The following is a 288358-nucleotide window of genomic DNA, read 5'->3' on the forward strand; positions in this document are numbered from 1 at the left end:
CTAACCACGAGCACCGCAAAAGTGTTAAAAAAGCCTTGGTCCCAAAGGTTACAAAAAATGAAAAACAGCCAGGTCTTTAAGGTGTTAAAATACTTCCATGTAGTGGCTACTGTAGAGGCTAGTTCAAATACATATAGTTACTACCACAAAAACTCCTTATTTTTGTAATTTTAATTGAAGGGAGAACATTGAGGCAAATAAAAAATTGAAGGGAGCGTAAGTTAGAAAAAAAAGAAAGCAATATGTAAAAAAATATAATAAACATTAAAAAATGAACACTGAAACACCCTGCTCCTCATAAACATAAACAGCAATCAGTGGCGGATCTACCGGGGTCGCAGGGGTCGCGACTGCGACCGGGCCCCGGCGGCAGGGGGGCCCAAGCCAAGGGGCCGCCCGAAATCTTTTTTACGTTTTTTTTTTTTTTAAATAAGGCAGGGGCGTCCAACATGCGGCCCGCGGGCCAAACGCGGCCCGCGAGACCTCGAGGTGCGGCCCGCGTAAGATCGGCAACCGATCTTACACGAGCCGCACCTCAAGCCCTGCTACTTACTTGTGGGAGGGTCTTCTGGACAGCACAGAGGAAGCGGAGTTCACGTGACTTCCTACTTCCTCTGTGCTTTAGCAGAGAAGGCAGAGGGAGGCCGCGCCCCCTGCTGAAGTCTGTGAGCGGCATCGAGGGAGCTGCAGTACAGGTAAGGGGGTGGGGAGGGTGTTTGAATGAGTGTGTGTGATTGAGGGAATGAATCTGTGAATTAATGATTATATGAATAAATGAGTGTGTGTGTGTGTGTGTGATAGCATGGATGTGTAAGTGCTGGAACCTAGGCATGATGGGACTGTGATTGCTGTTAACAACTTTTAAATATGACGAGCCAGATTCATTATGTTGATACATCATACAATGGTAACAGCCTATAAGAAATTGCACCAGACAAATGGTGACATATTCACAAGCCGGCAAGTGGATGGAGATGAACTTTAGCCTTTTGCTTGGCCAACCTGACAATGTTCTTACTGCATGAAGTGCAGAGGTTGCATATTTGAGAACAAATAGATAAGTAAGACACTTACTCTTTATTTTAACTATATGTGTGGGGTAGCACAGGAATCTTCAGAACTTGGACCAAAAAGTTTTATGCTCTCTATTTTTTGGTTAGGTTCCCAGTTTGATATTGATATATGTCAATACATAAAGGAGTTAGGCCACAGTGATCACACCGATTGTGACAATACCCATAATAAAAAATCATAATTTGCTGTTTTCCCAGTTACATTCTTCTTCAAACAAGTTCAAAGTAGACAAAAACCTTTTCGGTTTTATTTTATTTACACTTAAGAAAACAATGAAGGAAACCATACCTATTAAAAGCAAGGTTTGCACAATCATTACATGAGTTTTGGAGAGTTGCCCCCCCCCAATGAATTTACCTGCAAATGCTTACTTCCTCCCACGATCCGTCTCATTTCTGTCTGCTGGCTGTGTCAGTAAAATTATTAAAAGTGCTTAAAAAATCTGAATTTTGTCAATATAGATGCTCAACAAGCTCATATAAGTGTGATAGTCACAAAAGCTCTCCTGGTATTCATAGGAGCACATTCCAGATATGCGAAGGGGGTAGGGGGGGTGTCTCATTAGCCCCCATGATGTTTTACTGATTGTAAATATATCATGAGGCAGGAGAGGTATTTGAAGAACACATGTTCTGCACAGAAAATTTGTTTCCTAATCCCCCATGCATTTGCAAGGGCATCACTGTGTAAATCTAAAGGGGGCTCTTAGCTGTCATATGCATTCACTTGTTTGCTACTCTATAGAAGTACAGGCATGTCCATAAAAGTTGAGGCAAGGTGCCTTTTAGGACTTACCTGTACGTCATGACTTTTACGAAGCGGCAGGGGCATGTCCCTGCTATTATATGGGAGATCAGCCTGGACTTCCTGCCAACAGATCATGGCAGTCAGCACTAGTGACGTTACATTGTGTATAAGGAATGTCTGATTGTGCGAAGGGGCATTCCCTTCCAGTAGGTGTCAATGTTGACACAAATCAGAAGGTCACTGGAGGACAGGAGATGAGGAGAGACCAAGCAGCATCTGCCTAGACCCTGCTGGGATTACTGATTGCTTCCCTGCTTGCTGATTGCATATGTTGCCATAACACCACTTGCTGATCACAGTGTGATGAATGCAGAGGAAAGAAACAGAAAAACTGAGAAAGTTAAACAAACTGATTTGTTAGTGTGCACACCCAACACAAAAAGGGAAACTTTGGTTAAACCAAGATATGGTAAAAATGGCAACCAAATCAATGAGGGTACTAAAACCTCTTGGTACTAAATGGGTAAAAGTATAAATGATAGCTTGAGGGTTCTATAATTGTTTGAGAAACATTTATTTTCATGTTTTTTCACTGTGCCAACTTGCTTACAGTGAAAAGGGTTTTTTCCCCCCAAAGAGTTTTCTTTCTTTCCTTCTATTTGACCTTTTGCCAAATGTTTATGTTTTGAAGCACCTGACAATTTTTTTTTTTTCCCCCCATATATTTCAATTTCAAGTACTGTGACTTTCTCTCTGACAAACGGTGAGTAGATTATTCCTGAAAAAAAATGCTGATCTAATTGTAAATGTATTCTAAATTTATAGTTTCCCTTTACTACTAATATTTAGAAAGGTGTAAACATCTAACATATTATATGCAAGTAATTGTAATATGAATCAGTATTTCAAAGATGAAAAATAGAAGAAAAGGAACCAGTTGGATACAACTAGAACACAAGACACAGACAGTTTAGGTCACATATTCTCCAAAAACATAAAGACATATATTACATTCTGGGAATGTTGAAAGTCATTATAGTGATTGTATGTGTATTTATTAAGTACTACCTGGCACAGTTGAAGTGCAGTTATCTAATAAGTACAGTGGTCTACAGACAATTTGCTCAGGGGGTACAGTAGGTATTATATTAGGAAAGGAGGTTCCTGCTCTGTAGAATGTACAATCAAGGTATTGGTTGTATGGGTCTTCTGACACTTCTCAGATAGGATACTGCCAACTTTGCCGCATAGAATAGTGAACCTTCAATATGTCATGTTCTATGAATGTGTTGCTGTAACACTATACTGTACATTAGCTATATTTATTGTGTGCAGCAGCATTGCAAAAGGGGGCAGTAAAATTAACAATAACATGAAACATATTATATAGAAAATATATAATGTGACAATAACATTAACATACAGTAGGTCATATTGCTGAAGCAGAAGAAGCCCCTGTTACGTCCTTTAGGGAGATTGGTGGGTAAAAAGACAAAAAGCTGCCTCCATTTGATATTTGACAAATATCCAAATCTGGTACAGTGCTTAGAGTTTCATTATGTTTTTGTAATTTTGATAAATAGGAATATTCTTAAAGAGGTCACAGGTGATACCTTCAAAAATCAATTTAATCTTTAAGGTTTCCAGAATCTTGCAAGAATTTTATATATTTTTTCTTATTTACAGATAAATAGTTGAGAACAAAGCACAGACACTGCATCAATCCAAGCGTCCAGATTGCTCAGGTATGTAAGCATTTTTTTCTTCTTTGTTTGCGAAACTCATAGTTTAAAGATCGTGGACGAAGCCTGTTAAGGTTCTTCTGCAATGGGAGCTGAAGTGACCCTGCATAATAAAGTCCAAAATATGTGAAGAGCATTTGTGACTTTTTTTCTTCTTTTTTGTTCAGTAAGAGGCATTCCCTTTGAAAAGAACATAACCTACAGTGGCATACATACTGCAAAACATACATGTGCAACACAATTATAATGCTTACAAAGACTGAATACAAAACACACCTTGAACTAATGTCACTGTTTCTTACAGAGCAAAACATGGCGCAGGATGGCAGATCTGATTCCGATGTGAGTATATTTGTGATCCTTAAACCACAGGAATACATCTGCCCCCATCTAAGCATTGTAGTGGTTCAGAGGGTTGTTGGAAATGCATTGCTTATCTCCCTTTAATACTTGCTCGATTTTGTAATTGTAATAATATTTTAAATGTACCTTAATTTGCAGACAAGATGGGTCCTGATATTATTGGCTTTCCTGATGTTTCTGTATACAATATTTTACTTAGTTTTTGTATTTCTCTTATGCTAAAACTCTGTTCACAATTTTTATTTGTATTTCTGTTATTTTCAACAGTTGCGACAATTTAATAAGAAGGTTATGTTGTCCATCAAGCCTAGTGTGTTTGAAAGCATGATTAAGGCTATTCAGTCAACCCAAAGAGTGATTTGTGAATTTAGCCCAACGGGTACGTACTAATAACTAATATATTCTGTTCCTGCTAAATAAACTCATTTGCTAGGCTTATAAATGTCTGTCTCCATAGCTGGTTAGTCCATAAGGTTGTTTATTTTTAACTGTTTAACTAGTGATAGCAAAAAAACAACAAATGCAATTAACTGTTTTACAGTTACTAATTATTGGACACGATCAAATAGGCCAGAAATCGTTCAGAAAAATGATTCCGTTTGTTCTGACAACAAATTCCGTTCCCTGCCCAGTAGGGCATTTTAGATTTGAGAACGTAATTTGTTGTCTGACACCCACATTTACTTTTACACACTCATTCTTTTACACACTCATTCTCCCATACTTTTCTCACTCCTCTCTCTCTCTTCTCACTCTCTCTCTCTTCTTGTTCTGCATCTTCTTGTTCTCCCTTCTCATCTCTTCTTTTCTCGTCTGCGGACAAAACACCTGTAGCGTCTTAGTCTATTTGATAGCAAATGGAAACAAAGTATCCTGTGCAGAGTGGGAGACAAAACAACAGTGCAACCAACAGCATTTCTTGCTTCTTAAAAAGTGAGAAAGAAAATGGCAAGTAAAGGGAAAATTAAAAGGCACAACACAGCCAATGAGACCAGCAGTACTTCAAATGTATAAATATCAAAGTGAATTATGAATAAACAATTAAGTATATATGAATTAAAGATATAACACTAGAGCCAGAACATGTGAACCTTGGTTTACATTTTTAATTTGATACAGTCATGTTTAAAATTTTGTTTTTACTAGTTTATTATGTATTTAATATTGGATTATTATGATGAAAGTGTTTTATTGTGACATGTTTATTTATTGACTATTTGACTGTGGATCTGTGTCATCTAATCACAGTGAGATATATATATATATATATATATATATATGTATATTTTATGTATATATATATATATATATTTATTTATTTATTTATATTTTTGCATTCCAAGCATTAATGGAGGCCAGACATTTTTAACATCTATGTACTGATACAACTTTTTAATTTTGACTTATTGGTTTGCAATATCATTCCGTTGTGTTGTTGTTTTTTGTTATTTGTACTATTTATAGTACATTATTACAAACATTACTAAATTGTAGCCTATGATTATGTAGATTTTACAAGTAGAGCATAATACAGTGGAGGAATTCAAACGTGAATGTGGTTTTAGCAAATATCTTAGGTGTGTATTGTACTTTTACAGAAAGAGAGCTGACATCTGCCCCTCCGATTTTGTCTTATTTACAGAAATACCAGCCGCTGAAAAATCCTCCAAACCATTGCAGACAGCGAAAAGACTAAGAGCCACTGTGATCTTTGAGAGCCGTAAACATTTTACAGGTGACTAAAAGTTATTTACCAGCCAGTTGGAGTACCATGTCAAAGGATATCATGGTTTTTTACTTTCTAGGACTATTGAGTATGTTGTAGACCACTGAAAATATCTTTACATTGTAAAAGCATGTTAACAGTATGGTCACACCACAAGGTCTGCCTCATGCTGCAGAGAAAGCTTTGCATGGTGATTTATGGGGTAACGTTTTATATGGTGGCAATATTAACAGTTGTGTTCTAAGTATAATTTCCTGACCTGAGACAAAACCACAAGGTTTATTATTCCTTTTATTGGTAAATTGCCTTTGTCTAATGTAAACAATTTTTTAACATGGACCAGTCTTTGCCTTAGGCTGGTGAAGCAGGCATTATTGAATGCATAGTTGTATATAGTAGTACAAAGGTTTTTGAGGAGATCTGCTGTCTGGGCTCCCAGGTGAACATTAGTGTCTTAGGAATCGTCCGTTGATTTCTTTTGTCAGACCAATTTGGTGAACTAAACCAAGAGTAAAAATAGATTTAGGTATTATACAAACTATGAGTATTTCTTTTTGGCAGTTCCCAATTTTTAAACCTGAGAGTACATGCTTATTTTTTAATGTGTATGTATGGGCAACTACTATATATGTTTGGGGAACTATATTTAAAACTGGGGTTCTTTCCTTTTCTGTGGCTTTGCTTTGTGATGAAAAAATAAAAATTGGGTTACAACAATGGATTGGTAATCTGGATTTTGTTGATACATTTGGAATACCTTTTGTAATTTTGGTGTACATCTTAATTTCCAGGAAAACAACGCCAAAATGAACGAACCACTGTTCTCCAGGAACCTCAACACTGCTCCTCTGTCTTGAAACGTAAAGCTTGGGATACCAAGCATGGCCATGTAATGCGTTCAACAGGAAAAAAGCACTGTGCTGGTTTAGATAGTGGGAGAACATATTATGACCTTCCCTCACGTACCATGGCAGGGTATGCATTTTATTTCTGCATCCTTCATATACGTCCTTTGGATCAATTGCATTACATATTAATTGCTTACTTTTCTCCCATTCAATTGTGTCTTTAGCTCCACGGACATAGGAGTACAAGTACCAAAACCACCGCCTCAAGCTGTCCGTGCTGAATGTCAAGAATCAGGGATAATTGCAGGATCAGGTGAGGCTATGTAGGAAAACTTCAAATTTAGTAAATTCGACCAAAGACAGGTATAGTGTTAATATATTTCTTCAATTTGCTCTCTGCAGACATCATGCTATCAGCAAGAACTAAGGATTTTACAGCCAGTGACATCGACAAGCTGCACTTGTATGTTACAGAATATGCCTTTAGAGTTTCACAGGCTGTAGAAGACTTTATTTCACAATCAAACATCATCAGGGTAAGCAAATAAATAAATAGAGGTGGGAAGCTGACTCTCCATTTGCAGAAAAACTTAAACATATTTTAAGAAACGCTTAACTGGCAATGGGAAAATTGGATTTTCTGAAGCGTTAATGCCCATTTATTTTAAAATCTTAAGCTCAGGGAAGGTATCTTCAATTACTTTCTGGTAAAGAGAAAAAAAAACATCCTGTACCTATTGTTTTCTAAAATCTCCGCTCACAGCAATCGAATGTTGTGTCAGTTCTCCTTCATCTCATCTGTTTCCATTAGGCCAAGCAGGACCGTCAAAGGCAGGAGTTAATTGAACTTAAACGACTCTTAGAAAAACAGCAGGAAAGCTGGAGAGAATGGGAAGAGGAGCTTCAGAAACCAGCACAGGTAATATAGTTTGAGAACTGAGACAATTACAAGCAGAGCATTGTATTTTAACAGGGCAGTTTATCACTGACCAGTTACACCAAAATGTGTGAAAATACAGGTCAAAACATGTCAGAGCTCCAAGAAGACTTCCACAACCACTCATAGAGATTAGGTGAAATCAAGTGTTTTTACCACTATGGCATCTGATTGGTTGCCATATTAAACTGATGCACCTGGATCAGTTTTGGGACGTGTTGGTAGCAATGGTTTTCAAGATGATCGTTTCTGCATTGGTTTGTTTACATTAGTGCAGCCCCAGGCATTGTGCAGAATAAATCTTCCCTATAACTAGCATTTCCTGGAGTAGTTAAATAACCTTATCTGGATAATCAGATTCATTCAGCTCTATGCTATGAGGTGAACTGTCATGTTCTTGGAAAGTATAAATAGTTCATTGATTAATTCTGTTCATCCTTATGCATCACCCAAGTGTTATTAATGCCTATTAATTAGACAGCTTACTTTTTCTTGTTTTGGCTTCAGTTAGATTAATATAGCGTACCTTTTTTCAAATCTTGTATTAAAAAACACTGGTAAAGACTGTTTTTTTCATAATGTTTACTGGATTTAAGTTAGAGTTTAGTTAAGTTAGTTAAAGTTTAAGTAGAGCCTGTTCGAGCAAATGTCTAAACGTGATATTGACAGCAAGTGTCCTTACCATGTCTAATTCACACCATGACCAAGCACTAAATCCCCCTTTTATCTTACAGGAAATATCAACAGAGGTCACTCCTGTATCATGTGTTGAAAACCCCACCCTGGACCTGCACCCAGACGAGTGCTTTAAGTTCCCCAGCCATAACCTGCATCAAATATCACAACAACAATCTGGACACAGATCACCTAAATACATTAGACCATCAGAAAGACAACACCATCCAAAATGTAGGAGAAGGCTGGTCTTCTAAGTACAGTTAATAATGTCTATAGTTCTAGTTGAAACGGTTGTTTGTTTCAGCAGTTTTTTATTTATGTCATTAAATATAATTATTATTATTTTTTGGTGTAGCCAATTACTGGTCATTAACTCGGTTTAAAACTGTTTTAAAAAAAATCCCAACAAAAATATAGAATTTTTAGTGGAAAAAAACACATGGGAAATAGGGCTGCAACAACTAATGGATAAAATCAATAAGTTGAAAGATGAATATAAGACAAGGTTTTTTCAGAGAAAGTGCTTTGAAAAATACCCCTCATCTTATATTTGAGGTTATTTTATAATCTCACCTTGAATAGAGGTCTGACTATAAGACTAAGATTCAGATCCACCCAGAGCTGCAGGGGGACCTGGATCCTCCTCTGTCCCTATATATCCCTTATACCCCCCTGATATGACTTATTCCCCAAAGATATGCCACTCTGCCCCCCAGATTTGTAACTCTGCCCCCCAAGACATACCAGTGCATCCCCAGACTCCAGAGTCTCTGGTGTCTAGTGGGGAAGCCGGTGGACATCTATGCTGCAAGGTGCAAATTGTGCGAAAAGAAATTAAGCCTGGGTAAGGTGTTAGGTGATACCAATTCTGGTATGGTATGAACCAGTACCTATGTACACACCACAGTACAAGTTTCTAAATATTGTGTACATTCAGTCCTGCACAAAGGTGCCGCATATCACTACCTGCCAGTGCCTGTCTAGGCCACATGCCTTACTACTGTTGCTGCTGCGCCTGTCTTTTTCTTTTTTTGAATATTGGTTAAATCTAGTTCTGTACTAAGTAAAGTGAAGGAAAAATGTTTTGATCCCATGCTGATTGTCGCTCGTGTATCACTAGAGGTACTCACCGCAGGAGTTATTCTGCCCAGAAAACTGCTGAACAGGGAGAAGCCCCAACAGTGGTAATCCAGGACTTAGATGATCCCAACAGTGAGACACTCTCCGTGAACACAGGTAGCAGGTAAGTACTGAGTATGGCAAACAGGTACAGGTGAGGATGTCAGACAAGCCGGGTCGGTACACAGGAGCAGGTTAGCAGACAAGCCGGGTCGGTACACAGGAGCAGGTTAGCAGACAAGCCGGGTCGGTACACAGGAGCAGGTTAGCAGACAAGCCGGATCAGTACACAGGAGCAGGTTAGCAGACAAGCCGGGTCGGTACACAGGAGCAGGTTAGCAGACAAGCCGGGTCGGTACACAGGAGCTGGTTAGCAGACAAGCCGGGTCGGTACACAGGAGCAGGTTAGCAGACAAGCCGGGTCGGTACACAGGAGCAGGTTAGCAGACAAGCCGGGTCGGTACACAGGAGCAGGTTAGCAGAAAAGCCGGGTCGGTACACAGGAGCAGGTAAGCAGAGGTACAAAATCACAAAGGCAAAAGGGTGGTCAAGCAGGCAAGGGTCCAAAAACAAAGATCAGCAGCAAAACTCAGAGTCACAGGCAAAGACCACAACAGGGTGCCTGAGAAAGAACAGCAAGGTTTTTAAATCTGGCGCCAAACAGAAGATCCCGCCCTGAGCAGAGTCAAGGCCACGCCTCCAGACGTCCATCACGTCCACGGCACCAGCCAGAAGGAGTAGCTGCGCCCCTAGTGGACGGACCGGCGGCCGGGCAGCAGGTAAGGGAACCCCTCTGGGAACTCCTGCATAGACGGGCAGCCTTAGATCTGCTCGTCGAGGAGTTCCCGGATCCGACCCTCCTTCTCCCATGTCGGTGGTCGATCTGTTCGCCGCCGGCACGGAGAGAACGTGTACGTCCCTCGGGTGCCCGTGCGCCGCGAGCGGTAGTCCGCTCGCCGACCACGGGTCCGGAGGGAGAAGTATCGGGTCCCCGTGATCTGCGAGCAGACCCCCGCCCGCGGCTAACAGGACCCGAGGACGTGACCGTGACACTGATTGTATACGTTTGCCCACTGACAGAGACACGATCAGTCTATAATTTTAAGTTTATTTGAGCAGTTTATTTGAACAGAATAACAACAACAAATCCAGAATAACGCATTTCAAATAAATTATACATTGATTTCCATTTTACTCAGTGAAACAAGTATTTAAATACTTAAATAGGTTGTCTTATAATCAAACCTCAAATAGGTCTGACTATAAGACATAGATCCAGATCCCCGCAGCGCTGCAGGGTACCTGCATCCTCTTCTCTGGCAGCCGGTGGAAGTCTACGTGGTGCTTCTATGACAGAGCGCCGGCGTTAAGTGACCTTCCGGGGCTCCATCATAGATGCCCTGGCGGAAGTGCCGGTGTCTGGAGCTGGGGGGCAAGACTGGAGATGCAATGGTAAGTCTGGGGGGTTAAGATGTGCATAACAGGGGGGCAGGTTGGCAAGTCTGAGAGGCAGAGTGGCAAATAAAAGGAAATAAAAACAAGAAACGCATTTTTCTCATACTTTTCATTAAAAATAAAAAAAAACAGTTTCCATGTAAATTAATATTTAATAGTAAAAAAAACCCTTTTTTCCCATATAGGATAGTCTTATATTCAGACAACGAAAATTAGAAAAAACACAAATTTTTATATATTTTCCCGGGGCTCTGCTGCTGGTGGTCTGCCTGGAAGCCCAATTTCTAAAAATGTGCACATGTTCCAGTCATGGCCTCATAGCTTCCTCAAAAAATGCATGAATCAGGGGATGTTGGTGAACAAAATGTGGTGTTTTTTTCTGTAGTTGCACATATTCTATACAAAATCTAATATGAAACGTAAAGCAACATTGCAACATAGGCAAAAAAATTCACAAATATGTAAAAATACCTCAAAATTTGGCAGCAATTGGTGAAAAAATACCTGTTTGAAAAGTGTCAAAATGACCCTAGTTGTACACCTTGACTTATCTACTGTTCATAAACATATTTTTGGGGGGATAATCAGTTTCTGTGACAACTATTGCAGTTATCCTACCATGCCAAATTTGAAAAAAAATACATTTTAAAAACGTGATGCATGCCTTGCAATATTTGACCTATACTGGTCAAAATAGATGAAAATTCTGTCCATATTGGGTGGTTTCCAAATCAGGACAAGTTAATGAATATATTTTGGATAATTTTTTCCCATTGGTTCAATGTGTGTACAATTTGTATGTATACAAAACTGTTAAAAAATTTGGGGTTTTTTTCATTTTTTCCCCTTTTCACGTTTATTTCCAACAAAACAATGTACTACCCAGCTTAATATGGTTTCAAATGAAAGTCCTACTTGTGCTGAAAAAAACAATATATGATTTGTGAAGAGAGAAACTACAGTTGAAGAAAGACATAGCAAAAACGGCTCTGGTCTTTTAGCGCAACCTTAGTAACAAAAACCAGGTCCTGAAGGGGTTAAACAAGCTTCTTCCAAGGATTCCACCACTACAGGACTGGGATAAACAGGTGTATGGGATAATTTTTTGTAGCTCAGAGGTTTTATCAGGGAGACATGGAAGGAACGGGGAATACAGAGGTTGTAGGGTCACTTCAATTCGTAAGTAACCAAGTTAATACACCTACGAATAGGGTAGGGACCTATGAAACGCGGTGCCAGCTTAATGGAAGGTACCCATAGACGCATATGGTGGGTAGATAACCATACTTTATAGTGAAAGTTCTGTGTTTCAATAGGCAGCAGGGGCAGAGAATGAGGCACAGGAGGTCAGATGGAGTCATCCGAGGTCACAATTGTGTCACTCCAGTACGCGCGTAGACATGACGTCACGTGACCGCGCATTCCGCCAACATTCGAGGAGGCTGGTTCATGCCAGTGGGATAGCATCCGTTGTTGGAAAGCGGGACTTTGTGGGACGCAAAGCCAGGTAAGTCCCAACACCTTGCTTATAATGAGTGGTTATTTGAGTTACTGTTGCCTTTCTGTCATCTTGAACCAGTCTGCCCATTCTCTGACCTCTGACATCAACAAGGCATTTTCGTCCACACAACTGTCGGTCGCTGGATATTTTCTCTTTTTCGGACCATTCTCTGTAAATCCTAGAGGTGGTTGTGCGTGAAAATCCAAGTAGATCATCAGTTTCTGAAATACTCAGACCAGCCTGTCTGGCACCAACAACCATGCCACGTTCAAAGTCACTTAAATCCCCCTTCTCCCCCATTCTGATGCTCAGTTCAGCAAATTGTCTACATGTCTAAATGCATTGAGTTGCTGCCATGTGAGAGGAAATATAGTTACATTTATAAAAAGGCCAACCTCTAGGGTGGTTTCACATGGCTGAAAGTGCAATCTATAAACTGAACAGTAGATGGTAGCAAATATTTACAAAAAATAACCTGACTGGTGAATCATTCCAAGATGTAATTACCGTATTGGCTCGAATATAGGCCGCACTTTTTCCCCCCACTTTAAGTCTTCAAAGTGGGGGTGCGGCCTATATTCGGGGTCTAGCGCCCGACGCCCGGGACATGCAGTTCTGGGCGCCGGGCAGGCAGCAGAGTTAGGATACAGATCCCCAGCAGCGGTGCAGGGGACCCGTATCCTACTCTCTGATACACTCAGACAGCCTGTTGTTTAAGCGCATCGTGCAGACGTTCACCGGCATCAGCGATGCGCGTAAACACCTTCCGCTGCCGGCACGTCTGCACGATGTGCTTTAACAATATTCCTTGCCGGGAATTCCCAGGGGGGGAGTCTCGGCAAGGGAGATTGTTAAAGCACATCGTGCAGACGTGCCGGCAGCGGAGGTTGTTTACGCGCATCGCCGCAGCCGGTGAACATCCGCACGATGCGTTTTACCCCTGCCCCCAAGACTTACCAGAGCAGACTCCCGACTGTCTTGCGGGGCCGGCGGGGGACATCTACGCAATACGCGTATACGCGTATTGCGTAGATGTCCCCCGCCGGCCCCGCAAGACACCCGGGAGTCTGCTCTGGTAAGTCGGGGGGGGCAGAGTGGCAGCATATCTCGGGGGGGGGACAGTGGCAGCATATCTCGGGGGGGGCAGAGTGGCAGCATATCTCGGGGGGGGATAGAGTGGCAGCATGTCTATGAAAAAAACTTTTTCTTTAAAAAAGCACCAAACTTTTAGGGTGCGGCCTATATACAGGGGCGGCCTATATCCGAGCCAATACGGTATTCATACAAAAAACTGCCACTTATTATGTGTGGTTAAGCATTAACTCTTTGTAGTAATGCTGAACTATAATGCAATGAAGACTCCTACAAGATAGATTTAACGAAAAAAAACAGTTGATCTGTAATATCTATCAAAAACAATAAAAAAAATCCATATGTATTCCCATCCCCCGCACACAAAATATGATTGTGAATACCGCCTCCTGTGTGATAGATCTAACGAAAAAACTTTTGATCTTACCAGATCTAACAGATAGCTACCAAAATCAATAAACAAAATTCCAAATTTCAGTTCAGGGGGGCCAACCCATATGTATGCCCATCCCTCGCACACTAAAGAGGATTGTGAATACCGCCTCTTGCATGATAGATCTAACGGGAAAAAAAGTTGATCTTACTGGATCTAACAAATATATACCAAAATCAATAAAAACTAAATAAAATTTCAGTTTAGGGGGGACAGTCCCCCATTTTAAGATGCAATATCTTGGTAATTAGACTCAATCTAAGAACAATTTTGTCTGATCAAAACTAACCTAACGTGCAGCAATCATAATCAATATCAGTTTGTTGAAATTGTTTGTTGAGGTAGGGGCTGACTACGGGTTAGTCCCCCTGAAAAAAGTTTGCATATTTTAGAGTAGATCTAACAAAAACAAAAAGTTAATCTAACATAGATCTAAAAAAATGTAATGATCCTTTGTTAAAATTCTTAATATGGGGGGCGAACCCGGGGGAGGTCACAAATTTTATGGCTTGAAATATCGGCAAGACTACCAATGTCTACTCTGCCCTCCACTAATTAAAACTCTCTATATGTATCTAAATTCTTAAAGGCTTCCCTGCTTTCTGTCAGTATACCCTCGTCATGTAGATCCTGTTAACGCCAAAATTTGTGGCATTGATAGGTTTTCAGCATATTCAACAGAATTTTTTAGTAATATTTAGGAACTGCACAAGTCTTACAAAACTCAATTTTTTGGCAAAAAAATGGTACCTCTCACCCTGGCAGATCTATGTTGGAAGCCCGGGGCATTGTGTTCCTAGTGCAATTAATATAAAGAATGTTTCATAGTGCAGTTATTGTTTTACTTTCTTGGCACAGTTGATTATATGCCAGACAACAATATAATGATACAAAGAACTCACAGAAACCTCTACCTTCCCTTAGTATTTTAATAACAGTTATACTATGTTTACAAAAAAAAGAACATGCTTTTCCTAACAGAAAAAGCATTATGTTTTTGGTTTTTCTGTATGAAAGTATCACATAGAGGATCCATCCAAAAACCCAAAGTCCATTAAACATCTTCTAATAATGCAAAAGTCAATTATAATGAGTGACTCTCAAAGCATTCCAAATAGAGCTTGTAGGAAGCCACAACTTTAGTTGTCTCGACTATGTTCAACCAGGATCTTTACTATGATTTGCATCACTTAAGTCTCTCCGATATTAAAAACAGTGAGGAGAAAACCTGATTTTAGACTCTGCTAACTAAAGGCCAGTGTGCGAGCATCCCTGGTTTTACCACGGGGTCACGTGACCCCAATTGGCTTCTGTCTCCCCATGCCGAATAAAAATAGCTTAGAAAGGGCCCTTCTGACTTGGATCGGTGCGTGCAGTCCAGGTCAGAAGGACCGTTTCTAAACTATTTAGAATCGGTATAAGGAGACACAAACAAGGGGTCACACCGGCCCCCTAGAGGCACGGGCCCGTTCACAGCTGCGACCCCTGCCAGTGTGTAGAGGCTAATACGGTGATGGAATTCAAACATGTAAGGGACAGGCATAAAGCCATCCTGAACCTAAGACAAGACCAAGGATGAATTAAGGTCTGAGTCTTTGCATCAGGAAAAATAAACAGACTAGATGGACAAATGGTTCTACGTTTATGAATGTTGTCCAGCTTTTAGAAAATCAACATTCACAAGTTTCCCACAAAAACAAAGAAAAGAGTCCTGAAGTCTGGTGTAAGTCAGGAAATTATCAGCCAAAGTCACTTAGTACGCCAATTCACGGCAACTGTGACTTGTAACAAACCTCCAATGTGTCACACCTGCATTGAGCATTGTTTTGCCTAGAATTAAGTTACTACTGTCTGCACTAGATTGCAGTTTACACCCTATATGGACAAAAGCATTAGGACACTTTTTGGTTTGGTGTGTAAGAACTTGACTGGCCTGCACAGAGCCCTGACCTCAAGCCCATAAACACATTTAAGATGAACTGGAACAGAGATTGCGAGGCAGACCTTCTCGTCCAACATCAGTGCCTGAGCCCACAAATGCTCCACTGAATGAATGAGCAAAAATTCCCACAGAAAAACTCCACAATCTTGTGGAAAGTCTTCCCAGAGGAGTGGAAACTGTTATAGCTCTAAAGGGGGGACCAACTACATATCAATGTCTATGTATTTAGAATGCAATATCATAAAAGTTCCTGTTTGTGTTTTTTCAAAACTGTACCCACACCTGTAATGTAGGTGACAATATTTCTAGAATTCACCTTGTCATTGTGACAAAGAATAGGGGATTTACCCTTACAAATAATCATAGCAAACAGCAGCATGAATAATGGAATAGAAATAAAATGTCTCATCTTCCACAATTTGGAACTCATGATGCACATATGTATCACAGACAGTTGTCGTGCATTTATTTAGTGCCATTTTCATTTGACACTGTAAAACCTCACAAGATACTTATACTGGAATTATGCCTTCTTAAACTAAGTTGTCAAAATTTGTAGAGAACAACTCCCATACCAAACTGTTGTCTAGTGCCATCATTTCAATGGTTCCTGTTTAGTTGTTGGCATTGTAGTACACAAACATAAAGGCAGCAATTTAAAAGGAAGATTCATATTATTACAAGGATGTTCCTTTGCAGTAAAAAATAAAACTCTTCTGCCTCCCTGTGACCTGATGTTTTGTGGATCACTCTGTGTGGCTGCTTGATCCGGCCTTCTTGCATGAAGGCTGTTCAGCAGGATAATATGATAATATCATATATTGTGGCTGGGTTCATGAACCTCAATGTTGTTCACTGTTGGACAAAATACCTAACAGAGGTAACTGCCAGGGACAATGAGCGGTATTTCTAAGTAAAACACTATTTGCTATTTGTGAAACTAGCAGCTTTCTAAACCTCCTCCATGAATACATACCTCCCAACATTTCAAAATGTAAAAGAGAGGGACACTTTTTTGTTAAATTGCTCTCATGGAACTCGCCAATACAAGCAATTGCACTTTACAATGTCGTGCTTAAAACACGCTTAATTTTTGTCAGCACAGTCATGCATATTAAAAATAACCAACACTTTGAATTGAATTCCCATGAGGTTCAGCCAGACATACTACATCCATGATGCTGGAGAATCATAAGAAGTGCAATTAACAGTAGATAAAGATGCATATGTTATCTGTGAACTACAATTCCCGTGATTCTCAGCCAGTCATAATGCTGGCTGATTATCATTGGAAGAGTAGTCCACAGCAGCAGAGATCTTTTTTTAATTTAAAAAAAGGCTAATGTTGAATCAAGAGCAATTTGAAAAACCCTGTGAAATTAGCACAGGGTTACATCTGGTTGTTGGGGAGATTATTGGCTGAAAGGGTTAATTGCAAGGGGTCAGATAAAGGACACCTTGTTCAAGTATTTGTTGCGCTCGCGCTGCTTAGTTTTACCGCCTTTTTGATTGGTATGCGCTCGAGACAGCTCGCGCCGCTTAGTGCGCCTGCGCTTTTTGCATTTTCTTTGCGCTCGAGGACAGCTCGCGCTGGGTTTGGGCGGGATTTTAAACTATAAAAGGAAGGTTCCTGAGGTGTTTATTTTACTTACCCTGGCTGTGTTAACCGACTGCACTGACCTCAGAGTCTGGTGAGCGGCGGTTTTCAGCAAGAGCCACGGGGAGCAGCATGGAAGAGCTGCTGAATTGTCGCCCGCCCTCCCTCCCCAATTTTATTATTATGTATGAAAAAAATTTTTTTTTGAATAAAGTGATTTTTGTTTTATTTTGTCGTGGCTTTTATTGGGGTTAAGTTGCTCTCTGCAAAGGGAGTGAACAAATGGGGGTTTTTGTAAGTGTAAGGCTAACGGGCTTTGGGGCAGTTGGCCTTGTTTAAAGTATTTGTTTGCTCTGTGGTTTAGGCCAAGAGCTTTTCGGTTTGGTTTAATACGTATGGTTACAAAGTGTTTAAAATGGTATTTTGGTTATAAGCTAAATAAAAGACCACGGCCTTTTCATCCAAAATGTTTCAGTCGTCATTTATTTATTTAATTTATTTGGTTACAACATTACACCATACAACCACATGGACCCCAAGGCTTCACTATTACTTTTCCTCCATCTAGTTCAGCATAATTATACATACCTCACAGTGTCCTGTAAGGGAAGGCTCCGGGTAGCTGGAGCCGAGAAGTTCCCAGGTATGCTTATCATTATATAAAGATACACTTAATTGAGTTACCTGCAATCGAGCAAGGATATTAGCCATAAGACACTGGTAGCAAAGAAGCAGTTGGGAGTCTTAGATATGGTCACAGCATTGCAGAATTGGAAGGAATCAGTTCCAGACTGTGTGACCTGAAAGTCTGCTTTTTAACCCTAGGCCAAACCCGGAGAGTTCCCAAATATGTATATACATATATATCCTAGTTGCATATATAATTTGGGGTCAATTAAATTAAATTGTGAGGAATGTTCACGTTTTTTTAACTCGTAAAAACTTTTTCCCAGGAGATGGTCAACATCAACTTTCCTGCCGACGCTTGCATCCATTTTAAAACTTTTCAATCCACTCATAGACGAAACCATAGAGAACTTTATCCCCATACTGAGCACACATGCAAAGATGAATCTGTGCTCCCGGCACACCTTCTGCCCACAAAAAGCATATGACAGAACGCTGTTCCTCTTTTGTGCAATTTATAAGTTTCGGAGCCATCTTCACCCCAGGGTGAAAACGCTTATACTAAACTGCAAGGGCAGCCGGCTTGCCAGACAGAACTAGAGACATGACACTCTAAGACGCGACCGATTACTTCTCCTCCTGCCTTCACTGTTTTCAAGGAAAATATAAAAGTGTGGAAACTTTTGAAGGTCCCTCATATATATGAAACACACATTTCAATTAACATGTCTGTACCAGATATAAGTTTATGTTGTTAATAAAGTTTTAGATTATTTATAACTAATAATTAAATAACATAGACATGCACCATCATGAATACTGCAATTATTTTATAAAACAGAAGTTTCTCAAACATACAAAAACCATGACTCACTTGTCTGACTGTTGTTTGCAAACATTCAAGCAATATATTTATATATATTTTTTTCTAAATAATGTTCACTGGTGGTGATTTTGGAAGTGATTTATGTTTATTGGTGAAATTTAAAAGTGTTATAGACAAGTTCAAAACCATTTGGAGGAGGAGAAGGCAACAGGCATCTCTCTGGTCATGTATTTCTCTACCAACTAAAAAGTTGAGTGGTCAACTCAAGTTAAGGGTTAACCAAGGTTGCGTGCCCTCACATGCTAACACTTGCAAAACAACTTACACATTCAACTCTAAATTTTGTTTCAGACAAGGGTGTGTTCAATGAGAACTTGCATATTGTCTCTCAAAAGTATTCCTTCAGCGTACCCTAAATAAAAATATTTAAAAAAATGAAATTAAAAATAATTAAATGGTGGTTATCGTCTATCGACAGCTTCTCGTGTGTATAGTGGGACAGGAGCATTAAAATAAACTTAATGGGGGGTTAAATATAATTTTTTTTTAAAACTGTGCCTCACCCGTCACATTCTTGGTGGGATGGAGGCTTAAAATTAAGAAAATACCCTTTGTAGGGCACCCGTGCCATGTCCAGCCCCCATCCCCTGCCCAGTGGAGTGAGGGAATTAAAATGCCCCTTTGGAAATGCAAGGACCCCATCCCTTGCCCCACATCACACAGGCCAGAAACAAAAAGCAATGACCAACAGAGCCTCAGCCTAAGGACAGGGGCAATCCAAAAAAGCCATATTAAAAAAGAAAAAAAATGCCCTGGGGTCTTTATTTATAAGCTTGTTTTTAATAAATTTGTATATTGCAGGGTAAGATGTACAATTCACAAGCAACATTGTGAGTTGATCTCTTCCGCTCGCACATACTCCGTTCTTCTGCAGATGGGTGAAGTGACATATCATGGTTGGACAATGCCCTAGGCCTGAACCACAGCTTTCCCTCTGTGGCTGCCATCCTCTATGACAGTGATGGCAAACCTTTTTGCGCCCAAGTGCCCAAACTGCAAACCAAAACGACTTATTTTTTTCAAAGTGCCAACACTGCAATTAAACCTGAATAACGAGGGGGCGTGGCCAGGGGAGGGCTGGCAGCCTAAGGCCTGGGGGGGCAAGTCAAGTGAAGTGGCTCCGCCCCCTCGCACTCACCTTTCACCCCTCACGCTGCTCCCATCACTATGCGGCCATCAGACTGCTGGAAAACTTATCTAAACGGCTGCTGGGTGGTGATGCCACCGGCCGGAGCTACTTTAATCCTTTTTTTTTTTTTATTTATTTAATATGCCGGATCGGCTTGCCATATTAAAAATAAATAAATAAAGTATTGAAGTAGCGCCGGCCGGCAGCATCAGCACCCAGCGGCCGTTTAGATAAGTTTTCCAGCAGTCTGATGGCCGCATAGTGATGGGAGCAGCGTGAGGGGTGAAAGGTGAGTGCGAGGGGGCGGAGCTTTCACCGCTCACACTGCTCCCATCACTTGGCGGCCATCGCATACGGCCGCTGGGTGCTGATGCCGCCGGCCGGCGCTTCTTTAATACTATTTTTTTTTCATTTAATAGCCATATTAAATCTTTAAAAAAAGTATTAAAGTAGTGCCGGCCGGCGGCATCAGCACCCAGCGGCCGTTTAGATTAGATTTCGGGCCCCTGGGCGTGGCTTCAGTGTTCTGTGGGAGATGTCCGCGGGAGCCGACGCCGTGACTACAGTGTATGACCAGTGGCGGAACTACCGGGGTCGCAGGGGTCGCGACTGCGACCGGGCCCCGGCGGCAGGGGGGCCCAAGCCAAGGGGCCGCCCGAAATCTTTTTCCTGTTTTTTTTTTTTTTCTAAATAAGGCAGGGGCGTCCAACATGCGGCCCACGAGACCTCGAGGTGCAGCCCGCGTAAGATCGGCAGCCAGGGCAACCGATCTTACGCGAGCCGCACCTCAAGCCCTGCTACTTACTTGTGGGAGGGTCTTCTGGACTGCACAGAGGAAGCGGAGTTCACGTGACATCCTACTTCCTCTGTGCTTTAGCAGAGAAGGCAGAGGGAGGCCGCGCCCCCTGCTGAAGTCTGTGAGTGGCATCGAGGAGCTGCAGTGCAGGTAAGGGGGTGGGGAGGATGTTTGAATGAGTGTGTGTGATTGAGGGAATGAATCTGTGAATGAATGATTATATGAATAAATGAGTGTGTGTGTGTGTGATAGCATGGATGTGTAAGTGCTGGAACCTAGGCATGATGGGACTGTGATTGCTGTTAGCAATCACACTCCTATCATGCCAAGTCAGCCAGTACATGCTGAAACCTGGCCAGCTGCCCCCCTTGTGTAGTGATGCTGCCAGCAGTATGGGGTCTGCACTTACAGCCACTCTGTACCAGCATGTACTGGCTGACTTGGCATGATAGGAGTGTGATTGCTAACAGCAATCACAGTCCCATAATGCCTAGGTTCCAGCATTTACTGGATGGATGTGTAAGTGCTGGAACCTAGGCATGATGGGACTGTGATTGCTGTTAGCAATCACACTCCTATCATGCCAAGTCAGCCAGTACATGCTGAAACCTGGCTAGCTGCCCCCCTTGTGTATTGATGCTGCCAGCAGTATGGGGTCTGCACATCACTTACAGCCACCCTGTACCAGCGTATATTGGCTGACTTGGCATGATAGGAGTGTGATTGCTAACAGCAATCACAGTCCCATCATGCCTAGGTTCCAGCATTTACTGGATGGATGTGTAAGTGCTGGAACCTAGGCAGGATGGGACTGTGACTACTGTTAGCAATCACACTCCTATCATGCCAAGTCAGCCAGTACATGCTGAAACCTAGCTAGCTGCCCCCCTTGTGTATTGATGCTGCCAGCAGTATGGGGTCTGCACATCACTTACAGCCACCCTGTACCAGCATGTACTGGCTGACTTGGCATGATAGGCGTGTGATTGCTAACAGCAATCACACTCCTATCATGCCAAGTCATATTGCTAATTTTGTCCAATTGTGTGTTACCTACTTTTATTAAACATGTGAGTTTTTATTATTATTTTTAAAGGTGGGGGTCATTTTCGGTTTTGGCTAAGTGAACCCTGAATGTTTTGGTCCAGAATTTTCATTTTAGTTCATCCCTAGAATAAATCTAGGGAATCCTGAATTTGTAGTCGCAAAACTTTCAAGGCCCAGAAATCAGTGAGAGGAAGAGTAAAGGTTTTGTGTCATTTTACTTTATTTTAATCTGCATATTTTATTAAAGGCCATATTTTTTGTCACAGTGAAAAATGAGTGCGGCCCGCGCACGTATACAATTCTGATGAAGTGGCCCACTGCAGAAAAAACTTGGACACCCGTGGATTATGCCCTTTGTACATGCGCCCCTTTTTCTTTGATTTTTTTACAGATATGATTCAATATGTAAATTGAATTTGTTGAAAAAAAATTGTTGGGTAAAAATCATGTTTTTTGGGGGGGGTGGGGGGGCCCTTAACAGATTCTTGCACCCGGGCCCTGAGGCGTCTAGTTACGCCCCTGTGTATGACTGTAGTCACGGCGTGCCCACAGAGACGGCTCGGCGTGCCAACAGCGGCACGCGTGCAATGCGTTCGCCATCACTGCTCTATGACATAATATCCCTGTACACTGCATCATAAAGACGTGTGGTGAGGAATGCATTTAATACAGAGGCTGCATCAGCTAGGTGCATCAGCTTGGCCTTAGTGTATATAGACAGGCAACTGGTCTATGAAGCACTGGCCTGTCGGGGAGGTTGATTGCCTGACCAGCCTCATTCAAAATGAGCCACTGTATAAGTGTATGGGAGTTGTACATTTTTAAATAGTGTATTGAATCGAGACCAAATAAATGTGTTCGTCACAATTAAAGAGCTACATTTTTGGTAACCCTTGTCTAAACCATCTTTCTTTTTATAAATCTGTTTAAAATGCTTGGCTATCTGTGACTAACATTGTTAATTTAATTTACAATACCTTTCACTTTAAATTGGATGCAGCCAACTCCCCTTACCTTGGTACCACTCAAGCACTACGATGACCTTCAGCTTAACACTTCTAAAGTCTAGAAGTGAAAAAGGAGTATATCTGCACTAAAGTATCACATGATGAAGGAAGACATGACTGAGACATAAGCGCTAACTGGATTGATAAAGACAATCCCTAATGTATTATGTTTGTCTTTTTTTTTTAAAACCTTTTCAAACAGTTAAAGGCTCCAAAATATGTCCCACATGTCCCTATTGTTATTGACAATTATTTGGAGTTACCAACAGATTTTGATGATTTGTGCAATGGGGAAAAAAACAAATTGTGAAATATTGAAACAGAAACAGGGCCTGGAATTTCCTGGTTATTGAAGCTCATAATGACTTATCAGATGGGGTCTTATTCACACAGAATGAATAATTCTAATTATAATATAGACACTGAACATTTCAAAAAGTTGGAATACATATGAAATAAAGTGTAGAAAAGATAGAATCTTAGATCACAACCATAGCTAAAAAGGTTGAAAGCAAATATTACAAATGCAAAAACATCTTTTAATAATATAAAATCAAAATAATACTTCTCTATATGTAGTTTATCCACTTTCCACTTTTCTGGGGTTCTTCTGTATCCCTGTTATTCAAAACATCAACCACAGAAAAGTGCAACACTGTTTAAAAGCTAAAACAATATAATTTATTAAAACTTCACTCACAAAAGGAATGCATTTTTTAAATTGCATAAAATGTAGGAGTTATGACACATTGTCCAACTGGGTTCAGGAATCTCACTGCCTCCTCTCAGGTTGTAACAAAGCCATGCGTCCACGTTCCCACCTCTGTTGTCTGTTATGGTGATATGATCAACAGCTGGCATTGTGGTTCAGCGAAAGCAGTATGGGAAATAAATTGCAATTAATAGGCTGGCCCTATGCATTTTGTCTAATAGCTAGACTTCATCAGAGGCTTCGTAATTCTCTGAAATAAACAAATACACTATATATTTGAATGACCAATTTCAAAATCAAATTAACATGATTTTAAAGACATAATGAATTGTATATATACCAACTTAAATTAATATAAAACAGTTGACAAATATGTTTGATGATGATTTTAATTTATGAATAATTATTCATTTACCAATAATAAAATTAGTCAGTAACCAATTTTCTGAATCCAAAAGATGATGACATGATGATATAATTAAAAAAACATCATGGTAATGAATGTTTCGTTGATCCCAATGTTCTGATATACCGCACCCTTAAAGTTTGGTGCTATTTGAAAGAAAAATGTATTTTTAGAGAAAACATACAAATTAGTGGAATGGTAAAACAATATTTTATCTAATGAACAGGAATACGTGTATTTTAACACTTGTTTGTTTTAGTATTTAATTTAATATGTATTTTTTCTTTTTGATTTACTAGTAGAGTATCTATTTGTTTGACCTCTTTTAATGCTAAACCCATTCCTTTTGTGAGTGAATTATTTATTAAATTATATTGTTTTAACAGTGTTACAGTATTGTATCTATCTCCTTTCTTGCATGCATAGTGCCCAATATATTCTATTTTGATTCACCTGCTTTCTATGGTTAATGTTAAGAAAGAGGTTGAAGCAGATATGTCACTATTCCCAAATAGTATATTATACAGGTGTATACACTAAATAAACCTATATTATAAAAGATGATATACCTGTATTAAAACCCTTTGTGTATAGCATGGGATAAGCTATTTCAACCTTCTTTTCTAGTATCTAGTATTATTCTGCATCAGTGTCTTACAATGTAAATAATGCAGGTCTGCTATTTTGCACCATCCAAATAGCTAAGCATGACATTTTGATTTATTCTTATGATATCTACGCTGATATACTATATGTGACAATCATTATCACAATACATAACTCTGTTAGCCCTGTGTAATGTGTAATGTATAGATACATTTGAATTAGATTTTTTTGAATGTCAAGTTACTATCTAATAAAGCATTGTAAAGAACTAATAGCCTTCCAGGAAAAACGTGCAAGGTTTTGCCATTTCATACTACCAGGGCCGGACTGGGAATAAAAAGCAGCCCAGGAAATATTTGGACACCAGCCCCATATATTTTTTTGCATGGTCAAGCTCATATGCCCATACGCCACACCAGGTGTATATTTAGAAACCACAGGGGCCCAGGGTACCCCAGCTTCACAAGCAACATGTCCCACAGTACCAAACTTGCCCCAAACAGCTTGTCTGTGTTATCATTGCTCCCAAGCAGCTTGTCTCTCCCATCTCTGCAGCTAATCAGCCTGCCTGTGCCATCACTGCCTCCTAAACAGCCTACTTGTGCCATCTCTACCCCTGAAACAGCCCCAAAAGCAGCTAGATGAGGAGCTTTTGTATTAAGCAGGGCCACCAGGATCTCTCCCTCTTTTGAGCAAGTGGCTTCAAATTGGGGCTTGACATGTGAGGAGCATGGTTAGCATTGTGAAGTGTGGGTCAGCCCCAACTAGCATTAAATGGTTTAGGAGTGGAAGGGTAGTAGGCGTGTCTAAGTGGCACTTCACTGCCTAGAAAAAAGGGGAGAGAGCGACCCAGAAACACCTCTTCACCTGGTAATTTCAGGTCACACAAAAGAGTTGGCAAGTATGCAAACAATATATACATTGCATCGACAAATCTGTGAAATCTCAATATGCACACCTCAAGAGAGAGGCTTAGTGTAGCTATCAAAGTTTACAATATTTATGCAGAATACCTGGTATATGTTGGCTTTTCAAATGGATGAGGAACGCTTGTAGGTGTGGCAAAAGTCTATCTCCCTCAGAAGGTTTCTGCATGTGCTGTTTCATAATCTTTCACGTTGCACAGGACAGTTCAGACTTGCATCACATACAATGCATTGGCAATTATCAAGGCCAGTTCACTCTTGGTGAATAATTATTGAAAAATGAATACATCTCTCCCTAAAAGATACTAGGTTGGATCAAACAGTAGACGCATTTAACACTTTGAGTGCCAATCACATGGGACACATGGTTACCATAAATGAGGCTTAAGATAATATACGGTATATGCCTTACAGAAGTGCCGGCTCTGCCTGTGTACATCTGATAGTTAGAGAAAATGTAATGCATAAAGCGGAACTTCTGATCGATCAGGCACCTCATAGGTCTGTGGATATTTGTCAAAGGAGACCACCATAAATGCAAAAACAAGCATGTTGTCATATGATTAGTTACATTAGTTAGACAACATGCAAGAAAATGAGTCACTCATTATCTCATAGGCATGGGTAATAAGCAATAAATGCCCCCACCCCAAAAGTATATAGTTTAATGCGAGTAGATTTGTTTATTTTAAATAAGAATGGGCACTTTGCTACTTGACAACTACAGCTTCCCTGACCCTAGGCCATGCTTTTTCAACAGCAGAGATACAATGTAATTCACAATTTACCATAAAGCAGGCATTCTGACTAACTTAACTATATGTTTATAGATTCCTGTAAAGCGTAAGTTGTTTTGAAGTTTGTCACCTAATTAAAATTATAAAGTGTTCATAAAGTGGAAAAACTCCCTGATGCTAAAAAGCTTTTAATTACTTCTCAACTTTATATAGTAGTTACATCTAAATTCTGTGTATAGAAAGTCTCAACTGACCTTAACTGACAGAATGCTAAAAGCCTACATTTTAATCCAGCTCATGTTTGAACAAAAATGCTTTTTTTGTTCTTGTTGAAATCATCCTGATATTAGAAGAAGTCCATAATTTTAAACCAAATATTTTTTTGGAGGGGGCAGAGTAGTAATATTTAGGTGTTACGCAACTGATGATATGAGTTGGGAAGAAGCACCAACCGATATCCTCAGACGTGTTGAACATTGTAAGTATGGTATATGTGCACTTCATGCTAAGTGGTGTAGTGTTCACCATGGTGTTCATATAACATATTTGAATATTAGGGCCGTCTATTGTGTTTTTCTGCCAATACATGGTTCCTCATATATGTTTCATTTAAGTATTGTCTAGATTGTAAGCTTGTTTGAGTAGGTGCCTCCTTAACTTTTCTTTCTGAAATTATGTAATGCATTACTTGTTATGTGATGCCTCTATATAAGTACATAAATAATAATAATTAACGGCAGCAAAAATGGAAAAATGGTAACAATCACACTGTCACAACTTCTACCAAATGAAGCATACATTGTGTGTTCATATGTTAATATAATTCCATTTAATTATAGCAGGTGGCATATACCACATTGGACATTTTAAACATGTACAAATTTCACATGTTACTCGCACAGTAGTGCACTATTGTAGAGGTTTGTGAGCCTGTATAATGCAAGGGGCCAAGCATTGGGTTCACATGGACTTGTGAACATAAAGTTCTGCCTGGGAAACAATGGCGTTTCCTACGAGAGTCTAATTGTGTTGAATTAATCAGTTCACTTTGGTGAGCGACATACAGTAAATATGAATAAACACTGGGAAATTTGTTTCAAACACAATTTCATGCAGCTCTTTTATAATTGTGTAAAGTGTATCATGCGGCCTTATATGCTGTGGTATTGTTTAATTCTATTGTAGCTTTAAACAAAATATTTAATTGTCTAAATAAACATTTGAAATGTGCCTGCCATTATTCTATTGCAACAGAAAAAGGCAAGGTTTGCTTGGCTCAGACCCCCCATATGTCTCCAATTTGGGGGTCTCTGGAGACTGATCTTTTCTTCAATTCCTACTTGTGTAAAAGCAGACGCTGCCCTCTCTTTCCTGTTTTTGAATTATGAGGTGCCCCACTTGAAAGCTCAGCACTTTTCACAGCCCTCGCTGCTTCTGTCAGGACAGTGTAAGTTTGCTTTGTAAACAGCTCAGAGATCCGCAGGTGGTTACTTGTGATGTCTTGCTGTTTTTTTTTTTATATATTCCCTGGGACTGTAAGCACTTCCCCTGCCCTCCCCTTCCCTGGAGTGTGCAGACTATACAGTCTGGAGGAGGAGGAGGAGGAGGGATTGAGAGAGGCTCTTTTTCCTGTTTCATTTGAAACACAAGGCACTGCTTCACCGGCTCTGCTGCCAACTTTACCCCCATGAGTCCTGCTGCTCCTTACCTCTTAAGAGTGGAACTTTAAGCCTCCTGAAGATGGACTTACTTCTCCTTTTGTATCTTCGGGTGTGTAACATCAGGGGTTGTCTGGGCACACACTGAGGACCTTAAATGCGATCATCTACCTAACCCTCTTAGGATACAGGCTGGTGAGTCCAAGGTTTGGAGAACAATACAGATTGACGCTTGATGGTCCAAGGGACTTGCTGTATGGAGCCAAATCACTAGATCTTGGGATCTATGGAGAACCTCTTGGGCATGTATGTTGGAAAAGTAAAATTCATGTAACATATTGTATGTTTGTTGCATTCTGAGGATCTGTTGCTTATTCTGATTTGTCCCTCTGGACTATACATCCCTGCTTCTCATTGTTAAGGATCACCACGGATTTGCCCCAGGAATACTAATTAACGATCTGTGCTCAGTCGTCATAAGGTTATTTGTGACCCCGATCGGGTTGTTGGTGTTGTCATGCACGCCCAGTTATCTGCTTTCTGGATACCACAGTGAATGCTGGGGACCACTTGTCTCACCAGACCCCACACTAAGCTAGATTTACACTTGTCTGTCATATATAAATATGCCTTAAGGATCTCCACCTGATCGTGATGTTGATTTGTAGGAACCCCAGTTAAATAGCCAGGGGTGTATATTTGCTAGGAGAAACTTCCTGGAGCGCCTGTGTAATTACAATCTTTCAAAGTTGTTGGAAGAGTAGCTGTTCTGAAGCTGGTGACATGCCTTTTCACTTGAGGATAGTTCAACCCTCCCATCTGGGTAGACTGAGTTCAACTTCTGGGCATTTACCCCAGGATGGTACATCTCTATTCTTTGGATCGCTGGAGGATGTACGATCCCACACTTTGGTGCACATCATTCAACAGCTTTCTGATCTCTCCCGACATGCTGAGGACATCTTCAACAGCATACATAGCCATGCGGTGGCCCTGGGGGATCGCAGTGTCCGCCTGCAGCACCGCCTGGCTCGTCTGCAGAACAACGTCTCCCACCTGGACCATAAGAAGGTGCCAGTCCGTAAGTACTTCAGTCTATATTTCTATTTTATTTATCTAACACTAAACATACAAACAAATGCGATCCTGAGCAAGAGATCATATGCCACCCCCTGTAACGCTTGCATTCTTATTCACATATTCATAAAGAAGCTCCTTGCCCAGGTAAACCAATACTTTCATGCATCAGTCTTCCATGCCAGGTGCCACACACCCATGTATACCTTCAATTATGTTTTGTTGCATCATCACCACCTGTACAACCCATGTTACCTGTCAAACATAGGTATGCACACCCACAGTGACAAGTACACATGACATGTTGCGCAAAGAACATCTTCAAAACACAGCTTCTGCTCAGGTGGATTTGTACTAAATCAGTTGACATTTGATCATTTGTCTTGGGGCTTCATGTATTACATGTATACGGTATATATGTATTTATTGCATCCATTTCCACTTATAGAAAAAGTGCTGGGAACTTCAAAAGCCACACGAGACACCTTATATTTTTTACAATTGTGACAAATTGTGAATGCATGGACATATATTGCTTTGTAGTTCTTTCAGTACTAAAAAGTCAATGTAAAACCTTAACCTCTTGCACATTCCAAGTAAAATATGCTAGTTTTGGTATAATAAAAAAAATAGAAAAAATGCACAAATATAAACATTTTAACGTCAACAATAATATACATCTTGTTATATGCAGACACTAGGTTGCAATATAGCACCTGGACAAAATAAAATTATTTATAATTTAATATAGAACCATGTTGAAAACATTGCACCTGGACAAAATAAAATGATTTATAATTTAATATAGAACCATGTTGGAAACATTGCACCTAATTGTGAGGTGGTGAGAGTGTTATCTTCTAGGGTTTAATACTTTTTATGCAAAATGGTCTGTACTCACTAAAACTATTACTTTCATTGCTTTTGGCATAGATTAGCTTTGGCTGGTTAAATTTCAAGCGGTGGTTACAGGGATCGCGCCAGCATTGAAATGTTATACATATTTATAGGCTGGTCCTGGCCCTGATGTTACTTCTGTGTACACTAAATCAGCAGACAGGTTTTCAGTCTGAATCAGCATGGGGCATTGTCACTATGCTGCCGGCAGCCTGAAAGACATAAAAGTCAACATAAAACAAGGTGTGGCCTTTGTATGGGAAGCAGCTGACACCTAAATTCAACATGGTTTTCCAAATGTCAGTATGGATCTGCAAAAAGAGAGCTTAGTCAACATAATACCTTGACCACAGGACCCCGTCTTTCTGGAAGGTTTAGGGTTTCTACAACCATATTTTGACAGGTGCTGAAAATTATCCTGCTCCATAAAAGATTGTATTTTGTGGACTAGCCTATATCCTGCTAAAATCAAAAGAATGTAGAAATGGAAAAAAGGCAGATTATTTTGGAGCGCAAATTGCCTTGGTGTGTCTTTTAGAAAAATAAACCATAGCCTGAAACACAGGAAAAAGGTTTGTGTTCGGGCCCCCATGATAATGGTTCTTATGTGGTATTTAGTCTACAGTTTCGCTTTAGCAACCTTAGTGATGGAACCCACAAAAGTGAAGTATATTTCTTCAAACCACCACCACTAGTCCCCAGTATTCTGAACTTTGTAAAATATTGCATTGATTTTGTGTTTACATTTGAAGACCATTTGGAGATTAATTATGCAGTATATATGTTGTAAATATCTATATAATCATAAACCGAAGTGTTACATTTAATACAGTTTTTCAGACTATCATTGCTAATGTTAAAGGAACAGTCATGCCATTTTCTACATTATTACACTGTTCTTTTGAAATAAATGATGAAATGCCTATGGTGCCAAGCATGTGTGAAACAAAGAACCATTGTCAAACACTAACACATTCACCAGGCAAGCCTAAAGACTTCTCAATGAAATCCTATAGTAAAATGGATTCTGGTTAGGTATAATCAAATAAGTTTACCAATGAACGCCTCTTTTTAAACTAAGTGTGGAGACAGAGGTGCAAAAGCCAGACCACTACTCATGGACAGCTGTTTTCATCCTTAGTTGGCATGAGGTTGGTTTCTGGCTTACGACTTGAGGTTTGGGTTGATATTTACCGGTAATCATTGCCAGTTTTTAAATATAGGCATATAATATCTGTATATTTAACTTATACTACATTAGTCTTTACAGTCTTTATCTGTAGGACTAAATAACAATTGACTGACCCAGTCTTCCTAATTGGATCCCTATTTTGCTAAATGTTTTATCAAAGTAGAGAAATACTGAAGATGGTTTGAAATCTGTTGTTAAAAGGTTTGTTAAAAACTTATGGGCGAGTAAAAAAGTTAATAATAAAAGGACAGTCTGTATTCTATTTTTAATGCCTATATGTAGTCTATCTCTCCTTCTTCCCCTGTCTGCTTTATGTTTAGTTAAGTATGCTTCCCACACATGTGCTGTAGGACATGCTAGCTCTACTTTGTAATCATGTGAATTGAACTTGCATACTTCCAAGCAGCTACTTGGTGTTAGAAGATTACTGTGTACTACTGTACTTGCTCTGTGTCTTGGAACATTATTAAACATGTGTAATTAATGCTCAGTTATACAAATAAATACCCAGAATCTGACTCAAAGTATGAGCCAATGATGTGCTGACATCATTACAATTAGTAACTGATTAGGGCTACTTCGAAAGGGCCCACTTCTACATAAAAAATGCCAATGGGAACCCCTTGATACTTACGGCATCCAGAGGTACTGCAGAGGCCTGTTTTATGTAGACAGATCAAAAACAGAAGACATACTCCTGGTAACAGCTCTGTTTGATAATATGATTGTAATATTTGTTTTGTAGCTTTAGTTATTGCATAGTAAATCCAATTCCTGACACTAGCAGAAGAAATACTGAAAACAGAAAAACATGGAATGTTTGGGAGGGTTTTTGGATTTCCTGTTTTTTTGCCCATAATGTTTTTAAAGGTATGTTTGGCTGCAGGTAAAGATAATTGGGGATGTTTCACAGTTTTTAGAGATTTCACAGAATCATATGAGCAGTTGAAAAGCATCTCACCATTTGTTGGTCCAGAATCACTTCTCCTTTGGTATAATCATCACACAAGCATGAGCGTCTTTTGTTTCTTTTGTACGTGCCTGCTACAGCAACATCTGTGACCCTAACGGTCACTTGCTTCCAGCTGACATTCTGATTAGGACTCGGCCTGTCTTGGCCTAACCTATTTTCACATACTTTTCACAACCTCATATTGCTGGGGCAGTGATTTGATGGGCCAGTTCGGTATCATCAAAACAAATCCAAAGTCTAAATATATAAGGTATATTTATTAATAAATCACAGCGACAGACATTGCTTAAGTGTCCAGTAATCATTTGTTTATCTTTCCTGTTGTATTTAATAAAGGAAATAACTAAAAATACCACTCTATGCTTAAGCATAATAGGTTGTTCCTCCTTATATGCCACAGTCTGCATGACAAAGTCTGTAAAATGTTAAACTGGAATCCCAATCTGTATAGTCGGGAGTCACTGTCTATGATCTGGTCAATGCAAATATTTTCCTGAGGTTTTTGTAAGGGAAATTAAACAGACTGACGTAATAAATAAGGAGTTTGAGGGGTCTAAATCATAGAGTTTACTTCTTTGGCCAAGGAGCAATCCAAAGATGACCGCAAAAACCTTAGTCAAGCCAACTCAACATAACTAAGGCTCAACCACCATGGACACCAATATTGCCTCTGTATTCCAAACTTTTTAATACTTGTAATGAAGCTGCAGTGACCATCAATAATAAGTTTGTAGCCTTCATGAAAAGTTATTATGTTTTCATTCCAAATATTTTATTACAGCATTATTTGAATAGGGTCACTAGCATCTGATAATCAAAGATTTTCAGGTAATATCATGAATTTTACAGTGTTGTCTTGATAGACAAAATTCAGCTGACCAGCTGTTGACGTGCAATAAGCCCTTTCATCTTCAGCAATTCTGAAGGTAGGTAAGATTAGATGAACAGTCAGATGACACAGGAAAGTAATTGCAGTTACTCTTTCAGCAAATTACTTTGTAAGTATCAGCTGGCCTGATTGAAGACAGCTATTAAATGAAAGAGAACATCCACAATTTTTTTTAATTTTTAGAATCTCATTTAAGAAAGAAAAAACTTTCAATCTTTTTTTTAAGAGAATGGAACAGTTTTCACTTGCATTTGAGTCATTTTATGTGTTTAGCTCTGTTATCCAAGGCAGTATATAAAAAAACATACATACTGACTCAAACATAGCAATTACTCACCTACTTGTATTTAGTAAATAAATACCCTTGAGATAGCCATTTGTGGTAAGTATCCACTTTCACACCCTACTAAGCAACCAGCAAGCCAAAGATAACCAGTAATAGCCTTAAAGTAATAGATGTGACCTAATTTGATGTGATTTAAGGAGGTAATTATCTCAAGAGCTCAACATGACTGCTATCATGTAATGGTCTTTAGCATTAGATGTGTTAGATCGTAAAAAAGTCCATTGTACACCACAGAAATGCAAAAATGTGTAGTTGGCATTTTTTAATTTCCATTCATTCAAATGAGCTTGAATCAACAAATACGACTCACTGTTGACGTCTAAGGTATGATTTATATATATATACCGTATTTGCTCGATTATAAGACAAGGTTTTTTTCAGAGCAAATGCTCTGAAAAATCCCCCTCGTCTTATAATCGAGGTCGTCTTCTAATCAGATCTCAAAAAAATTTCTGCTGGGGCCATGCTGCTTACCGGTGCTTTGGTCGCGAGCAGCGTCTCTGCTATTAGCAGCAGGAGAACAGGAAGCTAGCACAGTCCTCACATAACTCTACCTCCCCCCTCCTTCCTCTGGGGGCGGGGCCAGAGAAGTTGCTCGCACAGCCGGGCCCCTGCAGAAGTCTGCGAGTGGGAGATCTGCAGTTCAGGTAAGGGGGTGGGGGAGAGTTTTTGTGATTAATGTGTGAAGTATGTGTGATTAATGGAATGAATGAGTATTTAAATGTTTGTGAATGAGTGTGTGTGTGATAGCATGGATGTGTAAAGGGGGTGGTGGTGGTAGCATGACATAGGGAGGCTGTAATCCCACTACTATCATCCCCAGGTTCCAGCATGTACTGGCTGCCTTGGCTTGATAGGAGTGTGATTGCTGTTAGCAGTTTATATATATATATATATATATATATATATAAATATATATACCTCCAGAAATGCATTTTAACCCCCTATATGCCACTATAAGGCATATCATGGGGCAGAGGGGCATATAGGGGGTTAAAAGGCATATCATGGGACAGAGTGGCAAATAGGGGGGTATAAGGCATTTCTGGGAGCAGAGTGGCAAGCCTGGGGGCAGATGTGCATAACTGGGGGGGGCAGGTTGGTAAATAAAAATATATATATTTTTCTCAATCATAGCTTTTATTAAATATGAAAAAATAGTTTACAGGAATTAATATTTACTACTTTTCCTATGGGGTAGTCTTATATTCAGGCTTTTTGTTTTTTTCCTAAATTAATATTTTGATTTTGGGGGGTCGTCTTATAATCGAGCAAATACGGTGTATATATATATATATATTTATATATATATATATATGATGTCAAAAGTTGTAAAATTAGATTACTACATTTAATCATTCAAGTGGCGTGGTATAAGTAATGCACTGGAGTTCAATTGAATAAGACCTTTTTTTTATCAACATTCCCAAACCAGCATTGGTAATCAATATATAAAACCATGTCCCTGGCAAAAAATGTTATTGGTTTATTTTTCTAAATATTTTTGTTTTGGGGATAGATTTTGTGTATGTTGTAGAAGTGGCTAAAAACTGAGTATTTAGTATGTGAACATTTATTGCATGAAGGAAACCCAACATAGTTCCAAATCATTATGAGCTCACTTCTGCATGAAGAGGGCAAAGGTTTATTAGTCTCTGCATATGGTACATTGACTCTCTTCATATTAAAGGTCCAGCGCACACATCAAATTATTCTCATCAGTTGCTGCCGGTCTGCTCATTTCCTTCCACTTTGTTTGTAGAGCCATGCTCTTGCACACATCCCTTTGTCATAAAGTCCAAAGCTGATTCCATGAGGGAGTAGTCAGTCTCTACAGATTTTTAATCATAATACAGATTACTTTACCATGTTGAAATAGGTTTGTCATAGCAGTATGCTTCATTGGTGATTTACATATCCAGGCCATTTACATATAGAATAGTGCCAAACTGAAGACTAGCCCCAATGGTTACTAGACTTACAATTGAGTCCTACTTGATTTAGCAAAACAGATGCTCTTCAAGCAAGACCAGGTTTACTTCCCCGAACTCCTTTTGTCATATTTGTCACAGATTTATTGTTGTTGCCTGGTTTTATTGAATATGCTTGTTACATATTTCTAAGGTGATGAGTTTCAGCTTTTTTTTTTTTTCACCTAAATGAAAAAAGAGTTTCGATTGCGTGCTCAGTCATCATGTAGTAAACTTTTTTCACAGAAGTGCTGCTGACAAAATTGAGTTGATGGAGCGTTTGAAGGGATTAAGATTTCCTTCCAGGATTTAACTTGCCCAGAAAAAAGATTTAAAAGAGTGAGGGAGAGGCCAGACATATCGAACTTGGCAAAAAAAGTATCTCTTAACTTGGTCTTGTTAACAAGGACACCATAGTTGACTGTTGAGCTGTTGACAGTGGGATATGGTCATATAACAGGTGAGGCTTGTAGTGGATTCTACATGACCTTACATATTTAGCAAACAGGGCTCAAATGGAATTATTATTAAATAATAACACATTGCACTCTATAAACGTGCCTTGCTTCCTTAGACGGTTTGCATAGAGGCCAGTGATTGGCTATAAAAAGTATAAATACAATGTGGGTTATATGAAATATAATTGTGGTGGAATCTTTGAATTCTGGGGTCTTATTACCTTAGCTGATATGTTTCTGCTGATTGGGCTATTCCTTTGGTTGCTATGGTGATAAGACTCATTTTGAAACTTAGTACCACAGTCGTTTCTTACACTTAAACCACCTACATAAATCTATAGGTATTTTTCTGGGAATGTAGAGTTCCTATTGTTTATTGAACCATAGTCAAGCAAAATTTCAATGCCTTTTCTGTAGATCTATAAAGCAAATAAGTCAAACTGATCTAACTATAGATCAAGTAGGGCCTATCAAGCTCTTATTGCAGCAGATGCTTACCAGAGTTGAACCTTCATAATCTATAGTAAAGTCAAGGACTTAAAAGTACTACTCTTTTCCAAACAGTCCTGTCTACTTGGCTCTTTGGGGAAGGGATCCTTTTATATCAGAATACATTTCATACTTAACCCCCACCTTATTATACTTCATTGAAAACATGTGCCTTCACCACTTTAAAATAAAAAGCTAGACCCGAGAGACTATTATTAAAATCTCAAAACTCTGTAAAGAGGAAAATTGTTTTCCTTACCAGATCTTTTTATCTTTTCCAAAAAGGAAAAAAACTGCTTATTTTGATGTGGCGCACAATTGGTGAAGCTCTTTGTAGAAATCATCTGAAGTGGATAAAAGCTTATTACCAAGGCTAAATGATTCTGCAAATTGCCTTTCAACAAGTGCTTTGAAACAAAAGAGTACAGCATTTTGTTTCTTGTTGTTCAGCTAATAGAAGTAAACAAACTGGTTGGGTGACTTATGTCCAGTTTCTAGATCTGTTTGACAGCCTTGTCCTATCTAGTAACTAGTACTGTTTACAAACCATTTGTTTGACCATCTTATATTGAATCGTTTACTTAGAAATATACAAGCCTATTAAAATGGATGTTTTGAACAGATTTTGGTTTTGGGTTTTACCGCACAACAAGCAAACCTTACGTTACTAATTAAACACATTAGTTTCCATCAATTACTTGTCTCAGGGCAGGGAACACCTTCAGGTCTTATGCCCAGGTATAGGCGTTGCTGGGCCAACAAATTTAGAAAATTAGGTTAGCCCAACATTGTACACAAATTAATAAATGTGGTCATTCTGTTCACTACATGGTATAGCTCTGTACTTAGTGGTGCACACAGCTTAAACTTAATGGATATTTCCTATACGTGTTTAAGTATTTTTAGTCTAATTTAAAGAGTTAAAAAACAAACCATTGAAGGTTGATGCGCCATTTCATAGGCAATTACACTGAAAGCATATAAACCAAATAAGAATCTTTTCCTTGAAGACATATATGTATACACTCTATGAATTTTGTAAAATTAAGTCTTCTGTTTAACATGAATTCTTTTATTATTTTATTGCAGTTATGACACACAGTATACATTACTCTTATCTCTCCAACTCATTCACATGTACTGACAAAATGGAGTAGCTGCACTCTAAAAAGCAGACATTGTGCCTACACATCGCTCATGTGTTGCAACTGACAAGATGTAAATGCCGCTGGTAATTTACCTAGCACAATCAATTTATCGTATTCCAGATTCAATTTTTAAACACACCAAATCAGTGGTCTTATATGGATCAAAAGCTGGCAGTGGCAGCTTTTTTTAATAGATGTTCATGTTATCCATATTTAAACCTTTTAATTCACCAGACATTTTTATGTTTGAAAAGTAAACTTGGTGTACAATATAATCGTGTACTGAGGGTCAGGAACTATGTAAGAGCATATTTCACATAGTTCTTACAACATGCTGTGTGTGGCAGTTTAAACATGGAAATACTACTACAAGACATTGATGTTAAATATAATTTCCTGTGCATAATGTGGCGAGAGTGGTACTTGTTCTCTAGTCATTATGTTTTGCTCTCCTTGACACAGTATGCTCCCACATTAATGTATTTGATCTGGCAGACAGCAGGGAGTGGAGTTTTATAAAAGAGAGTTCTCCTTTAGATGATTAAGAGGCTGCAACGCTGCAGTCACCGAATACCATTGGAATGTCTGCATTTCATAGTCTCCTCAGGTGCTTATAGGTTCTGATTCCCCACAACCAACAGAAAGCTATTGTTATGAGAAGACTTTATCTTGATCCTTCAGTAACAGTCATAATTCTCAGCAAAGTACTTATTTGTAAACTGCCACATCAGGAGGCATCACTGACGACCTTGTGACTTGCATGTACTTGACCAAACGTTGGCAGCCAAAAGAAGGGCGAGAGGAATCTATAGATTAATGGTCTGGATTTTTAGTAAGTTTCACGTAACGTGCTGCAGCTTGAGAACAACTCATTAATGCAGAATTAAGCATTCAGTAGTGTTCAGTTTGCCTGCGTTTATCCAAGCATGATGGAAGCAATTCAGAGGCTCTTATATACATTTGGAGCAGTCGCCATATCAATTAAGGAAGGGTCTCCTGCCTGTTCCTTATTTAGAATTTAAAAAAAAAAGATTTTCAGGTACCAGGGGTTTGATTTTATTGGATGAGTCTACTTGGGTAATGAATGTATGTTGCAACCATTGCTTAGTTCTCAATCAGGAAACTGATGGTTTATATAGGATATGGACATCTATGAATTCTCTCAATTTGTTGTCAGTTTCCTAGATGTAAAGTAAGGATTGTGTCCTTTTCCGGACTTCAGGTACATATTAATTAATGCAGACACTTAATTTAGGTTAAGGTTGCAGTATGTGTATGCCAACATCTTGCTTTTTGTTTGCAACAGCTGTATTGTCCTGAGTAGGAACTGAGACCGCAGAGATTATCAAGTAGAACCAGCTTTACTTTGACAGCAACATGGCTCTTGGTTGGTGCAAGCACTACCTTATCTAAATTACACTGCTTAGTCACTATTAGGTAAACATATTAGAACAGCTATCTACATATCAAATATCTTGCAGGGACAATGCACCATTTGCAGAACAAATACGTTGGAAGGCAATAAACTGATTTTTATAAATGTGTTTACGTTTCTATCATGTATAGCAACTATCTGCATAATATACCTCACAACAGCAATATGTCCTTTGCTAATTTTACTTTAAATTCCCCAAATTACTCATAAAAAAGGCAATAAAACAATAAATGCCAATGGAATCAGATAAGAAAAAGTACATTGCCTTTTACTGTCTTTATCTTCAGGTAGGTTACATAATTGTTTGAGTTTTGTCTGTGTTCTAACAAAAGTGCCATTGTTTTTGGTCTATAGAAGACAATTTGCGTCCAGCAAATTGAGTACATACTCTCAGACTGTACCCTTTTATATAAATTTATCAAGATAATTATACTGCAATATTAGATAAAATTATGTATTACTAACATTGGTGGAACAACATTGTATTAATTATTGGGATTGATTCACTAAAGGGGGCTTAAAAAGAAAAGAAGGCTTAGCTGGCTGTATATGAGGCATAATTCATTGGGTGAGGATACTTTTGAGAAATACCATTGACTTAGCTGTACATTATACAGGGCCAGACAAGCTCTTCTTGCAGCAGAAATTTATAGCGCAGCAATGGCGAACCTATGGCACGCCAAGGCGCATATTTTAATCAGCCCCAAATAAAGGAAGCACGGAGCCTCTGTTTCACTGCTCCTTTGTTAAGTGTTGCGACTGAAGCCGCGGGCACCGCAATGGAGCACTAAAGCAGAGGTCTGTATGGGAATTAAGAAAGGTAAGTAATAAGGAGAAAGGGGGAATAGATAGTGAGAAAGAGGAGCGATAAGAAGAAAATGGAGCGATAAAGAGAAAGAAATCGGGGGGGATAATGAGGATGAGAGAGGAAGGGGCAAGATAGAAAGAAGTGGAAGATAATGAAAAAGAAGAGTGAGAAAGAGGAGAGATAGTGGCAGCAACAGCACATTGGTTTCCATCGAAGAAGTCACCAAACCTTGCACCCATCATGTTTAATCTAAAAATATTTATATACATTTAGATTAAATAGGATGGGTGCAAGGTTTTTGGGGGCTTCTCAGATGTGTGTATATGTATGTATGTGTATGTATGCATGTGAGTCAGTGTGAGTATATGCTTGTTTGTGTTATGTTTATAGAGGAAAAGGTCTATATGGAGAATAACCCTCATGGAAAGAAGTGTATGGTTATTATTATTATTATTATATAGGGCCAACAGATTCTCTATTGCTGAAACTCATTTTGATCAGTCCGAATTTAAAATCTCCGGCACAGTTGTTCTTAACACAGCTGACTCCTACTTGGATGTTTAATGTGCGGTCCGTCACTAAATACAACCTAAATCCATATGCAGAACCCCGTTCCTTTAAAATAAGCTTTTCTTTTCCATTTCATGAAAATACCCACTTATGTTTCTTACAATTTATTAATAAAAATTTGCAATAAAGAGGCAATTTCCTTTTCAGCTTGAGTTACCTGAGCTGTAGCTACAGGCAAAGTATTCATTACAGAATACTGTAAATTTACTTTCCTAATACTGCAGCCGAGTTGGAATGGAAAATTTATCTTATATGGTTTGTGTGATAGACTAAGATTTTGAAGCAACTGGCACTAAATCATAATTTGATATTGTTTGTTTTATCAAAGTTACATGAAAAACATGTTCATTGATTATTACCAAACCTTTACCTAACACAGTGAGTGAGTTGTATACTACGCTGCTGCTAGGCTATGTCCAATGGAGTATAGCCAGAGTCTATCTCTGTTACCTCAGGAGATTATTATAATTATTATTTATTGTTTTATATAGTGCCATCAAATTCCGTAGCGCTGTACAATGGGTAGACAGGACACAACAAGTAGTAGGTAACATAACAATTTAACTTACAGAGACAACAGGTGAAGAGGGCCCTGCTCAAAGGAGCTTACAATCTAGAGGTAAATGTATTATGAGCCACTACAACCGACACTACAGAGGGAGCCCTGCGTGAATTCTTAATTATTTGTAGGCGTTTTTAAGCATTTCCTCCATCTCCGTGATTATAATCCAAACTAATTCCATCTTGTTAGCTGACATTGTCTGGAATTCACAATTTCTGAATTAATGTAGCTTGTTATTCTGGGCTCTCCAGTCTTTTTCTGGTCATTAACTGTTCTCCCTAATTCTTTTGTAAACACTATTTTTTTTAGACTAAATGCTCATTTTATAAGGTAAAATTAAAAATAAATAAATAGCAAATTGCAAGCTAGCAAGCATTTTTAACAGGTATTGTAAATATTGGTGTCCAAGTCTGTCTTTTGGCTTGTCACGTCTAAAACATTTAATTCAAATTCTCTTCACGTCCTAAAAAGTACAGAGAGGAAACTGGTAACTCTACAGTGGCCATTTCTGTATTTTTTTGTTATATATTATTGTAATTGGGCTGGCTTGGGCAAATATGTACCACAGGGCATTATAAAATTATATTTGCATATGTGAAAGTAACTTATATTAGTGAATTAAAAAAAAAAATTCTGCCTCCTAGATTTTAACCATTTTTCGCTGACTGAGCTACACATTATGCAGAACCATCTCAGCACTTCTTGTTAAAAAAAGAAAATATTAGGTTAGCAATTCATATTCTGTAAAATAAAACTTGGTGACATTAAACATCAACTTTTCATCATACTTATGCGTAAACACCAGAGTGTTGCATTGCCATGACATCAACATTTTACACACTATATTTTTAAGGAATTCAAAATTATGTTATTTGCTATTTTAAGCCTGTAAAAATGTACATACAATTGTGTTCTGTTTTATTGAACGAAAACTCCCTGAGATTAGGAAGTGGATGTTAGTTTAGCCAGTCATGAATCTCTGGTCAGCATGATAAACATGTCTCAGTAGCAAGCTGGATGACCATCAGAGACTCTTCTGACCTGTAGTTACTACAAAAAAGAATAACAATAGAGACATATAATCCCGCATTTACAGGAAGATGTGTCACTTCCTAATTCCTCTTCCTATCCATAGCATTTAAGACAACACATAGGAAATAAGTCTTTCAAGCAGTAACATTTTTTAAAACTATTTTATCTCGTCACTTTGGAACTAGTTACACATTTACACGTGTACACGTTATCCACCAGGAATCATTGGTACTGGATCCTTAGAAGTGCAAAGTGTTAAATGTTGTTGTCTGCTGGCTGAAGTGGTTTGCTCGGGGTCATGGAAGGAGTAGTGACGTGGTCTTGCTTGTGTAAAATAGTAATTTGAGATTCTTGAATCGATGTGCGCTGAACCGCATCATGGCTTGCCTCAGGAATGGTTTTATATTTCCAGAATATGTAATTTACAAACACAAGGAAAAGTAAAAAAAAAAAAAAAGAAGCCTGCTTAAAAATGATTGCTGGTAAACCTCACTGGCACGTTTAACGACTTTAAACATTGATAGCAAAATCTCCAGTCCGTCTCACTTTGTGTTATGTTGGTAGACATTCCTGGGACCTTTTAAAATCAGCCTCCCATATGACAAAAATATTAGGTGGAAAAAAATACAGAAGCCACGAGGACGAAAACTCCTTTGTCGCAGAATCATCCTTGACTGTTATGGTTTGGTTATCACACAAATATTAAAGGAATATATATAGGAACGGTAGTCAAAGTTTTTGCTATTCTTAGTCTTTGTAACACTTATTTTTGTTTAATGGCAATTTGCTTCACTTGTCTTGTTGAGAAAAACATTTGGCAATATGTTTTTGACAGAGGGTGATTTTGGCAATATTTATACAGGTTGAATTTCATTAATATTGCTTTATACCAATGGTGAAATTTTCATACATTTCATTATTGATTGATATGTGTGTGGATCATTAACTATAATATTGGAACGGTTTCCAAGTAAGTATTTTTTTTCTTCTACTAATACCAGGCATGTCATGAGCTTAACTTCTGCTTATTTCAAACATATGAGATACAGTGGATACTAACCAGAACTTAGATTACAGAATCAGCTCTACTGGATCTTTCTTCACTAAGCGACTTTATTACCAGTGGTCTGTAATATAGTTTATTTGTCTGTCTAGGATGCTCAGCTGGTTGGAGGCACCTCTACCACGTTCACTCCTATATTAATAAGCAAGTGAACGCAGACAAACGTTCCTACTGCTCTTCACAAGGCATGGTCAGCCTGTTTATTACATTGTATAGGAAGGACACTGGGCGTTATTTATAAATCATAGTTTTTTAGTCCTCTTAATTTACGTTGTGCACCTGTGTGTTATTTATACAACTGACTGGATTTTATATGTTTATATATTGCCAATTTTTACCACATTAGGGAAAAGGCTATGGCCAGAGTAGATTTTTTTAGTCTTGAGCAGAATTGTAAATTAATATTTAGATCATTTCCTGATTCTCAGATGTTGCACTGGTGGCAGCAAATATTTAATACATTGTTTTACACGATTGATCCATCTTTCAGACAGAAACCTCCGAAGAGTTCATCTCCTCACTCTGGACTGCATTTTTACCTATCCTGATTTTCCAATAAAGTTTCCATAAATATTGTGTTCCTAGTAGATGTAAGACTTAGGAATTGAATTCTTTTCCACAATACCTTGTTTGGTCTTTAGACACAGGTGTAAATGATGAAGAAATACTGAAATTATGCAATATGTGTCAGTCAGTCCTGCCAATAGAAAAAATAATAATTTATCCTTCTTGTGGAAAATGTTTATGCCCGAGACAAGAAAGGTTCATTGATTCTATTGGTTTTACTGTATATTTTCTTTAAAGTCTGGGTGTATAAAACAAACTCAGCACACACTTGTTTTGTACAGGTATCTTGGTTGGGTTCCAGTGTTTACAATAAACTCACACAATTGTTTCTTTGTCTTTAAACAAGCAGTTTATTGTGTGTTTATTGTTTCATTACCAGCTAGGCCATGTTTATATAAAATGCCATTCATGGAGACCAAGATCCAGCACAGACACCAGATAACACACACTCTTTCCAGCCTTATTTTACTTCCATACATATAGGAACATAGAATGTGTCGGCAGATAGGAACCATTCGGCCCATCTAGACTGCCCAATTTCTGAATACTTTCATTAGTCCTGGCCTTATCTTATAACTTGGATAGCCTTAAACTTCGTCACTGTATTAACTTTTATCACTTGTGCTGGAAGGCCATTCCATGCATCACGCTAATTTAGCCATCTAATTTAAGACTATTTACTCTTGTAATAGCTTTTCTTTTTTTAAATATACTCTACTTCAATTATGTTGATTCCCTTTATTGAATTAAATGTTTCTATCATCCCTTTCCTCAGAAATTAAGGTTAGGACAGTATCAAATATTCTATAATCCGCCCTTGAGCTGTAATGCCCTAGGTCAGGGGTGTCCAACCTGCGGCAGAACTACATCTCCCATACTCCTCAACCAGCCCCTTAGCTGAAAGAGCATTATGGGAGATGTAGTCCTGCAGCATCTGGAGGGCCACAGGTTGGACACCCCTGCCCTAGGTGCATTATCTTGCACTTATCCACAGTCAGTTGCCACAGCTCTGACAAGTATTTGATTTTTCAGATACAAGTTAAAATATAATTTATGTTACTGTTCATAGACGTTAATCTGAAAGTAACATGGAATAATATGGAGGCAGTAGGCAATGGATCTCTTGCAGTCGGAAGTTGTAGATTTATATTTCAGATGCCTTTTAGACTATAATGTTTAACAAGCACAGCTCTGGTTAGCTTTTATTTCACATCTAGGTTCACGTTATATAAACCCGTGATGTAGTTTTGGATATGCTGATTTGCCTTTCTCAGCACCCCTAAAATAATTACTTTCCATAACCATATGGAGGGACAGCCATTGGGTAGTGCTGGAGCTATTTTGGAATTACAGTGCCCCTGTTGCTCAGCCCATATACTGGAAGAAAAAGAAAATGCCTAATTAGGTAAATTACTGAGTCAATGAATGATACAGCAAATTATATTACTTAAGAACATAGGAGCTGATGGCAGAAAAGTCTACCTAGTCTGACAATTCTTATCTGTTGTAAGAACCTAAAACCCCCTAGTTTTAGACTACGACTTTGCGTCTTAACATTTCTCCTTCTTTCTTGCACTTTGTTGAATCCCTTTATGTATTATTTTTTTAGCACATCTACAAACTCTCCAGTGACCCATGCTAGGGCTCGTGTTACCAACTACAATACGTACGTCACAAGGTGTATCCTATTTGCTTAAGGCGCACAGCTGGTTGGAAGTGCTTCTGCCATATTCACACCTATAGTAATAAGCAAGTGCTCTTTCAAAACTAGGGTCAGGACACTGCAGGAAGGACAGAGGAGCTTATACACAAAAGGCAGCTGTTTATAAGTCCTCAGTCTTATTTGTGCCTCTAATGTGTACCATGTAGAAAAGAAGCAAAACTGTGACTTATTTTCACACTAAAATGTATTACCACGGTAGAGAAAGGGCCGAAGATAGACTGGAGAATAATTTTAATGAACAAACCCAGGTTTCTGTAACAAAAAAATACATTCCCTGAAGTTGTTGCACTAACACACCTCTTTAAAGTGACAGCCTATTGTCTTTGACGGGCTACTATAGAAGAATGTAAATTAAAGTACTGTGTGAGTACTTTAATGCATGAAGTGTGAAATTCACATTAAAACCCCTTTTATAACTTTACTGTAGCAGCAAACAGTAGGGTTAAAGTTGTCCATCTGATGTTATTAAACCCAACAGAAGTGTAGTATTCTGTATGAGGGATACGTGATTGTACTCCACACACATGCTCAGGTACTGCTCCCTATGCATTCACCTATAGCAGTACCCTATTGTCATCCATCTGGCATTGTGACACGGTAAGCAAGCTACCAGTTCAGTGCAGCAAGGCTCAGGATAAAAACTGGCTGATTTGTGACAAAGGCCTACTAAAAATTACACAATCACACCTTTTATTTATTCTATCACTTCGGTAGAAAAAGGCTTGTCACGTCAGCTTCAGAATATGGGCTGAAGGCAAGAAGCCGAGATTAGCGTAGGCAATTGAATAATTAGGCTTGGCACATATCTACTGATGTAAAATAGCCCCTAAATAGTGACAAATATTTTAAATATTGAAATATTTAAAGCTAAACAAAATTTGGTACATAGGATGTAATAACTAAAGGCAAAAATGTACAGGCTTTTGTTCCGCTTCTTTTGTAATACAAATACACTGAGTTCTAGAACTCCAGACAAGTGCACTATTAAGCAAACATAAGAAAGCCAAGCATTGTTTGGCAAGTGTGAGAGGTCAAGGGGTTATTCAGTGTCTCAGCAGGATACACAAAAGCATAAAATAATCTGATATATCCAGGTATTTGTGGTAGCACACAAAAGGAATATGTTATGAATTGGCTAGTTAGGACAATGTGTTTTCCTTTAGAAGGAAAGCGGTGCCACCTGTTCAAACTCACTCCCTGCACTTTAATGGCCGATAAGTAAATACAAGTAAAGTAACAAGTGGTTTTTATCAACCAGATCTTTTGGAAATAGTCCTTTTTTATATAAGACTGTAGGGTTAGGGCAAACGTGAGCCTTCGTTCATGGGATTCAGCCATATTATTAACTTTGCTTACAATGTACTGTATGTACCAGTATTTCTTTTGTTCTTGTTCTCTATTTATATATAATGCTCACTTTATTATGAAGGAACTGCACACACACCCTTCTGCAATGTTTCACAATTGTGTAACTGCATTCTACATGGAAAGTTCACTGGATGAGACAGTATGCTGTGGTGTCTACTCCTTCATAATTAGTACTACTGTGCTACTTTGCTACTAGAAGAGCATACCGTCCAAGCTTCCCCCTTCTTGAGGAACAATCTTTCAGATCCAAAGCTCCAAATCTCCTCCCCTAATGCCCCTCATTTGTAGGAGTATGAGTGTATCACCATACTCTCATGATCGACCATGGGAGGGCAAAATGTTATCCCTATCTAAGGGGCTCTCAGTCTCATTCTGCAGATGCTCATGAGTATTCTACAGCCCCAAAAGCACAATAATGTAAATAAGGACATCAGGCATTTTGTTTATATTATATATAATTATATATATTGCAAAGTACATACCTTTTCTTTGAAATGCCAACATAGTAGCTATCAATAGGTCACAATATCACATAAACAATCTTGGTAAAGCTCCACACCACTAACCACAGTAGGTGAACAGCATTCTTGCTTAGACTAACTAGATATATAGGTGGCAGGTGTGGGGATGCTGCTTAGTCAATTGGTTACAAGGGAGAGCTCTGATCTCCCCAGCTGGTCCAATTACACTATGAAGGACTGTGTCAAGTGGGCACAACCTCCATACCGTTTACCCATCACTGCACACTTTTAAGACATGAAGTGTCGGGGTATGACGCCAATGAATGCTACAGCAGTGGAGGGGTGCTTGGGGCTCTATCCTTGTTCAGGCCTAGCACAGTGCTCATCATGAATATGTCAACGACTATACAAAACAAAGGTCCAACTTTGTTGGTCATTTTGAACTTAGACATGTGTTGACGAGAAGTAAATATTGTATATATTAACACAAGTGCTAGATTGATCAATGCCGGGTAGTTGGATAAAATTTTGAATTAGTTTAAGAGGATGTTGTGCAATCTTCTTTTTGGAAGGTCAACGGGGCAACCTTTCTTTTCATCCCCACTTCTCTTTCTCCTAAACAAGTGTTTTATTTTGTTTTTTGTTTTTAAATTCCATGACTCTTCATTTTAACTCTGGTTCATAATGGAGTGTTACTAAGTTTCATTCATATTTTGTTTTTTTTGAACCTGGTTGTATCCCTGCAAATGAAATATAATACCCCAATATCTAAATGAATCAGTGGTTGCGCTATGCAAAAATTTAAAATAATGTCACAAAATAGCATTTTACTGCCCAGCTGGAACTCTTTAAATGGCAAAGGTTTAATTATAGCCTTGTAGAGAAAGTAGATTTCCATTCACACCTTTGCTCTAGGCACTCAGCTGTGAACAAGTTCCAACGAATCTCCAGTGAATGTTACAAAAAACGCATTTACATATGTATATGCCGATGAAATATTTGTAGTTTAATAGTGATTAGCTTCATGCCTGTCATCACCATCATATTAAAAACAACAGCATTGTTTTTACTAAACCAGTAGAACAAGGCGTGTAGGGGATGGGAAAACAATCGGACCAATTAATTATACTGTTCGTTCACAGGTTCATTAATGGGAAGAAGCTAAGCTCCACAGCTCTGGAGAACTTGCTACAGTTAAAGTTAAAATGTGGTCCTTAATGATCTAATTATTGGGCACCTGCATTTTCACAAAGGAGCATGGGGGATGCAGTTGGATTTAGGTAGCTATAACCAGAAATAATGCACAAACAAGTTGAAATTTCTTATTACCTTAACCACAGCTTTGGTAGAACTAGTTAAATTCCTTAGAGGTTCCTATTTTCAGAAGATAACCCATAGACTTATGTCCTTGCTTACTATCTGTCCGTGCATGTGTCTACTGAACCCTGCTTAAGCCTCAAGTATAATAACATGGCATAAAACATATGTGCTAATGCCAGTCATTAAAAAAAATCCCAGCAATTTGATGTATTAAATGCTACATTTTAGTAATTATATCCATGATACATGTATCTACCATTTTGAATATACTTTGGTTACTTTTCTAATTCCATACAACTATCTCAGATTTGCTTATGAACTTTTGATTCCAATGGTACTTGGTGCTTTTCTGCCCACTCTGCTCAATTTCTAAATTGCATAAAATTTCAAACTTTCTAAGAAATCATTCTCTTTTCAAGTAAAATTTGTCGCATTGAAATTATTTGATAGGAACAATTAATGTGAATTAAAAGTACGCACTTACAGATATACTAAAGTATATCTGCTTCACATACTTGAGGAAAAATAAAAACATAAAATGAAATACTCCTTTATTGTGGTAGGGGAAATCTACGGGATATAGTTGTGTGTGTTTAGACTGTCATGGATAAGCTATATTGAGAATAGACTTTAACATTTGCATGGCAAGTCTCTGAAAATAAAAAGAACCTCCAGTAAAATGAAAATTCAGACGGTAATGGAAAAACGGATGGACCTGGAAACTGGAGCTAGAAGGAAATCCAAAAAAGGCAGTTTATCTGTTTCAGGAAAAACAAACAATGGTCTCGGAATTTAAACAGAAACTGCAGGAGAAGCAGCCCTTGTGCTGATATCATCTGTTTCTTTATGGAGAACCTCCCATAAAACAATACAGAGATTAGGATGGAAAATATGAGACATTCCACATAAATAAAATATAGAATCGTTGAAAGAGCTTTATTAATTATTTATATTTTAAAAAATTACCCACCTGCTTTAGCTCTTGGTTGACATATGTAAAACTCTCTTGCTCTCAGGCAAGAATCTTTTACACCCTGTTTGCTTGGAAACTAGAATAATATATATATTTTTAATATTAAAATTAAAAATAGAGGTGCAGTATTCAAATGTCTGAAAAACAGTTGATACGTACTTGTGCCAGACTGGGCACCTTCTTCCCCACCTGGCTTTGGGTAAAAAGCAAGCGAGATGGGTAGTTCAATGACTCCTGGCGGTGCTCTGGGAGCCCCTCCAAGATCAGAAGGCCATAAGAAGGCTGGAGTTTCCCCTGGCTACTGCAGCAAAGGCTTTGGAACCTCAGGGCTTTAGTAGCCTTCCTTAGGAGAGGGACCGCCACAGAACTAGTTAAGGAACTGATTGAGTTTATACTAGCAGTTCCAGAGGCGCAAATATGTGATATTGCAGCATTGATGACACCTGGGGCTTTGGGAGACAAGGTGGAACGTGGGACAACATGAAAGGGTTATGAAAAATGACCAAGGGGACCAGGAAAGTAAAGTGTGGGGATTAGTCCTCTTAAAGACTTACCTTACCTTAGGAAAAGTCTTGAACCTATTTCCTACTCAGGATCAACAAAATACAAAACATCCTTATACCTGGGAACTCTCCGAGTTTGACCCAGATATTGCCGGGTGAGTGCTGCTCCTCCGGTTCAAGACCTGAATCCTCTGGGTCGCGGGAGCGGGATCTTGACACGCCCCGCTCCCCGCCCATTTTTTCCTTTAAATGGAGGTGTTTCCCGCTGCCGTCAGCTGACATCAGTGTGCAGTCCTGGCCGCGTCCCTCAAGGGAAGGCTCCGGGTAGCCGAGAAGTTCCCAGGTATGAACATCCTTAACACAACACATTAAGTTCCAAGCTTCTTCAATGGGAAGCAATAAGAAAGAAAACAGTATTTTAGTGTAATTAATGTGCACCAATTGTAAACGGTATGGAAATACATTTTATTGAGAGCTCTATTCTTTTTGTCTTACTATTTACCATTTTACCGTTGTAGCTTCATCCTGTCTCTATATCCCTCATGAACAGGTATTTAGTGCTATATGTGTTATATGAGTCCCATTATTGTATTAAATACAGGGTGTTAAAAATGCACATTTGGTTAAAAGAATACAATGACATTCTATATGTTGACTTTATGCCCTAAGCCATAGTCACCCGCAGTGCATCCAAATTAGTTTTGTAGACACATGCTCCTTTAATGGTTGGATTTCAATGTGATTAAATCTCTGTGGTTTACACGTGAGAATTGGTCATATGATTGTTGCGTTCTACTTCAAAGCATTCGCATTATATTATGGAGCGGATCAAAAGTCAAGCATAGTAAAGTAAGCATATCTATAACTCAAACACCATGTCAGGTGTAACACAAACAATATTAAAATCAACAAGTCATCCCACATGTATCCTGTCAGTAGTACCAATCACCTTCTTTGCACTCCCAATTTACTGCAAGCAGAGATTACAAGTGGCCTGGAAATTCACTGGCCTTTATCTGTCATCCCACATTGCATATACATAATAAAGCCTTGATGGAAAGCAGATGTCAGGAAAATCTCTAATCAGGTGGAAACAGCTTGTACAAAATGCTTAAGCTATTGTTTTAACCTGGTCAGAATTAGGAAAAATGAAAATATTTCAGATTGCATTCTTGGCCAATTCTGGTTCTTTTGCTTCTCAAATAATTCATGCCACAGAATTACCCTTGGAAGTCAAAAAATGGTCATAGTTATTTTAGGATTTTGAGAGAAAGTTCAAAAGTTTTACTTAATCTTCTGATATATAGCCCAACTCTCAACATTTGAATTAACCTATTAAGATCACTTCTGCTTTACACGGCATGGTTGGAAGTATGGCTAGCATGCTAGGGAACTTCCAGGCTCTGGCTACCTGAGTGGCTTTATGAGGGTGGGATTTATGACATGTGTGGACAGGATATATGCTACAAGTGGGCATGGCATTTGCAGTATGTGGGTAGGGACGGTCACGTACATGGGCGTGGCTAGCCCCAAATACCTTAAATGGTATAGGGTAGAAGGGTAATCGAGCAAGGAGTAGACGTGGCCAAAAGCCGACCCAGTGCCCTGGCACGGAGAAGACTGAGCAAAACCCAGAAACTTCCCAGGTATGATGACTAGGTGGTAGAGCCTGATCAGACTTTTTATGTGACTTATTGAACAAAAAAATAGTTTTCAATGATATTGTACTGTTTTCTTTAATGTTTTCTTTTTTCTGTATGTGTTAAATACATTAGCTTTGCCTCGTTTACTAGACAAACACACTGATTCCTTATGATACTGCCTTGTGGTAAACAATAGAATACCTCTGTACTAATCTCCCAGACACTGACACCTTGACTAGTAAAAATCTGTTTAGGAAAAAATTTGATTTGACAAATCAAAGTTTTTCATCATTGTTATCAGCTTGGTGTGATGTTTGAGCAGGGGGAGTCACATAAAATATTACATGGCTAACTACAATGGCAGCCTCCAGGTCTGCAGATAAAGGCCCTTATTACCACATTGAATGGTCAAAGGAAAAAAACTTACTGAATTTGCTATTTTTTACATTTGTTTTTTAAAAAATATTTGTACACTTTTTATTATAAGTTTGACTGTGTTTCTATGTTTAATTGAGAAAAAGCTGCCAGTCTCAGACAGAAAAAATGACAATGTAGCGCTATCTAGAAGACAGAATTTCATCTGCCTATTCTAACATTTTGCACTCGTCTCTAATACACGCTTTTAATTTAGTTAAACAACAGTTTATAAACAGTTTATGTTATTTTGGATCTTTTGTATAATATTTAGTCCTCCCTAAAACAAGGGGAAATGTGATTATTAATTATGAGGTTTTACATTATATATAGTGTCAGCCAGTTAGCTCTCAAATATGTCAAGATATATAAATATGCCTATGTAATACTGCACCACATGCACACCAGGTCTGCATGTTTGATTCCACCATGTAATCACATTAATAAATCACAGGCATTAAGTACAGCAAGTGTAGCTGGTATGTCAAGTTAGTAGATAATAATGGTGTTTCCACCCATGCTTTGTTTTATTGTCAGTACTTTATAACTAGGATACTTTCAATGGAAATCATAAAACAAATTATATGGTGTGAAAAACACATAACTCTTTTAACCTACGTGATTATTGATCAGAGTTTTAATGCATATGATAGCTGCGTAGTCCCTTTAAACTTTCATAGTGTACATCTTGCAAATGCATGGGCATATTGTGCAGAATGCCCCATATGCATTTGCCCCTTTGACCACCCCTCAGCTATTTGCATGTGATATACTTACCTGCAGTCAGCTCCAGCTCTGGCTAATAGCAAGAAGTGGCTTTTGTGGACTGGCAGAAGCAACGCATTGACAATTTTGTAGTATAGAGTTTTAGTTTCTTAAAAAAAAACAGCTGGGATATCCTTCAGTGTTGCGGGACTACTTTTAGATGACTGGATATTTTTTTAATGAAGCAGAGGGCTATGCATGATAGTATAGGAATTATCATTTATTTAGTGCATGTTTATCCAAGGAGAAATCTGTTTTGGAGTAAAGAAGGAATTTTTCCCCCATTGAAAGCACAATTCGAAATAGCTGACATAAGGGTTTTTTGTTTTTTTTTGCAGTAAATAAGGAATAGGAAAAGGGTTGAGCTTGATGGCCGCAAGTCTTTTCACAACCTAAACTACTACAAACCCTACTACTCCCATGATTCTTGGCTACATGCACAAACCTTTTCTGAAGTTTGTCGGGCATCATGGGAGAAGTAGTCTATCGGTAAACTTGCCTATTGGCAATCTAGGCCATATTCACAAGGGCAGACCTAGAATTCAGTGTTACAGGTTGAATATACAAGTAGAAAACATGAAATATTTTGGACTCGGAATTATAAAATATATTGCACAGCTCCACTAAAAACCCTTATAGTCAAGCACATTGGCCTTACTCAGAAATGCTAATATACTAGTAGAATTGGCATGTACAATTATTATTATATATAAATATTTTAGCTTTGAAAAAAATTAAACAGTAAATGTCATGACTAAAGCCAATCAGAAGGAAATTGAGAAGCCAAAATAGACAATTTGTTAGATTTTGCCCCTTTACTGCCCTTTAAATTGCACACAATACTGCTTTTTAAAATATAGCATTAATATTATGTAATATCCAGCAACTCCCGTCATAAGTCATACCCTATGTCACAGCGAGGGAGTATATTTGATTATAAAAGAAATGTGCTTGCTTTTGTAACTTGATTTTTTTTTCTCTGAATATTGCTGCGGCAACAGCAGGTTACTCGTTGGTATGTCTCCTAATTTAAACCATTCCAAAATCCAGACAGCGTGGCTCTGTTGCCAGGGTAACGAGGACGATGAAGCAGGGGGTACCACTTGCTTTGTAGAAGTTATGATGAGAAGTTATTTAACCCCTTCTTTCCTGAAATTCTGCAATAATATGCAGAATCATTGACCTGAAATCCGAGTGGACAGAAATTCTATTCTATTACTTCTGGTTGTTGCACCTGTAATGTGATTGCATACATAAACATTGTTTACATTTAAGAATACGCTATAGAAGTTATATGTGTCATATTTCATATTAAAGTTTAGAGCGCTACTGTTGTGAGACATGCTCTCGGAATAAGGGTAACACAGACTTTTGTAGAAAGTCAACCTGTGTAAGTGTTATTTTTCTCCAGCGACTTTGGGGTATTTAGCAAATCTATAACCTTGTTAACCCCCTAAGGATAATGGGTTGTCCTTAAACCCATTAATTGCAATGCATTGTGAGCCTGTACATGTACAGGCTTTGTTGTGAAGGGGTTAAAACCCTCACACCTACCCAGTGTTCATTTTCCTCCATTGTAAAAACCATTTAGGTTTTGTGTTACTGCAGACTGAATGTGTGTTACAAATGTAGTCAATTTCATCACCAAATCTGTCTCTAAAATTAACCCTGATTATTCTCTTGGTGTGACCTTGTTGATAATCAATACACTTGCCGCTCAAAATGTTTTGATGTTCTATACACACAATACATTTTACAAGCAAAACTGCCTAAATGAAATCATTATCCACTGTACTTACCGATTTATATATGAATAACATAACACAAATAACATTTGTATCGTTATTTTGTAAAGATTTATTAGCAAAAAAAAAGCAAACTACCAGTATGATGAGATTTTATATACTGATCTTAACAACAGATCTTTTGTTCTCTAGAGTGCGTTTGTGGCACTGAAAGCAAACTGCTTTGCAAAATATCTACTTACAGGAGCCAAGTATTTCTCTTACCTGTATTGTTGATGTAATCGACTAACAAATGGCTTTTTATTAAAATACCTAGAAAAATGTTTTATTTCTGTTAAATGCAGAGGCGATAGATCATTTATTTGTGAAAACACTTCTATGTGAAAATTTCTCTTTGTGCTAAGTGACCTTCTCCGCCTCCATCTCCCTGTGGGGGGATATTTTGCTTTGTCCTGCTCATGTAAGCCCCTACCCCAATACTTAGCAATGCTTAACACTGATATGTAGACAGAGGCTGGCATATGCTTAGATGAACCAGCAGGGACAGAGATAGGTGAAGAAGAATGCGTGTCCGTGGACTACTGATAAGGAGACTGAGGAACCAGAATCATATAAGGACAAAATCGAGCCTATTACAAATAGGGCGTCCACATTACGGTACTGTCCCTTTTATCCCTTTACCTTTTGGATAAAACTAGGAAAACATTTGGGTAAAGAAAATATGCATTCAGTTATCTAGCTTTTCCCGCTGGTGTTTAAGGGGATAAATATATTTAAGCATATGGCATATCTATATATTATATATATATAATATATATAAATTAAGCAGTGTAAATGTGCAATTGCATCTGTATAGTAATTCATACATTCCTATGTCAGGTTTGCACTCGGAACACTTCTGGGGCTTTTTGATGTCTATACATTAAATGTAAAGGTCAGCTAAGTTTTTGAATTCTTATAAATTATGTAATTGAGCTATAAACCCAAATGTTTGCATCTGTAAGAACCTATATCAACTAAAAAACAGCCATTTTTTGTGTCTTTTAATTGTCCAAAACAATGATTTTTGTTCAGACATGATGCAGTCTGAAGCTGAATGATTGTGAAAAGAAAATGCTAGGAAGTCTTCCTTACACTGATCGGTTAGATTTGAAGAAATGCAATTCTACCAGTGTCAATGTTTGATACTGGGAAAATGTTTGTCTTCTTGTGACAATAATTCCTTTGTCATCAACCGCACAGTAGATGAAAATGTAAATGTAATATATAGCAATCAGAAATCTGTTAAACCACTACTACCAGTTGCAAAGAAAAGGGATAATGGGAGATGTAGTCACTTAACTGCACAGTTAATTATTTATTGTTTGTTATCAATCTTTGTGCTATAATCTACCACCTGTATGTACATTGCAGAATTTAGCATTAATTTAGCATTAACACATATACTTTGTGCTATACAGTTAGTAGTTTAATAAATGGGAAGTACAATAAGTGTAGTGATATAGTGAGTAGGGAGTACAGTAGTCATACAGACATTTTGATTGTGGTACAATAGATACACTACTGTTCAAAAGTTTGGAGTCACTTGTTAGCTGGGCTAATATAATTGCAAAAGGGTTTTTCTAATGATCAATTAGCATTTTCAACGTAAACTTGGATTAGCTAACACAATGTGCCATTGGAACACAGGAGCGATGGTTGCTGATAAAAGGGCCTCTGTACACCTATGAAGATGTTTTATTAAAATCAGCCGGTTCCAGCTACAACAGTCATTTACAACATTAACAATGTCTATTCTGTATTTCTGATTCATTTGATATTAACTGAAATTTACAAAATTGAAAATGTTATTATATTGAATATATTAACATATTGACAATTTAAAGTGCTGGCTGGAGTGTCTCTAGAACTTGTTTTGCTTGCTTGTTCTGTTACCTATGCCATCAAGCGATGCTTGTAAAAATACTAATAATTGGTTACAAAGAACAGTATAGTAAAAAGCTTTTGGCAGATCTAGCCTTACCCTGAAGTAATACCACACGATTGTAAACAGAGTCGTTGTAGCCATGAACACACCCACACTGAATTATTACTTTTATGAAACGGCCCATTGTATCTCAGTTCTTGTAGAAATCGTTCATTACTATTTAAATGAAATTCATTCATGTGGTTTTCTGCTTTGATTTCCCATGTCTGTAGGAGTCTGGATTAGGGTCATGTGAAAACATTTTCCTAGGAAAAAAGGAAGATTTTTTTTTTAATGTTTATGTAACCACAAGATGCAAGGGTGTTAATCAGTAGGTTGCACAATTCCAAAAGCACAAAGAGGACTTTGTAACGTGCCTAAAAAGTTAATTTTAAAATATTCTTCATGTAAATCTATTCAAACTTACGATAAGAGAGTCTGTTGCCTTTATACTGTTTACGATGGGAATACACAGTTTAAAAGGACGTTTGCTGAGAATTTGAAGGAAATGCAGTATTCCCTTTGCTGTATTCCATTTACACGTGGTGAAGTATTTCATGTTTTCCACACTCATACCTCATACGATAAGTGTGGCAATGTTTACATTACTCTCACGTAATTCTATACGTAGATACGCACCATGGATGGTGGATAACAACTTAATTCAACTGCACATAAATACATTAGAGGGTGATGAGATGTAATAAGGCTGCCTTTTCGGCTACAGATCATATCCCTTAATGTGTGGCCCCTTGCTAGACACTAGAATGTCTGGCCCTGGGTGTACTCCATCCCCACCTGACGGTCCAAAGCTGCCTGAATCATAGCTAATGTATGTTCCGTGCATATATTTTCTTGTACTACATTTGTAAATATTGAAATAAGCTTAGCAAATCCTCACAGCCCTAAACACCTGTCAGGTAGCCTTGTCTGTGAAGCAAAGCATATCGCTTCATTATTTTCTCTGAAAGCGAGACCTCCGAGGCCCTGGAGGCCTGCTTAATTTCTATTTGGCATATATTCAGTAAATGATGAGTTGTATTTAATTTCATTGTGTTCATTATGCTTTACGAAGGGTAGGTCCCTGAAAGGTTGTCCTGTGAGAGAGGTCACATTAGCCCTGCATAGTACACACTTTAAATGAATACAATCTTTTAGACCTTATTGTCCAATAGGCAGGGTAATTTTGGCCCTTTTCACTTGAAATATGTTGTGGTTGGTTCTTCATGGTGCATAGTCTTTTTTGTACATAATTGTATGTATTGTTCACATTATCCGATCATGCTTGTCACTATTTGCATCCGTCTGTCCTTTGCATCTGTAGGGACATTGATTTCTGGGCTTCACGGTACAATATTTGAATAATATTTTACTAACCAGAAGAAGCTATTTTTAAAATCATCTAAATAAATGTCTGTGTATGTTGTACAACACAAAATGTTGTTTATTGTATTATCAATTACATTTTCAACTTCTCCAGTAAAAAATCTTTCATTTGGTACTTTCTCAAGGCACTTTGCCAGGTCTGCATAAGCTTCACTGCCTCATGCAGCAATCATAATTTGTCTGAAATCCTCTTAAGGTTTATTTCCTTTTCAAGGATCCTTGCGAGCAGCTTATTACTAAACTTTAATGTAGCAACTTTCTGATGTGACATATTCCTATTAATCACCATAACTGGTCTACCAAATTACATTCACAAACTCCATGGGCTGGATCTGCCAGGGTATTCATACTGGTCAAGGCACACTGAGTAGAAGGTTAGATTTGTCATGCAGCATCTCAAGAAATGATGATTCAGTATGCTGAATCCTCCCTTGGTGAAAGTGGATATCTGATTTTCAGTACCTTCAGAAGGAATCTGGAACATTCTTAAGCAGGGGTGACCTGGCCTAAGGGGCATGGTTAATTGCCCATGGAGTGGTCCTATGTTTTGAAACAGGATGCTGGCCCAATCCAGGCCTTGAGACCCATTGTGTCACATAATGTGACGTAGGGCACCTTAAGCCAGGCAGATGAGCGAGTGTATGTCAGAGAGATGATGTTAGACGGGGTGTAAGTGCGCTTGTGGATTACAGCGGGAGGGGAACATATCATGTTCAATTGCTAAGTTGCTGTGTAGACATCTGATGCATTAATATGTGATTTTAGGCCTATATACAGTATCTCACCCAAGTGAGTACACCCCTCACATTTTTGTAAATATTTTATTATATCTTTTCGTGTGACACTGAAGAAATTTCGTCATGGACTCCAGTGGCAACCTGTGAAGCTATGGTCAACTCCATGCCCAAGAGAGTTAAGGTAGTGCTAGAAAATAGTGGTGGCCACACAAAATATTTACACTTTGGGCCCGATTTGGACATTTCCATTTAGGGGTGCACTCACTTTTGTTGCCAAGGTTTAGACATTAATGGCTGTGTGTTGAGTTATTTTGAGGGGACAGCAAATTTACACTGTTATACAGGCTATGCACTCACTACTTTACAATGTAGCAGAGTGTCATTTCTTCAGTGTTGTCACATGAAAAAATGTAATAAAATATTTACAAAAATGTGAGGGGTGTGCTCACTTTTGTGAGATACTGTAATTTCATTCAAGATATCACACAATTGAGTATAATATGTTTCATTCAGTTAATAAAATACCAACATTTAGTGTTTAGTGTAGTAGTTGAATAATCCCGTGAGTGCACTAGATTATGTTATTATCTTTCAATGCTTGCTTTATGTGGATGTGCAGCATGTAACAGAGACCAAGCAATTTTATGCAAACATTTTATCTATCCAAGTCAGACCACAAGCATGTCAGTGTTTTGGTTCATCTGACATAGACTAATCTTCAGATGTTGTGTTCTGGAGGAATTCTGTGCCTCTTTAAATCTGAACTTTCCCTGCCCATCAGAACTTTAGGCTGTATGTTTTAACATATTATTGGACATATCATGGTTATGACTATGAGAGCTTGGTAATCTGCCTCAGTAATAACCTATGTTGAGATTGTATTAAATCTTGACTGTATAGAGGAGGGTTCTCATGTCTTTGTGTTTAAGCTATTCTAAAATGTCTACTAGTTTGGCACGTAATTTAGGTCTCCGGTTCAGTTTCTTCTCTCTTGGAGCAGGGCAACAATGTTTAGCTGTGCCCAATCCCTAACCAACTACCCCAACTCCTCACCCACTTAAGGCCTCTAGAGTTAGCCCACCTCTGTGTGTGGGTTGCCCTTTCCCTTTCCTGGGAGGTTTTCAGGCATGCTAATTAATAACTCTTACTTATAATAACTTAGCCAGTTTGAGAGAACCAATTCTAAAGAATCCTCTAAAAACAACAGATATAAGGATACCGATGGTGCTCAACATGGCTAAAAAATCCCTGCTACGATGCCTCAGCCATTATTGCTACAATGAACAAACCTGAAAAGGCAAAATCTATATCTCAAAACACCTTTTCAATGAAATGGATGACTCAACCTTTTAAAACCCTAAAGACCTTCTAGCAAAGACTGTATTTCCAGTCTGACTCCATTCTGAATCGTTCACATTATTGTCTATAGGTTATAAATATGATCCATGATGACTTGTGACTCATTACATATACATTACCTAGCTTTTTTATGTTGTGTTTAGTCCCCAGGAATGCTGATGGCCCATGTAATGGTAGGGTAAGCTCATGTTGTTCTCTAGGTAGTATATGTGCTTGTTGGCACATATAAATGATATAAACCTTAAAAATTACCAAGTGTGCTACACATATTGTCAACCGCAACACACCATGAACAATTGTTAGAGATGTTGAGCCAGCTAATGTTGATAATCTAATAAAGTGTTCTGATAATCTCATAAGGTGTTCGGTTACTTATGGTTTGTGCGTCTGTCAGTGATACAGGTCTTTAAAACATAAACTATTTAGTTATCTTCAAGTCTAACATACATATGGTAATACTGATTATAGAAAAAACCTGAACAAGTTTGGGCATTACTTGAAAATTTGAAAATCAGTTGCTTGGCTTGCCCCCCCTTCCTCAGTGTATAAAGAATTGCAGTTTATTTAAATACAGTATTATAGAGAGTTATATAGCTTTATATAATTAGTCCTTTGTTACTCACGCCACATTAGCTGCATATCACTATTCCATGTTATCATTTAATACAAAAAGATGCATTATGGGGGACTGTGGGGGGAAAAAAGCAATGCTAAACGGAACAACGTGGACACGTTTCTATAAGCAGTTTGGTCACCTGGATGAGGCTTCTGTTTTCTAACAGGGTATCTGTAATATAACTACTTTCTTATCTAATGCTTAAGGATTCTAACAGCCTAAATATTCAATTGCTCTGGCAGTAATAATATGGCTCATATTTTGTCTTACATTTAAAAAAAGTCTACCCCTAAGAGAGTATGTGCTTCAGTACTTTAAAAAAATAGCATAGTTATTTAATTATAGTAATTTTGGAACCATCTGATACTTATCTCTGGCTTGTGTTCCCCTAAAACAAAGTGGTCCTTGTGATATTGAGTATTGGTCACTTATGAAGTGGTTCTCATAGGTATATCTTTTCATGCCATTTGCAGGTTTGATGCTTACTAAAATCTTAAAGATGTTAGCCCTGGGCAGCGATTCACTTTTTATAAAGAAATTCATTATATAGTGTGCTTACTGTAAATACTGTCTCACATGGGTGGCTATGATAAAAAAAAGTATATCTATAGCTAGATGTTTCATTGGACAAATAGAACGTGTAATGGTATATAGATTAATGGCTTGATTATGAATTATGAGCAACAGAATGACAAAATTACTTTTTTTTTTACATTTACCGGTACTTAAGGAGCTCTTTGATGTAACATGAATAATATGATGTTCTCTCAGAAATTGCCGTCTCTGAATACAAACTTGTAAGATTGAGTCTTAATCATTGTTATTTCCACTGTACTAACCCCAATCCACCTACCTATTTCCAAAGCATATAAAAGAGGCCACTTGGAAAAAGTCTCAGACAATAAAAGACAAATCCATTTTCCATCCAGAAATGTGTATGTGCGGGATTAACATGGAGCTTGAACAGATGCTCTAAAGATTGTGACACTGACACACTCCAATGACCTAACTTTAATTATTATTTAATATTTAATTGATACATATAGGCAATGGAACATATTTTCTTCACATGTAATAGGATTATTTTTGTAAATTAATATATATTATAACTTGTAGTGTCAATACCTAGATAAAATAGTGTCTAGACCAGAGCTCCCACCATTTTTTTTATGGTTGTGTAGTCAGTAGGGTAACCTAGTGTTGTGTGTTTAGTAGGTAATTCTTTAGACCAAATGGGGAGGCAATATCTTTCACTCAGATCAGATGCCCCTTGCGTAAAATAAGGCTGCATGTTCGGCAATATGCATTTTCAACGAAAGGAGCAGGTGACACCATTTGCGGTCCCCATATTTCATGGTATCACTTGAAACATTAAATATTTCTCTGTATATTGGAAAGGCTTCTTATTGTTGGACCTCTTGTTTGTATTATATACATGCATGGATCCACTACAAACCATTCTTTGAGAATAAAATACTTTGTTGTATGTGGTCAGTATTGTCAAAAACCTGGTTTTATATCATGTTCCAATAGATTTCCTGTATCTGCAGTCCTGGGGGCTTTCGTTGTCAGTCACTGAGCTAATTCTTTATAGCTGTGCTAATGAAGTGCATTCCTCCATAGCCTTTAATGAGTCAGGGTGTCTGACTGGGTAATTAGCAATGAGCCATACTATTGTTTATCATGGGTAGTATGTTAAAGTGTTTCCCTAGTATGTAAGGCTACAATAACACAACTAGAATGGATATACATGGCCTACATCTACCCTTCCACTTACAATGTTGATATTTATTTCAGCCTTGCAGTATATTAATGTGTATTACGTAGCCAAAAATGGATTTAGGACTGTGTTTCAGCTCACCAACTCTTAAGATATCATAAGTGAAACTTAACATAGCCCCACAATATAAATCATTACTATTCTTATCTGAATATGGGGTAATCGCATCAAAGCAAGTCACTGGAAATTTAGTCAAGATCAGAAATTCAAGACCAAACCCAACATGCGAAGGGTTCCTGATGGTTTGGTCCCAATTGATTTTTAATAGAAACCCTAAATGATAATTCTTGTTATCGGAGGATGAGGAAAGAATGACTTGCACATAGAAAATTAACCTGTCTTGAGTTTTCCTGTCCCTCCTGAAATCATTAGCAGGCAATGGGACCAGTAAACTCTATCCAGTTCATGACTGTTCTAACAAAGGGTTACAGTTTCTTTTAAACATTAGTAAATACCTAACTTGTTGCTTAAAAAAAAATTAACATTTTCTCATTGTTTTTTTAAGTAGCTTTATCTAACTAATACAGGGTAGTATGAAATCCCAAAGACATGCTTTAATGTTTGCTTCCCTTTATATTAATTCCCTTTATATTAATGTTTATGTATGATTTTGACCCACGGTTTGGTGTAATATCTAGTATGTGTGATAAAATACCCAAATTGATTTAGAAAGAAATAAGGATGTGAATCATGTGATAGATAATAATTTAATTTGCAAGCCATGTGCAATTAGTAAAAGTTGGCTGGAAGCTATTGTCTATGGAAGGTCTCCTCATGTAGCCCAGGGAATCTGGGACCATCGTTGTTTGGATGGAGAGGTGTTGAAAAATCAGTAGCAGATGGTGGTTTGTGGGAACTGAAGAAGTATATCTTTGTCACTTTCCTAGGTGTAAAATGTCTGGAGCTGATTGACAAGTGAGAAACAAAAGGACACCAGTCCTTGGAACAAATTGCATTTAGATCCGATAGAATGTTTTGTTTTTACGTTCTGCTCGTGGCTGTTATAGCAAACAAAGGTTAACAAAACAGATCATTACTAAGAGAAAAAAAACATCATCCTACATTCTGTCATGAAAACCAGCGTACTTGCTACTTTGCCAAACCCTTAAGATTAAAATGATAGACAATTGATCAACTGGTAGTAAAATCAGACTTTCTTACCTATTCATGTAATAACAGCCTTTTAACTTGTGTTCACTGTGCAAACCCATCAAAACCATTATTACTGGTATAATAACCTACCAACTGTATTTCTCATAAATAGCATTTTCAATACAGCAATAAAAAATAATTTTCAGTAGTAATATCAAATGTAGGGGTTCAGTATTTTCTAGAATTCATTTAAAAATGTGTTTCTTTATTATAAGTGGTTGACATGAAAAATGATTATAGCTTAAAAAATAAAAAGACGCTACAATTTTACTTGTATGCCAATATAAGATCCAAATGTGAAACATAAAGATGTAAAATGTACCGTTGTGATGCGTGATCCCAGAGACAGAAGTGGGTGGGCTAGAGGCAAGACCTCCTGCCCACCTTTCCCAAAGAACCACCTAGCAGCACTCAGCTTCAGGGTGTCACAAGGTGGCTATTTGGGAGCTGCAATGGAGGTCTATGCTGCAACAGCAGAGAACTACATCAATTTTACACTCTCCAGGTCACTCATTATGCCCACTGCCCACAAAAGTGGCTTAATGTGGCAGCTGTACAGAACAGTAGGGCAGCGCCTGAAAATATGGATTTTCCTGCAAAACCTAGAATTGTTGGGAGGTGTACAAATTGACTCAATGTAGTGCAAAATATATTGACACTTTTTAATTTCTAACATTTCCATTCTCTTTTTAAAAACTGATGGGGATGCATGCATACATATGATGGGAGTTAGGGGAAGTTAGGAAGGGGACAGAGGGAGGAGTAGTTGTTCCTTCAGAAGTTCTAAGAACAGCTCAGGTGTTTGTTTGCTTTCCACTTCCACATGTAGCTACCCGGGTGTCTAGAGCAAAAGGAACTTAAGAGTTTAAGAGAAAAAAATATCACTTAACAGTGAGTGTGTTTTGGACACAGTCGGCTCTTTTGCTGTCAGAGATCAGCATCGGCAGAAAAGTACAAGGAAGAAGGCGCAAAGGCAGAAGTGAGCAAGTAGAGGGGTTTTTTTTAAACAGAAAGATTGTGCAAATCTTTTAATACTACGTAAGGTTTCGCTTTATTTTTTTTTTTTTAAAGAGCAGAAAAAAGGTTATTTCTGTGCTCCTGTATTGGGTTTTCTGAATTGGGTCTTTGGGCAAAAGTTTGTCAGAATTGGATGTGTTTGAGTTACTTTGCTTTCCTTCATTCCCCAGGCCAGAAAAGTGTTTGCCTTTTGGTAAATGTACACTTTGACCGAACAAGTTTCACAAAAAATAGTGTTCCAGAAAATGCATAAATTCAACATAAAAAAATTGGAAAATGCACACAATGTGTCATAAGCATTCAAAGGAACTTAAGTAAGCAGTAGAAGTAAATCCACAGATGTTGGGTTAATTGCAACCTTAAGTATATAATGATAAAAAAGTTACACTTTTGTCTAAAAACAGTGATTGTAAAATACCCTTAAAATTACTGTGATGTTATTTCAGCTGCCCTACTCATTTTTTAAGCTTAATTATTTTCTCAAACCATGCCCATGTTCATTTTGAAATGACTGCATCCATATTAACACATCACCTGCTGTATATCTTTTGCGTTCATAGAAAAATGCAAATGAAACTTGAAACCCTTTATGACAGATATTAGAAATTTACATTTTTCTTTTAGATTTTTTTCCTTGTTCGTGATTAACCCTTTTAAAACTACGGCCAACAGTACAGCTTATAGTTAATGTACTTCAGTTCATAATGGATGGAATGTGCCAGAGTTCTGTGTGATATATTGAGTGGGGATGGGTTTTCCATTAGGCAATTTAGGTACTTGGGACCATACACAAAAGTTAGAATTGTGGATCTATTAACTTAACCCTTAGATTTAAAAATCCATTAGGCGAGTGGGTAAGCTGAGCTGCAAAATGAGGAATTCCGTGTAACTATCTGCCAGGAGAAGGGGAAGAGAAAAAAAAAGTAACCAGAGAAGAAGAAAAATAAAGGAAATACTATAGCTGCTACTAACTCCAGAGAGCAGTCCCCTTATGCTTAGAAGAAAGAATGCACAATAGTGATGTGTTGGAGAGGGCGCAAGCTTAACTAATGGACAGTGGTGTCGTAAAAACAATCATTTTAATATTGTAAAAAACATAATAAACATAGAAAAATTTAAGTATTGTACAATTAAAGATATGACAGTTTGTCACTGAATTAAGACAGCAAACCACAGAAAGTGTTGTGGAGAACCTGACGCAATTCAACAAAACTGGCTTCTTCAGAGGTAAGTGGTTGTGAAATTGGACGTGAAGAGACTATCTTATTTAGGGCTGCAACAACTAATCGATAAAATCGATGATAATCGATAATGAAATTCGTTTGCAACGAATGTCATTATCGATTAGTTGAATTGATTTTTATCGATTATAAAATGAGGGTTTTTTCAGAACAAATGCTCTGAACAATACCCCTCGTGTTATAATCCGTTTAGTGTGACTCACAGGAGTCACAGCAGCAGTTGATACTTACAGTTCCTCCCTGCAGTCACTGCCGATTGGCCCGCCCACTTCCTTTTTCCAGTCCCTCCCTGCAATCGCTGCTGGAGAAAGAAAGGGGCGGGGCCAATCGGCAGTGACAGGGAGGAAGAAAGGGGCAGAGCCAAACGGCCGATTGGCTCCGCCCATTTCCTTAGCATCGCCATGGCTGTGACACTCATCTAACTATATAATGTTATAGTATAAAATTAATATTTGGGCTGCTGGAAGTTAGGGGAGGTGGGGGTTAATTTAGGGGCAGTTATAGTTAATGGGGTGTTTAGGGTTAACCTAGGGGCAGTTATTGTTAATGGGGTGTTTAGGGTTAACTTAGGGGCAGTTATTGTTAATGGGGTGTTTAGGGTTAACTTAGGGACAGTTATAGTTAATGGGGTGTTTAGGGATAATATAGGGGCAATTATAGTTAATGGGGTGTTTAGGGTTAATTTAGTGGAAGTGGTGATTGATGGGGTGTTTAGGGTTAATTTAGGGGCAGTTATAGTTAATGGGTTAATTTAGGGGTAGTTGTGGTTGATGGGGTCTTCAGGGTTAATTTAGGGGCAGTTGTGGTTAATGGGGTCTTCTCTTCAGGATTAATTTAATGCTGAGGACTGAGGGTTAATTTAATGAATTTAATAAGGTTAACTTAAGGTGCAGTTAGAGGTAAAGGAGGGCAAACTAAAGGGAATCTAAATCCTGGGGGCAGTGAAGATTAACCCTGTATTTATTTCTAAAAGTATGGTGTCTGTGAACGGGTCTGCAAATCCTATGAGGGCACTATGGCATATCAGGGGGGTATACGGCATACCTGAGGAGGACGGAGTGACATATCTGGGGGTATAAGGCATATAGGGTATATAAGGCATATGTGGGGAGGGCAGTGTGGCATGTCGGGGAGGGCAGTGTGGCAAGCCTGGGCTCAAACATGCATAACTGGGGGGCAGGTTGGGGAAATAAAAACAAGAAAATTTTTTATTCTGCCGTTTGTTTTTAACATCCTATGTTACTTTATTAAATAATTTAAAATAAATGAAAAATTTAATTTTTTTTATCCGAATAATCGATTAATCGAAAAAATAATCGGCCAACTAATCGATTATGAAAATAATTATTAGTTGCAGCCCTAATCTTATTTGATAGATATGTCTATCGCTATGCGGTTACACAGCATGTGCTGCCCCAGGATGCCATCAATATGATTTGAAATGTTTCAGTTGGGTAGGGGAAGCAAGTCTGATAGTTGTTGGTTCTGATGTTTTTACCAATGTCCATTACTTAAACTAGCGCTCACTCCAACCTGAGCAAGCAGGCAACATTTGTAGTGCTCTAGAAATTAAATTGCTGGGAAATAAAACGTTGCTGTACACGTGTATAGTATACACATTTTATTTACTATTACAAATTGGAATATAATATATTAGGGTTAGCCATAACATTATCACCACTGATAGGTCATGTGAATAATACTGATAAGCGTTTTATCTTATGTTAGAAGCAGGAAAAATGGGCAAGCGTTGGGATCTGAGCCACTTTGACAAGGGCCCAAATTGTGATCTAACACACGTGTTGAAAGCATAGCATTGTCCAAAATGTCTTGGTATGTTGTACAATGCTATGCAAAATCCATAAAGACACTGGATGAGTTTAGTGTGGAAGAACTTGACTGGCCTGTACGGAACCCTGACCTCCACCCCATCAAACACCTTTGAGATGAACTGGAACTGAGTTTAGAACCCAGGCCTTCTTGTCAAACAATCAGTGCCTGACCTCACAAATGCTCTATTGGAGGAATGGGCAAAATGTCCCAAAGAAACAAGGTTTCCCAAAAGAGTGAAAGCTGTTATATAGTGATTTTGGTGCAAATTTTAAAGTCAGTCTTAGCCTTAGCAACCTGTAGAATAGTTCAATCAACAAAGTGCAACAGTTTGAAAAGAGGTCTAATTATAGTAATCATGAAATAGTCCATTGATCCAATTATATTGTATATAATTACACAGAGCATGTAGACAGGATGACTCCCATTGCATTAATGGCAACAGACAGAAATCTGTGATCTGTCTCAACACAAGCAAAACCAATACCGAGCTGTTCGGTCTCCTGATTCATTTTAAAACCAAAGATTAAGTAAGATTGAAGGATGCGTTTGGAGTTTATTCACTAAAAAAGTACTTTCACAGTAGAGTTGTGGTTTTAACTTCCTGAATTCATTTTGCATTTTGAAGGGCCATCCTGGACAAGTGTCTCTACAAAAATGGTTGCGCAAGCCCTGCTTAATGCATAGTATAATCAGTAAGGTGACGTGCAGTAAGGTAGACCTTTAATTGCATCACACAAGCAGGAGAAAATATAAGTGATGTCAGACCATCTGTTGCATTAAACAAGCTGGAGAACAGAATATTCAGTTAAGCTCTGACATCCCAGGTAGAGAGGACTTCAAAGGTAGTAAAAAAAATACTTAATGTATACCAATCTTAATGCCTCATTGTAAGATTGCAACCACAGTCCACTTTACCCTTTGTATTAATTTATCTTTGTTGATTTGACTTTTCTCCACCCCATACTGTGTAAAGCATGAGCTGCCAAAATATAAATCAATGCTAATAATAGCAATGATATTAATATGGAAGCAATTCTAGCTAATTTTATTTGTTTTAAAGCCAAAATCAATCTTTGTTTAAATAATGAGATATTTAGAGGTTAAGACCCTGCTTTGATGTGGCAACACGCTGTCTAACTATGGCTGGAATTCATAAGGCTTAATATTCTACACCAACAAGTGGTAACAGAGATACAAGTCATAGACTGCCTGATAAATATTGGCCTGTGGCCCTCATCCAATAAATTCTAAAAAAGACAGGATTCTCTGCTTCCAAGGCCCTAGTATCACATTTCAGCTGTGGTGTTGTAATGGCAAGCATTAATCATTTGCTTTATTATTAAATAACAAAACTTTCATCATCATTAACCCTTTCATGAGAAGATGTTTATTCAGCCATGGTTCCCCCTCTTTATTATTTGTTCTACTTAAACAAATTATATAATAGAGTGCTTTCTTTTGACATAATTTACAAATGCTCTGAAAAATACCCCTAGTCTTATAATCGAGGTCATCTTCTAATCAGACCTCAAATTGAGGTCTGACTATGAGACTAAGATGCAGATCCCCCGCAGCGCTGCAGGGGACCTGGATCCTCCTGTCTGGTAACCTCAGCTGCTGCCGGCACTTCCACCGGTGCTTCTATCACCGAGCACCGGCGAAAGCGCGAAGGTTGTCTACGTGCATAGCGCATACCTTTGCCGGCTGCCAGGGAGGAGAATTCCCTGCAGCTCAAACTTTTTTTGGAGGGGGTTCTTTCAAAAGTATTCTAGGTAGAGTAACAGGATCTCTTGTTTGCTAGAATAGAAAAAATGAATAAATAAAGCAATAGTTCACTGCAAGGTGAGGGATGTGCTTGAACCGTTGGCCCCAATGCTGTGTCTTTGCTCTTCCTCTGCTTCTTGATCTACCATATTTTCCGGCGTATAAGACGACTTTTTAACCCTTCAAAATCTTCTCAAAAGTCGGGGGTCGTCTTATACGCCGGGTACTGAAACTTACCGAGCCGGAAAATCCCACGAAGTCCCTAACGTACCTCCCCTGGGCTGGTCTTCAGGGCCGCGCCGAGGTAGGTGCAAGATCGTGATCTCCCTAATTAGCCCTGATCAGCAGGCGCCCGATGAGCAGGGCTGGTTGGGGAGATCACGACCTCCCTCTAACTAGCCCAACATTAGGGAGCTCAAGGTCTGGCACTTCAGACCTCGGCTTCCCTGCTCCCTAATCACTACGCGCTGGCTATTGATGCCGAGCGAGGGGATGACGTCATATCCCGGCGCTCGGCATCAATTGCCGGCGCGTAGTGATGAGGGAGCAGTAAAGCAGAGGTCTGAGATGACAGACCTCACCCTCCCACAACTGGATGGAAGATGTGGGAAGAAGATGAGAAAGGTAAGAGATGGGGAGAAAGGGGTGTAAGTGCAGTGTATGTGTATATATGTGTGTGTAAGGTCAGTGTATGTGTATGGTCAGGTGTGTGTAAGAACAGTGTAGGTATTTGTAAGCTGGTGTGTGTATGTATGTGTGTGTATATATTAGGGCTGCAACTAACGATTATTTTAATAATCGATTAGTTGGCCGATAATTTTTCCGATTAATCGATTAATCGGATAAAAAAAATTTTTTTTTAATTTAAAATAATGTAATAAAAAACGTACAATTTACACTTTCATCTCTTTATCACAATGGCCTCTCTCTATTCACCTTCTTATTTTACTGACATAATAATAAAAGCTACAAGAACCCAAACACAGTGTTTCTCAAACTAGGTCTTAATACAAAGTTATTAGTAAATATTAATTCATATGTTAACTATTTTTCATATTTAATAAAAACTATGAGAAAAAAGCCTTGTTTAAAATTTTTTTATTTACCAAACTGCCCCCGGTTATGCACATCTGACCCCCAGCTTGCCACTCTGTCCCCATATATGCCTTATACCTCTTATATGCCAGTGATATGCAACTGAGCCCACTGATATACCTTTTACCCCAGATATGTTTTATGCCCCCCTGATATGCCTAATATCGATATGCCTTATACCCCCTATATGCCCTGAAATTCATAATACCCCCCATACACCACTATAACTCACCCATACACCACTCTGTCTCCTCCCCCTCCCATACACCACTCTGTCTCCTCCCCCTCCCATACACCACTCTGGCTCCTCCCCCTCCCATACACCACGTTGGCTCCTCCCCCTCCAATACTCCACTCTGCCTCCTCCCCCCTCCCATACTCCACTCTGCCTCCTCCCCCTCCCATACACCACTCTGCCTCCTCCCCCCTCCCATACTCCACTCTGCCTCCTCCCCCTCCCATACACCACTCTGCCTCCTCCCCCTCCCATATACCACTTTGCCCCCTCCCATACTCCACTCTGCCTCCTCCCCCTCCCATACATCACTTTGGCCCCTCCCCCTCCCATACATCACTTTGCCCCCTCCCATACTCCACTCTGCCTCCTCCCCCCTCCCATACTGCACTCTGCCTCCTGTCAGCCACGGAGGTTCACAAGACACCAGGGAGCCGGGTAGAGAGGCAGAGTGCCGAATGGTAGGGGGAGGAGCCAGAGTGGTGTATGGGAGGGTGGCTCCCATACACCCCTCTGACTCCTCCCTCCTCCCATACACCGCTCTGCCTCTCTACCCGGCTCCGTTACTGACAGGAACTTTCACTGCAGCTTCATAGAAGCCTCAGCGTAAGTGAAGGTGAGTAACGGAGGCTGTCTGTGCGATGCAGACCCCCCACCGGCTGACAGAGAAGATGATCCTCTGTCAGCTGGTGGGGGTCTAAACGATGCGCACAGACAGCCTCCGTTACTGCCCTTCACTTACGCTGAGGCTTCTATGAAGTCAGTAACGGAGCCGGGTAGAGAGGCAGAGTGATGTATGGGAGGGGGGAGGAGTCAGAGGGGTGTATGGGAGGGGGAGAGAGACGGAAGTGAGAGACCGGCCGACAGTGAGGGGAATCCAGGTCCCCTGCAGTGTTGCGGGGGATCTGGATTCTAGTGTTATAATCCGATCTCTGTTTGAGGTCGGATTATAATTTTTATAATCGATAAAAATCGATTCGATTAATCGATAATGAAAATCGTTGACAACGATTTTCATTATTGATTATTATCGATTTTATCGATTAGTTGTTTCAGCCCTAGTGTGTGTGTGTGTATATATATATATATATATAGTGTGTGTAAAGGCAGGGGTGTGTGGTGAGGGCAGTGTATAAATGTGTATGTATGGACAGGCGTATGTTAGTATGTGTAGATATATATATATATATATATATATACCGTATTGGCTCGGATATAGGCCGCACCCTAAAAGTTAGGTGCTTAGTGGAACAGATATGCTGCCACTCTGCCCCCGCGAGATATGCTGCCACTCTGCCCTCCCCAGACATGCTGCCACTCTGCCCTCCCCAGACATGCTGCCACTCTGTCCCCCCGAGATATGTTGCCACTCTATCCCCCCCTTAGATATGCACTCTGCCCCCGAGATATGCTGCCACTCTATCCCCCCTGAGATATGCTGCCACTCTGCCCCCAAGAGGTCCCCCCCCTTAGACTTACTGGTGCAGACTCCCCGGGGTCTTGCAGGGCCGGCGGGGGACAGCCAAGCAGTACGCGTATTCAACTTCCGGTGCTGGCACTTCCGCCGTGGGAAGTGCCGGCAAGGAAGATTGTTAGCGTACATTGCGCAGACGTTCACCAGCTGCAGCGATGCAAGCATTAACAACCTCTCGCTGCGGGCACGTCTGCACGATGTGCTTTAACAATCTCCCTTGCCGGGACTCCCCCCGTGCAGATGTGCCGGCAGCGGGGGCTGTTTACGCACATTGCCGCTGCCGGTGAACATCTGCGCGATGCGCTTAGACAACCTCCCGTGCCGGCACTCCCCCCATTGAAAGCGCTGGCAGGGGAGGCTGTCTCAGCGTATCGGAGAGTAGGATGCAGGTCCCCTGCACAGCTGCGGGGGATCTGTATCCTAACCCTGCTGCCTGCCCGGCGCCCACAACTGCATGTCCTGGGCGTCAGGCACTAGACCCCGAATATAGGCCGCACCCCCACTTTAAAGACTTAAAGTGTGGGGGGGAAATGTGGCCTATATTCGAGCCAATAAGGTATATGTGTGTGTGTAAGGGCAGTGTATGTATGTATATGTCTGTGTATGGGCAGTGTATGTGTATGGACAGGTGTGTGTAAGGGCAGTGTATGTGTATGTGACAGAATGACCTGTCATACAGGAGCCCAAGGTACTCAGAGATGGCTCCAGCCTGGCTCCCAAACAGGCAGGAACTCCATTGTGTAAAGTAATCCCATTAACAGGATGGCTACCGGGGGGATATTCAGTTGCTAAAGGGGATTAAAGGTCGAGTTGTCTACATGTACCTGTTTATCAATGTTGATTTATGTTAATGAAGTTCTGTGGCTATATCAGTCTATGTTTTACAACAATAAACTGTTCATTCCTGCTGTACTCAATTCAAGGTAGTTGTGTCTGCTTATTGGGTACACATAGCAGGGTTCCAAGGTGCGCATGCTGGCTGGTGCTGGAAGAGATTCTGGAGACAACAGGAGGATACATCTGGGTGATCTCTGGGAGTTACTACAGCTCTCTTGGTGAACCCGTTACAGTGTATATGTGTGCTTGTAAGCTGGTGTGTACGTGTATATGTGTGTAAAGGAAGGGTTGTGTGAGGGCAGTGTATGTCTATACATGTGTGTGTGGACAGGCATATGTTAGGGAGAGCTGACCCACCCAATCCAAGCAGGCTTTGTATACAACAACCAGCCAATCACCGGTAAGGTACATCGCTTGCGCTGGTTGTTGTATACTGGGTAGAGGGGTAGTCTTATACGGGGAGTATAGCCCAAACTCTATATTTTAACTGGAAAAGTTGGGGGTCGTCTTATACGCCCAGTCGTCTTATACGCCGGAAAATACGGTAGATCAGCTCCAGAAGAGCCAAGTTATTAATCTGCTAAGAAAACAACATTAGCAAGTACCTGCCTCTGTGTCACGTGTCTAAAAATATTATGAACAAAACAATATTTTACATGATTAAAAACCCAGATGCCCTGTTCATAGCTTGGAAGCCACGCTTACAATGCCAACCACATCTGCCATTCACCTGTGTGTACACGTCATCACTAAAACTGCTTCTACATTGTTACCTCCCCTGCCAGAAGTATACATTCTAATATTTTGTTAAAGAGCTAAGAGAAAGATGCTTATTAGTCTTTGAGGTCATTATATATTTAAAGAAAAACAACAATCTACTCTAGCAATTCAGATAAAGTATATTTTAAATAAGCTAAACTAATTCAGAAATTGTTCATGAGTACCTAGTGCTTTAACTAGCTGATATCTACGTACAGAAGTTCAATGCCAATTTGAATACTTCCAACAAAAAGCATCTTTATTTGTGTTTGTATGCCTACTGGTCATCCAACTATAATTTTTAATCAAGCTTTTTTTTTTTTTAATCAAGAATTTAAAGCTATCTGCTGCTGGTGATATCACTGTGTCTGAATGACAGAAGATGCTCAGGGACATCTTTTACTGAGTAGACTCTCTGTCTTACAAAGGCCTAGATATGATGTCATAATAAACCAGCTTCCCTGAGGGTGCATGCCGGTTCACCAGCACTGCATTTTATCTGCACAATTGTTTTCTTGTTCAGTTCAATGCAGGACTTTGGGGATTTGGCATCATACCCTGTATTTTAAAAGAATGGCTTTTGGAGCTTAAAGAGACACTCTAGCCATAATATACAGCATATTATAGTAACATAGTAGTTGAGAAGTTCTTTTACATTTAAGTGTTATTCTGCAGAATCCCCCCTTTCCCCACCTCCAGCTATTTTCCTTGAACAAAATGTATTTGGCCGAACACATCCGACACGCCGGATACTCACAGCGAGTCAGCTCTAACGCTGGCTAGGGAAGCATAACAGGAGGATGGGAAGCTGGGAGCTTCTCCTTAACATAAGTGATAATTATCTTTTTTTCATTTAAAGTACTTTAATTCTTCTTGGATGATGCCATCAGGGACAATAAACATATATTCAAGCGGCAACTCTTTAAACTTGCAGGTCATACCTATTTTTTGGTGGTACTATGGCTGGTTTACATGACATCACATCTAGGCCTTGATTCCCCTGAAGAGCCACATTGTGGCGTTCAGCTTTAGAGCCGTTGTACTTGTTTAGATCAGAATCCTCTTACGAATGTTGGTTTACTGGGATTGTTTATATTATGATTTTTTTTAGAACTTTATTTTTCATGTTATTTGTTACCTGTCTATAATACAAACCCCCTCTCTATGTGTCTCAAAAAGGTGAAAAAAATGCATTATACATAAGATTTTACAATACCTGATAAAGGAACTAGGCGATTATGTTGAATGTTGGACGTTCATATTGATACAGCACTTGTAGCTTTCACTGACCCAGCTTTAACGGCATCACAAATGGGAATACAAAGTGCTTTTTTGATTAGATGTCTTAAAAACTCTTGGTAAAAATGTTGGCTCAAAAATACATAAAACTCTGCTACCAGAGATCACTAGAGATCCAACACAGAACAAGGTCAGTGACAGTTTGCTTGCTCTCTAGGATAACTAAAATATGTCCTATTGGTGTGTTATTGGAAATAGAGGCGGTTTACTCTGCCACCTAGCATTTTCTCTATCTAATTACAAGCAAAAGCTGTATAAACGGAAAGTGTTTTCAGGCTTTGATCATTAAGAGATTATTGGCCCTGAATGCATTGCATTATTATTTCATTTATTTTTTTTTGCATGAAATTTACAAATGTGAACACCACAAAGAAACTGTTCATAAAGGCCAGTAAGCAAAGCATGTACCCATTATTATTACGGTTTACTGTTTTTTTATGTAGTATATTGGCTTAAATTATGTATTTTCATGCTTTCACTACCTTCAAGAAAATAAGGCCAGCTCGCATATTATCCAGGCACCTGTTGCCAAACCCCAGACCTCGCACACAGGTCGCCGACTCCTTTTGCCACCCTCCCCCAGGCAATGCCCTTACAGACCAGTAGGCAGGGGGCTTGGTGCTGTATGCCCTTCCAGCTGAAGACCCTCAGCGGGTGCTGCTGCTTGTTCCAGGTGAGGAGGAGCAGTGGCACCTGTATAATAGCAAAGCAAGGTCACTGATAGTATGTTTCATACAGGGTTCTACCAAGCTGTTCATAATTTCACTAATAATACAGAGTCAAGTCAGGCAAACTTCCATTTTAGCGAATAAACCGTATTGGCATGTTGAAATTTGCAGCTATTGTACAAACTCTCAGGTTACTGAATACGCTCCAAAACCAACATGGTTGTGGATTCATTAAATGAACCAAATGCATACTATACCCAAGCTTAAGGAGTGCATGGAAATACTTGGAAAAGTCTGCCTCCTGGTGGCGATAGTCAGGCAACTGCACTGTATCTGTGACAAAAGAATGGTTCAATTAGTGAACTACTCCTTTAACACAAGGATTAGCAGAGCTTTCCAGCTGTTCATAAATTTTATTTTACATGGTTTACTTTTTTAGATGATCACATCAATGTTTGAAGAGCCATAGGTTGGCAAGCTTTGCTCTAAGAAGCAGTATTTAAAAAAAATGTTAATTTAAATCTATCCCCTTAATATCCACCAAGATGTTCTTTTTAAAGAGCTCTAAACGTTTTTGGAACCAGATGTAACAAGAAGTTACATAGAAAGTGAAACACCCACCATGTAAGTTTAAGCAGTGAACATGGGTGAGGCTGGTATGATTTTGGATTGCTTCTCGTGCTTAGTCATCTGAGCTGAAATTAGAGGGAACAGATGGGTTTAATTAGATGATACACAAGACTGAAGGAGTAAAGCTATATTTTACATGACCGCTGGATTTACAATGAATTATATTGTGCGTTGTGGTGTGTGTTGGACAGAAACCTGTAGAAGTTGCTGTTGAAGTCAAGACTATCTGTATTAAAGCACTGCAAATGTTAAAAGTTTTTTTTTGTAACGGATATATTCCTGGTATAATCTTAATCCTCTGGTCTTCTTTTATTTATTATAGCCACATGTCTGTCCCATGCATGTTTAAATTCTATAATTGAATCAAACTGTACCACTTCTGCAGTGAGGCTGTTCAACTTATCTACTACTGTCTCAGTAAAGTAAAACTTGGTTTTATCCCAGCCTCTGACCTTCTTGAATCCATTGTACCTTATTTGGTTATAATCATTGGGGACAGTGAGGTCTCATTTTATGATTAATGCATGTACACTCTTTCACAGCTTTGTCTACATCTCTTTAAAATATTTAGAGTAGGACTCAGGAGAAAGGTTTTATGTTTCATGGTGAAGTGCTTTGTTTATACAGAGCCGAGCCACCTCTCGGCAGACCAATTCTACAAAATATATATATATATATATATATACTCCAGGGTATGTCCAAGTTACGTCTCAATAGCCCATTTTCTTCTGTATTTTGGCTCGTTTAAGTTACTATGATCTAATAAATTATACACTTTCGGATATAAGAGTAATAATAATCATTTTATGTATTTCTATCAAACTAGACCTATCAGGCATAAAAGGACAATATGGAGAGGTGCCTCTTAAACAATGAAAGAAAAACATTGTAACCCATAAATCATCTAATTGACATCTTTGTGTAGGACCTTCTATAGCCCGTTAGAGTGAAATCTCTCCCTTGACACTGATATCAATGGCATTGTGTTCTTCGCTAAGGGTGATAAGATGAGTATGTGGAGAAGCTCTTTCTTTTTCCAGAACTCTATTAACTGTATATAAAGTCAGTAGAGTTTGTCATCACACTCCATCACCTCATTTTTTCCTTTTCTTAGGGCCCATGGGGCCAAACTTCATCTAGTACACATAGGTACCACAGTGTAAAGGTGAGATAAGCTCCCCAGGGCAGACCACAGAGACTGACACATCTTAATGTGCAGTGTCTTATTGTTTGGGCTCTAGGCTATGAGGCACAAGTAGGCTCTTTGGGGCAGGTACCTAATTTCCTATATTAATACTCTACGTATGGTACCTTTCCTTAGTTATAAAGTGCATCTGTGTTAAGATATACTTGCATGCAAGTTATGAGGACACTGAATACCCTACAAGACAATACACCAATTGCTTTATGCTGTTTCGTGGGAATTGATGTGCGGCCATTATGATTTGCTTTACTTGACATTTCTATCATGTACTATATACAGGAGCTAAAGAGTTAAGAAGGGGGTTTTGGAGCATAGAATGAATGACTTTGCTTGGAAGCCTGTTTAAGGTATTAGTATTAAAATCAAGATGTTGCACATATTGTGCAGATATTGCTCGGGACACACAATCACCTTGCCTCTATGGCTACGGCAAACTTATTACTCATACATTGTTGTCTTGCGGGGCTGGGTAAAGTCTCTGTGCATTACATCACACAGTAATTTCCATAGCGAAACCCTCCATACTAAATGATTAACAGAGAAAAGGCAGTTGGATTCATTGTCCTGTTCGTATGGGGCAAAGGTCACTACCGTATGCTTGCCTGACTCATGGTCTAGGTAATTTGAGACTGGAGACGCTAGTTCACTTCTTCCTTACGTGGCTTTTGTTTTCAAAGAAACATTAGCCTTTCGTTAACCCTCTGAGTGCCAAAAGGGTGCCAAAGGGAGATCATTTAATAACTTAAATTAAGCGTTTAGGCGTAGTAGTTATAAGCTAAGTTCTTTGACATGTTGGTTATGTGGGAGCTGTATTAAAATCTCTCTCTTGAAACATTTAAAAGAATTTCACACCAAAAGTCCAATTATCTCACTTAGGCAGACTAAATCAACAAAGCAGCAAAACCCGGTATCCAGATGCGTAAATCAGGTATAGACCACCAAAATATTGGGGTAGGAACCCTGTTACTACTTGTTGATTCTCCCTTTGCATTGTGATAGCTGAACCTTGCTATTAAGTTTCATTAAAGGTACACCCCAGCCATCACACGCACGTGAATGTATGTGACAGCAGAGTGTCAATTTGAGTTTAAGTATGTTTTGCATGCAGAGAATCCAAATCCTTTGCTATTTGGATTTGTGCCCTCATTGTGATTTTTTTTTTTGGTGGTGGAACTGCTACAAACTGTCAGCTCTGCCTCTACGTTGTATACATTTCATGGAGCCCGTCTTTGCAAGGAAAAATAACACGACTCAGGGAGTGGCCTCCTCTAAGTGCTGTCATTTCCCTGTGGAACAAACAGTGATCTCACATAAGTCAGAGGTAGCATAATGTTATCAGCTGTATCCACTCAAGTGGCTTTTTGCTGTGTATGTGGAACATCAACCTGTGTCAAGTTTGGAAAATAGAAGAATTATTGCTTGGGGAGGAGGTCTCATTCAGAACTGATTCACCTTTTTATGGGAATCTGAACACCTAGGCATTGGATTTTACATGTTTCTGGATTATAAAAACAGGTGCAGCAAGTATTTGTAATGGATACAACACTGTTGGTTTTCTGCTTGCAGTGCATGACATCTGGAGAAATGATCATATTGGTGTTTTAGTAGGCATCATTGGTTAGAATATCTTGTTACAAGGACATCAAGCTAACGCGTTTGGTAGATATGTGTTTGAATTTTGGACTGCCTGTAAAGAGGTTACATTCATGGATCATTGTGTTAAATAGATAAGTGTTTCTCATATATAACTGACAAATCTGCACATTGGCTTCTAAGCAAATGATGAAATTTACCATCATGAAATCCAAGGACAAATTCATCCGTTAACTTAACAAGTGGGCAAGGTGCGACAGCAAAATGAGAAAGGAGAGCACTTCTGGATCATTCAAGAGAAATTCTCTGGGGTCCTTTTCTCGAGCTGTAAACTGGATAAACTTTTCCTTGTCTAAGAGGACCAAAAGGTTATTTCAGAGTGATGGAGAGCTCTCTGCTGGTTGGGATGGTTTAGAACGTAAAGATGAGACCTGGAAACAAAAAAGACAAGGTAGGAAAGGTAAATGATGAAGTATACACTAAAATGAGTTAATATCAAAATGAGATTATATCAAAATGTTTTTAAGGTTCTAACACATATATTGTCTTTTAAGGCAACTACAACAACTGCCTATTGTAAGAATGCATCATTATTAGTAAATATATAAGAAATGATTATTGTAATATAATATATCTATTTACTGGACTAACATTCCATTTTAGGGACAAACAAAACCTCCCTTTTGTCAAGTCAAAGGCAATACTAACCAGAGACATCTAAGTGAGACATAGGCAGTGTAACTGGTTCACCAAGAGAGCTGTAGTAACTCCCAGAGATCACCCAGATGTATCCTTCTGTTGTCCCCGAAATCACTTCCAGCACCAGTCAGCATGCACACCTTGGAGCCCTGCTATGTGTACCCAATAAGTAGACACAACTACCTTAAACTGAGTACAGCAGGAATGAACATTTTATTGAACAGAATATAACATATTTATCCACAGAAACAACAAGACAACAGCCAGGTTTTAAACAGAAAAAAGGGCTCAATCACATCAGTACATAAGTGAATTACATCACACAAAATTAAGACTTAACAGAACAATTATAAAATGAACGAACTTAAGGTGCAGGGAAACAATGGCTATGGAAGGGGCCTCCTATGTTATAAGCAGATAGTCTTTGTACATTTCAACCTGCATTTTTACATTTTGTGACCCCCCACACTTCCCCCCACCAGAGGAACCATGGCCCAAATGCCCAGGCTGAATGTGGGCAAGTGTCCACGAGACTGCAACTCACAGCAACTGCTGTGTCTGGCCCACCAATGTAGTTCTGTCATAGGCAGCAGTATAGGTATTAATTATATAATAATATATAATAAAAATATATAATAGAGTTTTGAGTGCATGGAGTTTCATACCACCAGTGAGTACCAGTGAGTGATTATTACTTTTCCATTAATATTTATATACCTCATTGGCCCGAATATAGGCCGTACTTTTATCCCCAACTTTAGGTTTTTAAAGTGGGGTGCGGCCTATATTCGGGGTTTAGCGCAGGGATGCCGTGCCGTTCATTTAGCCCTGCTGCGGGTAAGCAGCAGGGTTAGGATCCAGATCCCCCGCAGTGCTGCAGGGGACCTGGATCCTCCTCTCCGGCAGCCGTGGACATCTGCGCGATGCGCGTAGACAACCTCTGCTGCCGGAACTTCCACTGGGGCTTCTATGGTAGAGCACCCGCGAGGTTGCCTACGTGTATCGCACAGACGTTAACCGGCTGCAGCGATGAGCGTAGACAAACACGTGCCCGGTGCTTCTCCGTCATAGTCTCGGGGTGCATTGGTAAGTCGGGGGGAATGCCCACTGACACCAGCGGGAACACCCACTGACGTCAGTGGGCAGTCCCCACAAGGAAAGGCTTTGGGTAGCCGGAGCTCAGAAGTTCCCAGGTATGGTAATGGTTTAGCATCGTTAAGAGACTTATGTTAGTGCCTAAGAGCAGACATTTGCTAAATCCTAACGACAATTAACAATTAATTTGCCTAAGAGATGGAAAAGACCTAAAAGCAAAACAATTCTTTCTATGGTGCTATAACAAATTTCTAATTATCACTACATAAAAATCTAAGTACACATGATGGTTTATTAATGCATAATTCTTAATTAAGTCTTTTTGTAAGTGACAACTACTGTTTAAAGCAAGAATCTATGTATGGGCTGAATTTCTTTAGATGTTGTTGATCGATCATTGGATTGTGTAAAATTGTTTTGCTTTTCGTTTTAAAGAGGAAGCCCAGTTTTGATACATCTCTAAAAGATGCCCACTGTTACTACCTCATATACACTGCAAGGAGAATGAATCACAAAGATCAGCCACTGGTATAGTGGCATAGCCATCACTTTATTGCAGATCCTCCTAAGTAAAAAAGTAAGTTTACCTAGTTAGTTTAACTAAATATATTTAATAATGGACAGTAGTTTTAAACAAAGGGGTATACTACCTGCAAATGTATTGTTTAGCTGAAGGAAACAGAGAGCTCTGTGCCTCTGTCCCTTGTCTGCTTTGTCTTCAATTTAGTTGGCGGGCTATGGTATCATAACCAAGCAGACCGCACCGGTTGACACCATCAGGGAATTACACCCAAAGATGCAGTCCTCTAGTGACCGTTTTTTTTCTCTCACACCCGCTGTTTGATTTCCTCCTTCCGGAACCCTATACCGGAATCGGAGGTTTGAGGTCTTGCGGGGTTAGAGAGAGACAAAGTTGTTACCAATCGGAGCCAACACAATGCAGTGTAGTCTACTCACTGGAACGTGGTCTTGTCTTGTAACTGCACAGTGGTCTATATGGTCTGGTATGGAAGGAGGTCCACGAGGTTCATGAGTTGCCACACCCAGGGTGACACTCTGCAGAGGGTGTTGATATTGAAGAAGTAGACTGACATTTTACTTAGAGATTAATATACCCTTTGAGTTTCACTCCAGATTATTTGTCTGAGCTCGTTTATAGGCACGAGTAGTGTGTCTGAATTCTTTACCACCAGTCAAAAGGGCAAATCAACTCATGCATCTTTGAAGGCTTTACAAAGCACTCAAGCCTAATATTGCAGTGCTTTGGTTCAGCGACTTGAGTTGAAATGGGTTGTATACCTGGCTTTGAAATGCTGTCAGTTGTGTCATGTTGAATTTAGGGAGCCTCTTTTGCTTCTAGCACGCTGGAATTCTTTTGAAAGTCTGGTGAAGATAGATAGGTGCTGTGCAATAGAAAATTGCTCTAGAGAGAAAAAAACATATTCAGACTACAAAAAGCTTGCCAATGTATTTCTTAATTTCTACAAAGACTGCACTCTATTGTCGTGCAAAGATTCCTGATTGAGGGACAGACACTCAGATACAGGACTCACTGGGGATCGCTTTTTAATACCATTGAGTTTTGTTTTTCAGACTATAATGAATAATATGCTCTATGACCACTTTATATACAAATTTTAAATTTAGGGTGTAATTACCTTTTAGGGCTTTATTAATAGATCCCTATGTTTAATGTGCTAGATTACAAACCCCCAGGATAACCTGACCTAGTTAGATGGCGATAGAACAGCTTTCCAGAAGATGTGGTAGAAGTTAATATAGTGAGGGAATTTAAACATGCATTTGATAGGCGTATAACTATCCTGAATTTAAGATGAAGGACTCATCAGAAGGACTTAATAAGGTTTGAATTTTTACATCAGGAAAAACAGGCAGACTAGATGGGCCGAATGCTGTCAAGTTCCATAAATTCTATATGCAACTCAAGAGTAGACTTTATGGTGAGTTGCAGGATTGGCAGGAAATCCCTGCATCCTGAATACTGCATTTCTCCCTTGACTTAACATGGAACATGACAGGGTCAAAAATAATACCACCATGTTCAGAAACTGAGTTATGGCCATGTTTTCTTAAATGTATCCATGTTCACATTTTGTTTAAAAAAAATATAATGCATTGGGGGGCAGTTGATCCCTAAATGTTGTGCTTTGCTGTTAAGTAGAAAGTGCAGTTTGTTTCCTTATTATGGGAATTCTAGAAGTCATGAAGCAATACAGGCCATTCAAACTAGACCTGTAATTTACTAACACGCCCCAAGCATTTACCTTGCCTAAATTGCTCTTAAAGAGCTGTGGGTTAATTATTTTACTACCTGGTTTAAGAATTTAATGGCACCTAGTTAGGATTGATGGCTGTTCTTGTGTACATCCTTTAGGTAAACATACAAATGTCAATCTAATGTGAAGAGAAAAAAGAGCAGCTCACTTTACAGGGTAATTAATTCTACATTACCTTTTATATTTGCATGTCCTAGCGTGGCATTGATCAAATATGCAAGGGTCAATAATATCTTATTTTCTGGGAAATTAACACTTTTTTCTTGTTTTTTTGAGTCATGAAATGGGTGAAAATGAATGCTGTACCTCTATGTTATACTGGATCTCCAGTATGTCAAATGCATTATGAGTGCCTGCTTAAAGGTCTCCATCACAGCTCTTGGCATACCTAAATACATACATTTAAATTACATATAGGTTTTGTTTTTCGATTGGCCCTTGTAATTGTTTTGGAGAGATTTAGAGTGACATTAAATGTTATTTTAACCCTTAAGAAAAATATTAAGAAAACCTTACTTAAAAGTCATTGCTTACCATACCTCCTATCACTTCTTGCTGATTGCTTTCTTTCCCCCACAGTACAGGTGCCGGCAGCGTCCATTAGTCAATGACATATCTTTACTGACAGAAGTGAGGAAGGGATGGTAAGCTTCAGCCAAGGCTAAGCTTGGCATTGGGATGTGTCAGGCATGTTTTTTCCTTGGGAGATTTGTACAAAGTAGTGGCAGCCCCTGGACTGGATTAATAAAAGCAGATTGCCATTTTGGGTTGGGAATCAAACCCCTGTGTACCCCTTTCTTTCCGTTGATGTGTCTCCTTTCTAAGAGCTCATAATGTTTGGCAGGTGTTGAGTACATCACAGTGTCTAATATCACTTAAAGCTCAAGAATACACTTTATTTAGACAAAAAGGTATCATGTATTTTTTTGCCTGCAAAATAATATATATAAAATATATTAGTTTATAAAAACTATATATAAAAAGCCAATGTCAAGAAAGATGTAACCAAGCAAATATGTACTATAGGTCAATAAGATAACCATCAAAGCATCCCGCAAAGTTATCTGTACAGTCTACTGCTTTTGTATTGCTAACAATTTCAGATATAGTATTTGCTGGTGTATTCTGCGTGAGGAGCACACCAAAGGTTGGTTGCTACCAAAAAGGCTAGAGGAGGAGTTATGCATAACAGGTATTTGTTTTACCTGGTCAACAGGGTGAGCAAGATTCTTTGAGTTTGATTGGCTGATGCTAGTCTCCTCTGATGTCATAGAACATTCCTAGATTGCCTGCTATGCTTGTACAACATGCATGGCCCAGTTGTTTTTTACTAGAGCTTGGACATCAGAGCATTTCTAATGAATCAGGTAGGACATCTGATGTTTTATATAATGGTAAACGGTAACTAAGAGGATGGCTCACTAACCTACAGGTTTAAATGTATCTGCAGTGGTCCTATATAGGGGTATTTATTAGTTATGATCATACGTAGGTTGGTTGCGTTACTTTACTAGCACAAACTTTACTCCGCATCCTGGTGTCCTGCAGGAGGCCATTTACTAAATGAAGATAATTTTATATGAACAGGTATACCGGTATATTGGATATTTATGATAGGACATAATAATTTGATGATCTTAACTACCGAATTGTGCTAGATGTATTTAAAATTGTTAAAATGTCAGGGTTTTAGTATGATAAAAAGATTCTCCAACATTGTGCATATTGCACCATCATGGCCTTTTAATTATTTAAAGCTAACCGGGGCTGGCTCCATGCCCATTTTCCTAATCTCAAAGGAAAAGTTTGTATGGAAGAGTTGCTAACCTACCTGCAATCTGATTTACACATTTACTTACTCTGTTTATCAGGAAAACGCCTTAACTTCTGTCTGAAAAGTTTAATTTTCTATCTCTCTGAAATGAAATTGCTCATTCCAATGCAGGCAATGGGCAGACTCCCACATTGTATTGCAAAATTTCAGTAAAAGTACTTGAAAACATTTGAAGAATTGTTTAACTGACTCCAGAAATTATTTATATTAAAAAAATGTGAGATTTCAGTTTATACACTAGATAAGAAAACAGATATTTTACTGTATGTGCAGGGAAAAATACTTTAGAAATTACCCCCACACACACATACCTGCTGGGTTTATGTGTTCTTTGTGGAACTTTAGCATGAGAGGGAAAATGTTACTTTTCACTACTCTTGTTGTCTGTAATCCAGCCCCAGTAGGTTTTGCCATATAAATACATAACGCAAAGTAGTATATCCTGGTTCGGAAGATAGTTCAGATAGGTGATGAGCAGATGTAGTTGTTGAACAGTATTTGGAGAAGACATTTCTGAAGGTAAATATGTCTTAATGTGTAACAGCAAATGTACAAAATGTAGTTGGCTAATGTCTGTGCGGGAAATTTATCAGCTGGACAGGATTTCCTCACCCCGCAAAATATCATTGTTATTCTGCTGAGCTTTATTTTTCATTTTATGTCATTGAGGATGATTTAGCAAATGAAATGGTACATGTGAAAGGTATGTACTTAAGTTTAATATCACATACAGCCCCACCAATGACTAATCCGAATTATGTGTTCGAGCTCCAGAGCTGTCCACTTTTGTCTGCTGTCCTCCTTTGGCACTAGTTTTGGCTGCTTGAAACTGCCAATAATATCCTGTCCGGAATACCCATTGTAATCTGTCTTTTCTTGTTAGCCCCCCCCGGGACTCTTATACAGGCCAGGTGGTGAGTAGGCAGGTCAAATGTCCTACAATCCAAAGGGCTGGAAGCAGGTGAACGAGAGAAAATATTCTGATGAATTCCACAAAGCATTTTCAAGGGAAAGAAAATATTAATTTAAAGGGGATGCTCGCTTATCAAATGCATTAGATTTCATGTAGACCATGGATAAGTTCCAGTGCTCACATGAGAATAGTATTTGAAAATACATCATGTTTTTGTTTGGATAGAAGGGAATGTTCATAATCTTCATAATGGTTCCATTGCATAGATGCCAGTTGGTGATCAATTATAATTAATTAGTTTTTCATTTAATATTTTTATTATAAATGAAAACAATTTCTGAGAAACAACATTAGATAATTCGAACATAGCATAACATAAATTAGTAATTATTTTCTATAGGAGAAAAGTAGAATTTTATACCCACAATGCCTTAAATACACATACCTCCCAAGTGTCCCTCTTCATGAGTTACAGCACCTCTATGGGATCCAAATCCCTCTGTCCCTCATTTCGTCCCAATGTTGCTTTTTTCTAGGCGCTAAGAATATTTACTGGGTATCTGTGTATCATACATCATGCTACAGCCCACACTATAATATGCGCCCAGACAGCTAAACGAGCGCCCATCATGGGAAGACGCTTTATAAACCAATGTATGAGAGGAAAAAAACATTTTTATTAAGGCATATTTCTTCACAAATATAAACTTACAAAACAAGCCACAGGTAAATAAATAATTCTTGCCCTGAACTACCTGGCTTCATTGTGGTGCTTAAGTGTAATTGCTGGGTGTGACATGATCATTATCTCAGTTCGCCTTCGCGATGTTGAAAATTGTTGTATTTTATACATTTTAAATAAAATAAATTAGTATAGGGATCGCTTTATTATATGCTCTTTCTCATTACCAAACATATTAAATATGGTAAGCAGTAAAATAAGCATGTTATCACAACAGATTTTGCTGGTTTTAGGTTATCTTTGGTCTGCAAATCCTGTTTTGGAAAATGTTAGAAAAATTTTGGAAAATCCTGATCACAGCATGTATTTTGATATTTTTCACATGCTCATAACATATATCAAATGCCACCAATGTCAGTGTGCTTCTATGTCCCTAATCCCCCCCCCTTCTTCCTTTGTTGTTATATGGGAGCGAGAGTGTCTGGTTAGACAGTTTCTTCCCAAACAAGTTTGACATGAGTTTATAGAAGGTGATTTGCACTAGGATATAAGATGGTTTCTCTGTCTTTCTGATAGCTGGCATTTTTCCAGATAATTAAACCAAGCTCAGACTTTGAACATTATATTATCGGTTCCTAATAACTTAAATATTGTAACAAAACTAAAATAGTTGTCTTTGAGCTTGACCTTCAAGCTGGTTTTTAATATAATGAAAGTTCAATCATAGCCATAAATTGGCCACTCTTTTTTTATAATGACCACATTTGTTCATGAAGAAGCTGTCAAGTAATATCATTAACTAATATTTTTGCTCAGTTACATAGTTAATTAGGTTGAAAAAAGACATAGTCCATGAATTTCAACCATTCCATAAAACCCATTTAATTGATCTAGTCTTTAGTTTGAGTTTGTTGTGATCACAGTCATCAATATCATCTAAATCATTATGAGCACAGTATGCATTTGCTTTGTCGGTCATCTTGTCAGGCAATCCGCTGCTGTGTTTGTAGCTTGGAGGTCAGTTTAATATGTGGTTTTAAACTGTTGCGTGTTGGAAGCTGGTACATGTTGCCTAAGGATGTGCACCTGCCACCCTCCAGGGAAAGACAAGCTCCCTGTTGTTTTGTTCACACTCCATATTAACACATGGGTTTGGGTCGAATGAAAAAATCATGGGAGTAAGAATGTGCTGAATATAGTTGTGTTTGTTGAATCATGGAAAATTAGATTACCTAGAAACAGTTACCTTAACCAGGATAAACAACATTGAAAGATGTTGCTTAGTTTTAGTGCTATGTAACCTGTAAGCCTGTTATTGTGTAATGTGTTGCTCTCCTTATTAGCACTCACCATACAGAACTCACTATGAGATCATTGCAGGAGATGGGCGTAGTAATGTTCTAAATATTGCCTGTTTTAACACATATGGTTTGCAGAAGATAAATGCAGCATTCTCTGTAACATATATATATATTATATGATCATAGCATGCTGTGTGTGTATAGATATATATATATATATATATCTATACACATGCCAATCAGCCATAACATTCTGACCACCTGGCTAATATTGTAATATTGTGTAGGTCCCCCTTTTGCTGCCAAAACAGCCCTGACCTGTTGAGGGACTGGACTCCACTAGACCTCTTGAGGTGTGCTGGTATCTGGCACCAGGCCATGATTCTTTAAGTCCTGTAAGTTGTGTGGTGGGGCCTCCATGGATGCATCCTGGTGCCATGTGTTCTCCATGTAAGCGACACACATGCAGCCGACCATCCACGTGATATAAAAGAAAATGTGATTCATCAGACCAGGCCACCTTTTTCCATTGAACCGTGGTCTAATTCTTATGCTCATGTGCACATTGTAGGCGCTTTTGGCAACAAACTGCGATTTACTGTCTGTTCTGACACCTTTCTTTCAGAACCAGCATTAACTTTTTCAGCAATTTGAGCTACAGTAGCTCGTCTGTTGTATTTGACCCCACGGACCAGCCTTCGCCCTCTACGTGCATCAATGAGCCTTGGCCGCCCATGACCCTGTTGCCGTTTATCCTTTTTTTGAGCACTTTTGATACTGACCACTGCAGACAAGGAATACCCCACAAGAGCTGTCGTTTTGTAGATGGTCAGACCCAATCATCTAGTCATTACAATTTGGCCCTTGTGAAAGTTGCTCAGATCATTATGCTTGCCCACACATCAACTTAGAAAACAAATGTTCACGTGCTACCTCATATATCCCACCCACTAACAGGTGCCATGATAACAAGATTATCAGTTTTATTCAAATCTTCTGTCAGTGGTCATAATGTTATGGCTGATTGGTGTAAATGGGTATAACTATATGGAAATAGAAAAAACCTAAGACTCGATATTCACAGGCACATAAGAAATTATCGTTTGTTACCCATCACTCTACACACAAATATCAGCCTATTTTATAATTTCTGCTGTAAATAATCTTCTTAACTTCTGCAAATAATTTTTTTGCCCCTTATTAATGTGCTTATCCCACTTTATGTCTACTATCCATACTGCTTTAATACACCCATCCTTGCTTGTCAGTCATCAACCATTATATGCACATCAGTACCAGACAGATTCAGTTTCGCCAGTCCATCAGATGTCCTCTGTCATGTTCCTCATTTTTCCCTCATCAACCATCATCTCTCACATCCTGTCATCCATCAACAATCATACAAAGCTTTCTAGCACAAATCCACAGTGATATTCCCCACAAAATTACTTAACATTCTTTTTGAGGGTGTAATATGGATTGTTGATCACTGAAATTAATTTTAATTCGCCTTCCTTTGTGCTATTTGATACACATTTTTATGATATTTTTCATTGTTCATAACCCAAATTCAGTATATGCCATGTTCTTGGATTTCCTTGTGCTTTTTGTTTCCGAACAAATTATACAAATATCACTATGGTACATTCCACCATACAATCTGAAAAAATAAAGATTGAAAATCATTTAGAGCATGTTGGTTACAGACGAGTTACAGATTCACCATGAAGAAGCTGTGTTAAACGTACATTTTGGCATTGTGACCTTGGTTTTCAAGTAGGTCTGACCAGTTTCTTTGTAGCACCACCCTATGGCTATAAATCAGACCAGGAAGTAGAAAAATCACAGTTTTTGGATGCAGTCTTCTTGACCATTCTGTTTATTTTTATGCAAAAAATTTTATTACTTTTATTATTGTCTTGTTTCCATTGAGCTCTCTTAAGGTAAAACATTGCATCATGTATTACTGCTAATGGAAATGGGTTATGTTTATATGAGTAAACAGAATAAATGATGTTTTCTAACATTTCTATTCTGGGCTGCCAGAGAGAGGGGAGGTTTGCATTTCAAGCAAATGGTCAGCAGGTGCTCTACTCATCCAGTAACTAACCAGCTCTTCTGTCGCTTAACTTGTAGGATCACATTTCTTTCTGATGGTTTGCGCTCAAGACGGTAAATGTAATTGCTTGCCAGACAGAGTAGGATAGATGTTCCTGGATAGAGTTAATGTTTTACTAATAGTTATGTGTTTACAACAAATTAAACAGAGTCATCTCTTTCTGATGTAGTATTTTGTTTGTAATAGCAATTTAGAGCAAATCATTTTTGTCTATTTTTCAAGGAGTTTTACCTTGAATAATAAGTTATTCTTATATCTCTCAAACTAGTTTATTTTAACCTTCTGTAAAGGCCTGATAACTGTAAGGCTTCATAAAGGTGCTATGGGTGGCTGCAACGTAGACCACCATTTGATATGTGTCAATAACTATAAACGTACACTTTTTCATGTCTGCTTGTTCATTTCTCAAAAATATTTCAAATATGTTATATTTATGACATTTGTTACAAGTTTTTGCACATATAAACATTATGCACATATATGACAGTAATGCAGGTAGTGGGTTATCAGTCCAGCTGGTGTTGCATACAGTTGGGACTCCAAGTATAGAAACACTCTCAAATGGAGACACAAGATTTGGATTTATATTTATTTTAAGAGACATTAGTACTGAAGCTTATTATATGATGCAAGAGAATATTGCTTCCATCGCTAGCTGGTGTTATTGCACTGGTTCTGTATGAGCCCACTTTGGTAGTAGCTATCAGTAAAAAACATGTGACAAATAACGAAGTAATAGCAGCATAGTACCGTATTTGCTCGATAATAAAACAAGGTTTTTTTCAGAGCAAATGCTCTGAAAAATACCCCTCGTCTTCTAATCGGGGTCGTCTTCTAATCAGACCTCAAATAGAGGTCTGATTATGAGACTAAGATCCAGATCCCCCGCACCGTTGCAGGGGACCTGGATCCTCCTGCCCCCCCCCCCCCACTTACCGGTGCTTCCTGCTGTATTGCCGGGGCAGCGGGTTGACGTCTATGCGATCCGCGTAGACAACGTCCACTGCAGCCGGAAGGAGGTGTGGCTAGCAGCGGGGGTTGTCTGCGTCCGTCGCGGATACCTTCCCCGACTGTCAGAGATCAGAGTTCCCCGCACAGGTGCCGCACCGGTGCGGGGAACTCTGATCTCTGACAGCCGGGGAAGGTATCCGCGACGGACGCAGACAAACCCCCGCTGCCAACTCCACCTCCTTCCGGCTGCAGTGGAAGGAGACGTCAACCCGCTGCCCCGGCAATACAGCAGGAAATTGGAAGCCCGGTAAGTGTGTGTGTGTGTTAAATGGGGGCATAGGGCATTTCTGGAATGCCTTATACCCCTATATGCCACTCTGGCACTTAGGGGGTTAAAAGGCATATTATGGGGCAGAGTGGCATATAGGGAGGTATAAGGCATTTCAGGAGGCGGAGTGGCGTTAAAGGGGCATTTAATAGAGCACTCTGCCTCCTGAAATGCCTTATACCTCCCTATATGCCACTCTGCCCCATAATATGCCTTTTAACCCCCTAAATGCCAGAGTGGCAAATAGGGGTATAAGGCATTTCTGGAGGCAGAGTGCTCTATACAATGCCTTTTAACTCCCTTAATGCCACTCTGCCTCCTGGAATGCCTGATACCTCTCTATATGCCACTCTGCCCCATAATATGCATTTTAACCCCCTAAATGCCAGAATGGGATATAGGGGTATAAGGCATTTCTGGAGGCACAGTGGCACATAGGAGGTCAAAAGGCATACCATGGGGCACAGTGGCATATAGAGGGTTAAAAGGCATATCATGGGCCACAGTGCCATATTGGTGTGGCAAGCCTGGGGGCAGATGTGCGTAACTGGGGGACAGGTTGGAAAATACAAGGAAATAAAAACAAAAAAAATATTTGTCTCAATCATAGCTTTTATTTAAAAAAAATAGTTTACATGAATTAACATTTACTGGTAAAACTTTTTTCCTTTAGGGTCGTCTTATATTCAGGCTTTTTCTTTTTTTCCTAAGTTAATATTCAGATTTTGGGGGGTCGTCTTATAATCAGGGTCATCTTATAATCGAGCAAATACGGTATTTCTAGTGTTTCAACAGTGACCATGTAAAAGCCATTAAAGTATTTAACATTAATGACCAGGTAACCATATGATTGTCTGGGAATCTTGGGAACTGCAGTTCATATGGATATAGGAGGTCAACTGGAACGCCTTTCAATTCCTCTTAGGGTTCAATTGACTTAATAGTATCTAAAAAGTAAATCATGTCTAGCTTTGTTGGAAATTATGCAGTTTTGTATTTTTGATACACTTTCTGAATTTCTTTGTTCCATATTTAAAGCCCGGAAAATAGGGAGTGTGCCACATTTAATACAAAACTACCAATACATTTGTTAAAGAGCAATGACTTGTTTTTCTTTTCGCACACAATCAGAATTTAAGCGGGTATTGATAATCTTTTTACGTAGACCCTTCCAGGAGGTTTTAATTTCATCATATGTGTATACATACTATTATGTATAGCAGTATGTTGGAAATTATGTACTTGTCATTAACAGGAAAGGGTATGATTGCAGAAAGCATGATAATGTATGTTGCTGACGTAAAATCTAGATGAAAACGCCTATTGTAAGGAAATCTTTGAATGCGAGTATACACGAAAAACCTCACACAATAGCAACATGCCAAAAAATGTACTAGGGGGAACTGGAAAACAAGCCAGGCATTCCAGAACAAAAAAACAATAAGCGTGATCCACAAAAGAGCTGTGTTAGTGTTTCACAACAAACAGTTGAGGTAGATTAAGAGCGGTTTACCATTTCTGCCTCTGCCCAATTGAGATCCCTAAACCCTGTGCACACAACAGTCCAAAAAAAATGCTGACAGATAAGATAGAACAATTGGAAACAAGCTGGTGCTGGGGCAGGCCATAGAGGGACAAGAGGGTGTTTTTTTTTTCTTCTTCTCTTGCGCTCTTTGGATATTATTTTTGGAATGGAGGGGAGTCAGCTGGAGAGGAGGGCTGGAGGTTACAGGCCAAACGCCTGGCTCGGATAACATTGGATTGGATGGCAGCTTCCTTTCACAGCACGAGTTGGACCGGTGCCACGGTTTTGTGTGTGTGGAAGTGTGTGCACGCTGAATGAAGGCAGCAGAGAAACAGCTGTATGCAACACAGCTTTGTACACTTGGAGAGCTCCACACTTCCCAAGCTCTTCATGGAACGCACGCAGAATGTTTTGTCTGAAAGGTAAGGTATTTTCCCCTGGTTTTATTTCGTTTGGATATTGTTCGGTGAAATTAGAAGCCTTTTCGGAATCCTGCTTTCGAAATAGCTTTCGCCTTAGAGAAACTTTTCAGGCAGCCTAGCTGGGGACTCCCATTGTTCCTATTGTTCCTAGGATATTCGCTCCTGATTTTATATATATATATATATATATATATAATTCTTTTGTTAATAGGCATTGTTAATTAATGAAACAATTTCTTTTTGTTTTTAGGCTGTTACTATAACAAAAGCTCCAATGCATTTCTTCAATGTATGTTTCCATTACCTATAGTGCTGATGGGGTTAATCTCAGGGTCAAAAACAGAGCCATATCGTCTTTGTTTTCTGTAAAGTTTTTGTTTCTATTGTTGAACACCGTCAAAGGTCTGGTTACATGCTGTTTTCTAGTATCCCTTGCCCATGTTCAAATATGCGTCTACAGATTTTTCTAGATTTGGTTGAATACCTATGGTGCCTCACCCCTTATTGTGCTGGACATTTTCTGTTGCACATGAATTGGTTAAATGTTTGGCATATGTGATAACTCAGTGGTGATACCCAAAGTAGCTTGACTTTAGTAAAATTCAATTGCTGTTTCGTATTTCCTATAGTTTCGATTTTATTGATAGCAGTTAAAGTATCGTCATCATTCACTGACACTTTTGTTTGTTTATGGTGATAAAAACTTGAACTTTGCAAACTCTCCAGTCCCTGCTTTGTCTTAAGAAGATCTTAACATCTACATAAAACATTTACTATTTCTCAAAACTAGAAATAACATATGACTCAAATTTGAGCTATATATTTAAGCTAGACTTGATGTATATACATGGAGACTTGCTGGTTGTCTTTTTATGTCTATATGTATCTTTCCCTAGCTCTCCAAAAATGTCAAGCTGGCCCCTTGACTTGTCTACCTCTTCTGTCCCCTCTCTGGTTACAATGCCACTTGTATAAAGGAGATAGTATATTACTGCCTTGTTACAGTCGAATACCATTTCCAGATATGCCTTAAATATTGGAGGATATTTTATGTGATGGAGTTTGCGTGTAAGTCTCTTGTGCAACAATCTGGAATTTCTGCAAACCATGTGTTAAAATGATATCCGTGCTGCTGAACTAGATCCTGTCTTACAAAGGTAATCCGTGGGTTAACAATTTATAACAAGAAACAGGTCTGAGTGTTATGCAGAATAGATTTTTTTTTAAAGGGGAGGACATAAGCATATGGCAAGCTAATGAAATATAACCCTGGCATTGATGCCCTTTAAAAGAAAAATGTTATCAGAATGCTATCAATTAAATAAGCAGAATTTAACACTTTTAGTGGGATACAGCTATAAATTACAACCACGACAATGGCCAGTAATCAGTTGTATTTGGATACATAAGCAGCAACAATGTGATTCAAGGATGATTTACGGTGAATTCTGGAATGGTAACTGACATTAGCAAATATATTTATATGGGAATACTTTAATAGATCACCAGTTTAAGGCGAGTATTCAGTAGTATTTTTTATATAAGACAAATGTTATTAAAACATTTAATTACACAAGGTAGATATCAAATAGATGGTTACAATTATGGAAATGTATAGAGTTATTCGGATTTTTTTCATCCTCTAAAAATGAAAGTTGAGTTTTGGAAACAAGACATTTTCAGTCTCATTCTCCTTCCATTTTACAGGCACATGTATTTGTATGTAGCCACTATAGCTCCCATCCATAGATCACCATAGAGCACCCGACACATTTCTTCAAGTCCCCGAGAGTCCAACAGCGTGAGAGAGTTAATGCCGAGTGTAGCCTTATGTGTTATAAAAATATGGATCTAGAGAGGTCGGTTGAACCTTACATTTGAAGAGGAGAATGGTTTACGCTTCCAGCTTCAATAACATGTTTTTACTGCCCCCCGAGATACTTTATTTTGGGTTTTATAGATCTTATGCTGATGCACCAGACAGTTGTTTTACTTTTTGAGTAACTGCCAGCATTCTTTGAATGCTCCTTGGGCTAGCTTTCCAACTATTACTGGTGCCTGGCATCCATGGCATTCATATTCTTAAGTCCAGAAGTAAATTCATTTTCTAGGGCACATCTCTGAAAACATGATTTTGTAATATTTTCAATGCAGCCGGATTAAAGGAGAGAAATAGAGAAAGGAATGTAGGAAGGGATTGGTTACATGTCTTGCAAAACAGCTGAGTGGAAACGATTCCAGATGTTGGCAGGACAGCAGCCAAAAGCATTTGTATGTTTCATTAACTATTTAAATTCCTATCCCAATGAACGCTCATCAGACACTAAAAAAAGTTTCTGAGTTGTAGATCCAATCTGTTTTTTATAAGTAGAGGCTCCAGTAGCCTTCGCAGTGAATTCAGCAAGTCAGCTCTCCATTGCAAACTGCAATACTCTTAAATGGTGTCCTTAATTTACTGTAAAATACCAAAAGATGCCTCCGCTACACCTCCACTCCAGTTTACTGGTTGCTTGAACCATCCATACTTACTATAAAGCTTATTATAAAACTATACTTATTATAAAAATGAAAACAAAGAAATACAAGTTTAGAACATTAAAAAACATGTGTGAACATGCCTGGTATTCTGCATTATTCTGGTTCTGTGATGCACATAGAGTGCTAATATTTGTAAGCTTTATCCCCTCAGTGAATTAGTTACAATTGGTTTCAGGGAGGTTTGGCAACATTTAGCCCTGGGTACAAGTCCAGCCAAGTGGGCCGCTGATAAAGCAAGACAACATAGACATTTGGGGTTAATTTGCACCATTATCACACTCGCCTGCTTAGCTATTTCATGTAAAAAGCTGCATAGAGATTGGAGGACAATCATGTAAAACATGAGATTTATTAGAGAAAGATCCTTTTAGATCATCATATAAAAATGATGTCATAGATTACACATAGACATATAAACATATCCTTGTTGATAGCAATATTTGTTCTATAGCCAAATTCAAATTTGCTTTTTTTTTCTTTTTGCTCATTATTTGCACAGCAACCATTATGTCATTGTTAATCAAACAGGTTCATTTAGCTAGTTGATATGCTGAGAAAGCAAAGCTGAACCTGAAGTTAAATGATCTGGAAAAAAACATAAAATTGGTACCTAGCCTTTTTGAAAAACTATTTGGATGTAGAGCCCATGTTCAGTGTGGTGATGCCAGGTGATTTTCCAGAGATTTTTTACATGTTCCTGATCCAGCACATGTTCAGTGTTTCCCGATAGTTTGTTATTGTAAAAACCCACAGTGGGAAATCCATTACTTAATCAAGTTTTCTAAGCCAATATGGCAATCCTTATTGTGTTAGCCACCATCCCCACAATAGTTGCCTTTATATAACAACAGTTCTAGGTAACAAACAGGTATGTCTGGGTAGTATCTAGTAACCTTACATTATCATCAAATGAGATCAGACATTTTAGTGCCTTTAAGGAAATGTCACCATTTTTGTTTATTGTTGTTAGTATCAGCACTTGCACATCTGTAAGCTAATTAATATACATTTTTTTTGTTAACCTTCCTAAACTTGTATGGACCTCTGCTTTAACAGAGCAGCATTTGAAAACTGCACCTCAATTTTGTGTTTTCTCTGTATTTTAAGGGGGCTGCCAAGCCAATAGCTTCCTAGATAACATACCAATTCCGAAAATCAGGAAACACTTTGCTGCCCGGTGAAGGCATGAGCACATAGGGGTTTGTCGGAAAACCCCCCCCATAAAATAAAAGTGTTCAACAAACAGAATTTCTTCTGTTTTACTTAGCCCAGCCAGTAGGATCAAGCCCTTCAGAGTTTCATTAAGTTTTCCTCTGTTGTAGCAGTTGGTAAAAAGGATTAGAGCGCCTGAGTTTCCTCTAAAGGATGGAAAACTATTGATTTAGTTTCTGAATAAAATTCTAAAACAGAAGTGCCTAAAATTAATTATCAATATTCATATAACACAATTTATCGCTGAACTAAAATATGCATCATTTGCTTTTCAACAGTTGGACATGACTCCTGAGTAAATTGGAATGTCCTTGTAATTCCTGATATGTCCCTCGAAGTGTCCTTTTCGTAGTGGTTAAACCTTCAGGCAAATTCCTTTTGTGCTTTCACAGCTGTCAGATGCATTAGCAACAAAACTGCTATAATCTAGCAGATGTATATCCTAGTTTTGAAAATGCCGGCATTATTTTTTATTGTGCTAATTTGGCATCCAGAGCTCTGAAATATTAGAGACCCTAATTTCACAATTGAATACAGTTGGGATAATCTTTCATTTTGAAAGCGTGTTAAAATATATTTTTAGTTTACTGTGTATTACCAAGCAATGCAGCTAGATGAAATCATGGGAATTTCCCCTGATTTAATTAATATTTGTTTAGGTCTGTCATTTAGGCCCAATCTACTATACAGACACACTGATTGCTTTGTGGGGCACAATAGAATGTAACAGTCTTATTCACCCTATTGGACCTTCTAACTAATTAAAACAGGACATTGTTAGCATAAGCATTAGTTTACTAGCATTAGTAAATTTTGTGTTAAAGTTTGAAATGTAAGAAAAATATCACAACTGCCTTTGATGGCGACCTCCAGAAAATCATGGCCTAGAAAATCAGCCCTAGTTGGGGAGATGGGTTTCCATTTTGCTATCTCCTTTCATTTTTAATTTCTTGCAGGTTGGTACAGTGGGTAAGATTCTGTCATTAAGGTAAAACGAACAGTCTCTTAAGATGAACTATAGTCTCTTCATGAACTATAGTCTCCATGATCCTATAGTCTCCATGATCCTTAACTATCTGAGCATCAGGGAAGTTGATGTTCCACAAAAGGGGTACCAGTTAGCTCAGTGCTGCTCTGATCTCTTTCTTGTTTGTGTTGTGTACATTCAGGACCACTGCATAAATAGTTTGTAACTTCTTGCAATATTACCTACAAAAAGTGGTACACATATACAATGAAACAGAGTCATATGAGATAGTACTTGTGTCCTGCACTATGTATATTTTAAAGTGCAGACATGCTTATCAGGTGCAACATTGCAAGGAATGTTTTGTCTTAAAATAGCCTTAACGGTCAGTTGACTATTGCCATATGCCTGCTACATGTTGACAGTAGGGTAAAAAGGTCTTCCAGATACTTAGAAATCCAGCCTTTTAGGATCCCTAAAGATAATGTATTTTATGATATGTTAGAAATTGGAAAAGTGGGTGAGCTCCATTCCTCACAATTGGGCTATGCCTTGGTTTTACTTTGATGTTGGCAAATGTGCGAGGGAGCCCTAAGTTAAATCGGCGTTAAACTGGAACTGTGGACTCTCTGTGTGATTCACAAGCTCATCAGACCCAATGAGACTGTGGAGAGCATTTCATTGCTCCCTGTTGCTACATCAAATACTGTACAGTATGGACTATTGTGGCATCAAGCAGAACACTGTATGGATGGTCATTCAGGGCAGCTTCCCCTTAAGGGCATTTATGCATGTCAGGGGACTGCCCACAGTGTACTTTGGAGGAGGAGACACCCATGCACATGTTCTTGCACATGTTTTGTTGGGAGGCCTGGGGCTCAAAAAACTCAACGACTCTACTGAGAGTACAGATTTTTCCTTGGACAGAGGGAAGTTACCATTCAATTAAATTTGCAATAGTTAAGTAACTAGTTACTTTTATTCTTCTGTTACATTTATTCATTCTATTAAGCAGATTGTCCGGTAAATGAATGATTAAGTCAGTCTGTTCTATTTTGGTCATCCCATTAGTCACTCCAATAGGAAATTGCAATGTCTGGCAGTCAATCCTTACCTGCAATAAAGTTGAGACGTATGCAACATGTACAAATGTATTGCATAAGCCAACCAGATCAAAAGAACTATACGCCTGCTGTAATTAGTAACTCGATTTCAACCTTAGGCTCAAAGGTCAGGAAGACCGACCAAGAGAGAGGAGGGATTTAAATTATATTTGACACCCATATACACTTTTGCACGTATTGCACACACATCTACATTTACACATTTCATTATGCTTTTTTGTTAATACACATAATAGATATTGCCTTTATTTTGTCGTAGATAGTGGATGTTAGTATTTGACAACAGTAATAGAATGAACCTCATGAAGAGCTAATATAAAGCATTGCTTCTTTAAATTTGAATGGGCGTTATTGGAATCTAAATTTCTGCCAGATGTTTCAGGAGAATGAACATACATATGATAAAATGCTGCATGATATGAGAAGAATGTATATTTCTCAATACTCTGTACTCCCAAGAGAAAACAGATTCAGCTCTATCTATGGGTAGAGCGTGTACTGAAAAGTTTTAACTCGGAATTAGCGTGTACCAAGAGTCTATTTCCAGCCAGGGCACACTGTAGGCAGTGATTTATGGACAACTCATTTTCTTTATGACCTAGTAATCATTGTTATTGCTATCAGCCCACCTTTTTCCAATGCCTGACTCAATAGGCTGATTCAGAAGTAGTAAGGGTTCAAAGGTGTATATGAATCAGAAGACTAGTCTCTTTGCAGAACTCAAATTAACAATGTGGCACTTATCTGTTCTACAGATGGACAGACTCTGCATGCTTGTTAGTCAGGGCCGGACTGGGACTGAAAAGCAGCCCTGGAAAAATTTGGAGACCAGCCCCATATAGTTTATCTCACGGTGAAGCTCTTATACCCACACGCACCCCTTATACATACCCGCGTCACACTATGTGCAATTCTTTTTATCTCATTATTTGTATTAAAATGCCAGAAAGCAAAAGTGTTAAAAGGCCCTAATAAATTAAATACATTACACATAATAGGATCAAAAAATTTACTACTGCGAACATTGTTAGATGAAAGAGTTCCATTTTATTTAGTGGAACAAAACACTGATCACATTATTCTTCACGATATTCTGGTAAGAAACTTTTATTTCTTTATTAATTCATGTAGACTATTTTTTTCCATATTTATTAAAAGCTATGATTGAGACATATTTGGTTTTTATTTCCTTTCATTTGACAACCTACCCCCGAGTTATGCACCTCTGCCCCCAGGCTTGCCACTCTGCCCCCCTGATATGCCTTCTAACCCCCTATATGCCACTCTGCCTCCAGAAAAGCCTTATGCCCCACTATATGCCACTCTGCCTCCCTGATATGCTTTATACCCTCTCTTTATACCCTCACTCTGCATCCAGAAATGCCTTATACCCCTATATGCCACTCTGTCCCATGATATGCCTTCTAACCCCCTATATGCCACTCTGCCATATAGGGGGTTAAAAGGCATATCATGGGACAGAGTGGCATATAGGGGGGTATAAGGCATTTCTGGAGGCAGAGTGGCATAAAGGGGGTTAAAAGGCATATCATGGGGCACTCTGCCTACAGAAAAGCCTTATGCCCCCTATATGCCACTCTGCCTCCCCAATATGCTTTATACCCTCCTATATGCCCCTCTGCCCCATGACATCCCTTTTAACTCCCTTTATGCCACTCTGCCTCCAGATATGCCGTTGACCCCCTATATGTCACTCTGCATCCAAAAATGCCTTATACCCCTATATGCCACTCTGGCATATAGGGGGTTAAAAGGCATATCATGGGACAGAGTGGCATATAGGGGGGTATAAGGCATTTCTGGAGGCAGAGTTGCATAAAGGGGGTTAAAAGGCATATCATGGGGCACTCTGCCTCCAGAAAAGCCTTATACCCCCCTATATGCCACTCTGCCTCCCTGATATGCCTCAACCCTCCTATATGCCACTCTGTCCCATGATATGCCTTCTAACCCCCTATATGCCACTCTGCCATATAGGAGGTTAAAAGGCATATCATGGGACATTTTTGTTTACTTTATATGGCAAGCCGATCCAGCTTGCCATATTAAATAAAAAATAATATATGCCACTCTGTCCCATGATATGCCTTCTAACCCCCTATATGCCACTCTGCCATATAGGGGGTTAAAAGGCATATCATGGGACAGAGTGGCATATAGGGGGTATAAGGCCTTTCTGGAGGCAGAGTGGCATGAAGGGGGTTAAAAGGCATATCATGGGGCACTCTGCCTCCAGAAAAGCCTTATGCCCCCTATATGCCACTCTGCCTCCCCGATATGCTTTATACCCTCCTATATGCTCCTCTGCCCCATGATATACCTTTTTAACCCCCTTTATCCCACTCTGCCTCCAGATATGCCTTTTGACCCCCTATATGTCACTCTGCATCCAGAAATGCCTTATACCCCTATATGCAACTCTGGCATATAGGGGGTTAAAAGGCATATCATGGGACAGAGTGGCATATAGGGGGGTATAAGGCATTTCTGGAGGCAGAGTGGCATATAGGGGGACACACTTACATACACACACATGCCGATTTTTTTTGTTTTTAACAAATACAAAAAACATTATACAGTACAAAAAATACATTATTTTACTCACCTTCTACTTCTCTTGACTTCCTGGTAGCTGCACACTGTTCTCCTCTATGCTGACAGGATGCCACTGACCTGACATCCGGTGCTGCAGCAGTCTGAGTGTGAGGGGGCGGAGCTTCCACCTCACGCTGCTCCCATCACTATGCAGCCATCAGACTGCTGGGAATGTAATCTAAACGCCCGATGCGTGCTGATGCCGCCGGCCGGAGCTACTTTAACACTTTTTTTTTTAATTTATATGGTAAGCTGGATCGGCGTGTCATATAAAGTAAAAAAAAAAGTATTAAAGCAGAGGCGGCCGGCGGCATCAGCACGCACCGGCCGTTCAGATTACATTCCCAGCAATCTGATGGCCGCATAGTGATGGGAGCAGCGTGAGGGGTGAAAGGTCAGTGCGAGGGGGCGGAGCTTTCACCCCTCACACTGCTCCCATCACTAGACGGCCATCGCACACGGCTGCTGGGTGCTGATGCCGGCCGGCCGCATCAGCACCCAGCGGCCGCTTTGATTAGATTTCGGGAAGCCTGGGGGGGCAACTGCCCCCCTGCCCAGCCCGCCCCTGGCACCGAGGGAGGCGTTCATTGCCATTTGCAGCCGCTCAGCGGCTGTCTTCATGGTAAGTCTGCCGGCCGCCCAGCCCACGGACCTTCCGGCCCACCGGGAAATTTCCCGGTATCCCGGTGGGCCAGTCCGGCCCTGTTGTTAGTGCATGTAATCCATTCTTTACGGACTTTGAAAGCTGTGATTTATTTTTCACTAGTTTACTTGAAAAACACATATGCACAAGAAATCCCCAGGGATTAACCAGAATAACTAAGGTGCTTATAATGGATTTTAGCACTATTTTTTCTTGTGGCCTTCGAGACATTTCTGTAAGGTGACACGCACTGCCCTGCAATTGTTTACTAGATCTTATCAGTAATGAGACCTATATTTGTGTATTTGTAGTATACAAGATCTGCTACCAAACAAATTGAGGGTATACTTTTGTCTTAATTTTTGGTAGTTTTGTTCATTCATATTTCATTCATTCACATTGTCTGTTTTGTGAATCTTAGGCAACTTGTTTAAGTCAACTATAGTAATCCTCACAAAAATGATTACCTTTCAAGAACAGTTTTGTGCTATTAATCCAAGCTTTTTTTCATTAAGAACCCATTGCAAGAGTGGTGATCCTAAAACAGATTGGTTTACACCGGCTGCATATCTTAACAACTAAAAGGTTAATGTACTTTTCTTGCTCTGTCTTGTGGTTACTGCTGACTCATTAAAGTTGTCTGGCTGGATTTTGTGAGGGAAACCTGGCAACAGGAGTCTTATTGTTAGCAGAGTACAGTAGATTCAGAGTCTGCTTTCATAGCCCTCTGGATGAGAACATTCTTAATGAGTATTCTTTAGTATGCTAAGCAAATAAACATTAGCAGATACGATCTGTAATGTTATTCTTTTCTCTTAGTTTACTCACAAACACAGAACTTTTTAAGAAGCTCCTTCAGTTTCTATGGCAATACACAAAAAATATTAATAAAGCAAGATTTCACTTGATTATATTTATGTTTTTCTTAAGGGTTTGGGACTTCAGTGTTTTTGATGTTGCATTTTGTTATAGACGTGTATAACTTAAACGAGTTAAACAACACTATATTAGTTTTTAGTTGATCAGAACGCTGCAGGACAATGTACTGTATTTGTAACCCTAATACTGGGGTGTAACTAGTGTTTGTAGATACACGTGGCAATGGCAGCTCTTGAATGTTTGTTTCTTATACCTAACAAGGAAGCTCATCAGTGAAAACCACTTAATTCAGGAAAACTGGGGTGATTTCTGAAGATAGAGTTAAGGAAATCAGGAATCTGGATAAACTTGTAGTGCTGTTCTTGGATGCAAAGCTATATTTCTACCATTGAGAGCTTGTTACAGGGGCTTTAGCAGGTTCCGAGTGCAAGGGGTCCTCTAAGTGTTAAAGAGGCCCAAACTCTTCTTGGTGCACAAGTAGGATTTTTGCATCTGCCGTTGACTTCTGTAATTATTAGTGAAACATGAGCAAGTTGTTTCTCATCACTAGCTTATTTTTATGCAAAACTAGCACCCTGTCTTTATTTTCTCAATAGTATAACGTTCCAATTTTATACATGGGGAGCGACATGTTCCAAAACATGGCAATTTAGATCCAAAACAAGGTACATACATGGAGACAGAAGCCTTCCGCCTAGCTTGCAGGAGACCTAAACATTTTGAGTTAAGCCCAAGTCATTGGGCATTTGCACATATGCCTGGAGATGGCTTTTTGGAGACTTAATAGAATAACGCAGTTTGCATATAATTTTCTAGATCTAGATCTAATTTGTAGATTAAAGGGATGGTTTATTTAAAGGTGGACCACTAACCAAACAAGTCATTAATCTTTCCATTTTCTGTACGCAGAGATTTAAAAATATTTATGTTTATAAAAAAATGAAAACAGCTACAAAAACAGACTTGTGTGACTTTTTTAGGTGTAATTAGTAAATACTACTAAATCTGCATTTCTGAATAGGCACTGAGTGGCTGTGATTTACTCTGTTGTGTGGCTAGTAGAGGAAAAGTCATTATTATAAAAAGTAACACTTTATGGATGTCAATTCCAGAAGAGCGTGAGTTACATAGTGATAAACTTCAATTTTGGGCCAGTAGATGGCACAGCAGAGCCCTTCTTTTGGCTCCTCTATGTAGCCAGTGTACATTCTAGGCTTGCGTCATCTGTGCATTATATGTGTATGACACAGGCAATGTGTACAAATCAAGAATTGTGTAGAATTTCTGACAGTAAAAAATAAAAAATTATGTGTTTGGTTTTTTTTGGTAACGTTTGGTGTTGAGAATTATATAGTTACAAAAGGAAGAAAAATGTTAGAGAAAACCTTTTAAAAGATCACTTGTGCTGTAGAAATCAATATGAAATATGAATATCTGAAATATGTTTGTACATTTGCTTGTTACTTTTTAATATAAGAGAGTAAATTCATTTAAAACTTTTGAAAACAACTGCCTTAATGACTTATACCATACTTTTTGTGCAGTTTTTTTGATGCTGCTCTTGCAAGTATATACATACAGGGTATCATTAATCTAAAACTGTCATAAAAAAATAAATCTTTTTATATATAACCTAAATATAAAGAAAGGGCATGAACTGTAAAGTTAGTTTTAAGTGTTTAATATTGCAATGATAGCAGTATGAGCCATTCATAATTTTAATATAAAATAAATAGCCCTTGATTGCTTTCTGTATTGCCTGGGTGCTGGCGGAAGCTAAAGCTACGGTATCTGAAAGTGTTGTGGTCAAGGTGTACTTAATTGAAATACAGTGTCCTAGCAACTGGCTGGGTCCCTTTGTTAACGCGGATAAAAAGGGAAAAGAGATTGAAGGATTATATTAATTTCCCTTGTGGTGATACAGCTGCTTTTATTTGCCTACCTATTCAAACAGTCTTGAAATCTGAGGGTAATGTTACACGTTCATTTATTTATTTACGACATAATACCTTTTTTTCTTTCTAGAAAGAGAGAGCCAAATTTTAATTGGCACAGACTATAAGGAAGACATTGTTTGGAACTGGCAACAACGACTTAGTGTATCGATGCAGAAATGAATTTATTGATTTATAAGTATCTACCAAATATACAAAAAATAACAATTCTTCACAGGTGTAAATAATGTTCCAGTTGTGTTTTTTGTTATTTAAATAAAACAGCAAAAAATAAATCCAAACACCAGATTGATGACATGCATTTTAGAGTTTCAGAATACTGGATGGCCCGGGTGTTCTCATGTGGCATTAATTATCAAAGAGACACATGGCTGCACCCCTCTTATTAGGGCTTCTATATTCCTTCCTTTATGTGTTTCAGAACAAGTGCATACTCAGACATAACCTCAGGCAATTTTGTGAACAAAGCATGGTCTGATAAAATGAGAGGAACCTGCAGAATGAGGCTTGCCATATGAAACCCCTAAAGGTACAAATATTGCTTAATAAATCAAGGAGAGATAGCATACTCGCAGAATTAGGAGGACAGAAAAGGGTACAAGAATGAAATAGATAAACAGGACAATCAATGAAAATACTACACACCCAATGTTGAATGAATGTGCTGCTGTCATGTCAACAATGACATGCAAAGGCAAACATTTTAATGTATGGCTTGTGATATCAAGGGCATAGAAAAGAAAACCCAAAAAGTTTCATCAGTACATGTATCAATTAAATGTTCTCAAACCTGGTTTTAAAACATCAATGGTAAAATGTAATGTGCAAGGGTACATTGGAGATCAGAATTGCCCTCTGCATAAAGTCAGATGAGTACAATAAGTTCACTTTATAGTCCAGTGTATTCCTGTGTTCTGTTAATAGCCCCAAATAGAGTTGTTTTAGTTAAGTATGGGCTGACATCTCATTTTCTTTCAATACCCAGCAGCTGTTAACTTAATAGTCTCAGCCATTGACTTAACCACAAAAAAAAGAATGATCATTCACTGTGTGCTTCTGCCATTTATTACACATGAACAGAAGCAGTGTGTTCTGTCACAGGCATACAGTAAGTTGAAATGACTGACAGTAGTGATAAGAGTCTAGAGCCTTGCGTCTATTTGTCAGCTTGGTGGTCCGGTAAAATGTCTTAGTTATCTGTTATTCTAGAGTGGTGCTGCTTACAGTTGCATTAAAACACTTACACAAAAGTGACTGAAACATTAAAGAAGAAATATCAAAAATTTAATTCACTCTGGGTACAGAATTTATGAAGTGTGTCCTGTTTTGGTTACATTGGCTACAACATATTGATATAATGGCGTATTACCATTTTAAGTAGATCTTAAAGTTGATTGTCTGCAAAAAAAATAATTGAAAAGATTAAGTTATTATATCACCTATAACATCATTTTGTGGTTCTTCTACCATAGGTGTAATGGACCTAGAAACTACTGTACATCTTTTGCTTTTTTCAAAACTGCTAAAAAAGTCAAATATCTCCCTTTTAACACTTATGAGTCAATAATTTGGTTGCCAGCATGCATAATTAGATATCTGAAGACATCTGACATCAAAAATGACAATTTAATTCATGCATTTATTCTAAAGAGTGAGGCGTGGAAGCTTTTAAAACATTATTGCAGATTAAATTTTCTCATAGATTTAAAGGGAGAATATATTGTTAACTGGGAAAAACTAAATGCTGCTTTAGAACAGAACCTACTAAGGTTAATTGAGGCAGAATACACTTGTTCATGAAATCACACAATTTGCTATAATGTTCTGGATAGCTTTGTAGTTTAATTAATGCTGTTAATACACTGTTATCACTCACCCAGATGTTACAGGCAATGCATACATCCTTACATTATTTAAACTTTATTACACCAAAAGTAGTTTTGAAGTGTAATGTCAACCAAAATATTTTATTACTAGTATCCAATAAAATTGTGGGGTTTTTTTTAAGCTGCTGTTCCACCTAGGGAGCCTCTTAATATATTCCACATAAATTCTGCACCATGTAGAGTGAAGTAAAAGAAAGAAAAGCTGTCAATTTGTTATTTAATGCTCTCTCTTAAAAAAACACGTGTTTTATTGAAATACTACAGTTGTCTAGAAACAGAGTCCTGTCATTCCCCCAAAGCCCGACCCTGTGTGTTACATCACAACAGTCTGAATACCTACAGCTGTGCCCAGTTGCCTTTTCGTGCTTCTGGATGTATAACAGCAAAGCTTTACAGATTGCCATTTACATAGTGAGGTGTGATGGCAGTCATTAGAAGAGCTTAACAGTAACGCCCCTTCTGTGATGTCACAGATAGGCAGGCTGAGCAGGACTCAGAGGCCCCACTGATATGTTTTCACCAAGAAAAATAAAGCAGAACGGCACATTATTAACAAAAAAACAATAACAGCCAATTAGCTTATATTAGCATAGAAGCAGTCTATGTGGAATAGCAGCACATTCAAAAGTGTTGCACCACCTTTTGTATAATATGGTTATTTCCAGCAGCTGGGTATTAGTCATTTTATGTTTTCTTGCTATTAAACACCCTTACTTCTTATCATACTGCTTAGTATAGAATGGTTCAGTCTCAATCACCTAACCTGACGTTCTAACCAATGAAAGTCTATGGAGTAAAGGATTTAATTGTGAAAGGGAGGTATTGGTATTGCCATAAAGAATCAGCTCAGTGTGGAGTAAGATTAAAAGTGGTTTTCAAGGAAATAATTATCCGCAAAAATATTTTTCTGCTAAATTAGCTTCAAAGGCTTTAGAAATCAAAGATTAGAAATAATAACATAATACTATAAGAAGATTAGATTTGGAGAAGACACCGTTACAAATATTATATTCTTTAGTGTCTTATCAGTTCCCGATGCCCTCTCATTATATAGTTTAGAATTGAATAGAATGCCTTTATCAGATGTAGATTTAAGATTTTCCTGAATTTCTCCTTTTTTTGATTGCTTGCAATTCCACATGCGGAAGTCTCTAGCAACACACATAAGATTAACAGTGGTCATTTTTTAAGATCGATACACATTTGGACAATTGTGGTCTAGGGTATAGCAGTTCTATATTAATTATCAATTTGGCAGAACATCACCCTCATTTTATGTATCAATGCTCCTGTTTTTAAGCAGTATTAATTTTCCATGTCTCCTACTCTGTGTTCTAGATGAGTTGCTGAAGATCTTCCTTTGTTCCGTAATTTTCAGCAAATCTTATTTTTATCCAATAATCTAACTGTAGAACATTATTCAATCCCTAGTCTTTAATTTAGGTGGACAGTTAAATTTTTTCATAATCAACTCTAAAGAAAGCTACAAGATTGAAGGTAATAATTGGTCGGAACATAAGGTAATTACACTTATGCAAGAGGATTCGTTTTAGTAAGCCAATTAGCATGCATAAATACAACCTAGGAAAAAAGAACACTTCACACACATATAACTGCATTGTGTTTGAGTAAGTAGAAATATCAGTGCTTTAGGATTAAGTAAAGATTTGAGGGGGATTTGTACACACACGTGTTATAAGAACAACAAGAATTCAGTTGGCAGCGATAAGATCTAAAAAGCTATTTAAATCATTATTTCAAAATCAAAATCTTGACATGATATAAATACACCAGGTATCTAAAAAGATATGTATGTAAAATATATTTAATACTGAAGTGATGTCCTACCAACCCATTATGTCTTCGGAGAGATGGTGTCACATCATGAATGCAAAATCAATACACATCGTTTTTAAAATCTCCCTTGGTTACATAGTTTTAAGTAATCTTTTGCAGATCTACCATCTGTGGATGTGGCCTTGGTAATTGGCATTAAGGAGATAGCAACATAATCTTAGATTAGGATTAGTAAATGAAATAGAATTACTGGTATAACGAAAATATCACCAACTACTCTGAAACAAGGCTTTCCTCCTGACTGTAACCTCTACACACTGGCTTTGTGAACTTCAAGAAGAAATACCTAAAACATTGCTCAGTTTGGGGATTATTTCGGTTCCTACTAGGATTGCAGTGTGGTGGTATCAGTCTGAAACAGCAAGCCATTTGCAAGAAATCTTAACCTAAAACAACAAAAAAAACAAAATCATATTTATCTTGATCAGCCATCAACAAATGTCGGTGATAAGGACCGTCAAAGAGTAAGGGAAGAAACTGCTTTGCACAGCAACAAAAGTACCAAAGAAAAGTGCTTTGTCACGGCAAATTCTTCTTGGGATCTGTGTCTTTCCTTTTTTCCTTTTGTCCATGGATTTCTGAGCAGAGGGGAAGGCCAAGCCACTCCTGCTTTGAGCTTCCCACTGGGGAATACAGGGGCATCCTCAGCAGCAGTATCTCACAATGATTGCATACATTCATTGCCTGCCTGCAGACCCAATGGTGGGCTGCTTACACAGGGCTAAGTGGCAGGCCTATTGCGATGAGGAAGAACAAGAGCTCCTTCCACTTTACACCTTCAAAATGGGAAACTCGGTCACAAAAAAGAATGGGCGCAGTCGGAAAAAGTTGTCTAGCGAGGAGGACAACGACTTCTGGCCAAGTAAGATGACTTCTGTTGTGTCAGTTTACTATAATATTAAATTGTAGTTGTCTTTTTGGTTTGATGCCTGCCTTGTTTAATGAAAGTGTGGTTTACTCATGTAAAACCTTTAAAATAATATAATTAGTAAGAAAGGGCACATCAAAACAATATATATATGTGTGTGTATATGTATATATATATATATATATATATATGTATAATGTGTTTGTAAATGATCATTGTGTCATTTCCATTGCCATATAGGGTAATAAAGACTCATTCCCAAATATTCCTCAGAAGATGAAAACTATGTTCAAGTATATTGTGGACAGATTCTAATGTCACAGAATGCCTATTAATAATTGATTCTGTTGAGACCACAGCAGCCCCGCAATATGCATTTTTAATAAGCATTTCTTATAGGCAGTGTGCAGTCAAGTGTAGGCTTGGGGGTGTTTGTAATCCCATTACTCTACCTCCAGAGCTCCATACGTCAAACCATTATATTTACCAAAATGTGAGTAACAGATATCGGTAATTTCCTCTAACTTTTCAGTTACAGACACATGAATGAGACTGAGTATGTGTACTACAATGTGTGTCACATCAATAGGTCTTGGTGCAGGTTCATAGTGACATAGCTGAGGAGGAGGAGGAGGTGAGATGCATGAATGTGCTCAGCTGGCTCTTATGAGATGTATGGGTCGTCTCTTAATTTATGCAGTTCTCTGATACACACCCTGCTGCTCCTATAGTCGTTGCTCAGGAAAGCATGCAAAGAACCTATGTGTGGAATAGAAAGCTTCCTAGCAACGACCTGCTGAGATGGAGGCACTAAGCTCTAAACTGAAAGAAATGCAGATAGCAGCAGTCCATGGCTGTTTTGTAAAATATTATCTTCTCGCCTCATCTCTTAGTTGTTATGTTCCATTACCCACAGAGCTGATGATATCCCAAATTAAACACATTCCTTTTAAGTTACACTATATTGTTAATCTGACATGGGCACGTTACAAAAAAACATAGTCAAGCAGTGGCGATTTCTAAACTGTGCATGGGGTATTTCCTTAAAAGCAGAGCGAAATACGTACTCCTGAGAATGCCACATGACAGTTTAATTCTTAACCAATTTCTTTTGTTTATAGAATTAAGTAGGAAGAGTGTAATGCTCTGAAATCAGGGAAAATAATAACGGTACTTGCCTGGGAATATCTGTTTGTAATGGTACTTGAAAAAGGAAATGCTAATTTCAAGTATACAACTAGTGCTTTTGCCCGGGATTTTTTTTTTATTATAAAAGCTGTTGGTTTATTATTTGTTATATAACCGTATGTATAACATCAAGTTTTGATTTTAGGCAAACCTCCTTACAAAAAGTGTAATGTGAAAGCTTTCCTTTTGCTTTCATTGAACAATAAGCTTTTTGGCAGATGCAGCCTATTTCCCTGCCTGTGACTTAGTGGGCAATTAATAGTTCTTTGCTGAAGCATACTTACTTTTCTTTTTTCTTCCTCTGATCTGAAAGGACCCAGAGGTTCTTAGGGTTTAAACTGGACTGGAAAGAATAAGATCAGCCAGTGTTACCCAAATAATGAATGGCATAGGGCTTTTATTTCTCAAGTATGGTGTAGATGGGGGTGGGGTGGCAAGGATAAACAGACACCTACACTCTTGGCAAGTCTCCTTGTACAGTCTGGGCCTGAGCTTGGTATTTGCAGTCCACAGATAGCGTCCCAGTCGATATTTCACCAGCACAGTCGATAATCAACCCTTTGGACCTAGTGCATAAGTAAAAGCAGGCAGAAAATGCAAATGCATCACACCCCGGGAACTCATCAGGGAGCATCAGGCGGGGAGTGCAATGCAAGGAAATCTCTGCCGGCTGAGTCTCCCTAACTTATCCACCGACCGTTTCTCGAACCCAGAGAGAGCATGAGTGTGAGAGTGCGTAAGAGTGAGTAAAAGCATGAGTGAGTGAGTGAGTGAGTGAGTGAGCGCATGAGAAAGTTTGGGTAATCGTGTCTGAGAGTGAAAAAGCAACGAAATGCAAACAAAAATGATCTCCAGGATAAAGCCTGGTTAGGTGTTAAACAGAATGATTACAACAAGCATAAAATAGGCAGGTACCTAGCAATTAAACTGTATTTCAATAAACTGTCAGTTTAAACAAAGGTTAACACTTTTTATGGAGCAGAAAAAGGAGGGATATGGTGGAATAACCATGCTATCAGTGCAACAAATCCCGCTATTAAAACAAATGTATTTTTACCAATGAACTAAGCCAAACAGTTTTTTTGGTGGTTATCCATCTATAAAGTGTGTGTTTTTTTCTAGACCTTAGAAAGAAATACATATGAAGAAGTATGGTTCAAACCACTGTTAGGAGTACTGCACTGTGCTTTACAATAACTAAGCCCCAAGCACCTGGTACCAGTACTGAGGAGCCTAAAGCTCAATCTCGTAGGGTCAGACAACATTAAGTGGCTGTGGCCCTTTGTGGCCCCACCCTTTTGTGGCTCTGCTCTCGTCGACCCACAGCTATGGCTGGTATTTTTATGTGGAAAAGGTGGCTACCCTGTCCACAGGGTCAAGGGTCATTGGCTTCAAGTAAAAAACTGAATTAATATGAGTTACTGGCTAGACACAAAGAGGTTGGGTTATGCCTGTCAAGGAAATATAGATTTCTATGAGGCATCTGCTACATTTTCCCATGTTTTTTGAACATTTCAGAAATGTTTTAGTTATGTCAGTTATCTTGAACAATCACTGTTTTGTGGTAAGAAAGTTTGTCCTGGAGATGCATCAATAAGCCAGTCAACCTTTTAAAATGCAAACATCAATATGGAGGTCTAAAGATTGTTTATGGAAAAGGGTGAGAATTCCTATAGTGTAATATATTTTATTTATCCTCACAAATCATGTGTGTGCATTGTAATTTAGTTACTTCAAATTGCTCTTAAGCTATTTGGAAACGATGCAGGCGTGGTACCCAGTATCAGTTACAGTTGTTGCATTGGAAACAGGTTTAACAATGATCTTCATTGTGAATTAACACAATAGGAAAGAAACAGGTTAGACCACTGTGGTGTTTATGCCTGACCAATGTCACAATGCTCCATCCAACTAACCAGCTATGGCGGTGCGATAGATACTCAGTCAGTGATCTTTTTGTTTAGTGTTTTAAACAAAACATTAGATGCAGTATCAGTACTTAATGATACTTTCTCAACTAGACAAAACACTAACTGGAGTCTCAAGTATGCTAAGCAAATAGACCTCAGCAGATGTTTTCATAGAATGTATTCGCATAAAAACACTTTAAAGAAGATTATTTTTTTTTTTTCCCGTTTTTTTTAACAGCAACCTACCAGTGACGGCTTTTGCATCACATGACAATTTGTTATTCCCAACGAAAATTACTTAAATATTAATGTCTGGTAGGTTTTAGATGTGTTAAATTCAGTAGCGTGGGTGAAATAGCACCTTAAACCTTTTCAGTGCCAACCATGTAGGTGATGATATGTATATAACTGATGCCACTCATACTGTAAACCTTCTACCCCACTACAATATTTTAAATAATAATCATCATCATTTATTTAAATATTTTTTGGAAACTTTTAAATAAAAAATTGGAATGATGAGGTTTTTTGGAACACACAAGTTGCTGCATCCACCACTGAGGGCCACAACGCCCATCACCCTTGTTATCATTGTGGCTGATGATGATGGCAGGTGCACCAGAGGTACAAAAATGGCATACTTTGGCAGTGTGTTATATATCACCTACATGGGCTACATTTACCTAAAAAGTTTAATTAGGGAGGTCAAGCTTATAAGAAAATTTAGTTTTAGTTACTAATAATATTTTCCCTGGCATTTATAGAGGAATAACAGGAAAATAGTTTTGTTTTTTCTGTGTTTACATTATATTATGAGATCAGATGTACAATTTCCCTTACAAATAGTAATAGCTTAACTATAGTGTAAATTGTTAAGTTGTGTAATTGTAATTTTTTAGGTAAAATTATTTTCAGTGCAATTTAACAATGCCTTATAATTAATTATTTCCATAAGGCAAAGAAACATTCTGCCAGGGATAGAGTACTTTTTAGCTTATGGTATCTTTCATGCAGTGGCGTCGGCAGGGGGGGGCAGAGGGGGCCATGGCCCCCCCTACATCATGCTGTGCCCCCCGGTGTGCCCCCCCCAATTGAAACGCCGGCTTTTTTTTTTTTTTTTAATAGACCCGGAGGAGAGAGTGAGAGGCGCCGAGCGGTTGCTGAGGAATAAGTTCTCAGCAACCGTTCGGCGCCTCTCACTCTTCTCCGCGACCGCGAGGCCTCTTCCTGGTTCGCAGTGCCGGCATTTCAAGCCGAGCGCCGGTATATGTCGTCATATCCGGCACCCAGCAGTGAAGCCGGCAGAACCAGGGATACAGAGACCTCGCGATCTCACCGCTGGACAAGCCCAAGGTAAGTGAACTTCAAAGGGGGGGTTAGAAAGTTAGGAGGGGGTTAGAGAGTCAGAAGAGGTAGGAAGTGAGAAGGGGTACATAAGGATAGATTGGGAGGGAGAGGGGGTAGATAGGATAGATTGGGAGGGAGAGGGAGAGGGGGGTAGATGGGATAGATTGGGAGGGAGAGGGGGGTAGATGGGATAGATTGGGAGGGAGAGGGTGTAGATTGGGAGGGAGATGGGGGTGGATGGGATACATTGGGAGGGAGAGGGGATAGATAGGATAGATTGGGAGGGAGAGGGGGGTACATAGGATAGATTGGGAGGGAGAGGGGGTACATAGGATAGATTGGGAGGCAGATGTGGTAGATAGAGAGGCAGTTGTGGTAGATAGGGAGGGGGAGGGGGTAGATAGGATAGATTGGGAGGGAGAGGTCTTTATGGGACAAAAACGGCGTACGTTCAGCTGTTTGGGGACAAAGTTGACATAATGTGTAACTTAGGTGCTGGTCAGGTTCTATGTGGGCAGTGTGGACACCAGGGTTGGCTTTGGGGTGTGTGACCAGTGATCTATGCCTGTAATTTAGGGGGTTTTATCTATACCTTTAATGCAGAGTTTATATGTAATTTCCAATTGATTTATATCTGCAAAGCTGGGTTTTGTGTCATTCTGTTCATCTGTATTGGCTATATTTCCATACATTATTAATGCTTACCTGCAAATATAGGATTTGTATGTCTTATTCAGTTGATCAATACCTGGAGTGCTGTTTCCATGTGTTGTTTATTTGATCTATACCTTCAGTGCTGAGTGTACATGTGATTTCCAGTTGATATATACCTGCAATGCTGGGTTTGTGTGTCCTGTTGGTTTATACCTGCAATGCTATGTTTCCATACATTATTTATGTATACCTGCAAATACAAGTTTTTTTTTAATCTCATTCAGTTGCATGTGCTGTTTCCATGTGTTGTTTATTTGATCTATACCTGAACTACAGGGTGTAAGTAAAAGAACGCTATGGTTTAGTGAATGAGGGGACAAAGGGACTCTGGGGATGATTACAGGGGAGAGGACCTCTCAATGTCACGGTGCAGTCAGAAGGAGGGAACACTGCACTGACTCACTGTCTTCCCCTGATCTGCAGTCAGTGTGGCAAATATATTGGCAGCAGGGTCTAATATTAATATATATTGGCTGCAGGGGCTAATATTAATATATATCGGAAGCTGGGACTAATGTTTATATATATCGGCAGCAGGGGCTAATATTAATATATATTGGCTGCAGGGCCTATTATCAATAAATATTGGCTGCAGGGGCTAATATTTATATATATTGGCTGCAGGGACTAATACTATATATCGGCAGTAGGGGCTAATATTAATATATGTTGGCAGCAGGGTATAATTTGTATGTATATCGGCAGCAGGGTATAATATAAGTATGTATCCGCAGCAGGGGCTAATATTAATATATATCCGCAGCAGGGGTTAATATTAATATATATCGGAAGCAGGGTGTAATATTTCTATATATCTGCAGCAGGGTCTAATATTTATATATATTGTCAGCAGGGGCTAATATTAAAGAATGAAAAATAACTGTCACTTTAGCTGTTATTTTGAAATCATATTTTAATCACAGTCTTTACTTCAAAGAGATAAGTGCATATTATGTAGTTAAAAATGCACGTCTAACGTGTGTGTGTGTATATATATATATATATATATATATATATATATATATAGTGTATATGTACCGTTTTATAATTGGCCCCCCTACTTTGGTCCCTGGCCCCCCATGTGCCCCCCCTAAATATGAAACCTGGAGACGCCACTGCTTTCATGTACTATATATAAAGTTTTAAAATGCTTTCTACAGTAGAAATATGCAAACAATATGTGGAAAATGCAAGAATGGGTTGGGCATAAAAGAGTGGCGCATAGGTAGGAGTTGGTGGTTTTACCATACAGCCCCTCCCTTTGACCTTCCATAATACTCTTAAGAAAATGGAGAACATGCCTATTCTTGCCTGATGGAGAATCCATCCCTCACAAGTGCAGCAGCTTTAGTTTCTGGTGTGTGACGGTGGAATTATTGACCACTGTCTGAAAGGACTCTCTCCCCTCCTCCTTTTGACATCAGTTGGATAAGGTAATTTAAAATTTTTCTTGAATGCATATAAACTATATAAACTAATGTGTATAACTATACCCAAACAACAAATTTAAATACATCTATGTAATACATATGAGCTCCTTTTTTTTAATCTGCCACACAGGATTGCCCTCTGTACCTTTAAGGTTCTATTTGCCGATGTGCAGTCGGTGAGGCTTCCACTTAATGAAATCACCGTTCTTCTAATAATATACATACGGGAAATCCTACGTACTGTTCTTGTAGTCTTCTGGCAGAAATATCTCCAGTAAACTAAACCCGTGGTGCGTTTGTCTTTGCAAGTTTTCTCATTAATGATTTATGTCAAGAAAGACTTCTTATCCATGAATGAGTATAGGATACGTTTTTGTAGTCACTAGTGACCTATTCTCACGCAAAGTTGACACAGTGATGGCCTACAACAAACTTTCTTATCACTTTTAAAATATTGCAAGCCCAATGTATGACATATTGCCGTATTGCGTATACATTTTTTCAAAAATACCTGCTTATAAAATTGACATAACTCTACCAGAGCTAAAGAATAATAGTGATTGCTTGTAAAGAGCAATTCTAATGTTTTCAAAGTGTTCTTATCACTATAGCAACCAATGAAATTATCAAACTGACTGGATTATTCCATGAATTTCTATGGTGATCAGAATTGCTATTTATAAATAATCCTCAATATTTCATTTGAATGTGTTTATTGACTTTTGATTAATATGGTAATCACAGTAGACCCAGCTATAGTCTATATAATTCATCCAATCTTTTAGGATGGTTTTGGTTGAATGTTTACAACAGCAGTTTGTTTACAAGGGATGCAGGGGATCAGTTGGACAAAAAAAGCATAGACCACTCCGAATCCTTTCTGGTGGGAGCTCTGTTAAAGATAACATAGTGCATGGGAACAAGGAAATTAGGTACATTATTTCCTGAAAACCCTTCACCTCCAGTCAGCTCACCAGAGTAGATTCACGTGCAGGGCCTCTGCTGCTTTTGTCCACCACTGCATCAGTGGTGGAACCTAAAGAAGGGAAATGTCTGCTAGTTGGCTGAGCCTGTCACTTCGTGTATGGTGCTCAGTTTAAGCCACCTATAAATGCACAAGGATAGTCTTGCTATACTGTATAGTATATTCTCATAATTTCTCTACATATTTCACTGGGAGAAAAACTTGCGAAAGGTAGTGCTTGGCCCCCATTCGTTTCATTGACTGCGTCTCCCCAGTGTCCCCTCACCATGTTTATGCCCACCCCACAAATTGTGTTTCAGGAACACTTTTCATTTTAGACTTGTTATTTACCACATTTATATCATTTTTAAGCTTGTGTATTTACCTTACAAAATATATTTTCAAGACCATAGGACAGTTAACATTATGTTTAGTGTCCTGCTTGTTAATTTTGAAGCACCTGAACAGAGGCTGGTAAGCATAAGGTTGAGTGAAACAGGAAGGCATTTGGTATTCTTAATGACACATAATCCATTTTGCAGCTTTTGTCCACCACTGCATCAGTGGTGGAACCTAAAGAAGGGAAATGTCTGCTAGTTGGCTGAGCCTGTCACTTCATGTATGGTGCTCAGTTTAAGCCACCTATAAATGCACAAGGATAGTCTTCAGTACGTATGGAAGTGTGTCCAGTTCACATTCAAAACCTACGCTCCATACAAAATGAACAAAGAGAGTCTCTGCATTCCATACCCATCAACTATTTTGTCTTAACGTTTCAGGCATTCCATGAGTGCTGGCTGATCTGAATTAGCATGTGAATGGGGGAAACCAGTCATATTGACAGTCTATTTATTCTCGCTTTCAAATTAGCTGGTTTAACTAATTTCAGTGCCAGATCAACTCAGAATAGTCAGAAAGGGGTTAATCAAGGGCCATTGTATATGCCCTTTAGGTGCATTATGGCCTATCTTCCCATCATATGTTTGTCAGATATTTAATTGAAGATCCATCAGAGCCGCCACATCTTCTTTCTATGATAAACATTATTTACAGAGGCAAAATACCTCCTCTCGGTTTTAATGGGCATCCCATCCTCTCAAGGTGATGCTCAAAACAGTCTTAAATCCAGTCTCTACAACATAATTCAATGGGACTGCATGTACTGTGGAGACCATATATTGCTGACTAAGGCTGTTAGACAACAATTTTTTTTTTTTTACTGAGTGGTATTAAAAATCTGCATGCTTTTTGCTGGTAGACTAAACTGCCTGGCCAAAATATATCGAAGGCACGGTATTCTTATAATTGACTTTATTAGAAATGAACGTTTCCATGAAATGGTGCATGTGACCCGAGTCAATTGTTTTTTGGATTATGTTAATAGTGTTAATGTCCTGCAGATGGCAGACTTTATCGTCATCACAGTGCACATCTCTTTTTCTGTCTATACCACAATGCACAATAATGTGAGATATTACTACACACAACTCTTTATATTTTTTTTCTTATTGGAATTTATTAGCTGTACTGTGCTATACTGTATAGTATATTCTCATCATTTCTCTACATATTTCACTGGGAGAAAAACTTGCGAAAGGTAGTGCTTGGCCCCCATTCGTTTCATTGACTGTGTCTCCCCAGTGTCCCCTCACCATGTTTATGCCCACCCCACAAATTGTGTTTCAGGAACACTTTTCATTTTAGACTTGTTATTTACCACATTTATATCATTTTTAAGCTTGTGTATTTACCTTACAAAATACATTTTCAAGACCATAGGACAGTTAAAATTATGTTTAGTGTCCTGCTCGTTAATTTTTTGAAGCACCTGAACAGAGGCTGGTAAGCATAAGGTTGAGTGAAACAGGAAGGCATTTGGTATTCTTAATGACACATAATCCATTTTAAGTATACACGCTGTTGAAAGCATTACTTTATGTTGGCAATGGTGAAGGAAAAGTTCTGAAATCACAGCAGTCTAAAGGACATGGCATGGTCTAGCTCGTGTGTGTGACATCCCCATGACATTGCCTTAGTCATTTATGTTTCCAAAGGTCACCACTAACTCTTTATCAGGCTCACTTTACTTATGGTCAACATGTAACTGATGCTTTTGACAGTGCCTTCTGTCCATATATGTGTGTATGAGGACATAGTGAGGATTGTCTACAGACTTCAACCAAGTGTTAATTAAGTGTTATTCAACAGCTAAAGGCAAGGAAATGGCTTGAGTACAAAAACAAATGTTTTCAGATGCATTCAACTTTATGAAATACAAAAACCACAGCTGGAAAATTTGAGGTTATCTTATATGTAAAGCTGCACAATTTTAATACAGGAGATAAACATCTACTTCAGGTTTCGGCAGGCACATCAACAAAAGCATGCGTTTGTACCATTGTAACGTTTCTGTGATGTGTACTGGCCATGTGTGTGAGACATATGTTCTTTCCCTGGGTGCTATATCTTTATTTCATTGGCATTCTGGGTATAATGCCGAACATCTACAAAGTCTCTTGTATACTGACACCAGACTAGTTGCAAGACTTTGTATTGTGGGTTTAAAATATTTATGCAGCTTCAGTAACTAAAGAGCTTATGGTGATGACAAAGCCGACATGACAATATGACATGACGCAAGTAGCAGACGCTCCATTTGTATTTAACATCAATATTAAGAGATCATCCAGGGGCAGAATCGTCTATGCGTTCTACTAGTGGACTGTTTCTGACATAAATCTGCAATCTTTCATCCATCCCTCTGCATTTTGTTTGTGGTACATCTACATTGTCCACACCCCAACAAAAGATAGTGAATGCTAGTGACATTAGACATCTTAAAAGCATGGTGAGAGCAGATGTCTTCCACACAATCAGATTAAATTATTAAGCAGTCCTAGAGATGGAGACTGAAGTATTGTTGAAATAAATGTGTTTTGCTACACTGAAAATGACAGAACTGTATTCTGTAGCCACTACAGTAGGTGAATTGTACTGTGCAGATAAATGCCTTAAATCCCTTTTTATTTTGTTGAGATTAAGCCATAATTTAGTGGGGTTTCTAGGGGGCTATTCAGCTATATGCAAATATTGGCACTTCAACTGGACATCCTTTGTAGCATGTGCTGGCATTGCTGTAATAAATGTGTTGTCAAGCTGTCTGGTTGCATTTAAAAGAGTTTCATTTTATATTGTGTTGTAGGCACACAAGTGTCCATGGGACAGGGCAAGAGAGGACAATTGGCACTCCCAAATCATTTCTTCTTTAGGTTTGGGTTGTTTTGTGGTGTGCTTGACTTGTGGAATCCTTTTAAGTATTTTGGCCTAGGTGTGCCTTGCATGTAAATCCAACATATTATTTTAGATTTGTCTATGACCTCACATTACTAGCTGTTATTTATATAAGGCCAATCAATTCTTCAATGCTGGATGACAAGATCATACAAAAGGAGATGCCTTTTCTTCAAACTTTAATATATGACAATTAATTTTATAGTATTGGCTGGGTATGCACTGAATTCTTGCCTTTTTTGTGAATTTATTGGTGACACATATACTTAAAAATACATATGAAGAGTGCTTTTTTGGGGCATGAAGCCATACTTACGAAATACCAGATACTATTGCCTTTTCTGAGCGCAGATGTTTTCAATTCATTGGGCAATACTTATATTGTATATCTAATGTAGGTATAGTGTTATCCTCTAGCCTTTTGTTGTCCCTTGTGAGATTTAGCAATTCATCACTGTGATTGCAACATATCACATTCATTGAATGGAGCCCAATGTGTGAAAAAGATTTCCATGTTCACGACTTGGATACGTTATTTAGAAGAATCAGTGTAAATGTAGTATTACAATGTTGGAAATATTTGCTCTATTCTTCAAGTATTAAACATAAGCCTAACTCCCTCACACCAGTGCTGTAAAAGTATGTTTGTGGAGAAATGGTAAATCTTGGGACAAAGATGCTAAAACCTAATTGATTTCATCCTACTCAGGGTGGAAAGTTCATCCACACTGATTGCAACATTGATTTTTATTCCATTCAGTTTATTGAAACATCCTATTTCTCCCCCTTCAAATCTGATCCCCTTGTGTATCTATTTGTGTCAAAATCAACATCCATTAAAATTATTTTCTTGTCTTAGTGCGCCAAGAAAATAGTGTATATACGGTATATATATTATATTTTCATATTTTATATACAATACAGTAAAGTCAGGGCATGACTTATTAATATTAGTGACATATTAAGAGATTTTTCTTATGGGATGGGATTAAGTATTTTGTTGTTCTTGGGAATAAAGGTTTTGCAAACTGAGATATGTTAGTGTGTACTAAATTAATAAAACAATAAAGTTGGAAATAAACTCAAAGCCAGCAAATTGAATATTCTTGTAAGTTAACAAAACATTAGAAACATCATAACTAGCTTAAGTTGAATGCTCAGATCTTTACCAGAAATAATTTTTAAATGTCATATGATCCAAAGGCAGGTATTGATAGGATTTTGACAGACACTGTAAAAAGGCATCTTAAATATGTGGGTTGATTTTATGTGATTAAACCTTAAGAGAAAGTGTACAATTGATGTTGTGGAATTGATTTTTTTACCCTCTCGTTAAAGTTGACTCAATACATCGCACTTAAATCAGAGATAATCAGCAGATGGTCTTTTTTTCTCATCTATTTATTTTGGGTGTTTTCCCTTCAGTTATAACAAAATTGTAAAAAGTAGGACCACAAAAATATTCGGTATGTGCCTTTTAGGCCCATAGATGCAGAAAATTGAATAATGTGTGAGGAATGGACCAACAATGTTTGAGAATTGTGGCAGTTGATGGCCATGCTTAACGTAGCTTGATTTTTGCCCATAGTTGATCCCTCGGAAAGCAGATAGCACCACGCTGCCTTTTGTTTATTTTTCACTAATGCCTGAGAAGTGTTTCCTGTCAGTAGTTTATACACAGCAATGGATAGAGTCCACCTGCAGAGACAATGAGCCACAGTGTGAAAACTGTCACTTGGACCCCAAATCCGTATCTGCTCTCTTTAATAGGTTAGCTGGCCTTTTAAATGTTTGACATGTCTGCAGGAACCGTATCATTTGATATCCATAAATATATTTGCTGTGACATTTAAAGGACGCATAACCTTCCTTGCTGCCTGTGTTAATTAAACGCTACTCAGATCACATTGGAGCACAGTGGTATTGGCAACACACTGACGTGACCAGTCTGTGCCCGTCTGTGTTTAATCAATTGTTACATGCAAGGGTACACACAGTATTATGTAAATATCAGCAGCTACGTGTGACAGCTTACATCAAGGTAAATCATATACCGTCAGTCTGTTTGGTTGGTACATTTCCTACACGGTCAATAAGGTGCCTGACAGCACAATCTAAAAGTTCTCTATGAGCAATATGAGCAAATGATCAAAATATTGACATGAGCAAAATAATTTTATTTAGTCAATTAAAAAATTTCCTGTTCAGATCATTTCTCTTTGAGCGGGTATTTTAATTGCCAGAAAATCAGCATGCTGCGTAATTTAAATTGTACAAGGAACAGTTCATGCCACCTAACATTTCAGGTGTCCAAATCAGGACACGTTTGTTGGGGTTAGAAGCAGGGTGGGGGCAGGACCTCCCATGTACCTTACCCATCTGGCCAGCTTGTGGCACTCAGCTGAAATGTACTAAGAGGCTTGCACATGGAGCCCCTGTGATTGGGGCCAGTGCTGCAAAAACACAGACCTCTATGTCACAGCTTGGTGATCATCTGGTCTCCCCAACCGACTCCTAATCTTTGCTGTCCTTTAAGCAGGACGGTGTTTGACAGGACTGTTCCCTGTAATATGGGAGGGTTGAGAATGAGAGCCGTGTTACTTGAATTAAAACCATAGTGGTAAGAATAAAAAAGGCTGTTGTTATGGAGCCATACTGGACTATTGGGTAGTTACGTGCGAGGGTGATTGTCTCTTGGGTGATTAATGAATAAGATCAGTGTATCACTCAATCTTGTTTGAACTCTGCCTTTTGGGGGTGTCCTACAATTTTGTAATGAGTAAAATAAAAAAAAGTGATACTATGCCCTTTTATGCTGCATCGTTCCCTACTTTATATGGAATTGATTGTTTTTGAGAGAATTTAAAACAATGTATGTAAATAAAAAAAAACAAAGGTACCTTAAAGCCCAGAGCAATTTTGCCATTTTTTTGTCGGTTTAGCGATTATTCTCTGTTCCTGTGAATAGTGTGCCCATGTAAACTATATATTGTTTTTTCAAGGAGAGATAGAGCTTTCTTTTGATACCATAGTTGGATGATTAGCTGAAAATTTAGAATGAGAAATTTAGTAAAAACTAGCGAAGATTAGAAAAATAAACTAATTTTTTTTACATTTTCCCTCTGAATCCTCACAAAATTAGGTAAAGTGATGGAAAATCCCCTCCAAGTTTATCAATTCAGGTGTCCTGATTTCAGAAATACCTAATTTATATAGATTTTCCAGACTTTCCCAGCACCAGGGAGCATACTATTAGGTGTACAATTTTGTATAATTTTTATGCCTATGGCTTAACGGGTTTGGGGGTTGTGAACGGGGGCAGGAGGGTTATACTGGCTAGATGTTATGCTAGGGCTATGGGATGTAAGGTTTTTTTAAGAATTTTTTTATCTTTTTTTATATATTTTTTGTAATGGTAAGAGGTCCTCCTAGGGACCTCCTGAACATGCCAGTGATGTCACAGTGACATCACAGCTCACATTATAATTTTTTTTAGTATTTATATTATTATTTTAATGATTTATTTAATATTATTTTTAAATCACTAACCGTTTTTTTTTTTCAGCTTTTCTGTTACAGGACGGGAGGGGGAGTGAGAGAGATGGTTTCTCACTCCCCTCCCCGCGATCCCCCTGCACCGATCACACTGTGATCTCTATGCAGGTCCTCACAGACCTGCATAGAGATCGTAGCGTCTCTGTGCCTCATCGGAGGGCAGGATATCCCCGCATTTGCAACCACGCGATCGGGCAGTTTACAGTGTAACAGCTTACCGGCTTTCATGCCAGAAGCTGTTACAGGCGATCGGACAGCAGAAAGCCGGCAAAGCCGGCTTCTGCTGTCAGTGGGGAGTCCAGGCTGTCAAACGACAGCCTGGTCTCCCGTGCAGCGAAGGGCTGGACGTACCGGGACGTCCATAGGGGTTTCTTTGTGGGCGTTTTTTGGACGTCCCGGTACGTCTATAGGGGAACGAAGGGGTTAATGAAAGACTGGCATCTCTGTGCCTATTTCAGTTAATGAAAGACTGGCACTGTTATTATTACCACCTTTATTAACTTTTTCCTTCTCCCAATAGATGTGAAACGGGCATAGTGGAGAAAGCTATGTCCCATATAGGCATTTTGATTTGCATGTCCTTTGAAATACAGGGCATGACAGCTATAATAAAATTCATGCTTTCAGGTGAACCCAAAGCTGTGTGGAACTCTTAATTCCTCCAAAATTTGTACCCTAGAGGGTTGTCTATTCAGACAACCGTGGGATGTAAACCATACTCCCTGCAAGGAAATCCTTGATCCTCCCAAATTTACAATTACTTGGAGAGTTTAATTAGAGGCCACAATGGGACCATGACCCAGTAAAACCGTCACAACCCTTCTTACCAGTTTTTTTTGTATCCATTCAAAGAACAGGTCACTGCTAGCCACTATCTATTCGATGGTTGAAAAGGAGACACATTCCTTACATTGTTTTAGTTCTGGATTTTACAGTTTACTAATTTACCCAAAGTCATCATGCACATCATGCACATCATGCACATCATGAACAAAAGTAGCATAATGCTCATTCTATACATATACTATCTAGGCAATAGGCCATAAATTTGCAAGAAATGTGCAAAACATGTAACAAATCGCCATGGAAACCAATGAAATGTCCCTGCTGAATGGTAGAAATTGAACCTATAAACGTTGACGAAGAGCTTTAATCACTTAGCACCAGGAATTCTCTTTACACACATGTCCAATGTGTCTTATCCTTGGCTGTTACACACATAAATAACGGTGTAAGCCAGTCTATATATCTATTTATTTTCTCTCTATCATCGGGTAAATCCCATTACAACTTTGTCGGACAGAAAGATTTGCAGAAAAATGTTAAACATTTTAGCATGTAATATACAATTGCTTTTATTATATTTCATTAACAATGGATCAGACGGCCATAGTGTATTGATCCCTAGGCCTGCTCAGCATGTGCACCAACTTGGATAGAGATAACAGCATCTTCTCCATTGTTACTAGTGGGTCTAAACGTTTTCCAGATATATTTATTTATGTATGTTTTCATGTGCACACTGATAGCTAATCTATTCTATCCTTATCATGTGGACACATGTCACTTTAGCTTCAGTAAGTTGTCATTTGTAAGGAGCTTGGGAAGGTTCACTATTAAAGTACACATGAGTTGAGGATGATATAAATGAAGTCTTTGTCAATCTCTGACATTTGTGATAAGGGGCCGCTGAATCTTCTTCAACTGTGAGGAACTTTTATTTCGAAAGTGCCTTTTGTTCACCATTTAATAGATTGTGGCGGCCACCATTCAGTAGTGTATAAAAGGAAATAATATATGTGTTTGTAAGGTATGTATTTAGCAGAATTAAATACATTATTTATGTAACAAGCATTGTTGCACCAGGCCATACACCTCTGTATAACTTTTCCCTCATTGACCCAGGAATAGTTCGAAACTTTAAAGTATCTAAAGAGAGAAAGATTATCGTTGAATCACTTTGTTAATTCAGCACATGCACAATCCTTCAATGTATATGCCAGGGGGTGGAAAATACAAAATTACATTGTAGCTACTTGGCTGCTTCAAACTAGTCTTTTACGTTACATCGTTGATAGGTTAATTTTGTAGGTTTTAAGTTTTAATTCCAGAAGTGCTGGAGAAATCAAGTGTGTGGGAATATCTGTCCCAGATGGACGCACAGAGCAGGTCAACTGGAAATGTGTTTGAAGGAGAGAAGTGGGTGTTGGGTGGGAGCAGAGCTGAATCCAAGACAATTAATTCATACTATCTCTGAATCCACAGTGTCTCGTGAAACATTTCTATGACATGACAAAGCAGAATGATAAAATACGGTAATTATTAAAATAATGGTAATGAGGAGGGTCTCTAGAAATATTAGGTCTTATTCCATTCGGAGTTAAACATAGATATTTAAGCATGATTGTCAAGAACCCCAGCTCAAAATGGTGTATCCACTTGCCTTGATACTCCCCCGTGACTTGACCTTGTGTCATCCCACCCCCCATTCATTCTATGGGAAGCCATATCTTGTAACTCGTATGACTGACATTCTTTCAACATGTTACAATTCTGACACAATGAAACATATATACATATAGACACGCACACCCTTTCTTTCATTTGAATATTTGTAGGGTAACAACAAAATGTTAATAAAAAATATACATGATACCATAACTTGGTACATACTATAATTTGCCAAAGGTAAAGCCTCCTTGAGAAACAAAACAATTAATATATACTGCTATATAATATATTTACCTTGCAGCCTCATCCAGTGATTAAAACAGACCAAATGGCTCAGCAGGCACGACACCAGATTATTTAGTTTATTTGTTAAAGTCTACGAACTGTAAACTTGGTGGAGAACTAATGACAAAGCAATTACTGCAAAAAAAAAAATCCTTGTGTCATTTACACTTTTAACAGATAACAATATTATCTTTCCAAATGTTGTATTGTATGCTGTAGTGTATTTGTTTCTATCTAGCTAGTAGTTTGATTTACAAAGCTTGTACTTTTGTTGTGGAAATCAAAACAGCATTGCTTCCTATCTTAGTACATTACCAAATACTCTGGTATATCTACAGAGTGCAAGCTCATAGAGCAGCATACATTTACATGATACTCGAAAATGCAAATACAATGGAAATAAACAAACACAGGTAAACAATCATCTATTTACAGCCTCACCAAGAAAGCAGAAGTACTGTTGACGACTTTCGGGGGGGGGGTTCCAGAAAGCTGGGGGGCATTTGCATTACAATAGGTGTAAAACAATACTGCTCCATTCAGATTACTAAGAGCTCTACAGCGGCTCTGGGAGGATGTTATGAGCACAAGCTTACATTGGATACCGATCACAGAAGCAAACAGGAGAGTACTAAGCTTTCAGTGGGCGTGGAATAGAAAGGACAATCTCATGGATCAGTGGGAAAAGTCTTGAATGAAGAAGCAACAAGGCAGAAAGACTGTTTCTTCTGTAGTGAGCAACTAAGAAGGACATTGTATCTGTCCTATGCCCCGGATAGCTTCAAAACATCTTCTGTTAAGGCTCAAGGATTATGTTTTGGAAATAAAAGGGATTTTTTAGAGTCAAGGCTTTTGTGGGACTTCTAGATTCCTGCTCGACAAATCGTACATCAAAATTACGAAGAGGGGAAAAAAACGACTTGAAATAGGATTGTGAAACAGACACACCTGCAAGCTTTTCTAGCTCCCAGGCTGGAGACTTCATTGAAATGGTGGTGTTTATTAACACAAAGTTGAAATCATTGATCAGTCTGTTCAAGAAAAAGGGTAAGTAACTCTATAGAGGTAGATCATTTCAAATACAATATATTCCTATAACATACAAGGGAGAAACAAGCAATCCTTTTGTTTGGTGGGTTAAATAGTTGAGGCAAAAATGTTAGCACGCTGTGCTTTTAATTGCTTGGAACATTTTTCCGATTCCACAGAGCACAAAGATACTAGAGCTCAATCTTGTTTGGGGCTGATATTTTTGAAAGTCAAATCTTTAATTTTCATATTCTCGTGAAAACACTTTTCTTTCTTGGGGATCTAACTTTAAGTAAGGTCAATGAGTTGTCATTTTTCTTGCTTTAGAAAGGTGATGAACGTTATCATTTAGAAACATATATATTTTTTAATGGTAATCTTTTACTGTGCTAAGAATTTTTTGTAAGTATTTCAACATTTGAAATATTAAAACATTACTTTGAAGATAGTATCATAACCTAATATTCTGATAATTCCTATTAACAATAACCATTATTAAAAAATAAAGATATGTAAAGATTAAAGACTTAATGTTGTTGTGAAACTTTAGTATAGGTAAGGCAATGGATATCATTTCATATCTGCACAAAATTGAGCATTGGCTGTCAGTAGTGTAGTACTTTCCCCCCCCCCAATAATTTTTATTGAAGTTGTGATTTCATAGACTATAGTAATTTACAATACTATAACTTTCTTCAACTTTTGAGTTGAAGAAAATACATGAGAAATTAGTTACAACTGATATTCAATTCCGAATTGATCTCCAATTATTGAACTGGCTCCAGTACATGAAAATAATAAATTAATGAATATTAAAATAGGAATATAGTAACTGGATACAAGAGAAAAAGTAGTGAAGTACTTTTTAAAAGACACCTCATACTAATTGCAAATTGATAAAACTATGAAGAAGAATAAACATGCCGTTGTTGTAACCCTTATCTACTCACCCCTAATTTTACTATTTTAACTTGTTACCAACTACTTGTATATATACAACTACTTGTATATATGCCTGGCCTATTTTTATTGAGGAACATGTTGCAACTTTAAACCTAACATTATTAACCTGAATTATATAACTCTTTGCTAAGTGTACGAATCATATTTTCTGTATAGTCCCTGTAAGGCAGCTTTGGATCTGTTGTGTACAGATGGTTCTCTAGACTTGCTTCTAAAAAGCTTTAGCGAATTAGGATTTATAACACAGTTTAAACAAGGTCTCTGTCTGGAAAACAGGTCCTAAGCACACGTTATTAAACAGTGGAACTAATAACAGCATACAAATGAAGGACTATTGGTGAGAACAGAATAATGTATGCACTAGGATATTTGTCAATGTCACTTAATCAAAGCACAAGCAGATGGGAGAACTATCACACAGTGGCTCCTTAGAAATACCTATACATGTGCCTACATTATTAATAATAACCCTAATAGTGATATGTTTTATTACAAAAACTAAATTAATTGATGTGGATATTAAAAACATAATAGCCATAAGAAGGGACTTACTTTCTCTACACTTCTATAGGTATTGTTTCGCATTGCGCTCTGTAAGGAGAAATTGATCTAAGCCTTCTGTATAAAAGCCAAAAAAAATAATTTCCTATCCACCTATAATTAAATAGCAACCACTGCTTACATAGCTTATTTAGGAATAATCTCCTGTTTTCTCCTGTTTACCACTGCTTACATAGTTTATTTAGGAATAATCTCCTGTTTTCCCTGATGGCATTTGTTTACTTTATATAGAAGGATTTGTAGTTCCATCCTGTTACTATCTGCTAGATGCCAGATATCAGTTAAAATACATGGCTTACCAAAAGGCAGCTTGCATGTGTATAGACTCATAAAGTACTTATTTACTTTTAGCTTGTACAGTGTTTTGTGCATACTGTTGTCAGCAAGTATCTTTGTTGAGCGCAACCTGTTATAATAGGAACTAATAAAATATATTGCTCCTTTGAAGATTTTTTTTTCTCGTTTTATCCCTAAAACAAATTACTTGCGCTTTACAACCAGTAACATGCATTTAAGAACAGGAAAACATTTTTTTGCGGTCTGCAATAAACCATTGAGCAGGTACAAGCAATTCCCTGCAGGTATGGGAAAACACTCTGGGGATTTAACGTGGTGAATGAATGCTAGTTCTGTGCCTGCGCTAAACCAATAAACATTCTTCAATAAGTTTCAGTCTAGTTTTCTTAGGCATCTGCAGGTGTAGGACAAATGAGGACACTAATTTCCTTTATTCTGTATCTTGGGATGTTTAGTACTATTTAACTACACAATGTGTAGTACTAACTCTATTTTGCAAGAAAGGTCAAGTCTTGATAAATCCATGAAATTCCATTATTGTCGTCTTGCCAATTTACCTATACATTATGCTAGGCTGGATCTACTGTGGATAGCACCTCACAACACATAGTGAAGCTGTTGAACTCTCATGTAAGCCAGCATTGGCTCTAGCAGGGTTTGTGCAAGTGTATTAAAGTGCTTATGATGGCTGGAGTATCCCTTTAATGAATAACCTCTGGACAGTTTCATCTTTACTAATGTCTGAAAAAATGTTTGCAGACTCCCATGCGCCTGCTGAATCTAATTTAACAAACTGGTAATTAAGATGATCCCCTGAAATATAATAGCGGTTATAATCTCCATCTGGTAATGTGTTAGCAGTCATTGCTGCTTGCTGTCTGCACCTGACACGTGTCTCTAGGGACCTGGGGCTGTATCTTGATCTGTGTGGCAGCATTTTTCGAAGGGAAAGCTAGAAAAGGAGGATTCAGTAAATGCAGAAAACAAAAATAGAGTTGTGCATTTTAGGACTGAGAATTTTGCAATGTTATATGAAATAGTTATCTAGAATGTTTGGGGCATTTCACAGCACTAGGAATTATGCTTCTAATGCTGCATTTCATTTTAAAAGTTCATCAGAGTTGGTGAACCAGCACATTTAATTGTTGATGTTCAAGAATGGCTTTGTATTAATCTTACTATTGGGACAAGGTCTTTTTAAATGCATATTCAAGATGTTTTACTTGCCGTTTGTATCCTTTGTTCTTAAAAGTCAATATATTGATGCGCACTGCAAATCCTAAAATATAGACCAAGCCTAAGATTTTTTCAGTTTTGATATTCTAATCTCTAATTACTGTCTCCGTTCAGTCAAAGTTTTGGCAGATATTCCCAGTTGTGCTCTACACCTGTGCTCAAACAGGGATGCCCTGGAAACCATTAAGCAGCTTTTGGAATTACTGTTCTAGAGGTCTGTTTTTTCCTGCCTCATGTTGATTATTTACAGTTTTTTTATTATTATTATTTTGTTTCCGATGGCTGTTACCTGTAGGGATACATACTGTGGAGATGCCAATACTCTGAACGATGACCTCCATTTAAAAAATTCCCTGCCAGATCTCATTCCCTTAGATTTGTTGTTCAAATGCTGGCCATTGGAGGTGATTTCAAGTATAATTCCATATGCTAATCATGACTGTAGGCAGACTTTAAGCATATGGAATGAAACGAATTTATTCAGTGCAAGCAGATATACTACTTATTGATATATATATATATATGTTCAAAAGGTTGGGGTGACCTTGATTTTAGAAAAGCATATTTTGTTCATTACAATAACATCAAATGATCAGAAATTCAGTGTAGACATTGTTAATGTTGTAAATGACTATTGTAGCTGGAAACGGCTGATTATAAATGGAATATCTTCATAGACGTACAGAGGCACTTTATCAGCAACCATCACTCCTGCGTTCCAATGGCACATTGTGTTAGCTAATCCAAGTGTAAAAGGCTAATTGATCAATAGAAAAACCCTTTTTGCAATTATGTTACACAGCAAGAAATGTCCTTGTTTTCCATAAAAACATCTAAATTGTGTTATTAATAGATTTCCATCTCATTGACCAGTCCATTAGAATATCACTGTATATGTTATCATCCAGTGGTTATCTTTATTAATAGCTGTCTGGGATGCCTGAATCTGAGGGCACCAGGCCAAGGGAACCCTATTTTAGAAAGGACATACCATGAATAAGAATAGATAATACTTTGTCATACAAATTTTACTCTGAGCCCATAAGCTTTCCATATCCTGCTCCGAAGTCTAGGGCTGGCCCTGCTTTTTCTATAATGCCTTATTTCTTAACCAAATCAACAATATGATTGCAGTAGTCATTCACCTGTGACATAGCTTAGATGTTTTGACCTTGGGGAAGTAGGCAATAAATCATAGTGAATCATTTCAATGAAGACCAGATGCTTTTGGCCAACCATTTGATCTCACTCACTATTAATTTGTGCCAATCTTGCCATGCATAATATAACAGCTGTTCCACAATTTGCCTCGTCAGCCCTTTTATTATAAACTGCAGCAGACTGTGGTCCAGAAACTAGCTGCCCTTGGCGATCCAACTGATGTGAATGCAGTGCTCTCTAACAGTGCTCTCTAACAATTGATATCATAAACTTAAACTGTTTATTCAGAACTATTGTAGCTAACTTTTTATGTTCTTTGCTTTCTAGCTGTTTCTAATCTAGATGAGGAAAGTAAATGGGCCGTACACTACACGGCAGGCTGGCACCAGCAGGAAAATGTGTTCCTTCCCTCTTCCAGACCACCATGTGTAGAGGACCTGCATAGAGAAGCGAAGCTGAACCTGAAGACTGTGTTACGAGGTGAGTAGGCATTGCTAAAATAGTATTCTCAAATTAAATACATGTTTAACCTGCTGTCATAGATGAAATAAATTATGCTGCATTTAAATCAACAAAACACTTATGCGTATGATAGATGGTATGGTGCTTGAAGACATCTCCTGCACAGCAAATAGTTGAGGGATGGATAAAGGGGTTTATGCATATGGCACGATTTTGCTGAATCCTACATGGACCATGGAGCTGGAATGTCCCATCTGGCCAAGTTTTATTTGTGGTTATAATGTAAATTAGACCATAGAGATTGTAGGCAATGTGTAGTCTCATATAAATAGCATTGGAAAGCACTCTTAACTTCCTGTTCTCATTATGTACATGGTTATACTTTTCTATTGATTCATTCTTCCATTTTTGTTACATTTGTTCGGGCAGCCATTTTAAAGACGTGGTCAGCAAATCAGTAATTAATATGCTACATTTGCCAACTTTTGCCATGGATCTCTGGTATCCTAAAATAGTCCATTCTTAAGCAAATATACTTACTGATAGACCGGTAAAATCGGTAGACTCCCTGGATCTGGTTGTGCTTAATATACCAGGTTTAATCTCCTCTTTAAGCAATGGTTATCTGAGAGGGTTAACTTATTTTTGGTGTGAAAATGCACCAGCAGAGTAGTTAAAAGTAGGTCAAAAGACTCCTCAATCTAGCAGCGATACATATATACAAACAAAGGAAAATGTTTTCCCATTCATTGGGTTCATAATTTCCTTCAAGACAAAGATTTACCTGTCTCTGATCTTACTGAATTTCTAATCTTCTTGTAGTTGTATGATTTATTTTAGCACTGTGGATACTAATCCTTCTTAAGGGTTTATGTAGAATTAATAGTAATCGTTCATTGCATTGGAGGGCTGGATTTTTAGAGGGTGTTCTCTGTCTGGTAGGGTGTCGGGGGAGGGACTCGGCATCAGGTTCACACACAGGCCTTGTATTTCTCACATATATAAAACCTGTCTCCATGGGAACATACAGCAGCTTTGGGAAATCCAGGCTGAGCCTTAGCACCACACGTTCTGAGGGCACATGTAGCAGACGTTTGTTGGCTATAATATTAGAAGAGCCATGTCACTTCACATTAAACTTCATTAAAACCTGAAACCGAAAAAAAAGACTAAGTTTATTCTATAAGGTGAAGTATGTACATAATAATAAACATTTTCACATAGTTCTGAACATTGATGAAAAAGGGGAAATTAAAAAAAATGGTATTCAGGAGGGAGGAAATTAATCCACGAAATACAACTGTCCACTGAACACTATTGGACTCAAAAGCTGTCCGTGTGTTCTTCTATCCATGTTTGCACCTGTTTCTTTTTATGTTGGTGTGCATCAGGGACTTTGTTCTTTGAGTATAAGATATGTTGTCTTTCATTTTTTATTAATGAGCATCTCTTTTCGTGTCGTTATGGAAAGAGAGCGGAATGGACGGTAGTTGCGCAAGGCATCACCATTCCTTCTTGTTGTTCCACTTTTACCACTTGCACCTGAATTGCTTCTTATGTTACATCAGAGTTAGGAGCTTGCTAGGTTTTACCCAGAGTCTCAGGGTAAAATGTTGCTTTTCAGGGGCTGAGATTCTCCTCATATTCCATTCTAACTACTACAACCCACCCTACCCCATCACAACCATCCCTGGTAAGTTTTCAGGTATGAGAATATATATAATATATAAGAATATATTCTTTTTTGTTAGTACAGCGTATGAGAATGTGTTGTCTTTTAACATCCAAGGCATTATGATTATTAACAAACAGTTCTCTGTAAAGCCATCAATCCGAAACTTTCTGAAAGTCTCATTCTTTACAATGATATGATCACAAAAGGGTAACCGTATTATGAATCTTTTATAATATGACATGCCCTGGATTGCCGTTTGTTCAGCGGTGCATTAATAAAGCCAGTCTGCTATAGTTTGTGAATAAAACCATCATGCAAATATTGTTCAATAATATATGCATTTCCATTTCCATGGGTCTCTTACCGTGTAGACAATCAATTTTATACCCCTTTAAGCAGTAAAGGACACACTTTTCATGTTAAGCCTTTTGGCATTGCATGAATGTGCTAAATACATACAGGGTCATATTTATTTTCCTGTGTTCGAATTTTAATTACTAATGCTAATGCATAAACTAATGCAAGTTTCAAGAATATAAAAAGTCAGTACTCATATTAAAGTGTACTGATGACAGAAGTGTGTGCTTTACAGATCAAATCATATGTGGCTTAATTGCTAGCAATTGCATAGATGAAAAAAAGCTATTTTTCTTTTTGCCTCAACGTGTTCAAACACATGGTTTGTTTCCTTGTACTCTTCAGCTTCCTGTCCAGTTTTGTTATATGGAACTCGATTTAGGAGGGGAAATGATGGGTGATCCTGTCTATTTGCATCCTGAATTTAATTGTTGAACCTTTTTACATTACTGATGAGTCTGAGGTTACATATTCTCTGCAAGAAAATTTTTCTCTCAGGAACATACCCATTCTGTATAACTGTCTGTACCAAAACACATCTACCTGGCAAACACTCAATACCTCTCAAGTGTCTCTCAATAGTGGGGTACAATCCTTGTATGAAATCCAAACTGCTTTTGGATTCCTCTCCTGTTGAAGCACAGTGTTTTCTAGACTCTTGAAGTCAGTTGGGTAGTAGGCTTCAAGAATGGAGGAGGAGGAAGTGGTCAACAGTGATTCTACAGTTTGTGCATTTTGATTTTTTATTATTTTCTGCTATTTCCAGTGGGCCATAAAACATTTAAGTAAAATAGTTTAGATTTTTTTAGTAAAATATAGAAGGAAGGTTTGGCAAATATAGGAACATGATCGTTGCCTAAGATTTGGCAAGCTTAACCACTGTATTGTAAACAATAGAAAAAGGACTGAAAAGGAAAAGATCCAGGCCTTAGTGATGACTGAAGGGCTTAAGCTGATGGTTGTATGGATATGATGCATTCTGGGAACACCTGATGATGTTTACAGGTGCAAACATTAAAGCAAATTCAATGTATTCATCATCCATGGGAAAACTATACCCTGTTTTCACAATAACAAAAACGTTGTCATGTTGCTTTTGAAGGGCCTTTATTTGAGGAGATCTTGTTTTCATAAATAAAAGACAATATATCAAAGTCAAATAGCCTTTGATTTGCCAGTGTACACAACTACTTTTTGCGCATGAGACTATTTTATTTTTTAACAACTGAAGGATGAGGTAAAGGCCTTATTTATTGTCAAGCATTTTGTGTGCTTATTAGTGTTGACATAGATAAAAGAGTTGGCATTCAAACTTAGACGTGTTCTCAGCCTCCTGTTTTCCTTTTGCTGGTTGATCAAGGGTATCATTTAAACTAACCAATGTTTCCAAGCCCCTCATATACAAACTGTCATTGTATACTATGTGGACAAAAGTATCGGGACAGCTGACCATTACGCCAACAGGGACTTTTATGAAATTGCATTCATAATACATAGACATTAATATGTGGTTGGTGCCTCCTGTGTAGCTATAACAGCTTCCACTCTTCTGGGAAGGCTTTCCACAAGATTCTTTCTGTGGGAAAGGTGTTTCTGTGGGAATTTTGCCCATTTATTCAGTAGAACATTTGTGAGGTCAGACACTGATGTTGGACGAGAAGGCCTGGCTCTTAATCTCCGTTCCAGTTCATCGCAGTTTGAGGTCAGGGCTTTAAAAGAATGTAATTTAAGTTGTGTAAATGCTTTATTATTCTTCATACAAGTTCCATAAACAGGTAGCAAGAGGCTCAAAACAGATAAAATCAGGTTGCTTTTTAAGCAAGATGATCACCTGTGAATTTGCCTTATTTTTAAGATTGATTTTTGCAGTTGAGATATTCAAGCAGTAAACCCCCTCCAGTAGAAGGAGGAGAAGAAGAAACAAAAGCCCGGAAGCCTAGTAAACAGAAAGAAAGACAGATAAAGTCATTCATAGTTTGTGAGAACCCTGATAATTGGCCTAGTATAACTTACTGTGTTTATCAATAGGGATATACAAGTTCGCTTTGGGTGTACACAATACTTCTTTTGATTAAACATACATGAAGAAACAGATTTAGGAGATGCAGATGGATGTGATAAGAGTTTGGCTACATTTATTAAGGGATTATTGTGCAAAGATTCTAAATCCTGATACAGTGAGGGAATTTAAACATGCATGGAATAGGCATGTAGCAATCCTGAATCTAAGACAAGATCAAGGACCTATTAAGTTTCGAGTCTTTACATCAGGAAAAATAGGCAGACTACATGGGCCGAATGGTTCTTATGTGCTGTCAAATTAATTTTTTCTATGTTTCTCAATTCTGTAATAGAAATTAAAAATCATCTTAAATCTGGCACTGTAGGATCCCGTTATCGCAGAATATGAAAAACATACCATATTTTGTTATTACAAATGCAAGCGTAATTTATGGCAATTAAATGTTTTTTTTTATTTCTACACCGTTTTTAAACATCATTGTAACCTTTCTATACAATATTTGTATTGCATGTTGGCATAATGTTAAATGTAGGTAATAGGGTATTTAGGTCAACAAATGTTTCACTCCCCTTAATGCCATGGACTGTGCACTGTTCTGCCTGCACTGACGCGTTATAAGTAAATGAATTATACCCAGACACAACACTGTTGCATTAATACAATGCTAGTTTGGTATAAATAAACCTTTATTTTACTAGAATTTCCATAGTCAAAGTGTTTCAGTAACCATGTCAATAGGTGTTTATTTTGGTTGAGCATGTAGAAATGTCATATTTTTGCCTGATAGGCCATAACTTGCAGACATTCCCTAATGGCAGAATGTCAGATTCGGTTTCTTAAAGGATAAAACATGTTTTAAGGAAGGGAGATCATTGTTAATCTACGGGGAAATGCTTGTCACCTATGAGGGTTGTATTACAAGCCGTATTGGTCCAAGAGCAGATTGAATCTTTAGCTGATGTACAGTCACATTAACTTTCTGGAGCACTTGTTAATCTAAAGAAGAGGCCTCTGAAGTCCTGAAGGTCTATGTAACTCTACATCCTTTTTTGTTGTTTTTGCACAATTAAAGCAATTAACCTCCACTAAAGGCTTAATCTTATTAGGAGCAACCACCTTGCTGAATTTGTCAACATTGGCATCATTGATCTGGTTCCAAATTCATTTTAATCTATAGACACTTACCATTAATCTGCTTTTGGGATGCTTTCTTACTTTTCAATTTACTTCCTTGTGTAGAATGTGACAAGCTTCGGAGGGATGGATATCGCAGTTCCCAGTACTATTCTCAAGGACCAACTTTCTCATCCTCCAATATGGTTTGCACGCATTATCAAGAAGACGACGAACAACAGGATCGCAAGGTATTCTAAGGATCTAGTCATATAGAACTTGTTTATGAGACCTAAAACATATGCTTTTCAAATATTTTCAAAACGATATTAATTTTGGTTAGATATAGCACTTCTGGAATAATGTAACATATATACCCTGATTAGATCAACCTAGCTAGCCTCCTTGCATGGAATATGTTGTGGATGCAGTAACATGATCTTTCCAATGTATCTGCCTTTCCAACTGTTTATCCTATTGAGAATGCCCAATGTCAAGGATTGGTAGTATTTAATCCAGTGATGGAGAAAGAACATTTTAGGAGTTCTACTACCAGGAATAAAGCACACTAAATTATGTGTGAATTTAGTATTATCACATAGAAGATTATGTAAAAAATGGATTCTTGTGCAAAGTGTTCATATCGCCATGGCAACCATTGGAATGGCCCCATCATCAGGAAAATTCTGTTGGCTGTCATGGTGATAAGACCACCAGGGATGCCAGAATGAGAAGTGATGCACAATCCCAAGTTTAGAACAACATTTTTTGCTTATCTACCTTCTAACAGGCAACTGCTTTTACTACATAGACATAGACTCTGTTCCAAAACAAAATTTTCCCCCAAAAATTATCAGCTACAGACAAATAGTATACCTATAAAATAAACATTTTAGAGTGCCAAATACATTATGGCTTTTTTACTGTAATTATTCAATGTTATTGCAATCTTACAAAACAACATATAGTTTCACCCTTCCAGTGTCTTTTTTTTAATTAATCAGTTTTTTATGAGAGTCTGTTATCTATTGTATTTATTAGAAAAGTTAGCTGTAAAGTGGCCTCTATCCAATGCACAGATTTATTAAATAATAGATGGGACAGCTTGCAGTCGGAATATTTTTTTTTCACTTTACAACCACGTCTAATTGTATCACAGCAAAATGCAAAAGGTCAAAGATTTAGTACAGTTATCTCAATCTATGAACCACTAAAAGGATTTCAGCCATTAGTAAAATGATCCTTAAAGGTCACTGATGAAGAAAATGAGCTACACATAATTAATCTTTATTAGTGTTAATTTCTTATAGCAATCTATGTATAGTAAATAACTCTAAACTATATTGCTGTCTTGATTTTATAGCAAATCACATCCAGAATGTGAATATGCCATTTTCCTGGCGTCTTTAATCTCCAAGTATAATATTGCCTTAGTAGTTTCCAAGATCTAGTTAATTACTAATTTGTAAGTAATGCTTATTTATATTCTAGTTAAGAGAGCAACAGTGTGCATCATTTAAACAGAAAAAATATATATGCGTACCTAAATCTGGTCTTTCCGAAGGGTGGGTTGGTCACAATGCATAAGTCATGTGGGAAAAATAGTACAAAGAACAAATACATGTTTTTAAAAAAATGTTTTTGTGGTTCAATATTCAAAATGGGGTTGGGGTAGCAATTGTATTTTTGTTAGTATCCAGATGTGTAATTTTTACCCACACAACAGTTTTACACAAAGATGTATACAAAGATAATGCTCAGAAAAGGCTCCTTTTGGGTTAATAGGGAGGGTGTATGCTTACTATCTCATGTGTGATGTGGGGTAAATCACACACCTGCATTCCCCATTTCAACACGTTTTAGGTTTAATTGTTAATTGACATTTACATAAATGAGTTAGGTTTTAATAAGCAGTAAATAACTTGTCAGATGATGCAGTATGTGTGTGAAGTTCTCATATTTACATTCTAAATTACTTCTATGTGCTGATTTTATCCTGAAACTTGGTGGTAGCCTTCAAGAGTCTAGCAACAGATACTTTAAAGTGATTGGTGTCCAGAGAGTAAAGAGTTTAAGGTTTAACTGTAGAGACATTGGGACTGTAGTTAACAGTTATACCGTAATTTATAGCTATCAGTGCTCACTCCTCAGAAACATATCATGTAACACCTGGGAATTAATGTCCACCTCCATAGGCAACAGGCTACGACCACACAATTAAACTGTGGCCCTAAAGGTCTCTGTGTCTTGTGAGTATGAAAATACAGACCTAGGAAGCCTAGAGGAGCAGTTCCCAAGAATGATAACCATTAAAGGAATTCACAAAACGCATAATTCTGTATTTTAAGTTTTTAAGTTCTACCCTTATGTTTAGAGGTTAGACCCACACGAACATGCACTGACATAGTCTACATTGAAGAGATGTCTTGATACCTAGTAGGTCTCACATCGCACTTTTAGATTGAAGTACACTTACTGCAAATGGAAGCTGGAGCAGATAATATAGTCATATGTTTAATGGGTATCTGACTAGTCACTGAAGCTCTTTCATTTAATCTTTTCTTTTTCTCACAGTCTAATATGTTAGGATGCATCTGTCAATCTTGCCATAGTGTCTGCTGTTGCTTGGTGCCCTGGACCATCAAGGTACTCAAGCTGTAGAATAGACACATGTAGCTCCACATGTTATTACTTTAGTGATACATCAGCGATTGACAACCTTTTGGTTCTTAAACTGTTATTGAATATATTTGATTTAAACCACACCTGGAGAGCTGCTGGTTGCCATATCCTGTATTAGAGCACCTGAACACCACATCCTTTCCTGTGCATTGCTTGTTCCGAGGATGGAAGCATTATTTTAAACTCACATGTATCTATGAAGTTTAAGAAGTAGCTTCATTGTGATTGGCTGAGATTGTAATATGATCCTGTACGTAATAATACGGTCTCCAGTTCAATACAAACATGTATGTTCCATAACACTAGCTTATATGAAACTATTATTCCTTTTAAATACACATGCATATTGCATGTTATATTAGTAGATTTACTTTTACCCCAAATAGGTTTACCATAAGAGGTTTAAAATAAAGTGCAAGACCTATGTTTTACATGTTTGTATGTTGAGGGGGATATTACTTTGGGTCATATTAATAGAGTGGTGGATAATCATTACCTTAACCTTGTATCCGGACCTTGTGCATAAGATGTCTGTTAGTATACTGTTCCATGTGCTAAATTGAGGTAATTTATCAAAGTCAGTTTCAATTAATTTTTTCAGCCAAGAAATGTGTTACTGCCATTTGCAGAATACTTTAATACAATGACCAATCTGATTAAACACATTTGTGAATAGCCATTTATGTGTGTATCTATGCAATTGTCTAAAAGCTCTCTTTTTAGATTTTATGATTATTTAAATTTAAAAAAACAACAAACCCTCAATAAAACATATAAAACATAACTCCGTGGCTACATCGCGTTACATAATACACAACATACGCTTAGGACAAACTGAATGTTAGCATTTAACGCCATTTAATATGTTACTGTATGTAGTAATACATTTGTTTTTTCCTCTCTTCATTAATATTATGACATACCAGTTACACTAAATCAAATGATGGTGCCTATTGATCTGCTTAGATAACATTCCAGCTTAAATCCTGTTCCATCCCCATGATCTCAGAAATGCTTCTCTGCTTTTAAAAATATAATTACCCTCGTCTACACCTATTGTGCATGACTTAGATTACCAAGTAGCCAATGTGGAAATTGTTATAAGTAATGCTTAATTTTCCACCTTGGTGGTAATGTTGAAAGTAGACATTGTATTTAAAAAAAATTTTTTGTCTATTGTTAAATTACCTCTTTGTGGACACTATGAATTGTTTTGTATTAATAGGTTTAATATGTCAGATATCAATTAATTGTTGCTTGGTAATGACCAGCTTAGACCCTCGTATACATTTTGCATATTGTAATTTCACTTGTAACACGAGTCTTTACTTTCTGTGCCAGCTGCACAGTTTGGTCCTATGTATATTGTCAGCGGTACAGAAAAGGAGCAAAATACCGTATCCCGGTGTAAAGGTCAAATCTGATTGACAGCCAAAGCTAGGAAGTCTAAAAGATGTTTAAAATGTTCTAAGATTTGATTTTTGTTTTGCTCGTGTAAGGTACTGGCTGCCTGTGAATATGAGAATGGTTAGTGCCTACAGAAACCCATAATGCTGATGTGAAAATTTAAATCATCTGTACACACTGTTAGTTCTGCGGTTACTGACCTTCCAAGTGACACCAGCCCCCCTGACCTATTTTATAAGCCATTGGTATCAGATGAAATCAGGTCATGCTACATATAAACTAGAAAGCAGACACCAAAGATGGATAGATCACGGGGGGGCTGTCCTGATTTTTCACACAGGCAGTCGTTTAAGGTTTTAAGGGAAAATGCTAGGTTAGTTAACTACAGCTGCACTCTATAGACTCTGTAAAAAAAGAAATAGAAGAATTCAAGTCATTCAAGTGCAGAATCATTGATAATCAGAACAAACGCAGCTTGTTATTAACACGCAGGTCTCATACACTTTCACAAACAGCATAATTTGTGTACGCATAAAAAGTGCCAACTCTTATTATAAACAATATATCTTATGCAATGCTTTAGAAGCAAAAAAAGAAACACTACTATGAAAAGACACCTAAAAAACATTCAATGCTTTCAAACCGTTTGTAGTTCTTGGCTATGGAGACAATAAAACTCTGTAACAGCAGCAGTGCTCTCCAGAAAAAAACCCTCAACTTTTCTTTAGTTGTTATGGCTTGTGAATAGAACATTTTCTGGCTGTAGGCAAACCGTTGCTTTATTCAGCGGGAAAATCCATGCGAGTATGTAAGTGTTTTTTTGTTATTTCCTAATGTGCCAGTTAAAACATATCATTATATAGCTGATGCATTATGTCTAGGTAGTGTTCCTAGGGTTGTCCACATTCCTTGGTCACTATACAGCTTTCCTATTAATTGCACATCCCTTGGAGGATGTCTGCAAAACATTTTGGTAGGAACGTAATTGTTATATATGGAGAAGACATATTTTGCATAAACTTATCAATGAAATTAAGGTTAGATTACAAGAAGACTCTTGTGAAATACTCTCACTTCAGTAACCTCATTAGGCACATCATAACAGCTTTCTGGTAACTCTAACCTGCCCATCTCCACCATATGTTCTTTGGGTCTTTTTGATGGGAAGTATGCATTTAGCAGCCAAACAGTCACAGTTTTTGCAGGACAGTCCAGGTTTTCAGCCACTATTCCACTTCTGTGGACAGTGACCTTTTATCTCCCCAGAATGGCCAAGGGTCCTTAAAAATCAATTGCAGCTCCCATGTTGCCTCATTGCACTGCCCTCAGGCTGGACGTCACAAGGTGCCCAGCCCCCTACATAGGTGTCCTTACTTTATTACAATTTTCACGGTCAATCCAACTCCCGGCAGAAGTGAGAGATATATTGAGTGAATTTAAACACCCATAGGATAGGCATAATGCTATCCTAACTACAAGACAAGAAAAAGGACTGATTAAAGTTGACACTTTACAGGAGAAAAAATCCATATATATGTGCTAAGTAAATCAGAATTTTCCAGTAATGGCGGTATCATAAATATGTATATGTTTATGTTAATTAGATGAAGTTAGTGATTCCTCTTACACAACCAGCGTAATACTTCTTGCCTGGTGAGATACAGAGTAAGATGTGTGTATTCCGCTTTTGTTTGTTCTTAAACAGAAATTCTCAAATTTACCAAGTACCTTTTTACCTGTGAACAGGTTTTTAATAGTTTAGAGATGGAAACATTCTGGGATCTACAAGACATATGCATTATTCAGTAACATTGAAAGGATAATAATCACCTTCCATGGGGCCTCTATTCCAAAAGAAATTCTGCTTAACATAGAACTTTCTATCTTCTTTCAACAGCGAAAAGAGGTGTTTCTTATAGCCATTGCATCTTATAATTAACAAACCCTGGAGTACTCAGAAGAACATATATGTTTAAAAAAGTACATGTTCCTTTGTGAAACTCAGTACCCCCTTGTTCCTTTTTTTACTTTTTAGCACTTGGCTACTCCAGTTTTTAGTCTGCAGCACATGTTTTGTACCTCTGTGGTAGATGGGTGCTTGCAGAGTCCTATGCCAAACCTTATCACTACGGGAGAAAGCATTGGGAATGCATTACCTCTGGTGTCTTCTGCTTCTAAGTGAAACGCACTTTGTTTACCAGTCAGAAAAGGCAAAAAATTGGGTATTACTGCTAAGTGATAAAAGTATCACCTGAGCACCTCTCAGGTTCAGTTATGTCCCAACTGATATGTGTTCAAGGCTTATTAGGAAAAACACCACATTACTGTGCTCATGAAGCTGATAAGCGCAGAATAAAAATCATAAAATTCTTCAGCTACATAGTTAAAATGGAATATGCTATGTCTGTGGCGAAAATGAATGAGAAACAGTGATTGGGGAGTATCTAATGTAATGTAGATTGCGTTATTAGACACTTTATTAGATACTTTAGAAACTGCGTGTAATGCAATCCTTGATTTACCAAATAGTTGATAATTGTCAACATTGGACAATATAAGATTCATACATAGAGGTGGGAAATACAATTATTTCCTTTTGTGCCCCTTTTTTGGTTAATGTGTTGGTTCCAAAATGCATTGTTGAATAAATTAAAAGGTGTGATTCTGCAGGCTTTAATAATCACAGCGCGCTCCATCTGTGCACATTATGTGGCCAGGTTTGTTGTCGGAGTTATAATCTGAATCATATAAGTCTGTGGATCCCAGAGGCAACCGTGGATAAAAAAAAAAACCACTTTGATTTCCCTATTTGTTAGCATTTTCCTTCATGAATAGAACCAAATTTTTACATTACATGGAATAATTTTAATAAAAAGTAAATGTAATCAAGTCAGCCAATGTTGAGAGTATGCACAGTTTCACTGTAAGTCTAGATTTGTTTCTCTGTTTAGATAGAAGACATTTTTGAAACAAAAAAAGCAAACAAATTATGCATCACCCTGTAACGGCTTTCCTTTACTTTTTCAGTTTTCTGTTTCTTCAAGCGAAGAGGAAAAGCTTCTGCCAGGGAAAAGGCCTAAAACTCCAGTTTCACAAGAATTCTCTGATACTCACACCAACTGGACTAAGTCACTCCCGCTTCCCACTCCAGAGGAGAAGATGCGCCAGGAGGCGGAGGCAATACAGACTGATGTGATACCAATAAATGTATCAGGTATGATTACCAGCATTACAAAGAATGGAATATTTAACAAAGCCGGCCATGTTATAATAAGGTTTAATTGCAGATCAAACTTGCAGCAAGTACTCAGTATATCAATACAGTTTTCACACATAGCTGGACTGCAAATCACATTGTAGTCAGCCAGCCATTGCCTGCCTGAGCATGATGACAGTAGTGTTTTTTTTGCTGTACATGATGGTATCTATGTATGTATACACACAACGATAAACCTTTAGTTGCAATGCTAGGGTCCTACTGCTTACCATTTTGCCAATAGATGTGACATCCATTTCATAATTTTTGGACATGATTTCAAAATTAATAAAAAACTCCCCCTTCATGCCGTATATGTTTAGATGTGACAAGGCTATACTGTATTGATTGTGCAATAAAATGGCAATAATCTTGTATTTTAACATAATTCCTTAACACTCTGTAGGGACCACCTGATATCAAATCCAGTAATTTCTGCATGATTTGGTGAGATGTGGTGTTTGTATGTACAATTTCTTGTCATATTTGATATAACGATGTAGAAAAATATTTTAAGGTCTTAGTGCAAGTTTTGCACATTTTTTTTTACTGATTTCCCTTACAATACAACACAATGAAAGTGGGGGAGGGGAGGGTTAGAGTCATTCATTCTTCAAGACCTGATGGCAGCTGAGACAAAGCCTGAATGAGTTAAAGAATGTATGGTTGGTGTGCAGCCAGTCTGCCCCCTAGTGGCTGTTCTGTCTGTAGCACTTTGGGGATTTGTTTTATACATAGAGGGGGCATCCTACTAAACAGGTAACAAGGCTGTTGTATAGTTTGACCAGGATGATTAATTAGCTGGAGCACTTTAAATGAAGAAAAGAGCATTAAAAACACTTCTTATAGCTAAAGTTAAATTGTTCATTCTGGCGGTATACAAGTCCAAGATTAAGATATAAAAAGAGAATCTTTTAGTTTCTATTTTTTTTTTTGTGCTATAATACTGTACAAAGTTTCTTTCTACAGCTATGTCCCCATACATATTATGAGTATATATTATAAGTACATTTATTATACAGACCAGTCTGCCAGAAGTACTTATACTGCTTCCTTTTCTTATGTGGGGTATCTTGGGATCATAAGCTCATTGGGTGTGGCTCCTGAACTGGTGTGTGTCTCATTGTTTTAAGGGGTTAAACACTGGGGTTTTTGTGCCTTAATTTGAAATTGTGATTTCTCTTCTGTTTATTTTTAATTATTAATATATTGAAGGGTACTAAATTACTTATTTATACTGGAAAACACACTTAAAAACCAGGCTGCAATTATATTAACTCCTTAATGGAAAAGGTTCCAGATTTTTTTATATATCTTTGTTCAACCATAATGCCCCTCTCTCTTTTAGATTACCCAAGCAAATTATGTATTATTGTTAATTATGTATTATTGTATATAGAAAACACATTTTTACATATAATAATGAAAATTGTCTTAAATGTTCCATACATACTGCACCATTTTAACTTTTTTTAATATTATAATATACTTTTGGTTTATTGGGCAGTGAAGGGGTTTTATTTTATTTCTGCCTTTGTCGGCTGTCAGGTAACAAACATATGATTGACGCTGTAGTAGCAGGGAAGTGTGGCTACTGCGAGTATACCCCACCATTCGCTTTAGTATTATATGGCGTGTGTTTAAATATGTCACCCATTTTCAAAGCTGTTACTGGGCCCCTGCAGTATATCTTCTTCTATAGGTGATCATCCATTATATGGCAAAGTAATCCACCAACTAACATAAAATTCTGAATCTGGGGATACATTAGAATAGCTTAGCAGTTTGCATTTCCACAATGTTACTGATACAGCTCCTATAATGATTAACAGTTTAAATAAATTGAAATGCTTTTGGAAAGACAATGCAATGAGTTCAAAGAAAAAGTCCAAAATTGGATACATACGTGTGGCCATTATATTTTTTTTTATGTAGTTTCCTGGTGCCATGTTTTTCCGTGATCTGGTATGTAACATAGCAGACACAGAAAAATGTCCACACGTTTTGCTGTACTGATCTCTTAAAGACTGCATCTTTGAGGGTCAGTGAAATTCAATGCCATCATTGCAGTCTGGGCCTTAGTGCATCACAATGTCAGCAGAGCCCTCTTTGTACTAAATGAATACAATGTTCATACTAAGATGGAGTCTTTAGTGTTACGATGGTTAGGAACCCTTTTCTCATTTCGTTTGTGGGGTGTGTTTTTTGTTTTGTTTGAATGCATGCAGCTTTAACAGTGCCTGAAATAACATTTTGCATGTTCACTTTCTTTACTTCATTAATAAAGTGACCAGATCATTTAATGAAGGAAGCTTATGGAAAATGCATACCATGCAATTGCAGAGGTTTTTCTTTTCAACACTCTGGATTACTTCCTTTGGAAGCAATTACTAAACATAATGCCTGACAGTTCTGTTACTTGGTACCCATTATATACTATTTCAAACCATCTTTAATGCTGCCACAATAAGGATTTCCGTCTTCTTTTTATACCTGTAACCAGATTATGTGAGAATTAAAAGAAATGCTGTATTTCTTTAAAAATAATCAGATTCACTTTCTAATTTAATTCTGTGAGACCATCTTCATGGAGACAGTATGGCATATGAGCTTTAAAATCAGTCGGCATATTCTCTTTGGTATTACGCCTGTACAAAGTCACACAAAGCATTATAATTTAAAAATAGGTAATTCAATTGACCATTATTTGATTTTAGTGTTGCTTCTTACATTATTCACCATTTGATACACCCTTAATTTTAAATCACTCTTTATTACTTAAAGATAAACATCTTCTGAAACCTTTATTGTGGCAACCTGTTGTATATCTTTCGTGTGTTTGTCTTTGCCCTGAGAATACACTAACATCATCCATTAAAGCCTTCCTTGTTATTCTTTGAGTAGTGTAGAGGTAACCAATGCATGATGTTAGAGGTGCTTGGTATTAATGTTGCCTCGCTTGTTCTACTACTCTGTATCAGGGGAGAATTTCGACCGCCAGGCCAGCTTCCGGCGGTCACTTATTCACACAGATACTGTGGTCAGGCGGCAGAAGAAAGTCAAAAGGAGAAAGACTATAACAGGCGTTCCTGACAACATACAAAAGGAGCTAGGTATGGCTCATCAGAACTGTATCCCATCAAAAAAAGCCACCCTCACTGCTCATCACTACCAGTCTAATTACACCTACCACCACCCATCAAACAATACAGTCTGATAGCCATTGGAAAAAAGGTGTTAGATACAACATAACCTTAAATTGTTCCCAGCCAAGAAAGATGAGGCAACTTACTAACAACTTAAATGGAACCCATGGCAGTTCCTTAATATCTGTGATGTAAATAACATTGTTCCTTTTCCATTTCCCAAATATATGTTCACTGTTATTTATTTATATACTAACTTAAAAACATTTCTGGAATTGTCAGGTGATGTGCTGATATCAAAGCCTCTATTACTGCGGTGAAAACAACTGCATGTGCCATGTTTTTATGTAAAGTCCATGGTTCTTCCTAGGTTCTGGGTTTCTGAAACATGTCAATGTCTTCTCAAACTGGAGTGGTTGCCGTAATTATCTGTATGTGTTGAGCATGAGGTGACAGGATTTTTTTTGCAAAGCTACAAATAATGTGCATGGCAGCACACCCTTAGACAACACCCACACCTCCTCATTCCTCCTATGTAGAAGATCATTAAATTTGTTTCAGTTACCAGCACCAATCGATCTACAAGTTTAGACTGAATCTCATTGCCAGCATGATCCATGTTGTGTGTGGGGTGAGGGTGGTAGAAATATTTTATACAATTATATTTACAATAACAATATTAGCAAAAAAATCTTTCTTTGCATGCTATGGTCTTTGTCACCAATCTGTTTTCAAAAATTCCCTTTGATTTGTTTTAACAGTTTTTTGATGATGATAAATTGTATTTTATTGGCAACATTTTTGTGTGCTCTAGGAGTGTTTGATTTTTCAGTGATATGGGAAGCAAGTTTTTATATCAAATTGAAAAAGTCCTTTCCTTATGAAGTCAACTAAATATATTTGTTCTAATTCAGCAGCAGGTACTGGACAGAAAGAGTTCAGAGGACATTCTTTGCATATACCGGATGACTATAACCCACTGGACACCTGTCGACCTGAAATACAACGTACAGATATGAGAGATTTTAGCTGCCAGACTGATGATATAAAGGTAATTCCCCCATCAGTCAGAAGAATCCGAGCACAGAAAGGGCAAGGTATTGCAGCTCTCATGTCCAGTTCATCAGGAAACATGTCTACACTCAATGACTCTGCAGGATCTTCTCCACGAGTGAATGGTGAGCTTTACTTCCGTAGCTTGCCAAGGCCAGGAGCGCGAGTCTGTCTGCAATCCCTTGAGCAGAAGCCTGGTGAGATCAACCAGATAGAGGACTCTTTCATTTCTTTGCCACGCCAGTTAAGCAAATTACAAGTGGATAATACTGTAATTCACTTGAGGAATAACCCCAGAGCTGGATCTCTTCAGAGGCCAATATCCCAAGAGGTTAGGGGCTCTGAAGATGAGGTTTTTTCAAACCCAGCATGCACAGTCTCACCACATGCTGCATATTCAACCAGCGTCATTCCAAATGCCATGCTGTCTTCTTCTTCTGAAGTGATTGCAATTCACACCTCTCAAAGCACTGGACAATTGGAAAGCAAAGTATCGCCCCACTGTTCATCTTCGCATAATAAGACCATGTGTCGGGATCGTAATGTAAGTGTTAAAGATGTCAATCATTACCTAAGCGGTAACTACAGTTCTACTAGACACTCACAAACCTCTGATACAATGTCACCAAATGCCGTAACAGTGATCGCCATACGTGACTCAAGGAATCTAAACAATATACCACAGGCCATGAGCTACAAAATTGATGCTGGCTTCAACAGCCACTCACAGGACAGCGACACACATAGTGAATCAAGCTGCTCAGATGGCAGACAACGAAATGGCAGCATAACCAGCAGCATTGCTAGTGCAGACCATTGGTCATATGAAATGGGAGAGAATGACCCTAGGGGTCTCTCAAGAAAACTGCCATCTGCTGTCTCAAGCTCTCCTGTAAGTAACATGAGTACCTGTAGTTCAGAGAGAAAAGCAGAAACAAGCTCTTTGTACTCTGTGGATCATGATGGCTATTACACATCCATGCATGTTGATTCTGGTATAAGCTCATGTAGCCAAAACAATATAATTCACAACCCTAGACACAGCGTCATTAATATCTTTGATAAGAAGGACACTGGCAGTGTAGATTCCAAGTCAAACTACAGTGACAGGTCACTCACACGAAGCATATCTTTAAAGAAGCCAAAAAAGCCCCCTCCACCTCCTTCTAGAACAGACTCACTTAGGAGGCCACCGAAGAAACATGTTAAGTCCAATGGGCAGGTGCTCAGTGAAACACTAATTGCATCACTTCAGCAATCCTTGCACTTAAACCTTAAAGGCAAAACCAGTAGTTCAGCTTCACAAAGCCCCTGCAGTGACTATGAAGATCCTTGGGTCCTTCGGTCACGCAGCCAAAGTACAGTCAGTGCAAGTAGTAGTGGAATGTCAGCTACAGCCAACAATCTGTACTCAATATGTGCTGTCACTCCCTCACAGAGCGAAACAAGCAGCATAAAATCTGAGTACGCAGATCAATGGAGTTACATTATAGACTATGCACGGACTTCTGATGAACAGCCAAAACACTCTCCAAGCAGATCATCTGGAATTAATGATTACAATACATGTGAAGTGCGCTGTGGAGTGAAGGTTTCCATGCCAAAATATCACGCAGGCATAGCCAAACCAAATGGTACAACTCCAGAAAAGCCCTGTAGAGTGACTTCACCATCTAGTGGGTATTCAAGCCAGTCAAATACTCCCACCACCTTGACACCTGTACCTGCGCTATTAAAAAACATGTCTCCAGGAAATGTAAAAAACAAAATGAAGCCTAAAGTGCCTGAAAGACGATCTTCTTTGGTATCATCAGTTTCCATTTCATCTTCATCCACTTCACTTTCATCAAATACATCAGATTCTATACAGCAAAGCGTTAAAAAGTCTAATGTAATTTTAACTCCACTTCACACTCCCCCAACACCCCCACTCACTCCTGACCCACCTCCCCCACCTTCTATGGATGTAGTAGATATTGGCACAGTGCCATCTTTACCTAATTTCCCACCACCACCTCCGGAGGTAACAATGTTCTCATCTATTGCTGATGAAACGTCATGGGCTCCACAATCCCAAAATACTGATAAGTGTTCACCTGTAAGTTGTCCTCCCCCTCCACCACCACTCATCATGCACTCCAAGGTCCCTCCTCCTGCTCCTCCCCTAAACACTAAGGTGCTGAAAACAAAGATTGAAACAACTCTACAAAGAAAAGAGGAGAATGATAAACCTCTCAATAATCAGGACAACAAACAGGAACTTCTAAGACCAGTCACTCCTCTTGTTACAACTCATGCATTGCAAATGGTACAGTTAAGGTCTGTTAAAAAATCATTAAAACTGGCAAATGAAAAATTAGCTGAGCAGGAGCCAGAACCCAAACCTCAGAACGAAACGTCATCCTTATTTTCACGGCCATCTTTAGTACCATCTGCCACCCTAGATCTCAACACTAGTGTTTACAACAGAGAAAATAAAAATTGCAATACGACAGATGAGCTGCAATCTTGTGAATTTCCGAGTAATACAGTTACATTAACCACAGTTAAGGTATCGGCAGAAAAGACATTTCCAGAACAGAAGTGCGAGGACTTGTATCAAACTAATACGCACAATGGCAACACAACAATTGTGTCCGAAATGTCGTCTCCAGAAGAGAAACCAAGCACTTCACAAACTACGCCAAATGCATCTCCCAACAAGAAGCCTCCTCCTGTTTCAAAGAAACCCAAATTGTTCCTTATCGTTCCACCTCCACAGCTTGATTTGGCAGCAGAAAAAATAGCTCAAGTCAATGAAAATGTGAGAAGCTTGCCAAATGCCTCAGAAAGAGAATCTACAAGCGAACATTGTGAAGAGGTAGATGGACGAAGAGCAGCTGAAAACAATCCAAAGGAAGCTGTTGGTTTAGCTTATCCAGTAGTAGAAGCTGGTTTATCCTCTTGTGAAGTAGAAGTAGAAAACATATTTCTTAGCCCCCACTTACACCTGGAAACTCAAAATCTTCAGAAAGAGGGTGAACAGCTAACAATGTCAGAGGTGGTTCATACTCCAGAGAGCAAGACTGCGAGTCCTAGATGTGACCAAAAAGTACTAGAGGAAGAGGAAAGTGGTAAGTCTTTCATTTTTTTATGACTTTCTTGGTTTGCTTTAAGGTGCACTAACATGTTAAAATGATATGTTTAAACTGTTTAAAATAATATATCTTAAGTGAATTCAGGGTCCTACTCAAATGAGCTCCTATTTTACTATGCTAACCCATCCCTTGACCTTATATGTGAGAAATAAGAAATTTGGTTTAACTAATCCATAAAGTAAGGAGGAATAGTATTTTTTTCCTGAATGTTTGGTAGGTATGCAAAATTGATATTTTAAAGGATACTATGTATTAAAACTCCTAAATATGTAGATACTCACTTTTTAATTTTTATGTTGAAGTGTTTGAGACAGGAAATATAAGTGCTTCCCCACTGCAGACAAGCAGTTGCAAAGAGGATAATAAGGAGCAAGTGATGACCCCAACAAGACCAAGGACCACAGAGGATCTTTTTGCAGCAATTCATAGGTAATCTTCTCGCCTCTCCTACGCTACGTAGGCTGTTCTGTCAGTGCAAGATTTCTTTTGGCAGCAGTTACTTTCCATGCTGTGTAATGATACCATCTGTTTATTTTAATTTTTTTAAGACAGCCGTGAAGTTTAAAAAGTTATCACAGTACCACAAGTGGAATACGATAATACCTTGTTATTTTAGATATGAATATCTGCTTTGGCCTTGGCACGTATTGTTTTCGAGGGCACTTTAAACACTGACCCAAATTCTTATTTTTTAAATGTTAAATTATTTTTTTTCCCCCCATTTACTGTTTAGGGCTGTTAATATGTCGACATAATTAAAACAAACAACAAAAAAACAAACAAACAAAAAAAAAAAGAATAATTTAAAACTGATTATGCAACCATTGGCATCTACTGGCAAGTGAAATGCGTGGTGGTTGATATGTCAGCTGGGCCATTTAAAGTGGAAAGGAAACGTTAATGGGCATACATTATTTGAGTGGTAAAGCCAAGGAGGAAAATAGTAAGAAATGTGCATAAGAGATGAAATTAAGGAATGGATAAAAGCAAGAGAAAGGACTATTACTTTTATTTTACCTTTGCCACTCCCCTATCTAAAATTTCTTTGGGTGGCCAATGCTGAAATATATTTGCTGCCTTCAAGTTATATATATATATATATATATATATATATATTTTATTTTTTTTTATAATTTTTTTTAAAACTTTGCTAGATTAATATGCAATATCCATTTTATTTTTTTCTTCCCTCATCAAACATATTACCTCTTTTTCCAACTTTCTGCTGACAATGCCCCCCTCTTTTCTATGCTCGTTCCACAATGCAGTTTGGGACAGAAGTTCAACGCCAATGCCTCATGGCAAGAATGGCTGAAACTGGCAAGTAAAATGGTACACTAGCCCTGTGGCTGTGTATATTACCAGTGTTGGACATGTGTATGTCTAATCCATTCCAAACCATTCTAGACCCCTTTGTGATGACATTGAAAACTTGTTTTTACTCCCGAGAGCTACATATTTTGAAACACTTCCTCTCATTATCCATCATGTTTTTGAGTGTTCTGAATCTAGACTGTCCGGTTGAAAGATGCTGTTTTTAAACTTGTATTTGGAAAAGACTGTTCCAAGTATCTTTAAAAATAACTTTTAGTCTAGGGTACATGCAAGATTGGATATGTTAATGTTGCAGTTCCATTTAGTTCTCATGTATGGCAGAGAAACAATTTTTACACTGTATTTTATAGCATATATCAGAGGTCCAAAACAGGGAGGGAATACGCTTTCTCATTGTCTGAATGTTTACTCTCCTCTTGCTGTACCTTCGGACTAACTGACTTTTACCATTATGTTCCTCTGTCTCTGCTCCTTGCAAGTTTGGTGGGTATAAGCAGACTGCTCTTCTTGAGATGCCGCAGTGTCACTAACAAAACCAGGATGCTCTTCAGAGTTCCTTCATGATCCATAAAATAGACATGCTCCTGCACTAGTGGAAAACAACTGTTTACTTATTGGTTAACATAAGGATTTACAATTTTTGCATTTTTGCATTTTGTTAATGAGGTAGCTTTTATTTAATTGAATTTGCCTTTATTGGATACACACCAAATAAAAACCTAAAAATGCAAATATTTGCTTTATTTTACATGTTTTTGAGAATACCTATAAATTGCTTGAGAAAGAGTACAAAATAATCTCAAATGCTTGTAACCTAACGGTATTTAGCTAGCCAAGAAAGGCCTCATCTTTAACAAATGTGCTTTTGTTTGTTTAAGCAACTAACACATTACAGCTCTATTTTGTCTAAATCTTTACAATATGAATATACTCTAATGCCATCATGTGGTGATGATGGCTCGCTACAATTTTCACAAAAGTTCTGAAAACCTTAAAATTCTTGCAAGGTTAGCCTGGGCATTTTGCTTAGTACAGTAGTTGTATACATTTACAATTATCTAATTCCCACATATTTCCATTTACAATTCTTGTTTATTTACGTTAAGCTGTAATAATTTCCAAAGCACACCATAAAGTAACATCAAGTAACAATAGCTCATGACCACCTTGCAGACATTTCCATGAACCCCCTAGAACTTGCCCTGGTAGCAGCTCTAGTTAAGATTGATGAATTAAACCTTTGGATACAATATAATCTAACACTTATAAACAATAAGGTTGTCAGAAAATACAATTGATTGTACAAGGTAAATGAGGAATATAGTATAATTTAATCAAATCTTACTGATCGTTAAGTACAGTTGTAGAAAGATAGAATAAACTATATAATGTCCTATCATTGAAATTGGGTACTACATTGTTAAGACTGTGCTTTTAGCTCCTCAAAAGCACCATGCCCACTGGAACTGCACATTTAACATACAATGTGAAACTGTGTCCTGTCAAAGAGGGTGACTTATTTAGGAGAGTCATTTAATCTAGGATGAACAGGCACTATAAGAGAACACTTTTCATATATTGGTTCTTTTTTTGTTTTTTAATATAGATCCAAAAGGAAAGTTCTTGGCCGCAAAGATTCTGATGATGATCGTAGAAATCACTCTCCCTCTCCGCCTGTCACACCAACCGGAGGTCCACCAAATATCAGTACTTTCAAGCAGACAGGAGCAATCCAAAGAAGCATTCGTAAATCCAGTACCAGCAGCGACAACTTTAAAGCTCTCTTGTTGAAGAAGGGAAGTAGGTCAGAATGTGGGTCACGTATGTCTGCAGCAGAAATGCTGAAGCACACTGATCCAAGGTTTCAGCGATTCATGTCAGACACAACAATGGACCACCCAGAAAGCCCAACTTTGACCTCACCAAACAAGAACAAGAGGGCACAGGAGGAATGGGCCAAGAGTGAAGGACTCATGCCCAGAAGCATGTCAGTCTCGGGGACCAGATACAGCCGTTCAAGAACACCTCCTTCTGCAGCAAGCAGCAAGTATAATGTCCGTAGCCGACTCCAGAGCAGCCCTATGACTGTAATTTGTGAGGGAGAAGGTGAAGCTGTTGATACTGTAGAAAGCTTCCCAAAGATGCCGCTTATAATCACAAAGAGCCTTGACAGGTTTGATAGATCTGATTCTGGAATTAATGAATCTGTGGATTCCGAAGGGAAGAATGACAAAGTTGATATAGACTTGATGAGTAGACTTTTACAAAGTGAAAGTTCTAACTCACTGGAAGAAAAAAGCTAAGGTTTATCTGGGGGGCTGATCATTCTAATCAAAATGCAACCAGTCCCAGTGAAGCACTCAGAATGACCTGGACACGGACTAATGTTGGATGTACCAGGCACCTGTAATCTCTATACTAAATGGTAATGCATTGCAGTGTATTTAAAGTAGTGATTGGCAGGGACGACCTGTTGTGCAGTTAGTGCAAGAGGTTGGAGTTGTCAAAAACTACTGATGCTTCTTCTGGAGTTGGATCCTTTAAAACTCATATTGGGAAGAAAGGGGAAAGCGTATTCAGGAAAGCTGACCCAAGGATGCGATATCGGGTTAATAGCAAGGTGCCCAGCTGTTGATGATCTGCAGTCAGATCGTAGCTTTCTGGAGGTAATCCAATCCAATCACTTTTGCTAAGCAAGCATATAGCAATGCGTGCTGTATCGTATTAGGTTAAAATAAAGCAAGTTCTATTTAACAGGGTATGGTTAAACTAGAGACACATTGCTGGCATGATCTGGATCATAATCCAAGCCTTATACATTGAGTGCTATTGGTGGCAGATAGAGGTCTTGTCAATTTAATCCGATCAGATCTTTGGTTTATAATTATTCTGGTACTATTTTTTTCAGAATCCTTCCTATTATTATTATTATTATAGTCATTAGCTCCTGTTGTGTATTTTCAGCTGCTGTGCAGCGGTACAATGCCAGGTTTATTTCTTCATTAGGACTTCATTTGTCAAAAATTAAAGAAAATACAAAAAAAAAACACCAGACGTTTGCATTGTATGCTCTCAAAAGTGCATTGCCTATGTAGACTCAAATTGAGAAATGTTGTAGACTGGCATAGATAAACACATCACCTATTGATCGCAATGAATGGTAGACCCACAGTTTAATTGAAAGCATTTTTACACTGCCAAGGAGTTAAATACTTAGCTGGTGAGGGGGCCTGCAATTCGTTTGCAATGTAATACATTTTTGTAGCTTCAGAATGATTTGTTTAGTTCCTATACAAACCTTTTTTTTTTTTTTTTTTTTTTTTTTTTTTTTTTAAATCAGAGAACTTTGCACTACAAAGCTATTTGTGTAACCTTTATATATAAATGGTTGGCATTAAAAGGGTCATTTAATAAGAAAAACATGACGCCATTTTTTTACCTGGAAAACATTGGTTACCAAAGAGTAGTCTTTTTTTCTTTATTTTTAATAAGCCTTTACATTTTCTTACTAGTTTTTAGCTGGCAAATAAAGGCATTTTACAAATTGGATGAATATTTTATATCAATTTATAAGATGTTTTGATGATTTGTGTACTTTTTAATATTATTTGTACATATTAGAAGTTCTAAGTCTCCACTTTTTACCTGCATTCAAAATGTGTACCTTTTTAATACTTTTCAGTAAAAAGTAACAAATCCTGTTGTTAACCCATTGGCTGCTGAAGGGAGTCGATAGCCATTGAGCGGCATCCTATGACACTCCAGTTGTTCTAGACTTTGGTTCTGACCATTCTTAGACAGCATAGCCTCTACCCCCAAGCAGCAAATGTGTTAATTTATTTAGTACTTCTGTGAAATGTGGATGTAACTTTAATCCTTGGTTTTAGTGTATGCATTCGGGGGCCTTCATTCTACTAGGAAAATGAGAATGCTGTGACTATGCTTCGAATAAAGCAAAGGTTGAAATGACAACAAGCCTTGTGTCTTTGATGGGTTTCTAGTGCAGCAACTGATATTTCTTGAAAGACCCCTTATCAATGTAATTATGCAGGGCCAGCTCAGCACTTATTGCGTAAGAACTTTACTGGTGTTGGCCTGTCTGGGGTTTGTGCTTATGTCTGTCATGATGTTACTGAGGGGCTGTTGGCACCCAATGAACAGGAATTGTCCCTGGTGGCCCTCTCTTATACGCACAGAATAAAGTGTAACTGTTCATCTGCCCTTCAGGGATGCTATATTTTGCTACCTGGTGCACCTGGAGGAATCACATTCTATAAATCATCATGGACTTCTTTTAAAGCATTTCCCTTTTGTAGTTGGGAAAAAAAAATGACATTCAACATGCTTTATTTCCCAAGTCTCAGAAAAAACAATTACAGTGACCAACAAAAGTTATACATAGCTTTTTTTAAATTTAGTTATGTTACACGATGTGATGGTAACAGTTCACCTTTACGCAATTGCATATCCACAAAATTTGGCGTACATTTTTTATATTATACATACTAGCTGATATATATATATATATGGGAGTGCCCAAGCCAAGGAAGCACAGTGAAGAATATCATACATTAAAGCATTTAAGAGGGTAACTACACATACATGAAAATTGCACTTCACATTGAAGAGTTAACTACAACAGCAGCACACACATGGAAGTTTTGCAGTTTACACACAAAAATGCTAAAAACGCAGAAGTGTTGGTGCTTAGATCTGCAGCAATGTATCAGCTGAAGATACATTGATGTTTATTGTATCTGAGAGTAAGGAGCCACCTATTCTACTTCTACTGTTGCGGGGAGGCCAGCCTGACAAAAAACAGCCTTCTCTCTCCCAAGATCAGAACGCTATAAAACCGATCACAAAATCGAACTACCAACCAGCTTGACCTTAAGCATTACGGTTAAGCCAGTCACATACTGGCCTTTTGGCAACACTACCTCCAACAGTTTGTGGATAGTAGAAAAACATTAAATACTATGTAATATAAGCTTAGTAAGTACTTATTTATAAATTACACATACAAAAATGTGATTGTTTGATTCTACTCTACTCTTTTCCCATTTCAGCGTCTAATACTCTTCAACTTTTTGCTGAGAAGGAACAAACCTTAAATATGGGATGACTTCAGGTTTGGTATAGAATATGCCAAGGAGATGTTATTTAGGAAAGAATTTGTTTTAGCCATAACGTTTCATTTCCTGAAAGAGAGTAAAGTAATTGGGAGCACATGAAGCAAGGGTCTAAAACAAGACATTCTTTCTTATAATCATGGGTGGGACTAGTTCAAAAGTTCTTCAAACGCGGAGGCAGAAACACAGCGGTGTCACGTAACGTGGTGTTACTTGACCCTCTAGTAAGATAGCAGCTGTTCCCACAGTGTGGAGGCTGATATAAGTAAGAGCTCCAGGTAAGGATGTGAGGTAGTGAAGTGTGTTAGATGTGATGTGTGATAGAAATATGTTTTAGTGTGTGTGTGTTACGGGGGGCAGGGGTCCACTCAGCTTTTATAGGAGCATGTTCTTCTAGGTGCCTAAGATGCTTTACACCACTGGATTGTAAGCTTGTTTGAGCAGGGCCCTCCTCACCTGTTGTCTCTGTAAGTCAAATTGTTTTGTTACATACTACTTATGTCCTGTCGGCCCATTGTACAGTGCTACGGAATTTGATGGCGCTATATAAAACAAATAATAATAATATAGCATAGGCAGAGCAAAACACCATGACCCAATATACCTGCATGTTTCACCTTGTGCCCAATTCTTTTTGTCCAGAACAAAAACCTATGCATTTGGAGTATTTCAGCAATCTGGAGATGCAGCTGAACAATTTCTCTGCCATAACATATAACCTGTGTGTTACAGCCCTTATGTTATTTTGGCCCCATACCTGTTTTCCTGTGTTACACCCCATCCCTGTGGTTTTCTCAAGGATTAAAGGCTCAAGGACCCTGTAAACCACTAATGTTGGTCGGATCCCACCATCCTTCTGCTTGGTGCCTGACCGGGACCTAGCCGCAAATTCATGGAACTGTGCGGCAGCTAGGAACCGCGGCAATGCCCGCCCACAATTGGAACAGTGTCGCTACAGACGCCCTTTGCCCCACCATGTCACTCTTTTGAGGGTACATTAAGCATATGGTGGGCAACACTCGGTGGTTACAGAGAGGGAACTTGTTCGGGAACCCTGGTTTTATTACCAATATGTAAATCTGGCCCGGCTACCGCACGTACTATTCCCAGGGATGTTTCCAACGCTATCGCTCAGGGTCCCGACGTTGTATCACGTCGCTTTTTGGATCATAGCATTGATGATTGATAGGTGATCAAATACTTATTTCACTGAGTAAAATGCAAATTAATTTATATCTTATTTGAAATGCGTTATTCTGGATTTTTGTTATTATGTTTTTCACTGTTCCAAAAAATACCCTTACCATTAAAATTATAGACTGATCATGTTTTTTTCTGTCAATTTAACATTGTGAATTTTCAGAGAAGAAAATATGACACATTTCTTTTTTCTATTTTTCTCTAGTTTTTACTACATTATTGATATGTTCAATGTTTGAATAATCATGTAACTTTTGCATTAAAAGAAAGCTCTCTCTATATAACCCATGTAATCTATATTTACATGGGTACACTATTCATAGAAAGGGGGAAGAACGGCTGAACCGACACATGGCAAAATAGCTCTGGTATTTCAGGTACAAAAACCCCACAGTGGTGAAGGGGTTAATGGGCCCATTAGCAGGTAGCACAGAGGAGCTTGTAAACATACATTATAGTGCATTCCTCCTTAATGCCACTAGGCGGCAGGCAACAAATAAGGTAGGATGTCTGCATCAACACTGTTGAGCAATCCATGGGATTTGTAATGTGAAGCACAGCACAGACTTCCACAGACAAACATGGTATATCAAGCCCCTTCCTGTGAAGCAAGCACATTGAAGGAACAGGTTTTTTTGTGAGAGTGACACAGGTTCCTCATCTGAAGGGACAGTCTTCTGAGTGGTTTTCAGGCTTACTTTGAGCTTGAATCTGAATTCTGAGCTGATGGGCTCCGCAGCACAGTAGGGACACAATATGTATATAGGTTGAACTTGATGGACTTTGGTCTTTTTTTCAACCTTATGAACTATGTTACTAACCTTGTGTACATGGAAGAGAAAAACCATTTTGAGATGGCTAACCCTCAGAGTTCTCTGCAGTCCATCTAAGGAATAGTCTATAGTAGACTTGTGCATTCGTATTCGGGCAAACATGAAAAAACGAACACAAATAGTGCGTTTTCATTGTTCGAAAAGTTTTTGAATACTGAAGGAACAAACATGGCGGTGGCAAAACGTACACGAAGATGAAGACGCACAAAATTAAGATTCTTCGTGTTCGTCTTTGTTTTTTGACACGCCCACCAATTTTTTTTTAAAAAGAGGAGGGACATTGAGTAAGCTGATCTTTGTCCAATCAGCTCACTCTTGTGACATCATGCCGGGGGCTCGTCCAATGTCTGTGCTGCATTTTTTTAAAATAGGAAACAGCCTATATAAGAGCAGAGCTTTCATGAGATCCATTCATTTTCTCTGTGACTGCTTTTGCAACACTGCTGTGCGGCATCAGAGCATTACAGAGAGAGATTGTTCTGTGTGAGATTGGTAAGCCTCAGCCTTTTATTTCTCACAGTGTACTCTTACTGAAGTAGGTTTTTTTTCAGTGCTTCTGACAAACTGTGTAGTGCTGTTGAGCTGATAGTTTGCTGCACACAGTGCCTCACTGGCACTGCAGTGCCCTTGCCCTGCGCTGGCAGTGTCTTCCCTTAGAGAGATAGGGGCGCTGAGCGGTCACTCATGAATAAGTTTTCAGCAACTGCTCGGTGCCTCTCACTCTTCTCTGCAAAGCCTCTGCCTTGGTTGCGGTGCCGGCATCTTATGCTGAACGCTGGAATATGATGTCATATTCCGGCGTTCAGCAGTGAAGCAGTGTGCACAGCGGCAGAGCAGGGAGAGGGGCCTTGTGCTCCCAGCGGAGAACTTTTGCAAGGTAAGTGGGCGGGACAAAAGAAGTTTGTGCAGAGAGGCAGAGAGAGAAGCAGCGAGTGTCTGCGAGTGAGAGATCTGCAGTGCAGGTAAGGGGTGAAAGAGGGTGTATGAATGAGTATATGAATGAGTGTATGTGATAGCATGGTTGTATAAGTGGGGGGCTCTAAGTGATGTGCAGCATCAATACACAAGGGGGGCAGCAAGCCAGGTTTCAGCATGTACTGGTTGCCTGGGCATGATAGGAGTGTGATTGCTGTTAACAATTTTGGACAAAATTGGACAAAAAAAAAATCAATAACAATATTAATATTTATATATGATTATCACACTCCTATCATACCCAGGCATATATATAGTTATTGATTTTTTGTCCAATTTTGGTGTGTCTACCACACTTTTATTAAAAGTAAGTAACACACCAAAATTGGACAAAAAAATTCAATAACAATATTAATATATACATGATTAACAGCAATCACAATATATATATATATATATTAATATTGTTATTGATTTTTTTGTACAGTTTGGTTTGTTATTGAAAGTGTGTACTTTTATTAAAAGGGGGGTCATTTTCGGTTTCGGTTTTCGGCCAAGTGAATCCTCAATTTTCGGTTTCGGTCCAGAATTTTCATTTCGGTGGATCCCTAGATGCATCTGAAGTAGGGCTGCAACAACGAATTGATAAAATTGATAATAATTTATAACGAAAATTGATTCGTTGTTAAGCTGTTGGCTCGCTTCACCTCCTCCGCGATAGTTTTTCCGCTTCTGCTACTCGCTCTGCAGTCTCCGCATATATATATTGTTATAGATTTTTTGTCCAATTTTGGTGTGTCTACCGCACTTTTATTAAAAGTAAGTAACTTGGACAAAAAATTCAATAACAATATTAATATATACATAATTAACAGCTATCACACTCCTATCATGCCCAGGCAACCAGTACATGCTGGAACCTGGGTATGTTTGGGCAGGACTGTGATTGCTGTTAAAAATTACATATATATATATCTATATATATAGATATATATATATTAATATTGTTATTAATTTTTTTTGTACAGTTTTGGTGTGTTACTTACTTTTATTAAAAGTGTATACTTTTATTAAAAGGGGGATCATTTTCGGTTTCGGCCAAGTTAATCCTCAATTTTCAGTTTCGGTCCTGTTAGAATACTCTTTGTCTTGAATATCTAAACTTCTCCAGTGATCAAACAGTAATAAAGACCACAGCTTCTATGTCTTATTAAGCAGGTTTATTCGATAACAAATTATCAATACATACAGTACCGATGCTGGAACAAATGGTGATAAAAGTTAATGTAGGCTCAATATTCTTGATGAGATGAAGGTGAGAGCGTAGAAAAAGCGTAGAAAGAGACCTTGCCCTTGTAATCATGCCTATTTATACCCTTTTACATTTGATTAGGGTATACGTTAAGGAATCCTATTGGAGCAGTCATATGATACACCTGCATTCCACAGAAGACCCTCTAAGCTACATCACATAATTGATACCATATGTTCCTAGCACTCAAGTTGCATTCAGGCCTAAAATGTGCAGAACAAAATAAAAGTATAAAAATGATTTCTTACAGGTCCAGAATTTTCATTTCGGTGCATCCCTAAGCTGCATCTGAAGTAGGGCTGCAACAACAAATTGATAAAACCGATAATAATTTATAACGAAAATCGATTCGTTGTTAAGCTGTCGGCTCGCTTCACCTCCTCTGCGATCGTTTCTCCGCTTCTGCTACGCGCTCTGCGGTCTCCGCCTTTACACGCTTGGTGAGTGCTGGATGTGACGTGCTTGGATTAAGAAAGTTCTGCTGCCCGGAGAAGCTTTTCTGGAGCGAGTGCATATCTGAGGTGTGCGAGTGCAATGTACAAGTGCAATGTGCGAGTGCAATGTGCGCTGCTGGGTCAAGGTGCTGCGGCAAAGTGTGAGTGAAGGTAGAGATCAAATAAACAGCACATGGTAACAGCACTCCAGGTATTGATCAACTAAATAATACATACAAATCCTGTATTTGCAGGTAAACATAAATAATGTATGGAAACATAGCATAGCATATAAAGAATAACAGAAAAACACAAAAACCCAGTTTTGCAGGTATAGATCAATTGTAATTCACATATAGATATGGTATTAGATAAGATAAAACCCCCTAAATTACAGGCATATATCACAGGTTGGGCAAAGATGGTGTACACTTGGCTGTTTGGGGACAATGTTGACTCATGCTGGGCTGTATAGGGACAAAAATGTCACATCCTGTGTGTGTAATTTGGGTGCTGGTCATGTTCTAAGTGGCCAATGTGGACGCCATGGCTGGCTTTGGGGTGTGCAACCTGTGATATATGCCTGTAATTTAGGGGGTAACACAGGAAGAGCATGTTATGTTGTTGGCACTGTTGCCATCACGACGATGTCATTTGCAGTACGTTTTTGGTTCCTGTACTTCTGCTGCCTGATTTCCGTGTACCAGACCTCGGCTATTGTTCCTGACATTGCTCCTACGCTGCCTGCCCTGACCTCGGCTTTGTTTCCTGATTCTGACCCTACGCTGCCTGCCCCGACCTCTAGGCTTGCATAACATATTGCACGGGCCTTACCATGTACCCCGCAGAGATGGCCAACGTACTCTCCCGCCAAGACCTGCAGGACCAGCTCCTCACGTCCCACTCCACGCAGCTACAGTCCTTGGCTGGTAAACTGGACACCATGACTGACTTAGGTGGCACGGCCACTCTGTGGTCACCCAAGCTTTCATAGACTCTGGAGCCTCTGGTGTGTTCCTTGACAAACGCTCACAATGTTCATAGGGGGCAACCCACAAAGATACCGTCGCGTTACACCTGGCTGCGGCTACACAACGAGAGAGGGAGAGAGATTTGTTTATTCTTTCTGTTATGCCTGTGGTGAAAAATAAAAACAGACCCAGCCTTTTATTTTACCCTCCTCATGTCTGAGCCGTCTCTGCAGACATTGCATTGTGTCACAATAGTTAGATAGGCTGAAAAAAAAGACATGTGTCCATGAAGTTCAGCCTTTCCCATATCTGTTTATTTATTGCTGTTGATCCAAAAGAAGGCAAAAAACCCAGTTGTGGCTCTTTATGAATATTATGTTTTTGCAAGTATTCATCCAATCATTGTTTAGATGTCTGATAAATCTACCTTTGCATGCAGAGAATTCCACATCCTGATTGTCCTAACTTTAAAAAACCCTTTCCTTTGCCTTAGACTAAATCTCCTTTCTTCCAAATGCATGACCACGTGTCCTATGCATAGTCCTGTTTATGAATAGATTTCCACACAATGGTTTTTATTGGCCCCAAATATATTTATATAATGCTATCATATCCCCTCTGAGGTGCCATTTTTCTAAACTAAACAGATTTCAATGAATTCACCTTTCTTCATAACTAAAGTGTTCCATTCATTTTATTAACTGCTGACTGACATTGCACATTGTTTCTAGTTTGTTAGTTGTTATCCCTAATTCACTACACATGTTCTTTTAACCCCCTAGCCGCTGATCACCAGCTCAGAGGGCCCACTGTACAAACCACTTAAGTACCAACACCTGCTGGATAGTCGTTGAAGTGACCCCATTACCAATGAAACAAAATATTAACCAGGCCAGAGTCCCCCCCCTATTTATCCACCCCTTCACCGCCAAGGAGGACATTTGTGACACCTCACTGACTGACTCCCCCAAACCAGTAAGGCCTTCTCAATACCATCCTGAAAATCCGCGCACAGAATATCCAACCCGATATCAGTAAGATGAACCCCATCTTCTCGCAACAAACTCGAATTATCACCCTCGAGGAAGTGATGACGAACCACAACACCCCCATTACGGGCTACGAACTGAGACATCGCCTTATTCACCTTTATACGAGCCTTTTTCAAGGCTGCGGGGGATCTAGCCATCCGCCAAGACGCACGCTAAACTATGTCGGACCAAACAATGATTAAATCTGGAAAGCATGATCATAACCGCAACAAATCCGATTTCATATCCTTGATTAAACAACGAATCGGAAACAAACCCAAGTCGTTACCCCCCGCGTAAACCAAAAGAATGCCGGGATGTCTGTCCCAGCGGGACCTCCGCATCACCTCAGACAGAACACCAAACCACACCATTCCACGGACTCCAATCCAGTGCAGCAAAGCCTGTGACCGCGGAAAGCCGAGTTGCCTCCCTTATTTTGCAGGCTCGGATGCCTTTGGGGAAGACTTAGTTTTTCGAAAACAACGGGTAAGCTGGTAGGAGCCATTGCAAGTGGAACATTTGTGGCGAAATTTGCACGTCGACCCCCACCTACACTGCCCCTCATTATACTGTCAACAAACACCTTTTTTACCGGAACCCGAGGTAGGTCCCGTACTAGCCAAACCACCCGTGCCCTGAAAGGACGACCCTGGACGCACTGCAGGGGCAGACACCTGCTATTTCTTTGTGATCCCACCGCATCCCTGGGATGAACGGCCATCCTCTGGTGAAACTGTTCGTCATAACGAAGCCACCCCTGACCCCCATAGACCCGATAAGCCTCACCAATACTGGCTAAGTAACAGAAAAGGCCAGAACAAGATTCAGGGTGCTTCTCACCCACAACACTAGCTAAAATCACAAAGGCTTGCAACCAAAAAGTCATCAGACTTACTAGCCTTATCCAAGTTAAAACGCTCCAGTGGGAGCAGAGAAAAAATGTCTACGTACTCCCCCTTTTTTCCCTGACATCCGCCTTGAGATGTGCCCCCAAAGGACCCTCAAAACACACATATACATCACCCTTAGCTGCATCGTCCAACTTCGCTGCACTAACATCCGCCACTGCGGGAGGAGAGAGCGCAGGCACAGAAGCCTGGGAAACCGCAGCAGAAACCGCCCCGTCCTGACCAGAGGAACCTGAAAACACCGCAACAGGCGCTGTCGGAGCTGCTGGCGGCCCCGAACCCGACTGCGAAGCAGGCACCCAGGGGCCCAAGGGAGACAAACCCCCTTGTGCAGTAGCACCAGCGGGAGAACCAAAAAATGGCAATACCCACGGTAACATACCCGAGGAGACATTCCCGCCCACAGACCCACCATACAGGAAAGGGTTAAACTGCGGAAACGAGGAAAGAGAAGGAGGAAAGGGACCCAGCGGCCACTCACCCCTTGACCGCGCCACGCCAGCCGCAGGTCCAGCTACTGAAGACAGTCGGCTGGGCAACACACCCCCCAACGCTCCGTCCTCCTCCACCGACTGTGCAGAGGGTGCATCCACCGCCGTTCCGCCAGGACCAGGAGCACCGGATGCCCCAGGGTGTGCACCAGAAGGACCCCGAGACGCCCTCCGAGAACCACCAGCCACAGGGCCCCCCGGAAACACCGGACCTCCCAAAGAACCTTCCGCAACCGGCGACAGTCTCCCAGCGCGGCCTTGTCTCCGCGTCCGCTCATCAGGGGGGTGCCAACTTGCCGGCACCCGGCACCCCTCCAGAGACGGACAGTAATGTCCGCCGCTGGAGGAGAAGGCTCGCAACGGAGCGGCATCGGAGGTCTTTAACAGACCTCCGATACCGCTCCCTCGCGATCCGCGCGGCAACTGCTGCTGTGAGCCGGGGTTTGTTTGTGCAAAAAACAAAGTGATGAAGGACAGTCTAAAAAAGGTATAAATGGAGAAAAAGACAGTGACCAATATACTTCCCTTCTTTCTTGTCACTGGTTCCGGATACCCAGCTGCAGCCCGTACACAACACTCTCCAGGTGTTTTTATAACAGAACAAAGGACACTAGGGGGCGCTCGTGTATACCGGTTTAGAAAATAGAAGAAATAAAAACAGAAAAAATAATTGCGTGATATTGTGTGTAATGGTGGCGCTATACGTCTAAAAAATGCACTCACACTTTGTATAAATTTTCAGGCGTCACAAAACATCCGGTCCTTCAAGTACATATATGATGGGAATATGCAAGAAAACAGAAGACACGTGGAAACCGCAATGGTGTTATATCTAACAATAGTGTGACCCGCAAATATAGAGAGACACTTACACTTACTACGAGGGTGTAACACCCATCAGATGTGTATTTCTTGTGTTCCTCCTCCGTGTGGTTGGATGCTTCTCCGTATCCCCTGCATGTGAATTGGTGCTTTGAGAAGGGATAGAGGTAAGTCCACACTAGATTCTAGTAAAAGATATATTTATTTTTAGGCTACAGGACAAAATAATAAAAAAGTATAACAAATATCCACTCAGGGATATTAAAAAACGTAATTAAAAATCCAAATAAAAGAGCTCTAAAAATCCTCAAGTCCTCTACGCGTTTCGTCAAGTAGACTTCATCAGGAGTGTTCGTTGTTAGCTGTGTCTTTCTTTTTAAATGTTCCCGGAGCCCTCGTGATCTGCCGGCGTCTGACGTCAGTCCGTGTGTCCTCATCGACGTTCCGTCTATCCCTCCGACTCTCCGTGTGTGCCGTGGAGATGCGTGCCATAGAGAAACAATGGTAAGTATAAAGCTTTATTAGTGCGTATTCGTGCGCACACACGGAGCATACAGATGTGCTCCCTTATGCTGTCCAGCAGCATCGGAGACCGAGGGGGGCACACCGGGACCATCGGGCATAACGAATCGTGCTATCAGTGTTTCTTTTTATAATTACAGGTTGTGTGAGAATAGTACGAGATACCGAGGCTTACACAGGAGACGGAGAGGAAAATACAACAACGAAGGAAGGTATTACTCATGTATCTTTATATTTGGTCCGGTATGTGGGAATTGTGTTATACAGAATAACCAATATTTTAACTAATGTGTTTCTTCTTATCTTTACACACAGGTACTTCATTGGGTCTACATATTGTATTCCTGTGGTGTTATATACAGTGCTAGGGACATTCAATTTAAAAAAGGATATAGAAAAAATATATATATATGGTGCTAAATTTGTTCCATAGGGCAAGGGGTTTTCTCTGTTGTCCTATATAAGTATAAAGATAAAAATGAGGATAAATATATGTATTATTACATGAATATGTGTTATTGAATGAATGAAAAAGAGAAAGAAAAAAATAATAAAAAATAAAAAATGAAAATGAAAATAAATATAAAAATAAATATAAAAATAAAAATAAAAATGAAAATAAAATAAAAAATAAGAAATAAGAATAAACAAAAAATAGATGAAAAATATGAATGATAATGAATAATAAATAAAGATAAGTATGAAAAAATTGGTGTTCTTATTATTTACTCAATTTCAATTGCAGTAGAATGGTAAAGGGCCCATTACATATATGTTAATATATCTAGTTCCATATTCAGACCTCCCTTCTTAAAGGTTTTTAGTTTAAAAATCCATTCGGTTTCTCGTCTTGATAAATTGTCCACCGTACTCCCACCTCTCCAATTGGGGGGGACCCAATCTATCCCTATGATCTTTAGGGTGTCTAAAGAGAATTTTGGGCACATATTGCAGTGTCGGGGGACACTATGTTTGGTATCCTTGTTTTTTATATTCCCGAGATGTTCTAGTATTCGCTCTTTCATGGGTCTTATCGTTCTACCTACGTATTGTAGTCCGCACCCACATTCCAGTAGATATACTATGTTCTTAGTCACACAATTTATAAAGTGTTTGATGGTATATATTTGGCCAGTTGATGTACCTACGAACTGATTCGTTTTTCTAGGGAGTGATATGCACATTTTGCAATGGCCGCATTTATGAAACCCATTTGGTTTTCTACCTATAAACATATTGGGATTTTGTACTGTTATTTGTTTTGGAAGGACGCTTGGGGCCAATAGTGTTTTCAATGATCCTGTCTTTTGAAAAATTATTTGTGGTTTCTCTGGTAATGTCGTACCTAAAATCTCATCATTTTTTAATATATGCCAATGTTTATTGATAATTTGCTTAATTTTGTTGGCCTGGGTATTATATTGTGTAAAAAACGAGAAACTAAAGTCTCTCCCCTTAGATGTATTGGATGACTTATTTTTGTTCCCCAGTAATTTTTGTCTGTCTACTTCCTCTACCTCACGGAGGCTACTCTCTAATTTTTCTTCCGGATAGTTTTTTTCTAAAAATTTTTGTTTAATTTCCTTTGCTTTCAATTCAAAATCCTCTCTCTTGGTGCAGTTTCTTTTTACCCTTAGGAGTTGGCCTTTTGGAATATTATTGAGCCATTGAGGGTGATGGCAACTATTATAGTTTATATACCCATTTCTGTCTGTGGGTTTACTGTAGTTTCTGGAGTATATCTGATTACCTTCTGAGAACAACTCCACGTCCAAAAATTCAATTTGTTGGTCCTATATATTCGAGGTGAATTTTAAATTAAATTTGTTATTATTGGTATATTTAATAAATTCATTTAGATTTTCCTTTGACCCCTTCCAAATTATAAGAATATCATCTATATATCTCTTCCACAGCACCAGGTTTGCATCGAATGGATTATTGTTCCATATGAATTGATGTTCCCACTCAGAGCCGGGGTTTGTTGTCAGATCCCGGCGCACAACACTGAATCCGCGCCCACCGCCGTCCGTGCCCTCTGAACTGGAAGAAGACAGAAGAAGAGGAGAGAAGAGGAAGAAAAGGAGCTGACTGCTGTTAGAAGAAAAGAGGAAAGGTAGGAAATCATTCAGTGAGAGTGGATTGGTATGTGTGGACTGGTATGTGTGGAATCTGTGGATTGGTATGTGTGGATTGGTAAATGTGGATTGGTATGTGTGGAATCTGTGGATTGGTAAATGTGGATTGGTATGTGTGGAATCTGTGGATTGGTATATGTAGATTGGTATGTGTGGAATCTGTGGATTGGTAAATGTGGATTGGTAAATGTGGAATCTGTGGATTGGTAAATGTGGATTGGTAACTGTGGAATGTGTGGATTGGTAAGTGTGGATTGGTATGTGTGGAATCTGTGGATTGGTATGTGTGGAATATGTGGATTGGTATGTGTGGATTCTGTGGATTGGTATGTGTGGATTGGTATGTGTGGAATCTGTGGATTGGTAAGTGTGGATTGGTATGTGTGGAATCTGTGGATTGGTAAATGTGGATTGGTAAATGTGGAATCTGTGGATTGGTAAATGTGGATTGGTATGTGTGGAATCTGTGGATTGGTAAACGTGGATTGGTAAGTGTGGATTGGTAAATGTGGATTGGTGGATGTGTGAGAGTGATGGGTGTTATGCTGTACCATTTCCAATGTCTTTTTCATTATGCTCTAAAGTATATCATAACTCCCATCACTCTATACTGTTCCATACAGTGGCAGAGCTGGGAGACAGAGGCCTTGCACCCCCACCGCAGGACTCCTGAAAGGTAAGTGAACTTCAAAGGGGGGAGAGGGTAGATAGTTAGGAGGGGGTAGATAGGGAGAAGGGAGTGAGACGGGGGGATAGGGGGTAGATAGGGAGAAGGGAGTCAGAAGGGGGTGAGAATGGGTAGATAGGGAGAAAGGAGGGTAGCAAGAATATTGAAATAAAGAGTCAGAATGAGAGAGCGAAAATGAATGGATTAATGTGTGGATGAATTGTGTGAATGAGTGAGAGAATTAATGAATTTGTGAGAATGCATCAATGAATATGTGTAAATAATTTGTGTAAAAGAATAAATGATTGTGTGAATGAAAGTGAATTAGTGAGTGACTGTAAAAGTGTTTGTGTTAATCATAGGTGTATAGTTGATTTGTCAAAAAGGCAAAGATGGTATATGCAGGGTGTTTATGGGACAAAAATGGCACAGGCAGGGTATTTATGGGACAAAGATGGCACAGGTAGCGTGTTTATGGGACAAAGATGGCGTACACTCGGCTGTTTGGGAACAATGCTGACTCATGCTGGGTTGTTTGGGGGCAAAGATGGCACGTCCTATGTGTGTGTAATTTGGGTGCTGGTCAGGTTCTATGTGGGCAATGTGGACACTGTTTTTTTTGAGGGTTATTAAAGAAAGCACTATTATATGTTCAGTAAATGTTATTTAAACATATTTATTTTACTTATAAGTTATTAATTTATTTTTTCAGATTTCTTGTTTACAGTTGACATACAGTTTACAAATTGGTGCAATAAATATTCTTGCCAACATAATTTTGTAGATGTCTTTACATTTGGGGGGGTGCCACTTACAGGATCCGCCCTGGGTGCCAAATACTCTAGGTACGCCCCTGACTTGGTATATTAATAAAGGTGGCGGTGCAATATCCCCCAGTATTACACTGGGCTTGGGCCTTGTGTATTATAAATAGACTTGGGCACCAGGGGGCTCTTCGTGTTCGTCTTCGTGCTCGTCTTCGGCAAAAAAAAAAACTTCGTATTCCGCGAATATTCGCCTGGTCCTGTCTTCTCTTCGGGCGAATATTCGCGGACATTCTTCGTGTTCGGGTTTTCTTCGTTTTCCCCGGTTAAATGTCCGTATGAGCAACTCTATTGGTCGTCAGCAGGGGGCTCGTCTGCCATTGGTTGATGGCAGACGAGCCCCCTGCTGGCGACCAATAGGGTCGCTCGTTCAGACTGTTAAACTCCTGGTGCCGTAATTGTCCGGCAGATCCCGCTGGTCTCCCTGTTCTATCATTTATTAACTGATAGAACAGGGAGACCAGTGGGATCTGCCGGGTAAGTTGCAGCATTGGGATTTTAAAAGTCTGTACGAGCGACTCTGTTGGTCGCTCGTACAGACTTTTAGGGTCCTGGTGCTATAACTTACCCGGCACATCCCACTGGTCTCCCTGTTCTATCAGTTAAATGTCAGTACGAGCGACCAATAAAGTCGTTCGTACGGACATTTAACTGATAGAACAGGGAGACCAGTGGGATGTGCCGGGTAAGTTGCAGCATTGGGGTTTTAAAAGTCTGCACGAGCAACCAACAGAGTGGCTCGTGCAGACTTTTAAAACCCCAATGCTGCAGCTTACCCGGCACATCCCACTGGTCTCCCTCCCTGTTCAATTAATTAAATGTCCGTACGAGCGAACAATAAAGTCGCTCGTACGGACATTTAACTAATTGAACAGGGAGGGAGACCAGTGGCATCGGCAGGGTAAGTTGCAGCATTGGGGTTTTAAAACCCCAATGCTGCAACTTACCCTGCCGATGCCACTGGTCTCCCTCCCTGTTCAATTAGTTAGTCTGTGCCGGGTTAAATGTCCGTACGAGCGACCAATAAAGTCGCTCGTACGGACATTTAACTAATTGAACAGGGAGGGAGACCAGTGGCATCGGCAGGGTAAGTTGCAGCATTGAGGTTTTAAAACCCCAATGCTGCAACTTGCCCTGCAGATGCCACTGGTCTTTAACTAATTGAACAGGGAGGGAGACCAGTGGCATCTGCAGGGTAAGTTGCAGCATTGGGGTTTTAAAACCCCAATGCTGCAACTTACCCGGCACATCCCACTGGTCTCCCTCCCTGTTTAATTAATTAAATGTCCGTACGAGCGAACAATAAAGTAGCTCGTACTGACATTTAACTAATTGAACAGGGAGGGAGACCAGTGGCATCGGCATGGTAAGTTGCAGCATTGGGGTTTTAAAACCCCAATGCTGCAACTTACCCGGCACATCCCACTGGTCTCCCTCCTTGTTCAATTAGTTAGTATGTGCCGGGTTAAATGTCTGTACGAGCGACAAATAAAGTCGCTCGTATGGACATTTAACTAATTGAACAGGGAGGGAGATCAGTGGCATCGGCAGGGTAAGTTGCAACTTACCCGGCAGATCCCACTGGTCTCCCTCCCTGTTCAATTAGTTAGGGGTTAACTTTGTTTTTTAAAGGGTTAGGGGGCCGTGCAAGTGAGCCTATTGGTAGCTTGCACGGCCCTTTAACCTATGGATTTCCGCTCCCGTTAACCCATTCGATGCTGTGTTAGATAACGCAGCATCGAAGGGGTTAACGGGAGCGGAAATCCATAGGTTTGCTGTCAGGGGTTACAAAGACCGTGCGAGTGAGCCTATTGGTCACCTGCAGGGTCTTCCTCTGGCATCAACCAATTGGTTGATGCCAGAGGAGGTCCCTGTAGGCGACCAATAAGCTCATTTGCACTGCCATGTAACCCGTGACGGCGAACCTGCGGATTTCCACTTCCGGGAACTGCCGCGAAGACAAGGTAAGTTAGAAGAGGGGGGGAGAATGGTAGACGAAGACTAAGACAATCACGAAGATCTTCGTGGTGTGTGTCTTCGTCTTCGCCTACGTTTTACCGCCGCCGTCTTCTCTTCGGCGTGTCTTCGGAACGAACACGAAAACGCACTCTTCGTGTTCGTTTCCATGTTCGCCCGAAGACGAATGCACAAGTCTAATTATAAACCATTCACATGGTGTTGAAATTATTGTACAATATCCCCAAGTTAGAATACACAAAATAGTATCTAGCTTTTTGATTATAAATATACTCTCTATTTGTTATAAAATAGATTTTTTGATGTTATATAATTTTAACCATTTTGTTAACCTCAGTGAATAACCAGTACAAGCATGAAGGCATTATGTAATTATAACCTAAACAATATTGTGAGTTTTATAAGCCATCCCTTATTGTGAGTCAATTTAGGTTACTAGTGTCAGGAAACCATTCCTTTTTGTTTTTGTTTTAAAATACTTGTGTAACAAACCAAACCAGATATTCACACATTGAACTATATGCATGGCTGTCAAAACCACTCCCTTCTGCTCCTATTCAGCTAATGCTTATTGAGCAACCACTGACAACACCCTATAGAAATTGACTACCTTAATCCAAATAGCTTTGAAATGGTATTGAACTGCAACTTGGTCTGCCTGAAAACACTCCCAGAATAACATTCCAGTCAACCATAGGCAAACAAAACTACTGATGTTACACACACACACACAGTTTCTTTTTCTCAATTAACAAAATGCAAAGTGAGTAAACAGAAGAAAAATATAAATCAAATCAATATTTGTTGTGACCACCCTTTGCTTTAAAAACAGAATTCATCCTGTTCTTTTTTTAAAGAACATGAAACATTTTGGAGCACTAACCGCAGTTCTTCTGTGGATTTAAGCAGCCTCAGTAGCTTCTCTCTCTTCGTGTTATCCCAGACAGACTTGATGATGTTGAAATCAAGGATCTGAGGGAGCCATACCATAACTTATTGTACTTCTTTTTTCGTTGAAGGTAGTTCTTAATAGGGTGACCACATGTCCCGGATTGCCTGGGACAGTCGCGCAATGGGATTTTAAATCCCAGGTCCTGGGCAGCCTCAATCCATTGTCCCGGAATTGAAACAATGTAGTTTTTTTTTTATGCGGAGGAGAGAGAGGGGCGCCAAGCGGCCGCTCATGAATACGTTTTCAGCAACCGCTCTGTGCCACTCACTCTCCTCCACTAGGCCTCTAGCTTGGTCCCAGTGCCGGCATTTCATGCTGAGCGTCGGAATATGACATCATATTCCGGCGCTCAGCAGTGAAGCAATGCGCACCACCGCAGAGTAGTGAGGCAGAGGCCTTGCGCTCCCACCGCAGGACCTCTACAAGATAAGTGAGCTACAAGGGGGGCGGGGTAGATAGCGAGAAGGGAGTGAGAGAGGAGTAGATAGTGAGAAGGGAGTAAGAGGGGGGTACATAGTGAGAGGGGGGTACATAGTGAGAAGGGAGTGAAAGGGGGGGTAGATAGTGAGGAAGGGGGTAGTAAGAGTATTGAAATAAAAAAAGAGTAAGAATGAGTGAGAAAATTAATGAATTAATGTGTGGATGAATTGTGTGAATGAGTGAGTATGAATTAATGTGTGGATGAATTGTCTGAATGAGTGAGAGTATGAAATAATGTGTGAATGAATTTGTGAGACTGCATTAATGAATATGTGTAAATTATTTGTGTGAATGAGTGAGAGAATAAATGATTGTGTGAATGAATTTTGTGAATGAAAGTGTGAATTAGTGAGTGACTGTAAAAGTATTTGTATGTATCATAGATGCATAATTGATTTGTAGAAAGGCAAAAATGGCACAAGCAGGGTGTTTGAGCCTTGGGCACCAAGATGGCACAGACAGGGTGTTTATGGGACAAAGATGGCATAGGACAGGCTGGGGACAAAGTTGACTAATGCTGGGCTGTTTGGGGACAAAGATGCCAAGTCCTATGTGTGTGATTTGGTTGCTGGTCAGGTTCTATATGGGCAGTGTGGATGGCAGGGCTGGCTTTGGGGTGTGCAACCTGTGATTTATGCCTGCAATTTAGGGTTTTATCTATACCTAATGCTTTATGTGAATTCCAAATGATTTATACCCGCAAATCTGGGTTTGTGTGTTATTCTGTTGACCTATATCTGCTATGCTATGTGTCCATACATTATTTATGTATACATGCAAATACAGGGTTTGTATGTCTTATTAAGTTGATCAATACCTGCAGTTTCTATGTGTTGTTTATTTGATCTATACCTTCAGTGCTGAGTTTACATGTGATTTCCAGTTGGTCTATACCTGCAATGCTATGTTTCCATACAGTATTATTGTATGTGAATTCCATTTGATCAATGCATGCAAAGCTAGGTTTTGTGTGTTAATGTGTTGATCTATACCTGATATACCTGGTCTTCCCGTAATCTGCAGTCAGTGTGGCAAATTTTTTTTGGTGTGGGAGCAGAGGGAGTGATTATCAGGGAGTGTGGAGCGGGGCCAAATTAAATGCTTGTGTAGGGTCCAATTTTTTCAATATAAAATGTGTTGGCAGCAGGGTCTAATATTTATATATATATATTGTCAGCAGGGGCTAAAGAATTAAAACTAACTGCCAGTTCAGCTATTTTGAAATCCTATTTTAATCACGGTTTTTACTTCAAAGAGAAAATGTGGTCATCCTAGTTCTTAATGACTTGCATGGCTGTATGTTTGGCATCATGTCATGCTGCAGATGCCTCCATTGATGGAATGGCATGATGGATAAGTATATACCTGTGCTTCTCCACATTGAGGAGACTTATTCTGACTAAATCCCCAAAATCATTTGCAGAAATGCAACTTATAAGGAAACTCCACCATGCATCACGGTTGCCAGCAGGACTGCCCGCTGATGTTGGTGGGCGGTCCACCAGACATCACGGGAAACACACCCCGCTCCCGCGACCAGGAGGATTTGGGTGTTGACCAGGAGAAGCAGTGCTTCACCTGGAGATCTCTGGCCAAACCCGGAGAGTTCCCAGGTACGGGGATAGGTACACAGCTATCCTGAATCTGAAGCCTTACATCAGGAAGAATGGACAGACTAGATGGGCTGAATGGTTACTATCTGCATTTTTATTATTATACTTTATTAATAAACGCCTGACAGATTCCGCAGCGCTGTACAAGATGAAAATTTTAGATAATGACAAGTACAATACTGCAATTGATATATAGATAAAAGAGGAATGGAGGGTCCTGTTCCCGTGGGAACTTACAATCTAGCTGCATCAAAATGATTTTATGTTTTAGCTACCTGGGGCAATGGGCGTAGGAACCAGGGGGGACAGATCCCCCCCAGTAACTCATGCGGGGGGGGGACCGATAATGAAGAAATCCCCCCCAGGGCCGTAGGAACCCCCCCAATAGAAACGCCGCAAATGCGGCCCGCAAGACCTCGATGTGCGGCCCGCGTAAGATCGGCAGCCAGGGCATCCGATCTTACACGGTCCACACCTCAAAGCCCTGCTACAACAAGAGCCCTGCTACTTACCTGTGGGAGGGTCTTCTGTACTGCACAGAGGAAGCGGAACCCAGCAGAGTTCACGTGACATCACATCACATCCTGCTTCCTCTGTGCAGTGAACGCAAATAAAAAAACAAAAAACCACGTGTGAATATAAATAACAAAAATGAAAATACTTCCCACAATGAGAGCAGCTACCAAACAACACTCTTCTTCAAAGTGTATACAGAAGCAAACCAGGAATGATGGAGCGCATATACATAGGGGAAGAAAAAAACAAATACAATAGTGTAATATTGTTAAAGAGGTGTGTATATATAATGTGTAAATTCCACTCACAAAAGGGCTGGACAAAGCAGGCTCATCAAATGTCAAGCTTCTAAAACTATGTAGTATTCTGTAAAAACAAGCATAAACCAGGATGGTGCAGTATCCTCAATAAGCTGATCTTAAAAGATCAAAATGCACTTACAATTGGGATGTAGCACAGTCTGGTACCAGTCTGCAGTCTAAGTTTTATTTATTTTTCTGCTGATGAAGCTGACGACCCATCGGCGAAACGCGTTGAGAGAATAATTGAAAAGATTCTTATCATATACCGGATGTTTGATTTCTACTTGCTTTTGCACAATACTCGTTGAGTTGTGCTACATCCCAATTGTAAGTGCATTGTAAGGGTGTTTGAATCAGTATGCGTGATTGAGGGAATGAATCTGTGAATGAATGAGTATATGAATGAGTGTGTGTGTGTGATAGCATGGATGTGTAAGTGCTGGAACCTAGGCATGATGGGTTAGCAATCACATTCCTATCATGCCAAGTCAGCCAGTACATGCTGGCTGCCCCCCTAGTGTATTGATGCTGCCAGCAGTATGGGGTCTGAACATCACTTACAGCCACCCTGTACCAGTATGTACTGACTGACTTGCTAACAGCAATCACAGTCCCATCATGCCTAGGTTCCTGGTTGGATGTGTAAGTGCTGGAACCTAGGCATGATGGGACTGTGATTGCTGTTAGCAATCACACTCCTATCATGCCAAGTCAGCCAGTACATGTTGAAACCTAGCTAGCTGCCCCCCTTGTGTATTGATGCTGCCAACAATATGGGGTCTGCACATCACTTACAGCCACCCTGTACCAGCATGTACTGGCTGCCTGGGTATGATAGGAGTGTGATTGCTGTTAGCAATCACACTCCTATCATGCCAAGTCATATTGCTATTTTTTTTGTCCAGTTGTGGTGTGTTGCTTTTATTAAAAATGTGAGTTTTTATTATTATTTTTAAAGGTGGGGGGTTATTTTCGGTTTTGGCTAAGTGAACCGTGAATGTTTTGGTCCAGAATTTTCATTTTGGTGCATCCCTAGAATAAATAGAACTATTTCATTTTTACTTATCCTGAGTCCTGAATTTGTAGTCACAAAACTTTCTAGGCCCAGAAATCAGTGAGAGGAAAAGTAAAGGTTTTGTGTCATTTACTTTATTTTAATCTGCATATTTTATTAAATGCCATATTTACACACAGTGAAAAATGAGTGTGGCCCGCGCACGTATACAATTCTGATTAAGTGGCCCACTGCAGAAAAAACTTGGACACCCCTGGGGTAGACAGTGAGAAGGGGGGGTAGGGAGAGGGTAGCTGGTGAGAAGGGGGGGTAGGGAGAGTGTAGCTAGTGTGAAGGGGGCGGTAGGGAGAGGGTAGCTAGTGAGAAGGGGGCGATAGGGAGAGGGTAGCTAGTGAGAAGGGAGGGTAGGGAGAGGGTAGCTAGTGAGAAGGGGGTAGGGAGAGGGTAGATAGTGTGAGAAGGGAGGGTAGGGAGAGGGTAGATAGTAAGAAAGTGTGAGAGGGGGTAGATAGTGTGAGAAGGTGGAGAGGGGGTAGATAGTGGGGCTCTGATGGGGGAAAATGCTGTCTCCCCCAGATTTTTAGGGGTTCCTACGCCCATGCCTGGGGCTCAGATTAGTTCCTTCATTCTTTCAGTGTGGGAGGTGAGCATTTTGGCATGCTCTCTCCTGCCCACACACACCTAATCCTTGCCTACTTCCCACCCATTCAAAGTGTCACTGAGGCTAAGGTCATCTTTTATTTAATCACACACCCTTCCTGCCTCCTCTAAGTGGCAAGAGATGGGCTCCAGGTAGCCAACCCTGGGGAGTTCCCAAGTATGATTGCATCTATCAGGCTGCTATGCCACTGGGCTTTAAGTGCCACAAATGATTTTGATAATGATACTCTTTTTTTATTTCATGTTCTATATAAGTTTACCACATAGGCCATTTTCCTAAAACTTATATATACATGTGCAGATCATAATATTTAGTCCCTACTTTGCAATACATTGAATGTATAAACTTAAAGACAGGTATAAATCCAAAAACCACAGAAAGGATCACTTTACTATCACCATGTATTACCATGATTCAGTAACCAATTCCTTAATGTGAGCATATACATCCCTCAGCAACATGTCAGATATGTGTATTATTGCCTTATCTATTATCTATCTTGCCATTATTAGGTATTAATACACCAGACCTATTTTTTGCGCAAAAACACAGTAGTCCCAGTGTTTCTGTAGCTTATATAATGTGAACACTTAACCAGCCTCTATCTATGACGGAACATCTGGATAATATATTTGTGCTGTTTCCACTTCTCAAATCAATGAAATAGTTAACATCTCCCTGCTTCTGTGAAAGGCCATCCTATTCTGCTGCATAACAGTGTATAGTTACAAAACCAGCAATTATCTAACAGCAAACACAGCGTGACTCAGCCCCTTCTGTAAGTGTATAAGAGCCAGCAACAGACCCTAGCCATTATCTGCAGATCTCCCTGGAAAGGTTAGTGTCTATACTTTGTGTATTGGTGCTTAATATGTTATGTGCACTGTTTCTATTGAATCTTTACAGCCGTTACAAAAAAGTTACTTATAGTACTAAAGAGAATACTGTACTGTACTAGACCAATTTACTATAAATGCTCCCTACTGTATTTACGCTACAAATTAGATATATGAAAAGGCTGTAGAACAGAAGGAATCTGAAATAAAAGGGTGGTGGCGGTGCACATGTAAATATCATATACATATCTAACACACACACTTACAAACTCATGCTAACACACACTCCTATATATACACGCTCATGTAATACATATTGATTCTACTACACACACACTCACACATACAAACTCATACTTACACACTGACTCTAACACACATACTCACGTCCCACCTAACGCCCTTCCCCTCTTTCTAACTCCTTCCCCTCCCATAACCCCTTTACATGTGCGAGAACTTGCACTTAAACTGCAGGGTCACATAACATTACATTATGTAACTATGCTGAGTTCCCGCCAAGTGGCGCTGTCCAAGTCAGACCTGACCGTTTTTAAGAATTTTGAAGCAGCCCAGGGGCAATTGCTGAGAAAGTGAAAAAATATTGAGCTGCTTTAGGAACAGTCTTTCATGACTATTATAATTTCTCTGCAATTTAGTTTACTGTTATACAGTAGACAGAGAACACAACTGTGAGCTCTAGTGCTTAAAATCAGTTCATTAGCTAAACCCACCTAACAATGTTTACAAAACAAAAGCAATATATGTATCAGAATTCCACTTTATGCATATGCACATCAGGAATTTTTACAATATTGTATTCTATATGGTAAAAGCTGAGTTACCCTTTATAAAGGAACTTAAGCCATTTTTTTCATACTTTTACAAAGCTCTCAATTGTTCCCTCTTTTTGCTGTCATGACAAAAGGAAAGAATCACATTACCTGGTAAATTGCCAGTGAATGAAACATTGGTATGTTGTTTCAAATCTCATACTTAGAAGTGTTACATTCTGCAGAACAGGTGGAACAGCACCTTCACATAAAAAAACCCCAAAACCCAAACATTTGCTTACTGCATTCGTCTGACAGATAAGATGAAGATAAAACCTTTTTTAAAGTTTGGTTGTTTAAAATAAAAATAATCTTGCTAGGAAATAGTTTTATGATAGTTGTTAATGTTTGACCTTGCTACTGGTTTTAAAAGTAGTGCAGAAATGCACATATTCCATGTCTGAGCAATGACGGTGAAGTGGCCCAATTGGTATTTGGGAGAGCGGATTAGGGCTGGCGAGCGGATTAGGGCTGGCAGGCCAACAGTCCTGATTTTTTGGGTACTGTCCTGACGAATTGCCGGCTTTTTCAGGCAGTAGGGGTTATGGGCTGATCAACGATTATGTAAAATAGATGAAGGATGCAGCCTGGGGTTTGGGGCATTGTCATGTGAACCATTTTCCAGCAAATAAATTTAGTTTTGCTTATAAGGCAAATATGCAGCGAGGAGAATAAAATTGTCATACATCTGAAAATTCTGAACACGCTTCCTACATTTTACAGTCCTGTAAATTAAATAAACGTATGAAATTATGTTTAGAGCTTCAAATATTGATGCATATAAATTGACCTCTCCTTATTTGTATAAATTGGGAAAGGTATCAATATGCTTGTTTTTCTGGATCCGTTGTTTTTCTGGATCCAAGTTGCTGAGTCTTGATGACTGGTTCTGGCAGCCTTTGTAAGCATGTATGAGGAAAAGGGAAATCACTTCAGGACAGGAAGTGAATTAATGCTGACACTGATGTCAGCTTAGATGAGGGCAGCTTTCAAAGAATATGGCACTGCAGCTTTTACGCTGAGCAAAAAAAATTCAATAAAAAAAGTCTTGAAGGTAATAATTGCTAAATTACAAACGTGACAGTTGGAAATCCATGGAATAAATAATTTTTCATTTTATTAAGAGAAGATAGCAAACTATGTGAACAATTGAATATAGCAACATATTTAGGCAAACAAACATTAAAAGAGACAGGCTTCATTCATTATAAACTTTTAAATATGCACACATATATATTTACTCATACCAGTTTTTTTTTTATTCCATAGCTTCTAAAATGTTGAAAACGGTGAAACAAGCTTTATTCTCATCTGGACTTCAGAATCCAAAATATACTGCAGTCGAGAATGAGGTAGGACATGTTTTTTTCTCCTCATTTGTTATTGTTCTAAAACACATAAAAATACCTGCAGAATCAGATTAAGAGGAAGATGCTTGAACCTTTTGCATGGGACAGTGTTTCATGTACTAACTGGACATTTCTGTAGCCACGTACAGAACCTTAAAGGTGAGATTTCACCTAGTGTACTACCACCTCTATGTACTGCATCATATTAGTCCGATATCCTACAACCACTTTCTATCCAGGCAGTACGCAGGGAACAAAGCCCCTCTGAAAGCTTTCAACAAAAAATTGTATCTTATTTTAAAACAGGAATATGTTGTATTTAACATGTATAAAATCGTACTAAATAATAGACTTGGGCACCAGGGGGCTCTTCGTGTTCGTCTTCGTGCTCGTCTTCGGGGGGGAAAAAACCTTCGTATTCCGCGAATATTCGCCCGTTCCTGTCTTCTCTTCGGGCGAATATTCGCGGACATTCTTCGTGCTCGTTTAATCTTCGTTTCCTTCCCGGTTGCCTTGCAGGGGTTAATACGGGGTTAACAACACATCGGAGCAGCAGCAGCTGCCGTGAAGGAACGTGTGTGCAACTCTATTGGTCGTTTCGGCAGGGGGCTGGTCTGGCATCAACTAGTGAATTGCAGAACGCACTTCATTCGTTGATGGCAGGCCAGCCCCCTGCCGAAACGACCAATAGAGTTGCACACACGTACTGAGGTGTACTGTACACAAAATGACCTAGAGACAAATGCTCCAAGGAACTTGGCCTCCGTTTATCATACACAATCACACATCCATAGATGTTTAATAAAAGAATAGGGATTATTTTACATTTTTAAATTGATTTTGGACCACTTGTAATACATGCCTAACATTTGCTACCTATTTACAATGGCATACTTTGCAACAACCCAACTTTTACTGGACAGGACTGGAAAAAAGCAGGACTGTCCACCAAAATCTTGGGTGTGTTGGCAGGTATGCGGATGGAAAAATGTTGGACAAGAACTAAAAAATAGCTTAGGGTTAATGTACGGTTATGTTTAAGATTAGTAGCAGTGCACTGCTTTGGTTAAAGATGTATTATGTCTAAATAATAATTTAATTTTAATGGGTTTTAAAAAAAAATTAGGGGTTTATTTAAATGTATTTTAAAGTTAGATTTATTATTTAGTACTTTATTATATTTATTTAATGTTTATACTAGTGCTACCTACCGAGCTATAACTACCAACGTGTATTTGCATACCTAGTTTAGCTAAATTAGATGGGACAGGACTGGAAAAAAGCAGGACTGTCCCTGAAAAAGTTGGGTCTGTTGGCAGGTATGTGGATGGAAAAATGTTATAGTATGAAGTGTGAGTTATAGCGTTAATGCTAGTGAGTGTAGAAATGAAGGCCAGGACAAATAACAAGAGGAATGGTCCTTGTGATTTTTGCATTGTACGTGTATGTGTTATGTGTGTTATGTGTGTTGTCACTTGTCACTGTGTTATATGTGTTATGTGTGTTACGTGTTATGTCACTGTGTTATTTGTGTTATTGTGTGTGTTATGTTTGGTTGGTTGTGTATCAGAAGGAAAATAATGAAATGGAAATGGAAAAGGAAATGGGAAAGGCGAATGAGTGGGCAATTGGCGACCCACTCACCTGTTTCACCCCAGAGCAAAGCATCCAAACACTGTCAGTCCTAGACGTTTGGCAGCGGACTTCCAGAGCTCAGACACAAGGCCCTAGCGTAAGCTGGCCACTCCGGCGGAGGTAGCAGGCGTTGCCACACCGCAAACAGACGCAGCCAGGGGGGAGAAACTGCCCTTACCATTAGGGACATTTGAGGCATGACACTAGCCAGGAAGCGAACTGGCATCGAAGAGACGCTGGCACCACCACCAGCAGCAGCAGCAGAATTGGGAAAGGCGAATGAGTGGGCAATTGGCGACCCACTCACCTGTTTCACCCCAGGGCAAAGCACCCAAACACTGTCAGTCCTAGACGTTTGGCAGCGGACTTCCAGAGCTCAGACACAAGGCCCTAGCGTAAGCTGGCCACTCCGGCGGAGGTAGCAGGCGTTGCCACACCGCAAACAGACGCAGCCAGAGGGGAGAAACTGCCCTTACCACTAGGGACATTTTGGGCATGACTCTAGCCAGGAAGCGAACTGGCAGAGAAGAGATGCTGGCACCACCACCACCAGCAGCAGCATTGAAAAATGGGAAAGGCGAATGAGTGGGCAATTGGCGACCCACTCACCTGTTTCACCCCAGGGCAAAGCACCCAAACACTGTCAGTCCTAGACGTTTGGCAGCGGACTTCCAGAGCTCAGACACAAGGCCCTAGCGTAAGCTGGCCACTCCGGCGGAGGTAGCAGGCGTTGCCACACCGCAGACAGAGGCAGCCAGGGGGGAGAAACTGCCCTTACCATTAGGGACATTTGAGGCATGACACTAGCCAGGAAGCGAACTGGCATCGAAGAGACGCTGGCACCACCACCAGCAGCAGCAGCAGCAGCAGAATTGGGAAAGGCGAATGAGTGGGCAATTGGCGACCCACTCACCTGTTTCACCCCAGGGCAAAGCACCCAAACACTGTCAGTCCAAGACGTTTGGCAGCAGACTTCCAGAGCTCAGACACTAGGCCCTAGCGTAAGCTGGCTACATTGGCGGAGGTAGCAGGCGTTGCCACACCGCAGCAAGTGCAACCAGGGGGGGAGAAACTACCCTTTCCATTAGGGACATTTAAGGCATGATACTAGCCAGAAAGCGAACTGGCAGAGAAGAGACGCTGGCACCAGCAGCAGCAGCAGCAGCAGCATTGGAAAAGGCGAATGAGTGGGCAATTGACGACCCGCTCACCTGTTTCACCCCAGGGCAAAGCATCCAAAGACTGTCAGTCCTTGGCGTTTGGGAGCAGACTTCCAGAACTCAGACACTAGGCCCTAGCGTAAATTGGCTACACCGGCGGAGGTAGCAGGCATTGCCACACCGCAGCAAGTGCAACCAGGGGGAGAAACTACCCTCTCCATTAGGGACATTTGAGGCATGATTTCAGCCAGGAAGCGAACTGGCAAAAGATGCTGGCACCACCACCAGCAGCACCGTTGGAAAAGGAAAAAGGTGAATGAGTGGGCAATTGACGACCCGCTCACCTGTTTCACCCCAGGGCAAAGCATGAAAGTCTGTCAGTCCATGGCGTTTGGGAGCAGACTTCCAGAACTCAGACACTAGGCCCTAGCGTAAATTGGCTACACCGGCGGAGGTAGCAGACGTTGCCACACCGCAAACACGTGCAACCAGGGGGAGAAACTACCTTAATCATTACAGATAAAAAAAATTAACTTTCCAAGCTAAGAGCTGGGTAACCCAACTTGGGCAGATTGAATTTAAGGAAGGCAATCTGCTCCATCAGATGAGGTGCCATGCGTGAGCGCTGTGGACTCAGTATGTTTCCAGTCATAGAAAACACGCGCTCACTTTGAACAGTGGTTGGCGGACATGATAGTAGCTGCTGCGCAACCCATGAGAGTGCAGGCCACACACTCTTCTTTTCATCCCAGTAGCTAAGAGGATCAACATTAGGCGCAGAAGGAACTTCACAGAGGTAAAGTTTGACCATTTCAGCAGCACTACTCTCCTTTCTGCTGCTAGCTCTGTCAGATGGTCCAACTATACTCCCAAGTGCCTCTTCCCAAAACGCAGCTGCTCCACTCAGCTGTGTTGTGCTGCTTGTGGCACTGCTGCTGATGCTGCTGCTAGGAGTAGCAGACCACATCATCTCTTCCTCCTCCTGCACCTCTCCCTCCTCGGACAGCATTCCCATTTTACGCTGCCAGTCACGCACCTTGTTGACCAATTGCTCCCGGTAGCTACTGAGAACATTAAATTTCAAAGCTAGCTTTCCCTTAATTCTTGGATCGCAAAGGCACGCTAGCATCATTTCGGGACTCTCTTCCATTCGTTTGCGAAGGTGTACTTTTAGCAGATCCTTCAGCTTCCTGACTATGGCTGCTATGTCAGGATGTAGAGTGCCACCTTGAACAGCCTCACGGTTTCCAAGGAACACATCCATCTTGCTGCCTAGATGGGAGAACACTGGGATTACCTGGGCCAGACTGGCAGTGTTTGAGCTTAAATTTTCTGTGGCATCCCTGAATGGTTTAAGGACTGCCACTAGCTGGGCGATCACTGTCCAATCCTCCCTATTCAATGGAGAGGTAATCCCAATATTGTGCTCTGAGGCAAGATTATGGATTGCCCTCTGCTGCTCCAAAATCCTCTCGAGCATGTCTAACGTGGAGTTCCTGACATCCTGACGTAGGCAGTGTACGGGAAGACCTGACCTCTCTTGCTCTTCCCTCAAAAGTTGGCTAGCCTTAACTCTATGGTGAAAGTGCCCAGCGATCTTTCTGCAGCGGGACAGAACTACTGCTGCCACATTAGTTCCTTCTGACATTGCTGCCTTCACTACAAGATGGATGATGTGGGCTGCACAGCGCACACCAACAATATGACCATCTCGCAGCGCTTTCACCATATTGGCACCTCCGTCAGTTACCACAAAACCAACTTCAACATTGGTGCCCGCCTCTGCTCCCACCCAAAGGCTAAACATTTTCCTCATCGCATGCAGAATGTTTTGGGAAGTGTGCTTTTCATCCATCACTTCTGCATGGAGAAGGAAAGATCGGTAGCCTGCTGCAGCAGCTTCCTTAGACACACCGGGCTGCCACCAGTGTGCTGTCAAAGAAAGAAAGGCATGCTGGCCGCTAGGTGCACTCCACAAATCTGTAGTGAAATGAACAGACTGACCAGCAGCCTTGGAAAGCTCCTCTTTCACTGCTGCAACACAGGACCGATACAATGAGGGGACAATGTTCCTGCTGAAATTGGAACGTGACGGAACTGTATATTGTGGAGCCACAGCCGCCATCAATTGTTTGAAAGGCTCCCCTTCGATCATAGAGAAGGATGCCCCTCCAACAGCAATGAACTGACCAATCAGTCGCGTTACTTTATTGGCCTGCTGTTTGGGCATTGACCTTTTGGATTGGAATGCCACAAATTGTTCCAGGGTGGGCTGGACATGCAGTGCTCCAACCTGCCTTGGTCTCTGGCTGCCAGCACTAGTTGCTGCTGCTGCTGCTGCTGCTGCTATTGGCTCAGAAGAAGAAGCTGTTGGGGTTTTTCCACGGCCACCAGCTATGCTGCCTGCACTAAGTTCTCCCTCTGCATCTTTCCCCAATAGCACAGCGTTGTGTTGAGTGCTGAGGTGATGCTTCATGCTAGCACTGGTAAAATGGCCAGACACTTTCCCTCTGCTTATTAGCTTCCCACAATGTTTGTACTTTCCATAGCGCCCTTCTTCAACATTTTCAAAGTGCTCCCAAATTGGGGCGCGCATAGCCTTGGAGTGTGCCTTGGGTGCTGCTCCTACTGCTCGGGGTGGATGAACAGAGGCAGAACTAGTGGTGGTGGGACTGGTGGTAACAGTACTGGCCATAGTGGGACTGCTAATTGCTTTAGATTTGCTAGGTTTTGCTGCTGCTGCTGGTGGTGGTGGTGGTGGTGATGATCGTAGCGGAGAAGGTGGAGGCTCAGGGGAAAATTGTGCACTAGTAATTTGGACACTGCTCCCTGAGGAATCTGATTCCTGACCACTCATCTCCTCTACTTCCTCTGGCTCATAGTCTAGCTCTTCATTAGCCAGATCGAATGGAATTCCTGCTAGGCTGGAGCTAAGACTGATATCGTCATGAGACTCGTGACTAGTAGTAGTGCGAGCAGGAAGAATAGACTCTGCACTTGGCCTCTCAGTCTCAGGCTCCTCTGCTACCTCGCTAGGTGGAGTTCCACTATGTGTAGCCCTCTCTCTAACTGTCTTTACAAAAATTTTGTAAGGACTTGGTGGCTTGCTAGAGGTACTAGGAGGACATGGCGTGGCGGTACCAGTGGGAACAGTAGGCGTAGCACTAGTGGTGGTAGAGGCGGTAGAGGTGGGGGTGGTGGTGGTGGTGGTTTTCCCTACAAAGGAATGAGATCGCTTTGGTTTGGGACCCCTCTGAGTCTTGCTGCTAATTTGGCTCTGCTTGGTACCTTGCATGCTGCTGGTGGATGGGGAAGATGCTGCTTGGGGCAAAAGGCACTTCTTTTTAGTCACTGGGCTGGTACTACTTGTGCTACCCTTTAACTTTGAACGTGCTTCTGGTGCTTTAGGCTTTCCGTAAAAAACCATAGAGCTTGTGGGCCTAGCCGCACTACTACTGCCTGCTTTTGGTGCCTTTCCTTTACTTGATGATCCTTCAAGCAATGCTTCCCCAAATGATAAGCGAGAGCTTGGCCTACTTGGCCGACTAGACTGACGCAAAGGCTGCATCTTAGAACTGGTGGTGGTGCTGGTGGTGGTGCTGGTGGTGGCGGTGGTAGATGGAGCTTGTCCCTCCTTAGTCCCAAAAGGAGGATCCATTTCAAATTTTGTGTTGTGTGTGTAGTGTAGTGTAGTGTTTAAAAAACTATAAAAAAAATAAAAAAAAATAAAAATAAAAAAAAAGGAAAAACGAATTAAAGACAAAAAATTAGAGGAAGTTCTCTTCAGTGCTACTGCTTAAAAAGTAAAACTATGCACTACTGCACTGTGCTGTGTGCAATCTGCCAAAGTGCTAAAGTTATTTAAATTATTAACTCAAGATTAACTATTTAATAACTAGCAGTATTTTATTTTTAATTTGAATTTACACGGGCCTAAGAGCTTAGCCTACTACTATGCTAGCCTAAAGCTATATTTCCTTACTATAAGTCTACCTCTAGGCAGACGCTCTCAAACCCACTAAGCTAAAGTGAGGTTAAATCAGATTCAGTATATGATTTATTAATTAATATTAAGTTATATAATATTAATAGATTAGAAATAATTTACTTATATATTATGTATTATAGATAGAAGAATATAGATTATGAATTAGAATTTAGAATTAGAATTACTTATATTATAGATTATGAATTAGAATTTATATTGTTATATATTATTTATAATATATTATAGATTAAGATTAAAAAAGATTAGAATTATTTTAGTACTACAGCTAGTAGCTTGAAGCTTTGCTTAGTACAGCTCGTCACAGTCAATTTTTCTTGAAAAGAATTAGAAATAAAATAAAATGTCACAGCAAAACAGTTAGCTTCACTGCTGGCTGCACTCACTAGCCCAACAAGTTCACTTCACTGATGGACTGAGGTGAGCAAAACACTAAGGGTACTTTTAATAAAATTGAAATAAAATGTAAAATAAATGAGAAAATCTTTGCAAAACAGTTAACGTCACTGCTTGCTGATCAAAAAAAAACACAGCACTTATGTGGCTGCACTCACTAGCCCAACAAGTTCACTTCACTGATGGACTGAGGTGAGCAAAACAAATGAAATAAAATGAAAGATTAATTAAGAAAAATTGACTTGGTCTCTTGCTGTTGCTAAAACAAAGCACAAACTATAGAGCTGCAGCACCAGTACTAATAAGATTAGCTGAACTATACGCTAGTAGTAATTATTTAATATTATTACTTTTATTTATAGCTAATTTAATTAACTATTAAGACAAGAAAGAATTATAGAATTATTGATATTACTGATTTTAGATTAGACACTAGTAGATGTCTTGAATGTCTACAGTACACTCTACACTAGTATACTATTACTAACTATAACTGACAAATATATATATAATTTTATAATGAATTCAATTATTAATTATATTAATTAATATTACTGATTTTAAATTAGACACTAGTAGATGAATGTCTACAGTACACTCTACACTAGTATACTATAGAATATATATATATATATGACTGACAAATATATATATATATAATAATGAACTATTAAATTATAGATTCTATTAAATTATTATTTATAAATTCTATTTAATTTATTTAAGCAGGACAGGCAATAGGCACTAGTGCCAGCCCAGGGCAAGGGCACCCCAGTGCCACTGAGGCACTGGGTGCACTGTCAACTCAACAGCACTTACACTACAGTTGATGACAAATTAAATAAAAAAAATTAAATTAATCAAATTATTATTATTAATTATATTAAGTAGCACTGAAGTGAGGATGAAGTACACTGTGAGAAATGGCAGGCTAAGGCTTACCAGTCTCACACAGAACAGAACAATCTCTCTCTGTAACGCTCGGATGCAGCACAGCAGTGTTGCCAAAGCAGTCACAGCGAAAAATGAATGGATCTCTCAGGCAAGCTCTGGTCTTATAAAGGCGCCTTCAGAATTCAAAAAACAGCAGCACAGGCATTGGACGAGACCCTTAGCGTGACGTCACAAGAGTGAGCTGATTGGACAGACGAGATCAGCTCACTCCTGTTTGAAATTTTGGCGGCTGCGCGGCAAAAACGAAGACGATCACGAAGAATCTTCGATTCTTCGTGGTTGTGAGTCTTCGTCTTCTCCTACGTTTTGCCGGCACTGTATTCTCTTCGGCGTGTCTTCGGAACGAACAAAAAAACGGCCTCTTCGTGCTCGTTTTCATGTTCGCCCGAAGACGAATGCGCAAGTCTACTAAATAATAACCTTGACCAGCCTGTGCTGGTCCATGTATTAACATCCCCTCAATAAAGCTCCTCAATATACTCCTATTTAGTATTGTTGTAGGATCATTTTACATATGTGAATATTATTGTCATAAGGGGAATATTCTTGTTGTTCAGGGTTCAGAATATGAGACTCGCAATTATGAATCTGCCAAATGGATGAGCACTTCCTTGGAATCCGTCAAAGACTGGGACTCTGCTGTTGGTACTGGTTTTATGCGTCTCTTTAACTACATCCAAGGAAACAATGAAAAGAGTAAGTAGTTGTACTACTTTCTTAATATAACTCACAAAAAACATATGCTGAACACATTATAGATTAAATACAAAATTTACGAAAAGATATAGGCAGTGCTACATTATGAGCAATTTAAGCAGTTAGAGTATCTACTGATTGAGCTGGAGATTGTTGAAAACCCTTTGCAAGTGTAAAGCTGCAAGTACCAAGTGATTAAAGAGGATAAGCTGAGGTGGACTGGTAGATGAAGGTGACCTTTTTATTTATTTAGCAAAACAGGTCGTGATCATAGAGGCAGACTTAGTGTCTTTATGTGAACACCAGTGCCCATGCTAATGGGCACTGGTGTATATGATCCATTTGGTAAAATGTCACAAAGTCTGTTAATTCTTCATCCAGCACCCATCAGAATTTTGTTTTTAATGTGTTACAACTTAACTACAGTTTCTATTTTTTTAATAGTCGCCTAATTATACAAAAATAAACAAGTCTACATTTTTTATTTATTGTTTCATATTGTCTATCCAAGATAAATATAATAGAATTACTTTAGAAACCACCCTGCAACACTATTAAGTCATTAATAACAAGTATTAGAGGTAGTAGAGGTCTGACTATAAGACTATGATCCAGATCCCCCGCAGCGCTGCAGGGGACCTGAATCCTCCTCTCTGGCAACCTCCGCTGCTGCCAGCACTTCCACTGGGGCATCTATAACGTAGCACCGGCGTGACATGACCTTCCGGTGCTCAGTCATAGAAGCCCCGGCGGAAGTGCCTGGCAGAGGCGGAGGTTGTCTAAGCGCATCGTATAGACTTCCACTGGCTGCCCCCACTAGACACCATGGAGCACGGGGGACAAGTCTGGGGATGCATTGGTAAGTCTGGGGGGTGGCAAATAAGGGGGTATAAGGCATATATGGGTGGCAGATAGGGGTAATAAGGGATATGTGGGTGGCAGAGTGGCATATAAGGGGTATAAGGCATATCTGAGGGGCAGAGTGGCATATAGGGGAGATATAAGGCTTATCTGGGAGGCAGAGGGGCAAGCCTGAGGACAGATGTGCATAACTGGGGGGCAGGTTGACAAATAAAAGGAAATAAAAACAAAAAATGCATTTTTTTCAATCATAGTTTTTATTAAATATAATAAAAAAGTTTACATGTGAATTAATATTTACTAGTAAAATGTTTTTCCTATAGGGTAGTCTTATATTCACTCCTTTTCTTTTTTCCCTAAATTAATATTCAAATTTTGGGGGGGTCATCTTATAATGAGGGTTGTCTTATAATCGAGCAAATATGGTAACTATATGTATGTGTACCCCTGTAAAGTGCTTTGAGTCCCACTGGGAGAAAGTGCTATATAAATACCTGTTGTTGCTGTGGAACATCCCTTAGAATTCAAATGCATCCTTTTGACTTTAATATTAGGATGTTAATTTGCATTTTGTCAACTATCTAACTGTGGAATATGTTGTCTGCAAATACAACATAATAATATATAATACTATGTGAAAATAAAATAGACATTTTTGTAAATATTGTATTATATCTTTTCATGTGACAACACTGAAGAAATGACATTCTACTACAATGTAAAGTAGTGAGTGTACAGCTTGTATAACAGTATAAATTAGCTGCCCCCTCAAAATAACTCAACACACAGCCATTAATGTCTAAACCTTGGCAACAAAAGTGAGTATACCCAATTAGCCATTTCCCCTCACTGGTGTCATGGGACTCGTTAATGTTACAAGGTCTCAGGTCGACCAAAGAAGTTGAGTGCACATGTTCAGCGTTATATCCAGAGGTTGTCTTTGGCAAATAGATGCATGAGTGCTGCAAGCATTGCTGCAGAGGTTAAAGGGGTGGGGGGGGGTTCAGCCTGTCAGTGCTCAGACCATATGCTGCATACTGCATCAAATTGGTCTGCACGGCTGTCGTCCCAGAAGGAAGCCTCTTCTAAAGTTGATGCACAAGAAAGCCTGCAAACAGTTTTCTGAAGACAAGCAGACTAAGGACATGGATTACTGCTACCGTGTCCTGTCTGATGAGACCAAGATAAACTTATTTGGTTCAGATGGTGTCAAGCATGTGTGGCGGCAACCAGGTGAGAAGTACAAAGACAAGTGTGTCTTGCCTACAGTCAAGCATGGTGGTGGGAGTGTCATGGTCTGGGCCTGCATGAGTGCTGCCGGCACTGGGGAGCTACAGTTCATTGAGGGAAACATGAATGCCAACATGTAGTGTGACATACTGAAGCAGAACATGATTCCCTTCCTTCGGAGACTGGGACGCAGGGCAGTATTCCAACATGACGACCACTGCCTTGCTAAAGAAGCTGAGGGTAAAGGTGATGGACTGGCCTATTGAGCATCTGTGGGGCATCCTCAAATGGAAGATGGGGAGCGCAAGGTCTGTGATTTTGTCATGGAGGAGTTGAAGAGGACTCCAGTGGCAACCTGTGAAGCTTTGGTGAACTCCATGCCCAAGAGGGTTAAGGCTGTACTGGAAAGTAATGTTGGCCACACAAAATATTGACACTTTGGGCCCAATTTGGACATTTCCACTTAGGTGTGTACTCACTTTTGTTGGCAAGGTTTAGAAATTAATGGCTGTGTGTTGAGTTATATTTGAGGGGACAGCAAATTTACACTGTTACTGTATACAAGCTCTGCACTCACTACTTTACAATGTAGTCATTTCTTCAGTGTTGTCACATGAAAAGATATAATAAAATAGTTCACTTAAATGCATCAGACCTTTTAAACCCTATTTTTTGTGCAGAAATGAAGGTTGACATGACTGCGCCAGTGACAACTTTCATTCAGCCTGGAGCAGGACCTGCCTGTGAATCCACTATTACCGTGTCATTTTATATCCCTCCTGAACATCAGGATGATCCACCTAAACCAGCAGATACTGATGTCTTTATCGAAGAAAGAGTAGAATTAACTGTTTATGTCAGGTATGTACATAACAGCTGAACAAAATAAATTTTTTGTTGTTTGTTGATCGACAGGGCAGGAATGATATTAATTGTAGTGCACAGCAGCTGGGGCAACAGGTGTTGTCTATTACTGTAATTTGTGGTGTTTGTCATGTTCAAAGAAGCATGATGGGTGCATGATCAGTGGGAAATGCAGAATTGACACTGCCTTGATTGGTGCACAGGAAATAGTATAATAAATAGAAACTAACTTGGACCAAAAACGATATGGACAAACTTTTCATTCTTTTGTTCATCCATTTGTTTTCGGACACCAAATTTAGTTTTCTGTCCTTTCAGGAGACTATCTGTCACACTCTCATCCACTCTCTCTCACGCTCTCATTCTGTCTCGGTTGATGTCTCCCTACCTTCTATAAGACCTTTCCATGGTCCCTGTCTCCTTTTCTGCAGCTCTGAATTTTGTCTTGTCATTTTTACTGTTCCTCCAATCTGGGGGTGAGTGTGTGTGGAGGTTCTGCCCTTTTGCGGAAGTGCTTCAAAAGGCCTGGAGCTGAAGAAGAGCCCCTTCTTCGGTTGGCGGAGAAGGTAGGGAGACATTGAGAGATAGCATGCGGGAGTGTGAAAAAGCATGAGTAAGAGTGAGTGAGAAAGAAAAGCTCTCTGCTTAGTTTTCTCTTATTTCGTCGCTCCTCTTGGTTTCCGACATTTGTACAAGTTGGCAAGTTTGGCTAAAATTAAAATTTATACGAATCATAATGCACAAGCCTAGTAGAAACACAGAATTTGATGTTGGATAAGAACAATCTAGTCTGCAGTTCCAGTTAAACTGAATATAAATTTAGTATATTATGAAAGTAAACCATGGCGTATGTATGTTTGTATGTATGATTTGTCATTTCCTATGATAAAATTCTTAAACATAACTGTACATGAATTAGACATTTCTGTTATATTTAGTTACAAAAGTGTTTAGCAGAGTGTTTGGATCAGTACATTGCAAACTACTCTGCAGTTGTACATGCTGTACCACATCTACAGCTTGCTCCTGTTCCACTGCATGGGGAATTGCAGTTTATATGCTTAGTGGTTAGAAGTCCTATGAAATATGGATGCAATTTAGAATTTTAGGATTATCTTAATCACAGCTGATATAATTATATGATTTGCTGGTTTGTATACCTGTCAAACTGGTGTTGGACTGTAATGCCTGGTGGAATACGAGCCTCTTCTTAGTCATAATCTTGGCCCTTGATATGATTCTTCTTCCACCAGCTGAGACTGGGATTGGACATGGTCCTGGTTTCGGAGAAACACCAGCAGTCTCATCCACTTCTCCTGGTCTTAATATCCAAATTATTATTTTCTGTAGTAAAACTCATAGAAACTGATTCCATTTTATCAGTGGCGGAACTACCGGGGTTGCGACTGCGACCGGGCCCTGGAGTTCTGCCAGTCAGGGGGGCCCAAGGGGTGCCGAGCAGTCGTTTTCAGCAGCCGCTCGGCACCCTTCTGTCTCTTCTGCTCCCTGCCACTGCCGCCGCCGCCTGCCTCAGCGATGCCCCGGCTGCAGTGGTGGGAGCATGAGGCATCTGTCTCGGGTGCCAGCGCTTCACGCTGAGCGCCGGCATATGATGTCATATGCCGGCGCTCAGCAGTGAGGCCGTGCAGTGGTGGGAGCATGAGGTATCTGTCTCGGGTGCCAGCGCTTCACGCTGAGCGCCGGCATATGATGTCATATGCCGGCGCTCAGCAGTGAGGCCGAGCGCCCCGCGGCAGAGCAGCGAGACAGAGGCATCGGTAAGTGACCTACAAAGGGGGGTAAGGAGAGGGTAGATAGTAAGAAGGGGGGTTAGGGAGAGGGTAGATAATGAGAAGGGGGGTTAGGGAGAGGGTAGATAGTGAGGAGGGGGGGTAGGAAGAGGGTAGATAGTGAAAATGGGGGCATAGGGAGAGGGTAGATAGTGAGAAGGGGGGTAGGGAGAGGGTAGATAGTGAGAATGGGGGGTAGGGAGAGGTCGATAGTGAGAATGGGGGGTAGGGAGAGGGTAAATAGTGTGAGAGGGGGTAGATAGTGAGAGGGGGTGGGGAGAGGGGGTAGATAGTGAGAATGGGGAGAGGGTAGATAGTGAGAAGGGAGGGAGAGGGGGCCCTGAGGCTTCTAGTTACGCCCCTGCATTTTATAGTGTATTTTTCATGTTGACGTCTCACCCTGATGGATTTCAATATTTCTTTAAAGGTCTTTTGGTGGGTTTACAAATGCAGCAAAGAACCAAGAACAACTTTTGCAGCTGTCAGAAAGTCTGAAACGTGATGGAAAGTCTTTTGATGAAACTACATACTACACAGCAGGATACGACAGTCCTTTTAAGCTATTTAATCGACACAATGAGGTGTGGTTGATAGCAAAACCCTGAAAATCAAAACACATAGAAGAAAGGAAAAATTAAAAACATTGTTACTAAAAAAGGCGACTTTTGTCATAAATATTTTATAACTTGCCAATGCGCTGAGAAACCTCTATAAAATAATTATAGTTCAACAGAACATTATGCGTAACCTGTTAGCCTTTTTTGTTTGTCTATCAAAAGTTAAAAAATAAAATACTTTTTGAGTTTCAAATATGTTAAAAAAAAATGTTCCCCCTTTAGGCAGATTACTACAAACTAAACCTGTACACTATCATTATGGTATGCTATCCTAAATTTACATAAAATAGTGAAATAAATTACTCATCTGTGAGTCGAGCTGGATTGAGACTTTTAATTTGACCAAATTTACTACAATACAGTGTTCTAGTGTGGCTGGCCAATCCCTAACGGTGGCACTTTTACGTTGTTTGAGCAAGGCCCTCCTTACCTCTTGATTCTCAAATTAAAAATGGTAAATTGTATATTCTACTTGTCATGTCCTGTTTACCCGTTGTACATCGCTGCGGCATTATGAAAGGACTAAGCTTTTTTCACGGGAGAAACGTTCTTGTTGATGTACAGTTAAATTGGTGAGATGAAATACGACTAACTACTGGATTAGTAAACAAATTGCAGTTGTTTGAGTTAATTTATATGACAGAATATTCTGTGTTAGATTGCATAAATATGTTTGTTTTTTTGTATAAAAAAAGTTTTTTCCCTTTTGTATTGAAAAACAATAAAAGTATGAACATTAAATGCCACTGTTTACTGTAAATCACTGTAAATTAATAATGCATGTGACCTGTACCCCAACTAGGTAAACATGCCAAGCTGTGCTTCCTTCTGTCTTCCTTCTGAGCTGTCATAACAGTCCACCCCACTCATCAGAACTAATGTTGAGGTGACTTTATTGGGAACAGCACAGATATTTATACACACAAACATAATTAGATCAAGAGTATAATCCCATCAACTACCAGACAGCCCCGCATCTCCATACAGTTTTATGGCCAGCAATGCCCACTGGACACTAGTCACTATTTCAGGGTGATCCTGAGGGAGAAGCATCAATCCTAGGGAGCACAGGGTGCAAGGAGTTCCAGAGCCATGGCTGGGTAATTCCAAGTTCTAAGGATGGGTAATAAAACCAGGTTTCCCAAATGAGCTCCAGTTGTGACCCACCGCGAGCCCAGTATAACCCCAAAAGAACAAACGTGGTAGGGCAACAGACGTCCGTAGTGACTCAGTTCCAAATGTCGGCAGCATTGCAGCGGTTCCTAGCCTCCGCACAGTTCAATGCATTTGCGGAGGCTAGGAACTGCTGCAATACTGCCGACATTTGGAACTGAGTCACCCATGTATGGGAAGGGGTGGGAATTGAAGGGGCAAAGAGGAGGAGGTAGATTGTAAACTTGCAAGAGCAAGACCCTCTTGTCCTTTTGTACCAGTTTGTTATTGTTTGTGATTTCCATTTTGTTTTACTCACCCAGTTTCAACAATGCTCCAGAATCTGCTGGGGCTATAAAAATAAATGTTGAATGTACTTAGTCTTACGAAGACAGCATTGATACATTAGTAGAACATATGTTTAGCCCTTGTAATCTTTTACCATCAATAGTGGAACTGTATTCCACTTTATTAAAAAAAACAAAAAAAACCCTCAGGAGAGTCAGCCAATGTCAACAAGCTCCAAGCAGCAGTAAATTGAATTTTGTAGCTATAATTGAAAGGGACACACCAGATATTATATGTACATTAATCTGTTCTTTTGCTGAAATGGTTTTATGGGTGCATTTATGACAGCAGAGGATGGTTGAGACCAATACACACTATATGGACACCTGACTATTACACTAACAGGGACTTTGTTGACATCACATTCTAAATACTATAACAGCTTCTACTCTTCTGGGAAGGCTTTCTACAGGATTTTGTTTCTGTGGGAATGTTTGCCCATTCGTCCAGTAGAGCATTTGTGAGGTCAGGCACTGATGGTGGGCAAGAAGACCTGGCTCGCAATATCCATTCCAGTTTATCCCAAAGGTGTTGGATGTTGTTGCGGTCAGTGCTCTGTGCGAGACAGTCAAGTTCTTCCACACCAAACTTATTCAACCATGTCTTTATGGACCTTGCATTGTGCACCAATATACGGACAAAAGTATTGGGTACCACCCCTTTATTATTGAAATCAGGGTTTGGGCTAGGGCCCTTATTTTCAGTGATGGAAACTCTAAATGCTTCAGCATACCAAGACGTTTTGGGCAAAGCTATGCTTCCAACTTTGTGGGAACAGTTTGAGAAAGATACTTTTCTTTTTAAGCATGACTGTGTCCCAGTGCACAAAGCAACATCAGAATGTGACCTCACAAATGCTCAACTGGACGAATGGGCAAAAATGTCCACAGAAACACTCCAAAATCTTGTAGAAACCCCTCCCCGAAGAGTGGAAGCTGCTACAGCTACAAAGGGGGGATCAACTCCATATTAATGTCTATGTATTTAAAATGTGATGTCATCAAAGTCTCTGTTGGTGTAAATGCAGGTTTCCAAATACTTTTGTCATTATACAGTATATATATGATTATAAGATGACTCCCAAAATTTGAATATTAATTTAGGAAAAAAGAAAAAGCCTGAATATAAGACTACCCTATAAGAAACAAGTTTTACTAGTAAATATTAATTCATGTAAAAAAAATTTCATATTTAATAAAAACTATGATTGAGAAAAATGCATTTTTTGTTATTTTCTTTTATTTGCAAACCTGTCCCCAGTTATGCTTTTTACCCCTTATATGCCACTCTGCCCCCCAGAAATGCCTTATACCCCCCTCTATGCCACTCTGCCTCCTTGATATTCTTTCTAACCCCCTATATGTCACTCTGCCTCCAGAAAGCCCTTATACCCCCTATATGCCACTCATACCCTCCCCCGACTTACCAGTGCTTTCCTACACTTCTCTTCGTGCTTCAGATTCCTTGGTGTGTAGTGGTGGCAGCCGGTGAAGGTCTGCTGTTGCCGGCACTTCCGCCGGGGCTTCTATGAATGAGCACCGGAAGGTCATGTGACACCGGCGCTCCGTCATAGAAGTGCCGGCAGCAGCAGAGGTTGTCTGTGCGTATCGCGCTGAGGGGGATCTGGATCTTAGTCTTGTAGTCAGACCTCTATTTGAGGTCTGATTATAAGACGACCTTGAATATAAGATATAATATTTTTCAGTGCATTTGCGGTATATATTTATTATATACGTACCTGGGAACTCTCCGGGTTTGACCCGGCGATTGCCAGGTGAAGCACCGCTTCTCTGGGTCAAGACCCTAATCTTCTGGGTCTTGACACCACGCTCCCCGCCCATTTTTCCTTAAAATGGGGGTGTTTCCCACATCAGGGGACCTCTCACTGATGTCATGGGACCGCCCCCTTACATCAGTGGGCAGTCCTGGCCGCGTCCTGCAAGGGAAGGCTCTGGGTAGCCGGAGCCCAGACTTTTCCAGGTATGATTATATATATTATACTGTATATATAAGTGTTGTGCATGTAGGTGTCATATTCCAACATGATCTAATGGCTAGAAAAGCCTCCAAAGTAAAATATCTGTTTAATACTGTTCATTTAAGAATCTCTGACCTGACCTCACAGCATTATAAAAGCTTGGTTCACCTGTGCCTCAGGGCATGATTAATGTGTTGAGAGACTGACAAACGCCTGAATCTGCTCTTGAGAAACCTGAAATAAAATCATCTGTTCCAAGACCTCTGAAAGATAATAACAAGAGGAGGATTCGGCGTGTCAAGAGGAGGATTTGGGTGTTGACCCGGAGAAGCGGTGCTTCAAACCCAGAGAGTTCCCAGGTATGGGGATAAGTACACAGAAGAATGGGCAGACTAGATGGGCTGAATGGTTATTATCTGCATCAAAATGTTTTTATGTTTTAGCTACCTGGGGCTCAGATTAGTTCCTTCATTCTTTAAGTGTGGGAGGGGAGCATTTTGGCATGCTCTCTCCTGCCCACCCACACCTAATCCTTGCCCACTTCCCACCCATTCAAACTCTCACTGGGGCTAGGCCCATCTCTTTTATGTGTTTACACACCCTTCCTGCCTCCTCTAAGTAGCAAGAGATGGGCTCCAGTTAGCCAACCCAGGGAAGTTCCCAAGTATGATTGCATCTATCATGCTGCTATACCACTGGGCTTTAAGTGCCACAGATGATTTTGGTAATGATAATCTTTTATACCGTATTTGCTCAATTATAAGACGACCCTGATTATAAGATGACCCCCCCCCAAAAAAAGGCAGATGTTGTGCCCATATTTAAAAAGGGATCAAAATCTCAACCGGGCAATTACAGGCCAGTAATCTTAACATCGGTAGTGGGGAAATTATTTGAAGGGTTGCTAAAGGTATATATTCAAGATCATATCTTGATCCATAATCCAATTAGTAAAAGTCAACATGGATTTGTGAAAGACTGGTCTTGTCAAACCAACCTATTAGCATTCTATGAAGAAGTTAGTAAAAATATAGTCCTGGGGTGGCTGTAGATGTGATTTATCTGGACTTTGCTAAGGCATTTGATATGGTTCCGCATAAAAGGCTACTCTATAAATTAACAGAAATAGGCTTGGGGCAAATGTCTGTATGTGGATCAGAAATTGGCTAAAGGATAGAATGCAGAGGGTTGTTGTGAATGGATGTTTCTCAGCCTTAATGCAGGTATTAAGTGGAGTGCCTCAGGGGTCTGTCCTCGGTCCTCCTCTTTTTAATTTATTTATAAATGATCTCCCAAGCTGCATTGAGAGCCATGTCACAGTTTTTGCTGATGACACAAAATTAGGCCGGGTAATTCAGACTAATCTTGATGTTTCTTCTTTGCAGGAAGATTTAGATAGAGTTGGGGACTGGGCGTGCAAGTGGCAGATGAGGTTCAATATAGAGAAATGCAAAGTTATGCATTATGGTAAAAATAATAAAAATGCGACCTATTCTTTAAATGGAATATCCTTGGGGGAAACTACCAATGAGAAGGATTTAGGAATAACGGTTGACAACAGGCTTGACAACAGTGCGCAATGCCAGCAAGTAGCTGCGAGGGCTCATAAGGTTTTGGCATGCATAAAAAGAGGTATTGGGGGGCGTGTCTGGCCGCCGAGGAAGATGGCCGCATGAGCTAGTTGCTCCGCCGCTGCCCGCTCGTTCCACTAAACTCCCTGACCGCTACACTAGCATGGGACGCAATAAGAAGATGGTCTCTGACCCCTCTCCTGCCGTGGATCGTCACCGGCCCTCCTCGGCTTCTCTCCGCGAATATTTTCGCACTCCGGCTGACTTGGCCTCGCAGGCCTCAGGGGACCACGAGGCTGCATCTCCGGCCAGCTCTTCCTCCGCGGAGGAATCGGCTTCCATCTCACACCCACCTTCATCATCTCACCCTCCGGAGGTTGTCCAGCTATTCTCCTCGGCACCGTGGAAGGCTGACTTCTCTCTTCTCATCGCCGAGCTCAAGCAGGTGGTCCGCGATGAAGTCTCGGCCCTGCGCACGGATCTCTCCGCTTTGGAACAGAGGGTCCTGACCTTGGAGGATTCGGCAACTCAACAGAGCCTTGCTGTTGCATCCACTCGACGCCTTGGTGAGTGCCACACGACTTACCTCAGGGAGCTGCATCGCCGGGTCGAAGACATCGATAACCGTAGCCGGAGGCAGAATGTACGGGTCAGAGGGGTCCCAGAGTCGGATACGCCGGAGGACGTCATCGGCCTGCTCAGAGAGATCTTCAATGGCCTCCTGGACCGTCCGCTGGACACCCCCGTGCCTGCAGATAGGGCTCATCGCGCCCTGCGCCCCCGTGGAGATCCGGGATCCCCTCCTAGGGACATCATATGTCATCTGACTGACTTCCGCCTCAAGGAATCCATTATGGCCCGCGCAAGGGAGGTTGGTGAGTGGTCCTTTCATGGACACCCAGTTTCCTTTTATCAGGACCTCTCTGACTTGACGCTCCAGGCGAGGCGGGCTCTTCGTCCCTTGCTGTCGGAGTTGCGGCGGCTCCGCATACCATACCGCTGGGGCTACCCATTCGCCTTGGTCATCCGACACGCCAACCGGTCCCTGACTATCCGTTATCACCACGATATCCCGGAGGTGCTACGATCCTTGGCCTTGCCTGACCTCCAGATCTCTGACTGGGTGGATTTCTCTGCGGCGCCTGGCCGTCTCGCTGGTCCCCCACCTCGGCCTCGTGGACTGCGGCGCCCTGACACGCGACGGAGTTCTCCGCTTGACCCCCCTGCCTTATTGGCCTCTCGGCGTATGGGCCCGATAGAGGAGTAGGAGGCTTTGCACCGCACTCAATTCCGGCCTGTCGTGGCGATTTATTTTTGTTTATTTACTCGGACTGGACTGTCCTGTTTACTCCATTTATTTTATATATTTAATATTTTTTTTTTTTTTTTTTTTTTTGGGGGGGGGGGTTCGGGCCTCTGCAACTACTTGCTTCTCGTAGCCCTTCTGCCGCCCCCACTCTCTGTGTGGGTTTGGGGGACAGGGGTGCTGTGTCCGCATTGAACCTTCTGTTGCTCGTGTCTGCCAGACCCCCCCCTGACTATGTATGTGTACAGTGATATGACTTTCTCTTTATTTCTTCGCTATGTTCACACGCACTCACACACAACACTGCGGCTATGGGCGCCCGAGCTCTCCCGCACACACACCCCCTATCTAGGCAGTGCCTCTGTCCTGTGCCTATGCCTGCGGTCTTCGCTCCTGCCGCATCGCACTCAAGTGCCTGCTAGTGCTTCTCTGTGTGGGCTGCCGTGGATCGCATAGGATCACGTATGTGTTTTTTGTTTGTTTTTTCGTGTGTAATACGTATGTATTTTCACATGCTTCCACCTATCCAGCCCAGTCCCCCTCGTCCTTCGGGCCCCTGCTTGGACGGGGTCTGTACCCTATGCCTGCGGGCGTTGCACATGCTGCGCCGCGCTTGTACGACTGTCCACCCATTTGTGGGCAGGCTGACATGGTCCGCCCTGCCTGCGTGGTTGCGCTGCCACCTGCGTTCTCTTATACACACACACGCACGGTATATCTTTTCTTGGGTTTGTTTGGTTTTTTTTTTTTTTTTTTTTTTTTCTCTCTTTTTTTTCCGTACATTTGCACAGGTTGCTTGCGCCTCGTCGCGCATACGTTTCTCCTTGTGCGGGGCTGCCCTCTGCGTCGTGGCTGGCCCCTGGCCCCTTCATTTGCTTTGCCTTGGCGCGGCCGGTGACTTTGTCTTACCTCTGTGCCTGCGGGCAATCCACACACCACATCACATTAGCGTGCCTCCATGCGTTTTGATGTTTTGTTCTGTATACGCACACTCACTCATGTTATATATTTTATTATTTATTCCCCCCCCCCCCCTTTTTTTTTTTTTTTTTTTTTTTTTTTTTCTCTTCTCTTTCGTACATTTGCGCAGGTTGCTTGCGCCTCATTGCGCATACGTTTCTCCTTGCGCGGGGCTGTCCTCTGCGTCCTGGCGGGCCTCGGGCCCCTTCATTTACTTTGCCTTGGCACGGCCAGTGCCTTTTTCTTACCTTGATGCCTGCGGGCGATTCACACACCGCATCACACTAGCGTACCTCCATACGTTTCGATGTATTGTTCTGTATATGCCTGTACATTAATATATTTTTATGTTTATGTTTCATTACTTTTATTTTCTTATTATTTTTCCTGGCCACGACACTTGGCCTTTCTCTTCCTTGGTGACAACTTCTGAGGTCTTTCTGATGTCCCCTCCCATTTGCTATGTTTTGGTATGCATGGCGGTCTTTTTGTCACCGCTCTGGTTGCTCTCTCTAGTAAAGTTAGCGGGCGGCGGCCTGCACGTGGTTCACTTATTTTTGTGTTTATTTTCTGTTCTGTGGTTTCATCTTTCCCTCCAGATTTGACATCTCCCCTGCACGGGGGCGCCCTGTTGCTGTCGGGTGTATACTACCCGTCGGGCGCCGTTGGTGTTTTTCTTGTCCTGACCCTTGCGGTTCCCCCCTCCTCCTGTTCTCCCTTCCTTCTTTCCTTTTCCTGCTTCCTTTTCTCTCTTTTCCCCCCTCTCTTCTCCCCCCCCCCTCTTCTATCTTCTCCCCCCCCCTCTATCTTCTCCCCCCCCCCCCCCTTTTTTTTTTTTTTTTTTTTTTTTTTTTTCCTTTTTTTGTTTTTTTTGTTTTGTTGTTGTTTGTCCAATGTCGACTCCACCTACCCGCGGGCTTCACCTGCTCTCACTTAATGTCAAGGGCCTCAACACCCCTGAGAAACGCTCCTCCCTCTTCCGAGACCTTCGCAGAGGTCGGGTAGACATCGCTTTTATTCAGGAGACTCACTTCCTGGGGTCTCGGGCTCCTAGGCTCTCCTGCCGCTCTTACCCCACCGTTTTTTTCAGTAATAACCCATTGGCAAAATCTAAGGGGGTGGCGATTCTTCTCTCTGCCCAGTTACCCTTTTGCGCCTCGGGCGTCGTCGCTGACCCTGAGGGGAGGTATTTATTGGTTAAAGGCACGATCGCGGATCAAATGTACACGCTGGTGAACGTTTACCTCCCTAACCGAGGTCAACACCTAGCCCTTCGTTCTGTACTGCAGCAGCTTGATGGCTTTCAGGAAGGGATTCTGGTCCTAGGGGGTGACTTTAATGTAGCACTGTATCCGTCTTTAGACACTTCATCCGGGACAACGCGGACCCCCCGCCATGTCCTCCGCAGGATCCACTCACTCCTTACGACCCATAGGCTAGTTGATTGTTGGAGGGCTCTTCATCCTGACACTCGGGACTACACTTTCTTTTCCATGCCGCATAACTCGTATTCCCGTATCGATCTTTTCTTTCTTCCTTGCCACTTCGCCACCCTCCTCCGCCGCTCTTCCATTGGGGCGACGACCTGGTCGGACCATGCCCCCTTGTCCCTTTCCCTGGCCTCTCCTCTCCCCCGTCCTACTGGGGGCTCCTGGCGTCTTAATGAATCTATTTTATCCGATGCGCTGGCCCGCTCTGAGTCACTTGAGGTTCTCCGCCATTATTTTCAGGATAACCTCCTCCAGGGTACCCCTGAGCTGACGGTCTGGGAGGCGCATAAATGCGTCATTAGGGGGCATTTTATCAAGGAGTGCTCTAAGCGTAAACGCGCGGAGCAGGAGCGGATAGACGGTCTCTACGCCCAGATAGCCGTGGCAGAACAGGCGCACAAAACCTCGGTGTCTGGCCGCGACCTGCAGCTCCTCTTGTCTCTCCGGGGTGAGTTGGCCTTGCTCCTTAATCGCCGACTGCACACTTCTTTTCTGAAAACTAAGGCAATTTATTATGAGCACGGCAATAAGCCGGGTAAATATTTAGCTCGGGCCTTGCGGGCCATACGGAAACCGACCTATGTGCCTAGGATTCGCTCTTCGAGCGGTCTCCTTCACTCGCACCCCTCTGATATTTCTCGCTGTTTCCAGAGTTATTATGAGGGCCTCTACAACCTTCGCGCGGTCTCCTCCGGCTCCGCGCTTCCTAGTCAGTCCCGGGACATCAGGTCGTATCTCGATAGGACCGTTAAGCGGAAGATCACGCCGGATGAGGCGGCCGCTCTAGACTCCCCAATCACGCTGCCGGAGTTTCTCCTTGCCCTTAAGTCCTCCCCGGCGGGGAAGTGCCCAGGTCCTGATGGGCTTCCTTTACGCTACTACTCGGAATTTAAAGATCTTTTGGGCCCCCACTTTGTGAGTGCCTTTAACTCTATTCTGTCGGGTGGCCGTATTCCGGATCATACTTTGTCTGCCGCAATTACTCTCATTCCAAAGGAGGGCAAGGACCCGGAGCAATGCAGCAGCTACCGCCCAATTTCATTGCTTAACGCAGATTTGAAATTGCTGGCCAAGATCCTTGCCAACCGGATCAAGCCTTTCATGCGCTCGCTAGTTCATCCGGACCAGACGGGCTTCATCCCTGGGCGTGAAGCCAGGGACAGCACTATCAGAGCCCTTTCGCTTATGCACTACGCCAAGCACACCTCCACCCCGACCATGCTGCTCTCCACGGACGCTGAGAAGGCCTTTGACAGGGTGGACTGGCTGTTCATGCTGTCCACCCTGTCCCATATGGGCTTCGGTCCCGGTCTGCTGACCTGGATTCGGTCCTTATATTCCACTCCCTCCGCTCGCGTCCGGGTTAATGGCTCCCTCTCGGATTCTTTTGCTATCCGTAATGGGACGAGGCAGGGCTGTCCGCTTTCCCCTCTGCTGTTTGTGCTTTCTGTTGAGCCCTTACTCCAAGCCGTGCGGATGAACCCGGATATCTGTGGGTTGCAGGCTGGGGGTACCCATCATAAGATTTTAGGTTACGCGGACGACCTGCTGTTCGTTGTGTCTCGCCCCCAGATCTCTCTCCCCAATATCCTTCGTGAGTTCGCCCTTTATGGTGCCCTTACGAACTTCAAAATTAATGCCTCCAAGTCCGAAATATTGAACATCAACCTTCCCCATGAGGTGGTCGGTCCCTTGAGGACCTCGTTCCCTTTTGCTTGGTGCCCCTCTAAGCTCAAATATCTCGGGACCTGGTTGTCGCCAGATTTCTCTCAACTCTTCCACTATAATTTCTCACCCTTACTGACTACTCTCCGGTCTGATCTGAGGTCCTGGAAGTCGCTGACGATCTCTTGGTTGGGTCGTATCAATGTGCTCAAAATGAACGTCATGCCTCGTTTTCTATATCTGTTCCAGACCCTCCCTATCGCTGTCCCCCCATCTTTCTTCGCTTCTCTGCGTACGGCATTTCTTCGCTTTGTCTGGGGTTCCCAGGCCCCTAGGGTACGTCTTGCCACGCTAATCCTCCCTAAATCTAAGGGCGGTCTGGCCCTGCCCTGCCCTAGCACTTACTACAGGGCGTGCCATCTGCTACGTGTGCTGGAGTGGTCCCATAGTCCGGCACACAAACAATGGGTGGCTGTTGAAACCGCCTTGCTGGGCCTTCCTGCGCGCTCTTTGCCGTGGCTTCTGCCTCCTACTGCCCGGGGAGTGGCTCTGCCTCACCCCTTTATACGGGCCACTCTTGATGTCTGGCTCCAGGTTCTTAAGAAGACGCGTCTGTCCTCGGTGCCATCGCCGCTGACCCCTGTTCGGAATAACCCTGACTTCCCCTCTGGGATGAGCGGGGCCCTCTTTTCGGCTTCGTCTGGGGGCGGGAGGTCAGAGATCCGCGCTTTCCTCTCCAGTGAGGGTCTTAAGCCTTTGGATCAGCTTTCCCCCCGCTCACCCCCCTCTTTTCTAGACGCTTTCCACTATGCTCAACTGCGTAACTTTGTGCGGTCCCTCCCCCGGAGACATGACATGACGCGTGCGCTCACGGTGTTTGAAGACTTGTGTGTTGCTGCTGAGCTCCCGCCGCATGGCGTCTCACGGCTTTATGGTTTGCTCCTTGAGGCACTTAACCCAGTGCCCCCTGTGTATATGGGGCGGTGGGAATCCGAGCTGCAGGTTGTCTTTACGGCGGACCAATGGGAGAAGATTTGTGTCTTCACTCATTGCTGCTCCAGGAGTGCTAGCGATCAGGAAATGTCATACAAGCTGTTGGCCCGTTGGTACCGACCCCCTGCCTTGACTTCTGTATATCGCCCCGACGTGCAGAACAGGTGCTGGAGATGCGACGCCTCTCCAGGCTCTCTCCTGCATTTGTGGTGGCAGTGCCCTCGTATAGTTCCTTACTGGAAAGCTGTTCATGACCAGTTGCAACGTCTCACGGACCGTGTGGTTCCGTTCACGCCGGAATTTTGCCTTCTCCTTCATACCCCTCTCTCGGAACGTTGGTTCCGCAGGTCTATTACGCGCCACCTTCTCACGGCGGCTAAGGCGCTCATCCCGCTGCATTGGGGTGATCCGGCCCCGCCTACCTTTAAGGAGTGGGTCCTCCGAGTTGAGCGAATAAGGGTCCTGGAGGAATTGCACCTGCTTGCCACGGGTGCGGAGGTGCGCTACCAGAAGACTTGGTTTCACTGGCTGGAGTTTATTGCAGGCCCCCTTGTTCGCCCTCTACTAGATTAGCCCCACAGGGATGTTTTCCCTTTGTGTTTGGTGTGGTGGCCCGGTGGGGTGGTGGTTTCTGTCGTGGTGTTTGTGTGTAGTGGTGTTTTTTTTTTTTTTTTTTTTTCTTCTCTCCTTCTCCCCCTCTCTTCTTCCCTCTCACTCTCCTTCTCCCCCTTCCCTCCCCTCCCCTCTGTGTTTCCCCCCCTCCCTTTCCCACCTTAGTGTTTCCCCCCCTCCCTTTCCCACCTTAGTGTTTCCCCTTCAGCTTCGGGGCTACTGGAACGGGAGCTTCTCTAGCGGCCGTGTATGCGACAACATTGTGCCCTTTGCACTACCTTGCAGACCCTTATACCAGGGGTTCTTATGTATGCCACTTTGCCTCTTGTCATATGGTTCTCCCGTGCAGACGTACGCTGTTGCTATGTGATCTGCCCGTTTTACGATGTAATGTTATATTCGTCTTTTGATGTGTAGCTCCCTCTATGCGTACTGTGAGCTACCCTAATGCGTTCTGCCTCTTGTATCGAGCTATGTTACTGTGGGTCTCTTGTTCTGACCATTGTTTTTTCTGTTTTACCCCGCCCTTCCTCCCCCCCTTTTTTTTTCTTCTGTATCCCTTTTTCCCGAAAAATTACAAAATAAAGAAATCTTGATTTACCCTAAAAAGAGGTATTGATTGAAGGGAGGAGGATATTATCTTGCCTCTTTACAGGTCATTGGTAAGACCTCACCTTGAATATGCGGTACAATTCTGGGCACCAGTCCTTAAAAAGGACATTATGGAATTAGAAAAAGTTCAAAGGAGGGCTACGAAATTAATAAGGGGATTGGGAGATACTAGTTATGAAGAGAGATCTCAGAGGGGATATGATAACATTATATAAACATATGCAGGGCCAATATAAAGAGCTCTTCAGTGACCTGTTCATTAACAGAAATATACAAAGAACAAGAGGTTACCCTCTGAGACTGGAAGAGCACAGGTTTCATAGACGACAAAGGAAGGGATTCTTTACAGTGAGGACAATAAAGGTATGGAATTCACTTCCAAGGGAGGTGGTGCTATCCAATACATTAGATACCTTCAAAAGGGACCTTGATATTTTCTTAGAAAGGCATGACATACAGGGATATAAATAGAATAACATTAATATTTTAGAGCTTCTTGATCCAAGGAGAAATCCGATTGCCTCTTGGAGTCAAGAAGGAATTTTTTCCCCCTGATGGCAGAATTCGAAGTAGCTTAATTAGGGGTTTTTTTTGCCTTCTTTTGGATCAAGAATAGGAAGGTTAGGTAGAAGGGTTGAACTTGATGGACTTAGGTCTTTTTTCAACCTTACGAACTATGTAAGATGGCGTATGCTCAGCTGTTTGGGGACAATGTTGACTCATGCTGGGCTGTTTGGGGACAAAGATGGCATGTCCTATGTGTGTGTAATTTGGGTGCTGGTCAGGTTCTATGTGGGCAATGTGGATGCCAGGGCTTTTATCTATACCTTTTAATGCTGAGTTTTTATGTTAATTCCAATTGATCTATACCTGCAAAGCTGGGTTTTTGTGTTATTCTGTGCATCTATATCTGCTATACTGTGTTTCCATACATTATTTATGTTTACCTGCAAATCCAGAATTTGTATGTCTTATAGTTGATCGATACCTGGAGTGCTGTTTCCATGTGTTGTTTATTTGATCTATACCTTCAGTGCTGAGTTTACATGTGATTTCCAGGTGATCTATACCTGCAATGCTGGGTTTGTGTGCTCTGTTGATCTATACCTGCAATGCTATGTTTGCAAACATTGTTTATGTATGCCTGAAAATACAGGGTTTTTATGTCTTATTCAGTTGCACGTACTGTTTCCATGTGTTGTTTATTTGATCTATACCTGAACTACAGGGAGTAAGTAAAAGAGAGGTCGACAAAGGGACTCTGGGGATGATTATGGGGGAGAGGACCTCTCAATGTCACGGTGCAGTCAGAAGGAGAGAAGACTGTAGTGACTCTCACAGTCTTCCCCTAATCTGCAGTCAGTGTGGCATTTTTTTTTGGTGTGGTAGCGGAGGGAGTGATTGCATGCTAGGGAGTGTGGAGCGGGGCCCAAGGAAATGTTTTCACTATAAAATATATTGGCAACAGGGTCTAATATTTATATATATATATATATATATATATATATATATATATATATATATATATTGGCAGCAGGGGCAAATATTTATATATATTGGCAGCAGGGGCTAATATTGATATATATATATTGGCAGCAGGGGCTTATATTAATACATATTGGCAGCAGGGTCTAATATTTATATATATATTGGCAGCAGGGTCTAATATTTATATACATTGGCTGCAGGGGCTAATATTAATATATATTGTCAGCAGGGTCTACTATTAATATATATTAACAGCAGGCACTAATATTAATATATATTGGCAGCAGGGGTTAATATTAATATATATCGGCAGTAGGGGCTAATATTTATATATATTGGCAGCAGGGGCTAATATTTATATATATATTGGCAGCAGGGGCTATATTATACCCTGCTTCCGATATATATTAATATTATACCCTGCAGCCAATATATATAAATTTTAGCCCCTGCTGCCAATATATATAAATATTAGCCCCTGCAGCCAATATATATTAATATTAGAATATACATTGATATTTGCCCCTGCTGCCGATATATATATTAATATTAGCCCCTGCTGCCAATATATATATATATATAGCGTTTTATAATTGCCCCCCTACTTTGGTCCCTGTCCCCCCATGTTCCCCCCCCTAAATATGAAAGCTGGAGACACCACTGAGTGTATAAACTCAAAGACAGGTATCAATTCAATAACCACAGAAAGGATCACTTTACTATCACCATGTATTACCATGATTTATTAACCGATTCCTTAATGTGAGCATATACATCCCTCAGTAACATGGACAGATAGGTTTTTAATGCCTTATCTATTATCTATCTTGCCATTATTAGCTATTAATACACCAGACCTATTTTTTCCGCAAAAACACAATAGCCCTAGTGCTTCTGTAGCTTATGTATTGTGAACACTTAACCAGCTTCTATCTATGATGGAGCATCTGGATAATATATTTGTGCTCTTTCCACTTCTCAAAGCAATGAAATAGTTAACAGCTCCCTGCTTCTGTGAAAGGCCATCCTATTCATGTTATGAAAGCACGCGCGCAAGAGCTGCATAACAGTGTATAGTTACAAAACCAGCAATTTTATAACAAGACACTGAGGCTCCTATTGCTTTTAACTCTTTCTTTACTGAAATAAAATAGCAGCAAAATATGAATAAAGGTAAAAGGAAAAATTTAACATGTGGCCCCAACAGCCAATCCCTACACAGTATCCATTATAATAGTAAACTCCTCCTCCAAAACTTCTTCTTTCTTTGCTGCTCACTGGATCAGATAAGCACATCCAGTGCATTTGTCTTATATTTGTTTATATCAAATTTATGCATATATAATTTATGTATATATAATTTATTTCACTGAAATTAGGATATAAGTTGCTATTTTACTTTACCAACGACTGTTTCGGCACTATACCGCATCCGTACGTGTTTGTTTCCCGACGCATGCGCGTTACCGCTGCATACATTCAGGAGCTTGGAGTTCTAAACACTCGAGTCCTGTCGTATGCGGCCGGCCTCGTGGTTCTTCACGCCAAATTGCTTTAATCGTTGCCGGTACCCTGGTGAACCTGTCAGTTCGATTTATTTCACAGCACAGTTATTTAACTGTCTAGTTTCTTTATCTCCCAGGTAGGGGTAAGTTCCCATCCTGGTGCATTTTCCTCCCTGGCATATTTTCCCTAGTGTCTGAGGGTTTACTCCCTGCATTAATCATGCCTATGTCCCAGGATATACCTCAGCAGGCAGAGAAGGTTTTTTCCCCTACTGGGGAAGATCCACAACACATGCTGTCTATGGATCTTGAGGGAGGTGAATCCTATTCAGCACATCATAGGGATTTCCAAAAATCGGTGTCTGAGGCCATTTTGGCAGCCATGGGCTCCATGACCTCCACCTTATCCCATTCCATTGCACAGGCCCTCACATCCTGTCAACAGGAAGAGTTTAACAACGTCCCTCTCTCTTCATCTGACCCACGCTCCTCAACTTTAACTGCTGAAGCAACGCATAAGAAAGCGCTGACCAAGAAGAAACATATTAATCCTCCAACCTCCAGAAATGATAAGATTGGCGATGTACATGCCGCCCTAGATGGCGTGAACCCAGCACGCAAAAGAGCCTATCCGCGCCAGGCAGAACGGGCGCGGCGGTGGAAATGCGCAAAGGTGCTCCCCGAGGATTCTGATTCTGAGATTGACTCCACAGAGGAGGTTTGGCCAGGGTCGGACGTGTCCTCTGACGCAGATGAGGATTTGGATGAGGAACCTTTGCATTCCTCGGAACCTGGTTCCGCCAAGCAGGAGGACCAACGGGTCTCTCACATCACTCCGACCTCAGAGGGAATTCTGGACCCCCAGGGCTAATCTCTTTTCGACCTGGAGGACCTCCATCACCCGAGATCGGCAGAATGGTTTCCGGCGGTTCATATCGCCCAGTACCTAGAAAAGTGGGTCAGACGGCCTCTCAGTAAGACCGCCAGAAACAAACTCAGGGCTGAATGTCCGAGGCCTATTGTCCCCAATAAGGTTTGCGAGACTCCTACAGTAGATCCTAAAATGGCCCAATATTTAGCCAAATCAGGATGGAACCCCAGGAAGGGATTAGAATCGGCCCTTAAGTCCTGTCAGGACAAACACCTAGATGTGTTTGGTCCTTTGACCAAATTATTTGAGTTGGCATCTCATGCCAAAGAGACGGGCGAACCAATTGACCCCGATACCCTCTTAGGGTGGATTCAGCGGGCTATATGCATAGCGGGAAATGTCAATACTTCCTTTTGCATTGAAAGGCGCAAAGCCATACTTTTCAAGGTGGAACCTAAATTGGTCAACCTTGCTCTGACAGAAGAAGGCAAGGATACTCAGGGTCTCTTATTTGGAGACTCCTTCATCAAAGAACTCGGGAAATTTGTTGGTGCCTTCACCGCCTTGGATAAGGCCCAATCATCCATGAGACGGGTGTTTCAGAACCGGGTTTCCACCAGGGCCGGCAGATTCAGGGGCCGTCTGGCCGGCCGCAATTCTTCCAGTTCATCACGAACCTCCAGAGGCTCCTTCGCTCACTCCATTCCACCCAGGATGGATGACACCCGGGAATTCCGGCAGTATTCGCCTTTCTTCCCCTCAAGGGCGAGACCTTGGCATTCCAGAGGATCAGGACGGGCTCATAGACGACAGTACGGTGAGTACCAATCTAACCACCCTTTCTTTCCATCTTCCCGTGGGAGGACGTCTCCGACATTTTTTCCATGTTTGGGAGCATCTCACGACAGATGTATGGGTCCTCAATTGCGTCATGGGTTACGAGATAGAATTGGTGGGATCCCCTCATCAGATGGTTCTCCCTACCCCTATCGCATTTTCCCAACAAGACCGAGCGTTGATAGATCAAGAATTGATTGTGTTATGGAAAAAGGGGGCTATAGAACTGGCCACAGACGTGGCTACGGGTTATGTCAGCAACATATTCCTGGTTCAAAAGAAAGGAGGCAGTTTCCGACTGATCAATCTAAGGTCGCTCAATGCCCTGGTGTTGTTACAGGGCGATTGGATGGTGAAGTTAGATTTGCAGGACGCATACCTCACTATCCCTATGGGGGAAAAATCACGAAACCTCCTGCAATTTTATTGGAATACACAAAGATGGCGTTTTACCTGTCTTCCGTTCGGGCTCTCGTCAGCTCCATGGTGTTTCACCTGGACGATCTCCTGATCATGGCCCAGGATCGACAGACCCTATTGACCCACCTTCACTTGACGATTTCACTCCTCTCGGACCTAGGTTTCATCATAAACCAGGAGAAATCCAGGATGGAACCATCCCACAAAATGGAGTTTCTAGGGTTCCTGGTGGACGCAGTCTCAGAGACCCTCAGCCTTCCGACCTCGAAGGTTCGTGCCATTCACAAGGAACTGACCCGTGCTCTCACGCGTCCTCTCATCTCCATGCGCTTTCTTGCCAGAATCGTGGGGCTATTAACATCATCAATTCAGGCGATCTTTCCTGCCCCACTCCATTACCGGACCCTTCAGCGCTTGAAAATAGCTCATCTCCGCGAAGGAGCTTCATACGCGGACCTTATTGCGTTAGATACAGAAACGAAAGACGAGTTGCAATGGTGGATAAAGAATCTGGAAGCGTGGAACGGCAAGGCCCTCATAGGACCTCAACCGGAATTCACCATAGATTCGGACGCCAGCTTGCATGGTTGGGGGGCTCATTGCGAGGGATTCGCTACGGGAGGCAGATGGTCTCCAGAGGAAGCCAGACTTCACATCAACTGTCTGGAACTTCTAGCGGGCTCGTTTGCTGTTCGGAGTTTTTCAAAGGAACTTGCCAACATCTGTATCCGACTCAGGATGGACAATATTTCTGCAGTACGGTACATCAACCATTTGGGAGGTACCCAATCCAAGGCTCTAGCAGACTTGACGCTGGACTTACTGCCTGCGAAAAAACATTACGAACCAAGCGGAATACTTACCAGGTTTACACAATACTATTGCCGATTGGAACTCCAGACATCTTCGGGATTCCAGCGATTGGAGATTGGATCCGCAGGTATTCCTTTCTATTTTTTCCCTTTGGGGTCCACTGTATACAGACCTGTTCGCCTCCAGGCTCAACACACAACTTCAGAGGTACTTCAGCTGGCGACCAGACCCAGAAGCGCTGGCAGTGGATGCATTCGCCCAGGATTGGACCGGAGGTACTCACTACGCGTTTCCTCCCTTTTCCATGATTCCACGGACCTTACTTCACGCCAGACGCCAGGGGGTTCAATTGGTACTCATTACTCCGCTACGGAGGTCGCAACCTTGGTTCACTCCCCTATTGGAGATGTCCATCGACAACCCAAGGTTATTGCCGACGTTGCCTCTTCTTCTGCAGAACCCGGACGGTCTTCCCCACCTTTTGATTCAGGACGGTTCTCTGCAGTTGATAGCATGGCTAATTTCCGGGGACCTTGGACAAGCCATGGCGTATCGGACACGACTAATCGACTTCTGGCGGAATCTTGGGCTCCAGGGACCAGAAAAGCCTATGGGGCTGCCTGGCGAATTTGGTCTGTTTGGTGCGTGGCTAGGGACTTGGATCCCCCTTCAGCGCCTTTGAATGCGGTTCTCCAGTTTCTCATGTCCCTCTTTGAGGAGGGAAAAGCTTACAGGACCATTAATATTTACCGTTCTGCCATTTCAGCTTCTCATGCAGGTCTCAACGGGTGTCCGATCGGTCAACACCCGCTGGTTTGCCGTTTACTTAAAGGAACATGTTTCAGCAGACCTCCTCATCCTCGATACTTGACCATGTGGGACGTATCATCTGTTCTCTCTTTTCTGGAGTCTTGGCCTCAGAATGGAGATCTTCCCTTGAAGGACCTCTCTGCCAAGTTGGTTACCTTGTTATGCTTGATTTCATGTAAACGGGTAGTAGATGTTCGAGCTCTCGATGTGGATGGACGCTCTTTCGATCCTGACGGGGTTACTTTTAATATTTCGAGGAGAACCAAAACGTCTATTAAATCTGTTCTTATCCGGCCTTTCCATCCAATCCGTCTCTATGTCCAGTGGCTTGCCTTCGCGAATACGAAGCTCGCACGGCGCCTTTGAGATCCCCATCTCATCCGAACCCATTTATATCTTTTAAAGCCCCATTTGGACCTGTCTCTTGCACAACTTTGGCGCGTTGGTTAAAATGCGTTATGAGTCTTGCAGGGGTGGACACATCTGTTTTTGGGGCTCACTCATCTAGGAGTGCGGTGGCAACGAAAATCTTTAAGCTCGGTGGCCGTTTGGAAAATTTAATGAAAACAGCGGATTGGTCCAGGGCGTCTACGTTTAAAGAATTCTATTTCAAACCCTCGCTTCATGTGTTCTCGTCTATTGTTCACCAGCTTTGAACTTGCAATAGGAGCCTCCGTTACTTGTTATAAAATTACATGATTTTGCTATTACCATGACAAAAGTCATGATTTTATTAAAGACACAGAGGCGGGTATTGCTTCCCACCCTTTCACATCGTGACACTCATTCCCACCCGATGGATTTTGGTTTGTATATGGGTAGGTATATGCACTTGGTACCTTGATTTTGTTGTTTCTGTCTGTCTGGTTGACTGTGACCTTGTTCTTATCTGGACATCGGTTTTTTTCCAGGTAGCATTTTCTAATTATGTGCTCATGAACTGCGTGGTGTTTATATGTTCAGTTCACTGGTATTAATTCGCAGATTTTCTGTCTTTTTCTTGTATTTCTACAGCTTAACTGGTTTGCCAAACCTTTTCAAGTTCAAATGTTTGCATCGGCAGTTGTTTGACGGCAGTTGACGTTTGGCTCAGGATGGATGTTCGGCCTCTCTCAAGTTATCAGTTCACCAGTCAAAGAAAGAGGAAGTTTTGGAGGAGGAGTATACTATTATAATGGATACTGTGTAGGGATTGGCTGTTGGGGCCACATGTTAAATTTTTCCTTTTACCTTTATTCATATTTTGTTCCTATTTTATTTCAGTAAAGAAAGAGTTAAAAGCAATACTCGCCTCCGTGTCTTAAAATCATGACTTTTTGTCATGGTAATAGCAAAATCATGTAATTATCTAACAGCAAACACAGCGTGACTCAGCCCCTTCTGTAAGTGTATAAGAGCCAGCCACAGACCCTAGCCATTATCTGCAGATCTCCCTGGAAAGGTTAGTGTCTATACTTTATGTATGCATTAGTGCTTAATATTTTTATGTGCAGCTCAGTTATGTAATGTGCACTGTGTGACGGAACCCTCCGTCACCGGGGCCCCTGGAGAGGCCTGAGAGCCAGCCTCCTCCCTACCGACTATGTTCCCTGGCCTTGTAAAGACTTCTGTGTGTAGGTACAGGGGGTCTGTTTCTACTGATTTTCCTCCTGGTACAGGTTTTTACCATATTTCCTAAATATGAGAGACTCTGAGGACTGTGGAGCGCTGATATTGATTTGGGATTGGTCCTGTATTTTGCCAACACAGATTATGGTTTTGCAATTATTTATTGTATGTCATAACTTTTCCCTGTAACTCTCCTTGTTTTCAGCTACCCCCAGAAGTATATTGTCTCTATTACTATTATCGCTAAGTATATGTCTACATTACTTGCTGAGGGGATTATGTCTGGCAGACAGCCAGGAAATGCAACCAGGGAGTGACAAGCCATTGTCTCAGTTAATCTGTTTAATGTCAGACTCCCCCCTCCATAGTGCAGTAATATGTTGTTTAAGTCAGTCTTTCCCATCCCCCAACCCCCAATTGTATTCTATGTTGATAATTAATTTATGTCTGTATTAAAAACCCTATATGCCACTCTGAATAAAGAGTTCTTGTTCTTCACCCTACATTATACTTCGGCTAGTGGATAGTTAAGAGTTACACTGGACTATCCAGACATCCATCCCTGGTCTTCATGCTTTCATCCAACTACTCCTCTGGCAATCACTAATGTCTGCCATATCTCCTTCTCTTACAGGTATGACCATAACATATTTCATTTGAACCCCTCATCTCATGCTGTTACCCCTGTTTTCCACCTGGTATTACCATAACATATTTCATTTAAACCCATCATCTCCTGCTGTTACTCCTTTTTTCCACCCGGTATGACCATAACATATTTCATTTGAACCCCTCATCTCCTGCTGTTACCCCAGTTTTCCACCCGGGATGACCATAACATATTTCATTTGAACCCCTCATCTCCTGCTGTTACCCCTGTTTTCCACCCTGTATGTCTTTATCCTGCATGTCTCCATACCCTTCTGCTCTCAAAGGGTTAACTTTGGTGCCCTCTAGTCTAGCTTAATTGCATTTGTTAGCCAAGGTGTGGAACATCTGCCTCCTGTTTGCCATCACCTTATCTGACCACTTGTGAGGCAGCCCTTTAAATACCTAGGCCTCACTTGGAAACAAGCTTGTTTGGAAATGTAGCTGCTGTGGCCTTACCCCCAGTGGCCTCCTCATAAGTGGATAGTTAAGAGTTCCAGGGGAGTTAAACTGGAGGGAAACGACATACCAAGTACCATTGCAGAAAGCAGCTTCAACACATCATCGGAACCAGATCAACTCATCCCTATCCAAGCAGTCCTCTCCTATTGTCTCACTTTCCCCTCAACCACCGACTAGATTGTAAGCTCGCAAGAGCAGGGCCCTCCTTGTATACAGTTCTTGTAAGAGCTATGAAGCAGCTATTGACAGAGGTACCCAGTCAGGGTAGAGAGGGTCCCGTCACATTGGTGGCAAGAGGTGGGACGCTTCCAGACTTCGGTCACCTAGACGGGGACATGGATGTGGCATCAGAATTCCAGGGGCTGCTGCTTGCCATCCTCTCCTGTTACAGCTCTGTTCTGTCTATGGAACAATATCAGGAACTGAGGCAACAGATTAGGGGGTCACTATGGGAGGTGGCCTTCCAGGAGGCTGTTATAAGCCGGGGACAGTGTCTTCCTTTCCAGACAAAGGATTAGAGACTAACTGGAACTTCGGATGTCATTCCTGGGACAGCAACCCCAGGAGCAATGGGTATCTGAATTGGACAAGCTGGTTCAACAGGAGGTAGAGCTGGACAACTGATATTGGGCTCTGCAGTGGCATGCAGAGCAAGCATATTTGGGGACTGTTGACAGAATGGTCTCCAGAGGGCTATGATTTTGATGGCCCTAGATTGTTGTGGGAGAACCTCATCCATTTCTTTGAATTCGACAGTGAAGGGGACTCTGATCTGGAGGACATTGGGGAATACAGAGAGGCTATGCTTGGTCTTGAAGAAGTCCCAGAGCTGAGATCTGGTCATGAAAGTGCGGCAGCTGTAAAGGGCATACCGACAGCTGCTAGACCGTGTTTGGCGGACTGCCCCAGAGCCAGAGGATATTACAGCACCAGCAGATGCACATAAGGAATTTTTACAATATTGTATTCCATACGGTAAAAGCTGCTACCCTTTATATAAGGAACTTAAGTCATTTTTTTCATACTTTTACAAAGCTCTCAATTGTTCCCGAAGCACCCCTTTCCATGCTATCAGTGCCCTCTTTTTGCTGTCATAACAAAAAGAAATAATCACATTACCTGGTAAATTGCCAGTGAATGAAACAATGGTATGTTGTTTCAAATCTCATACTTAACAGCACCTTCAAATAAAAGAAAACAAAACCAAACATTTGCTTACTTTTTGCATATGTCTGACAGATAAGATGAAGATAAAACCTTCAAAGTTTGGTTGTTTATAATAAATATAATCTTGCTAGGAAATAGTTTTATGATAGTTGTTAATGTTTGACCTTGCTACTGGGTTTAAAAATAGTGCAAAAATGCACATATTCCATGTCTGAGCAATGACGGTGAAGTGGCCCAATTGGTATTTGGGAGAGCGGATTAGGGCTAGGGTGTTGGGGAATTGCCATGTAAACCATTTTCCAGCAAATACGTTGTTTAGTTTTGCTTATGCAACAATGAGAATAAAAGTGTCATACTTCTGAAAATTCTGAACATGCTTCCTACGTTTTACAGCCCTGTAAATTAAATAAACGTATGAAATTATGTTTAGAGCTTCAAATATTGATGCATATAAATTGAACTTTCCTTATTTGTATAAATTGGGAAGGTATCAATATGCTTGTTTTTCTGGATCCATTGTAAAGTTGCTGAGTCTTAATGACCGGTTCTGGCAGTCTTTGTAAGCATGTATGAGGAAAAGGGACAGGAACAGGAAGTGAATTAATGCTGACACTAAATAACTTTTTAAGAGAAGATAACTATTTGAACAATTGAATAAAGCAACATACTTAGGCAAACAAACATTAAAAGAGACAGGCTTCATTCAAACATTATAACCTTTTAAATATGCACAAATATATATTTACTCATACCAGTTATTTTTATTTCATAGCTTCTAAAATGTTGAAAACGGTGAAACAAGCTTTATTCTCAACTGGACTTCAGAATCCAAAATATACTGCAGTCGAGAATGACGTAGGACATCTATTTTTTTCCTGATTTGTTTTGTGCTGTTATTGTTCTAAAACACTAAAATACCTGCAAGCTTACAGGATCAGACTGAGAGGAAGGCGCATGAAACTTTTTTCCTAGAAGGTACACTTGCACAAGTGTTGTGGGAGAATGTTTCATGTACTACCTGGGCATTTCTGTTGCCACGTATTGAACTTAAAGGTGAGATTTCATCTAGTGTACTACCACCTCTATGTACTGCATCATATTAGTCCGATATCCTACAACCATTTCCTGTCCAGCCAGTACACAAGGAACAAATAAAGCGGCCCCTCTGAAAGCTTTGAACACAAAACTACAGAAAAATGGTATCTTATTTTAAAACAGGAATACGTTTTATTTAACATGGATATAAGCGTATTAAAATATAAAAGAATTCAGGAAAGTAGAGAAAAAAGTCTAGGTGGAACAGCACCTTTAAGCTGTAGTGATAAGGGATCTGCGTTAGTAAGCATGTGTGTTTCACAAGATATATGCTCTACACATAACGATTTAAGAGGACATTATATTTGTAATATACAATTTATGTATAGTCATGATATTATTTCATTAACAAATAAACCCTAATTTCTCATTATAGAACCAATTATTCCTTGACCTTGTCATATTACTATTCTCCATACTTTGCAACTGGACTGTCCACATAATGGATAATACCTAGAAACATATATAAGAAAATTTTTAACTTTCCAGATGTCAACTACCTGCCATACGACCACAAATGGTAATTGGGGATTATTCTAGCCTTGGTGTTCAAATATTCTGAATTTAATGAATATTATCATATGTAAAGAACACAGTATATCAGTATGTTCAGCATCCCTGAATCCTCCTCTTTCTTTGTTGCTTGAACAGAACAGAGAATCTTGAAATAACTTAAATTTAATTTGATATCTACAGCATGAAACAAATTAGACTATAATAGAATTTATAATAGAACTCCTCCAAACAACGCCATTCAACCTGAAAAAGGAATAGAGAGAACATAATGGTACCATGTCTTCACAAAAAATGTCCAACAATATAATGACAATAGCAACGAAAATATCTCCACAAATCTATCACCCACCCAAAATAAATGCAAATCTCAACAAGAGCAGGGACAGTGGGCAAATATTCGCCTCCCGTATTCATTAAATTTAGATTAACACCAAGGCTAGAATAATCCCCAATTTAACAGCATACAGGGGACTCATATTTGCTCTTTTAAAGCTGATCTAAAAGAGTTAAAGCTGCATGCGAAGAAGAACGAAATCGGCCAAATTAGCGCCTGCCGAAAAAGCCGCCGAAGCTGCTGCTCCCCTGACAGAATGCGCCCCAAAAGAGGTATCAACACCCGCCAAAGATAACACACACTTAATCCACCTAGCAATGGAAGGGGACGAGACCGGATGAAAAGGTTTCATGTAGGAAATGAGTAACTGACCCCGGGGTAGAGATCGTAACGATTGAGTAACCTCAATGTAGCAACGCAAACAAAGAGTCACGCACTACCTGGATTCAGAAGGAAAATAGGGGTAAGTAACTGAAGTAGACAACGATTTTGTCCTACGTGAAAAAAAGACATACGGACACAATCCGGGGAAAAATAAATAGACTCTACATCGGGGTGTCCACTTCATCAGAATTGTATACGTGCGAGGGCCGCACTCATTTTTCACTGTGTGAAAATATAGCCTTTAAAAAGATATGCTTATTCTAGGGATGCACCAAAAAATCCCACACTTTTAAGAAAAGTTACACAACAAAATTGTACAACAAATTTAATAACAATGTTAATATATATATATATATATATATATATATATATATATATATTTTATGATTGTTAACAGCAATCTCAGACATACCCAGATTCCAGCATGTACTGGTTGGCTGGGCATGATAGGAGTGTGATTGCTGTCAACAATCATATATAAATTAATATGACAACAATATGACTTGGCATGATAGGAGTGTGATTGCTAACAACAATCACACTTCTATCATACCCAGGCAACCAGTAAATGCTGGAACCTAGGCACGATGGGACTGTGATTGCTGTTAGCAATCACACTCCTATCATGCCAAGTTAGCCAGTACATGCTGAAACCTGGCTAGCTGCCCCCCTTGTGTATTGATGCTGCCAGCAGTATGGGGTCTGCACATCACTTACAGCCACCCTGTACAATGCCCCCTCACTTACACATCCATGCTATCACACACACTGATTCATTCATATACTCATTCATTCACAGATTAATTCCCTTAATCAAGCATACTCATTCAAACACCCTCCCCCACCCCCTTACCTGCACTGCAGCTCTCTCGATGATGCTCACAGACTTCAGCAGGAGCTGCGGCCTCGCTCTGGGTTCTCTTGTACTGCACTTCTCTTGTTCTGCACAGAGGAAGCAGGAATGGAGCAGAGTCATGCGATGTCATGTACATTCACATGACTCTGCTGGGTTCCGCTTCCTCTGTGCAGTACAAAAGACCCTCCCACAGGTAAGCAGCAGGGCCCTTGTGATCCCGGTTGCCCTGGCTGCCGATCTCACGCGGGCCACACCTCGAGGTCCCGCGGGCCGCATTTGGCCTGCGGGCCGCATGTTGGACGCCCCTGCTCTACATCAAACGCTCGAATATCTGAAAATTGCCAAAAAGACACCAATTTAGCTGAAAGTTGTTTGAGCGAAAACGATACATTACAATAAGTGCAAAGTAAAGTGCAACTTATAACACTCCTCGTGAAAAAAACACTCTAAATTTGCACTAAATAATACAAATAACAATAAACATAAAGGTGTAAGCGCACATGCCCCAATACACAACCTTAGTGATTATCTATATATATAGATATACTTGCATATAATGTGGTTTAGACCTCTCTTTTAGCCCTGTAAATTGAGACACAGAGAGATCATAGTGTAACCCATAAATGCAGTTTTGATATTAATGGGGTATAGAATAAACTCACATGAAATAGAGCTGTGAACAGGCTCTATATAAACAGCTCAGGGTGCCCACTTGAGGTGTGCACGAAAGGATTCCTTCCTTCTGAACCCACTCCAGGCAGTAAAGGACCACACAGCTCTTTTCCTTCAGGATTCTTTTATTTTTCAAATAAGGAGAACTAGGTATAAAAACCCATATTTCCCCAAATATAAAAGTACAGTGTACTTAAAAACACAACACGTTTCGACTTTGTCTTTTTCAAGTGTATTGTCCTTATCCTTAGGTTCCATATTTATAATGTGCCCAACGCTGGTTTTGGCGTCAATTCCATAGACTTCCGGTTTCCGATATGTCACTTCTGGTTTCTGGGTGTTACTCCCAGTTTCTGGCGTGTCACTTCCGGTGCGTGTCTTTGCTTGTTACACGCATCATTTCCGGCGCATCCGCTCGTTTCTGCTAGGTCCTGGTGCAACCTTCAAAGTATCCCTTCCGATCAGCTGTATTTTGAACTCAGTCCAATATGGGCATCGCTTATTATAAAGGCTCTTATAGAAGGCAGAACCCGGCAGCCATTTTGGAAAAGGGCAAAAAGAGAAATACTAACAAATACAGTTAAAATTCAATAATAAATCCAAAATTACATATGTACAAATGAATTCACGTATGAATACAACAAATATTTAATCTTGTATGGCAGACTGAGAATAATTCAACCCTTTTTATTATATATCTTATTTCTAAAAGTTCATACTATTTGGTCCATGTTAGTTAAAATCTTCCCCATCACAGAAATTCATTGATTTCAAAATCTATGTTTAAACCCCTAGGGGAAATCATTTCGAACATCCACTTCATCTCTGTTTGACGTAATTATTTGCCATAATCCCCTCCTCTACAATTTTTATTTACTTTCTGGATTCCTAGAAATGACATTAAATCGGGCTCGGAATTGTGATGCTCTTTAAAGTGGGATGATACACTATGATTGGTAACTTGATTCTTTATATTTCTGACTTCCTCCGCAATGCGGGTTTTGAGCAGTCTTGTGGTCTTGCCCACACACTGCAAACCGCAGGGGCACGTCAATAAATACATAAGATTATTGGTATTGCATGTTATCAATTAATTGATAGAGAAGATTCTTCCATTCGTATGGGTCTCAAATTTCAAAGTCTTTTTATCCATCTTTTTTGTTTCCCTGCAGCACACACATCCTACACATCTATAAAACCCATTTTGATTTTGAAAAAACATTTTTTCTCTTCTTGTGTTTGTTTTTACGTAACTTTTAGTTAACTGGTTTCATATGCTCTGACCTCCCCTGTAAATAATTTTTGGTTTTAAACCCAAATAATGAGAAAATTTCTTCATCCTGATTTAACAAATGCCAGTGTTTGTTAACAATTTTTTTCAAGTACCTGTAGTGTTCACTATAATTAAAGATTATTGGAATATTTTTGTTTTTTTTGAGTCATACCTTCATTTTTATTTTTATATTTTTTCTATTTTTTGCTTTTACTTCCATAAATTGTTGTTGAACATTAGCCCTCTTATAGCCTTTTTCATAAAATTGTTTCTTTAAAACTTCACACAAACGCCTCTTCTTCTGGGCAATTATGCTTCAGTCTCGTGAACTGCCCTTTATCAACCTCCGAGGAGGCCAGTCTAACCCGTCAAGAGTTAGAGGGGCCGGGTAAATTATCTTCAGACTCCACCTCTGACTGATCGGCTTGGCAATCTGAATCAAAGAAGTCAGGTCCAATTCATCATCAGACTCTTCCAGGCCCGGACTGGGACAAAAAATAGGCCCGGGCATTTAAGACTGAGTAGCCCATTTTTATTTATTTATCTATTTATTTATTGTTAAAGCCCACCCTTCATGTACCATCTTTGCATTTCCCCAAATCACTTAAAAATTCATGATAGACACAAACACTTACTCACTCATTCACACAAATCATTAACACATATTTATTAATGCAGTCTCACAAATCATTCAAGCAATTCATCCACACATGAATTCATTCATTCTCATACGCATTCACACAATTCATCCACACATTTATTCATTCATTCTTGTACGCATTCACGCTACCCCCTCTCCCAATCTACCCCTCTCTCCCCTCTGCCTCTTCTCACTGCACCCCCTTCCCTCACCCTACTTACCTTGTTGCCGGAGTAAGCAGCAACTGCGACCAGGTCCGCCACTCTAGGGGGGCGGCAGCCCCCACCAGGGCCAGCCTTAGGGGTGTGCGGCCGCACAGGGTTTAAATTAAAACATCGGGGTTTTTTTGTTGTTGTTGTTTTTTTTACTTTATTTAACATCCTCCATGTTAAATAAAGTAAAAAAAACACTTTATTTAACATGGAGGATGTTACATAAAGTAAAACAAAAAAAACCCAGATCCTTTAATTTAAGCCCTGTGCGGCCGCACACCGCCAAGGTCGGCCCTGGTTGCTGCGGGCTTAAGGGGCAGGTGCGTTAATGCGGCCGCATAGGCCCAGTCAGTCCGGTCCTGACTGGGCCTATTTTAAGGTAGGGGCCTGGAGCTGCAGCTCCATCAGCCCCTATGTCAATCCGACCCTGGGCCGCCCGGCCGATGGCCAGTCCGGGCCTGGACTCTTCCGAGATCGGGGAGGCCCCTTTCTTGCCTTCTGAGCCAATTGACCGAGGGCATTGAGGCCGGGACGTGATACTGGCGTGCGTCCGTGTCGGAGGTGGAGCAGCGACGCAGACGTGCGGAGGAGGAGACGAAGGCGGGGTTGCCGGCGTCGCGCGAGCCAGTGTGAGCGGCGGCGATGGGAGCTGCGGCGCGCGTGACAGCGGCGGAGGTAGGAGCCGCGGCGCGCGTGACAGTACCCCCCCCCCACCAGGAGGGCGCACCGAACGTGCCGGAGCAGGACGCAAGGGACAGAGCTCATGAAAACGAGCGACACAACGAGTTTTGGCTTGGGTGAGTCTGCGAACGGTACCTATCTCCATGGGTTCTTCAGGAGCGGAAGTGGGTGAAGCAGAACAAGAGGGCTTGGTGTAGCCAGAAGCATAGAACCCATGTCTTTTTCCTCTGTTGTGATCGGTTATCCTTTTTTGGATCCGTTTATTCACTCGGAGACGGAGGGATATGTATTCCTCGAGATCCGTGGGTGTATCATGATATACGAGGCCTTCTCGTTAAGTCCCCTTCTGTATGCAGCTTTGAGGGAGCTTTCCTCCCAGTTGGTTTCGTGAGCCAGGGTGCGAAACTCCACGGTATATTGGGCCAAGGTTTTTCGGCCTTGCTGGAGTTCTAGCAAGGAGGACTCAGCGGTCTCTTTCTGACCAGGGGCGTCAAAGACAGTACGTAGAGATTCCATAAACGCGGGGCAGTCCTCTAAGAGGTAGGATTCTTGCTCCACTAGGGGTGAAGCCCACACCAACGCATCTCCCTTGAGCAAGGATATGATGAATGAGACTCTCTTGGATGACGATTGGAACGCCTGGGGATGGTTACGAAAGTGAAGCAGACATTGGTTGAGGAAACCACGGCAACCCTTCGGGTCTCCTGAGTATTTGTCGGGTAGAGGAATATTACCAACGGCCCCGGACTCCTCATGTGTGTTGTCCCTCTGGAGAGCCGGTTCTACAGACGTGCGGGTCTGTCATGGCATCGACCTTTTGTTCCAGTGATTGCAGCTGTGTGGCTTGTGCAACAAGACGCTGCTCCTGGAGATCCAGTCGAGCCTGTAGCCGCACCATGTCCGCGGGATCCATGTATGGCCCGTTCTAATGTGTAGGTAGACGAGGTGGATCCGACTAAGCAGACAGGGACCTTATCTCCAACAACAGGGAGACGCAATAGGCTCCGATAAGAGACAGTCCAAAAAACACAGTCCGTGGTCTAGGGCAATAGCAGGCAGCGAGGTCAAACAAATCCGAGGTCAGGGCAGGCAGAACAGGAGCAAAACGGTTAAACGGTCCGGGTAGTAGGCAGGCAGAGAAGATTCGTAGTCAATAAACAGGCCAAAGGTCGGTACACAAGCTCATATATAAGTACAGCAAGAAAATAGCACACCCAAAAGCAGTATAATGCTTAGAATGGGCAAAGGACATAGCAAGACTGAAGAATTTATAGGACACAGGTACTCACGTCACGGGCCTCGCCGATGCGCGACCGAGGGCATTGAGGCCGGGACGTGATGCCGGCGTGCGTCCACATCGGAGGTGGAGCAGCGACGCAGACGTGCGGAGGAGGAGATGAAGGTGGGGTTGCCGGCGTCGTGCGAGCTGGCGTGAGCGGCGGCGATGAGAGCCACGGCGCATGTGACAGCGGCGGAGGTAGGAGCCGCGGCGCGCGTGACAGTATGCCAGCACTCTACTTGATCCAGAGATATTGTCGCGTTAGACAGCCAAGTCTTTAGTTCTTCAGGAGCCGAGGGCTGAGACTCTCCTGTACACATGGCACAAATTGCACTCTGCAAAGACAGAGCAGACAAATAATAAATTATACGTATCAGGGCTTACACGTACAGTAGCTGTGTTTACCGCTAAAAAATCTGGAACCCACTAATTCACAATATACGCAAGTGGCGTAACAGGGGAAGTACCCCAGGGAGTATCAAAGAGTTATTTGAATGGGGAAGTAACCCAGGTGTTACACACCTATGTGAGAAAAAGAAACCACCTGTAGGTGGTATTGGGTAGCACCCAAACTCCCTTAATAATAGAGGTGGTGAATATATATATATATATATATTCCGTTATATGTAGCAATGCAGTATAACTTTTTTAGTTTTTTTTTTGCTTAGTGACTTAATATTATTATTTTTTTAAATTTTATTTATTTATTTGTTATTGCTTTATTTTTGTATACCTCTTAATAACTCTAAAACCAGAAAAAACTAAATTAGAACACCTAATACTAACTCAGTAACAGCCAGGAGCAGCAAATTGCACTGCTGCCTGACCCTAACCGTAACAGCAAAGAAATGGACACACACCTAAAAAAGAACAGAGAAGAAGAGAGGGCTAACACACGTATTGCCAAACGCAATAAGAGAAAAGACAAAACACAAAGATAGCCGCCACGCTCAAAAGCGCACAAAGACGGGAAAAGAAGAAGAAGGAAAGAGTAATGGCGCAGAGAAATGCAGATTTGAGGAAGGAATCTCGGCGCCAGAACAAAGGACAGGTGAAAAAAAAAGAACTGAAAACAGAACGGGGAGACACGCGGACACCCGAATCCCCCGAGAAGAAACTTGAAACAAGAGAGAAAAAAGGTACAAAGAGTAAAACAATAAAACAGAGGTATAAAAAAATATAGCCAGAGAAAAACTATATAAAACAGTATAAAAAGACCAACGCTAAAGGGGAAACACACACAAAATAATCAAAATGACATGCCAAAAACACAGATCCCACAGACAATCCCAAAGGAGAGGTTACTGACTGACCTGACACTAGTGACAGCAGCAAAGAAAGAGGAGGATTCTGGGATGCTGAACATACTTATTGGATAAACTGTGTTTTGATTGGTCCTTTACTTATGATAATATGTCTTTGCTGCTATGGTAACACAGTAAAGAAGGCTACGCAAATATGAGTCTCCTGTTTTTAGTTAAATCGGCCTTGTCTTGTGTTCACCATAGCCATATGAACACTCCAGTGCATGTTTAAATCCAAATGCAGTATTAACCTTGACCTCAATAAAGCGAGCAACCATTTTGCTTTGTTCTCTGAAATATGCTCCCCTTCAGTATTGTTATAGGATTATTTTATATATATGTGAATATTATTGTCATAAGGGGAACATTCCTGTTGTTCAGCGTTCAGAATATGAGACTCACAATTATGAATCTGCCAAATGGATGAGCACTTCAGTGGAATGCATCAAAGACTGGGACTCTGCTTTTGGTACTGGTTTTATGCGTCTCTTTAACTACATCCAAGGAAACAATGAAAAGAGTAAGTAGTTGTACTTTCTTAATAGAACTCACAAAAAAACATATGCTGAACACATTAAAGATTACTTATGAAATTTACAAAAAGATATAGGCAGTGCTACATTATGAGCAATTTAAGCAGCTAGAGTATCTACTGATTGAGCTGAAGATTGTTGAAAACCCTTTACAAGTGTAAAGCTGCAAGTACCGAATTATTAAATGGGATAAGCTGTGGTGGACTGGTAGATGAATACTTTTAGGGAAGTGGACCTTTTTATTGATTTAGCAAAACAGGTCATGATCATAGGGGGCAGACTAAGTGTCTTTGCCTAAACACCAGTATCCATGATAATGTTTCTGAATGTCCATGGTGCATATGATTCATTTGGTAAAATGTCACAAACTCTGTTTGTGACATTTTAGCACCCATCAGAGTTGTTTTTAATGTGTTACAGCTTAACTACAGTTTCTTTTTTTAATGGACACCTAATTATATAAAAAATGTCTACATTTTTAATTATTGTTTAATATTGTCCATCCAAGATAAGTATAATAGAATTACTTTAGAAACCACCCTGCAACACTATTAAGTCATTAATAACAAGCATTATCATCGTTGTGGACGATGTCATAATGATCGTCTGCTTACATTGCTTACAGGTTCAACTGCAAAGTAAAGTGAAAAAACAACAATCCACGTGGATAAGCAAATAAATTGAAAATAATAATTTTACGTTCCCAAGGTACTGCAGCAACCCAGAAAAACACTCCTCTTGATGCTTTGGGATATCAATCAACATGACTTGGGATGCATGTACATGGGAAAAAAATTGACATAATAATGGTGCAATATTGTATATACATATATACAATCCAAATAAAAATATAAACAACAAATACTGGCACAACAAATGTTGTGCACAAGCGCTCAATGGTATAGATAGAGTCTTCAATAAGCATCCAAAATAATCTCAAGACGTTTTGCCAAATATATGCTTGGCTTCCTTAGGACAATTTAAAATCCGTTTGTAGACTTCTTCGCAATAATAAAAGGAATAAAAGTTTGACAACAATTTTTTATGGGCTTTTTTCACATCTTACGATTGTAAATATTCTTTTTATTTGAAATATTGTGTTTATACATTATTATTTCTATTATTTTTCCCATGTACATGCGCCCCAAGTCTCGTTGATCAACTGCAACGTAGCCTATTCATTTCATTAAAGCATTGTTTCTTAACCTGGTTTTCCTAGTACCTGATTTTCTATTTCTGGATATTAAAACATATTCTATAAGTTTGGTTTTCTATGAAATGGCTAATCTATTTTAAGATGGGTTTATTGACATTTAAAGCCCTACCAGGGCCCCTATTGCCTGAAAGAATTATCATCACCCTACATCCCAACTCTACCCCTTCGATCTACACATCCTTCTCTTCTTTCAGTGCCCAGAGTGCGCAAAAAATCAGGCTTCAATGGATTCTGCAAATACTGCTCCAAAATTGATATCCAATTATGTACCGTATTTGCTCGATTTTAAGACAAGGTTTAAAATCGGCCCTCAAATAGAGGTCTGGCTATAAGACTAAGATCCAGATCCCTCACAGCGCTCCAGGGGACCTGGATCCTCCTCTCTGGCAACCTCCGCTGATGCCGGCACTTCAGCTGGGACTTTTATGACGGAGCGCCGACATTAGATGACCCTCCAGTGCTCTATCTATCTCTATATCTATCTACCTATCTATCTATTGTTATGATGTTGTTTTGCACTTATATATATAAATGAACAATAAAATAGTTTGTTTTAAGTTTTTTATTCACGTAAATGCATCAAACCTTTTAAACCCTATTTTATGTGCAGAAATGAAGGTTGAAATGACCGCGCCAGTGACATCTTTCATTCAGCCTGGAGCAGGACCTGCCTGTGAATCCACTATTACCGTGTCATTTTATATCCCTTCTGAACATCAGGATGATCCACCTAAACCAGCAGATACTAATATCTTTCTTGAAGAAAGAGCACAAGTAACTGTTTATGTCAGGTATGAACCAGCTTAACAAAATACAGTTTTTGTTATTGTTTGTTTGTTGATCAACAGGGCAGGAATGATATGAATTTTACTACACAGCAGCTGGGGCAACAGGTGTTGTCTATTACTGTAATTTGTGGTGTTTTGTCATGTTCAAAGAAGCATGATGGGTGCATGGTCAGTGGGAAATGCCAAATAAATAGAAACTAAACCAAAAACGATATGGACAAATTTTTCATTCCGTTCTTCATCCATTTGTTTTCGGACAACAAATTTAGTTTTCCATCCTTTCAGGGGACTCTTTGTCACACTCTCATATACTCTCTGTCACACCCTCATTCACTCTCTCATACTCTCATTCACGCTCTTACACTCTCATTTTGTCTCGCTTAATGTCTCCCTACATTCTCTACTACCTCTTCCTAGTCCATGTCTCCTTTTCTGCAGCCCTGCCTTTTGTCTTGTCATTTTTATTGATCCTCCAATCTGGGGGTGAGTGTGTGCATGGAGGTTCTGCTCTTTTGCCAGAAAACCTGGAGCTGAAGAAGAGCTGCTTTTCTCCGATTGGCAGAGAAGGTAGGGAGACATTGAGAGACAGCATGCGAGAGAGTGTGAAAGAGCGTGAGTAAAAGTGAGTGAGAAAGCATTGTCTCTTGTTTCATTGCTCCACTTTGTTTCCAACATTTGTACAAGTTGGCAAGGTTTGTTAAAATTAACATTTGTACGAATCATAATGCTCAAGTCTAATAGAAACACAGAATTTGATGTTGGAAAAGAACCATCTAGTCTGCTGTTCCAGTTATACTGAATACGAATTGAACTATTTAGTATATTATGAAAATAAACCATAGCATATGTTATTTTATTAATTCCTCTAAAGGTATGATAACATAAAAACACAGAAACTTTTAAGAAGATTTGTCATTTCCTATGGAAAAATTCTTAAACATAACTTTACATGAATTAGTAATTATTTCTGTTATATTTAGTTACAAAAGTTTTTAGCAGAGTGTTTGGATCAGTACATTGCAAACTACTCTGCAGTTGTACATGCCATACCACATCTACAGCATGCTCCTGTTCCACTGCATGCACAATTGCAGTTTATATGCTTAGTGGTTAGCAGTCTTAGGAATATGATGCAATTTAGAATTGTAGGATTATCTTAACCACAATCACAGTTGATATGATTATATGATTTGCTGGTTTGTATACCTGTCAAACTGGTGTTGTACTGTAATGCCTGCTGGAATACAATCCAGGGCCTCTTGGTCATAATTTTGGACTTGAAATGATTCTCCTTCCCCCAGCTGAGACTGGGGTTGGGCATGGTCCTGGTTTTGGTTTCTGAGAAACACCAGCAGTCTCATCCCCTTCTCCTGGTCTTAATTTCCAAAATATTATTATCTGCATTAAAACTCATTTTATGGTGTATTTTTCATGTAGACGTCTCACCTTGATGGATTTCAATATTTTTTTTAAAGGTCTTTTGGTGGGTTTACAAATGTAGCAAAGAACCAAGAACAACTTTTACAGCTGTCAGAAAGTCTGAAACGGGATGGAAAGTCTTTTGAAGAAACTACATACTACACAGCAGGATACGACAGTCCTTTTAAGCTATTTAATCGACACAATGAGGTGTGGTTGATAGCAAAACCCTGAAAATCAAAACAATATAAAGGAAAAGGAAAAACATTGTTACCAAAAAGGTGACTTTTATAGCTTGCCAATGCGCTAAGAGAAACCTCTACAAAATAATAAGTTCAAAGGAAAATTATGTGTAACCTGTTAGCCTTTTTTGTTTGTCTATCAGAAATTAAAGAATAAAATAGTTTTTGAGTTTCAAATATGTTAGGCAGATTACTGCAAACTAAACCTGTACACTATCATTAACTCACCTTTCCTAGTGCCTTCTTATGCCTGGGGACAATGCTTACAGTATTGTAGTGTGGCTGGTCAATGCCTAACTTTAGTAAACAAATTGCAGTTGCTTGAGTTAAGTTATATGACATAATATTCTGTATTAGATTGCATAAATGTTTGTTTTTTTTTTTTAATATAACATAAAGGTTTTTCCCCTTTTGTATTGAAAAACAATAAAAGTATGAATAAACAATACAATGTCTTGCCACTGCTTACTGAAAATCAGTGTAAATTGATAATGCATGTGACCTCTAACCCAACTAGGTAAACCTGCCAAGCTGTGCTTCCTTCTACTGAGACACCAGTGGTTAACCCCTTCAGTGCCAGACAGCTTGTACTGTCCTGAAAAGGACAGTGAGCTGTCATAGCAGCCCACCCCACTCATCAGACAGAACTAATGTTGAGGCGGAAAATGTATAATGCCATCAACTACCAGAATTTGCAGCTCCTGGTACATATCACTGTTAAACAACACCCCAATATGTGTTCAGCAACATCTTTTGATTACAGTGTTAGCACTAGACTTGTGCATTCGTCTTCGGGCGAACATGGAAACGAACACGAAGAGTGCGTTTTCGTGTTCATTCCGAAGACACGGCGGTGGTAAAACGTAGGCGAAGACGAAGACACACACCACGAAGATCTTCGTGATTGTCTTCGTCTTCGTCTACCACCCCCCCCCCCTCTTCTAACTTACCTTGTCTTCGCGGCATCGCGGCAATTCCTGGAAGTGGAAATCCACAGGTTCGCCGTCACGGGTTACAGGGCAGTGCGAATGAGTTTTTTTTAAAACCCCAATGCTGCAACTTGCCCTGCAGATGCCACTGGTCTTTAACTAATTGAACAGGGAGGGAGACCAGTGGCATCTGCAGGGTAAGTTGCAGCATTGGGGTTTTAAAACCCCAATGCTGCAACTTACCCTGCAGATGCCACTGGTCTCCCTTCCTGTTCAATTAGTTAAATGACATTTAACCCGGCACAGATGAACTAATTGAACAGGGAGGGAGACCAGTGGGATGTGCCGGGTAAGTTGCAGCATTGGGGTTTTATGTCAATGTAAGGTACTTATGTACTATGTACTTTACTACTAATTACTTTATATGTTACACTGACCCTGTCTCCATATATCCATTCTATACCTGGACACTGGAAAGATGTGTAACTAAGATAGTCCTAGTGGCAGCATTTTGGAAGGAATGCAGAGAAGAGAGTTCAGACAAAGGAATACCAACTAGAAGGGTGTTGCAATAGTTAATGTGGGAGATAATAAGAGAAAGAGTTTTTGTGGTCTTGGCTGAGGGAGATTTTTTTAATGTGCAAGCCGCAGGATCTTGCTTGGGGTTGAATATGAGAGATGAAGAAGAGAGCTTGACAAAATCCAAGAGAGAGCTGTGCCTCATCTTTCTAATAAGACATACCGTATTTGCTCGATTATAAGACGACCCTGATTATAAGACGACCCCCAAAATCTGAATATTAATTTAGGAAAAAAAGAAAAAGCCTGAATATAAGACGACCCTATAGGAAAAAAGTTTTACCAGGACATGTTAATTCATGTAAGCTATTAATTTTTTTTATAAAAGCTATGATTGAGAAAAATATTTTTTTGTTTTTATTTCCTTGTATTTTCCAACCTGCCCCCCAGTTACGCACATCTGCTCCCAGGCTTGCCACTCCAATATGGCACTGTGGCCCATGATATGCCTTTTAACCCTCTATATGCCACTGTGCCCCATGATATGCCTTTTAACCCCCTATATGCCACTCTGGCATTTAGGGGGTTAAAAGGCATATTATGGGGCAGAGTGGCATATAGGGAGGTATAAGGCATTTCAGGAGGCAGAGTGGTGTTCAGGGGGTTAAAAGGCATTTCATAGAGCACTCTGCCTCCAGAAATGCCCTATGCCCCCATTTAACACCCCCCCACACACACACTTACCAGGGCTTCCAATTTCCTGCTGTATAACGGGGCAGCAGTCTTCCTTCTGTCTCCCCCCCATTTAACACTCCACCCCACCCCACACACTTACCGGTGCTTCCAATTTCCTGCTGTATACCGGGGCACCGGTGCGGGGAACTCTGATCTCTGACAGCCAGGGAAAGTCTGCGCGATGGACGCAGACAACCCCCGCTGCTAGCCACACCTTCTTCCGGCTGCAGCATAAGTTGTCTATGCGGATCGCGTTGACGTCAACCCGCTGCCCCGGTATACAGCAGGAAATTGGAAGCACCGGTAAGTGTGTGTGTGTGTGGGGGGGGAGACAGAAGGATCCAGGTCCCCTGCAGCGGTGCAGGGGATCTGGATCTTAGTCTCATAGTCAGACCTCTATTTGAGGTCTGATTATAAGACGACCTCGATTAGAAGACGAGGGGTATTTTTCAGAGCATTTGCTCTGAAAAAAACCTCGTCTTATAATCGAGCAAATACGGTATTTTGAAACAAATTAAATTTTTTGTATTTGTCCCAACCCATATTTAATCATGCACAATTGTAGAGCTGGAGCTGAAAGGGCACTAGAGGTGAAATAGAGGTACTAAAAATTAAAGTACTCAAAGGAAATTTCAGAGACTCTCAGGAAAGAAAAACATTTGAGATGAAAATGATTACACATTTTAACACCATAAAAGAGGGACTTAATGTGGATTCTGGTTTCCTTACACACTACCAGAACTTCATATGAACTTCATCTAGTCATCCAATGTCTAATTGCTGTTATCTTTGATGTTTTACTGTGGTTATTGGTTCCCTAAGTTTATAACCTCTATCATGTTGATTAATATTTCTTCAGACCTGATGAAGGGAGGATAACTCTCGAAAGCTTGTCTTTTTAATATTATGTTATATCATGTGTGTGCAGGATGCTGCAGGCTGGAAGTAGGGAAGCTAAGCAGAGGATATAGTGGAAACATGGCAAGCAAGGGACAGGGAGACCAGTCAAGAAACATAACAGACAAGATATACATAATACAGGGCACAACAGGGAACAAGACAAGGAATAAACATAACCAGACAAGATATGCATAATACAGGGCACATAATCCAGTGAAATGTTTCATGCCTGCTCCAGGGTGCCTGCAGGATATCATTTTGTTTCACTTTGGACTACATCCACTGCTATGTCAGGGTGCTGGTACGTGGCTGCACAACCCTAGATGCCCACCGGGAGAGTGCTGTCGCCCTGCACCGGGCCCTGTCCAACTCCGCTCCTGCACCGTAACTCCTGAACACAATCTTTGGGCGCTCTATATATTAATATTGTTATTGCATTTTGTTTTTAAGGAGGGGGGTCATTTTTGGTTTCGGTCAAGTGAATCCTGAATTTTCAGTTTCGGTCCAGAATTTTCATTTCGGTGCATCCTTAGTTTTTTCAAGAGCAGATGCTCTGAAAAATATAACACTATAAGACATATCTTATAATAACGCTAGGATCCAGATCCTCCCTCCTCTCTGACAGCCGGTGGACATCTGTGCGATGCGTGCAGACATCATCCGCTACTGTCCTTCACTTCCGCCAGAGCTTCTATGATGGACCTTCCGGTGCCAGGGAGGAGGATCCGCCGCAGCACTGTAGGGGACCTGGATCTTCCTCTCTGGCAGCCAGTCGGCGATGCGCGCAGACATCCTCCGCTACTGCCGGCACTTTCACTGGGGCTTCTATTATGGAGCACCGGCGTCACATGACCTTCTGGTGCCCAGTTATAGAAGCTCCAGCAAAAGTGCCAGCCACCAGCAGAGGTTCTCTACGTGCATTGCGCAGACATTCACCAGCTGCCCCTACTAGACACCAAGGAGTCTGGAGCACGGAGGGTAAGTCTGGGGGGAGATATTTGGGGGTATAAGGCATATCAGGGGGGGCAGAGTGGCATATAGGGAGTTATACGGCATATCAGGGGGCAGAGGGGCATATATGGGGCTATAAGGCATATCAGGGGGGTACAGTGACATCTAAGGCATATTCGGGGGCAGAGTGGCATATCTGGGGGCACTGGCATATGGGGGATATAAGGCATATCTGGGGGAGGGACATATCTGGGGGTATAAGGCATATCTGAGGGGGACAGAGTGGCATATCAGAGGGCACAGTGGCATATCAGGGGGGCATAGGAGGCAGTGTGGCAAGCCTGGGCTCAAATGTGCATAACTGGGCGGGGACAGATTAGGAAATAAAAACAAGAAATGCCTTTTTCTCAAAGTTTTTTTTATACTGCATCATGTTTGTTTATTAAATTATTTTAAATTAATGAAAAATGATTAATCGATTAATGGAAAAAAAATCGGCCAACTAATCGATATACTCGTTAGTTGCAGCCCTATTATATATGTGTGTATATATATATATATATATATACCTCACCTGAATCAGAATTAGACATACAAATCCTGTATTTGCAGGTATACAATAATAATGTATGGAAACATAGCATTGCAAGTATAGATCAACAGAACACACAAACCCAGCATTGCAGGAATAGATCAACTGGAAATCATATGTAAACTCAGCACTGAGGGTATATATCAAATAAACACATGGAAACAGCACTGCAGGTATTGATCAACTGAATAAGACATACAAACCCTGTCTTTGCAGTTATACATAAATATTGTATGGAAACATAGCATAGCAGATATGGATCAACATAATAACACACACACCCAGCTTTGCAGGTATAGATCATTCGGAATTCACAGGCATAAATCACAGGTTGCATACCCCAAAGTGAGCCCTGGCATCCACATTGCCCACACAGATCCTGACCAGCACCCAAATTACACGCATATGACTTGCTATCTTTGTCACCAAACAGCCCAGCATGAGTCAACTTTGTCCCCAAACAGCCCGGCCTGTGCAATCTTGGTCCCCAAGGCTCAAAACACTGCTTGTGCCATCTTTGCCTTTCCACAAATCAATTATACATCTGATACACACAAACACTTTTACACTCATTCACTTTTACACTCAATACACACTTTCATTCACATAATCCATTCACACAATAATTTATTCTCTAACTCATTCACACAAATCATTTACACATATTCATTAATGCATTTTCACAAATTCATACTCTCACTCATTTAGACAATTCATTCACACATTCATTCATACTCCCACGCATTCACACCATTCATCCACACATTCATTATTTCATTTTCTCACTCATTAACACAATTCATCCACACATTCATCCATTCTCACTCATTCTCACTCTTTATTTCAATATTCTTACCACACCCTTTCTCACTATCTACCCCCTCTCCCCCTTTTCACTATCTACCCCCTCTCACTATCTTACCCCCTCACTATCTACCCCCTCTCACTATATACCCCCTCTCCCCCAATTCTCACTATCTAACCCATGTCCTCCACTTCTCACTACCTACTCCTCTCCCCCTTTGAAGCTCACTTACCTTATAGAGGTCCTGCAGTGGGAGCTCTCTCTCTCTGCTCTGCCGCCGTGTGCACGGCTTCACTGCTGAGCGCCAGTATATGACTCTCTCCGCCGCGCAGAAAAAAAAAATTGCGGGACTTTCCTGGGCAATCCGGGACATGTGGTCACCCTATCACGAAGAGGGAGCTCATTTGGGAATCCTGGTCCTGGGTAAGTTTTCGACGCTGTCTCGCAGGGTTCCGGCAAGGAACACCTCTGCAGTGGAGTTACTCAGTCGGGGTAGGGCGTACATGATGTGATTGGGGAGTAGGCCAAGAGGACAATCTGTCTCCCAGTTTTGTAGCAGGGGGACTGCTCCCCCCCTGGACCTGCTGGCCTAGGTCTGGATATGTAGCTGTATCAGATTAATGGAATAACTCAGAGTGTGGTATATTTTAATATTATTTTCCTATACAAGAAAAAATTTATATACTTAATACGGTACACTGAGGTTGGACAAAAAGTAAACATGATTAAATTTGCTTCTCCAGGATACATAATACAGATTTAGGGATTCTGGACCAATTTCTTATATGATGTGTTTTCCAATTGGCAGCATTGTTTTGAGGTAGATTGATATAGAGAAAAATAGACTGATGGCTAGATTCAATATTAATAATTGTGTGTAATTGAGTTTGCGTTTAAGCGCATGGTGTTAACATGTGTGTGTTACTGTATTATGTTTGTATATGCTACTGCATGGTATTAGAATAAATGTGTATGCTTTAATGTATGTGTGTTTGAGTTTATTGTGTATGTGTGTCTGTTACTGTACAGTGTTCGAGTGTGAGTGTTAATATATGGTGTAAATGTGAGTGTGCGTGTGTAAGCATATAGTATTTGAAATAATGTACATATAAGTGTATGGTGTTAAAAGTGTCAGGAATGAGCCTAGGGTTGGTGGCACAGCATGGGTATATATATATATATATATATATATATATATTGAGGCTGCCCGAGACCCGGGACTGTCCCAGGCAATAATCCGGGATGCGTGGTCACCCTATATAAGAACTGTGTCAATTTTAAGAATGATTTCTGAGGCTGCTGCTGCTTCTCATGTCCTGCTTAGGTTATGCCTCTTTAAGGTCTAACTGGGCCCCATCTCTAGATCACAGCTACAAGAGCAAGAGATGGCATGCCCCTCCAACATTTCAACATGAGACCATGTGTTAAATGGTGACCATACTTGGGAACTCTCCGGATTTGACCCGGAGATTGCCGGGTGAGCGCTGCTCCTCCGGTTCTCCGGGTCAAGACCCAAATCCTTCGGGTCGCGGGGTCTTGACACACCCCTCTCCCCGCCCATTTTTCCTTTAAATGGGGGTGTTTCCCACTCCTGTCAGCGGGACCACCCACCAATGTCAACGGGACCGCCCACCAATGTCAACGGGACCACCCACCAATGTCAGTGGGACTGTAGTCCTGGCCGCGTCCCACAAGGGAAGGCCGGAGCCGAGAAGTTCCCAGGTATGATGGTGACCAGAGGCAGGGGGCATGGCCTCGGGCAGGGAGAGCCATGAACAACTCACAGATCTCCCTGGGCAGCTCAAAGGAGATTTGAGGATTTTCTCATCTGGCCCATGCTCTCCAGTGCCTGCAAAAGCAGGACAGTGAGTTGAACAGCTACCTCTGGAAACAGGGCATGTTGGCGTTTATGAAAGCTCCCAGTATCCTACCATGAGATGTTCCTTCCTATGTCTGTCACCTCTAAGAATATTGTACACTGGGCCAAAGTATGCAGTCATTAAAGCACTGGTAGGAATGCTTACCATGTGTTTAAAATTGGATCTCCAGGCATTTTAAAAAGCTTAATTGATATGAATACAACAAGGCAAACAAAGTGTCTTTATAAATTAAAAGGATATTTTAATACAGATAATTATCAGGGGGATCTGGTATCCCTACTGACAGGGCAGAAAGGGCACATTCTTACTAGTATACTAGCAGAGTTTGCCTTGTCGCCAAAATCATGTGAGGAAATAAATAAAGCCCAGTGCTCTGTGACAGTGCTTGGTGCATAACCACCAAAGTGTTACATATGTTCATGCTGGGGAAAGAATGCAGAAAGATAGTTCATTATATAAAGCTAATAACCGTAACTATTATGATTACACAGATGCTACCTTGTTGGCTGTGGACCCTGAACAGGGTCCAGCTAACGGCTTTCTATGAACTGTGGCAAAAGCTACAAGATTGGCATGTGGGGAAAAATTTATGAGCAGATTTTTTTTCTACTTCTAATGTAAAGACAATCAGTATACTAACTAGATGGAGCATTACAAACACCATTCCTAACACTATTGAATGAAGAAAAAAAAAACAGGTCTCTAGGTTTTGACATGCCTGGCACTTTTGACTACGGCTGGTAGTAGAATTAATGCCTGGAAAGGTTTAAAATACCAGTGTTTGAAATAGAATGGGGTGTCTAGTATTCAAACAAAATTTAATTGGCCGGTTTCAAAGATGTTCCAAATACAGGGGCGTATTTGGCACCTGGGGTGGATCCTTTATGTGGCACCCCCTACACACACACTTTAAAACTGCATAGCTTCTATCATAATATAATGTAGCAGATATTGATGGTGGTACAGCATAACTGTTATAATTATAAACTGAGGCAAACATTGACGAGGGTACAGCAGAACTGTTATTATATACTGAGGCACACATTGACGGGGGTACAGCATAACACATAGGCCTACCACTTCAGTGTCTTGCTTAGTAAATAGGGATGCATCAAAATTAAAATTCTGGACCGAAACCGAAACTTGGCAGAAACTGAAAACGACCCACCAACCTTTTTTTTATTTTTATTAACACACTAAAATTGGACAAAACATATTAAATAACAAAAAAAAAAATAAAAAAATATATATATATATAATTGATAACAGCAATCACACTCCTATCATGTCCAGGCAGCCAGTACATTCTGGAACCTGGGCATGGTAGAAGTGAGATTACGGCCTCCCTATGCCATGCTATCCCCCCCACACACCTACACATCCATGCTAACACACACACTCATTCACAAACATTTACTCTCACTGAATGTTTTCCTACCTCTGTCACTGTCACTTTTCCTGCTACAGTTCCTTTTCCCCCTCCTCTTAGTTCTTCCTTTTGGCTCTTCTGTCTCCTTCCGGTGCAGTGAGCGCGGAAGGCGGTGGGCGCGGCTTCAGTGTTGTGTGCCGGGATATGACATTATGCCATTGTTTCCCTGCTCAAACACGACACCATGTTTATTCCTTATGGTAAAGTTAACAAAGTCCAGCCTTCAATAGACCTTCATAGACAGAGATAGAACACATGCAAAAACCTATATTCCGCAAAATTTATGGAGAACAATATTTTTTAAAACATCCATTATTTTTATCTGATCCTAGTAATAAAACGGTGAGAACCTGTGTTGTTTTTTATGTAATTAAAATTTCAGTGGAAAAAAATAAAACAAAAGATCTGTTAAGGTTTATTTTGCTCACCTTGCTAGAAAGTACAGATAATATTTTGTTTAAGTAAAAAACTCTACTAGCCAAACAAATTATGACACTTACTAGGCATCCCTCTACTTTATTGGACACCTTAGAGCAAGATGGAGATATCCATGTTTATTCCTTTGTTATGACTTTATTAGCTTTCCTTTTATAACAGATAGAGACCCATCCAACTGATATACATAAAAAAAAGCAGAGGCATTTTTATTCTAGAAAATATCTTCCCAGACATTTTCATCCCATGTATAGAGGAGGAAGTAAAAGTAAGCCTTCTATGTTGTATAATTGTATACTTATCGAATAACCTATGACCTCTGCACTGATCGCCAGAGAGATAACTCAAAACAAAAGATGCACAGATACGGGTACTGTTTTTTTCTAAATAAACACTGTGATATGTTTACTGTTTGTAACAAAATTACATTCCATTCCAAAACATTTAAATATATAAACATAAAACCACTCAAAGAATTTAAAGTTTCTATTACATAAAACCAACTTTAGTAAATGGAATCTAACTCTACAGGACGGTTCACTGTCTTGAAAAATCTAGTAGTGTTTTGACAAATACCACTGGCCATACACCACACCAACATGGTGGGTCATCCAATAAAGTTTTAAAAGTAGGGGTTCAGATAATGCTACAAACAATGAAGTATTCATCTTCTGATCTAGGTTGCCCCATCCCAGATAGGCTAACCTGACCTCATAGTACCCTACCTACCCTACAGGTAGCACTATGGTAAACCAGCCAAAACCCACTAGTCAAGGAAAGTGATGTCTGAGGATCAATTTAAAAAGAAAGTGACATAATGTATGTAGGCCCTATCCCCTATTAACACTTCATCAACATACCAGTTGTGGACTGCCTTTACCCAAATGTGACACCCACATCCTAGTAGTTGGTCAAGTCATGATATCATACCTCCCAAAATTTGAAATGGCCAAATAGGAAAACTGTTTAAGGGAATGTCTAGAGCTGTGGCTAGGTCTAGAATTTTGAGTTTTTAAGTGTCAGTGACCTATTGATATTTATGTAATTGAGTTGAAGTACTCCAGAGCATTTCTGCCTTGTAAGTGGGTTGAGCACTGATTTCGACATCATTGCAACCATGTGATTCACCCATGGAGATCTGCTGAAGAAATGGGACTACCCTGTATAAATTGGGACAGTTGGGAAATATGTAAATTGTCGGTTTGTAGCATAATGCTGCAGGCCGTAACAATTCAACTAAATAGAATTTAATCTGCACAAATTAGCATGGGTTTTTTCCTCTCTGTGACTTGTGCGTTACAATTGTTTCAAATAGCTTTTATAAGGTATTATTGTAAAGATAATGTACATTATCCATACTTAGAACCACTTTGTCTAATGCTACCTGAGTGGAGCTTAAAAATTCAAATGCATTTTTTTCCTCAACCATTTAAATTCATGGTATAAATGGTACATTCATAATTGGTAGCGAAGACTAAACAGGCAATGGCATTTACTTCTATGGTGCAACCATCTGCTGCCCTTTTAAATTGTATTTAGTCGATAAAGTCATTATAAGTGTAGTTACAGGGATCATTTATTATATCATTATAAACACTTAAAAAAGGGGGATGGATAGAAAAGATAGGGGAGATGAGCTGTAACAGACGGCAGAGGGGATGCTAAGACTGACCCCGCTTTGGTCACCGCATGCGTGATAGTATACAAATAATCAAACTGGAGTAGGCATTGTGTCTCTTTAGTAGTGGACATGTCTCTACAAGTGACTATGAGTCCACTGTAAGCGGTGTTGGTCACAATGTCACAATTGTGTGAAGTCATATATCCTGATATACAGTACTTACTAGTCATTTTTTCTGTGTCATTCTATATGTTTCAAATGCTCTGCTGCTAAATTAAGGCAGAGTAGGTGTCTAGTTTTTTGGTGGTTGTGTATCCACAAATATAGCCAGGCCACAAAAAGCTCCAAAACAGTTGTAAATTTTGAGAGACGAATGCTTTGCTTTATGTACTATAAGTACGTTGTTGGCTCCCCATCAGTAACAAATTCCTCAATTTCTTAGTTTCAATTGAGTTTTCAGAGCTTTGTGTCTAAGGTCTTCATAAAGAGACAGTATACCTTCTCCAAACATAAATGAGTGTCATTTTCTGGCTTCTGAAAATAAAGTTCTTTTAATTGTTCATTTTTGAATCCACACTATTACATTCCCTTCTTGTTTCTGCTATAGCAAATACCAGTAGTCAGTAACTTAAAAAAGAATATCCTGTGTTGTCTCAAACAAAAGCACACTCCATGATTTTTTTAGAATGCGATTGCTGACATAGAACTATTGTGCTCCATGCATTGTAAAGTGTTCCGTTGTGTCCTTTTTATACACCAAATCAACTTCTATACATTTTCATTGCTGGCACCCTCTTCAGGCTTAGGAGACTCATCCAGTCCCTTTTGAGTGTTACTATGAAATTATTTCAATAATTTTTTATTGTGCTTTCCATGTCTGCTCCACCCTGTGGCTTCAGGTTAAGGTTTGTAATAGTGTAATACAGGCAATAACATGCCATTCCCTACCTCTCCAAATAAATTATAGCAGGTTTTCCGCACAAACTCATGTCCCATGAACAACTGTAATCCTTCATCAGTACAAAAAAACAATGATTCAATTATGGAACTAAGTTGTGGATGGGTCCTCCTTATCTCTGCGGGGTCTAGGGATTATGGATGCTAGACAAACTGGGAGTACCAAGGTAAAGTATTTTACCACCTAGGACTTAAAAAAAAAAGGTAAATTCTCAATTATAGCGTTTAGCTCAACTAACTTAATTTATTAAAACATCCATACCTAGTGTTTTTAATATTTGCAATCAATATTTTTTTTTTGGGGGGGGGGGGCAATATTGGTTTAAAAGTATAAGGACTATATTACCAAAGGAAAGCTGTGGTAAAATAAGCAAATCAATTTCCTGTCAAGCAGTATTCTTGGTTCTATTTGTCCCCACTCCAATAATGACAGACTGAACCAAAAGGTATAAATGGCTTAACAATAGGGGAGCAATAATCATACAGATCATAAAAGTGGTTAGGATGGTTGCTTTGACGGGATTCCTTCTGCTGATGCTTATATGACTAAAGAAGGAGGTGTGCTTATGACAAGTGGTGGGGTCAAAAGCAGGAAGAACTTGGACAGGAATGGTAAATTGGGCATGATTAAATGCAATCTCGTGTTTATCTTGTTTATTTTAATATTGTAACGTCATTAATTAGGTTGATTTAGGGAATTCAACTTTACAAATATTACTTCAGAAAGTAAGACATCTTCCTTAAATAAGGCCTCAATTTCACTAAACAACAATGAACTTAAAAGAAGGCTGCTCCAATAATGTCTCAGTATCTTACATGTTTAATAAAAGTAAAATCATTTACTTTTATCTGTCTTTTATTTTGGTTATAGCTGGAGTCACAATTAATATTTTTATATAGTTCCAGTTGATTAATTAGGTTCATTAAGTGTCTCTGACCTGAGGGATTGTTAATTAACTATATACCAATACTCTGATATCTCATATTTATTAACAAAAAAATAGACGTAGAAATTAAAGTTGGCATAATAGTCTTTGTATTAGGTAGAAAATCGGCACAGTTGTTTAACACCAAAAATTATACTTGCAGAAAAGCAAACCAGCAGGGTTTAGAAGATAAATATTGCTTACTGCAAAAGGTGCTGCTGCATTTGCTAGACCACACTTGTGCTGCTTTAAACATTTTTAAGTTTGTACAATCTAAGAAAAAAAGTTATAAGAAGCCCTTTAAAAGTTCTGAAGCTGCTAAACCAATAGTTGTCCATGGACTTCCAGTTCCAGCTGAAGCCCAACGTGAAGGCTACATTCTGTGGTCACAACATTAGTTACTTGATCTGCGTGGTCTCTCTTCATAGGGAGGCACAGGGTCTGGGCAGATACTAATGCAAGAGTCACTTGATGTCTTTAGAATTGCTTCTTCATAAGGTGGAGGTAAGCATATTGTTAAAAAAGAGGCATCGGGCACCAATGTACAGTAATGAAAAGGCTCTATGCTCCAAGGCAAGTTCGGAAAGAAATCCATTTCTCTGTCAGGAGCATTGTCCTGGAGGCCTATGGCAAAGATTTGTCTCTGTGGTATCTTACGTCTGCATCTCCGATACAAGAACAGGACAAAGAACCCTACTACAAGCAGAGCAGTTGTCGGTAGTATGATACACAGAAAGGGCTGTAGGTCTTCTTTGGTAGAATTGATTTCATTCGGATGCTTGCTCTGCAAACAAATGAAAGGACAAAAAAAATCAACCTGACAAATCTTTACAGAAGTAATCCTTGCAAATTGCGCATAGCGTTTACGTGTAAAGCATTAATAAACAAGAATAGCTATAATTTAGTTCATATAGATAGGTCAATTAAGGTCATAGGGTTCTCCTTTGTTGTCCTGTTCTTTGCATGTTCTATGCAAGGGCAGCTCACCCTATTACATGACTGATGATTTAAGGAAATCAGAAGATATCGTGGCACCTTCACGTTATGTGCTTGCTGTTGTGACACCATAAGGCATTGCACTCATGGAGCGTCTCATCTTTTGCTCCTTTTCTTTTTTTTTTTTGTATTAATTTTTATTCGTTTATAGCAAAAACAATTTTTTAAACAAGGCAAGAATATGATACATGCCTCTAAGACATACTTAACAGTACAAAAAAACAAACCAAAAAAAAAAAAATGAAATATACAGTGAGATGCAGCAAGAGGAGGAAAACCTAGAACCGCTCATACTCAAGCTTCCAGTATATTTAATATTCTTTCCCATTTCCTAATTTTGATTATGTTAAATCCATTTAATTTGATTATACCCAATTCCATTTTACAGTGGTAGATTGTACTTAGTTTTATCTCCTCCCAATTAGGCGATTTTTTATTTTTCCAATTTTTCGCTATGAGTAGTTTGGTAGATACAAGGATATGGGTTATTAAGCTTCTGTAGAGGTTGGTAACTTTTGGCCAATCTAAATATAATAGAGAGCAATCTGGTGTAAAAGGTAAATATACGCCGGTTATTTTCTCTATCTGGCTAAAAAACTCTTTCCAAAGAGCCTCTATATATTGGCAGGTCCACCAGATATGTAGGAAACTTCCAATATCTTTCTCACATCTCCAACAGATTGCCTTAGTGTGTTCGTACATTTTTGCTAGCTTTGTTGGGACAAGATACCATCTATAGCAAACCTTATAAAAATTCTCTCTCATATTTAAGCAATGGATCTCGCTATTAACCGATTGTATTGTAGTTCTCCAAGTATCCCAAGGGATAGTCCTATTCAGTTCACTCTCCCAGGTCTTAATTGCCTTTACTGGCGTATGTTCGTAATCAATTTTAATGAGAGTTAGGCACTTAGTAATCATTCCCTTAGTATTTGTCATATTATATAAGGAATTAAGGAGAGCCCATTTTTCTCCGTTATTTAAAATAACATAATTCAAAAGAAACCCTTTAATTCTAAGATAAGAAAATACCTCTTTAGAGGGAAGTAAGTATTCCTCCTGTATCTGAGAAAAGGGTTTTACTTCCTTATCAAGGCAGAGATCATGGATAGTCAAGATTCCCGCTTGTTATCTTTTGCTCCTTTTCAGTGTGCACATTGCCTAATTAAGTCACTTTGCATATTAGGCTCCATGTAGTCTCAAGTAATAGGAAATTCTCCTGGATAGCAGAAAGATATGGCATAACCCCCATCATATGTACTGCCCTGGCAAATTTGGCACTGTGGGTGACTACGTATTCATGTAAAAAAAAAGCTTAAAGGTTAACCTTATAGAAGGTAAGGAGGAGAACCTAGAGACAGTTTGGGTAACTTTAGAAATTCGTAACAAAGTTATTGTTTGCATTGGTGTGATATATAGAACCTCTGGAGATGCAGAGGAGCTCAACCATCTGCTAGTTGAAGAAATTATTAAAATGAAAGGTGTGCTTATCGTCATGGGGACTTTAATCTCCCTGATGTAGAATGGAAAAAAACAAACAAGGACTGTATCTTACGCAATTGGTAGAGGAGTCAACAAGGAGGGAGGCTATGTTGGATTTAGTATTTACAAATGGAGACTTGATTTTCAATGTCACTGTAGGAGAGTGTTTAGACTCCAATGATCAAGATTGTGATTAAGGGCAGAGGTTGTGTGGCACTGCACTAAAACTGAGGTAAATATTTTGATGGAGAAGAAGCTAACTTTTAGGAACTATAAACAAACTCAAAATGAGGAAAAACAGAGCAAATATAAAACCAAGTTTAGGAGTGAAAGATGCACCAACTCAAACACAATTTTTTTTTTTAAATCCCAAGGCAGCATATAGAATTTGGGACACTGTTCTGTCAGTGACAACGGAAGAGAGGGGCGTAGGAGTAATTATGTCTGATGACTTAAAGGTAAGCATGCAATGCAATAAAGCTTATTTGAAAGGAGGAGCAATGTTAAAACAAGAGGTCATAGTCTAAAACTCAGAGGCTTAGATGTAGTGTAAATAAGTTTTACTTTGCATTTTATTAATATATACATCAACCATGGGTTTTAATATGGAGTTGGCCCCACTTTCAGTACATTGCTCTTAGTGATATTTGGCTTGTGCGCTGCTGCTTCGCCATGGAAACCCATTTAATGAAGCTCCTAACGCACAGATGCAGATGCAGTTTGGAACTATATAGTCAGTGATGCTACAGAAGACTGGGGATTTGTACATGCTGCATGCTCGCCCTGCTCTGTGAGTGTGCATCTACTGCTTGTTACTCCTAGATGCTTTCACTTTGCAATAATAGCTCCTACAGTGGACCAGGGCAGATCTAGTGAGGCAGAAACAGGGGCGGGCTGGGCCGGGGGGCAGGGGGGCAATTGCCCCCCAGGCCGCCCTGAATGTACATTAAACAGCCGCACGGCCACCCATTTAAGTGGCCGATTCGGCCACGCCAGGGCCGTCTTAAGGCGGCGGTAAAACACGCTGGCCGCTTTAAAATCATTAAGCGGCCAGCGTGCCTGCACAGTGCCGCCCAGTGTCCTGTTCCGTGTGACTCCGCCCCCTTGAGCGGCCACTCAAGGGGGCGGAGTCACACGGAACAGCTCCTCGTGACAGCTAGAAGAGCACGTTGCAAGGCAGCAGCAGTGAAGGATGGCAGCAAAAACATAAGTATTAAAAAAAGTAAAAAAAATTGTTAAGGTAATAGGCAGAAGGGGAGCCATATTCAAGTGGGGGGGCTGGATTGGGACACCACTTAAATGCAAAATGGGGGTGGCTAGGGGGTATAAGTACACAAGGGTGTTGGGGCATAATGTACAAAGGGGGCTGGCTGGGGGCACAAATCCACATGGGGCAATACACAAGGGGCATAATGTACAAAGGGGGCTGGCTGGGGGCACAAATCCACATGGGGCAATACACAAGGGTGTGGGGGGAAATACATTAAAACCAAAGGGGGGGCTGGCTGGGGCATCAATACACAAGGGGGAAAAACAAACAAACAGCAAACCAGTGTGGAAAGCATTTTGGATGTGGGTGTCAGTGTTGCAGAGCCTGTCCTGGTGTGTGTGTGTTTGGTTGTAGGTGTGGTAGAGCCTGTCCTGGTTTGTATGTCTGTTTGGATATTGGTGTTGCAGAGCCTGTCCTGGTGTCTGTGTGTGTTTGGGTGTTGGTGTGGCAGAGCCTGTCCTGGTGTGTCTGTTTGGGTGTCTGTGCGGCAGAGCCTGTCCTGGTGTGTGTGTGTTTGGGTTTCAGTGTGGCAGAGCCTGTCCTGGTGTGTATGTGTTTGTGTGTTGATGTGGCAGAGCCTGTCCTGGTGTCTGTGTGTTTGGCTGTCTGTGTGGCAGGGCCTTTTCTGGTGTGTGTGTGTTTGTCTTTCTGTGTGGCAGGGCCTGTCCTGGTGTGTGTGTTTGGGTGTCGGTGTGGCAGAGCCTGTCCTGGTGTGTATGTTTGGATGTCGGTGTGGCAGAGCCTGTACTGGTGTGTGTGTTTGGGTGTCGATGTGGCAGAGCCTGTCCTTGTGTGTGTGTTTGGGTGTCGGTGTGGAGGAGCTTGTACTGGTGTCAGGGCGGGCTGTTTGGGGATGAAATTGGCTCACGCTGGGCTGTTTGGGGACAAAGTTGACTCACTGTGGACTGTAATTTGTTAATGTTATTTTGGTGCTAGTCGGGTTCTATGTGGGCAGTGTGGACACCAGGGCTGGCTTTGGGGGTGTGCATCCTGTGATCTATGCCTGTAATTTAGGGGTTTTTATCTATACCTTAAATGCTTAGTTGTTATGTGATTTCCGGTTGATCTGTATATGCAAAGCTGGGTTTGTGTGTTATTCTGTTGATCTGTATCTGCTATGCTATGTTTCCATACATTATTTATATATAACTGCAAATACTAGGTTTGTATTTCTTATTCAGTGCTGTTTGTTTACATGTGTTGTTTATTTGATTTAAACCTGAACTACAGGGAGTAAGTAAAACAGAGGTGTGGCTTAGTGAATGAGGGACAAAGGGACTCTGGGGATGATTACAGGCAGGGGCCCAAGGAAATGCCTAGGGTCCAATTTTTCCATATTTACATTTTATTTTGTAACAAAAATTAGCTGTTTTTTAATGTATTAAACATAATTTTTTTTACTCCCAGTCCCATCACATTACATCAATAAGCGTTAGAAAACCAGGAAAAGATGGGCATGGATGGTGTGCTGATTCGGTGGCGCAACGGGCCACTTGACTAGACTTGCCTCCAGGATTTAGGCTGCCAGCCCTCCCCTGGGCAGAAATGTTATAAACTGAGTTGTGGCAAAGGTGGCATCCTATGACAGTGCCACATTTAAAGCCACTGAGCTCTTTTGTATGACCCATACTACTGCCAAAGTGCTTGATGTTCTACACCTGTTAGCAATGGGTTTGGCTGAAACATCTAAATTCAATAATTGGATGGCGTTGTCCACATACCTTTGGTCATATAGCGTAGCAGCCTTACATGAGCAAGGTCAGGTAAAGCAGGTTTCCCCTAAATGATAATGGGTAGTCAACCTGGCATAACTGCTCAAAACAAGCCTTGCCCCCCTCTCCTTTTCATGATCCGGCATGCTAGTTTGTACAGACCAATGTCATTGATGGAATTACAGCACTCTTCGCTAGGGGTAACACTAGGGACAAATGCATTGCAAGACTGTCTCAAATATAGGTGCTTGTTTGGAAGCCTAGCAGTGATGGAAGACAGTAAGCAGCTGCATGGATGTACACAAGTATTACTTCTCTTGTAATAATATTTGCTTAATATCCGCTTCAGTGTTATAAAATATAAAATTGGGTGCTACTGCACATTCAACACTTCACTTTGCACAGCACCATTCTCAAGGCTTCACTTTGCACAGCACCATTCTCAAGGCTGTATATAGCAATTAGTATATATTTTTTTTGTAATGTAACATTTATCAGTGGGGCTGCCTATCTGCATACTAAGCTGATGGGCAATTTACCAGAAATATTGTATGTTCAATTCTATATGTGAAACTTATGTTTAGTTACACTTAAACCTGAGGCTCCGCTCTGGGGAAATCAATATAGCTATATAGGGGAATCAGAATACTGCTGATGGTCTGTGACAGGTCAGCAGCTTCTCTAAGTGTAACATGGGGGAAAGGAATCGGATCTTAAATGAAGGGATGAGGGTGACATCACCTGTACACCCTCATTGTAAAATCTCATTGCCCTATAAAGATATAATTAAACCTTAAACATCCAGACAGCAAATGGATTTATATACATTTTTTTACAGAAAAAATGGGCTCATTACTTTTTTTTTCTATAGACTACAACTAAATACTTTCATCTAGAATGATGATGGTAATAACGATAGGAGTTGTAGACATAAAAAGCCATTGCACCAAGGGTGACAAAAGTATCGTAAACTTGTGGACATGTATTTTCTAAATATGTTGATTATTTAGTATAATTACAGAATATAAACCCCTCTTTACGTGTCTGCATCCCACAATGTTATGTGTACGTTCACCTACATGGACTGCAAGTGCAATCCACATGTATGTACCATTACCATTTTACTATTTGACAGGGAGTCTTTTAGGTTGACTTTATCTAGTTATCTATGAGTAGCTTAACCTTTCTTGAAAAATATAGCTTTCCCTAGGAAGATTTTATGCCGTTTATAGGGTTTTCTTATAATCTAACTATCGATAAGCTATGGAAATTGGCCTTACTTCTGGCCGTCAAATGGTTAAAAGATTATATGCTCCTTGCCCATTTCTCCCATCAGTCTTAAATTTGCTGCATCTCTGGGAAAATGAAAACACCATCCATACATTGCTTCCAGCTTTGCTATTGGCCCTAAACTATATTTTTTTCCTGAGATGGCCAGATGTTTATTGATTCATGCAACAATGTATTGTTTCTCATTTGATATATCCAATAAGAAGATAATGTTCAAGAAAATAAATAGAAATTAGTTATAATTTATGATTTATAATGTTCATCTTCAAGGATGTTTATATACGCTCATTCAGATAATTACTTGCTGCAGGCAACCAAAAGTGTAATTAACTGGACATAAAAACCAATATTGGGATAAAGCAAATTTAAATTTATGAACTAAAATCTTTCTTTGGGTGATGTCCTGAAGTCACTTGATCTGAATTTGATAATATATTAGCAAATCTGGCTTTGCATTTGGGAATACCTGGTCTATATCTATTCTCCATCTCTCAATGCACATCACTGTCCCCTTAATTATTTAAATAATGACCACACCTGGTCACTGATATTGAATATAAACTCATACTCATTAGCTTTGCATAGTTTATTAGACTATTATTTATTATGGCATTGACTGATCATTCATTTGCATGGTTAAAAAAATGTTATGAAAAATGTCACAAATACTAAAATTTGGCTTGTTTGTTTTTAAGAGATTGCTCACTGCAATACTTAGATGCTAAATGCCGGGAATGAATACAAACAACAGGGAAGAATAAAAACATTGTTGTTCTAGGTGGTTTACCAAATATTTCCTTCAATCAATAACCAAACTTGAGAATTATCAGGCTTTGATCCCAGTCTCAGGGTGAATTGTTATGATCACACAGCTTGAAGCTGACTAATTTAAATACTACTATTATTTAATTCTACCCAAACATCCTCGCAGGTTTTATTTTATGTGTATTTTTGTAAATCACGGCTGCAATCCCTTGTTTACTCCAGAATATCCTTGCCTCTTTGGTACTGCTGTTAGTGTGTCATTATAATAGAATCCTTGTGACTGGCTGTTAAACGGTTAATTTTCAAAAGCCTCTTAAGGTCAGCTCACGGAGAAAGTTCCCCCCTATACCAATGGTTCACATAAAAAATATACAAGATTAATTTCCCATATGTTTGTTTTGTTCAAGGGAAAATCTGTTCACATTTAAAGTTATTTTTATGTATCATCAAGCTGCCATGCATGTCAATCATTTGTTGTATGCGTAATTATTCAGTATAACATAAAATACAAAATAGTTTTTCTAATATTTAATGATTTAATCTAAACTATATTATATAAACCAACACAATACTGACCTTTTCATTCTAGCTGTATCACATTGGAAAGATACATAACACATAATTCCAGTTGTCTCATTATAACCTTGTTTAATAGATCCCTGGTGCTCATATTTGTTATCTGAATTAAATGAAAATAGCATGTCTAATGCAAAGCGATAGAAATGCTGCAATAAGTAGGAACATTCCAACGGTTGCTATAGCGATTGCACCACTTTTACCACTTTGTAAGAAACAACGATAATATAAAACCACATTGTATCTGCCACAAAGCACTGTAGATAGTTTAAGGGTAAATAATGTATCAAGATAAATAATTATAACCCTTGTAAAGGGTAAAGTACAGGGTATGCTGAAAATAGCAGCAGGATTTGAGTTTGAAAATATATCATGTGTAATTGAATCATTTGTTTTGTTTTCATTCCCAAGTAGTGTGAAAAACAAAACTAGTAAACAGCTGAATTAATCATTTACGTGATGTAGCTGAGTATATAGGGTGATGTGTTGTATATGCTATAACACTAAGTGACAGCCCCTATACAGATGCTAGAATTCAAGCAAGAATTCCAGTTATTAGAAAGCTTTAAATAACACGGCTTACTCCGGTTGACAAAATCAAGCCTAAAGTAAGTTATGTAAATACAAAACATGAATAAAAAAAATTGTAGAAACTGGACCTACCTGCAGCTTTGTGTCTGCAAGTGGTAGTTCTGGCTCACTAGTCATCCAGTCATAGGTGCCCCTACCAGCATGGCCAAATTTACTCCAGCTGCTGCCTAGAAGTCTCCTCATGTTTCCAAGTGGTGCTGCTGTTGCCTATATCCCACACACAACAAGGTAGAGAATTTCCCACAATTCCCTCATTCGCCTGCCTTAACACAGATGGAGGCCTGTGAGCTAATGATCATTGGTATAACTTCTCTCGTGTTATTAACAACAGTGGAAAAAAGCGTGGCTAGGCTACTCTATCAACCTAAGTCAATCTCTCTGGATTTGTTACGGTGGCCTACATTACCAGAAAACTGGCATCAGGTATCAGAAAAAGGGCAGGGCTATGATTGGATAGCTCCCTGCATTAGGATTATTAAAGGAGAATTTGCCAGCACATGGTCTGATTCTGAGAAGATGACCTTCTAAATTTAGATCTGTAGTAAAAAAAGAGAAAGGAAAAAAGCAAGCAGAGAAAAAGCAACAACCGAAACAAAATAAATGCGAATTCTGTATAAGGTTACAGTTGTGTGAAGATCAGATGTAAACTGTATGGTGTTGTTTAGAGACGAGCAAGAAGGTCAGAGGCAGCAAGGGCAGTCTTAAGTAGCATGCTGAATTATTTAGAACCATTAGCATTTAGATGTTAATGATAAATCTGTGAAATGCTTTTAGCCTAAAAGAGGTTCTCGTTATTTGGAAGATATGATTACGCTCAGACTGCAGAATTTAGAGTCACTCAGTATTTGTGCAAACCACAGTGTCCCTAAGGAGCATTGTTTTACCCCTTATGTGCCAGAAAGACATTTTCCCTTGCCTTTGAAAACTAAGGATGACTCTGAGCTCTTATATGGCTTTAGCTATATTGCAATGATTTCATATGGATGGATAATCTGCTGTGGAGCAAAAAATAGATGTACGATAGAATGGAAACTCATTTTCTCAGTTTTATGAATTATTTGTTGTGATGCGATTCTTTATAAAAAAAAACTATCAAATGTAAAATCAATGTTTCTCAGTTTTAATTTTAAAAGCATCAATTATTTATAAATACATAGGTCAGATAGTTTATTGTTATTTTCTACAGCTCATACTTATATTCAGGGGCATAGCAAGAAACTACAGGGGCCTGGTGCAAAAAATGCCCCACAGTGCCACCTTTGCCCCAAACAGCTTATCAGTACCATATCTGCCCCAAACAGCTTATCAGTGCCATCTGTGTCCCCATACAGCTTGTCAATTCCCCCAACAACTTGCCTGTGCCACTTTTGCCACCAAACAGTTTGTCAGTGCCCCCAAACTGGCCTGTTCCATTCATGTCCCCAAACAGCTTATAGGTGCTCACAAACAGCCTGTCTGTGCTATTATTGTTCCCAAATAGTCTATCTGTGCCACCTTTACCCCAAAACAGCTTGTCTGTGCTATATCCATCCCTAAACAGCTTGCCAGTGCCCACAAACAGCTTGTCTGTACCATTTTGCCAACAACCAGCAAATTAGTGCCTGTGCCATCATTGCCCCCCCAAACAACCTGCATGTCCCTGAACAGATTGTCAGTGCACCTAAAAAGCATCCCTGTGCAATATTTGCCCCCAAACAGCCTGACTGTGCCATCTTTGCCAAATCAAGGCTGTGCTCGAAAGGGGGCAATGGGAGCAATTTCTTCTCTTGGGCTGCTCTGATTAGAGGATCTGAGGCCACTACCATAAACATTCTTTTTTGGTTCTTTTTACTTGAGGTTCTAAATATAGCCACCTGGTTGTCTAGACTGACTGGACATTACACCACTTGTAAATACATCCCATTAGAGAATCTGACTCAATAATGCATGTGAAAAAATATATGATACAATATAATGCAAGGGGAGAAATTAGTTATGCAAAGAATAATCATGCTGTACCCAACAACAGTAAAATTGAGATAGACGCGCCAATAATATATGCATAAGGGGCTTCTACAGAGGTTTCTGCAGGGCTCCCAAATATGATCGTGCCCACCGCTCTTGGGCAACCTCTGCCATCCCTTGTCCATCCATTTAAAACTGCTAGGTAATACCCGCAGGTAGCAGAATTCTTGCATGCTGATCAGTCTGCACACAGCAAGTAAGTGGTATGGGCAGGGGCACAAACAGGCTGTTTGGGGGCAAAGAAGGCACAGGTAGGCTGTTTGGGGGCAAAGAAGGCACAGGTAGGCTGTTTGGGGCAAAGACGGCACAGACAAGATGAGGGGACAAAATGGCACAGGGAAGCTGTTTTGGGGCACTGGCCAGCTGATTTTTGACAAAGATGGTACAGGCAAGCTGTTTAAGTTAAAGATGGCACTGACAAGCTATTTGGGGGCAATAATGGCACATATGAATCATAAAGGGGGTCCCATGGGCAATTTTCACACCAGAAAATTTTGTATCTATGGAAATTACATATGTGCTGTACATATAAGCTCAGGACTGAACTAAAAATACATTTCAAACATTTTCAGCTATTGTCAGGGGTAACCAACAGGTAGCTCTTATGACACGTAATGTCCATTACTAATGAAGGTTAGGATCAGTAATACAGCTGACCAGTGAATGTAACTACAGTAGAGTTTGGAACTTACCGGGCAGCATAATAATTGTGAGTTATTTTACTTTAGTTTCCAGGTGAGGGAAACTGCATTTGGTCATGCTTACTTCCACCTGGGTTCTCCCTGCCACCTACCTCTTTACAGTGAAACTGTGGCTAGCTGCACCTATATGGACCTAGATGGAGCTGGAGGCGTTCCTAAGTGTGAGCCTTAGTGAGCAGAATACTGTTGACATTTTTTGATTTTGTATGGACCCAAAGGTATTTTACACCTTGCAAATTGGTGCATGGATTCTTTTGTCTCATTTTCCTTCTCCCCATTGCTGCCTCTACTGAATCCATCCAGGAAGTCTAACAAGGTAGTGTACTTAAGTATACTTTCCATGCATGCAACATAGCACAGAACTGTTGTTCAAATAGCATACACGCAATTGGCTGAAGCTGAGTTTCCATCAACTTTAAAGTGAGTGCTACATGCACAAAAAGCATAAGTAACGTTCCTGCTTTCTGTAGAGACGGCCGGGAAGAGGAGGAGAAAAATTAGACAAAAGGAAATAACAAAATAATGTGTGCACTGATTTACCTGGCGGAAAATGCAAAATCTGAACATTTTGTACCCAACCTATTTTTTCATGTTACCCACAATGTGTGCTCTCTATGAAACATTTCATCCCTCATACTTTTTGTACAGAATATTGCAAGGAGATAAATGACCAGACATTCAATAGATTGCTGTGTATACTTTCAGTACGCAAATTATTTTTCCATTGCATCCATTTAGTTCTTCTCACACTAAATAATTCATATCCTGTGGGCAGCTGTGTTCAGATGAGAACCCTAGAGACCAAAGACTATTAGACTGCACAACAGACTGTGGCATCAGATTAAAAAGAAAAAAAAAGCTTACACAGAAAAATGCTATTGCTTTTAAAGGGGCACTCCAGTCATCATATGTATTTTTATGTGTTTGATAGCTGAGAGGCCGCTTTAAATTTAGATAGTGTCCACCTTCCAAATGCGTGGGGGAGATTTGGCAGAATCCCCCTATATGAATTTACCCCTTTGTCAGTCCTCTGGCACATGATATACTAACTGCCACTCTAGTGCTGGCTCATTAAACAGTCCAGGTCGAGGTCTAACAAGACCTCCATGATCATGAGCAGAAAGCACTCATATTAATTTTAAGCAGCCAATTGTGTTGTGAAATGTAGGACCATAGAGGAGGTGGGAAGCTGCAGCGGCAGTCTTCTCCGTGAGATGTACATACTTTTTTTCTTTAACTTTGTATAATGTATATGAGAGTACTTACAAAGTTCCTCCATATGCATTGATTTGTGTTTTGTGGGACACTAAAGTGTCCCTTTAGGCAAAAATAAATTGCTCTGTTTAGTAAAGAGGGAGTTTGCAGGACAGAATATTTCAACTCCCTGATTTGACTATGCAATATTAAGAGCAAACCTCAGTTGGCCCTCTTTAGTGAATAGAACTAAGACTCTTAATTTCCATGACACCCATCCACAAAAATAGCAGGGTATGAATTTCTCTGGTATAGCATTTTGACACTTAAATAAAGGGCTAAATTAATCGGTATATTATAATTATGTTAATCCAGGCATAAAATAATAGCCGTCCCATCACCAAGGCCAGGGCCGCACCGAGGTGGCAGGGAGAGGAGGAGAGAAAGGGGCGCCAAGTGGTCGCATATGAAAAACTTTTTAGCAACTGCTCAGCCCCCTTCGTCTCCTCTGCTCCCTACCGCTGCCCTGACTGAATTGTGTAAATGACAGAGTGAATGAGTGACTGACTGTATAAGTGTTTTGTGTGTATCATAGATATATATATTTATATATATATATAAGTTATTTGGGGAAAGGCAAAGATGGCACAAGCAGGGTGTTTGAGCTTTGGGGACCAAGATGGCACGGGCAGGGTGTTTATGGGACAAAGATGGCACAGGCAGTGTGTTTATGGGACAAGGATGGCACAGGGCAGGCTGTTTGGGGACAAAGATGTCTTAGGCTGGGCTGTTTTGGGGTGTGCAACCTGTGATCTATGCCTGTAATTTAGCTGGATGTGTGTGTTATTCTGTTGATCTATATCTGATATGCTATGTTTCCATACATTATTATTGTATACCTGCAAATACAGGATTTGTATGTCTGATTCTATGAGTTCACATGTGAATTTAAATTGATCTATACATGCAAAGCTGGGTTTGTGTGTTGATGTGTTGATCTATACCTGCTATGCTATGTTTCCATACATTATTTATGTATACCAAATATAAGGTTTGTAGGTCTTATTCGGTTGATCTATACATGTTGATTTAAAACAAATGCTGTTTTATGTGTTATTTAATCTATACCTATTTTTTGGTGTGGGAGCGGAGGGAGTGATTGCATGCTAGGGAGTGTGGAGCGGGGCCCAAGAAAAGTGCTTGTGTAGGGTCCAATTTTGTCAATATAAAATGTATTGGCAGCAGGGTCTAATATTTAGATATATTGGCAGCAGGGGCTAATAGTAATATATATCGGCAGTAGGGGCTAATATTAAAGAAACTGCGATTTCCACTGTTATTTTGAAATCATATCTCAATAATAGTCCTTACTTCAAAGAGATAAGTACATATTATGTAGTTAAAAATGCATGTTTAACGCATATATATATATATATATATATATATATATATACACACTTCATAGTGTGTCCCTGAATGGCAGAAATGGGGTCACCCTATTAGCAAAGCTTCTTGGAGTCTAAATTAAACTTCTCCAAAGGGAGTAGAAAGAAGATCTCCACATACTCCCTTCCAGGCACTCGCTCAGCCGCTGGGGAGTGATGCTGCCGGCATTTTCTCCCTGGTGTTCCTGCTCTGCTCGGATAACCGCAGTCCCATTCACTACCGCAGTCTCTGAGACAGGCTGTTTTTTGAGATCGAACAGCCCCTGTGCACGCCATTCATACACTGTAATAGGGAGCCAGTCTACCTCTGCAATCACTGCGAGGATCACCTCCACCGGAGGGTTGTTGCCGTCAAGCCTCCCTATATGCTTCCGATGGGTCTTGCAACTCTGCATAGCTTACCATCATTCCCTTTCCTGGAAAGATCCCAGTGGTGGTTTGGAATGTCCCTCAGACTAGGAAGCAATCCACTGCTGCCACCAATGTGACAGGACGCCCTGTACCCCAACTGGGTACTCCCGCCAAACGTTTATTCCTTCTGCTGGGACACCAGCATTGAAGAGAGAAGGGTAATGCCGCTGTACTGGAGCTGCGTTGTCACTGTGGCTAGACGAAGCTTAGGAGGATCTTAAGGTCCAAAAACCGACTTGATCCAACCTTGGGACCCTGAGCGAGAGCGGTGGAAACGTCCCTGGCAATAGTCTGCATGGTAGCCGAGCCAGAGTTCCATAGACGGGCCTAAAGATTGGTAAAATCAGGGTTCCTATATGAGCTTCTCCGTAACCACCACCGAGTGTTGTCCACCATCAGCATAGCGTAACCCCAAAAGAGGGACGTGGTGGGATGCAATTCTAATCATCGGCATCTCCGAGGTTCCTAGCTGTGGCACAGTTCCATGGATTTGTGGCTAGGTCCCATGCAGGCATATGGAGCGTTTCCAGCCATGTAGAGCCCCCATAGCCTGCTAATTCACGGGAATCTGGTTAGGGCAGACCAGATGGGGTTTCCTGTTTACCCTGTGTCCCCCAATGAGCACTGAGTGACTAAGACCAAAGAGGGGGCTGGACAGGCAGGCAGGCAAAGAGTCTCCTCAGAAATCCATCAGTATTTCCCTCCCAAACTCAAATCTACCCACATGCATCCTCAGCCTAAGGGGTTACTGTGACAATGCCCTTTAACAATCTTCTCCCTAAATGTGGAATTGACTGTCCACTATGCCATCTACTTTGACAAGCCTAAACTTTTGTCTTCACAAAAAAACTCCTGACAGGGGAAATGGCATATGATGGCCAAGCCTTGGGTGGGCAAGCTGCTGAAAAAGGCACTCCTGACAGCCACTCCCAGCTGTCCAGAACATCACTGAGACCAGACCGTAAAATAGAAACCTCCCTACTCATTCCTGGCATTAGGCCCTGCAAGAACCCCAGAAGCATTGCCTCTTCTGCTTCCATCAATTGAAGATAAGGAAAGCATAAAGGATAATTGAATGTAATCCCTTTTTGGATTCAATTTCTCCATCCTCCACCTTCATGCTACAGTAATCCCCCTACCCAAAGAAGGAGCACAAAGTTGGGCAGAAGTATTGTCTACAGATAGGAGTGACTAGCCCTTTAAATGTTTAAAATTCCCACCATCGGGTGCGTGCATGCATGGAGCAGGGGTGGGCAGCACTAGGCCTCAATTGTAGGCCAAGAAGGCCCCACTGACTGAGGGACAGAAAAGCAGCAGGGATTGGCTCTGGGCCAGCTGGAGGCCACAGCCGCACTTCCCACAGTCCCACATAGAGCACGGATCCACCTGATGAGCAGGACCCCCAAGAGAGTGCTGACTGGCCTCTAGAGGGGCTGGCGGGATGGGACTGTGTAAGGAGCATTGAGCAGGCGTTGTTGTTTGATTGAGTAGGCCTGAGGGCCACACCAAAGGAAAAAGTCCTAGAAGCAAGGGCTCAAGGCTCAAACAATGGGTGAGATTTGGGTATGCCTAGATACACAAAGTGGATGGAAGGGGAGGCCCACCTGCTTGACTAAGCCCCAATAAATCCCCTAACCTCTCCCTGACCCACATTTTTCTACTTGCTCACTCTCACAGACAAGTTTCTCAAGCTCTGGCATGTTCAATGCTCTCTAAATGGCTTGCTGTACAAGAAGAAAGAGGGGGAGCCTGGCAACACCGGGGTATACTGGGGTGTCACAGCCCACTCCCAGACCATCCTCAACACCATGTCTCTCCCTCTCATCATAAACTTCCCATATGCAGGTGTGTATTGAAGTGAGGATATATATGTTTGAATGCGTGTGGTTGTGCATATTATGCAGTCTATGTACTGTATGTGTAAGTAGGAAAGTACAGTAGGTGCATTATAAGTTTGTATGTCTATTTATATTAGTGTAGCAACAAAAGGACAGAAGCAGCTTCCATGACAAATGTAAATATGTATTTTAATCTCATCTGATTGGCCAAACACATCTCCTGCTCAGAAAACAGTGGTGCCAGAAATCAAGAAAGGTTTAAAGGTTTACCTGATGTAATAGAAAACCTGGGCAAACCTTAAGTGGTATAAGCAACATTGAGTGTTTTCTTCTGTTTACTGGGGGCTATATGTTTATCTTTGTGGCAGTATTGGCATTCAAAGCATAAAGATGAACCAGGGGTGTTTTTTGTATGGTTATTACCTTATAAACAGCTCACACATTACCTCTTGAAACCTCTATGCTACCTCCCTTTTAAGGATGAAATTAATTATGCAGTGATTACCCTTTGAACTTGCACATTGAACATTGACATTAAAAGGAGCCAGATCACCCAAGAGGGTGATTCATTCCCTGTTATGTGGCAGAGGGTCTGCTGCCTCCTCTTGGAACGACGGCCATAGGCCTAGTCAGCCTAGGCCAGAATACATCACAGAACGATTTGCCTCCTCCTCCTAGTTTTGCTCCAGTTTAAAGCAGCTAATCACTGGGAGGAAATTGGTTTCTAATTTGTCGTATACATTAATGGTCCTATGATCTCTGGAACATACCTTTAAATTAACTGTATTACTACACGTCGAGCAATGGGCAGAGCACCAACATTTTTTTACCATGAGCTCAGCATTATGATATATTTTTGGTAACATTATATCACACCGATACAATCTTGTAGAGCATGTTGGTTTCTCTTTCGTGTCTTGGCATAGAGATAATGGTGTGTGTGTGTGTGGGGGGGGGGGTGTCATTTAAGATTAAAAATAATGTTTCACCCATACATTTACTAGCTAATTGGCTAGTGCAACATATATGTAAAATATGTTACCTCCTGCCTTTCCATATTTCAGTGACAGATGCCCAGAAAATCTACTATATTTGTGTTTTTCTTTTTATATATGCAGTTGGAAATATGATATTACCGTATTGGCTCGGATATAGGCCGCCCCCGTATATAGGCCGCACCCTAAAAGTTTGGTGCTTTTTTAAAGAAAAAGTTTTTTTCTTTAAAAAAGCACCAAAAAAACATGCTACCACTCTGTCCCCCCCCGAGATATGCTGCCACTGTCCTCCCCCCCCCGAGATATGCTGCCACTGTCCTTCTCCTCCCCCCCCCCGACTTACCAGAGCAGACTCCCGGGTGTCTTGCGGGTATACAACTTCCGGTGCCGGCACAGTGCCCGCAAGACATCCGGGAGTCTGCTCCGGTAAGTCGGGGGGGGCAGAGGTAAAACGCATCGTGCAGACAGTCCGCACGATGCGCTTAGACAACCTCCCGTGCCGGCACCCCCCCCCCCCCCCGTGGGAAGTGCTGGCAGGGGAGGCTGTCTGAGCGTATCGGGGAGTAGGATGCAGGTCCCCTGCACCGGGTGTCGGGCGCTAGACCCCGAATATAGGCCGCACCCCCACTTTAAAGACTTAAAGTGGGGGGAAAAAGTGCGGCCTATATTCGAGCCAATACGGTATTTAATATCAGAAAGTATGAGCTCAGTCGGAACACCTGTATAGGCTGTGCATGCTCCAAGTTCAACTGAGTGCTCCCTCAGACCCTGAAAGTTGTGTAATGTCCCTGCTTATAATATACAGTGAGAAACTGTATTTATCACTAGTGCCAAAAGCTACCTCTATTTGCAAACCTATATTTTGGTTTTGACCCAGTTCCTCTATCCAGAATAAGGATAATTCAGTTTGGGGCACTAGAAATGTATTGGGATGAGATAAGTGAAACAAGACCGAGATCCCTTTAGACTAGAATTATTATCTAGTATTATCTTGTTATTAAGCAGAGCTGCAGATTAAATACCTAGAAACGCAGCCAAATATCACAGCAAAGGCCTTTTTCAAACTGCAGTTCCCAATCGCCCTGCATTTGCAGATTGAAAGCATAATTAAAAAGAGAATCCTTCTCTCCAGAAGGCTAAGCGGCTAGGGAATTGTAACATCCTACAGCGTATACTAGGACGAATACTGAATATACAAACAAGATGTAAGTAAAATACATTCTCATAACCCTGCAAACATTTCATCTTCCTTACCATGATGAGCTTAACATTTCCCTTCTGGGAATCCCAGGTAATTGTCTGGGAAGGCCAATCAGGAGGTTGCTGATAGGTAAGGGAGGTCAGGGCCCCCTTGCTTGTTTGGGCAACATACACTGGTACTGCTTGTTCCCATCCTGATGGCAGCTCAGGGCATATCAACAGCCAATGAATGAAAAAAGGAGTAGAAAACACAATGGAGTATTTGAAATACACTATATGAACAAAAGTATTGAGACACCTGACCATTATACCAAAAGGGACTTTTGTGACATCGCAGATTAGATGGTTTGGTGTAAGGAGTATGACATGGGGGGTCTTTATAACCATGGCAAAGTATTTACAATTAGGAGAGAAAGGGTACATTGTGGTTCTACATGCGGGGGTAATGACATAGGCACAAAGTCCACAAAACAGTTGGTAACAGCTATGCAAGATGATATAGAGCACCTGCTGGAGCTGCTGCAAGGGGTCACAGCCTTGGTGCCAAAGGGTACAAAAGGTAAAACACAGCCTGGTCCTTAAGGGGTTAAAACGCAATAATACAATGAAACCACCAGAGCCTATAATATAAGCATTCCAAAAGCCTCCATGCAGGGCAAAGAGTGGCGTATGTGTCCGTCTCTCTAGGGGGGCCCGAGCACTCCCTTGTTCCTGTCTCTTTGTATAGCTATCAAATTGTTCAGAAAAGCCCCTTCCAACCTGGATGAGAGTGGGTTGTTGGTGTACATTTGAAGATTGGGTTGAGGATTTTTTGCTTAGTATACAATAGATGAATGTTAAAATAAGGGATTATGGAGAGCAATTCTTTAGGGCTGTATTGTAGCAACCCCTTTAGTATTAAAAGCTTAAGCAAAGCTTTACTGAAAGTTAATTTATATGTGTGTCACTGATGGACATCTTTTGATATGCTGTGCAATGTGGTCCATGTTCATTTTAATTAAGGTCACACACACACCCCTGTAGAGGAAAAGGGCAAAAGAGGGCTGCAGTTTGTATTTCTATGTGACATTTGCCCACATAAGGATGAAGAACTGACTAATATTTTTTTACACCACCACAAGTGAAGGTAGTGAAAGACAACAACTAAATTCTGCACAGTAATCCATTTAATGTAACTGGGATTTTGTAACCATGCAACAAACACACGGATTACAGAATTACAGGTGGAAAAAAGGCTGCCAACTCTGTCATGACAATCTTAATGTACCATCATCACAGAATAATATGCACAAGGAAGATATTGTGTAAATAAAAAGCTGCATATTTTATTACAAATATTCAGCAGGCACTGGTAATAAAAAAAAAACAGGAGCACTTTAATAATAAAATGTCGAAATATATGTCTTTTTCATCCATTTTACTGAACAGCAAGTAACATTATCAGATGCATTGATATCAATTTATAGTTAAAGTATACTCAAATGATGTTGCTGCTGATGTCAGCCTTCATAACACTATGTTAAATTTGGTGAGACATTTGCTCTGGGAATACCCATGCCCCCTTTGCCATAGCTGTAGCTGCTCCCTTTTTGAAAACTGAAATCATTTTGTTAATCATAAAAAACATAAAACAAATGATCTTTTCATTGCTTTTTATTGTACAACAAGCAACAGATGTATAATTATGTTTTAGTCTTAAAATAATTTTTCTCTTTTAAATCTTTCGGAAGAAAATTTACACCAATATATAACTCGCAACCAGTTGAAAAAAGACAATTAGACATTGAGAATCAACAGGAAATTCCGATATACATATATAAAGCGTCGACAAAACTGCCAGAAAAAAAAAGGGAGACATTAATTTAAATATGAAAGAAAGAGGATTTCAAAACAATTTAGCAGCAGCCAACATGCGAAGAGCACAACCACTAAAAAAGAACATATTTAAGAATACATTGGTTCTAAACACTGACTAGAAAACACAGCTCTCAACCTGCTAAAGAAACAGAGTTTTATGATGGGCAGAGATGAGTTTGTGAAGAAAATACTAAAAAGGCGGAGGACTTTATTAGAAAAGCTACAGCGTTAGTCCAAAAACTTAATTTGTACCCTAAGTGGGTATACTAATTTTTTAGACTTAAAAATGAAGTTTAAAAACACATACTGAGACAAGATTTTTAAAGATGCTGTTCCATAAAGGGGACTCTTAAAACATCCCGATCAGTTCTGCATCATGTAGAGAGAAGTAAAAATAAACATTCTTAAAAAACTGGGGCATTAAAGAAAAAACAACAAAAACAAAGTCCTCACATTCCTCCAAAGTCTTCCCCGGTTTCTTACATCGCATATGCTTACGTAATATTTATTTGAACAATTTTTAGTGGCCTTAGTTATCTGGCCAATGTAATTTAATATGCACTTTTCATTTAAACAAACTGAAACAAGATGACACGAAGGACATTCGCACAACAAAGAATGCTCAGATGCAGCCAGGAGAGTACTGGAATTATTGGCGTTATTGATTAAGCTTGGTGCAGTAAGTTTGTCACATTTTAGGTAAATTTATGTTAACATGAATACCATTTATGGTTAGCATTCAAGCAAAAATCACAAATCTTAATCTATATGTAACAAAAAGTAAACTCTTTAAGCAAAAAGCAAAACCACAAAACCCAGCTGACTATATTATGTTAGTTTATGAAATTCCTAAATACAGATTAGATATCATAGTAGCCCCTACTGGTCAAAAATTGAAAAAAACAATCATTCTGAAAAAAAAATCATAGCCCAGTTTTGGGTTATTGGGAAATATTTATTGAGGGGGAGCAATTACATGAGATTTTACCATTATTTATGAAATGCTTTTATTTTTCTATGATTGTGTTTATTGGGTAACCCTAGTTATAGGTAAAGCTGGGCCATAACTGGATGAGTGGTACATAAGCAGCATTATAGTACAAGAGTTTTAGGAAACACAACATGCATGTATTTGTAAATACAAAATACACAATTACCAGACCATGAAAGCAAAAACAGGTACAGTACAATTGTACTGAGTATAACTTTTAATATGATATATTTACAAATCCATTCGTCCAATCTTGTTGAGCCTTACAAAATTATTCTTTTGGGTGCAAAATGATAAATGCAATTATTAAAAAGGGTTCTGTCCTATACAATGAGCACACTTTCTTTTAACACTACATATTATTGGCAAGTTTTTAAGTGAAATGGGACATATTAGATTGAGAAGAGCCATACACATGTAAAATCTATGAGGTTTAAGAATATGTATAGCCACCAAGTCAGGCATTCCTGTTGCATGGGATTTATGGATGGGGGTAGAAGCAAAAGTAAAAATACCTAAAACAAGTGGAGTTACTTATGGGTTGTACTGAATGCCAGACCTAATGCTGAATGCTGTAGAAAGTGTTATGTGTTCTTTCTACTCATCAAACAGAACACATGGTGACTTTCCAAGTCAATATTCACATCAGGATGCACAAACGTAGCTTCTTTATTGTGAACGAACAGTTACCTATAATTGAATCATTTTGTAAACATATGAGACTCCTTTTACCTAGAAAAATGTAGTAAATCTTAATCATTTGCACATTCCTAGTATACATTTTATTTAGTTTATAAAATAATATCATAAATTCTACCAACTCTCCCCAACCATTCCCTGACAGCCTGCCTCACACGGATGTCGTTCACATGACATGTGAGCTGACTGATGCATGGAAATACCGCAGGCTGCAAAGCAGTGAACATCTGGTCAGGTAGGATCTGAATTTGATTGAGAATGGTCAACACCATGTTTGTCCATGCCTAAAAATATGAGGTAAACACAGGTTATGACTTTTCAGTAAATAATTGCATAGATACCTATGAAACATCACTAATAAAGTCCTTCTACCTTTCACAAGCTAATTTTAGGACATGCTCATTAAAATATTTTTATATATACCGTATTTGCTCGATTATAACACGACCCCCCAAAATTTTAATATTAATTTAGGAAAAAAAGAAAAAGCCTGAATATAAGACTACCCTATAGGAAAAATTGGTTTTTTTAATAAATACTATGATTGAGAAATGTTTTTTTTTGTTTTTATTTACTTTGATTTGCCAACCTGCACCCCAGTTATGCACATCTGCCCCCAGGCTTTCCACTCTGCCCCCCAGATATGCCTTATATCAGGGAGGCAGAATGGCATATAAGGGGGTATATCACTCTGCCCCAGAAATGCCTTATACCCCCTATATGCCACTCTGACCCCAGATATGTCTTATACCCCCTAAAAGCCTTTTAACCCCCTATATGCCAATCTGCCTACAGAAATGCCTTTTAACCCCCTATATGGCACTCTGCCTACAGAAATACCTTTTAAGCCCTTATATGCCACTCTGCGGGCCGCCCCCCCTCCCAACTTACCAATGCTTCCCCAGACTCACCCCTCATACTTTAGACTCCCTGGTGTCTAGTGGGAAAAAACCTTGTCTTATAATCGAGCAAATACGGTATACATATTATTTATTTATTTATTTTTAAAACCGGAAGGTTTGGAACTGGAAGGTTCCCCTGATGGTGACATGGTGAAATGTTACCATTTTTTTTATTTATTTTTTTTTTAAAAATTAAAATTAAATTATAATTTTTTTTACATTTATTTTACTAATCACATGTGATTAGAAAGCTGGGCTCCGTTGACTTGCATGGTTGTATGTAGTACCTGTTGACGGTCCGGGGAGGATGATGTCGATTTCTCTGTTGCTGAATGCCTCGACATTGAGGCATTACAGCAACACCGTTTGGGTATGCATGACGTGCCTGGACCGTCAATTGTCATCAAGGGGTTATGAGAGCTGCGCGTAAACAAATGCCCGCAAACCTCAATGAAGTGAAGCAACTTTGTGAAGAAGAGTGGGCCTAAATTCCTCCATAACAATGTGAGAGTGATAAAGACATACAGAAAACAATTACTTCACGTTATTGCTGCTACAAGCTGTTGAATCATAAGGTGTACTTTTAAGGTGTAGTTTCACACAAGGCTTCTCCATTTTGGCTTTATTTTTCTTGAATAAATCATAGCACAATGTAATATGTCATTTCTTTTTCACATGACTGTATATATACACACACACACACACATATATGCGTGCATGTGTGTGTATTATATAGTATAGTATGTATAATAATACACAAAGATTGAAACAAATTGTAAGGGGACAGAAGAGGGCACCTATTTCATAACCCATCTAGTTCACTAAGAACCCTTTAGCCATCTCTGTGTAGTTTGGTGTAATGACATACAACTGTTTTTTTTTTTCTCTTTGCTGCCCTGCGCCAGGTAGTTAGTTAAAGCTTAAAATAAACTTGCATCCCAACGGATCATAAAATGATCGTGAACATTGCCATTGTGAGTTGAGTCATCAAGTTGGGTAACCCTACTAAGATACATGAGTTACCTATGCAAGCTTATGTTTCAAAATTACTCAAGAGACCCCTGCTACTTTAGTTAATTTATAGAATTAAGAAAAAAATATAAAAATGTCAACATTTAGTGATTTAATCGCAATACTTTTAGTTATAAACTTGAAACCATAAAATCTTACCTGAATCTGTGCTTCAGCATCCCGTGTAGAAATGTTGAAAGTACTAACAGTTGATCCTGAACGAGATCTCTTCTCCTGTCTCAGAATTTCTGGACCAGCACTAAAAGAGTGTCTCATGTGAGACTGGTCTACAAGGTTCTGTGGCCTTTGTGGCACTGGTGAATCCTGTCCTCTTGAACATAATATATCTCCCTTCTTTTCTAATTTAGAGTCCTTGACAAACGTTGTCAGGTTATGTTGCTGCTTTCTTTTTTTGTACTCCGTCATCAGTTTGGCTATTGTTTTATCAGTAGCTATGGTGTAAATTTTGTTACCAGCATTTTCCCACCATTCCTTCTTCTTGCCTGGGTCCCTCTTCTCAGCTTTAGGACTTTGTGCAAAAGCTCCTGCACTGAAACTTTTAGGTGTTGTGTTATCTGTTGAATGGTCCTTAATTAGGTTCCTGTCATCTTCTGATGGCGTCTCTTTCCCAGAAAGTCCACCGGTTGAAGGAGTTGAGGTTTCAGATTGAAATGATGGTAATATGAAAAATGGATCTCCTTTAACGCCTGGAGGGTCATCATTATTCTCCAAATCCAGATGCATCTGAATGTAATTATTACAAAGTTCCATGCACAGCTTGTGAAGCCTTTTCACTAACCATGCCCAGTCAGCATTGCTAACTGGCTGCACACTTAAAGATGGGATTCTACCTCTCCATTGTCTCTTTTCTTTCCCCCGAGGAGGACTGACTTGTGCAGTTTCTTCAAAAATATCTTCATCCTCTGAAGAACACTGCTGTGAGGAATCTGTGCTGTGCTCCTCGTCTTCAAAAAGGATCTTTTTTACTAACTCTGCTGTAATGTTATCTTGGTTGGTTAGCAGAGCACAGATCAAGGCCTGGTAGTAGATGTTAAAGCTCATTGCTGACTGACGATAAAGGTTTGCAGCTCCTCCAATCCCAGAAACTTTCATCAACAGACACTTTAAACCAGGTCTTGCATCAAATTCTCTGGCAGTTCTGTATGAATCCAGCAACAAGTCAAAAATAACCGCAAGATTTTGCATTGAAATGTATCGGAGGAAGCCAACTGGCACAGGAGTAGTTTTATCTTCCTGATTTGTAGGTCCTTTTACAAACTCTTCTAGAAGAATGTCATACAAGTTTTGGAGGAGTACTTGGTGCGACAGTAAACTTACTACAATTGTCCTAAATGGAATGCTTCGACAGAGAAAAGGAGAGAAAAAGGGGAGGGAAAGAAAGTGTTAAAATTATATTGCTGTGAAAAGAAAAAAAGTCACAATATTAACTATTAAGTGTAAGCTATATATTATATATTTAAAATCACTGACTGACAAAATCAGACTTTGCCTGTAGTGTAATATTTTGGTGACCTACATTAGTGGATACGTACACCGATCAGCTATAACATAATGATCATTGACAGGTGAAGTGAATAACACTGATGATCTTTATATCATGGCACCTGTCAGTGGGTTGGATAAATTAGGCCGCAAGTGAACATTACATCTTCAAAGTTGAGGTGTTAGAAGCAAGAAGAATGGGCAAGCGTAAGTATCTAAGCGACTGTGACAAGGGCCAAATTGTGATGGCTAGAAAACCGTGTCACAGTATCTCCAAAACAGCAGCTCTTGTGGTGTGTTCCTGGTCTGCAGGGGTCAGTACCTATCAAAAGTGGTCCAAGGAAGAAGAGCAGTGAACAGGCGACAGGGTCATCAGCAGTCAAGGCTCACTGATGCACGTGGGTGGCGAAGGCTGGTCTGTGTGGTCAAATCCAAAAGACTAGCTACTGTAGCTCAAATTACTGAAAAAAGTTAATGCTGTTTCTGATAGAAGGGTGTTAGAACATACAGTGCATCACAGTTTGTTGCGTATGGGGCTGCGTAGCAGTCAGGGTGCCCATGCTGACCCTTGTCCACTGCCGAAAGCACCTACAATGGACACGTAAGCAAAATTATTGGACTACGGAGCAATGGAAGAAGGTGGCCTGCTCTGATGAATCACGTTTTTGTTTACATAATGTGGATGGCTGGATACGTGTGCGTCTCTTACCTGGAGAACACATAGCACCAGGATGCATCCATGGAGGCCCCACCTCGCAACTTACAGGACACAAAGGATCTGCTGCTAAAGTCTTGGTGCCAGATACCACAGCACACCTTCAGAGGTCTAGTGGAGTCCATGCCTCAATGGGTCAGGGCTGTTGGTGGCAAAAGGGGGCCCTACACAATATTAGGCAGGTGCTCATAATGTTATGGCTGATTGGTGTATATACAATGTAAGAGGTAGTTTGAACAAGTCTGGAAAGTATGGTCATCCTATATACCTATATGGCAATGTAAAATAAATAATCAGGTGATGCTTTTCCTAATGACCCACCACAAATAAAAAAAATTAAAAGTGGAAAAACATGCCATCTCCTTAATTTGCCTTAATATACCATGGATATGCTTCACTGTAAAGAGTTCCCAACAAATCTTTAAAAATCCCAAAGATAGCTTGAAACAAACATTTAATTACGGTTAAGTGTGGGCTCATCTGAGGAAAACTTTGTGGTAATGTACATATTCCAAATGCAAGGTTAGTTACTCACACAAGCAAACAATGTTTTTTCAATATATAGAATTGGTCAATTACTAAGGAACTAACACCAATAATCTAAAAAGGAAAATCTGCGTAGTAGTGAGTACTCCTGGGCCCATGAAATTTTAAGGCAAGAAAAGCAAGATGAAGAAATGGGGTAAATTTTCGCTTTAACAGCATTTAATAACATTTATACAATTAAGGTTTTTATACAGGGTATCAGGTCATCTTACCCCAACTTCCTGTTTAGTAGAGCAGCGTTAGTTACAGGTAAGTTAGAAGCAGGGAAGAAAAAAGCAAAGAATTAGAGAATTGATTGCACACACAAATCATATTGAATCACAGATTCGAATTTCTCAAGGGCATACAGATGTTTTTGTTTTATTTCTATTGTGAAAATTCATCGCTAGTTTTAGTTTTGTTTTTTTTAGAGGGACTCAATTTTTTCAATTAAATTCATTGCAAGCCAACAGGTTTAACAAGGGTCTTTTGGAATAAGCAATAAAAATGCATACCCAATTTTCAGCATAAACTTCAGAAATAAATTATATCTAGACCTGTTTTATATTAAATGCTAAGTGTTTAAACTTGTATGGGGTCTATACACTAGAGCAGAGTTTTGGGCAAGAGTTGTAGTTTAAACGCGCTCAATTCACTATTGATTATAAAGGGCCATCCTAGCACATGACAAATTTCACTGAAAAGGTACAGTTCAATCAGTAACGTGATGTCCAAGATATTTCACAGATTTAAATATGATTCATCCATGGCAATCCATCTTATTCCTGAGCTGAATAAGGGTCCTTCATAATGTGATATCAGATCAAACTGAAACTCTCCTGCAAACCTCCTCTTTAGTGAATAAACCCATACTGAAAATGAAGAAAGCAATATAGTAAAATAGATGATGTTGTAGGATGTCAAAAATATTCAACATTGTACAACAACATATTAATATATTTTTCATTTCACTAAAATCGTGAATGATATCTCGAGGTCTGGCACAAAACATACCCAGCATTGGCTTGTGCAAACAGACTTTATTGTGCAATACAAAAATCTCTTCCTGATGCACCGCTACTCACTTACATCCATAGGTAAAAAAAATTTTTTTTTATAAATAATGTCAATATTTTAAATAATCTTCATATTTAGTGTATTCCAATGGGTGGTAGTATGTTGTAATTAAGACTTCAACTAAGTTCTAGCACTGGTGTCACTTTAAGCAGGCATTTCAAATTGCTAAAATACACCGAAACATTTATTTTCTTAGTAACAAAAATAGAACCAACAGTATTATTAGCTTTAGCAGTGAGTGAAAAATCAAACTATAAACATAAAAATGGATATTGCTGTATTAACTTCAGAGATCATTCTTTCATCACATATTTTAGCAGATCAACATGTATACAGTAAGATGTAGAATCACCTACATTTCCAGTAATTCAGATGCCCCTTCTTTGAATGTAATGGCAAACAGAAGTGACGACATTTAAGCACATGAGAAATGAACAGGAAAAACAGACTGGGACTGGGTTAAAACAAAGCATTCATTACCATGTCCATAATTAGTACACCATATAAACTATTATTGAGATAAATAGAGCCCGCTTCCTCTCGGGGAGGCTGGTTACCTTTTTTGATTATTCTCTTCCGGCGGTAACTCAATGATAAGGACACATGACTGGGCATGCTCAAAACCTTCCCTGTTGTTTGGAGTCTTTGGGGAACACTGCGCATCCAACATGAATACCTTTTAGCACACATAAAGAAATACCCATAAATAACATTGAATCTTTATGTTGTGTTGTATTTTTGGCATTATGATGTATTTACTCTGCAAACAGAGTATCGAGGTCACATAGAATGAAATGATCTCGGTGTTCTCTTGACCTTGTAGTAACTTTGTCATTAACCAACACATTTCTTTATTCTGTAACAGAGTTTGATATACATACAAAAAAAATCTTTGATCAAAACTCTCCAATAAAAACGTATTATATATATATAAAAAAAAACAAAAAACATTGAATTATTAATCACAAAATTATTAACTATGAAAGGAACAGCTATGTTTGAAATTCAGAATAATATTGTTAGAAGATTGCTCTAGTACAACAAAATATGATTATTTTATTTAACAAACAGGACCTTATATTATGGTATTAATAAAAGGGTAAGAGAGTTACCAATACTCTACCACACTCTAGGAAGCAACTGGTTTTCACCAAAGGAGGAGCAGTAACATAAAAGTAGACCTTAAGGACCAGGACTATTTTCCGCTATAGAACCAGAGATTTGTTTTGTGTTTTGGCTATTTAGATATTTTATATGCATTATATACAAATGGATTAAACAAAAAACCCAAAACATGTTTTCACAGTTTTATAGGTATATAAATTATACAGAAGTAGTAAAAATGGGAAAAATTAAAAAAAATATATTCATTAACTTGCCCTGGTGTGAAAACCACCCTATATAGTTTTCTTTTTTTTTTTGAGGTTTTTATTTATTTGGTTATTTTTAACCAATACCTAAACCTAACCCTACCTAACTAATTTCCCACTAACACCCACCACACTAACTACGCAAAGTATAAATTAAAATGTAACTGTATCTGTGCATGTAGTTGGCTTCACGGTCACAGAGTGGGCAACAACAGCTGTGACCTTGAGATTGCGGCAACATGGGACTATTACGTTGCTGGTACTCCAGGGACATTGGTCACAAAGTGGTTCATGATGGTCTGATGTGTAATTATCACTAACCGTTGTGACTGACAATTCCCATGGTCCTCTGATAAAGGAGGTAGTTCAATCAATATGACTGAAGGCTGGGAAAGAGACTTTGCATGGTACCAGGGGAGGCAAATGGGGGCGAACTAGGTAGAAGAGAGACAGACAGTTCCACTAGGACATAGTGGTCTGACCAAAGAACAGCAAAATGGTTGAACCAGAGACAACTTACAAACCAATCTGAAGGTGCTTACTATGTGCCTTCTACATGTATTCTGTTATTGAGGGAATATTAAAAGGGTGAAGTGAAGAAAACAAATATAATAAAGCACTACTTTATATGGAGAGCTGGTACTATTATTCACCACTATACATTTAATTAAGATAATTTAAGTAAGCACTGATAGTAGAAGAAATACGTGTGTGGGGGAAATGATTGCCTTTTTCCCTCAAACTCTTCTAAAGTTAGAAAATGCATCACATAATAATTTGATATAAAGTTTCTATTTTAAAATAAATGTGTTTTTTTAACCACTTAGTGGTTCATTAACATGCAATGAACAATCTATAATAAATACCCCAACATTATCAGAGTTTTTACCAGAGATTTAAGGCTGAAATGGAAATTCAGCCATGGTGCCACTGTTGGCTACCTATACACATACATAGTTTGCTGAACAAGAGCATGCTTTCCTATTCCAACAGCTGCCTCGGGTTTACGCTGCCTCTTCACAAAACCACACTCACAGAAGAAGGAACACTCAAGGTAGCGAATTTTTCACTTTTCTTATTTCTAGTCCAAATGCATAATTCTGCTTCTCTGGTTTTCTGGGTTGCACAACTTGCACATAGATGTCTGTCAGGCTCCATCCAGGCTGCGCAGCTGCCTTTCTAGAGCTCCCCCCGTCTTGCTAGAGTTTCCACCGTCTCGCTAGAAATGGCTTAATGCTGTAATCCATTCCTGGATTTCCATATGCTCTGTTCTGTGCTTCTGATTCTCTGATTCCGGTTTTGCTCTTTGCTTCACCTCTGTTTCCTTTATAAGGTGTGCCCCACCCATTTGTTATGTTTGTCTCAATCTGCAGTCTAAAGGTATGTCCTTCTTGGTTCTGTGTTTAGGTTCAAAGTTTAGTTTTAGCTTATTAGTAATTTAGTAGGCAGGGTTTAGCGCTAGGACCCACCGACTATTGGAGTACTTTGGCTTAGTGAAGGGCTAAGCATACTATGGCCATATGATGTGACAAAATCTCCAATTGCTGTCACATAGTCCTAGGCTAGTCCTGTATTTATGTTTGTCTGTCTCTTATGAACCTTTCGCTGAATACACCTGAGGATCCCGGTTCCTCTCTCCTCTCCCCATGTCCCAGTTAAAATATCCTATCCTTGCTTAAAGGAGAAGCGTCTGAGTATCTCGGCTCCTCACGCCATCCCTTGTGTTCCTTGTTCCCTGTCCTTTGTCGTGTCCTGTATTATGTATGTCTTGTCTGGCTGTTTTCTCTGTTCCCCTTGCTTGCTATGTTTCTGCTATTACTCTGCTTAGTTTCCCTACTCCCAGCCTGCAGCATCCTGCACATTCGTCTGGAGAGCTATTTCTCATGCCTGCTCCAGGGTGCCTGCAAGTTATCACTTTGTTTTGTTCTGGACAACATCCGCTGCTATGTCAGGGCCCTGGTATGTGGCCGCACAAACCTAGATGCCCACCCGAGAGAGTGCAGTTGCTCTGCACCAGGCCCTGTCTACTACTGCGCAATAACTCCTGAACACCATCTTTGGGCGCTCTGGGTCATTACAGTCGTCTGTATGGACCCAGTCCCTGACAATGTCCTTGTTCCTCAACTATACCACCACTTAAAAATATTGCACGTGTACAGTTTACAATAAACTCACAATTTACTAATCAGTTCACCCATACTAAAATACTGCTTTGCACATACCTGTTGTGTCATAGCACGGATTCTCCAGTACTCTGCCTCTGCGTTGGGGGAGAGAGAGGGAGCAGCTACCTTTACCTCACAAGCATCTCCAGAAAAGCTTTCAGAGCCACTATGGAAATAACCCAAGAGATTCTACGGGGGGACAAACATAAAACATTGAATCACCTGAAAAAAAATTTTTTGCCTAGAATAAAGCCTTTTTTAAACTGACTGCATTCATTTTAAATAAATTGGTAAAATTTGCCAATCTAGCCTACCCACTCTACAAAAAACAAACCTGAAAATATGTAGTTTTTGCTGCCATGGCTGTAAACGCCTTGTCAATGTATGAGTTAAGTTGATTAGGATGGATTTTTTTCTGAAGCCTTTCTGTTCTAAACCAAAAATTAAGCTAATATTAATAAATTTCACCAGTGGCCTGGCCAAGGAACCAAGGGCTTGGTGCACAGGACAGCCCCACACTCTCACATGTCTTTACACTAGATATTTTTAGAATGTAACTATAGCTCTGGTTACTGGGAAGTCATAGTGAAAAAACACTCACTCTCGTGGCAGTTATGTAATGATGTCACTAATCGTGGGGACCTCAAAAGTCAATTGGCCCTGGGCCCCATACCCTACTAACAGGAGAGAGCTGGCACTATCTGGCCTGAGGGAAAAGCATTCCCAGAAAAATGGAAGCTCTTACAGCTATGGGGGGTACTAAATAGTAATGTCTATGTATATGCAAAGTCTTAAAACTACCTGTTGGTGTAATGATTAGGTGTCCCAATATAATTGTCCATATAGTGTACATTAAACATTAAATAGGTCTACTATATATACCCAACCTTTCCTTATTATACTCCATGAGGGCTGTCCCAACCTGGACAAACCTGATTACTTTGTGGTTTTGTGTATGAATGTCTATTCAAACAAGCTTTAGATCAGATTTAAATCAGGTGTCTCATAGGTGAGTATTAATCTGTTTAGCCATTTAATTATCTGATCAGGATCCAATTTAGTTTAAATATGATGTCCGTTTTTATCATTGTTAGGCCACCTTAACTAAAAGTTATGCCACTGAATTACAAAAACGAATAAATGAGTTCACACTTTGGGATTCATATCCTATCAGCTTTCTTGGGGACGGATAATCTAAATAATGTCCCCACATCTCAGGGCAATTCTAAAGTGACTGTACCTGTAGGTCTCCCTCCCAAAGGCTCTCCTCAACTGCTGTTATCCAGTGAGATTTACATTGGAAGGCTTATCTCACAGGCAGGAACATGAGTCATCATCATACTTGGTTTCCCTGGGCCTTGTTTCCCGACAGAAGCCTTAAACTGAATTTTCTTACCTTCATAGGCTCCAGTGTGGCAGAAAATGCATCTTGCAAAGCACAGCAAGCCAGTCTCCACATCTCTTCTGTAAAAACTGGACCCGCTGTTACCAATACATATCTGGAAAACAATAGTAAAGAAATGAAAGTGGCTAAGAGTTTGTTTCCCATGTATACCAGGACATGGGTTGAAGTAAGTCCAGTAGTCCTGTTTAATGAGAAATATATGCAACAGTTGCAAATTTACATTTTCTAATATTAAGAATATATGTTCATCGTATATATACATGCATCATTCATGCTTTTGTACCCATTATATTTACCTTATACAAGAACAGCCAACTCTTGAAATAGTTTCAGTGGGTTCTGCCACACAGGCTACCAGCAACTTGAAGAGCTCTTTCAGCATTGTGTTTATCATGTTTTCATAACCTATATCTAGTAAGGGAAAAATAAGCATTCAAGATCCAAAACATTTACAAATCTCTGAAGATCCAAACAGCCAGTCAGTGGCAAGAATGGCTGGACCACGGAGGGGCAAGCAAGATTGTAAGGTCACCACAGGTTATGAGGGTCACTAATACCAACCCTGTTCCATTACACTAACAATGAAGAAAATCCAGACAACAGTGAGTGTCATTGGAAAAATACCGTCCACAGAGGTCCAGACACACCAAAGTGAAACCATGTTTAAGTCTAAGTTTTTTCCAGTGTTATCACAGAAATCAGTGCTATCACGAATATAGCTTCAATGTTGTAAATTGAAAATAAGATGTAAATTATTATTATTATGTTTTATGCAAACTTGTATTTATAAACAATCCTAATGACGTGAGGTTGACAATAAAGACAAATTAAGATTAAACATGGTTAACTTTACAGTGATATATATATATATATATATATATATATATATATATAGCGCCAATCTGCGCGGTGCTTTTTCCAGTACATACATTGAAACGATATGACAAAACTACAATTGACAAAGATGAATCTGACATACATTCAGTAAGGTAAAGAGGGCCCCTGTTTGCAAACACACACATATTATATATATATATATATATACACACATATATATATATATATATATATATATATATATATATATATATATACACATACAAACACACAATTAAAATAATATATAATAGAATAATAACATATAATAGTAAAAGTAACGTATAATAATAATAATGCTTTTTATTGGATCCTTCCACTTCAGACAAATCATTTTGATACATCTTTTCCAAGCAATCAAATATTTTGTTTTTTGCAAGCATGTTACCTGAATTAATGAAGCTTTGAATATGCTCAACCACAAGCTCACACGACAAGCCAATGGCATGTTTGAAGTTTGCGGATGCTGCATCCCAGTATGCGTGATCACCATGACTGCGACTTAGCCACAGTGTCATTACAGGCAAAAGAAGGTGCACAACTGAATAGATTGCAAATCCTGGGCCTGCGTGAAAAAGAAATACCAATTCCAGTAACTTTATTATATGAATGAAAGTTTAGTCAAAGAGTATGACATGTAGCTACAGCTCTCCATAAAAACCAGAACAATTATGAACCTCTTCTAGGCAAGAAATGTGTCAGCCTGATCTGCTACCTAAGGAGGGGGGGACAAGAGAGAGAGCTGTTGTGAGCATCTAAGGTAAACCAAGACAGCTACCCCTTTTGCCCTGTGTCAGGTTTTTAAATGGTTGAGATGGCAACTTTGTTTGGTAACCAGGTCTATTGTCTCTTATCTCACAAATCATATATGTCCAACCTGCTAAGCATATGGTGGCTAGTCACAGGTGACAAAAACATAATAAATGTTTTTGAATTTGTCAGGAGTAAAAGAAAAAATACCTTGTGACTTGATAAACCCAAAGTGCCAGGTCACCATGGTTACAAGGAACATTTTCTTACTGTGGGAGGGTTTCACCTGCCCAGGGGCTGATGAGGAGGGGGTGCAACAGGGCAACTGTTTTTCTAAAGCTCTACAATCACCAATGCCACTCAGTGGAGCTTCTGTTCCTCTCTCCCATGCAATTCATGTTGGGAGCTCTGAGCGAGGGTGAGGGTGAAGCATAGGCAGCATCCATTAGAAAAGCGTTGGAGCGTGGCAGACTCATTAAGCATTGGATTAAAATTAAGTGGGTAGCATAAGCTATACTAGTTTACAGTAACGGTATAGTACACATTTGCGGGAATCGACTATTGATGTATATGAAGTATGACTGTAATAGCAGTTAAAATGCTTATTGTGCTATCACAGCCTACTATTTTTTTTAAAGCAAAAATCTTGAAAGACATTAAGTAGCGTTTCCAATCTAGCATTATTATTATGGGCCTTCGGCTATTGTGCTTTGATTTACTTGTAATAATAAACATGAATCTATCAAGAGTTTAAATGGGGTTGGATACCAAGAATCAAGAAACTTGTACTGTCGCCTTCTCCAAAAAAGTTCAGTCAATATTCATATCTATAATAAGCAAAATGGTATTTTACCGGGTACTTTAGCAACTTCTCTTAGAAGCTCAAAAAGCAAGTCCAGTGTCGGTGGCTGATGCTGGCGAGGGCAGTTAGACACAGCTGTAGTCAGCTGCTCTAAAAGAATAAGCCACACTTCAATAAGACCTAGAGAAACCAAAGAAAATGACTAAGTATCATGTAAAGAAAACAGTGACATTTTTAAAAGCCTCATAGATTGAACATCAGTTTGTTCTCAAAAACTCCGGAAAGCACACTGATATACATACCAGTATCGTCGTCAAACTCAGACAGCACAGCCTCAATCCCATCTTCACTGCTGGCTGATCGTTCCTGAACACGACGTGGTAAAGTAGTCAGCCGTCCAGTCAGAAATATAGGTTTCATAGGCATCTTGTAGATTTTAGCCAGTAACTGCCAAACCCAAAATTGGTAAAGTTAGATGTAATACGGTCAAGATACTAATTTTTTTTTCCAATTTTTAAAAAGGACCCTCTAGCATAATGTGCACTTTAATGCAAATGATAGCTGGATAGTTCCTAGGTGGTCCCTGCAGAATCTTGCCATTCGCCTCTATATCCACCTATATAGGATGTAGATGTGTTGGGCCAAATACAACTCCTGTCATGAGACTTTAGAGTATGCAGCGGTTTTAAGTACTTTGTGAGTACCGAAAGTACTTGGTTGGTGAAGCTGCATTGGACACTTGAGTGTCCCTTTAACTGCAGACAGACGTAGGAAGTTGTTTGGGCAGGATGTTTTTTTTTCCTTGTAATCTAATCTACTCTAAAACTGTGTTCTTTTCGTTATAGTGTACACTCTACACTTAAGCCTTTGCAAAAAAATTATTTACATGTCGTTTTTTATTTAGCTAGCAAACTGCTTGGTGCAAAATGAGTACATGTTAATTTGGTAACCACCTTTCTTCTTGATTATCATCAAGGTTAAGTTCACTTCAACAACAATCTTTAATCGGAAAATGCGCTCTATAACCCATTATTTCAAAATATAAAATGACACAGCTCTCTATATGACCCATCAGATGAAAATGATGTTCTGTACCTGCGAGCACTTTCTCAGGTAATCCAATGCTGGAAGGCACAAATCTGTGGATGTTAAAGCAGATCCAGACACAAGGTCTCCTATCTCTTTGCTTTCCATTTCACCTAGAAGATTTCATTTCACACACATTAAAGCAAAATTAATTTAATTCAAGGGGTCAGTTTATTAAGAAACATTTTCCATAAAGTAAAATGTTAAATGAGAAGAGCAATACAAATTGAGCCACCTTTGGTAGGTGGACCAAAACATTATGTTTGCATTTTTAAGCTTTGCGTTTATACAATTGCATAGAAATATTTTTGTTTCTTTATTTAGTCAACACTAATAGTTGCTTACCACTTGACTAGTCACATACAGATTAATAACTTCTGAGGGATTAATACATTGTTGAAGGCTATATAAGGGTGGAATTGGATAGACCAAATAATTTCACACCTTATAAAAGGCAGTAAAGCTCTGAAAACATGGCAGACGTAAATTGTATGTTGTAAACCTCTTCTTAACAATGTCCGACAGCATATAGACACTTCTTTAGTAACATCCATAACCCAACATAACCCAGATTCATTTGTCCTTCAAAATCCTTTGTACCCCTTTTTTTTTTTTTTTTTTTTTTTTTAAAAGAGAATGATCATTGTGCAGTGACCCTTTGTTCAAATCCTATTTTTCTAGAATAACTGTTAATATTCTTCAGAACATTATACTGTAAACAAACAGGCACTTTCTCAATTAGCTTCTAGTCAAGTACAACCATAGCATGACAAAACCGAGTTCACAGTTTAGTATATAGATGTATTATATACCTAATCCCTTTACAAACTTCATAAGGCACATAATGTAATCAGTGGCAGCATTGGCAAAGACTTGAATGTTGTCTGTATTGAGGAATGCTTCAAAGACATCAAACACTGGCGCCTGGCATTTCCCTGTTTAAAAAGATGACATTAAGGTCATTAAGGTCAGTGAGGTTAAAAGGTAGACAAGGTTACATACTGCTGATTCACTTTTTTTTATTCTTTCTACTGGTTAACATCTGAGATGGGGTAACAGCTCTTGTTATAAAGCAAATGAAACATTTACATTTTAAAGCAGACAGTCTTTGAATGATATTGTAAGCAAGGGTCTGAATAATAAGGGAGTTCATATTGCAGGTACAAAAATGATATATCCATGTAGCATTAAGCCCAGAAGTTCATGACTCACCCATGGAGTACTCTCCAACAAGGTAATCCTTAACATCAGATTTGCTGCTATGTACGGTTTCCAGAGCACTGAACAGAGGTCTCCATCCTGAGCGGATTTGTGGGGAGCACATTTCCACCAGCTCTCCAATTGATGTAACCACCTGCAAGATACATGACTTAGTGCTAAACAAGACTAAGTATCTCACCAGTAACCATTATGTCCTATATTCCTGAACATTTTTTTTACAAATAATTATTGGTTTGGGAAACACAATAGAAAAATATATGGTTTTGATATGATATTTAACCAAAGCTAGAGACTAATGGCTCAGTCCTTGGCGCTCTGCTGTTCTCTCTTTATACTTCATCTCTTGGCAAACTAATCAACTCATTTGGCCTCCAGTATCATCTATATACAGATGATACCCAAATCTACCTGTCTTCTCCAGATCTCTCTCCATCTCTCATGTCCCGTATTACCAATTGCTTGTCTGCTATTTCTTCATGGATGTCACAACGCTACCTGAAACTTAATCTTTCTAAAACTGAACTCATTATCTTCCCTCCCTCCACCTCCACTCCACTACCTGAATTCTCTATCACCATTAACAACACGACTATCTCTCCTACTAACCAGGCCCGATGCCTTGGGGTCATCCTTGACTCTAACCTTTCCTTCAATCCCTCACATTCAGTCCCCCACCAGATCCTACCGCTTGCACCTAAAAAACATATCTCGTATCCGCCCATTCCTCACCCAAGAATCCACAAAAACTCTGGTTCATTCGCTTATCATTTCCCATCTTGACTACTGCAACACTCTTTTGATTGGCATTCCACTGTCTTGACTCTCTCCTCTACAGTCTGTCCTAAAAGCCGCTGCTAGGCTTATCTTCCTTGCACGTCGCTCCTCTTCTGTTTCCCCACTCTGTGAAACCCTCCACTGGCTCCCAATTACCTTTAGAATCAAATTTAAAATCCTGGTACTTACATATAAGGCCATCCATAACACTGCTCCTCCATACATCTCTGCCCTCATAAGCAAATACTCTCCTACTCGATCCCTACGTTCTTCCCATGGGCTAAGGCTCTCCTCCTCACTTATCACCTTTTCCCGTCTACAAGATTTAACTCGAGCTGCCCCATATCTCTGGAATCTACTCCCAACGAACCTTCAGCTTTCACCCTCCCTCCCAACATTCAAGAAACATCTCAAACCCCACTTCTTCAGAGAAGCATAACGTCTTAGCTGCTAGAACTTCATTGTTACCCCATTCCCTCAAGATTGTAAGCTTGCGAGCAGGGCTCTCTCCACCTAATGTATCGGTTTGTCTTAGTCTGTCAATTCTTCTCTTGTCATACCCCTTGAATTTATGTATTGTATGAAGCGCTGCGTAAACTGTTGGCACTATATAAATAAAAGATAATAATAATAAGTAAAAAGTTATGAATGTGCTGAGCAGTAATATGTAGTAACTGAGCGGTTTCCTGTAAATACGAACAAAAAATATACCACATATATTCATGTAAACATTAGATGTGTAAATAATAATAATGTGTATAGAAACTATGGATTTTTTTTGGCTAGAATACTCATCTATTCATTAAGGTTAATTCCACCTTACAGTGAGCAGCCCTCACTAAAGCCATTAATAAAAACACAGAGTTGTAAAGCTAGGTTTGAAATGGGGTCTTACCATAGCAATAGTCCAATCAGCAGAGCCGTTACATTTTATTCATTGGTGTTTAAAACGTTGTAACAAAATCACTTTATCCATAACCCATTTTTTATTTTTTTTTAGAAAACTGTGCATTTACAAATACACACTTCAGGAGACAATGTACATAAGATTGCGGTATTTTGTGCCCCTTTCTCACCTGATCCTGAACATCCTCATCACAGAGCTCTAACTGCATGATCCTCTCAAAAGGTTTGAAAAGTGCCTCATTAAAATGGAAGTGGGGGGGTTCATCCCAATCTGTCAGGACCTCGGTAATGATGTCATGTATGAAAGAGACGGCCTTCTGGGAAACGTGTCTTTCTTTGTGACAAGCTGCCTTCAAAGTAAAAGGAACAAGGAGCTTTGAACTGGATGTCAGCAGTTAAATCACTTGAATCACGCATTTATTCTATGTCTCTAGCATTTGATCCTCTAAAGGTTCAAAGACCCAACAGACACAAGACACAGCTAAAGAGTACAATTATAAAACAATATGGGGGTCCTAAAAGAGGATTAAAAAAAAAAAATACAATATAAAGTTCAGTCCTGGAACTACAAAACGGTCCAAGTACAATGAGTGGACAACAGGTATTACTATCGACATATCATTAAAATTAATTACGTTAAACTTTTAGGTCCCCTGATACACTGGGTTGCAAAAACCCTTTGATTTGTTTAAAAAAAAAAATGTCTTCACATATGCAAAAAAAAAATATCTATTTGCAGAAAGCACTTTGCCACTGCCTAGCTTTGAGCCTGAGGAAATGAGTTAAGAAAACATATTTTTTGGTGGATTCTTCCAAAACACAGGCATCACTGGCATCAAAAGGCTGTGGAGTGGGTGAAACTGGCAGCACAATGTTTAACAAGGGGTATGCATGATTAACAATGAACAATTTTATTGTTTACCAGGGGTAGTATGATAAGCAGTCATGGTGTTTATCTAGTAGATTGGGCTTAGATAACAGAGCTGGAACACATACAAATGGATAATCTGCAGCTACCTATAACATTATATCATAAAAAGAAAACAGAACAATATTTCAGAAAACTAAAATTAATCTGAAATGTGCAATAAAAATTTTGGTGGGTTCTTACTTTTAAACCTTTCCCTACCGAGCAGGGCTAGTGTTGGTAGCTACTCTATCCAGCCTTAGTGGGAATTCCATAATATGGGCTCCAATACAGAACTGAAGCACATGCGTGTTGACTTTAGGGGGGGGGAAATCACCCTTACTTTATTTTGTCTGCATTTACTCTTTACCAATGAAATACAGAAAGCATTAACTAAATGTTAAACCAGGCACAATGGGATGATGTTCTCATTACCTCAACAAAATGGGGAGCCACTAAGCTCCAGCATCTCATAACATGAAGAAGTGGGCGAGATTTACTGCGCATGATACGTAGCATCACATCACCAAGACGAAACAGATGGAGTGCACTTCTTCTGTCTTGAGTGGATTTAATTTCCCCTACAAGTCATAAAACACAAATTAAAATGTATTTTTATTAAATTCTAACCGACTGGAAATACATTACCACTTTTTTGCTTTACTTTTTGTCAACCAAGTATTTTTTTAAATCCCATATATATATGGATATCCCAGGTTGCTTTTTTACATCCATGTGACATCCACTTTTGGAAACATTTGACTGGGTAGCATTATCTACCCTGATTGGGAAGCTTATTTCAGAGGAGAAATGTTAGAATAAGTGGCCCTAGTCACAAATTGGAGGGTCAGAAGTTTAGATGTTTTGCTTTACCAAGAAGTCGGTAGATACATGAACAGCCTCCCAGCAGAAGAGGTATAAACATTTCCTCTATCTAAGACAAGACCAAGGACTGATTAAGATCTGAGTTTCTACATCAGGAACAATGGGCAGACTAGATGGGCTGAATGGTTCGTATCCGCTGTCAAATTCTTCTTTCATGAAACAAGTAACACACGGACAAAAAACTGATGCAAAAACTGGATAAAAATATGAATATCCACCCAAACCTTTTTTTTTCTATGGGGCAGATCTCTTAATGACATGCTCAGACTCTGCAATGTCTGGACCCATGGGATTCCGTGGTTACAGAAAAGTGTACCGCACCATAATAAATCCATTTGCTTAGTAAAAAGAACAGCCATTTCCTTTTTGAAGAAGCAAAGCTAGACATTTTATAGCACTTATATTGTGCTTCAAGTAAAATATCACATTTCAAGTATATAATAACTGCCAAAACAGAAATCTAACCTGGCATTGCAAGGGAATAGTCTGCCGAGTCACTAACTGAATGAAAGAGCTGTGCTTGAGATGCTTTTCTCAACTGGAAGAGGAACCCGCTAAGTGCAACCAAATTGAGCTTGTCAGCAGCACTTTCAAAAAGCCTGTAAGAGAAGAGTATATATTGTTTTAACGTAATACAAGGAAATTAGGTGAGTAATGTTTTTGTTACATATTTAAAATGAAAGAGACATAAAACAAGAAGGGAAAATAGAAATTGTGCCAATACATGACTAGGGTTCTAAGAAAAGAAAAAAGTTTCATGAAAACAATAAGATAAGAGAAATAAGAAGGTCTTCACTTAAAGGTAATGAAATTGCAAATTACATAACAAAAACAAGAGATGTATACGGTGAGATTTATATTAAGTCCAGCAAAATACAACAAAACAAATATAGATTCTCAAACAACGAATGCAAACAGGAGTATGAGCTGCCTCAGCTGCAACTCACACTCATCCCCCCTTATTGCACTGGAGTGGGACAGACATTGTGCCAGTGCACAATGAGGCAGACAAGGCAACTGCCTTGGGCGGCACATTTCAGGGCCGCGGCAAAAAGTGCCCCAAACGCCCATCGACTGCCCCCTGTAACTGTTCCAGCCAACGGTGCGTGCCCTCGCCATTTCTTGTGTGCGGCGCCGCAGGATCCAATTGAAACTCAGTAAAGTGAATCGGTTCATTTTGAGTAGTAAATTTAAATGAATCGATTCATGATCCGATTCTTTGGTTCACTCAATGTCACTCACAGCAGTTACTACTTCACAGTCCCTCCCTGCAGTCACACTGACGAATTACCCCGGCCCTTTCTGCTTCCCAGTCCCTCCCTGCAGTCACACTGATGATGGGTCCTTATGGCGTCAACACTCCTCAGCAACTCATCTAACAGTAAGTATAAAATTAATATTTGGGCTGCTGAAAGTTAGGGGATGTGGGGGTTAATTTAGGGGCAGTTATGGTTGATGTGGTCTTTAGGGTTAATTTAGGGGCAGTTATGGTTGATGGGGTCTTTTGGGGTTA

The 288358-nt window shown here is 39.9% G+C and overlaps 4 protein-coding genes and 1 pseudogene across 4 annotated transcripts in view; 3 read left to right on the forward strand and 2 right to left on the reverse strand.

Annotated features, from left to right (window-relative positions):
* The first annotated feature begins 28574 nt into the window (after nt 1-28574).
* On the forward strand, nt 28575-155869 carry LOC149284780 (NHS-like protein 1). Its single transcript, XM_089496209.1, has 8 exons — nt 28575-28872; nt 132248-132400; nt 137677-137801; nt 144667-144853; nt 147877-148008; nt 148959-152207; nt 152534-152660; nt 155173-155869. Exons 1-8 carry the CDS (start codon nt 28575-28577, stop codon nt 155867-155869), a joined length of 4968 nt encoding a protein of 1655 aa, XP_089352335.1.
* A 26359-nt stretch (nt 155870-182228) lies between these two features.
* LOC149284781 (heme-binding protein 2-like) lies at nt 182229-196497 on the forward strand. The gene is made up of 4 exons (XM_089496210.1): nt 182229-182303; nt 191009-191147; nt 193919-194099; nt 196320-196497. Exons 1-4 carry the CDS (start codon nt 182229-182231, stop codon nt 196495-196497), a joined length of 573 nt encoding a protein of 190 aa, XP_089352336.1.
* Nucleotides 196498-220605: 24108 nt separating this feature from the next.
* Nucleotides 220606-233261, forward strand: LOC149284782 (heme-binding protein 2-like). Its single transcript, XM_089496211.1, has 4 exons — nt 220606-220680; nt 229453-229591; nt 231431-231611; nt 233084-233261. Exons 1-4 carry the CDS (start codon nt 220606-220608, stop codon nt 233259-233261), a joined length of 573 nt encoding a protein of 190 aa, XP_089352337.1.
* A 13081-nt stretch (nt 233262-246342) lies between these two features.
* Nucleotides 246343-254813, reverse strand: LOC149284783 (small integral membrane protein 28 pseudogene; annotated as a pseudogene).
* A 13244-nt stretch (nt 254814-268057) lies between these two features.
* The window catches only part of LOC149284784 (brefeldin A-inhibited guanine nucleotide-exchange protein 3-like), a 64627-nt gene continuing 44326 nt past the window's right edge, over nt 268058-288358 (reverse strand). The window contains exons 19-34 of the mRNA XM_089496201.1: nt 287311-287444; nt 286396-286541; nt 285224-285403; nt 283365-283506; nt 282965-283087; nt 282162-282265; nt 281369-281513; nt 281118-281246; nt 279903-280079; nt 278935-279049; nt 278630-278732; nt 277291-277422; nt 274256-274374; nt 272855-272863; nt 270038-271238; nt 268058-268249 (exon numbers count right to left, since the gene is read on the reverse strand). Of these exons, the coding sequence (XP_089352327.1) occupies nt 268058-268249; nt 270038-271238; nt 272855-272863; nt 274256-274374; nt 277291-277422; nt 278630-278732; nt 278935-279049; nt 279903-280079; nt 281118-281246; nt 281369-281513; nt 282162-282265; nt 282965-283087; nt 283365-283506; nt 285224-285403; nt 286396-286541; nt 287311-287444 (3151 nt within the window). The remainder of the gene's footprint in view (nt 268250-270037; nt 271239-272854; nt 272864-274255; nt 274375-277290; nt 277423-278629; nt 278733-278934; nt 279050-279902; nt 280080-281117; nt 281247-281368; nt 281514-282161; nt 282266-282964; nt 283088-283364; nt 283507-285223; nt 285404-286395; nt 286542-287310; nt 287445-288358) is intronic.

The sequence above is a fragment of the Sceloporus occidentalis genome, unplaced genomic scaffold (assembly GCF_023333645.1).
Source record: "Sceloporus occidentalis isolate IW3139 unplaced genomic scaffold, rSceOcc1.0.p SCAF_88, whole genome shotgun sequence".
In the NCBI taxonomy this organism is placed as follows: Eukaryota; Metazoa; Chordata; class Lepidosauria; order Squamata; family Phrynosomatidae; genus Sceloporus; species Sceloporus occidentalis.

Bases quoted from the DNA above. Each gene is read 5' to 3' on its own strand.
- LOC149284780 (XM_089496209.1), top strand. From the start codon at position 28,575: ATGCCTTTTCACTTGAGGATAGTTCAACCCTCCCATCTGGGTAGACTG. The intron at 28,873-132,247 runs GTAAGTACTTCA...TTTGCTTTCTAG, and splicing joins CCATAAGAAGGTGCCAGTCC to CTGTTTCTAATCTAGATGAG. The intron at 148,009-148,958 runs GTATGGCTCATC...CTAATTCAGCAG, and splicing joins CAACATACAAAAGGAGCTAG to CAGGTACTGGACAGAAAGAG.
- LOC149284781 (XM_089496210.1), top strand. From the start codon at position 182,229: ATGTTGAAAACGGTGAAACAAGCTTTATTCTCATCTGGACTTCAGAAT. The intron at 182,304-191,008 runs GTAGGACATGTT...CTTGTTGTTCAG, and splicing joins ATACTGCAGTCGAGAATGAG to GGTTCAGAATATGAGACTCG. The intron at 191,148-193,918 runs GTAAGTAGTTGT...TTTTTTGTGCAG, and splicing joins CCAAGGAAACAATGAAAAGA to AAATGAAGGTTGACATGACT.
- LOC149284782 (XM_089496211.1), top strand. From the start codon at position 220,606: ATGTTGAAAACGGTGAAACAAGCTTTATTCTCAACTGGACTTCAGAAT. The intron at 220,681-229,452 runs GTAGGACATCTA...CCTGTTGTTCAG, and splicing joins ATACTGCAGTCGAGAATGAC to CGTTCAGAATATGAGACTCA. The intron at 229,592-231,430 runs GTAAGTAGTTGT...TTTTATGTGCAG, and splicing joins CCAAGGAAACAATGAAAAGA to AAATGAAGGTTGAAATGACC.